Source organism: Aquarana catesbeiana, linkage group LG01, assembly GCF_042186555.1.
Source record: "Aquarana catesbeiana isolate 2022-GZ linkage group LG01, ASM4218655v1, whole genome shotgun sequence".
In the NCBI taxonomy this organism is placed as follows: Eukaryota; Metazoa; Chordata; class Amphibia; order Anura; family Ranidae; genus Aquarana; species Aquarana catesbeiana.
The window spans coordinates 75,686,302-75,974,659 of NC_133324.1; the positions used below are offsets into that span (position 1 = coordinate 75,686,302).

The 288,358-nt window shown below is 43.0% G+C and overlaps 2 protein-coding genes and 1 pseudogene across 2 annotated transcripts; all 3 read right to left on the bottom strand.

Annotated features, from left to right (window-relative positions):
• Window positions 1–16,423: 16,423 nt before the first annotated feature.
• Window positions 16,424–62,594, bottom strand: CPLX4 (complexin 4). The gene is made up of 3 exons (XM_073628967.1): window positions 62,305–62,594; window positions 35,723–35,810; window positions 16,424–17,628 (listed from the first exon to the last, which is right to left on the bottom strand). The coding sequence occupies exons 1-3, from the start codon at window positions 62,469–62,471 to the stop codon at window positions 17,401–17,403; spliced, it is 483 nt and encodes a 160-aa protein (XP_073485068.1). The 5' UTR covers window positions 62,472–62,594; the 3' UTR covers window positions 16,424–17,400.
• Window positions 62,595–74,955: 12,361 nt separating this feature from the next.
• Window positions 74,956–135,676, bottom strand: LMAN1 (lectin, mannose binding 1). Its single transcript, XM_073620634.1, has 13 exons — window positions 135,428–135,676; window positions 122,350–122,504; window positions 112,378–112,485; window positions 104,324–104,385; window positions 101,987–102,086; window positions 101,754–101,877; window positions 99,990–100,048; window positions 98,629–98,761; window positions 97,807–97,994; window positions 97,197–97,267; window positions 88,940–89,087; window positions 84,722–84,837; window positions 74,956–82,014 (listed from the first exon to the last, which is right to left on the bottom strand). Exons 1-13 carry the CDS (start codon window positions 135,624–135,626, stop codon window positions 81,978–81,980), a joined length of 1,500 nt encoding a protein of 499 aa, XP_073476735.1. The 5' UTR covers window positions 135,627–135,676; the 3' UTR covers window positions 74,956–81,977.
• Window positions 135,677–164,190: 28,514 nt separating this feature from the next.
• LOC141124389 (U2 spliceosomal RNA) lies at window positions 164,191–164,325 on the bottom strand (annotated as a pseudogene).
• Between the last annotated feature and the right edge of the window lie 124,033 nt (window positions 164,326–288,358).

Below are 288,358 nucleotides of genomic sequence, written 5' to 3' on the forward strand. Positions count from 1 at the left end.
TGCTTATTGTGATTTTTTTTACCAAAAATATTTAGAAGAATACATATCGGCCTAAACTGAGGAAAAAATTTGTTTTTTTTTTTTTTAAATTGGATATTTTTTTTATAGCAAAAAGTAAAAAATATTGTGTTTTTTCTAACTTGTCACTCTTCTTTTGTTTATAGCGCAAAAAATAAAAACCGCAGAGGTGATCAAATACCACCAAAAAAAAAAAAATGATAACATTTCATTGGGGTACAGTGTTGCATAACCGCGCAATTGTCATTCAAAGTGTGACAGCGCTGAAAGCTAAAAAATGGCTTGTGCAGGAAGGGGCTGAAAGTACCCTGTATTGAGGTGGTTAAAGAAGAAGTGAATTGTGCGCTGCATTTCGACATTTCATAATTTGCTGCGTCACGAATGTTAATTCTTCATTACGAACGCTAGTTTACAAGACCGACCGCTTCTGGCTCGTCCTCGCTTCTGAGCATGCGTGTTTGTACTTTGGACTTTTGTCCGACAGACTTGTGTACACACGCTCGGAAAATCCAACAACAGACATTCGTTCGCGGGAAATTTTAAAGCCTGCTTTTCAAAATTTGTCCGTGGAAAATCCGACAACAATTGCCTGATGGAGCGTACAAACGGTCGTATTTTCCACCAAAAGCCTGTCATCACACAATTCTCTACGGAAAATCTGATCGTGTGTACTAGGATTAAGGGGTTAGTCCTGCGCATTGTGTAAAAAGGTGGTTTGATCCTGTATTCTCCCCCTCTTCTACTATCCCCAATCTATCTGCTGATAGAACAGAACCTTGGAGTCACTCTGCACGTGCTCAGTTTGGAGTGTATTGCTAGAGTTTTAATTTATTTATTTGTATTTATTTTTTTTGAGGAGGGTGCATGTGATCAGCACAGGGCCAATCAGCACTGTTCAGACAGAGGGTCAGGGGTCATGCAGCCTCATAGGACAGTCAGAGGAGAATAAAAAATTCCTGCTACAAGCTTTAACCAGACACTGATATAAGTCACAAGACTGCTATATACTGCTGATGAGAAAAGGCATTTGGAAGTTTATATTTACTAAAATAATTACATTTCCATGTTCTGTGTACTGTGGGAGACCAGATATAGTGAATGCAGGGTCCTGGGTTTAGTAACACTTTAACTATTTCTGAGCAGCACAAACTGAAAATGCTATTTAATTCATTTTTAATATTCATAGCAAACTCCTCCATCCATCCATGTCTCTATGCTTTATTTTGTTGGGAAATTTCTTTGAAAAACACTGTGGCGATCTTGAGTAAGGGCAGATGATTCATGTAGCATTTACTTCCTGGAATCCATCTGCCCTTAGCTCAGGCACGAGGGGGAGGGACCCTAAATACAGGTGTAGCAGGTAATATGTGACTAAAAGTGAACTTGGAAAAGATAGAAGAGGTGGGGCCTAGCGCATTATCCTTGGTAAAAAGTTTATTTGAATAACAGAAGTAAGTATCGTACTCACATTTAGTAACTGGAGTAAAATCACATCTTGTCATTCCTCTTTAAAAGTCTATATACCACTACCCGTATCTCATGGGGTTATCAGGTAGCATATTCGGCTGATGCGTTTTGAGGATTTTTCCTCTTCCTCAGACCCTTATGGAACCAAGTCTGGTCTGCATGTTTACATGTTGTGGACTGGATTGATGGTATAACCTTGGGGGAATAATCCTCCTTCGCTGATAGGTTAATCTTTACTCATCACAGCACACCAATATGTGGTGATAATGTGTCCCTTCTCCTACATCCTGTCCAGTGGATGGACATCCAGTTACAAGCTAAGCTGGACAGATAGTATAGTCCTTAAGGTCCCTTGGGCGGATGTTATGCAGAATGCAATTCCTATGGATGGAAGAGTCCGTATCTCACGAGCTCACAGTGGTGAAGCTCCCGGTGGTCCAAGTACCGGCAAGTTCCGTGTGTGGAGGGATTGTGAGGTATGAAATCCCACAGCCGCAGGGCGCCATGTGTATCAGGTAGAAGGTGCTCTCTTCCTCTTCTCTTCTTCTCTAGGGGAAGAGAGCTCCTATTTTCAATTTTTCCTGACACAGAGAGATAACATTATGTCAGGGGAGGGGCCTTGAACTGATTGACAGCATCAGCTATGTTCCTGCGTGCTGTGTGTAAGGGGGGGGGGGGGGCTTTTCCCTTCCCTCCAATCCTCACTGAGTAACTTCAGCTCTCTGCCCCCTTTTTTCTGAACTCCCTGAGAAGCTTATAAATTCAGCACTTTGAATGAATCTAGAGAGGAGAAGATTTCAGATAGACAGATACAACTTATGTAGGAGGATTTGTTTAATCTCTGTGTATCACCTGAGGATAATCCCTTCACTGGACATACACTATATTGTCAAAAGTATTGGAACACCTGCCTTTACATGCACATGAACTTTAATGGCATCCCAATCTTAGTCCATAGGGTTCAGAATTGAGATAGCCCACCCTGTGCAGCTATAACAGCTTCAACTCTTCTGGGAAGGCTATCCACAAGGTTTAGGAGTGTGTCTATGGGGAATGTTTGACCATTCTTCTAGAAGCGCATTTGTGATGTCAGGCACTGTTGTTGGACGAGAAGGCCTGGCTCGTAGTCTCCACTCCAATTCATCCCAAAGGTGTTCTGTCGGGTTGAGTTAAGGACTCTTGGCAGGCCAGTTAAGTTCCTCCACCCTAAACACGCTCATCCATGTCTTTATGGACCTTGCTATTGAACCCTACGGACTAAGACTGGGATTCCATTAAAGTTCATGTGTGTGTAGAGGCAGGTGTCCCAATACTTTTGGTAATACAGTGTATGTAAGGGTTTACAACCACTTTAATTGTTAATTCAGGTTATGATTTTAATTCTTTTTCTGGCTAGTAAGGTAGATATTTGGGACATTTTTGAATTCTTGGCTTGTCCTGTGGGCCCCTGTGGAATAATGAGATTGTGAAGCTTCCATTTTCTCTTTGTGTTGTGTTTGCTGCACTTCCTGTATATAATAGGTCTTCATCTGCCTTGTGCAAGTCTGGCCCCTGGCTGTGCCATAAGGTGCCATGCAATCCAATTAGGCTCACTATGGACTGTATATCCTAATGTTGATATTGTCATAGATTAGTAAGGGAGCATACTACCACCAAGAAAAGGAGGCAAAGTCATCACCAATGTAAGGGGTGGGATCAAAGTAGTTACTGATACAGGGGTCCTAGTAACCACCAATAAAGGAGGCACACTGATCACCAAAGCATGTAGACAGTTATTCCTGACTAGGGATGGGCGAACGGTTCAGCCCGAGCAGGAGTTTGAGCCAAACATTGGTTGTTCGCCCGTTCGACTAACACCCAAATTATCGGGGTGTTCGACCGTTTGTTCGGCCTGCCGAACGACCACAATGCACTGCGCCACCGCACAGTGCATTGAAACCCCTGATTGGCTGAAGCAATGAAAGCTTTGCCCAATCAGGGCACAGAGCACTGTCAGAGCCATGATTGGACACTGTCATGATGACTCTATGCAATCATGGCTCATTACTATTAGTCCCGCCTCACACTATAAAAGTATTCTTTCAATAGCGGCCATTTTCAGTGTGATATCTGCATGGATAGAGATAGAACAGGGCTCTGTTCAGTGCTAGACAGTTAGTGTGCTATTCTGATTCTATTGTCAGTGTAGAATATCAGTTTAGTGTGAATCTAGGGATAGTACAGTGTGAGTGTAGTGCGACCACCATTTATTTTTACATTAGTGTGAATGTAGTGATAGTTCAGGCAGTGTGAGTGTAGTGACCGTTTTACACAGTATATTTCATTGTGTTACTGCAAGTAACAGTACATTTCTGTGCGTTAGTGCACGCTTAACGCAGTATATTTCAGTGCATTATCTTCTGTTTAACTCTGTCTAGTTCAGTGCATTACTGCAAGTTTAACGCTGTATATTTCATAGTACAGTGTGAGTGTAGTGTGACCACCATTTATTTTCACATTAGTGTGAATGTAGTGATAGTTCAGTCAGTGTGAGTGTAGTGACCGTTTTACACAGTATATTTCATTGTGTTACTGCAAGTAACAGTACATTTCTGTGCGTTAGTGCACGCTTAACGCAGTATATTTCAGTGCATTATCTTCCATTTAACGCTGTATAGTTTAGTGCATTACTGCAAGTTTAACGCCGTATATTTAAGTGGGTTACGTGCCATTTAACGCAGTACATTTCTGTGCGTTACTGCGCGCTTAATGCAGTATATCTCAGTGCGTTACTGCATGTTTCAGTGCTTTATCTTCCGTGTAACGTAGTACAGTTCAGTGCATTACTGCAAGTTTAACGCCATATATTTCAGTGCGTTTATCTTCCTTTTAATGGAGGACAGTTCAATGCGTTACTGCAAGTTTAACACCGTATATTTCAGTGTGTTACGTGCTGTTAAATGTAGAACAGTTCAGTGCGTTAACGCCGTATATTGCAGTGTTACATGATGTTTAATTCAGCACATTTCTGTGCATTAGTGTCTTCCATTTAATGCAAGAACTGTTTAGTGCATTACTGCAAGTTCAACGTAGCACATTTCTGTGCAGTAGTGCATGCTTAACACAGTATATTTCTGTGCATTACTGCAAGTTTAACGCCGTACAGTTCAGTGTGTTGCTGCAAGTTCAATGCCTTATATTTCAGTGCGTTATCTTCCGTTTAATGCAGTACTTTTCAGTGCAAGTTTAACGCCGTATATTTCAGTGTGTTACGTGCCATTTAACGCAGTATATTTCAGGGCGTTATCTTCTGTTTAATGATGTATAGTTTAGTGCGTTATTGCAAGTTTAACGCCATATATTGCTGTGTGTTACGTTCCGTTTAAAGCAGTACATTTCTGTGCATAAGTGCATGTTTAACGCAGTATATTTCAGTGCGTTACTGCAAGTTTAATGCTGTATATTTCAGTGCGTTATGCCGTTTAACGCAGTACATTTCTGTGCATTAGTGCATGCTTAACGCAGTATATTTCAGTGCGTTACTGCAAGTTTAATGCCGTACAGTTCAGTGCGTTACTGTAAGTTTAATGCCGTATATTACAGTGCGTTATCTTCCGTTTAACGCAGTACAGTTCAGTGCGTTATTGCAAGTTTTTCTGTGCGTTAGTGCACGCTTAATGCAGTATATTTCAGTGCGTTACCTTTCATTTAACGCAGTACATTTCTGTGCGTTACTTTCCATTTAACGCAGTGCAGTTCAGTGCATTGCTGCAAGTTTAACGCTGTATATTTCAGTGCATTATGTGCCGTTTAACACGGTACATTAATGTGCGTTAGTGCACACTTAAGGCCGTATATTTCAGTGCGTTACCTTCTACTTAACACAGTACATTCCTGTGCGTTAGTGCAGTTATACTGCAGTATAATATAGTGTATCAGTGTCTGTGTAGTGAGTACTCAAGTTGAAGTGCACCAAACACCACTTTCCATTGATTAAAGTGCATCCATGTACACATTTCAACATCTATATTACATTGTGTTAATAAGCACCCCCCCATCGTGTTTGGGAGGACAACAAGGAGAGGCGGATGTTCCCATGGCACTCTGAGGGGGCCAGCAGTTTATGTGTCCACAAGCAAAGGAGGACGTAGTCAGTCCTCAGGCAGAGCATCATTTCCTCTGTTTAATGATGCTGCCCGTGCTATCCAGCCACAGCATGCAGAGGAGGTGGTGGACTGGCTTACTAAACCATCCTCATCCTCCTCATCTTCCGTCACCCAAGCAGAGACTGATACACAGTCCACTGCAGCTGCCAGAGTGGCTAAACCTGCCTCCTTGTCCACAGCTATTCCTGCCATAACCCAGCATCAGGCATGGAGAAGTCAGCTGAGTTATTTGAACACAGTGTCAGCCACTTGCTCCTTGACGATGCACAGCCATTACATGATTCAAATGTTGGTTCTGAGGTTGAGGTTGAGGTTGAGGAAGGCAGGAACATGAGCCTACAGAGAGGGGAGAACACTGGTACACAAATTGGCAGTTATATTCCTCCATCCGTAGCGTATTGCCAAGTTGTCTCCAGTGGTAATGAGGATGGAGATTATGATGATGAGGTCACTGACGCAACTTGGGTGCCAGATAGAGCAGAGGAAAGTGAGGGTGAGGCACAACCCCAACGAGGCAGCCATCATGGAAGGGTAGAGAGTAGCCACCCTATTCCATCACATTGTGGAGCTGTTATCTCCCGGCCCACTTCCCTCAGCTCAGCTGCCTGGGCCTTTTTTAGCATATGTGCAGCTGATCGCACTGTTGCAATTTGCAAACTTTGTCTCAAGCACATCAAGTGTGGCAAAAACACCAGCCATTTGGGTACTACATGCTTGACAAGGCATTTAACTTCCCACCACTCAGCCCGTTGCCAAGAGCACCTGAAAGTCACACAAAAGGGCTGCAAATCTGTTCTTTCCTCTTTACTCACCTCAGTCTGCCCCCCGTTATACCTCAGGACCTCTCAGCAGCCTCCACTGACAGAGATGATGGTAAAGCGCAGGGTGGCCCAGGTCCTTGCAGCACATCTGCCAGCAACACACCCCAGCTGTAGACTATAGCCAGCAAATTTCTCTTCCCCATCTGCTGCAGCAAAAAAAATACAGTCACTGCCACCCACATGCCCAGCATCTAAATGCAAGTTTGTCAAAGCTGCTGGCTCTACAACTTCTGCCTTTTCGTCTGGTAGATTCTGCCCCCTTTCGTGAATTTGCAGAATGTGCCGTACCACAATGTCAGGTTCCCAGTCGCTATTTCTTTTCACGTAAGGCCATTCCAGCTCTGTACCATCACATGGAAGGCAATGTTGTGGCATCATTGGGCAAGGCAGTCAGCCACAAAGTCCATGTTACTGCTGACACGTGGACCAGCAAGCATGGTCAGGGATGATATATTTTGTTTACGGCACACTGGGTAACTCTGCTTGCAACTCGGAAGGATGCAGGACAGGGTTCAGTGCTGTAGCTTGTTGTGCCGCCACGTCTCCATACAGCTAGTGCTGATGATGCGAGATTTGTCAGCTCTACCCTCTCCTCCTCCTCTGCCTCCATGCTCTCCTCTGCTGAATTGTCCTATGAAGCACAAGTACCCTCTAAGCATTCAAGGGCCTATTCAATGAGTCAGGCTAAAAGGTGCCATGCAGTGCTGCAGCTGGTGTGTCTAGGGGAAAGGAACCACACCGGAGCAAGTTTCTTGCAGCTCTGCAGGGACAAACCCAGAGGTGGTTCACTCCACGCCAGCTGGAGCCAGGAATGGTGGTGTGTGATAATGGCACAAACCTCCTGTCCGCCCTTAGACAGGGTAAGTTGACACATGTGTCGACACCCAAAGACTAATTTTTTCACACCTGTTTGACAAGTGCATATCGTTGCAATTTTTGACAGCAATTTTGGCACCTTCACACCGCCATTGACGGTGTGAAGGTGCCACCGACACCCAAAGACCAATTTTTCAACCCCTGTTACTTCCATCCAAAGTCTGTGGAAGAGACACCAGAATTTATCCACAAAAAATCTCTATTCTTGTTCAGAGTGCACTACATTGTGGCTTAATCATACAGACTGTATCCGCAAGCTGTTGCTTACAAAATAACAAAAGCTTGCAGGGAAAATTTCATTTTTTGGGCTTAATAAATGCAATTATTTCTGCAGCAGCTTCTATACACAGTACAGATGTGCCACTTTACAGGTAGACTAAGGGGACCCCCCAGGCACTATATTGAAAATAATTTTTCATTTTTGTTGTTTCACTTTAAACATCAATAAATCACTGCTCATTTAAAAATGATGTTTTTTACAAACTTATTTTTCATTGATACTGCCCCGCAGTGGCTGTGAGAACACAGCTGTGGGTCCTAATTTTACAGGTGGGCAGGTGCAGATGAGTGGCTCGGAATACACATCGTGTTTGGGGCTGTATACCTGCGTTCGTACAGCCACTGCGTACCCATAGTGTGACATAAGCTGCCTGCACACAGCTCCAGCTACATAACAAAAAATGCTGATTCACACTCTACAGGCCACAGCGTCCTTGTGAATAAGCCCCAAGACCTCATACACATACAAAACTTTATTTATTCACTCAATATAGTTATATCTTTTAAATTTAGCAGGAATTTTGTAAGTTATGTTTGTGTTTGTTTGGTTTTAGTGTATTTTCAGTGAAAATATTGTTTTGATATGTAGCGTACAGACAGGATTGGTCTGGCTGTTTGATCCCAGATGCTATTCCCTGTTCGGCACAAAGCAGCCAGGCACAACATTTTCATCTTCTGAGACAGTAAACAGGCTGTGCAGATTTTTTTTTGGGGGGGGGATTATTTTAGGGATAGAAGGCACCCCCCTTGAAGTCGTTAGACTAAGCAGCAGGCAAACAGGAATCCCAATGAAGATGCAGTCCTGAATGCAGAAAGTTTCAGTTAAGGATCTTCCAGAGCAGTTTAAGAGATCAGTTCTAGATCACAGAGCCTAGTACTCACTGTTTTTGATTTCCAGGTAACCATGTGCATTGTCCTCAAAGTTCAGTATTCTAGCAGCCTGTATCCTGGATCTGTAGTGGACTTTCAGGGAATACTCCAAGAAGGAAAGGCCAGAGGTCCCCCAGCCAAGCCACAGCTGGAACCCCACAAAAGAATGCAGTCCAAGGTAAAACTCCCAGGGATGCCAGAGCCCTCAAGCTGGGTCTTACACTCCCAGGAACAAGAGACCTCTGCTCTAGGCCCAAGACCATTTATACCACCCTCTGCCCCCTGCTGGTCGCCTCCATATCGACCAGGGATTGGCTGAGGGGATACTAACAGGTAGGCTGGGATCTGGATTCTTCCACTCATTATGTCCCAGGATCCCCTAGGATACAGGGGGAAACAGTTAAGTCCAAGCCAATAGAACCCAGAGCAGACCTGTTAATCAACAGATTCCGATAAGCCCCCCCCCCCCCCGCAGACCCCGACATCCATGGCACAGGGTTGTCAGGAAGAGGCCCTTGTCACATCAACATGGGGACAAGGTGCTTTGGGGTGGGGGGGGCGAAGAGCACCCCTTGCCTCAAAGCAGCCACACCCTCCACGTTGAGGGCTTATGGCCTGGTATAGTCGAGGAGGGGGGGGCACTCGCTCTTCCCCCTCCCCTTTCCTGACCTGCTGGACTGAATGCTTGGAGAAGGGTCTGGTATGGATTTTGGGGGGGGGGAGCCCACGCTGGGTTTTTTTGGGGTTTTTTTTTATGGCGCAGGGTTCTCCCTCAAAATCCAAAGCCTGTCCAAAGCCATGTTTTGAAGCAAGTGTGAACTAGCCCTAAAGGTTTACACAAATTTACAAGCAGTTACAAGCATTTGGCATTTGAAATGCCGGTAAACTTCAGTCCTAAATGTGATTTATCTGCTTTCAAAAAAATGTCAGTAAACTTAAAGTGGAGTTCCACCCACTTTTACAACTCTTCAGCATCTCTCACTAAACTGTGCACTGTAAACAAATTGGATATTTTTTTATTTTTTTGTCAGCACCTACTGTATATCTGCTGTATTCATTTTTCACTTCCTCCTCCCTGGCCGCAGCCCATCGCATCATTTCCTGTTTGCAATGCCTTCTGGGAAGGGGCGGCAACTTCCCCTGAAACTGGCGTTGCTATGGAAACCTGACCTGAAACCTATTACACCGCTTGTGCTGCACTGAGCATGTGCGAGATCTGCAAGGATGAGATCCAGGAAGAAATACAGTCTGGCTTCAGATGCCCACACTTAAAGAGGGAGTCCACCTACTTCAACCGAAAAAAAAAAAAAAATATTAAAAGCCAGCAGCTACAAATACTGCAGCTGCTGACTTTTAATACATGGCCACTTACCTGTACCAGGGTCCAGCGATGTCGGCAGCCGACGCCGATAACCCGCTCGATTCTCGGCAACTGCCGCTGCCATCCTAGGTGAGGGAACCAGGAAGTGAAGCGTTGCGGCTTCACTTCCCGGTTCCCTACTGCGCATGCGCGAGTCGCGCTGCGCATTGTAACTGGTCCCCGCTATCTCCTGGGAGCTGTGTGTTTCCCAGGAGACAGCGCGGAGGGACAGAAAGAGGCATAGACTCCCGTGGGAGTCTATGCCGGAAGTGGATGCAAATACCTGTCTTAGACAGGTATCTGCACCCCCCCTCCCCCCTGAAAGGTGCCAAATGTGACACCGGAGGGGGGGAGGGTTCCTGAAAAGCGGAAGTTCCATTTTTGTGTGGAACTCCGCTTTAAGATGACCACGGCCTGCTGGAAGTTCATAAAATAACAAACTACTGCTATAAACTAACAAGACCTTCGTTTACTGACTAACTTTACTAGACTACATTAAGCTTGTGTATTATAGGGGTATTTTTATTTAAAAAGTATAATTTCGGCCGGAACACCACTTTAACTGCCTCTAACCACTTCCCGACCGGCTCCTGTACATATACGGGCGGCAGGTTGGCTCTCCTGCGCGAATCGCCGTATATGTACGGTGGCTCCTTTAAAAGCCATAGCAGGGGCATGCCCTCTGCATAGCGGGTGATCCGATTCATGTGGGCGGCCGGTGGGATCGCCGCCGGCCATCCGTGATCGCGGGCACGAGAGCAGGAACAGGGATTTGTGTGTGTATACACACAAATCCCTGTTCTGACGGGAGGAGAACCAGACCGTCAGTTCCTACGAAGTAGAAACAACGATCTGGCTCCTCCTATAGTCAGTCACATCCCCTCACAGTAAGAAACACAACTAGGGGACACACTTAACCCCTTGATCGCCTCTTAGTGTTAACCCCTTCCCTGCCAGTGACATTTATACAGTAATCAGTGGCTATTTTTAGCACTGATCGCTGTATAATTGTCAATGGTCCCAAAAAAGTGTCAAAAGTGTCCGATCTGTCTGCCGCATTGTCGCAGTCCCGATACAAATCTCAGATCGCCGCCATTACTAGTAAAAAAAAAAATATAACAATAATAAAAATGCCATAAATCTATCCCCTATTTTGTAGATGCTAAAACTTTAGCGTAAAAAAAAGAAATATACGTTTTACCAAAAATAGGTAGAAGAATACATATTGGCCCAAACTGATGAAGAATTTTTTTTTTTTTGGGATATTTATTATAGCAAAAAGTAAAAAATTGTGTGTTTTTTTACAAAATTGTCACTCTTCTTTTGTTTATAGCGCAAAAAATAAAAAACGCAGAGGTGATTAAATACCACCAAAAGAAAGCTCTATTTGTAGGAAAAAAAGTACATAAATTTTGTTTGGGTACAATGTCGCACGACCGCCCAATTGTCAGTTAAAGCGACGCAGTGCCATATCGCAAAAAATGGCCTAGTCAGGAAGGTGGTAAATCCTTCCGGGGCTGAGGAGGTTAAGTAGGAGTGATTGTTTCTGTGGTAGATATATTCACAAAACAAATGTGGCTTCACCTATTCTGAGTTAACGTGAACTTGTTCCCGGACTATGGACCCCAATATTTGCCTGTTCTTAACAAGCAGTAAAAACACTTTTAACCTCTTCTCACCTGTTAAACGCATATATACGGCCTCTCGGCGAGTGGGTGGCCCTATGTAAACACATTTCTTGCTAAGTGTGCGCTCCCGGCACAGTAACTAGCCGGTACCGAAATCTCCCAATGCATACTTGTGATCAGGAGCATTCCGATCATGTGACTGCTGTGACTGCCAATCACATGATTGGAATGCCTGCCTCCATCTCCCGGCATTTAGAACCTCTTAGAGGGTCGGTAGGCGTGGGCGGGAAGGGGTTAAACAAGCCCTCATTCATCTCCCTAGCTATGGGCATTGTAAAATTGTCTTCAAAGTTCAGAGGCAAAAAAAAAAAAAAAAACATGTTTTCTATACTTTCTATTGCACAAGAATCTTGGCAGCCTGCTAGCTCTCTAATGTAAATGCACAGAAGGTATTTCTAAGTCGATGTAAATAAATGAATGTCTGTACAGGGGCGCACTTAAAGGGTTCGTTCACACTAGTGGTTGAAGGGCGGTAAAACCTTGTAGTTGAGCCATGCGTTTACTGCCCCTCAACCTTTTCCCCTCCCCTTTAGCTGTAGAGGCACTGGTCATTGGTGTACACATGCTGCGTTCCTGATGCTTTGCTTCACAGCCGGAATTATAGTGCATCCGGACAGTATTCACAGTGCTTATTTTTCTCAAAATTCTCCAAACAATACCCCATAATGACAATAGGTAAGAAGTTTGTTTAAAAACTTTGCAAATGTATTACAAATAAAAAATGAAAAAAATCACATGTACAGTGACTTGAAAATGTTTCATATCCCTTGAAATTTTCCACATTTTGTCATGTTACAACCGAAAACTTAAATGTATTTTATTGGGATTTTATGTGATAGACCAACACAAAGTGGCTCATAATTGAAGGGGAGGGAAAATGATAAATGGTTTTCCAATTTTTTTTACAAATAAATATCTGAAAAGTGTGGTGTGCATTTGTATTCAGCCCCCTTTACTCCGATAACCCATAACTAAAATCTAGTGGAACCAATTGACTTCAGAAGTCACATAATTAGTAAACAGGGTCCACTTGTGTGTAATTTAATCTCAGTATAAATACAGCTATTCTCTAAAGTCCTCAGAGGTTTGTTAGAGAACCTTAGTGAACAAACAGCATCCTGAAGGCCAAGGAACACACCAGACAGTTCAGGGATAACGTTGTGGAGAAGCTTAAAGCAGGGTTGGGTTATAAAAAAAAAATTCCAAGCTTTGAACATCTCAAGGAGCACTATTCAATCCATCATCTGAAAATGAAAAGCGCATGTCACAACTGCAAACCTACCAAGACATGGCCGTTCACCTAAACTGGTGAACGGGCAAGGAGAGCATTAATCAGAGAAGGAGCCAAGAGGCCCATGGTAACTCTGGAGGTGCTGCAGAGATCCACAGCTCAGGTGGGAGAATCTGTCCACAGGACAACTATTAGACAACTATTAGTCCTGCGCTCCACAAATCTGGCCTCCTGGACACAGCAAACATGTGGAAGAAGGTGCTCTGGTCAGATGAGACCAAAATTGAACTTTTTGGCCTAAAAGCAAAACGTTATGTGTTGCAGAAAACGAACACTGCACATCAACCTGAACACACCATCCCCACCATGAAACATGGTGGTGGCAGCATCATGTTGCTGGGATGCTTTTCTTAAACAGGGACAGGGAAGCTGGTCAGAGTTGATTTGAAGATGGATGGAGCCAAATACAGGGAAATCTTTGAAGAAAACCTGTTAGAGTCTGCAAAAGACTTGAGACTGCGGTGGAGGTTCATCTTTCAGCAGGACAACTACCCTAAACATACAGCCAGAGCTACAATGGAATGGTTTAGATCAGGGATCCTCAAATTATGGCCCTCCAGCTGTTGCGGAACTACACATCCCATGAGGCATTGTAAAACTCTGACATTCACAGACATGACTAGGCATGATGGGAATTGTAGTTCCTGAACAACTGGAGGGCCATAGTTTGAAGACCCTTGGTTTAGATCAAAGCATATTCATGTGTTAGAATGGCCCAGTCAAAGTCCAGACCTAAATCCAATTGAGAATCTGTGGCAAGACTTGAAAATTGCTGTTCACAGACACTCTCCATCCAATCTGACAGAGCTTGAGATATTTTGCAAAAAAAATGGGCAAAATTGTCACTCTCTAGATGTGCAAAGATGGTAGAGACATACACAAAAAGACCTGCAGCTGTAATTGCAACGAAAGGTGGTTCTACAAAGTATTGACTCAGGGGGCTGAATACAAATACACGCCACACTTTTCACATATTTATTTGTTCAAAAATTTGAAAACCATTTATCATTTTCCTTCTACTTCACAATTATGTGCCACTTTGTGTTGATCTATCACATAAAATCCCAATAAAATCCATTTACGTTTTTGGTTGTAACATGACAAAATGTAGAAAATTTCAAGGGGGATGAATACGTTTTCAAGGCACTGTACATAAGTATTCACAGCCTTTGCCATGGCACTCAGAATTGAGCTCAGGCACATCCTGTTTCCACTGATCATCCTTAAGATGTTTCTACAACTTGATTGGAGTCCACCTGTGGTAAATTCAGTTGATTGGACATGATTTGGAAAGGCACACATTCAGTTAACAGTTAACAGTTCGTGTCAGAGCACAAACCAAGCCATGAAGTCCAAGGAATTGTCTGTAGACCTCCGAGATAGGATTGTATCAACACACAGATCTGGGAAACGCTACAGGAACATTTCTGCAGCATTAAAGGTCTCAATGAGCACAGAAGTTTGGAACCACCAGGACTCTTCCTAGAGTGGGCCGCCCGGCTAAACTGAGCGATCGGGAGAGAAGGGCCTTAGTCGGAGAGGTGACCAAGAACCCGATGGTCTCTTTGACAAGGCTACAGCGTTTCACTGTAGAGAGAGGAAAACCTTCCAGAAGAACAACCATCTCTGCAGCACTCCACCAATCAGGCCTGCATGGTAGAGTGGCCAGATAGAAGCCACTCCTCAGTAAAAGTCACATGACAGCCCTCCTGGAGTTTGCCAAAAGACATCTGAAGGACTCTCAGATCATGAGAAACAAAATGATCTGGTCTGATGAAACAAAGATTGAACTCTTTGGCCTGAATGGCAAGCGTCATGTCTGGAGGAAACCAGGCATCACTCATCACCTGCCCAATACCATTCCTACAGTGAAGCATGGTGGTGGCAGCATCATACAGTGGAGATGTTTTTCAGTGGCAGGAACTGGGAGACTAGTCAGGATCAAGGGAAAGATGAATGCAGCAATGTACAAAGACATCCTTGATGAATACCTGCTCCAGAGCGCTCTGGACTTTAGACTGGGGCGAAGGTTCATCTTCCAACAGGACAACGACCCTAAGCACACAGCCAAGATAACAAAGGAGTGGCTATGGGACAACTCTGTGAATGTCCTTGAGTGGCCCAGCCAGAGCCCAGACTTGAACCCGATTGAACACCTCTGGAGAGATCTGAAAATGGCTGTGCACCGATGCTCCCCATCCAACGTAATGGAGCTTGAAAGGTCCTGCCAAGAAGAATGGGAGAAATTGCCCAAAAATAGGTGTGCCAAGCTTGTAGCATCATACTCAAAAAAGACTTAAGACTGTAATTGGTGCCAAAGGTGCTTCAACAAAGTATTAAGCAAAGGTGGTGAATACTTATGTACATGCAATTTTTTTCCTTTATTATTTTTAATACATTTGCATTGATTTCAAACAAACTTCTTTCACTTTGTCATTAGTATTGTTTGTAGAATTTTGAGGAAAATAATGAATTTAATCCATTTTGGAATAAGGCTGTAACATAACAAATGTGGAAAAAGTGAAGCGCTGTGAATACTTTCCGGATGTACTGTATACCCCCTGTAGCTTCACATGAAGCTACAGGGGGTATAATTCAAATTCAACGTCTCCTTACCCGCCTGTCAAATGCTGTCTGAAGAGCAATCCACATGAGAATGGCTCTTGAGAGAATAAAAACAAACAAAACCACAGTCTTTGTGCTAAAGTTCAAAGAAGTCCACAGCAGAAACACACTGACTGAAAAAAAAAAATTCTCAAGGGAAAGAGTTGATGAAAAGTCTATCTGCACACACCACACTCCTTGCAGCTCAGTAATCTAGGGGGAACTGATAGCTGTGAAGATATAAGGGAAAAACAAGCGCAAAGGCTCATGGTGCAATAACGTTTGTTTAATAAAATAAAGGTAGTAAAATAATGAAATGCACTTACAAATGTAAGGTGGACACAGCTTTGTCCTGGCTGGCCGGTCTTTGGAGACAGTGAGCTGCTCGCATGCAGCCTGTCGGCAGCTGCTTGGGGAGCCAGCGAAACCATCCATCCATCCTTTGGACATTCCAGTTACCACGGCACTTGGATGGGACCCCTATTAGGGTTTCCCACTGTAGGAGCTTGATGCAAGTGTTCAACTTACGTTTGTAAGTGCATTGATTTTATTACCTTTATTTTATTAAACAAACGTTGTTGCACCATGAGCCTTTGCACTTGTTTTTCCCTTATGTCTTGAGAGAGTACTGCATGAACAAGCCCTAAAAAGATCTCAGGCAATTTGAATGGCCTCAAAACAACCAAACTATTTTGAACCTACATTATCCCTTCTCATTTCAGATGACCATGAGAAGAGGGTCACTATTGCTGCTGGACTGTGAATTTAAAATGACAGCAAATTCAGCATTGGTGTGGGGGGGGGGGGGGGGGGGGGGGCGGGGGCTGAGAATTTGTAGTTATCAGAGCAGTTGGATAGAACTGGAAATTCTGGTGTGAATGTCTTACCATCGAAATCCCTGAGAAATACGCAAAATCAGTTTTCAGTGGAGTTCACCTTTATCAATGTAGAGCTAGAGATGAATTAACTTGAATGTTGTGGTCCTTTTATTTAGAAGAGAGCTTAAAATTTTATTAGCAATTTCCCCACAAAGCAAAAGATGCACCACTGTGCAACAGTTTAGAAGACATGCAGAAGAAACAAGGTAGAATTTTCTTGACTTCCATCAGTAGCTGCTGTAGGCTTTATTTAAATGGAATCCATTACATGCCATACAGGGACAAAGGAAAATTTCAGCTTCATTGCCCTAGAAAATTTTATATGCAGCACGGAAGTTAGAGAAATGCATTTGAGGTTTCTTACATAGTATTTTGCAGGACAGATTTCATTTAATGACATAGGCACTCAGCATCTAATGATTTGGTACTGATAGACACACTGAAGTGTTAAGTCTATTATTTTCCATATTTACCTGAGCAGTGAGCAGTTGGCAGATATTACCACTTCAGGTATGTCCATATTCTCTGACCAATAAGATCCTCTTTTGTACCCCCCATGTAAAGTGAGAACAAACTGACCAGGGTCCCACCTCTGACACAATGCACCTATAATGGTGCTGGGGCAAGGAGAAGACACCTCATACTTGATGGAAATATTTGTTTTCTTGGGCCAAATATCATCCTGGCCATTGTTCTTGGAGAGACTTTTGCCAGTCTTTGGCTAACCCTACATACCTGAAAATAGCTCAGATTAGCCTTTTGAATATTGACTCTGGTATCTAGCCCAGGTCTGATTCATAAAATATTATATTATAAAATTAAATAGTACTATAATAGTGAAGAGAACGCATTACTTCCTTCTTCCAAATAACGTAAAATAACCAGACTTTATATCACCTTCATTTGAAATTTCAGAACTCTTAAGAGTTTCTTTCCCCTAAGTTCCAATAGCATTGATTTTTTTAACATCATCCTTAAAATGCAACGTAAATTTGAAGTCACCTTCAAAGTATGATCATACGGTGATGACAAGCTTCTCCATTCAGTGGCTCTTATAAAATAAAAAATGATCAAAACATATTTGATTCCTGATTGATTCCAGTCTACATCAGCAGACACTTTTCCTCCGCCGCTTGTTTGATCTCAGTGAATGTGGCTGTGGCTTTTTCTTTTAAGGTGTCCATGTCCATATTCTGGATGTTTTGGATGTTGCCTAAGAAGGAATTCTTCTCTTCTTCTTCAACTTGATCATCAGCCATCATCTTCTGCAGATCCTCAGGTAGGTCCACATCATCTCCAGCCATCTGTATTTGGTTCTCATCTTTTTCACTCTGTGGAAATAAAGAAGATATGATTTACATAGGATTATTTGGGGTAGCAAGGAAGGATGGTGACATCAATGATGGGGGTATTGTAAGTTCATGAAGGTCACCCTCAACCAGTTCAAATGTATTACCTCCTTTAGGCTCCATTCACACTTGGACATCAAAGTCGCATGATAACCATTCATATATGTGTGAATGCAAAGTATTTCATGCACTACTTTAGTCCGACTTTCATGAAACTTGAGGGCCATAGACTTCAATGTTAACCCTCAAAATTTACATGAAAGTTGTAACTGAATGATATACAATGCAACAGTTGTGCAACAGTTATCCATTATTACTGGTTAAAGCCAAAGTCGTATCCAAGTTGCACCCATCCAAAGTCGCATCAAAGTTGCGGCAACTTTGGAGTCGAACAAGAGTAAATGGAGCCTTATGCCGCGTACACACGAGCGGACTTTCTATCCTACTTGGTCCGGCACACTTTCCGACGGACTTTGTCCGCCAGGTGCGCCGGACTTTAAAACGAACGGACTTGCCCACACACGCCGGGATTTTCCGGCGGGCTAAGTCCGCCCGTCTTTCCGACGGACTTTCGCCGGAGTTCCGGCGGACTTTCAGAATGAACGGACTTGCCCACACACGGACAAGTCCGTTCATTTTGAACGTGACTCAGGTGCGACGGGACTAGAAAAGGATGTCAATCTTGCCGCTTTTATCGGCTAGATTGACACCTTGCGAGCCCCGTCGCGGGGCATACCAGGCCCTTAGGTCTGGTATGGATTATAAAGGGGAACCCCGCTACGCCGAAAAAACGGCGTGGGGTCCCCCCTAAAATCCATACCAGACCCCGATCCGAGCACGCAGCCTGGCCGGTCAGGAAAGGGGGTGGGGACGAGCGAGCGCCCCCCCCCCCTCCTGAACCGTACCAGGCCGCATGCCCTCAACATGGGGGGTGGGTGCTTTGGGGGAGGGGGGCGCCCTGCGCCCCCCCCCCCCCCAAAGCACCTTGTCCCCATGTTGATGAGGACAAGGGCCTCTTCCCGACAACCCTGGCCGTTGGTTGTCGGGGTCTGCGGGCGGGGGCTTATCGGAATCTGGGAGCCCCCTTTAATAAGGGGGCCCCCAGATCCCGGCCCCCCCACCCTATGTAAATGAGTATGGGGTACATGGTACCCCTACCCATTTACCTAGGAAAAAAGTGTAAGTAATAAAACACACCACACAGGTTTTTAAAATATTTTATTAAACAGCTCCGGGGGGGGGTCTTCTTCCGGCTTCGGGGGTCCCTCCGCTTCATCTTCTCCCGGCGTCCGGTTGGTTCTTCTCCGCTCTCCGGCCTCTTCTCCCGGTGTCGCAGGTCTTCGGCCGGCCCCTCCGCTCTCTTCATGTAGCTCTATTGCGAGCGGAGGTCCGGACTTCTGGGCTTCTTGGCTTCTTGGCTTCTTGGCTTGGCTTGGCTTCTCTTCTCTTCCCCCAGATGTTGACACGACGCTCTCTCCGGCTGGACTGGTTTCTGAGGGCTGCGTTGTGACTTATATAGGCGGAGACCCCGCCCCCATATGATGTCACAGTCCCTGGGCATGCTGGGACTGTGACGTTTTAGGGGGCGTGGTCGGGGGCGTGGTCGACCACGCCCCCTAAAACGTCACAGTCCCAGCATGCCCAGGGACTGTGACATCATATGGGGGCGGGGTCTCCGCCTATATAAGTCACAACGCAGCCCTCAGAAACCAGTCCAGCCGGAGAGAGCGTCGTGTCAACATCTGGGGGAAGAGAAGAGAAGCCAAGCCAAGCCAAGAAGCCAAGAAGCCCAGAAGTCCAGAAGTCCGGACCTCCGCTCGCAATAGAGCTACATGAAGAGAGCGGAGGGGCCGGCCGAAGACCTGCGACACCGGGAGAAGAGGCCGGAGAGCGGAGAAGAACCAACCGGACGCCGGGAGAAGATGAAGCGGAGGGACCCCCGAAGCCGGAAGAAGACCCCCGAAGCCGGAGGAAGATCCCCCCCCGGAGCTGTTTAATAAAATATTTTAAAAACCTGTGTAGTGTGTTTTATTACTTACACTTTTTTTCCTAGGTAAATGGGTAGGGGGTACCATGTACCCCATACTCATTTACATAGGGTGGGGGGGGCCGGGATCTGGGGGCCCCCTTATTAAAGGGGGCTCCCAGATTCCGATAAGCCCCCGCCCGCAGACCCCGACAACCAACGGCCAGGGTTGTCGGGAAGAGGCCCTTGTCCTCATCAACATGGGGACCAAGGTGCTTGGGGGGGGGGGGCGCAGGGCGCCCCCCTCCCCCAAAGCACCCACCCCCCATGTTGAGGGCATGCGGCCTGGTACGGTTCAGGAGGGGGGGGGGGGCGCTCGCTCGTCCCCACCCCCCTTTCCTGACCGGCCAGGCTGCGTGCTTGGATCGGGGTCTGGTATGGATTTTAGGGGGACCCCCACGCCGTTTTTTCGGCGTAGCGGGGTTCCCCTTTATAATCCATACCAGACCTAAGGGCCTGGTATGCCCCGCGCTCGCCGCAATAGGAAGATTTGTTTTTCCTATTGCAGCGAGCGCGAGATGCAATACCATCCCCTCGTGTCGTATTTGGTCTGTCGGACCAGCCTACACACGAGCGGGCTTTCCGTCGGACCAGCACACACACGAGCGGACTTTCCGCCCGAAACTGAGTCCGACGGAAAGATTTCAAACATGTTTGAAATCTAGGTCCGGCGGGCTTTTGGGAAGAAGTCCGCCGGAAAAGTCCGCCGCCGCCCACACACGGGCGGATTGTCCGGCACACTCTGGTCCGCCGGACCAAGTATGCCGGAAAGTCCGACCGTGTGTACGCGGCATTACTCCTCAAATGTACCAAGGCTCATGAAGCTTTTTTATATTTATTTTGTTATATTGTGAGATACGTCAAGAAATTGAAGTTAAAAGGGCCACAGTAGAAGTGATACCCTGTTTTACGACCAAAGAACAGCTACAAAATGCAGCAAAGGTGGTAAGCCTGAACCCTGTTGGTGAATTACTCAATCTAAAAGTCAGTTTGTATTTCAAATGATTTTGCTTTGTGGACATAGTTAAGACTTTGATGGAGGGAGGTATTTGTGTATTCACGTTGCTCCTCTACTTGTGCAGATTTACATTGATCCTTGCTACAAAAGTGACACTTACCCCCACTACCCCTGATGTACTTATCCCTGCAGTCTTGATGTGATATCCATGATGTACTGCACTCTTTGCTGGCTAGATGAATCTTAATTACTATTAATGAGCAGAGGTTGGCACTCACACAGAGTATAAGTTCCTGATCCAGTGAGTGGCAGGAGTATGGACCCCCTTCTCAGCTGTATCTGAAGCAAGTTCTGTTCCAATCATACTGCATCAGTGCAACTAGTGCTCATCATAAGCAGGGCTGGTGCAATGATTTTTGACACCCTAGGCGAAACCTCATTTTGCTGCCCCCCTTGGCTCCACCCCTGACTCCGCCCCTTTGCCCTGCCCATGTATACCCCACCTTTTTAATGAAGCGCCTATCAAATGCAGCCCACCAGCGTTCATCAAATGCTGCCTCACCAGCGCCCATCAAATGCTGCCTCTCCAGCGCCCATCAAATGCTGCCTCTCCAGCGCCCATCAAATGCAGCCTCTCCAGCGCCCATCAATGCAGCCTACCAGTGCCCATCAATGAATGTTTGCTTGCTTCCATTCATTCGGGAGTCGGGCCACAGACACAGTCCTCCGCCTGCTGATGCTAAGACTTAGTTACTTGCTGCAGAGAGAAGAGAGTAGGAACACAAGTGTCCGGGCGCCCTAGGCAGCAGTGCGCCCTAGGCGGCTGCCTAGTTTGCCTAGTGGTAGCACCGGCCCTGATCATAAGCTTACTGATTAAATGGATAAACATTCACAAACTTGAGCTGTTCATTCACAACAGTGTTGTAATGTCATGGTTTAAATGATGTGAATACTGAACTGGGGTTTCTTCAAGGACAAATAACACTGATAGCTGAAAACAAAATAAAAAGTGTAGCACCACCCATATAACCAAGCATTATTGAATCCAAAAACTCAGTGCAATATCATAAAAACTAAATGTCAGATATAGATGATTGAATAAACAATCTGATCCCCTGTTTGGCTCTCTCTGCATCAACTTAAAGCTGGCTTTTTCTCCTTTCCCTCCCGCCGGCTTTCAGCTGCTACAGAAAGAGCCATACAGATTGGTTCCAGTAATTGGCCCCGTCCCCCACCGCACTGATCACAATCCCTGTGCACTATACAATTCCCCCTGCTGCCCAGGCACCCATGTGCCCCCCCACCCCACCCCTGCAGTGCTGGTGGCTTCCCTCCTTTCCTCCTTGCCGGCAGCTGCAAGCACACAATACGTTACTTCAGGATGGAGAGTGCGGTAAGGGTCCAGGAAATATGCCATATTTACCAGCCCCTTCCTTTCCTGAATGAGCACACATTGAGTGATCGGTATTGATCACTCACTGTGTTCATTCATAACAAAAACTTGGTAAACTGTGTTTATTTCTGGGGGGGGGGGCTGTCAGGTGTCAGGTTGGCTGTATGGGGCCCCGTGGTTTCCAAGAGCAACTCTCTATCCAGAGATTTTAAATACAATACTGCACTACTGGCTATATTTATCTGTCTTCTGGTGAGTATTTATTGCCAGAGTTGGGACCGGAGTTGGGTGCCCTTCAATAGAGGAGACATGAGTCTGGTACACACATCCTGGAAGGATCACTATTGTCACAAATGCTATTGATAGTGCAGTTGTAGTACTTGCAGCATACATATGCGGTGAGTTTGCATTTCACAACAAGGTGGTGGTTGGTGTTTGGACCCTTATTGTCACACATGGTATTGATGCTGTAGTTATCTGCAGCATATGTATTTGGTGAGTTTGCATTTCAAAAGAAGGTGGTGGCTGGTGTCTTCTTTTGGCACATGGAAGATAAGAGCAGTTGGTGGATGATAAACTTTTTTACTATTGCACTGGAAGAGCTTATGGGACTTTTTAAATTTTATCTATTGATCAATTTATGCATTTGTTGATATATTTATTTATTCATTCACCTACAGTGCTGTGAAAAAGTATTTTCCCCTTCCTGATTTTTTTTATTTTTTTGCATATTTCTCACACTTAAATGATTCAGATCATCAAACAAATATTAATATTACACAAAGATAAATCCATGATGCAGTTTTTAAATTAATATGTCATGGTTATGCAATAGAGTTTTGTTTCTCAGCTAACCTGTCTCCATGTGTTTATCTCTAAAGACCAGCTGTCTCTCACCTGACTGCTTTTATTAACTCTCCTCTAGCATGGCTCCACCCCAGCTCCTATCGGAGAACTCTATATTAACCTCTGCACTGCAGGCCAGCCCTGCTGATCAACCTTTGTGTGTTTTGGCTTCATGTCCCTGCCTGCCGTGTGCTTTACGTTTGTTTCTGTTACCGACCTTGGTGTGTTCTCTACTATTCCTGTCTGCTCGTGACCCTGACCTTTGGCGTGTCCCCGACTATCCCTGTTTGCCTGTGACCCTGAACCTTGGTGCGTACTCTGTTGTCCTTGTCTGCTTGTGGCCCTGACCTTGGCTTATTCCTTTACTATCCCTATCCTCCCGTTGCCTACTGTGGGTGTGAGCTGGGGGACCCTGGGGGTCACGACCTGGAGCCAGTTGCAGCCCAGTCCATCCTCACCACTAGAGGCTCTGGTGAACACCTGCTGGCTCTTAGACTCCGCGCCCCAGGGAATCCTATGCTCTAACCCCGGTGGGATCCGTGTTGGTGTTCCAGCGCCCCTGCCTTCCTTACACCCGGACTCCCATCCGCAGCAGTCAGCCGTAGGGTCCACTGCCTTGCGGTGCACTCCTGATCCCAACGGTGTGCATCTGTCACCTAGCCTCAAGGTGACCTGACATATTATTTCATTTATTAAGGGAAAAAAGCTGTTCAAACCTGCCTGGCCCTATGTGAAAAAGTAATTGCCCCCTCCCATGCTGACTCTTGAATGAACTGTGATTAACCACAATTTTTTTGGAAAGCTAAGTTAAATTTCACTTGCCACAGCCAGGCCTGATTACTGCCAGAACTGTTGAATGAAGAAATCACATAAATAGAAGCTGTCTGAAAAAGTGAAGCATGCTAACAAATCACAAAAAGCCACACATCACGCCACAATCTAAAAAAATTCAAGAACAGATTAGAAACAAACATGTAGCGGTCTAGGAAGGGTTTCAAAGCCATTTCTAAGGCTTTGGAACTCCAGTGAACCACAGGGAGAGCCATTATCCACAAATGTAGGAAACTTGGAACAGTGGTGAACCTTCCCGGGAGTGGCCGGCCTACAAAAATTACTCCAAGAGCATGACGGCGACTCATCCAGAAGGTCATAAAGGAACCCAGAACAACATCTAAAGAACTGCAGGCCTCACTTGCCTCAGGTAAGATCAGTGTTCATGATTCAACAATAAGAAAGAGACTGGGCAAAAATGGCATCCATGGGAGAGTTCCAAGGCCAAAACCACTGCTAACCAAAAAGAACACAAAGGCTCATCTCACATTTACCAAAAAACATCTTGATTATTCCCAAGACTTTTAGGCAAATATTCTGTTGACTGATGAAGCAAAAATTTTACATTTTGGAAGGTGTGCATCCCGTTACATCTGGCATAAAACTAATAGAGCATTTCATAACAAGAACATCATACCAACAGTCAGATGTGGTGGGGGTAGCATGATAGTCTGGGGCTGCTTTGCAGCTTTAGGACCTGGACGACTTACCATAATTGATGGAACCATGAATTCTGAGCTCTACCAGAAAATCCTAAAGGAGAATGTCTGGCCATCAGTTTGTGACCTCAAGTGCACTTGGGTTATGCAGCAGGACAATGATCCCAAAAATAACAGCAAATCCACCTCCAAATGGTTCAAACAAAGCAAAATTTAGGTTTTGGAGTGGCCTAGTCAAAGCCCAGACTTAAATCCAATTAAGATGCTGTATCATGACATTACACAGGCTGCTCATGCTGGAAAACCCTCCAATGTGGCTGAATTAAAACAATTCTACAAAGAAGAGTGGGCATAAATTGCTTCACAGCAACTCATTGCCAGTTATCGCAAATGCTTGATTGCAGTTGTTGCTGCCAAGGGTGGCACAACCAGTTATCAGGTTTCAATATACCAATATCAATTACCTTTTCACATAAAGCCAGGCAGATTTGGACAGCTTTTTTGCCTTAATAAATTAAACCATCATTTAAAAACTGCATTTTGTATTTACTCAGGTTATCTTTGTGTAATAATAAAATTTTTTGATGATCTGAGTCATTTAAGTGTGACCACAATGCAAAACTAAACAAATACAAAACAAATACTTTTTCACAGCATTGTATAATGGACATTTGGTTTTTGATATTGCACTGAATTTTTCGATTCGTGTGTTTGATTATATGGGTGACGCCACAATTTTTATTTTGTTTTCAGTTTCTTTTGGGTTTTTGTATATCAAACCTTAGTGTTAGCAGCCATATATTTACAAATTTACACAGCACAGATTTATATTTTTAACATTGATAGCTGGCAGAGATGACTACTAAAGCAGCCCTCAAATCAGGATGAAAATGCATTTCAATGAAGCTTTGTCTGGCAGGTGAATATGACCTCTGTGGTCCTTGTTACCTTACATGAGACGTGGACCTGAGAAGATTCCTTGAGAGATGAACATACCCAAGACAGTTCTGAAATGTGTGGCTATTGTACACAACAACAAGTGAGTATATAGCCATTCTGCTACGGTTGCTGGCCAGCTATGTAATAGTTGTATAGCTTTTTCACCACCAATGGCTGACTTGCTGTAAACTAAAAACAACCTTGGAGTTCTGACAAATTGAATTCTTGTTGCGTTTTTCAGCTGTTTACTGATACAGTCCTCATTCATTCAACTCTACAGTCATTTAAAGCATGGCTTCATCTTTTGGCAAATAGCACAAAACACAATATAATACAAGTATGCTTTTCTGAAGTGTCTTTATGCTGCTCTAAAGGTATCTATAGACATTAGATCAGGAGTAGGCAACCTTTTGAGCACAGTATGCCGAAAAATGTTTTCAAAGAAATTGAGCGTGCCGATTTTATTACAAAGATATGTCAACTTCACACTCTCAATCACGAAAAGGATTTTTTATAAAGTAAATGCTTTAAACTACTAGAATAGTAGTGAGAAATTAACATCCTGCACTCTCACGACTCACGAGATCAGCCCCAATTCCTGCACCCTCACACCTCTGATTAGCCCCGAATTCCTGCACCTTCACACCTCTGATTAGCCCCAATTCATGCACCTTCACACCTCTCATTGGCCCCAATTCATGCACCTTCACACCTCAGATCAGCCCCAATTCACCTGTTTATCTGTCCCACCACTGTACCCCCCTGCACATCTGCCCCACCACTGTACTACCCTGCACATCTGCTCCACCTCTGTACCCCCCTGCTCATCTGTCTCACCACTTTAACCACCTGTACATCTGCCCCACCACTCTAACCCCCTGCTCATCTGCCCCACCAATGTACCCCCCTTTCTCATCTGCTCCACCACTGTAACCCCCTGCTCATCTGCCCCACCCATGTACCCCCATTCTCATCTGCCCCACCACTGTAACCCCCTGCATATCTGCCCCACCACTGTACCTCCCTGCACATCTGCTCCACCGCCGTACCCCCATGTTCTTCTGTCTCACCGCTGATCCATCTTCTCAACTGTCCTAACACTGAACTTATCTACTCATCTACCCCACCACTGTAACCCCCTTTCTCATCTGCCCCACCACTGTACCTCCTCCACATCTGTCCCACCTCTGTTCTCCCTGCTTTTCTGCCCCACCGCTGTAACTCCCTACTCATCTGTCCCACCAATGTACCTCCTTGCTCCTCTGCCCTGCCACTGTTCCCCCCCTGTACATCTGCCCCACCTCTGTACCCCCTGCTCTTCTGCCCAACCACTGTAACCCCCTGCTCATCTGTCCCACTAATGCACTTCCTTTCACATCTGCCCCACTGCTGTACCCCCTTGCTCTTCTGTCCCACCGTTGAACCCCTTTCTCATCTGCCCCAACAGTGAACCCCCCTGCAAATTTTTCCCACCACTGTAACCCCCTGCTCATCTGCACTATCACTGTACCCCCCTGCTTTTCTGTCCCACAGCTGAACCCCCTTCCATCCCACCCACCACTGTACCTCCTGCACATCTGCCCCACCACTAAACCCCCCTGCTCATCTGCCCCATCAATGTACCCCTTTTCTCATCTGCCCCACCACTGTACCTGCCTGCACATCTGCTCCACCGCCATATCCCCATGCTATTCTGTCTCACTACTGAATCACCTTCTCATCTGTCCTAACACTAAACCCATCTGCTCATCTGCCCCACCACTGTAACCTGCTTTCTCATCTGCCCCATCAGTATACCTCCTGCACATCTGTCTCACCTCTGTTCCCCCTGCTATCCTGCCCCACTACTGTAACCACCTGCTCATCTGTCCCACCAATACACCTCCTTTCACATCTGCCCCACTGCTCTATCCCCCTGCTTTTCTGTCCCACCACTAAACCCCCTTCTCATCTGGCCCAACACTGAACCCCCCTGCTCATCTGCCCCATTACTGTACCCCCCTGCTCTTCTGTTCCACTGCTGAACCCCCTTCTCATCTCTTCCCCCACTGTACCTCCCTGCACATCTGCCCCACCGCTGTACCCTCCTCCTCTTTTGTCCCACCTCTGAAACCCTCCTGCTCATCTGCTCCACCGCTGTACCCTCTTCTCATCTATGATATGCGTGATATGCAGAGTGGTGAAAGGAAGCAGAGATGAGACACATCTAGATGTCCTGGAACACTCATCCTGCTGATCCACCTCTCGCATCCAGCATGTGATGTCACATACAAGCATCTGGAATGAATGTTCAATGATAAGCTCAGGTCAGGGGCATTTTCTGAAAGTAGTGGGCCTGCGTGCAGGATCATAAGTTGGACCCCCGAAGCCGAGAAGCGAAGCACCACAGCAAAAGTTGGGTGTGATTTTCATTGTGCTGAATACTGGCTGTGGCTTAAAGAGACACAGAGTGCCGGGGTTCAGTAGTAAGTGACACAAAGGTTCAGGAATCATTTCAACAAGATTCCCAGAAGCGCAACAGTAATTCCACAAACTGTCACCTGATTGTGGTTCTCTCAATCACAGTAAAATTCCTTCTTTCTGTGATTGGTAGTGGCAACCAAGCAAGTCATCTTTCTCCAGGTAGTAGATGGGGCTAGCAGTACTGTGATTGGTTTAGCATTGGCCAATGACAGTCCTCCCCCCCCCCAGAAAACAGGGACCCCCCCCCCCCCCCCTAGTAGAACTGCACCCAATCTCTTTCCAATCACAAAAACTGACAATCGCAGCTACAGCAAAGTTAGAGAACCATACAATGTTTCCCATCTTTTACAATGTGTGGGGGCACAGTGCCTCCCCCTCAGTGCAGGTGCGACATGGGGAATTCTGAAATTGGAATGCATTAGTGTCTCACTGACACTTCCCTGTGCTGCTCTGCTGATGGGGAGGGAGTCGAGTGAAGGCAAAAGAGGCTTCGAGTTCCGCTGGCAGCACCAGTGCCGGGGGTCGCCTACCCCTGCATTAGATGATCGCAATTTTATTTTGGTGTGGGCACCAGCAGAATGTTCCAGATTTTCCTTCCTACTTCACTAGTTTATATATATACCAGCTTAGCAAGTGTTCCTCTAACCTCCTCAGGCCTAAATATACATACATGGATGATGCAAGTATGCAGGTTGGAAAAGGAGATTGTGCATTCAGCACCAGTAGCTGTAGCGTCCAACGAGGTAAGTGTGGGTTAGTTTGGTGACTGGGTTAAGGATAAGGTTAAGGTGTGGGTCAATGGTTGGCATTAAGGTTAAGGTAGGGTTTAGGGGGTTTAGGGGGTTAAGGACCTTTAGCATGGGTAGTGAGCTTACATATTTAGGCTGAAATATTAACTAATGCCTCATTGTTTTGTGTGCATTATGTATTTTTGTGTTGGGGAGAAGCAAGTGTAGTGCCCTCCTCTAGATAGGCTGCTAGTATTAAATTTCGTTTTTGGCTCCACTGTAGTGAGCAGAGCAGTAATTGATTGTGTTGGTCAGAGCAGGGTTTTCTGACCTGAGAGTTTGATTGCTCCCACCTGCCTCTGCAAGATATTTCCAGAGCACAGGGCACAGAGATTCAAATGAGCAGTTGAATATTTACCATGCCTCAGCCAATCCCTGGTGATCAATGTGCAGTGAGCCTGAGCAGAGTGTTCTTTTCTCTCCATGGAAGATTCTAGTTCTCTTGGGGCTGCTGCCCCTGGAGGCAGCGTCAGGAAGACAAGAATCTGCAGTCTGGGCCTCCGAAGCTGTTGGGCTGAGGGCCCGGAGAAGGTTGCCAAAAGGCTACATGTTCGGGAGGGCACTGCACTGAAGTCCTGGTCTCGAGAAGATCTGGTTATCCCTCTCACTGTGGATGCTGGGTGGCAGACAGTTCCTGTGCCACTTTTAGTAAGTAGCTTGCTGGGGTTTAATAGTTGTGCAAGTTCCGGAGAGGAACTACAGCATGCTCCAGAAGTGGTTTTATGGATTGCTGCTGTAGGGTCCTAAATATACTGGTAGAAAGTAGCTATTGGATCCCCTTCGGGGGCTTTACTTAGGTGATCATTTCCAAAACATAGCAGCCTGGCTGCACATCATATCTCTTATTGGTTTGGTCTAGTTATGCTTTTTCTTTCTAGGCCCGAGCACTCCATGAAGGGAGGAGGTCATATGCTCCCCCATACCCAGATAAGGCACGCATAAGGTGGTTGGGGCTGTGCTTTACACAGATATTGTTGCTTTGCCCCAAAAAAGGCAAGGTGACAGGGCTCTCAAAGTTTTAATTGTTAGGATAAGAGTTAAAGCCCAAACTTCTTTTTTATTTCTGAATAGAGTGTTGGATGGCTACAGCTTGTTCCTAATATGGAGGTTTCCTCCAACTGAGGATGTCCTCTAACTCATGACAAGAAGTGATGGGAAATCTATCAGGGGCACATTCAGAATAAACAATTTAGTAGGGTGTGGAAGGGTTAGAGGTTCTGTTTCTTTATTACTGCCTGTACCTTCCTGACTCTATAATTCCCTCAACCGCAATTTCTTGTATTAGGCTCACAGAGGCAGCTTTGGCTAGAGTTAGGCTTTAAGGTTAAGTTAGGTTAAAGGTTAAGTGTTAATTTGTAGGATTAGGTAAATGATTAAGCTTGCAGGTGGAGGTTATATATTAAGGTTTATTTTATCAGTTAGATTAAGTGTATGTTTTCGGTGAGGGTAAGCTTAAGAATTAAGGTCAGTGTAAGGCTGAAGATTAAGGTTAGGACCATATTTCAAAATGAACCAGTTTAACCTGCACCTGTATAGACCAAAGTCATTTTAACATTTCCACTATGGAGTGTGTGTATATATATATATATATATTCTCTCTCTCTGTACCGGGTTGGACCCCCTTTTGCCTTCAGAACTGCCTTAATTCTTCGGGGGAAAATGTTGGAAAAATTCCTCAGAGATTTTGGACCACATTGACATGATAGCATCATGCAGTTGCTGCAGATTTTTTGGCTGCAAATCCATGGGAATCTCTTGTTCCACCACATCCCAGAAGGTGCTCTATTGGATGAGATGTGGTGACTGTGGAGGCCATTGGAGTACAGTGACCTCATTGTCCATTGGTGAGATGAAGCTTTGTGACATGGTGCATTATCCTGCTGGAAGGAGCCATCAGAAGATGGGTACACTGTAGTCATAAAGGGATGGACATGGTTAGCAACAATACTCAGGTAGGCCGTGGCTTTTAACTGATGCTCAATTTAGTACTAAGGGGCCCAAAGTGTGCCAAGAAAATATCCCCCACACCCAGTGGCGTCGGTGGGGGGGCTGACAGTGGCTGAAGCCCCAAATGGGTCCCCAAAAAGCCCTGGGTCTCGGGTGGGCACTGTTCTATTATTAACACCGAGCGGGCACCGATCTGATCCCAAGCACGGTCAAGTGTAATAGCAGGTCCCGCCTGCTGGAGCCTGCAGCGCTGCTGGACGTACCACTGGTCAAATGCGGTGACCGCGGGATGTGTGACGTCCATGATAGGTGCTGCAGGCTCCAGAAGGTGGGAATTACAATGCGGCCGCTGCGCCACTGTCAGAAGATCCTGACCCCACTCGGCACTCGGGCGGGCGGCTCTCCTCTCCTCATCATGGCTCTGGCTGCCTGGATTCTACTCTACTGTGTGATGGGCGTGCCGCTGCAGGAGGACACCGGAAGTCTGGTCAGGTAGGTCAGTGTCAGTGGCGGAACTACCGCCATAGCAACCCACGCGGACGCTATGGGGCCTGCAGCCGAGTGGGGGCCCGGTCAAAGTTGCTAATAGAATTCCTTTTTACCTGTTTTTTCGACACCCGCCGCCGCTAGAGGTCCGTGGCCGGCGGAGATAATGTCTCCGCTGGCCGCCATTTTCCTGAAGACCAGACGAGTTAGAAGTGACAAGCGGAGCCTGCCGAATGGCTACAATAGAAATAGAGCTGCGGTGCCGCCCACCCCCTGCCCCCGGTCTGTCTGTCATCTGTGACCTGTTGTGGAAAGGGGTGGGGGGTGGGCGGTGCCGCAGCTCAATTTCTATTGTAGCCGGCCGGCTCCGCCTCTATTTTGTTCCTCCTGGGGCTTCATTAATGGCGGTGTTCTGTCGGGGGGGGGGACAACCTGAGATGTAAGGAAGCACTCCCTTGGGGACACCTGAGATGTAAGGAAGCACTTCGCTGGCTGGGGACACCTGAGATGTAAGGAGGCACTCCGCTGGCTGGGGACACCTGAGATGTAAGGAGGCACTCTGCTGGCTGGGGACACCTGAGATGTAAGGAGGCACTCCGCTGACTGGGGACACCTGAGATGTAAGGAGGCACTCCGTTGGGGACACCTGAGATGTAAGGAGGCACTCCGCTGGCTGGGGACACCTGAGATGTAAGGAGGCACTCCGCTGGCTGGGGACACCTGAGATGTAAGGAGGCACTCTGCTGGCTGGGGACACCTGAGATGTAAGGAGGCACTCCGCTGGCTGGGGACACCTGAGATGTAAGGAGGCACTCTGCTGGCTGGGGACACCTGAGATGTAAGGAGGCACTCCGCTAGCTGGGGACACCTGAGATGTAAGGAAGCACTCCGCTGGGGACACCTGAGATGTAAGGAGGCACTCCGTTGGGGACACCTGAGATGTAAGGAGGCACTCCGCTGGCTGGGGACACCTGAGATGTAAGGAGGCACTCCGCTTGCTGGGGACACCTGAGATGTAAGGAAGCACTCCGCTGGGGACACCTGAGATGTAAGGAGGCACTCCGCTGGGGACACCTGAGATGTAAGGAGGCACTCCGCTGGGGACACCTGAGATGTAAGGAGGCACTCCGCTGGCTGGGGACACCTGAGATGTAAGGAGGCACTCTGCTTGCTGGGGACACCTGAGATGTAAGGAGGCACTCTGCTTGCTGGGGACACCTGAGATGTAAGGAAGCACTCCACTGGCTGGGGACACCAGAGATGTAAGGAAACACTCCGCTGGGGACACCTGAGATGTAAGGAGGCACTCCGCTGGCTGGGGACACCTGAGATGTAAGGAGGCACTCCGCTTGCTAGGGACACCTGAGATGTAAGGAAGCACTCCGCTGGGGACACCTGAGATGTAAGGAGGCACTCCGCTAGCTGGGGACACCTGAGATGTAAGGAGGCACTCCGCTGGCTGGGGATACCTGAGATGTAAGGAAACACTCCGCTGGGGACACCTGAGATGTAAGGAAGCATTCCCCTGGGGACACCTGAGATGTGAGGAGGCACTCCGCTGGCTGGGGACAGTGACACCTGAGATATAAGGAAACACTCCGCTGGGGACACCTGAATGTAAGAAGGCACTCCGCTGGGGACACCTGAGATGTAAGGAAGCACTCCGCTGGGGACAGTGACACCTGAGATGTAAGGAAGCACTCCGCTGGCTGGGGACAGTGACACCTGAGATGTAAGGAAGCTCTCCGCTGGCTGGGGACAGTGACACCTGAGATGTAAGGAAGCACTCCGCTGGCTGGGGACAGTGACTCCTGAGATGTAAGGAAGCACTCCGCTGGCTGGGGACAGTGACACCTGAGATGTAAGGAAACACTCCGTTGGGGACACCTGAGATGTAAGAAGGCACTCCGCTAGCTGGGGCAGTGACACCTGAGATGTAAGGAAACACTCCGCTGGGGACACCTGAAATGTAAGGAGGCACTCCGCTGGGGACACCTGATGGCATCTGGTGACAGGCGACGTGGCTAGTGACACACTCAGAGCTCCCACTGATTCTGCATTATGGTGAGTTGAACTATTTCATTTTATATTACAATGTAATGATAGAAATAATGCGCTTCAATCACCGATTTTATTGGCAAATTTTTGTTTTGTTGTTCGAAACTAATATAAGCTGTTGCCTGGGTACTGTGCCACATGAGTGTGGTAATCTGTTGTTCAATGGCATTAGTTAATTTTTTTTGTTGGGGGGCGGGGGACTGTTTGCAGGGGGGGGCCCATACAACATTTTGCCTTGGGGGCCCTGTGATTTCTAGTTACGCCCCTGGTCAGTGTATGTCGTGTAGGTCAAGTAGGTCAGTGTGTGTTAGGTAGGTCAGTGTGTGTCAGGTAGGTCTGTGTGTGTGCCAGGTAGGTTAGTGTAGGTTGTGTAGGTAGGTCGTATAGGTCAGCGTGTGTGTCAAGTAGGTCAGTGTGTGTCAGGTAGGTCAGTGTAGGTCGTGTAGGTCAGTGTATGTCAGTGTGTGTCGGGTAGATCAGTGTGTGTCAGGTAGGTCAGTGTAGGTCGGGTCAAGTAGGTCAGCATGCGTCAGGTAGGTATAACCCCCCCCCAGGTGCTGGGCTCGGACTTTGGGCTGAAGCCCCTGTTTTTTTTTGCCACCTAGCTACGCCCCTGCCCACACCATTACACCACCACCACCAGCCTGAACCGCTGATACAAGGCAGGATGGATCCATGCTTTCATGTTGTTTACACCAAATTCTGACCCGACCATCTGAATGTCACAGCTGAAATTGAGACTCATAAGACCAGGCAACGTTTTTCCAATCTTCTATTGTCCAATTTTGGTGAGCCTGTGTGAATTGTAGACTCAGTTTCCTGTTCTTAGCTGACAGGTGTGGCACCCGGTGTGGTCTTCTGCTGCTGTAGCCCATCTGCTTCAAGTTTCAATGTGTTGTTCATTCACAGATGGTATTCTGCATACCCTGGTTGTAACGAGTGGTTATTTGAGTTACTGTTGCCTTCCTATCATCTGGAACCAGTCTGCCCATTCTCCTCTGACCTCTGACATCAACAAGGCATTTTCGTCCATACAACTGCCACTTAACTGCATTAATTTGATGTATTTGTACCTTACTGCTACTGGATCCTTTGTATACTTCCTATTTTATATATATTTGTCTATTTGGAAGCTGCCTTTTTTAAATTCGAACATTCGTTCATTCGTTCATTCGTACATTCCTACATTCCTACATTTTTACATTTGTACATTTGTAAATTCGTAAAATCGTACATTTGTAAATTAGAAAATTCGGAAATTTGTAAATTCGAAGTTTGAAAATCCAAAAACCCAAAAATTCAAAAATCTGAAATAGTAACTAAGTGTTAAATTATAGGTTTTGTAATTTCCTTTCAAATTTGACTGTCAGTGAACGTAACAAATACGAATTTATCCGAAGTTACGAATTATCCAAAACGAATGCTGCATCTAAACAAATGGAACGGAACAAATTAATAATAAGTAATAATAATAAAACGTTGTTATTATTATTATTGTTATTTATTATTATTAATTAATTAGGTTCCATTCCGTTTTTTCGGATCATTCGTAACTTTGGATAAATTTGTATGTGTTACGTTCACTAACAGCCAAATTTGAAAGGAAATTACAATACCTATAATTTAAAAGTTACTAGTAATTACTAATAGTTAAGTTATTATTAGTTAACTATTATTTCAGATTTCCGAATTTTCGAATTTACAAATTTACAAATTCACTAATTTACTAATGTATGAATGTACGAATGTACGAATGCCCGAATTTACGAATGTCCAATTTTATTGAATTTCCGAATATTCAGAAAAAATTCATTAAACGGGTTTTCGTTAATTCGGATATTCCCGAATTAACGAATTTGTCAAAATTCGTTAAAAAACGAATTCGGAACGAAACGAATTGCACATGCCTAGCCGGTAACTGGCTCTCTCCTCTCCTCATGCACAGCCTGAGGAAAGGAATGCTGATAACGGCTAGTGTGTTCACAGCGTGATCAGCTGTGATTGGACACAGCCAATCGCATAGTAAAGAGCAACTGTCATTGGTTCTTTACCCCGATAGGTGATGCGCTGTGTTCTAGGGATTCAGCTCACCACTAATCGCCTCCCAGAACTAGAGCGGTCCCACCCAGCCATCATTTGACTATACGGCAGGTGGGAACCAGTTAAAATAAAACTAAAGACAAAACTCCTTTTTTTTATTTTGAATAGAGTAAGGGAGGGTTATAACCCCTATCAGGTTTTGTTTGCCATCTGTGTCCCATTGGGAAGATTTATCCTTATATCCTGTCCCATAGCCACAACAGGAAGTGAAAGGAAATCCCTCCAAAGTGAGGAAATCCCTGGTTGTCACCAAAACTGGACGATTTCCCCTCTATTAGTGTTCTGGGCACAACCTAAAATGTGGGATTTTCCTTCACTCTTGGTGATAACAGTAAACAGATAGAGAGGATAAATCTCCCTAACGGGGACACAGACAGCAGTAAAAATCTGACAGGTGTTCTAATCCCTCTCCACTCTATCCAAAACAAAAAAAACAAGTTTTGCCTTTAGTTAAATTTAAATGTGTCCGCTATACAGCTAAAGCACAGAACAGCCTTGTAGGCCAGAACAGCAGAAAGAAGAACATAGAGTATAAAGAAGCACATTTCCCAATGCTGTACAGCTCAGCTTTATATTTCTTACTTGCGGCAGTCTGTACTTCTCTCTCAGGTGTACACGCAATGTGGCCCTTTCTGCCTTCTTCTGGATAAACGTGGCATCTCTTTCCATCCTGTCAATCAAAAGAATGTATGAATCATCAGTCAACATAACGAAAATCAAGTATGGATGCTTACAGTGCATCCGGAAAGTATTCACAACTCTTCACTTTTTCCACAATACCCCATAATGGCAACGTGAAAGAAGTTTGTTTGAAATCTTTGCAAATGTATTCAAAATAAAAGTGTTTCTACAACTTGATTGGAGTCAACCTGTGGTAAATTCAGTTGATTGGACATGATTTGGAAAGGCACACACCTGTCTATATAAGGGCCCCACAGTTAACAGTGCATGTCAGAGCACAAACCAAGCCATGAAGTCCAAGGAATTGTCTGTAGACCTCTGAGACAGGATTGTATGGAGGCACAGATCTGGAGAAGGGTACAGAAAAATTTCTGAAGCATTAAAGGTCCCAATGAGCACAGTGGCCTCCATCATCCATGAATGGAAGAAGTTCGGAAGCACTAGAGCAGGCTGCCTGGCCAAACTGAGCGATCAGGGAAGGGCCTTAGTCAAGGAGATGACCAAGAACCTGATGGTCGCTCTGACAGAGCTCCAGTGTTTCTCTGTGGAGAGATAGGAGAACCTTCCAGAAGAACAACCATCTCTGCAGCACTCCACCAATCAGGCCTGTATGGTAGAGTGGGCAAATGGAAGCCACTCCTCAGTAAAAGTCACATGACCTCCTGCCTGGAGTTTGCCAAAAGGCACCTGAAGGACTCTCAGACCATGAGAAACAAAATTCTCTGGTCTGATGAAATAAAGATTGAACTCTTTGGCCTGAATGGCAAACGTTATGTCTGGAGGAAACCAGGCATCACTCATCATCTGGCCAATACCATCCCTACAGTGAAGCATGATGGTGGGATCATCATGCTGTGGAGATGTTTTTCAGCAGCAGGAATGTGGGAGACTAGTCAGGATCGAGGAAAAGATGAATGCAGCAATGTACAGACATCCTAGCTGAAAACTTGCTCCAGAGCGCTCTGGACCTCAGACAGGGGCGAAGGTTCATCTTCAAACAGGACAATAACCCTAAGCGCACATCCAAGATAACAAAGGAGTGGCTACGGGACACCTCTGTGAATGTCCTTGAGTGGCCCAGCCAAAGCCCAGACTTGATCCCGATTGAACATCTCTGGAGAGATCTGAAAATGGCTGTGCACCAAAGCTCCACATCCAAGCTGATGAATTTTGAGAGGTCCTGCAAAGAAGAATGGGAGAAATTGCCCAAAAATAGATGTGCCAAGCTTGTAGCATCATATTTAAAAAGACTGGAGGCTGTAATTGGTGCCAAAGGTGCTTCAACAAAGTATTGAGCAAATCTCTGTGAATACTTTCCAGATGTACTGTATGTGGTGCTTTAGGATGGCTATACATTATACAATATTCTTGTAAAATTTTCCTTTAGATTTACCAAAACCATATAATATGAGGTCAAACCTAAACACTTTCAATTTGCATGCAATCAGGCAGGCCCTTGCACTACATAGTTGAAAGTAAATCTAAAGGAAATTTAATAAGAAAATTGTATAATGTATGGCCAGCCTTAGTCTTGGTTAACACTAGTACAGCTTGATACAATTTTCATTACGTCTTTCATGCTTCATGCTTTTTTTTTTTTTTTTTGTAGGAGACTGGATTTTTAACACAAAAACACACTAAAAACACATGTACATGCATTTTTTATGCACTTTTATTGAAGTCTATTGAGCAAAAATTGTGCTGCAACCATACAAAGTAGCACATCCAAATCTATACTATATTAACAACTGGGTATAGCACTGCTCTACAGTACTGTGCTTGTATTATATTTCAAACAATAACCCAAATGTGAATACATTCAAAATCTGTTGCACCTAAATAAATCCAAAATGTGTTGCACATATTATAAATGAACAAAAAAATACCATGATAATGATAATAATAATAATAATAATAATAATAATAATAATAATAATAATAACAGCCTGGTGCTAATAATACTCCCAGAAAACTGAATGGCAGTGCAAGCAGTCAAATCAGGTGAAATACAGCAAGATGTAACACCTTTAGTGCTACCAGTCCAATTCAATTAAATATAACATATGAGCATTACCAGATATCCATATATAAGTACTTAGAAGTTCTCTTTACTTGTGCAAGCCTCTCCACCCTTATGTTATCAGTGCCTGAATGGCTCTGATACACCATGACCTTTCCTAAAGAATTAAGGTGATCTATGATGCAACGCGTTGGACGGAGCCGGGTAACGTCACTTCTGGTACAGATTGAAATCGGAAGTGGGTGAGAGATACTGTGTACTGTGAGTTGAGTTTTCTATACTGAGTGTTAATACAAATGCTGGCCATTAACTTTTAATTGTGAGTGCATATAATTAAAGGAGCATATAAAGGATGAAATATTTTAACAATATTGCACCATTGACAAAATTTCTCTGGGAGTATTACTCTTCACTATGAAGACAATAGTCAGATCTGTTAAAGGGACCTGGAGGTGGACCACTGGTGTATCACGGCCATTTGGGCACTGGCAACATAAGGGCAGAGAAGCTTGCACAAGTGAAGTGGACTTTTGAGCACTTGAATATATGGACGTTTGTTAGTGCACATATTTACTCCCACACTCGCCCCGTACACACAATCAGAATATTGTACAAAAAATACCGCTTTTGATGCAACCGTCCGATAATCTGATCATTAGTACAAAGCTGTTGTCCAAAATTTTCCAAAGGGAGAAACACAAATTTTTCTCGTACAATACCAGATCATACAATTTTTGTTTAATTAGTACAGTTTTCGTCCGACAATACAATACAAATACATTACATCACTTCCGAATTTTTATTCTGTCGTATGAGAATGTTGGTACTTTAGTAATCTATTTGTTTTCTATATGGAGACTAGCATGCAAAAAAAAAAAAAAAACGATGATCATTCCTCCGATAATCTCATCGTGTGTACTAGGCTTAAGAGCAGGGCCCTCTGATTCCTCCCGTATTGAATTGTATTGTGACTGGACGGTTCTGTGCAAACTGCTGACACTATATAAATCCCATATGATAATAATAATAATCAGTGGCGGCTGGTGCTCAATATTTTGGGGGGGGGGGGGGGGCAAACCAATGCAACGATTTCCCCCCGTGATGGACGGGAATGCAATGATTCACCCCCACACGGGAGACGGACGGGAATGAGGCGGCAATTATAGGCCTCCTTACCTTATGAAGGAGGCAGACATGGATCTGGGCTGCAGCTCCTCGCTCCGGGGCCATTGCTTCTCCTCCAGACCGAACAGGAAGTGGGTTCTGACTGAGACCCGATTGGCCGGGAGTCCTAAGACTCCCTGGCCAATCAGGTCTCTCTGGGGAACTGCATCCCTATTGGCCGGGAGGAGAATCAGGAAGACAATAGCGAATATTAATTTGGTATTGTCATACAACTGGGTGGGCTCAAGGCGCAGTGCTCTTTTTTTAAGCCAATTAAAGCCTCTGGCTCTAATTATGTGCTTAAAAAAAAAATAACCCATTGAAATCCATGCGTCCGGCTCCCTGCATGTATATTAGGGGCCGGACGCTTGGATTAGAGGGGTGCGGCGCCCGTGGGCCCCCTATGGACGGGCTGCCACTGATAATAATGTAATATTTAATTGAATTGGACTGGTAGCACTGACAGTGTTACATTTTACAGGGAGTTTTATTAGCACCAGGATGGTATTTTTATTATTATTATTATTATTATTATCTTTATAGTCATTTTTGTTGATCAATTTTTGTTGATTTGTTAATTTTGGTTGATTTATAGTATGTGAAACAGATTTTGAATTTATCCACATTTGGAGAGCAGCACGACACCCAGTTATCTTTATAGTATTGATGTGAACAGGCACCACTGAAAATGCGATTTTCATTGTCGTGCGATTCTGTCGCATCTGAAATCGCACTGTGTGGGAACTATATGATACAATCTGTCAGCAGCACAGCAGTTTTTGTTTTTAAGAGTCTCCCCTGTAAAAGTTTTGTTACTCGTTGATCTTGCCAGTAGATACATTTTTCCACTTCCACTTTTACAGAAATATTTGAGATTTGCATACAGTACTATCTCTTTAGATACATTTTTGACATAGAAACTGCTGCCACCAATAAATGTGCAAATACTAAACACCTGAAAAAGGGTATTTCCCAATCCTAAAAGTTAAAAATAAACCTACGGTATCAGTATATATTCAAGATGATTTAACTAAAGTAACCGTAAATGTATCAATATAATTAAACTGAACCCTTATCCTAAACCCTAAATTCAATATATGACATTAAAGTGTCCCAAAAACTACAATGAAATTCTGTGTATTTCAGTTTACCGGTCTTTAGATATGGTGACTACATTAGTGTTCTTGTTTCAGGCTTTTTTTCTCATTTATTTTCCCTTGGTAATCCTGCAAATAATTGACCACCCAGGGATACTTCCTGTCCCTGGGTGGTCACTGTGTCCATAGAGGAAGCCATGGTTGTCACCTAGGCTGGACTTCACATATGTTCTTAGCCTAAAAACTTAAAACGAATGCAGCCACCACGTTTAAAATGACTGGTAACCTGCAATCAGGGGTATAACTACAGACTATGGGGTCCCATAGTGACTCTATTATTTTCTCTGTTTGTGGCACCTGTGACAAATCATGCCAGTGGTCTTCATATAACATTTACATACATCAAGGACAGCTGGAGAGCTGTCAGCATAGTCAGTACACTACCAGAGACTAGTACTGCAGATACAGTATCTCACAAAAGTAAGTACACCCCTCACATTTTTGTAAATATTGTATTATACCTTTTCATGTGACAACAGTGAAGAAATGACACTTTGCTATACTGTAAAGTAGTGAGTGTACAGCTTGTATAACCGTGTAAATTTGCTGCCCCTCAAAATAACTCAACACACAGCCATTAATGTCTAAACCGATGGCAACAAAAGTGAGTACACCCCTAAGTGAAAATGTCCAAATTGGGCCCAATTAGCCATTTTTCCTCCCCAGTGTCATGTGACTCGTTAGTGTAAATGGGAAGCAGGTGTGTTAAATTTGGTGTTATCACTCTCTTTCTCTCATACAGGTCACTGGAAGTTCAATATGTCACCTCATGGCAAAGAACTCACTGAGGATCTGAAAAAAAGAATTGTTGCTCCATATAAAGATGGCCTAGGCTATAAGAAGACTGCCAAGATCCTGAAACTGAACTGAAGCAAGGTGGCCAAGACCATACAGCGGTTTAACAGGACAGGTTCCACTCAGAACAGGCCTCGCCATGGTCGACCAAAAAAGTTGAGTACACGTGCTCAGCGTCATATCCAGAGGTTGTCTTTGGGAAATAGATGTATGAGTGCTGCCAGCATTGCTGCAGAGGTTGAAGGGGTGGGGGGTGAGCCTGTCAGTGCTCAGACCATACACCGCACACTGCATCAAATTGGTCTGCATGGCTGTCATCCCAGAAGGAAGCTTCTTCTAAAGATGATGCACAAGAAAGCCCGCAGTTTGCTGAGGACAAGCAGACTAAGGACATGGATTACTGGAACCATGTCCTGTGGTCTGCTGGGACCAAGATAAACTTATTTGGTTCAGATGGTGTCAAGCGTGTGTGGTGGCAACCAGGTGAGGAGTACAAAGACAAGTGTGTCTTTTCTACAGTCAAGCATGGTGGTGGGAGTGTCATCCTCTGGGGCTGCATGAATGCTGCCGGCACTGGGGAGCTACAGTTAATTAAGGGAACCATGAATGCCAACATGTACTGTGACAAACTGAAGCAGACCATGATCCCCTCCCTTTGGAGACTGGGCTGCAGGGCAGTATTACAACATGATAACAACCCCAAACACACCTCCAAGATGACAACTGCCTTGCTAAAGAAGCTGGCGGTAAAGGTGATGGACTGGCCAAGCATGTCTCCAGACCTAAACCCTATTGAGCATCTGCAGGGCATCCTCAAACGGAAGGTGGAGGAGAGCAAGGTCTCTAACATCCACCAGCTCCGTGATATTGTCATGGAAAAGTGGAAGAGGACACCAGTGGCAACCTGTGAAGCTCTGGTGAACTCCGTGCCCAATAGGGTTAAGGCAGTGCTGAAAAATAATGGTGGCCACAGAAAATATTGAAATTTTGGACCCAATTTGGACATTTTCACTTAGGGGTGTACTCACTTTTGTTGCCAGCGGTTTAGACGTTAATGGCTGTGTGTTGAGTTATATTGAGGGGACAGCAAATTTACACTGTTATACAATCTGTACACTCACTAATTTACATTGTAGCAAAGTGTCATTTCTTCAGTATTGTCACATGAAAAGATATAATAAAATATTTACAAAAATGTGAGGGGTGTACTCACTTTTGTGAGATACTGTAGGTCTCTATGAATGAGCTCAATCTGGGTAAAATGCATCAGAGGGCATGGCCTAGGGCGGGGACTGTGTCAAAGGCCTACTGCTTTGATTAAACTTCATGGTGGGACATTATGAAAGTGTAGCTTTTTTTCATTTTTGCTATGTGTGCTGAGTGGGATGAGCTCCAAAAGCCAACACCCAGTGTGAAGGGGGCCTGAAGGATTATGTTCAGGCTTTGGAGTGGTGCATTCTGGGCCCATAAAGTATTAGCACATCGAAGAACAAGAGAGACTTTAACTCTGGCTCCTGGGGCCCCGACCAGATTATCTCCTACCCTAGGCATTGGTGGTTCCACCAATTGCTGCAATATATTACATTATTGTTTTTGGATTTAGTAATTCTTTAACCCCTAACCTAACCCTTAAATTCAAAATGGCTCTCTCATGAAAACTATTGTTATGTGTAAAGCAGTAAATCCTCTCCTTTTTCCAGTTCTCACAGCAACAAACACCGCTCGGAGTTTTCATCCCCTGCAAATCTGCTAGGAAACTGTTACTTCTGGGAGTGCCGATTTCCTCGGTCTCATGTAGAACACACTGGTTCCTACCTCTGACCTCAGATCGCTGTAGGAGACATAGAAGATTTGAGGTTAGATGTGAGGTCAGAGAGAGGAACCAGTGAGAGCTGCAGAGGACAAAAGATTGAAGTGTTGGTTTTCCGAGCGGACTTCTGAGGACAAGAACTTGCGAAAGTGATGCCATTCGGGGGTGCTGGGGCCAAGAAAGGTGAGTATTTGCAGCCTGCTTTTACAGGTAGTAACCATAGTTTTTGTGACAGGGTCCATGTTCAACCTCCTCTTAACTTGCAGTCTTTGGAGAGCACTGCGTTTACAGTTCAGAAAAGTTTTCTACTTTCCACAATTGGTTGTCAGGTACCATATGTAATGGTAAAATTTCTATGTCTTAGTTTAAACTTTTTGCAGGAACTCCCTGCTTCTAGTAGTTTGTGGTCTCCAGTGGTTACATGAGTGCACTGTAGCATAAAAATCATCTTTTAAAAGTACAGTTATCCTTTATCCTTAACCCTTAAGTTTAATTCTTCAACATAAGTAAAACCTAATCCTCTTACATTTAAGTGTGAAGAGGATGTTATAGACAGGACAACTATTGTTGCACTGCATGTAAAGTACACACAGATAGCTGCATACATTAGTATGGGAGGGGTCCATTAATGTGCACCACATCCAGGAGATTAAACTAATGGACCAATTTATCTATTATATAACAATCCCCCATTTCTTCTAAGGAGAATCTCACCATTTGAGTCGCAGGTTATTATTACAGCCCAACGATGACCACCAATGAATGGAGATGATTGTGGCCACTTGGCCATGACTCCAGGTGTTTGGCCAATAAAGTATTTTTCTTCTGGATCCTTTCAAGGTGATCCTCTCTCCTATTTTAAAGCCCTGTACACACGAGCAGAATGTCGGGAGACATTTGCCGGTACAAAAAATACCGGCTGACATTCTGCACGTGTGTATGATGGTCTGTCCAACAGAACCCCGGCTGAACGGACGTCTGTCGGACATGCATGCTGGAAAACCAGCAGCTGACCGACTCCAGATCAGAGCTCTTAGACAATGGCAGAGAGCATTGATCGGAGTGTTCTGGCGGGGGCGCCGTCCCCCTGTCAGAACACAACAGCTCAGTGGGGGAGATCGCTGTACTAACTTTGCATCCCAACAGGAGCTGTTAGTTGTAGTGTGTACCCAGCTTAAATGTTGCCAACTATGCAGGAGATAGCGTTTCTGAGCTCCTGCATGTAAGGTAGATTTATATGCTAAGAGCAGTCTCTCTGCATAAAGCTGCAGATGTTATTACATGTAGTTTAACTTTGGTGTTAAAAAAAAAAAAAACTATCTGTCCTGTTTTAAAGGAATTTAGCCACGCTCTTCTGTATGTTCCTGAGATGGATTTAGGGACTATGGACTATGGTATTTGTAGTGTGCATAGATCAGTGCAAGTGACCGCAATGAACATGCACTGCTCATTTAAAGGAAATGAAAGTGAGAGTAAAAGGAAAGGTCCAGGAGATCACAAAGGATGTTACAATGAGGCAGAAAAACACAGTAAAATATATTTAATGAATAATGAATTAGGGCCATTAGGTAGTGGATGTGTATGGATTATTTTTGGAGAATAAGGACATTGTTTAGGGTCACGTTAACTTTCTCCTCCCCCAAAGACTTATTCAAACAGAATTCAGAGTTTTTGCCAACCCCATAAAAACTCAACTTGCTGCTTTACCTTCAGTGTTGTTAGAAATGGTGCGTTTATGAGGGCAGTGCCAGCACATTTTACTCAAATTAGCCTTCCGTTTAGAAATGGCTACAACATATTTTAACAGGAATGGAAGTAAAGTCTGAGGGAAATTTCGCTTAGCTGACATATTATTTCCAACTCTCCAGCAGCCTCATTGGTAATGGTCAATTTATATAAGGAAAGTAGGTATGGAGTGATTTCAGAGTAGGCCCATGCAGGCATGGTGCCAGAAAGAAGACTTGCAGCTATAAACACACCCATACAGTATGACTCTTTTTTTTTTTCTTTACTAATTCGCTGTGGGTGGGGGTAGCAACATACTGGGACAGGTACAATGCATGTATACCCATCTACTCTACACACAGCGCATATATGGAACCAGTTCTTCAGTGGAACCCAAGGCCCAACATCATTGGCATTGGTGCCTGAGAAGAGGGGTACCCCGTGGCTGATGCTCAGTGATGCTGAATGATAGATGGGCTCAAGCTAACATCAGTATAGCTGCCACAGCTTTGTAACTCTCTTGTTATGGGTGTAGCACTCCCTAGCGTGGCTAAAGTACCAAGGTTAGGATTTTTGTTAGTGTAGGTAAATTCAGGCTTGGCTGGCAAGCCTGTGTGTTTTTCTGGGTCAGGGTTGAGTCTGAGGCTGGATGACTCAGCAGCAGCATCTCTGGTGACTCCTCCCTGCTTGCTGGAAACTTGGAGAAGGTTCCAGAAGCAGTTTGGAGGGGTTTAGGAGGAGCTGTCTAGAGTGTTCTTGAGGGCCCTGACAAATCCCCAACAGATGGGTTGGCAGGCCCTCTCAAATACTCAGGGTCAGCCCAGAGTTTGGGTGGAAGATGGAGATAGAGTTTTAGGCTGTCGGAGGCCTTTGAAAGTAGCCCCCCAGTCGGGGGGGGGTGATCTCAGGCCTGGGCTCGCAAGGGATCTTTTCTCATGTCACACGGAGGGATCCTGACCAGAAGGCAAGAGAGCAAGGAGAGGAAAGAGGGAAGACATTGCCAAGCAACATTCATGGGAGGAAGACAGCCAAGAGGACTGGTGAGTGTAACAGTCAGAGGGCCCAGAAGCATGTCTGAAGGGACTCGGTGCATGCATCTGGGAGGACTGTGGAGAAGTAGCCAGGACGGCTAATGAAAGGCACAGCTGCATCCAGGTGGGCTGCCAGTGCCTGAAGAGATGGCGTCGGGAGCAGTAGCCACAGACAGGACATCTAGCATCAAAGACCTCTCTTTTTGCTACACTACTAAAGGGGCCCAAGGTCCCTGCCTGCAAAAGGCATTAGCTATGGCCCGATTCCGCTCTTGTCAGACCATCTAACAGTCAGTGCTAGCTAGTCCTGGGAGATGTAGTTCTACAAGCAAGTTTGTGCTGGAGATAGAAGAGGAGAAGTGTGTATATACCGGATGTACAGTATCTCACAAAAGTGGGTACACCCCTTACATTTTTGTAAATATTTTATTCTATCTTTTCATGTGACAACACTGAAGAAATAACACTTTGCTACAAGGTAAAGTAGTGAGTGTACAGCTTGTATAACAGTGTAAATTTGCTGTCCCCTCAAAATAACTCAACACACAGCCATTAATGTCTAAACCGCTGGCAACAAAATTGAGTGCACCCCTATATGAAAATGTCCAAATTGGGCCCAATTTTCCCTCCCCGGTGTCATGTGACTCATTAGTGTTACAAGGTCTAAGGTGTAAATAGGGAGCAGGTGTGTTAAATTTGGGTTTAATCACTCTCACTTTGGTCACTGGAAGTTCAACGTGGCACCTCATGGTAAAGAACTATCTGAGGATCTGAAAAAAGTATTGTTACTCTACATAAAGATGGCCTAGGCTATAGGAAGATTGCCAAGACCCTGAAACTGAGCTGCAGCATGGTGGCCAAGACCATACAGTGGTTTAACAGGTCAGGTTCCACTCAGAACAGGCCTCGTCATGGTCGACCAAAGTAGTTGAGTGCACATGCTCAGCATCATATCCAGATGTTGTCTTTGGGAAATAGACGTATGAGTGCTGCCAGCATTGTGCAGAGGTTGAAGGGGTGGGGGGTCAGCCTGTCAGTGCTCAGACCATACGCCGCACACTGCATCAAATTGGTCTGCATGGCTGTCGTCCCAAAAGGAAGCCTCTTCTAAAGATGATGCACAAGAAAGCCCACAATTTGCTGAAGACAAGCAGACTAAGGACATGGATTACTGGAATCATGTTCTGTGGTCTGATGAGACCAAGATAAACTTATTTGGTACAGATGGTGTCAAGCGTGTGTGGCGGCAATCAGGTGAGGAGTACAAAGACAAGTGTGTCTTGCCTACAGTCAAGCATGGTGGTGGGAGTGTCATGGTCTGGCGCTGCATAAATGCTACCAGCACTGGGGAGCTACAGTTCATTGAGGGAACCATGAATGCCAACATGTACTGTGACATACTGAAGCAAAGCATGATCCCCTTCCTTCAGAGACTGGGCAGCAGGGCAGTATTTCAACATGATAACGACCCCAAACACACCTCCAAGACGACCACTGCCTTGCTAAAGAAGCTGAGGGTAAAGGTCATGGACTCGCCAAGCATGTCTCCAGATCAAAACCCTATTGAGCATCTGTGGGACATCCTCAAAGGGAAGGTGGAGGAGTGCAAGGTCTCTAACATCCACCAGCTCCGTGATGTCATCATGGAGGAGTGGAAGAGGAATCCAGTGGCAACCTGTAAAGCTCTGATGAACTCCATGCCCAAGAGGGTTAAGGCAGTGCTGGAAAATAATGGTAGCCACACAAAATATTGACATTTTGGACCCAGTGTGGACATTTTCACTTAGGGGTGTACTCACTTTTGTTGCCAGCGGTTTAGACGTTAATGGCTGTGTGTTGAGTTATATTGAGGGGACAGCAAATTTACACTGTTATACAAGCTGTACACTCACTACTTTACATTGTAGCAAAGTGTCATTTCTTCAGTGTTGTCATATGAAAAGATATAATAAAATATTTACAAAAATGTAAGGGGTGTACTCACTTTTGTGAGATACCGTATATAGTTTGTGTCCCTGAAGATTTCTTTGCTGATCAAGTGGGCATCTCATAAGAACCCCTTCCCCATCCAAGTTAAATTCCCCTAGATAAAAAAAAACATACCAAAGCTGCAAGGACTGATTCTTGTCTCCCGAGTGAGTGTAACATTCATGTGCCTGGCTGTGCAGGGTGGGAGATAACCATATTCACCAGCGGCTCCCGCTCTACATGGGCATGACAGACAGTATGACTTCTAAATCAGCCTGCTATCCATTGGGTGGGGTAGGGGTTTATAAAATGTTTTATTTATGTTGAATGTCTGCCTTGCTTGAATGTATTCAGCTACTGTTATCCCTAAACCTAATGCCTGGCACACACTAACAGTTTACCCACTGGGTTGAACGAAAAAACTAACATCTCCAGTCGGAGCAGCTGTACCAATGATCAGCTGTTAGTACAGTGATCTCCCCCGCGGAGCTGTTGTGTTCTGACAGGGGGGTGGCCCCCCCACCAGAAAACTCCAATCAGACTGATCGGAAGGCGGTCGGCTCATCGGACCAACTGACATACACAAGGGTTGAATGTTGGCCAGTTTTTATTGAACTGGCTGATGTCATCCGGCCTGTGTGTACACGGCTTAAGGCTTCTTCTTTACTGTACTTTTCACTTAAAAAAAAAAAATAAAAAATTTTTAAAAAGAGACAAGTTAATTACACTGACAGCTTTACTGGCTTCTGACAAATTGTGTGTTATGTGTGTGGCTTTGATGTAGAGGTACGCTATATTGTCAAAAGTATTGGGACACCTGCCTTTACATGCACATGAACTTTAATGACATCCCAGTCTTAGTCCGTAGGGTTCAATATTGAGCTGGCCCACCCTTTGCAGCTATAACAGCTTCAACTCTTCTGGGAAGGCTGTCCACAAGGTTTAGGAGAGTGTCTATGGGAATGTTTGACCATTCTTCCAAAAGCGCATTTGTGAGGTCAGGCGATGTTGGACGAGAAGGCCTGGCTCGCAGTCTCCGCTCCAATTCATCCCAAAGGTGTTCTATCGGGTTGTGGTCAGAACTCTGTGCAGGCCAGTCAATTTCCTCCACCCCAAACTTGCTCATCCATGTCTTTAGAGATGGCCATTGTCACTTCATGTACATTATTCCAATATGGCTGGATCAGTGGGCACATCCACCAAATGTGGAGAAAAGTGCCTATTTCCTTTTCACATCTCCAACATTGGTCTGGTACCGTTGGAAAAATCCTGTGAAGCAGCTCCAGAGTCTTATACCATCTTGTTTTAATCCTATACCCATTTTCCTGCATATTCACATTCAGAGAACCTTTGTGAATAAACAAGTGAATGCGGTCCTAGTTAGCGCCCTCTGTGTCCAACACGGATTCCCAGAATGCATGATCCGAACACATAAAAAAAGAGTACGGTTCCCCAAACATGGAGGCGTATACCGCTGAGATCACATGACTCTGGGGAGACTAGCTCGAACACAGGGATTCGAATACCGTAGGAGCTTCGTGTATTTTTCTCTTCTCGTCTGATCATCTAGAAGTGTTTTAATTGAATATAGGACCAGAAAGGGAAAGATTTTGTGTTAGACGACACTGCAAGGTCTTGCTGTTATATGAACCTACCCCCGTGGAAGAAGTGTTTCGCTTGCATCTTTGCATATGGCCATTCCTTTGACAGGTAGGTTTTAGCTAACCCTGGGGGAAAGTCTGGATTATCTCTAATGGGGGTAATTGAGCATTCCGTGGCCAAAAGCGCATGTACTTTACAGACCCTGTCGAATGCATAAAGAGTTGCCCCAATAAGGGGATGTGTGTGAAGGGTAGGAAGTACAAGCTTTTTAGAGAACTAGGGAATTAAGCAAAGCTCAGTTCCCGAAATCAGTCATTCAAGATTCACCAGCCCTTGAAACGGGTATGAATCCTCCAATCTACAACCCTAGTCATATGGACTGCCCAATAATAGCGCTGTAGATCGGGGAGGCCAATTCCACCTTTAGATTTTGGTGGTACTAGCTTCACCCACCCGACGTGTGTCGATTTAGTCCCCCAAAGGAAAGACCTACATATCCTCCTGTATGCCGCAAAAAAGGTGGGCGGTAAGCGGATCAGGATAGTCTGCATTTTGTACAATAGGCGGGGAAGAACCATCATCTTTAGGATAGAGGTCCGTCCAAACCAAGAGAGGGTGGGCACATCCCACCTTTGTAGATCCAGTTGTATACCTTTCAGTTCTGATAAAAAGATTTTAGCATACAATACTTCTAGTTTGCCAGGGAGTTGAAAACCCAGATAGGTGTTGGCATCTGCTTTCCATTTGAAAGGAAAATTTGTCTGGCATTGCTGTACTAGGTTGGCCGGTAAAGAGACATTCAGTGCAAATGATTTTGAATAGTTGATTTTTAGATTAGAAATACATTTAAATTGTTCTAGAACTGGCATAAGATTGGGTAGGGACGTCAGCGGTGATGACGCAAAGGCTGCAATCATCTTGTATTCCCTTTGATGGACCTCAATACCCTTTATATTCGAGTTGGCCTGGATGCAATGTAAAAGAGGTTCTAATGTAAGGATATAAAGTAGGGGTGAAAAAGGACACCCCTGTCTGGTGCCATTATGGATGGGGAAGGCGTCCAATAAGTGGCCATTGACTAACTCTAGCTCTTGGATTCACATAAAGGGATCTAATAAAGGTACGCATAAAGCTCCCCAGTCCAAGAGCTTCTAATACCGCATCCATATAATCCCAGGCCACCCGATCGAACGCCTCCCTCCGCATCCATTGCCAGGAAAAATCCTTCCCGTTGGGTAGAGGTGAGCCAGTGATGCAAATTCAGGGCTTTAATGCTATTGTCCCTGGCTTCCCTGCCAGGGACAAAACCTACCTGGTCCAGGCCTACCCAGGCGGGCACATGGCATGCTAAGCGGGTCGGCAAAATTTTAGAGAAAAGCTTTACGTCCACACTCAGAAGTAAGATCAGCCAATAATTGGCCACATTAGTGAGATCTTTAGCCACCTTAGGGATCACCGAAATGTAAGCTTCTAGTAAGGTTCCGGAGGGGCAAGTAGGTAGTAGATGTGCCTTTTAAGAAGAGAAATCTACCCTCGGGGTCTAGCATTTGATCAGTAAGGTAAAACATAAATGACTTAGCAAGCAAGATGGAAACCCCCTTGGTTTTGGAGTCAGCACAGGTCGCAGGGTAGACCTCAGGAAAGCGCCTATTAGCTAAGTGGGGAACGGAGCCTGCCTTAAAGTGGGTCTCTTGCAGGAAGATAATTTGGGCTCTATGTCGGTGAGCTTCAGCCAAAACACTGCTGCACTTTTCCGGGACATTGAGGCCTTTAGCATTTAAGGAATACACTTTGAGGGACCGAGAAGCTGAAGAATGCATCGCAGAAGACATGGTTGAACACTGTTAGTGCGCATGGATAGTACCCGTAAGTCGTAGATGGAGAGGGTTCACAGGGGGAGGAGAAGGAGGGGTAGAGAAAGTAATTAGAGAGATTAAAGAGAAAGGGTTAGAAGATATCTCTAGCCTATGTATGCACAGCAGGTGCTTCGGTAATGAACGTAAAACCCTACCCGTATGTGGTGAACACCCCTAATACGGGAAGAGAGTGATACCAGAGATGGGTGCAGTCCTGCTGGCCCACATAATTGGGAACACTAAGGGGTATGGGGATATGGAAAAAACTATTCCGGATAATTTCAAAGGGGAACCTGCCTCCTTGAGGTGGGGAGGAAGTCTAACACCAAGGTAGATATGTATGCAGCCACCACCCAGAGACTTCTGAGCTTAAGCACACACATCATGGGACAAACCTCAGCCATAAGTACTGGAGAATTCCAGATAGAGCCCACCCAGAATAGGTGACCAACGGTGCCATCTGGAAGCCCCCCCCCCCCGCACAACCAGGATCTCAGAGAAGGCAAAAGTGGCATGTGTCAGTTTATCCACGGGGCCGGTGTAACCATTATTGCTGGTACTGTGCTGCACATCCGGGCCACTGCCCCCAGGACCCCACCCAATAGGGACATTACGTAGTGTAGACATATTAAAAAAAGCAAGTGTTAGTTGCTTAGTTTGGTTGAGGACACAAGCAAATGTGAGTTAGCAATCCCGGAATTCCAGGAATGTAACTTTTTTAAAACCGTTAAATTGATGGGTTTAGTTATGCTTTATGATTTACTCCTGCTCTGGGGCTTTGGGCTTCAGCAAAATGGCAGCCCCTAGCAAGAAGAAACAGGAGCAATGCTGGAGGCAATATACAGCACACACTCATTTTGGTAGCATAACTATTAATGTGGAATGTATGTTCCTTACTAAAGAACATAATTTTTTACCAAGTTGTTATGGGTAAGGTTCCACTTGAAAGAGAAACTAAAGTCATCGTTATTTTTTCCACTTTTAATTTAGAGAGTGTGGGTTTTTGGGATGTATTTGGGGTACTTTTGGTCATTTAGGCACAGGTGATATTAGCATGGCTCCCTGTAGAACTTGTCACGCAAAGCCCCACTTGAATGCACTTCAGCCCAGAAGTGTCAAAGGTGAGGCAGATTTTTTTTTTCTTTGGTGGAAAACGGTCTCTTGTTCCTTGTTTTTTTAAAGCCACTTGTGTTTGGAAAGCAGGCAGATGTCAAACAAAGCAGCTGTTTTGTTTTCCATACAAGGTCCACTTTAAAGGTTCTAACCTAAAGCTAATATTTCAGCTTTTAATAGATGTGAGAGAGTTAAACCATCTGCAGGTTTCTTCTGTAGCTCGGCTGTAAATTTTGGGAAATGGAAACTCAAAATTTTGCCTCTCTCTAATTATCCATCCAGGGTACAAAACAGTATTTTCATAAGGCATAGAATGGAGGAGGAAGAAGGCATTAGATTAGGAAAATGGGCAAGTGAACAGCAAAAGCAAATGTAAAAATGGAATACTTAGATCAGTGGCAAGATCCAATTGAGCCAATGATACAGTATGAACAGATTATCCAAGATGTCGTAATTTAAATGTGATTTTTAAAAGCAACTGGGTGTTTTCAACAACAAATTGACAGAAAAACTCTGTCAACAAAAGAAAAGAAAGTAAAGAAAAAAAAAAAACAACCCTCTCTAAGTCAATTGTATACAAGTAATCTGATTTCATTGCAGATCCTTATCTCTACCTATTCTGGACCTAATGAGACGTAGCCTCCCTGGCGGTTTTCCCGAGTGTGGCTTGGGGTTAAAATTCAGGACCATTAGCGGTAACCCTGAGCCACACTCGGGATTACATCGCAGGATCCTGGTGTGGCTTTACTTACCTTGTCCCCGGGATCCTGCGATGTCCCCCGCAGTGTCCGTGGGCTCCGTCCTCTGCCCGAAGCCTCTCCGTGCCAGGCTCCGTTCCCTGCGAGAGTTGCGACGCATGGGGCAGAGCCTGGCGGCAAATTTAAAAAAAAAAGTAAAAATCATAACACATACAGTACTGTAATCTTACAGATTACAGTACTGTATGAAATTATTTCACATCCCTTTTGTCCCCAGTGCTTTGGCCCATGCCCTGCATGCAGTTTTATGTAATATATACTGTTCTTTCTGCCTGGAAACTGGAGATTGTCCATAGCAACCAAAAAGTGTCCCTTTACGTCAAAAGTGGCTTTAGACCAGCTAGAAAACAGCGATAGTAAATTAGAACACTTGCAGAATTGAGCGATAGTGAATCGTGGGGAAATTTATTTTATTACCATTTATTTTTATTTTTTTTAATTATTTATTTTTATTTATTATATTATAATTTATGTTTTTGTGTTTCAAACTTTATCATACCCGGGATATCTACTAGACTCTTGTTTGGACAGATTTAAGTGTGTTATTGTTAAGAATTACAGGCCTACAATATAAAACGCCAAATTTCCATGCAAAATAATTGTACCGCTTTCAGCACCTAAAATCCAAAATAATCATACCGCCAGGGAGGTTAAGCAGGAAGTGACATTTGTTGGGAGCACTTTACACAAATAACACACTGAAAGATCTCAGTGTTGTCACAGTTGCAAGGAATGATACATACTAGCACATTATGACATTATCCTGCAGGGGTCTACTTTTTTTTTTTTTTGTGCTGTTTACTACAGCTTTAATTACTGATGTTTAGGTATGGCAATTTTTACATCGTTACTTTGGACTAGCTTGGATCAATGTTAGTTTGCAGGTGTCATACCTGTCGGAACCCCCTTGAAGCTGGAAATCACTGTAGTGGGCACCACTGCTACCGAGATGTACACTAGCTTCTGGGCCTGTAGTGGGTGCCCTGCTGGGCACTGGCACCATTGAGGAAACACTTTGAATTTTCTAAATAAGTGCAAAGCATTCTCTGATTGGACAGGGCGGAGAGGCGGGGCAGTGAAGTCCAATCAGTAAACATTTTGCATTCATTGAGTAAATGCAAAGTGTTCTCTAAATGGCACCCGTGCCGAGTGGGTGACCTCGTGTTCATAAAGCAGCCAGGAAGACACACGGCATGGGTCCCGGAAGCTAGCAGTGACCACTGTAGTATAGGTGCCTATTATCTGATTTCCAGGTTCCGCAGGGATGGCAAATACATTTTTACATTGGTCAAAGCTGGACCAATATACGATGTAAAAATTGACGTACCTAAGCGCCATTTTTAATACAGAGCTTTTTTATGTGTGTCCTTAAGGGAATGAAAAGTCACTGGGTCTAGTACAAAGATATATTTACCTCCAACCCTCCATACTTTATTATTATTATTATACAGGATTTATATAGCGCCAACAGTTTACGCAGCACTTTGCAATATAAAAGGGAGACAGTACATATACAATACAATAAAATACAAGAGGGTTAAAGAGGGACCTGTTCATGAGAGCTTACAATCTAAGAGGGTGGGGTAAGTGGTACAAAAGGTTATAACTGTGAGGAATGAGCTGATGGAAGTGATAAAGAATTAGTTGGAGGCGTGATAGGCTTCTCTGAAGAGATGAGTTTTCATGGATTGCCTAAAGGCAGCCAGATAATGAGATAGCCGGACAGACTCAGGTAGAGAGTTCGAGGATGAGAGAGGTTCTGGGGAAGTCCTGGAGAGCATGGGAGAAGGAGACAAGGGAGCTTTAGAGCCGGAGGTCTTTAGAAGAGCAGAGAGGATGATTTGGGTGATATTTGGAGACAAGATTGGTGATGTGGCTCGGGGCAGAGTTGTGACTTGCTTTGTATGTTGTTGTTAGTATTTTGAATTGAATTGACTTGGCAATCAGAAGCCAGTGTAGTGATTGGCGGAGAGGGGTGGCATACATCCATAAAAGTCAACAAATTGTTTATGGATCCTTGTTGGAGGTTATCAAACACAGGAATTTAAGTTAAAAAAGTTATCAACTCTTTTAAAACATATAATAATGGAATTAATTAAAAACAGAAAAATGCACCAGAAACTAATTTTAGGTCATTTGCAGCAGGTTTACCAACCATCTGGTTTGCTTTGTTGCGCAGACTATTTTGCACCTATGGACTAGTAAATTCACTGTTCTTGTGTCAATGCCATGCCTGTCCATCCTGAGGTGCTCCATCCTGTCAGTAACATCAAACTCCTGAGGAAATCAACTATGTTCTAGAAAATGCGTTGAGATTTATGATGTACTCCATCTACTCTTCTAGTTGGCACATTAATTGATGGATTGTTAGTATGGAGCATTTTTCAATCATGTATTGAGGTGTTTCTGGTGCATTTTTCCGTTTTTAATTCATTCCATTTTTATATGTTCTAATAAAGTTGATAAATTTTGTTATCCTATGTTTTTGTGTTTGATTACCTCCAAAAAAAACCCATGGAGAAATTTGTTTAGACAACTCTTCTCTGTCTGGGATTCACTTCTATTGTTTGTGTAGTAACCATGTTTTTTATGTAGCACCCTCTAGTGTGTGCTAGGTGTTAGTATAGGTTTGTTAGTGCAGGTCTGTTAGAGTAGGACATTTTTTTTCGGCTTAGGGCCAAGCCTGAGCTGTGAACCTGGGTCAGGATTCAGTGAGTCAGGATTAGATCACTCATCCTGACAGCTCCTCTGGTGCCTCCCCCTGTTTCTAGAAGGTTGTAGAAACTTCTAGAGCTAGTGGGCAGGAAGTGAGGAAGAGTTGCCTGGAATATTTCTGAGGGCCTCAGTCAATCCCCAGTAAGAGGGCTGGCAGGGGGCAGGCCATCTCATAAATAGGCATGAGTCATGCCAGCAGGGGCAGTCGGGTGCAAGATGGAGATGGAGTGCTGAGGAGGCCGACAGTGGTCCTTGAGGGGTGCCCCCTAGTCTGGGGGGGTGACCTTGGGCCGGGGCTCGGGTACTGGAAGGATCCTACCAAAATACATGGAGGATGCCTTTACTGGAGGCACGGGAGCAAGGAGAGAGGACAGCGGGTGCAGGTCAGCCTGTCTGGGAGATCTCCTGAGAGTCAGCTGGGTGGGCTGGCAAGTGTCAGTCTGGTGGACTGTGGGGAGAAGTAAGCTAGTGAAAGCCAGGGCAGCTGCAGCCAGGTCGGTTGGAAGTAGGGATGGGCCGAACAGACCCCTGTTCGGTTCGCATCAGAACTTCCGAACACCACGAAAGTTCGGACCCTAGTAACGAACCCCACTAAAGTCAATAGGACCCGAACGTCCTGTAAAAATTTCCATCTGTGGATACAGATTCTCATATGAGAAACGAGGACGCAACGGAATTATCTCACTTACAGGTTACACAGGGAATATCGGTCAGCATACCTATACAGCGAGAGGTAATGTAGAAAATCATTATCATACAAGCATATGTCTCCTGATAGACTTTATTGCTTTATATGAACCGTATGACTTATACGCTGGTCCAATTCAGAGACAGCCATATGTGAGTGATATGAGGCCAATGATGACATCGTGCACATGATAGCTACCTTAAATGCTACTTTGTATCTGTATTATCAACAATACCTCAACTGAGAATATATAATAAAATAGCTATCAGGAAACCTTTTACCAGTGACCACTCGACACCTGAATTCGGCCTTGCTTGGATGCTCAGATCTTGTTCCAGCAGCAATGTTTTTTCCAGGAACCTTGACTTTACAATAGAAGTTATGATTCCTATATATGTTCTTGATCTAATACTTTCTTTTTATTTAGAACAACTAAGGATGAATGAATTGCTTTTCAGCTTGGAAATCATCTGGGACACTGGAAAATTTGTCAGCTATGCACATCAGTATCCGCTACCCTTCCACATCCCTGGGGGCCACAAATGCACTGAGTCCCTTCATATTTAGTTATTTTTTGAGTTAACTCTCATATGGGCAGTTTGCCTGCAGGGTCTCGCTGCATGTGTAGATGGTCTTTAATCAATGTAAAGATGTGTTTGGTACACTTTAATTTGAGTACACACACTACATAGACACACTCCACAGATACACTATAATATACTGCAGTATAATGCGCCAAATGTACAGTGACGCACAGAACTATATGGCGTTAAACTGGCAGTGACGCACAGAACTATATGGCGTTAAACTGGCAGTAACGCACACAAAACTATATGGCGTTAAACTGGAAGTAACGCACACAGAAGTAAATGGTCGTTAAACTGGCAGTAACACAATCAAATAGACGGTGTTCAACCGTCACTACACTGACGCTATCTTAACTGTCCCTACTCTAGCTATACACTAATGTAAAGATTACTGACACGGTCTCACTACACTACACTGAAACTATCTGAGCTGTCGCTACTCTACACTAATGTATGTATGAATGACATGGTCTCACTACACTACAGTGAAACTATCTGAGCTGTCCCTACTCTAGGTGCACACTATGCAAAGCTGAATGATGGGCCTCCTCACTACACTCACACTATCCCTAGACTGACACTAAACTAATATTCTACACTGACAATTGAAGCAAAATAGCACAGTATAGCACACTAATAGCACTGAACAGAGCCCTGTTCTATCTCTCTCCACACCGATATCACACTGAAAATGGCTGCTATTGAAAGAATACTTTTGTACTGTGGGGCGGAAATGAGCCATGATTGGATAAAGTCATGATGACAGTGTCAAATCATGACTCTGACAGTGCTCTGTGCCCTGATTGGCTGAAGCTTTCACTGCTTCAGCCAATGAAGGCTTGCAATGCACTGTTCAGCGCCACAATGCATTGTGGTCGGTTCGGGGGGGGGGGGCGAACAAGCGGTCGAGCGACCGAACAGCGAAAGTTCGGCCTGAATTTATGCTCGGGCTGAACCGTTTGGCCATCCTGAGTTGGAAGTGCCTGAAGAGGTGGTGCTGGGATCAGTAGCCACAGGAGTGATGCAAGCTGGACACTGAAATTTCTGCTACATAATTAAGGGGCCTCGGGTTCCTGCCTGTAATGGGTAATTTCTTTAATCTGACTATCAGATATTCACAGTGTTCCAGCTGGGTTCTGCAAGCGAGTGCTGGAGGAAGAAGGGGAGCTGAAGTCACGGACTGTTCATTGTCTCAAGGGTGCCTGTAAAAATGTGGTGTGCCTGGCTATGCAGGGTGGTGGATCCCAGTTTAACTGCGGCTCCTTAGGGGGTGTGCTACATTTATATCAATCATTTAAATTCCAACTGCAAGCTTTATTGACACCATTGTAGAGATTAGAAAAGTCTTTTAACACCTTGACAGAAAATGAAAAAGAAACCTCCACAGAGGGGACCAAGTAGAACCTGACAAATGTTCTAACCTTGTCCCGCTTTATCTGAAACAAAATAAAAAGGTGCGGGCTGTAGATGGGCTTTAAAAACGGCAGAGCTTTCCTTTAAAAAGTAGCTTCTTTGTCTGTTCATAGATCTCTTCTCTTCTATATATATGTGCTCAAATAGACTGGTTTGACATTGTCAACTAACAATGAAGAAGTGCACTTCTTTACTTAAAGCAGCTGAAAGTACACAATAGAAATGGATTGTGTTAGTGTGTGTCACACCAAGTCAACAGTATGCCATCACAATGAATGGTCAACTGTAAAAGTCCATTGATGGGCAGCCTTGAAAATGGCTCAGGGAGGATTTTTTATGTTCAACAAGGTCATGAAATATTCATTATGCTGGTAGTGTTGTAAAAGGGAATTCTTGGAGAAGCTTCTTGAACATCTAGAACATCTAGATTGACAACACCACCTGCATGTCTTTTTTAAAATGATTTTCATCTCACAATATATCAGCCTTTATCTGGTGGAAGAAAAGTCATTTAAAAAGGAATGCATAGAGGCAATGTGATTCCTTCTGTACTAATGTTAACAATGGGAGTTAATGTCTTTAGAGGTACTAGTAAGGATGAAAAAAAAAAAACAGGAAAAAAGTAAAAAAAATAAAAAATGAATCAAATACACAAAAAGAAAAAAAAAGACACAAATACCAGGAACACTAAATTAAATAACCTAAACTAGCTTAGATACACCAAAAAAACCACACCTTCCAAAACAGATAGAAACACATAACACATAAAAACAAGCACTGGACTGTTCCTCGACTCTGGGATACTGTGAAGATTTGGTGTGCCTGGCTGTGCAGGGTGGGGGATTCCTATTCACCAGGGGCTCCTACGTGGGGTGCACTACACTTTAGTTATACTCTATAACTTCTATTGACAACAGACACTGAGAGGTCTGTGCACGTACCAAGTACATTATTAGTATTTAAAGACCCACTGGCAAGCACGGATACCTGAGGGCAGTCATTTGATTTTCCTACCCCTCCAACCTCCTGGCATCTATGGGCACCTGAAGTGCTAGAGGGACTTGCTTTATCAGGTATGTACAGTACGTGGGCATTTTTAAACACAACACATTTAAAGTCTTTTACTGTAATTAATGCAAACTGCTAGTCAAAAATGTATTCTAACAACAGAAAAATGATATGGTATCAGCTGCCTATATATTTTTGGATGCACTGGTTATTTTGATATAACGTTTTCACAGATGTGTCTGCTGCATATGCATTTTTTCATTACATTATGATTACAGGTGCTTATATAGCGCGATCAATTTACACAGCACTTTACATATATACTGTATACATTCACATCAGTCTCTGCCCTCAAGGAGCTTACAATCTAAGGTCCTCAACTCACATTCATATATAAGAATACTAGGGCCAATTTAGACAGGAGCCAGTTAACCTACCAGCAGGTCTTTGGTAGGCATGTCTTAACCACTTAAGGACTGGAAGGATTTACCCCCTTAATGATCGGGCCTTTTTTTGCGATACGGCACTGCGTCGCTTTAACTGACAATTGCACGGTCATGCGACGTTGTACCCAAACAAAATTGACGTCCTTTTTTTTCCCCACAAATAGAGCTTTCTTTTGGTGGTATTTGATCACCTCTGCGGTTTTTATTTTTTGCGCTATAAACAAAAAAAGTGTCAATTTTGAAAAAAAAAACACAACATTGAGTCAATGGTGCAGCTGCTGTGTCTCGGCCAATCAGGAGGAGAGTCCCAGATGACTAAGACATTCGTGGACATCGCTGGAGAGAGCTGGGGCTCAGGTAAGTAATTAGGGGGTGCTGGGGAGGCTGCTACACACAGGTTTTTTTTTTTATCTTAATGCATTAAGATAAAAAAAAACTGCCTTTACAACTCCTTTAAGCCTAGTGCATATGTATAATTTTTTTTTTCATTCAACCCAGAAGGGTATGAACGAAAAAAAAAAGCCATTGGCTGAGTGCATTAACCGAGAGCCGGTCGGCAGACTTTTTTCGGTCATGTCCCCTTCTGTCTAACTGGCTGCAGTAGACACGACACCAAATTAGGTCTGTGTACGGGCTTTATATGCCTGGTTTAGATTGCTCAAATTTTTGATAGGTTTTCTTTAATATTCAATTAAATTCTCACACTTTTTTTTTATCTCTTTAGAGCCCTGTACCCTCATTAGTGACTGCTTCCTGCCCCCTCCCTCCAGTGCCCTGTGTCCTCACACAGACTTGTATTGCAGAGAAAGGGAGGGGCTGTGTCTGACCAGCTCTGTTTGAGTGCTGATTACCGAGTACATTGGGCTAACTCTTGTGCCATTTAGACCCCCTGCACCACCACAGTAACAGTGCAGTGGAGATATTACAAAAGTTGAAAGTACAATGTCTGTTTGACTGCATATCTGAGAAAAACTGATCTGATAGTTATTAATGCTATCCATGGAATACCTAAGACTGCTAAAGGCAGTTTTGGAATACCACTGGACAAAGCAAAATTGGTTGATTATACAGTATATTCTTCAGCCACTTTACTTCTGTTGCTAAAAGTAAGGTATGTTCCAGCAACAGCGTTGGCATAAAATGCATCCTCTTGAGGTTTTACCCACTGGGATCTACGGTATTTAGAATGCTAGATTTGCATATTTTTAAATTAAAGCGGAGTTCCAGGCTTTTTTTGTTTATTAAAAGTCAGCAGCTGCAAAAAGTTTAGCTGCTGACTTTTAATAAACAGACACTCACATGTTCCAGTGGGCAGGCAATCTTCTGGGACCTGTCACGTGTCCCAGAAGATTACCGAGAGGGAGGGGCCGCCTAGGGGGAGAGGAGGAGTCGACTAGGCGGCCCGTAGGCGGAAGCGGGAAGTGGGACAGGAAGTCCCACTCAAAACTAAGCACCCCCCCAAAAAAAATTACATGCCAAATGTGGCATGTAAGGGAGCGAGGAGTGCTTAGTGGAAGTTCCACTTTTGGGTGGGACTCCGCTTTAAGCCCGGATTTAAATTGACCCTAGTAATCTGGCTCCTAACTAGAACAGGCATTTCCACAGTTCAATTAATAAGTCGGTACTTTGGCTTGCCTTCTTCTACTTGTCACAATGTCAATTGCACACAATTGGAACCAATAAGGAAGCTTGAGAAGCTTCAGGAGGCAAGACAACACCCTAGGTTCCTAGTTAAAGTCTGTATTTGCATTGCAAGCTTTCAAGATTCAGCTTTGTTCTGGGGTCCAGTACTCTTGAGGCACTAAAAAAGCCAATTCAAAAATGTAATTTTTGCTACAGGTATACTTTACAGTATAATACGAGGTATGTTCAAACAGAACAGGTCAACTTGAATGGTTTAGCAGGCTATTATTTTTGCCTATTTTGTAAAAGGTTAATAAATCCATTAACTTGGTTTGTGTTCAGGGCTTTATGTTACCATTATTCGCATTGAGTTGTTAAAGAACAGTTTTCTTAGCTATCCCTAGAAAAGAACTGTGGGCTAAAATGCTTTCCTTTACTGGCTGAGTGGATTAAAATTGCAAGTTTTCAAAGATTCATCTCTCCTGTCCAGGCGAGGTATTAGACAAGAGCAGATTGGAAGCTTGCAATATGAATCTATTCAGCCAGTACATGGAGTCTATTGATGACCAACATGGTACTACACTCTGTTCAAACTGATATAACACTTTATAAAAGGCCATATCATAGCTGCTAATAGTTTAAAAAATGATTTCCAAGGACATTTTGCTCGTTAGCTGGTATGTGGCGGAACATCATGCACAATGCTCTAACAGATGATCATGAGTCTATTTTGGGGTCTTGCATAAATCCAATTAATGTTAACAAGTAGATAAAGCTTTTGAACATTAAAAAAAAACAAAGAAATTTGATGACATTGGGTTAGTTTTGCAAATCAGGGACATTTCCAGAGATTAATATTGAAAAACATGAGCTGTCTCAACGTTCGGGACAATCCACCAGTTTTGCTATGGTTGTATTATGAATGTGCTCTTTTCACAAGGCCCACTTTGGGAAAAGAGGACATTCTTGGCTCTGACAAGTTAAAAGAATGGTTTTATACTCACTTCTCCTCTACTAGCTGCCTCTGATACTCCTCATACTCCTCACGGGTCATTCCTGCCGCTGCTGCCGGGTCAGAAGCATCAGCCCCTTCTTTCTTTTCTTCACCAGCGTCCCCCAGTCCAAAACTTTTCAGTTGATTGCTAACCATTCCCTTCAGCAGGAAGGCCATGTTGCCGTCTATTCAAACATACAAATAGCAGAGCGAAGCGAAGTGGGGAGCAGGACCCAGGCTGGGAAGTCAAGCAGGAGAAAAAGTCTGCAGCAGTTTGAGCCTGTCAAGGACACACTGTTACTAGGAACTATATGCCAAAAATGGTTTGTCAGCCATAATCTGGATTAGCGGGTGAACTGTTTCGTCCATGGAGGCAGATGGTTCAGATTACTTCAAAAATCATTAGATGCAGCTGCCTACTTTCCATAATAATACCTTAAGCTAATTTCCTATCAGTCTGCATATGATGTAACGAGAGTTTATTTATATGATACAAATTTCAGGTCCAGAATAGGGATTGTAGGTAACAAATGAGTAAAAGCTGTGAGAGATGTATTAAGTTTAAGGCTTCCATTGCTGACCTTTGTTTCTAATAAGGGGAAATGGCTAGCTGTAATGTGAATCAAATTGCTTCAATCCTACTCATCACTGACCCATAACCTGTGTAGCCAGGTGCTTAGTTGGTCAGAGGGAGCAACTATAAAAACACTGTGCTGCAGCTGCTTTGTGTGCCTATACAAGACTCTTATGCTGGCTTTCTATGCTGTTCAGCATCCATCCAGCAAAGGGAGCCGGTGTGCATCAGGGACTTGAGACATTGATGCAGGTGGTTGATCAACTATGGGAAATATAGTCTGGGAAGAGGATCTTTCATAGGAGTAAATGGAGTTATGGAATACAACTCCCAGATAGACTCTTAACAGGAGTGGAAATGAGCAGTTTTTCCAAGGCTGTAGAGGACAGAACTTCCTCTTGCTGGAGGGGACCTGCAGAGTGTACATCTCTGTTGCTGTGTGTACTTGTCTGTAGCCTGAGGACCAGAACACTGAGAACTGGAGTCACCCTGAATGCAGAGCCAGAAGGTTTGCTGACAGCCAAGTGTCCAGAGTTCCATGTGCCTGGGACTGATGAGCGGCCACCTGCGGTGTTTGATTTTACTGCTGCTCGCAGACTGAAGGGATTGACCATTATGTGAACCACCTTAAAGACTGGGCCCCGCTGATTAGACAGCTGAACAAGATGTTTTACCATATAGTGCTTAAGAAAAGAATAGAGCATGCAGGTGTTGATCAAGTCAGAATGAAGCAGATCCAAGAGGTACTCTGTGCTCCGACTTGTACCGAGAAAGGAGGCATCACTGAGGTATCCCAAACTTTTTAAGGTAGTGAGAAAAGAGGAAATTCTTTTTGAGGCCAAGAGAGTCATGGACAGCTCAAGCATGGGGTTGTCAGTTGTAGTTGGGTCGGTGAATGTAGTAGAAGTCAATTAGGAAATAGCATCCCTGAAGTCACAGATGTCACACGTGATGAAAATGAGGATTCTGGCAGCCAAAAACACCTCTGTATCTAGCAAGGGTGCCCAGCACCAAATTCAATTTCTGGAAGACAAGCCATTCCACGAGAGGGCTCAATGGGTTCCATTGACTGATTTGGAAGATCTTCATGAACAGCTGGCAGAGTCTAAGAGAACAAGCATCTTTCAAGAATCACACAGCCCTCTGCCTATAATGATGGTGTGAAACAAGAATGGTTCCCCGAGAATGTGCATTGACTACTGCATACTGAACTGGAGAACTATCCCTGACCAGTACATCACCCCAGTGATAGAAGATGTCCTACCATGCCTGTCAGGGCAGAGTGGTTCAGTGTGCTGGACCTAAAGAGTGGGTACTACCAGATCCCCCTACATCCAGAAGACAAATAGAAGAAAGGACTTTATCTGACCTCAAGAAGCTAGAAGTGGTCATTTCATGGCCAAGACCAAGACCAAAACAATGTGACTGAACTGAGGTAATTTATGAGATTTTGCTCATATTACCAAAGATTTATAGAAGGATTCTATGATTCTAGGATTCTAAGGTACTAAGATCGTTCGGCTTCTTAATGAGTTGCTGAAGAGTGAAGATGAGAAAGATGATACAGAATCATTGGAGCCAGCCAGGCAAACTAGAGGGCCCAAGTAAACCTTGAGAATCAATCCAAGACCAGTGGACCTGTCAGTGTGAGCAGTCCTTACATCAGTTGAAGTGGGTATTAACCAATGCCCCTGTCTTGGCTTGTGCTGATCCAACCAAACGTAATGAACTGCATGTCACTGTCAGCCATGATGGGCTGGGTAGGGTGTTGTATCAAGAGCATTACAGACACCTATGACCTGTTGCCTATGTTAGCCGAAGCCTCTCCCCTGTTGAGAACTATCCCACCCACAAGCTGGAGTTCCTTGCCTTGAAGTGGGCTGTAGTGGATAAGTTGAAAGACTACCTGTATAGTGCAGACTTTGTGGTTACGACCAATAATAATGTGTTCATGTATATCCTCACTACAGCAAAGTTGGATGCCATGGGGAATAGGTGGTTGGCTGCTCTATCTGGGTTCCGTTTCAGCTTGAAGTATTGCCCAGGGATCAGAAATGAAGATATCGGTGCCCTGTCAAGAAGACCTTATGATCCTAAAACTCCCTCAGAAGAGTGGACCCAACTAACATCAGAAGAGATCCAAGCTTTGTGCTGAGAAGTGGAACATCCAGTCAAGAGAGCAAAAGGGGCTGAAGCTATTGAGGTTTCTGCTGCAGGTGTTCTCAAGCTGTACTGTGACCTCACTCACGTGAGAGATGAAGGCCTACATAAGCTTTCTAAGAAAGTCTTGATAAGAGACCAGATGGAAGATCCTCTCTGCAGTCTGATTCTAAAAGCACTGAAAAGTGGACGCCCAGATCTGCTGCTGGTGAACATTCCAAGGGAAGCACACCTGGTCCATAAAGAATGGGACCAATCACAGCTACATGACGGGGTTGGTCTACCAGAGGGGCCCCTCTGATGATTTCACAGACAAGTGGCAAGTGTTTCTGCCAGACAAGCACTGAGAAACAGTGTTGCATGAAGACCATGGTCATTTTGGGCCCGAAAGAACTTTGAAATGAGCAAGACTGATTCTACTGGCTTTGATTGCGGGCTGAAGTTGAAAGCTATTGCCACTCCTGCATACGTTGCATACAAAGAAAGACTTTGCCCATCAGAGCTGCCCAAATAGGCCACCTCTAAAACCAAGGGCCTATGGAGTTGATGTGCATTGACTTCTTATGCTTAGAACCTGTTATACAAAATGGCTCCTCTTAGGGTAAGGGCTACATTTGTATGCAGATTAAGAGTTCTAACTTGGATGATTGGACTGTTGGGAGAAACTAGGAAAACTCATCTGTGAATAAAGTTGTCCGTGGCACAGGACAAATTCTGTTTTGATCGGCAAGGCCACAGGTTTAAAGATTAGAACAACATTGTATTCAAGCATCAAATAAACTAACAAGTGCATTTAATAATAACACTGTTCAAGTTTCAAGTAGAATATAAGCACCCAATTATTGTAACATAATTTCAGTGTTGGCAAGATATTCACCACCAATAAAGCCTTGGCAAACTCAAAACAGGAAGGGCAGGTGGAGATTCTCCTGGTGGCTGGACAGCTTCAGGGTCAGCGATTCCACCCCTCACACAATCCTACATAACGCTTTCCACACCACCAAGACCACACAGCCAATGATAATCTTGTATGTAGCATAATTAATCAAACTCAAAGGGGGTAGGGGAGAGGAGATCTTGCATCTACTCCTACCAGTGAGCCATGCATCCAGCAGTCAAGGCTCACTTTCCTTTATATCAGGGGTCTCAAACTGGCGGCCCGATTAAAGAGCTGCATTCTAATCTGCATTTTTGGTAGTTAATTAGCAAAGGAAGCCTCAATGTTTTCTCTTTCTAGGGTGACACCAGAGCTGATAAGTTCTTGGGTAAATCTCTTGAAAGCCAGTCCATAAAATAAACTCCTGAATAAATATGTATAGGACAAACTATGTTGAGCATTTCCAAGTTTTTATGTAACATTTTACTAAATGGTTTTACACAATCCTATTTTAATAAATTTTGATATATACAGCGTTGGATAAAAGAAGGTAACAGACAAGGACCCATTGACAGGTGAAGGATGGGCTAATGCTGTACAACTGCAAAAGGTAGTGCAAGACTGGGTTTCTGTAGAGAGCGACAGCAAGAGCAGAGTGATGGTATGCAATGGCAAGAAGGGAGTTGCGTCTTAAAGTGGAATTCCACCCATTTTATAAACTTGCTTTCTATAGTGGAAATAATAATAATGATGGAATTTTTTTTATTTTTATATTTAAATACCGTATCTTTAATAGTCTTTTTTCAGCCACACTTCCGGCAGCTCCCCGCCTAGGCGATTATGTCACTAGGCGGTTCGCAAGACCTCCTGGGTTAGCAGCGTCATGTATCCCATGAGTCCTTGCGAATCGCCAATTGATGAAATCTCGTGTTACGTCATGGAACCCTAGTATTATCTGCAGTCCTAACCCTATAAGTAAGAGCACATACGTATATAATAATGGATATATTGAGGGTAGGTATGCCTGAAGGGAGCCCACTCCTTCTTAAAGGCACAGGGGCACACTGGACACCCAGCAACTAGCACAATGGCAGCAAATAGTGTCCAGTTTACCCCTTCACCAAATAACCAATGGTACAAAAAAATATTGTTGTTTGACATGCGTTGCACTTCCATTCGCTCCTTGCTTTTAAGGCCAGCTATAGGTTGGGGCAGTTGGCATTGCTTGTACCATTGGTTATTTGGCGAGGGGGTGCACTGGACACCTTCACTGCCATTGTGCTATTTGCTGGGTGTCCAGTACTCCCCTGTGCCTTTAAGGAGGAGTGAACTCCCTCCAGGTGTTCCCGCCCTCAATCTATCCATTCCTATATATGTGCTCCTACTATGGAAGCTCTCAAAATTTACAGAGTTAGGACTGCAGATAACACCGGGGTGCCGTAACCTGGCCTCTGCAGCTTTCGCATGTTTTTGCAAATGTGTGCAAACTAAACCCGTTTTTAACGTGAACTGTTAGACAGGACAATTTGGTTTGTTGCAGGCTTGATGGGAAGTTGAGCTGGGAAACATGCATCGCCCTTCCATCTGCTCCTTGCTGTTAAGGCCAGTTATAGGTTGGGGCAGTAGCCGTTTGTACTGTATGGTCATAAGGGCTCAATGAATACCCCAACGAGTGCATGTTTGGTGGCAGACATTGAACATGATGCGACGATTTGGAAATTAAAAAAAAACAAAAACAAAAAACTATTTATGGCTTAAAAACGACGCTACTCGACCTTTTTTTGTATCACTGAAGTAATGTGAATTTTTAAATCAGTTTTTAGTTTTTAAACTTCTTTTTAGGTTTTGGATAGAGTGGTAAAAGTTTAGAACCTCTGTCAGATTTTTATTGCGATTTGTGTTTCTATTAGAGTGATTCATTCTCTCTTTTTGTCCTGAGCTTGACATGTGCTGCAGCACCAATGCAATCAGCTTAATAACAGATTTCGAGAAACTCCGCTCTATTTTTAGAGCCGTCAGAAGAGGAGGAGTTTCGAGGGGTTAATTCCTTCATTTGCATTAGTTGCTTTCTAATTAAATTAGTATCCGTTCCCAGAAAGTTGCGGATATTCTATAATCCAGGCTTACCATCGATCATTTCAAGGAAATTAACTTTGCTCATACAAAAAATAAAAGCCAACAAGCTGAGGCAAAATAAACAATGGAAGTTCTAATGTGTCAGTTGATATATGTTGTTATTTCATCTCTTTAACTTGTAACAGGAATACAATTTTTCAAATTGTGTTCCTGATCCTGTAATGATCACTATAATTGTACAATCATGGCAGTCACAGGGAAAATATGTTACTTTGATACAGTAAAAAAAAAAACGTTCTTGTCTGCTACAGCACTGAATATTTTACAAAGATGATCAACATGGCAGCTAAACAGTGTACAATATTCACAAAATATTTTTTTTTGAGTCCTCATTCTTCATCCCCGTTAGGTTGTAGATATCTTATTGAGGATGGGCATTGAAACATCTGCCGACCCTGAAGCCAGCTACTATTGCTCTTCCAAGTTGGCTGACATACACCATTCAGTCATAACTTTATGACCACCTACCTAACATTCAGCAAGTCCCCCCCCCCTTCTGCCACCAAAACAGCTCTGACCCATCGAGACATTAGTGCCACTAGAGCTCTAAAAGGTATGTTGTGGTATATGACAGCCTTCGGTAGCAAATCCTTTAAAGCGAAAAGTCAGCTGAAAAAAAAATATTAAAAGCCAGCAGCTACAAATACTGCAGCTGCTGACTTTTAATATAAGGACACTTACCTGTCCAGGGAGCCCACGATGTCAGAAGCCGAAGCCGATCCGTCGTTCGGCTCTCGGCTGCTACCGCCGCCATCCTCAGTAAGGTTATAAGGAAGTGAAGCCGTGTTCCCTACTGCGCATGCGCAAGTCGCGCTGCGCGTCCTCTCTGGTCCCTGCTGTATTCTGTGTCTCATGGAATACAGCGGTGGAGGAGAGTGTAGGCGCCGGAGTTGGCGTAGGTCACTGCAAGCGTCGCGGTGATCTATGCCAGGAAGTGGGAGCAAATATCTGTATTAGACAGGTATCTGCTCCCTCCTCCCCCCTGAAAGGTGCCAAATGTGACACCGGGGGGGGGGGGGGATCCAAAAAGTGGAAGTTCCACTTTAAGTCCTGTAAGTTGTGAGGTAGGGTTTCCATGGCTCGGACTTGGTTTTCCAGCACATCCCACAGATGCTCGATGGATTGAGATCTGGAGAATTTGAAGGCCAAGTCAACACCTTGAACTCATTGTTGTGTTTCTCAAACTATTTTTGCTGTTCTGCAGGGTGCATTATCCTGTTGAGAGTGGCCACTGCCATCAGGGAATACCATTTCCATGAAGCGATGTACTTGGTCACCAACAATGTTTAGGCAGGTGGTACGTGTCACGCAACATCCACCTGAAAGGAAGGACCCAAGACTTCTCAGAACATTGCCCAAAGCATCACACTGCCTCCACCACCTTACCTTCTTCCCATACTGCATCCTGGTGCCATCTCTTTCCCAGGTAAGCAGTGCACACGCACCCATGATTCATTAGATCAGTCCACCTTATTCCAGTACACCGGTGTTCAGTTCTGATGCTCACACGCTCAATGTGGTTGCATTTGGCTGTGGACATGGGTCAGCATGAGCACCCTGACCAGCACCACACACAAGCTGCAATGCCCATTTTTCTGCTTTCAACACATCAACTTTATGGACAACATGTTTACTTGCTGCCTAATATATTCCACTGACTTTCTGATGTCATTGTAACAAGAAAATCAATGTTATTTACTTAACCAGTCAGTGGTCATTAAGTTATGGCTGATCAGTGGATGTATGGCATTTAGCATGCTTTTAGGGGCAGTTCACACCATGAATTGCAGAGGAAAGCACTGTGCGTTCCAATTGCACTGGACCACACCAAAAGTAGTGTATGTACTACATTATAAAAACACACAGGCATGGTGTCTCACACTGTCAGGATGTTTAACTGCAACTGTGTATATGCAACTCCCTTGAAGGAGGTTACCATCAACCCCAGCACATTCATGCAGAAGTGAATGGGGGGGGGGGCATTCCAGGGATCAACGCCTACACCTTGGGACTCAGAGGTTCAAAGTTTTTCCTGGGGCAGAAAAACTCATGCCTGAACTTTGCCCAGAACAAGGACCAGATATTCTAGTTGGTGCAATGGCTCCAGGGTTGACTTCTTGAGACTGAAAACACAGCCAAAGTCCTACATAACTTGTACCATCTGCTGCACATTAGCCCCGAGACCTTCTCTCAATCGCTTCAGGAGTATACCATAGCATATACCTAGAATGGGGATCCCCCTGGCTCACAGGGGCCAGGACCTTCATGAACACGTGCAGTGACATAAGGTAGGCCAAAGGGCAGAGCCACAAGCTGAAAAGGTGAAAAAAATACCCCCAAATAAGGTTGTGGGACTTTAACGGCAACAGCGTAATGTAAAAACAATTTTATTCCATAGAAAAATGTATATATGTATACAAAACATTAGCATAGTTAATAAACATAACAGTGAACACAATAAAAAGCTGAAACACAGCTGTACTGATGTCCATAGGATAAAGATGCTTGTAATGTCTTCCACGAAGGCCTACGCGTTTCGGGACTGAAACTGACCGTCCCTTCATCAAGGGCGACTCGTGGGACAAGCTCTTACCAAACATGACAGTGTTGGAGCACCCATTGCCCAAATCACGGTAGCGGATATGTCAAAACCACCCACGGATCCAAAAACCGGAGCCTGGGTGTGTGTGTGGCTGGCCCCACTCCGCCCACACTGATCCACCCCCCCAAAAAAAAAAAAAAGAGACACCGAATCACGGAGCCCGTCCAAGAGGGTACTGTGTCAGGAAGGCACAGACCCAAATGGATGTCTGAGTGCTAGAGAATATACAGTGGTGAATCTAGGGCGAGTAGAAAAAAGGGCTATATGAAGGGGAGTATGGGGTACCAATTGAATGGTCATTGATAAGCTCGCATGAACATATTGATCTTCACACCAGCAGAGTCGGTATAAGGCTCTTTAGTTAGTGGGCGTCAGATCTATGTCCAAATGGGTCGCCTCCATTCAAGGCAATAGCTGCAAGATCTGACACCCACTAACTACACTCCTAAACCTTGGGGATAGACTTGAAGCTGTTATAGACGCAAAGGGTGGGCCAACTCAATAATGAGCCCTACGAACTAAGACTGGGATGCTGGTATTGGGAAGTTCACATGCTTGTAAATTCCCAATACTTTTGGTAACATAGTGCATCGTATCCTTACAGATGCCCAAAGAAAGCACATTTTGTGTACATAAAATGCTCTTTGGCTGTAGTTTTTAAGCTTTTGGAATCTGGATGGAACTGAAAGAAAATTGTTAGTGCCTCATTTTGCTTATCTATTATAGGCACTAGGACTACGGCGGCCAAAAGTGTGGTAGAGCAAGATTCATTGTAGCATGGCCATCTGCATGCCTTCCTCGACTGTTTGAGCAGCACACGTTCACCTAGTAGAATTGATGCCAACTAAAGCGCATGTCTTACCATCAAGCGCAGCAGCCTTAGAAGGCACCAAATTATGGACATTTAAATGTTTTCCCTTTATTTCTCTCTTCTATTATACTCTGGACATTTATGTCGGTGGAAAGGGGATGAAGGGAGTAATCTGGTTATTTGACTACTTCCAGCCCATGCCAATTCTGCCATTTTTCTCCTACATGTAAAAACCTGTATTTTTTTTGCTAGAAAATTACTCAGAACCCCCCTTATCTATCTACATATACACACACAGTTGTGCTCATAAGTTTAGATACCTAGGCAGAATTTGATTTCTTAACCATTTTTCTGAGAATATGAACGATAACGCAAACATTTTTGACTTGTGGTCAGTGTTTGGCTGAAGCCATTTTATTATCAATCGAATGTTTACGCTTTTAAAATCATAATAACAACAGAAACTACCCAAATGACCCTGATCAAAAGTTTGCATACCCTTGTGATTTTGGCCTAACATACACACAGGTTGACACAAATGGGTTTGAATGGCTATTAAAATGGTAACCATCCTCACCTGTGATGTGTGTGTGTGTATAAAAAAGGTCACTGAGTTTATGGACTCTTGACAGACCCTTGCATCTTTCATCCAGTGCTGCACTGATATTTCTGGATACTGAGTCATGGGGAAAGCAAAAGATTTGTCTAAGGATCTACGGGAAAAGGTAGTTGAACTGTATAAAACAGGAAAGGGATATAAAAAGATATCCAAGGAATTGAGAATGCCAATCAGTGTTCAAACTCTAATCAAGAAGTGGAAAATGAGGGCTTCTGTTGAAACAAAACCATGGTCAGGTAGACCAACTAAAATTTCAGCCACAACTGCCAAGTAAATTGTTCGGGAGGCAAAAAAAACCCCACAAATAACTTCAGGTGAAATACAAGACTCTCTGAAAACATGTGGTGTGGCTGTTTCAAGATGCACAATAAGGAGACACTTGAAGAAAGATGGGCTGTATGGTCGAGTTGTCAGAAGAAAGCCATTACTACGCAAATTCCACAAAGTATCCCGCTTATAATACGCCAAAAAACACAGAGACAAGCCTCAAACCTTCTAGCACAAAGTCATTAGGAGTGATAAGACCAAAATTGAGCTTTCTGGCCACAACCATAAATGTTACATTTGAAGAGGAATCAACAAGGCCCACGATGAAAGGTACAGAGGTGGATCACTGATGTTTTGGAGATGTGTGAACTACAAAGGCACAGGAAATTTGGTCAAAACTGTTGGCAAAATGAATGCAGAATGTTATCAAAAAAATAAGGGAGGAACATTTGCATTCATCAGCCAGGAAGCTGTGCATGGGATGTACTTGGACATTCCAACATGACAAGGATGCAAAACACAAGGTCAAGTCGATCTGTCATTGGCTACAGCAGAATAAAGTGAAGGTTCTGGAGTGGCCATCTCAGTCTCCTGACCTCAATATCATTGAGTCACTCTGGGGAGATCTCAAACGTGCAGTTTATGCAAGACAGCCCAAGCATTTACAGGAACTGGACAGCGTTTTGCCAAGAGCAATGGACAGCTTTACCATCTGAGAAGATAAAGAACCTCATCCACAAAAGACTTTAAGCTTTCATTGATGTTAAAGGGGGAAATCCATGGTATTAAGAACCGAGGTATGTAAACTTTTGATGAGGGTCATTTGGGTAGTTTCTGTTGCCATTATGGATTTAAAAAGAGTAAACACAGTTAATTGATAATAAATGGCTTCAGCCAAACACTAACCACGAGTGAAAGAAATGTTTTTTGTTTAAACATTCATATTCTCTGAAAAATGGCCAAGAAATCATAAATTCTGCCAGGGTATGTAAACTTATGAGCACAAATATATATATATTAAAAACGTGTCATGCTTTAAAATTGTGCACGCTCGTGGAATGGCACCAAACTTCGGTACTTAACAAATCTCTATAGACTACACTTTAAATTTTTTTTTTATTTTACAGATTACCAGTTTAGAGTTACTGAGATCTAGTGCTAGAATCATTGCTCTCACGCTAACGTTTGCAGTGATACTTCACATGTGTGGTGCAAATGCCGTTCACATGAGGGCACAACCTACGTATACCCACAGCCACAGGGGGGTGGGGGCTGTAAAAGCAATCCAGGTGGCTGAACAGTTGCTAGGATAGCTTTCAAAAGTGAGGGAATTGCCAGCAAAGATATTTGGATGATGCCTGTAGCTGCAGGCATCCTCCAGATATCGCCCCTTCGACCTAAGGACGTCATATTAAGGTAGGAAGCGTTTAAGTTCCAAAACATGAAACTGTCATTACATGACCAAAAGTATCTCAGCCTTTAAAGCTTTTTAAGTTCGTCCTCCCTTTCCTGCTTCGACAGCCTCTTCTCTTCTGTGAAGACTTTCCCTAAGTGTATGAGGGAGGTTAGCATGCATGTCAGAAAGTCAGGCCTGGATCATGGTGGTTGTTCTTATGAATTCCATGGGAGGTTCAGCTGCATTAAAGGGGAACTACACTGCATCGGAGCATTTCACTGACTTATTTTGCTGAGAGATCACTTTGAAAAGCAACCCCCAGCATTTCTGGCTGTGGCCATCTTGAGCAATGGTAGATGATTCATGTAGCAATTACTATCTAGATTCCATCTGCCCTTTGCCAAGGCATGCAGGCAGAAGGATGTGCTTAACTGAAAAAAAAACAAAAAAACACCCTCATGAAGACTCCTGGAATGTGTGACATTTGCCTAGGCCTGCAAACCAGGAAGTAACTGAAAAAAAAAAGGCAAAACAAGTGAATGCCATATACTTTTCCCATCTATTTATGAATGTTACCAGCACAAGGATTAAAAATAGTGAATGTTGATTGGGGGAGTGAAGTTCCACTTTACAGTTAGGGCTCTACACACACATAAATCAAGGACAGCCACATACGTAGTCTTCACTCTGTCAAAAAATACTGTCCATGCATATTGCATGGCTTGGCACCCTCATGGAACCGAGCACAAATCGCTAAATACATACTGAACATATGTACTTTGTTTATTGCTTTTTTTTTTAACCAAAGATTTTGTAATTTAGACACCTCAGCCACATTCGACTCAGCCAAGTACAACAATACTAAGCATTAAGGGAAAGGAAACCAATGTTACAGTTTCTTTGTCCCATGAGCAGGATGGAATCAGAGGGGTGGCAGACGAAGCGGTGTTGCTGTTTTTTCTTGGAGACATTTCTCCTCACTTCCTGTGCTGACCAATAGGATGAAAGATTGCAATAAGAAAACAGACAGGTTTTGGCTGGAGTTGGTCTTAGTTATGTACGTGCGTCAGCAACAGATGCGAATTAAACAGCCAATTCCTCCATTTAGAACGGGTGTCCAGAAAAGATTCGCCATTGACTACGCATGCCACATCCTGGCACGCACCTGGCTGTTTTACTGTCCAAAAGGTACAGAGATAAAACTGCAAAACACAACAAACTATTTTAACTTCTTTATTTCTTCCAAAGTTAAAATAAAAATGCCCAATTTACAGAAACAAAATTTGAAATGTATACAGCCAATTAGCTGCATGACTGCTTTAATACTGTTTTTGTGGACAACAAAAAAACTCAAATAAATTTGCAAGGAAAAAAAAAATACATTTCCAAATGAATCATTTTGGCTAAACAAATACATTGTATTTATGAATGGAAATACTGATGGCAGATTTTCAGTAGATTCTTTATCTGCTAGTTTCAAATGGCATTTCTGTACATTTTCCTGACACACAACAGATTTATTATTGGGCATACAATTTTGTATGATCTTACTATACAGTGTTCTCTGACACAATACCCTTTGGCTGTTTGTTATTATTGTCGGAACATATCCCACCAGCTATATAAACTTCATGTGATCATACTCGGGTCAAACCAATACTTTTCTGTAATGATGTACCCTGTCAGGCCTCTCTAAAGGGCCATAACTGGAGCCAGTCACCATCAGAATAACCAATATCATATAAAAGATTTCCCAAGTTTGTTAGATTTTTTTTTTCTGATGCATTTTATTTCTAGGGAACCAATTCTTTGAATATGCTGTACAAAACTGACAGAGAAGTAAAGCAAAAAGCTAAGCATGCCCTAAACCTTATACTTGAAGCAAAAATCAACCACACTGAGATAGACTGGTCACTGGGGAGCCTTAATTACTGGCATGGCTATCTTTGGCAGTCCCACCAACTAGTTCATCCAAGAATGATTGCAGATAAGGTCTCAAACATTGCAAAGCCTTTCGCGCACACAAAAGATATTGAGCTAAAATAATTTTCTCTTCAGTATTTTGAAAGAGCTGAACTCCTAAGGCTTCCATACGTGACTTAATTTTCCCTCATTTAAAAAAAAAAAAAGTTATTTCCCTGCCGGCGCTACCAAAAATCACACGATTACAGCCGTTTTCGCACAGGCTTCAGCTTGTATAAGAGCAGCGTGAACAGCAAGCTTTGACAAAGTATTTGCAGAGCTTTCAGCAAGCTTTGTTGAAGCTTTTAAAATACAATTTCAGCACCAGTTTGTAAATGTTGAAAACAGATCCTAATGGGAGTATTGATTGCCACGTTAAACAAGCTGCTAGCAGGCTTCAGCACCTTTTGAGGCTTGTTGAGAAGTCTGCTAGCAGCTTGTTTATAGTTGCAATCAATACTCCCATTAGGTTGTGTGTTCAGCTTAGAAACTGAACCTGAAGGGTACTTTTGAAGCTTCAAGGAAGTTTGCTGCAAATGCTTTGTCATAGCTTGCTGTTTACACTGCTCTTATACAAGCTGAAGCCCATGTGAAACTGACCTCATCGTGCTAGCTCTTGTATTCAGGCAGTCACGGCATCCACAGCTGCTTAAATACAATGGTGCTGCTGAAAAAGTGACTGCATCCTATATGATTATTCATCCAGTGCAGCAAATTATTAAACTGACTTTTGTTGAGTCAGATGATGCTTGCAGGGCTACCAACAGCTCAAATTTCAGCTGATTTTGCAGGAATTGGGTGGAACAGAATCAAGGCTATGAGGGGCCTTTCCTTGAAAACCTCCTTGTAACATTTTGCAGACAACGAATGCAAGTTTTGCCCTTTCGCTCTAATAATCTTCGTATGCTTGTCTAAGGGATGCTTAAAAAAAAAACAAAAAAAAACACTCAAACCGTGAAATTTGTTGAATTAAAAAAAAATAAAAATAAAACACCTCTTAGAGGTCTCTTAAGGCTTTGTAAATGGGCGGAATGATGATTTGTCTATGGCAATGATATACGACTTTTTTTGATGGGTAGGGTAAAGTAAAATGTTTGCAATATTCCAGTAACCGGCTAATACACTTTAATGCTTACAGTATACAGACTTTGCTTTGGAGATGAACACAGATTAAGGCAGCATATTTGATTTATGAAGGCAGAACAGTTGTGCCCACACATAGTATGCCTACCGGCAACCAACTGAACTGACTTCTACATTAAGAGAAAATACAACACGCATCACACCCACAATCAGTAGCAGCAAAAGGCAAATCTAATGCTGAGTATTTTACATTAACTATTGTAGGCTTTAAGTTAGCCAACTTATAAAAGTAGAGATGAGCAAAGCCAAAACTAAAAAAAATGACAGTCAAATGGAAAAGTGGGACATATGGTTTCAATACGAAGAGCTATGGAAACCACTAAATACACATATGACAATAATGCATTTCCTTACAATGGGGAACAACTCAGTATAGGACCAAACAACCCCATTTCCAGCCCCTCAAATATAGGATGCTGACAATAGAACTTGCTCATGGTCAAATGAGGGCAAGCACTAATGGCACTATGGGAGCCATGCAGTTTTTGGTTCACACTTGGTCAACAGGTCAAATAAAAATAAGGATTCAAATTTCTACATGTATAGGACAGCAGTTCTTTTCACACAAAGGATCACCGTTTTTCTTAAATTGCATTAAGGTTACAGAATGGCCAGTTTAGATGTCAATAGTACTTACGTCCTTCACAATTTGCTATCTTATAGTCAATATATCAATTGCATGAACAGCTGAAAGATTTACCATTTGTGTCTTGATTGCCTCCTGAAAAACAGCAGCATAGGTCTTATATCTGGAGCCTTATAGATCCTATCTATAGAGAGATCTGCTATCTACAGAGAGATCACCTAGGGCACTGATAAGAGTCAGCAATGCCTTAGATGCAATTGGTCACTGAAGTGAGATTTAGTGTTTTCACTACTGTGCTGCTCACTGTTCTCCTTGCTGGAGAGGAAGCTGTACCTGAGGACCTGCAGTGCAATGATCTCCCTGCTCCTGCTTCATCCACTTTTCCTGCTTCCTGAATATTTTCCCACCAATTGTTAGATCAACAATCAGACGCAAATATGGAAGCAAAGCCCTGTGATGGCCATCTCCATATAGAGACAAGGCATGTACAATCAGTAATGGGAAAAATCATCAGCTGTAGGGAAAACTACAGGCAATACTGGTAACTAGAATGTGACCACCACACCCACCTAATGTGACTGCCTTTTTGCACTATTTACCCACTCAGCCTCTCCACTCCTCCCCTGCCTCATACTTCAGTATTGAGCTGCACTAACTAAAGGGGGTAGTATCTTTTAGAAAAATAAAACTGACACGGTAGGACACATGCTTAAGTGTTTACAGTGAAAGACTATTTAGCAAGTCATTTAAAAACTCTTAACTACAATGAATAGTAGTTAAAATATGTCAGGATGGGAAAAAGAAAAAAAAAAAACGGTTTTCACTTTCTAAACTAAACAGAAAAATGAAATCTGAGTAGTTAATACAGGTACCAGTAGTTTTGATGGTTAGATGTGCACAATCCCCAGCAGAACATTTCTAGAATTCAACATATATTCACAGATGCCAACTGATCACACATCAATGTATAGTATACAGGGCCAAGAAACAGTATGTGATTATGTGTTCACGTATTGCAGCTTAGGATGACAGCTGAAGAAGCATCTTGCAAGGGAAGGGATTAGCAGCTGTGTTGTATTTGCATTATAGATACAATCATGTCCTATCTGAATTAAGCAGAGAATCCTTGAAGGCAATGCATTACTTTCAATTTTTTTTTCAGTCATTGGTATGCACGATTAACACAAACTGTAAACTACTATTAGTTGTTGCTGGTAAGCAACATAACTTCTTCAAACTACCAGTTATCAATATGAACGGTCACTTGCAGCGCTTTCAATTGGACAATTACATGATTTCTAACTCAAAATGACCAGTGGGGTTGGGTCTGGTGACTTGAAAGGCTTGTTGAATCCTACAAACTCCAAGGATGAGAATGGTCTACTAGAACTACCAGCTTTTACATGTTCACTATGGAGACTGCAAAGCATGTTTTCATACCCAAGTATCCAGCATGCACACCAAGCACCTCAAATTGACCTTTGACTGTATATGGGTCTTACTTCTGCCCCATAAGAATAAATTAAATCAAACCGGGAGATGAAGTTATCCCTATGAAAACTCCAACTGGACAGAAAAACAGCCAGAAATTAAGGTGTTGGAGAAAGTCCGTCTCGCTCTTTGCAAACACCTAAAGCAGCCCCAGTAATGTGGTAGCCTACAGGACTGAACCTGAACCCAAGCCCCCACATTCTCCTAAAAATGATCACCCCTCTATAAGTTACTAAATGCTTACTCAACCACTGGAGGAGGCATGCCAGAGCACTGAATTTGGAGCTGCAAGCTATGCTTCCCTGTGCTTTAGAAGGGGTACAGTCAACCATTTCATAAATTCTGTCAGTTTAGCAAACTAATCTTGGTATACGTTCAATAGGTGCCCCGCCAGCTGCTGAGATTTACCTTCACGTTGCTCCTCTTGGCTCCGTTTAACCATAAGGAGAGAATATCTGTAGATCCAGGTATAGGGAGCAGGTGACTCACCATTCCTTTCTCCCATATTCCAGTGCTGGTACTTAGTGACTGACCACTCATCCAACTAGTGCTGTCGCATGAGGGCAGGTAGAGAGTCATTAGCCCTGCAAAAGCTCCAGATCATGACTTGCCTACAAATAGAGCTGGGCGATTTTCTCAAAAACAAAATCTGAGATTTAAAAAAAAAAAAAAAAAAACTAGATTCAAATCGTATTTTTTTTGGACACCACGCCGGTCCTGAGGAGCTGCGGGCAGGAGATTTAGGCGAGGCCACGGCTTCGGCCTAGTTCGCGGCGTCCGGCTTCGCGGACTAACCTGAAGCCGCGGCCTCACCTAAAAACCCGACTGCAGCTCCTCAGGACCAGTGCTGTGTCAGCGCCGGTATTGGTCTTACTTCTGCCCCTTGTCAGCGCCGGTCCTGGTGAGGGGGAAAAAAAAAAAAAAAAAAAATCGATTTGCTGAAATTTTGAATCGATTTGACCTCTCAACTCGATTCAAATCGATTTTTCCCCAGCCCTACTTACAAAAGGCTTCCTCTGTTTGTAACCAGTGCCGAAGAACGACAAATAAAACCAGCTAAGCAATGATTATTCAAGCACTCTTATTTTGCCCTGCATGAACAAAGTACACATTCAATTTAGAAGAAAGGATAAGCTAAAGTAGACACAAAAATGGTTCAGCATTGACAAGCAGACTTCAGTCTCCCACAGCAGAATGTTCTATGGATACAGGAGGGCTCTAAAGCTAAATAATCCAAGGGGAAACCAAGTGGAGGGGGCCCTCCTCGGCTCTTCCAACCTCTTAGGATGTGTGTGGTTTACAACTTGTATACTGAATTGTCCCTGCTCAATAAAAACACCAAATGCTATTTCTGGTTCTGATAGTACCTTTCGGCATGTTCAATGTTGCAGAAGAGTCCAAGCGTACACACACTTAGAATGCGTTGCAGTTTTTGATGCCCATGACTAGTGCTTCTTAAAACTCCATTAGAATTTTTGATGTAAGAATACACACAAAATCCAATCTTTTCCTAAATTATTTCTGGGCATCCAGCACATTTACAATCACACAAACAAAACCCCCTTTACAACAAGCATTATTGGAAATTTAAAATTCGTACTTAGAGCCAAAATTCCTTCACTCTTTCTATAGTCAACCATGTGACTAAACTGCATACAAATTGCAAGTCACATAGGGTAATTGAATGCATTTACAGTCTTTCAAAACACATAACTGTGTGTGTACCCCTAAAATTAAAGTGGAAAACCCTTTTAATAAAAAAGGTGCAAGTGGGTGAATGTAGGGAGGTTAAAGTGATGCTAAAGTCTTGTTTTAAAAAAAGAAAAAAAAAAAAAAATGTTATACCTACCGGCCCTGTACAGGGATTTTGCACAGAGCAGCCCAGATCCTCCTCTTCTCAGGTCCCTCCCTCCCATCGAGAGTCCCCACATCAAGCAGCTTTCTATGGGGGCACCCGTGTCCAGCCGCTGCTCTGTGTCCCCCGTTCAGACAGGGAGTCGCGGCTCGGCCCTGCCCCCTCTCCTCCTTGGCTCACTGACTTTGAGTGACAGCAGCGGGAGCCAATGGCGCAGCCAATCAGGAGGGAGAGTCCCGGACAGCCGAGTCTCTCGTGCAACATCGCTGGTTTGAGATTGGGCTCGGGTAAGTATTGGGGGGCTGCTGCACACAGAAGGTTTATCATCTTAATGCATAGAATGCATTAGGATAAAACCAAAAAACCTTTAGAACCACTTTAAAGAGTAACAAATACTTAAGGATTAACATTATACAGTACAGTATACACCTTGGGAGTGGTTTGCTACAAAAAGGTTTACAGTATTGCCGAATTAATTGTAATTCTAACCGCATTAAAGTGAACCTGCCATTTTTCCCACTTCCTCATACCTAAACTTTGCTGCATCACCACACCATCCTGTTCTCTTGCTGCAGCCTCCAATTGAAAATTTGATGCACTTACACAGGGCCAAATATCTTCCCCTCATCCCGATGTGACAGTGTCCAGACCTGGCAATAGTGCACTGCATAGGGAAAGGAAGGGAAGAAGGCCACATGGACTCTCATACCCAGAGTACTATGTAATTCTTTTCAGCTAGCCAAAAATATAAGTATTCACAGCAGAAGGAGTGGGCTATAAAGAGAACCTGTCACTTTGCCCTAAAGGGGCAAAACAGGTTTACTTCAAGGTTAACAAAAGTATGACTATTGCTAAAGTTAGGAAAAATAAAGAATAAAAGATTTAAAAAAAAGAAAAAAAAAAAAAATCAGCCCTGAGCGTAGATGGGTCTTACGGTTATCGATCACACACACTAGAGGTTATTGCAATAAAATGAAAATCACACAGTTCTCGTGGACACAGTTTAAAAAATAGATAAAAATCTTTTTTTCCTCAAGATCCCTTTCTTGTATTCACATATCCAACTTTTAATAAATTCAGAAATTCTTTGCCGCATTTTCTTTTTTTCAAAAATTCAATAATTTAAACTAGTCGAGCAGTCCCTCGCATACAGGCCTACACCAGGTGTACTGTGGTGCAGGTAGACATGATGTACAATGGCTCATCAAAAGAACTTTTTAGCTGCTGCTTCTTGCTGATTTCTGAAAAAGAAAAACAAAAAAACACTTGATTTGTTATACACTTTCAAGCTTATTAGGGAAGGCAAACAGTAACATACATAATGTTCATATTCTTTGGTTTGCAGAGCTCTTTAGATCTCCAACTATAACAGTCTGTTCTCGGTTTCTGAAATTGGCAGGGTTGCTAATATCCACAACAGGCACTATAAACTCAGATGACACAGTGGGCAGAACTGAGGATCAAGTCTTCAAGGAGGTCACATTATGTCTACCTGGGCGGAACATACTTAATTCCAATACAAGATTTTGGCACTTCAAGAACTATGGCTCCATTAAAAAAAATAATAAAAAAGCCGTAGCAATTCATTATAAAAGTGCATCTGCAACATCAGTTTTCTCCCAAGTCCCCAAAATACATGTTGATCCTGCCAGTGAAGTCCACCTAATGCAGCTTCATGTGATGGTGCACAAAAAATATGTTGCAGTTGCCACTTTCATAAAGGTTGTGCCTGCTTGTGTGATGAAGAAAAAAAATGTTGCAGGGCTATGGGCATTGTCATTGCCGATTTACAATCTTATAACTAATGAATCAGCCCTTGTTCACACCTTGTCCTGTCCACCGCTTTCTGGATTGGCTGCACTGCCTCAATTACTGAAACCCTCCTACTGTGAGCTGCAGTGTTTGGGAGGGGGAGTGTGTGACACACACAAATGATGGAGGGTTTGGCTCAATCAGAAAAAGGTAAAAAAAATATTTTGTTTACTTTATGAGGCTTATACATCACATAGTAACTGGGTTTGTTTAGACTGTCACACACAAGCCTTCAGATGTACGTTAACATTATTAAAAAAATGCCACTTACCATAAAAATCAGAGAAAGGAGCCGCATTTTCTGCAGTACTCCACTACAAAATAACCGTATTTATCGGCATATAACACGCACTTTTTTCCCCTGAAAATCAGGGGAAAATCGTGGGTGCGTGTTATAGGCCGATCCCCGGCGATTTTGTGTTATCGGAGCGATCGCGGCAATTGCCGCCGACATACACAGCCGTGGGTAGATTCAAATATGGCGCAGAGACTGCAGGGATTCGTCGGAGCCGAGATACACATACCCGAGTGTTCTCGCTTTTTTCGGCACCGCCGTCACGCCCAGTCCCGCCCCTGGACCTGTGTTATGTCCATCATAGGGCGGGACTGGGCGTGACGGCGGCGCCGAAAAAAGCCGAGAACACTCGGGTATGTGTATCTCGGCTCCGACGAATCCCTGCAGTCTCGGCGCCATATTTGAATCGAATCTATCACAAAGCTGGACTGGGGCAAGGCTGCACTGGGGCAAGGCTGCACTGACACTGGAAAGGCTGCAGATGGACAGATAAGGCTGCATTGATGGGCATTTTAATGTAAGTTTTTTTCCCTTAAACTTCCCTCCTAAAAGTTTTTTTTCCTTAAAATTCCCTCCTAAACTTGGGGTGCGTGTTATACGCCGATAAATACGGTATACGAGAATGTATACTTTATCAACTCAACAGCTGGGGGGTGCATTCTTTTTTTCTTTTCTTAGATTCTTGGACTACTGGGGGCCGCACGCTGTCCATATTGATATGTCTGTTCTATTTCAATGAATCTCCTAAACCTGACAACATGAGTTCTCTCTGTGCCTTCTTCTCCATGATCATTCCCAATCACATTGCATTGTTATAGCCAGAAAATATGAGCCGGGTAGGAAGTGTTGATGCTTATGCCTGCGCACAATGAGATTATCGGATGAATGATCATCCATTTTTTTTTTTGCATGCTAATCTCATATCAAAGATGAAGTGTTTACTAGTTACAAAAAATTCTCGTACGGGCAGAATAAAAATTCGGAAGTGATGTAATGTGTTGTACTTTCGAAAGACAACTGTACTGATTAAAACAAAAATCTTACAATCTGGTATCGTACCAGAAAAATTTATGTGCTTGTCTGATCGGATAATATCGGATGAACCGTCGTGATCGGCTCTCGAAAGCTCTGTACGAGCGATCAGATTATCGTACGAACGATTTGAAAGCGGTATTTTTCCTACGATTTTCTGATTGAGTGTACAAGCCTTAAGATTTTAGGAGCGCTGAAGAGAACAATCAAATGGCAGGAGTACAAGACCTAGAAAAAAATGCTATACCAAGGAAACCTAATGAAAAGGGATTTTAAACCCCCCTTTCAGCCAAGGAATGAGTCAACTGATCTTAAAGTGGTTGTATAGTCTTTTTTTAACTTTTACCTACAGGTAAGCATATAAGGCTTACCTGTAGGTAAAAAAAAATACCTGTACGGTTTAGGAGATATTCCCCTTGCTATGAGCCGCTGACTGCAGCGGCGCATGCGCACAGGGGATTCTCGGCTGAAGGCCCGGCAACTGCCGGACCTTGCCAGGTAAGAAATCTCCCGCGTGCATGCGCGGGAGTGATGACATAGTGGATCCAGCCACTCACAGCGCTGGAACCGCGATACCCGGAAGACACGCCGAGGCAACATGACAGCTCCCTCGGCGTGGACCAGGTAAGATACCGACACCTCGTTCTAAGGTAAGTATTTCATAATGAGCTAGTATGCGGTGCATACTAGCTCATTATGCCTTTTGCTTTACAGGGGTAAAAAAAAAAAAAATTTTAGTGGGTATACAACCGATTTAAGTATACAGCTAAATAAGTCCACTGATTGGTGACAGCAGAGCTTTAACTCACCTGTACATAAAGTAACCAATTAATAATACACTTTGAACTGCTACAAACATAAAGAAGTGTGTAGTGGAAAGACAAGAAGGGACGGGAATTTCTGGACACTTCTGTTTTTCATGTGGCTGAAAAAAACAAAAACAAATAAGAATTAGTATGAAATCACACAGTATATTAACCACTTCAGCCCCAGGAAGGTTTTACCCCCTTAATGACCAGGCCATTTTTTGCAATACGGCACTGAGTTACTTTAACTGACAGTTGCGCGGTCTATGAGGAGGAGAGCTGCCATCTAGATAAAAGAAGGCCCGTAGACGTGGTGTATCTGGATTTTGCAAAAGCATTTGACACAGTTCCCCATAAACGTTTACTGTACAAAATAAGATCCGTTGGCATGGACCATAGGGTGAGTACATGGATTGAAAACTGGCTACAAGGGCGAGTTCAGAGGGTGGTGATAAATGGGGAGTACTCAGAATGGTCAGGGGTGGAAAGTGGGGTCCCCCAGGGTTCTGTGCTGGGACCGATCCCAATTCATTTATTCATAAACGACCTGGAGGATGGGATAAACAGCTCAATCTCTGTATTAGCGGACAATACTAAGCCAAGCAGGGCAATAACTAAGGATATCAGTTATGAGGAAAGGTTGCGAGCACTGAACTTATTCTCTCTGGAGAAGAGACGCTTGAGAGGGGATATGATTTCAATTTATAAATACTGTACTGGTGACCCCACAATAGGGATAAAACTTTTTCGCAGAAGAGAGTTTAACAAGACTCGTGGCCACTCATTACAATTAGAAGAAAAGAGGTTTAATCATAAACTACGTAGAGCAGGGATATGCAATTCGCGGACCTCCAGTTGTTGCAGAACTACAAGTCCCATGAGGCATAGCAAGACTCTGATAGCCACAAGCATGACACCCAGAGTCAGAGGCATGATGGGACTTGTAGTTTTGCAACAGCTGGAGGTCCGCTAATTGCATATCCCGGACGTAGAGGGATCTTTACTGTAAGAGCGGCAAGGATGTGGAATTCCCTTCCACAGTTGGTGGTCTCAGCGGGGGACATTGATAATTTCAAGAAACTATTAGATAAGCACCTAAACGACCGCAACATACAGGGATATACAATGTAATACTGACATATAATCACTAGAGGTCGACCGATATGGGTTTTTCTCTGGCCGATGCCAAAGCTGATATTTAGAAATTGCGGTGGCCGATGGCCGATATATGATGCCGATTTTTTTGGGCCGATATATTAGGCCGATTTCTTTTTTTTTTTTTTTTCCCTTCATCGCATAAAATCTAACAGTTAGACCCCTTTCACACTGGGGCGTTTTTCAGGCGCTTTTGGGCTAAAAATAGCGCCTGTAAAACGGCTCCCCTGCAGTCTATGTGAAAGCCCGAGTGCTTTCACACTGAGGCGATGCGCTGGCAGGATGTTAAAACAAAGTCCTGCAAGCGGCATCTTTGGAGCGGTGTATACCGCTCCTCCACCACTCCTGCCCATTGAAATGAATGCGCACCGCTGCCGAAGCGCCTGCAAAGCGTTTCGCCAGCAGCGCTTCAGGGGCACATTTAATCCCTTCTTCGGCCGCTAGCTGGGTTATAAACACTCCGCTAGCAGTCGAATAGCGCCGCTAAAATGATGGTAAAGCGCCGCTAAAACTAACAGCGTTTTACCGTCAACGCATGCCCGCTCCAGTGTGAAAGCAGCCTTAAGTAATAAGTGATACAGAAAATTTTTTATATTTAAACATTTATTAAACAAAACAAACCTCCAATCAGTTCACTTGTATGTATAATTTAGATTAAAAAAAAAATAACTATCTTAAATATTAAATACACAAAAACAGGTAATCAAAACTTTTGGACGAAAAAAAATGGGCTAACTTTACTGCTTTTTTTTTTTTTTTTTTTTTAATTTCATTAGTGTATTTTTTCAAAAAAAATAGCGTTTGAAAGACCACTGCGCAAATACCGTGTGACATAAAATATTGCAACAACCGCTATTTTATTCCCTAGGGTCTCTGCTAGAAAAAATATATATAATGTTTGGGGGTTCTAAGTGATTTTCTAGCAGAAAATACAGGATTTTTACTTGTAAGCAACAAGTGTCAGAAAAGATTTAGTCTTTAAATGGTTAAACTGAGAACTTCTCCACGGAGTTCAGTCTATTGATAAAAGAACCTGAAAGAGATACAATGTATCTTCTCATCAGACTTGGCAGGCTGCCCAGAGGAGGAGAGAAGAAAACTTCAGAAAACTTACACTGACTTCTATTACAGAAGTCATTTGCAAGTCCCGCTGATGGTATAATCGGCTTTTTTTATCAGCACAATCGGCCGATGCCCATTAAGTAAAAAAAGCCAAATATCGGCCGATATATCGGTCGACCTCTAATAATCACACACATAGGTCGGACTTGGACTTCTCAACCTCACCTACTATGTAACTACTTGATAAAAAAAAAAAAAAGAAAAACCAACAACGTTCTTTAGCAAGGAACATACATTCCACATTAATAATTATACTACCAAAATTTGTGTGTACTGTAAATTGCCTCCAGCGTTGCTCCTGTTTCTTCTTGTTGAAGGCTGCGATTTTGCTGAAGCCCAGAGCCCCAGTAGTTAATCAGAAAGTGGAACTAAACCCATTGATTTAACTGTTTCAAATAAAAGTTACATTTCTGGAATTGCTAATTGTCACACTGTCAAACCATCAAATGACTGATCACATGTGCAGCACCATAGCAGTTGAGGATCAAACAGAAGCAGCTTCCTTGGCTGAAAAGGATAGGAGGATTTAATTCAACTTTAAAGTCTGTCAGCAGATCGGCCTCCGCAAACTTTTCAGTGCCTTTTACATTGCTACACTTGCAAAAGGGGCAAGCCTGATCTAGAAGGACTTCATGTTCTGACTAAAGTTCCATTTTAAGCATTACCTTGTTACCTGGAAACATTCCTCGTGTGACACTGTGCATTGGTTTCAAAAACATTTTATGAACACTTTCTCATTTTAAATAACCTTCATCAGTTATTAAATAGATTGACATTTTATTACAAGAAGCAAACTTCATGCCAGTGTTTTTACCATTTTTACTTATCAAAAAAAAAAGTCTGCTACACTAGTGGGAATTTTTTTTAGTAGAGTTTTCCTCCACTGAGTTTTTCAGTGGACTTGCAGAGTAGATTTGTGCAGCAAATCTTGAAGTGATATCTGACTTTTCACCACACTTCATCCACTGCAAGATGAAGGCCCAAATCCCGGTGCATGTAGACTGTGTAATGGTCTCTGGCTTTTCAAAACTCCAATTTTGTTTCACTGGTTCTTTTTGTGTTAAAGTGGGGTACACACTATAAGAAAATCAGGCGAACATTTGTCCGTTTTTTTTTTTTTTATGTTTCACAGCAAATCAGAAACGATGAACGAAAATTTGTACAACAAAGGCTTTTATGTTTCTGATCAGGCGCAGTCTTTTTATGATTTTTCTTGTACGAAAATGGTACACATTAAAACAAAAATCGTTCGATCTGTTCCCGTACGAGAAAATTTTGAGGTCGTTCCTTCAGGAATTTTCGTACGAAAATTCCGATTCGGCTGTTGAAAGTTGTGTACACACTATAGGAAATACTCTATCTCTCAGAATATTCTTTTTGCTGTATGTAGTACATCATTTTTTTTCTCAATGTTTAAAATGTGGAATAGACTCTCTTTAAGAGGTGGTTCTGGCCAGCTCAGTAGATTTCTTCAAAGAAAAAAAAAAAAAGGCCTGGATGCTTTCCTAAAATGTACATAATATAACTGGATACTAACATTTACAGGTGAAGTTGATTCAGGGAACATCCGATTGCATCTTTGGGGGGGGGCAGCTCCCCTGCTGGAGCAAATTGGATCATGCTTAGCTGGGGTTTTTTGCCTTCTTCTGGATCAACTGTGGGTATGGGATTGTGTATATAGGATTATAGAAATATTTTTTTGTTTGTTACCCCCTTTTTATTAGTTGAACTAGATGGACTTGTGTCTTTTTTCAACCAGACTAACTATGTAACAATAGCACAGTGGGGAAGATCGCTTTACTATCGCATAGTTAGTACAGCAAACTCTTCTGTTTTTGTTTTTTTTTTTGTTCAGCCTGCTGGGGCTGTGTGTACCAGGCTTTACAGGAAGAAAAATCTGCAGATGGATCAAGGCAGTGATCTCAACACTTATCAGGTCCTTACCAAGTTTTTCTGCACTAGATGTTCGATGTCCCTCTTCACCACATGGAGGTGCTCCTTGAGGTCATTGAAGTGTTGGGTGGTCTCATAGCCTCCAGCACCTAAATTCTGGTTTCCAGACACCAGTTTTAATGTTTCACCCACAGAAATTCTAAGCAAGAGAAACAGCAAGTATATAGTGATATAGAAATGATCAATAACCCTGTTTGTCTTGCAAATTTAACAAGTATATCCTAATGTCAAATCAGAAAATATCCTTGAAGTGAACCTATTACTGCTACAAACCAAACACGACATACAGTATTGTGCAAAAGTTTTAGACAGGTGTGAAAGATGCTGTAAAATTAGGAATACTTTCAGAAATTGTGTTTATTCTTAATAGTTTATTTTTATAAATGAATAAAATTGAAAGTAAATAAACAGAAGAAAAATCTAAATTATTATTTGGTGTGACCACCCTTTGCCTTCAAAACATCAATTCTTCTAGGTACACTTTACACAGTTTTTGAAGGAACTCAGCAGGTAGGTTGTTCCAAATATCTTGGAGGACTAAGCACAGAATTTCTGTGGATGTCGGCTGCCTCAAACCCTTTATGTAATCCCAGACAGACTCCATGATGTTGAGATCAGGGCTCTGTGGGGGCCAAACCATCACTTTTAGGACTCCTTGTTGCTCTTTACACCGAAGATAGTTCTTTATGACATTGGTTATGTGTTTGGGGTCGTTATTCTGCTGTAGAATGAATTTGGGGCCCAATCACACGGCTCCCTGATGGCACGACGGACAAGTATCTGCCTGTATTTCTCAGCATTGATCCTGACCAAATCAACTCCTTATGCAGAAATGCAGCCCCAAACTTGCAAGGAAGCTTCACCATGCTTCACTGTTGCCTGCAGACCAGTGTTAATTTAGTCAACTAAAACCAACTAAACCATTTTAGTCGACTAAAATACGACAAACAAAAAAGACATTTTAGTCAAAAGACTAAAATGGGATTAAAACTAAAATGCCATTTTAGTCAAAAGACTAAGAATAAAACTAAATTGAAATTTAATGTCAAAAATTGTTCATACCTCAATATCATAAATAACATACTGGATTTTTCACTCCAGCAGTAGTATAGGAGTTTGGAAATTGTAGAAAAATGCTTAAATAATGCATTACAATTTCACTACACCCATTAGATTTTAGATGAATAAAATGAGTTTTAGTAGACTAAAATGATTCTAGATGACTAAAATGTACTGGAGATTTAGTCTACTAAATACGACTAAAACAATTGCAGAAGACTAAAATGGGACTAAAACTAAAATGCCATTTTCGTCCTAAGACTAAGACTAAAACTAAATCGAAATTTGCTGCCAAAATGAACACTGCTGCAGACACTCATTTATTATACATTATATATATCATTATAGTACCACTCTCCAGTTCTTTGTGAACAAACTGCCTCCTCCGACAGCCAAATATTTCACATTTTGACTCATCAGTACAGAGTAGGGAATGACCGATTATCAGTGAGGCCGATATTCACATTTTTTTGAAGCATTGGGCACAAACGTACGCGATATTGCGTCAAGGAGTTTTACCGCGGGGATGATGCATGCAGCTGCATGCATCACTGCTGTACCGGTTCTTTAGAGCAGTCGGCTTTATTGTAATACCAATCAATGCGGCTCAGCAGCTCTGCTGTTATTACAAGCAACGCCTTCGGCCGCTCGCCCAGGCTCTCCCGTCACACCGGGAGGCCCGTGCAACCAGCCGGCACGTCCGCTGGCTGGCCGAAGACCCAAACAAAGCCGATACTTTGTTCGGATCTAGTAACCCAGTAGCAATGTCATAACATCACTTCCCGGATTACTGGCATCTCAAAAGGCGCCAGTTTTAAAAAAATATAAAGTATTCAAAAATGCCGGACTTGACGTTTTGAATACTTTCAAGTGCAGTGGAGGGGTTTGGGGTGTTATAGACCCCCGCTCTCTCCATATAGAGTACCTGTCACTGCCTATTACTGTTACAAGGGATGTTTACATTCATAACAGTGATTAAAAAAAAATAAAAAAAGTGTAAATTTTGAATTTTTTTTTAAATGTACAGAATATCGGCAGACAATAGTGGCTATTGGCCTGAGAGGTGGCCAAAATATAGTTTTTTCGGTGCCACCAAGATACCAATTTTGGTCGATCCCTAGTACAAAGCACCTGCTGCCATTTTTCTGCACCCCAGTTCCTATATTTTCATGCATAGGACATGGAAACAAGGCAATAAACTCAACTATGCACAAAAACATAAGAACTGGACAAAAAAACAATAGCAGCATTTGTTGTTTTCTTTCAGTTCAAGGACTCCAAGAGAAGCAACCAAAGACAACCAAGCAACTAACATTTTAGGTAGAACGTCAGCAGTGCCGGCTAACCTATTTTCTCAGTACAGGTTCACTTTAAATATTCAATTCAAGTAAAAAAAACAAAAAATAGAAGTAAATACCACAAATTTCACCTCCTCTGGTGCTCCACATGATAACTAGTTTTTCTTCGTACAGTAAGAATTGTGTACGATCGAGAAATGCAAAGCTTTCCAAAAGAAATTAATGCAGTTGTGCAAGAAATGAAGAGGCTTAAGGATAAGAAAAGATTTAGAGCTAACGTCCAAGATTACATTCAACATAAGAGAAACTCATTTCCCATATGTGCTCGGCTGGTGCTGGAATATTTCAAGCTCAAGGGTTTTCCTCCCTTCTTCCAACGCCACAAAAATCAAATTAAAGGCCAGACAGTGTTTAGGTAGCAGGCCGTTTACACAGATCTGTAACGTGATCGGATAAGCACACATAGACATGCTGCTTAATCAATATGCTCGTATCGCTCAGCTGTGCTGTTATGTTACTTTTTTTCCGTTGCAAAGGAGATTAAGGTCTGTAACTGCAATATTTATCATCATGGGGATTTTAATCCCTTTTCTACTTCTGGCAAAAAAGACACAAAGGAAAAAAAAAACTAACCCCAGTAACGGAATTTAGTTCTTAGAAGCTTATTCTGCGTGATAAAATGTTGAAGAAATCACAATTGCAGATGCTTCATGTTTTTCATGTGCAGAGATGAAAACAAAAACACAGCTACAGCATGTATGTGACCTTCTTGTTGTCAGGGGAAGAGGAGGAAAGTCTCAGCCCAGCTAGATGAAAATTGCATATACAATGCATAAAGCACTACATTCAAAAGATTATTAAAAAAAAAAAAAAAAAAAAAATTGGATGGATTCTGTTTTACTAGTTTATATTTATCTACATTTTTTATTCTCGCATTTGTCTAGTGTGGTTCTCCATATTGGGCCCCAAGGGACCACCTTGAAATCATTAGTGTGTTTTTTTTTTTTGTTTTTTGCATACGATAGACTAGAGGATAAACGTTTGTCAACTTTTATATGTTTGTGTCCCCATTGGAGAGATTCACCCCTTTTTATTTGTACTGATGAACCCACATATACATAACCCGATAGTGATTTTAACCTATCCCAACTCTAGTCCAAAAGTAGAAAAATGTATAATTTTTTGCTATTAATTCCCCTCTAAGGTTGTCTTTCTGCCAACTAAGGGGCAAAAAACAAAACGCTGGCCTAGAACAAGCATGAAAAGCAGGAAAGGGCTTGTTTTAGGTTGGGGACGTAGGGCTCAAGTTACAAGCCTATTCTAATAGTCATTTAAAAAAAAAAAAAAATACATTTATACAATAGAATTAAAAAAAAAAAAAAAAAAAAAAAAAAAAAGGAGGTTGTCAATCCGAGAACAAATTTGTTAAACAATGGTCTAATACAATTATAACAGAATCATACAATTATAAAAGAATAAAATCAAGAAACTTGTCCTGGGACCTTATCCAACCCCAATGAATGCTGCTTGCAGAGTCTTATTTATCCACTACCCAACACCATCCTGTAATCTATTTAATCATTCTCTACATAGCCTGACAATCTGGGTCTGTCCTGAAGTTAACCTTCTAAAACAGATATCAGATCACTTTAATGACCACCATAGATGACTCTCCCACTGCCCCAACTCAAATAAAAATTGCAACCTTCGTTTAATAGTCCTTTATATGCTTTGTTGCTATATGTTGCAGGAAAATTATCTTTTTCCTTCTCGTTCCAGAAATCAGGTCCGATACTTATCCAAACAATGCTCACGCAATTCCACATACAGATGCATAATGCATGTGATCAAAACTGACCAAAATAAAACAATCCAATGAATTTGCAACATGAACGATACAGCAACCAATTCCACATATAAATGCACAATTTGATACAAACTGACTAAAATTAACCACTTCAATACTGGGCACTTACACCCCCTTCCTGCCCAAGCCAATATTCAGCTTTGAGCGCTGTCGCGCTTTGAATGACAATTGTGAGGTCATGCAACACTGTGCCCAAACAAATTTTTTATAATTTTGTTCCCACAAATAGAGCTTTCTTTTGGTGGTATTTGATCACTGCTGGGATTTTAATTTTTTTGCACAACAAATAAAGACTGAAAATTTAGAAAAAAAAAAAAAAAAAAAAGAAGGTTTTCTTTGTTTCTGTTATAAAATTCGGTAAATAAGTTTTCTCCGGTACCGACAGGCACACATAGGCGGCACCGATGGACACTGATAGATGGCACTGATAGGGAAACATCTGGCAGGCATTGGTAATGGGCACTGACTGGCACTATTTGTGGGTACTGATTGCCATATTTTGGGCACGGTCATCCCTGGTGGCCATGGGTGGCATACCTGGTCAACCATCCATTGTGTGCCATCCCTGGTGGTCCAGTGTGGGCATCCACAGGGGGGCTGCGCTGATAATCAATGCAGACCCCCTCAGTCAGGAGAGCAGCGATCGGCTCTCCTCTGTCTGACGCGAGTGAGGAAAAGCCAATACACGGCTTTTCCTGTTTACACTGATCAGCCGTGATTGGACATGGCTGATCACGTGGTAAAGATCCTTTGTCAGAGGCTCTTTACCGAGATCGGTGTAGAGGTGTGTCAGAGTGACACACCTCGCCATGCTGCGCGCCCCCATGGGCACACGCCGCCAGTTATCCTGAAAGACGTCCAGTCAGGATAACTGAACCACTGGCCGGCCATCATTTTTCTATAGGCCGGGCAGGAAGTGGTTATATCAATGTAATAAATCCCCAATATAAAACAAGGCTCTGTGCATCTTGCCTATGATCTGAGTTGTCCAATGACAGCACAATCACGGCATTATGCGCATGTATGGCATGTGCACAAGTAGTAAGCAGAGCACCAATTTAAATTGTATGGTAGTAAGAAAGTAGTTAAAGTTGAACTCTAGGCAAGCAGCAATACACATTTTAGGTAACATGAACATCCCTAAATCAGTCTACACACCATTGGACAGCTAGGTGATCTGTCATTTAAAATAAAAAGTTCAGTACACCTCTGCATTACATGTTCATTTCCCCAAGTCTTCTCAATTTAAAAGGACACGGAAAGATCTGTTGATCTGCCTAAATCCAGTATGTACCCAACTTCCTGATGGAGACGACAACACATTACCTCTTGCTGCACTGAAATCCCAAGCAAGTGTTGCCAACCCTGTCTTTGTTCTCCTCTGCTGGACTACGGAACACCTTCCTTATCTTTATGAAAGTTGAAAACTCAGACAGGGCAGATAACATTGCATGAGGATTTCAGTGGAAATTAGGAGCTCCCTGATTTTTTTCTTGGCAAGATCAACAGGTATTTTTCTGTACTTTCAGAATTTTTACATGGGGAAATCTGCATGAGATGTGATTTTTTTTTCCTAGACTTACACTTTATACACTTTCCAGGTGCTTGGTTATCCCTTTACTGCAAAACTAGATATTAACATTTTAAGTTGCTTCAAGTTCAGTGTTTTCCTGTGTGACTGATGACCCTAGGATATGGTTGGTTCGGGGTACCTGAGGGTGCATGCATTGCATTTAGGCTGCTACCTTGCATTATTTTTGGGGGAAAAAAAAAAAAAGTTCAGAGCAAAGTCACTTCCTTAACAAAAAAAAAAAAAAAAAAAAAAAAAAAGAAATCAAGCCCAGTTCTTTAAACACAATGCATATTGTCCTTCATTAGAAAGTAAATGAAATCAATAAATACAAAAGGCTTAGAGGTGATTTGCTTGCTGAAATTGGCAATAGGCTTCATGCCAGGATTAAAATCATAAAACACAAATCCCTCAGAGAAACATATTAGATATTAACCGCTTTTATTAAATCTTAAGCAAGGCATCAACACAGACAGAGCTCCCAATGAGACGATTTGGAAATAAAAATCCACAAATCTGCACAAGGAAAATGCTTAATTCTCTAGAGGAAGATTGAATATGAGCAGCAACAAGGAAGAAAGAGGCTGTTCATTTTTCTAAGAATAACCATAAACAGGACTTTAATCTGGGCCAGGGATATTAAGAAGAGTTTAAGTAAATATTAAATAAGGCCAAGGGCTTGAGACTTTTACTGGTAAATCTAATTTGCTCACTTGGGAAAAAAAAAAAAAAGAATCAAAGAATATTAAAGCAAAAGCTAGAGCAGAAAGCAAAACTATGATAATCTTTACAGCACAGATGACCTACATAGATACAGCACTGCCCAATGGGAATGGACAGGTCTGTATACAGTACACCAGCATATAGTAATTATATATAAAATGTACACAAAAAAAAGATGTAGCACAGAAAGTACAGCATTTCACCTATAGCTACATTCACACTGGCGATTAAGGCGGCTGTGAATTGTAACAGCAGCTCCTGATGCGATTCTCAGTGGCTAAGTGCGTCCAGCAGCAATCACTGCGCTAGCTGTGCAGAGTCGCAAATAGCAGCAGCCGCCATCCACCGAGCAGGCAGCTACACCTAGCTGCATCAGGAATCGCTGATTAATTTACACCAGCTCTAATCGCCGGTGTGAATGTAGCCTAATGCCGCGTACACACGGTCGGACTTTTCGTCTACAAAAGTCCAACGGACGCTGACGGACTAAAGCTGGCTGGTAATCCGATCGTGTGTGGGCTTCTCCGGACTTTCAACGGACTTTTTTAGCCTCAAATCCGACGGACTTTAGATTTGAAACATGCTTCAAATCTTTACGTCGTAAGTACGACGGACCCCGAAATCCGCTCGTCTGTGTGCTAGTCCGACGGACAAAAACCCATGCTAGGGCAGCTATTGGCTACTGGCTATCAACTTCCTTATTTTAGTCCGGTATACGTCATCACGTACGAATCCGTCGGACTTTTGTGTGGTCGTGTGTAGGCAAGTCCGTTCGTAAGAAAGTCTGCCGCAAGTCCGCCGAAGGTACGTCGGAAGTCTGTCGGACAGGCTGTCGGACTTTTGTAGACGAAAAGTCCGACCGTGTGTACGCGGCATTAGAGACAATGGGTAGGCTTGATATCTTTGTCCCTAAGTTTTACTACTTATTTAAAGTGGTTATAAAGCCCAAGAGTTGTTTTTACCTTGATGCATTTGCTGAATTACAGTATAACTAAAGGCAAAACTTGTTTTTTTTAGTTTTGGATAGAGTGGAGATAGATTAGCATACCTGTCAGTTTGGATTACGGTCTGTGCCCCCGTTAGCGTGAATCACCCCATTTGTCCTGTTTGCCATTAATAAAATTGAAAGTAAAATAAAATTTTGGGTTGTCCCCAGAAAAGTAATAGAGGAGAAATCTTCCAATGGGGACACTAACTCTGGTGACTTGGGGGTCCCCAAGATATTACCTTAATTTGCAGGGATCTCCTCTGACTTCCTGTTTTGTTCTACTATAAAGGTAAAAAAAAAGCTGACCAACACTGACCCCCCCCCCCCCCCCCCCCAACACTTAGCTGGGCCTGTCAGCAATCCAGTGCTGTTCCCGATTGCAGGTCTCTTTTCACTCCCTACACTATCCTTTACAGGATACAGAGCAGTGCGGGATGTAGCGTGTGTGTGCGCGCTCGCACAGGTATAGCAGCTTTAAAAAAAGGAAAAAAAAGGATTTACAACCACTTGACGATAGTTGCACAGCTTTGGGGATTTAAAAGCTATACCCTTAGACTGAATAGACTGTTATTAGTCGTTCTGTTGCTTGTGCACATTTGGATACACTTGTGGCTCCTGGATAACCTCATAATGACAAGTGGCATAACCATCTTAATATATGTGCTTTAATGAAAAGAGTAAAATTAAAGGTGCGCGCTAGATATATACATTTTAGGTTACCATTTTATTGTAATGTCTCTTACCTCATGTCACTGACATGCTTTAATACCTCCCTCTGTCCATTGAGCAGAATATCCAGTTCCTGCTGGGAGGCCTGAGAACAGAAAAGGAAATAATAAAAATATTAATATGGCACTCTTTAAATATTGAGTAACAAATGACAGGCCACAATTTTTTCAGTTAAAGTGAACCTGACCTGGCCAAAAAAAAAAAAAAATGAACAGTATGGGAATCAGTCCCTGTGTTTGCTTGTGCAACAGAAGATTAAGAGGCACCCTTCCTGACACTAAGGCCCATTCCCTGTTAAATGTCAAAGCCTCTACTGTCCACTAAGACTCTGGTATTTGACAGGGGGAGACATAAAAAAAAGGAAGCGGCAAAATAAAAATAAAAAAAATCAAGGGCTAGAGAACACCCTAGAACCAAGAACCATGAGGCTCCACGGGGATTGAGTCAGAGACTGTCAGGTATTTGCAGGCGCCACACAATGCTGCTCTTTGAATGGTTGCTGCCACTTTTTAGGCCAAGTCAGGTTAACTTTAATAAGTGAAAAGTCAGACGACTTAATGGCAATATCTGTATATGAATAGTCCAAGATTTCAGTATCTAAAAAGGACAGAATTCTAAGTGTACCTGTTGTGCCTCATTTCCTCCTCCTGTCTTAGTCACGGTTTCGCTCACTGCATTCACATATCTCCGCTGCTCATCCAGGATCATGTCCAGCTGTCGGTTCAGCTGCTTAATCTCAAGGTGAATACGATTCTGGCCTTCAAAGATCTGCCTGAGCTCTCGTTCATTGACCGACTCAAAAATATCATCCACTAAAGACACAGTTAACAACAGGGTTAAGAATGATCTCAGTAAAACCCAAGGTACTGTACTTTTAGGGGTTCTCTTTGAAGCTGATCTCTAAGAACTGAACAAAAAAATAAATAAAAAATACCCTTACATTGGGTCTCCTCCCACACTGCAAAGGTTAAATTATTAATCTTTTGACTTTTTATGCCTTGCTCCATTGGCAACCTGTGCTTTCTTTTTTCACTGACGCTCTGAGTTGTGGGAAGGTGCTCAACATCCTCACTTACAGTACAGGACTGTTGACCCTTCATTGTAAATAATGTCACAGCTGTAACCTCAAGCCAGAGCACCAAATAGAAGAAGCCTTCAGGACTAGTGTCATGGAAGGATAAGCCTGCGGTGGCAAGGGATAAGGTCAGTAAAACATGCTTTAAACTGGTATCCTAATAAAAAAAAAAAAAAAAAGGAATATATAACCATTTGCAGTGCAGGAGAGAGTATAATGGGGACAATAGCAAGGTCAACCAATGCATGGCTCTAGCCCAAAATACACAACAGACTACTACAGCATGTCATTTTACATTGAATACGTGCAGAAAATGGTTCTCAGGAATAGTATAGTGCTGGTAAATCTACAGTGTGTGGGAGAATACATGCCTGGATGCTCCTGGAGCTCTGGGTGGTCCTTTTGGTACTCATCTTTCCTCTTATCAAGTTCTTGTTGGAAGTGGTCAAACTCCTCTTGATACTTGTCCTTTTCTGCCTTTGTGATATCCCCGTCAGCTGGAGGCTAAACAACAACATCCATGTCAAGGTTCCCATATAAAATGCACGGTCCACATGTCAAGCAGAATTCTGTTCATCCAGATACACAGAAACAGTGACTGGCTGCACTGAAAGTCACTAAATTATTACTCTGTACATTATTATTAAAAGGAGAGCCCCAGGAATGATCTCCAGAAAGAATGGAGGACGGTCTGGGTAAGGTGTTAATTACACTTTACTCCATGCTGTTAGTTTGAAACCACTCTCACAACACTGTTGGTGTTTTAGTGGAACTGGTGGTTCTCTAGTATTCAACAATGACTGCTAACTCTATTAAATATAAGAATAGGGACTAAAAACAGAATGTGCATGGACCAGAAACCGTAAGAAAAATCTATTGCTGTGCTCTATAGCTGCTTGCAGTAATCTTATGCCAAAATTTCGGCACGCTTATTTGTTCTGAAGGCAATCAATGAATTGACTGAAGTACAACCAGCCCGCCCATAGATGGATCAAATCTCGGTCGGTCCTTACTGAACTGGCCAAAATTCAACCCATTTATGGCTAGCTTACACATTACCCATACCTCCTTTCTGAAGGTAATTACGAGAGGTATGTTCCTAAGGCACATACCCCCAATAAGGGTACATCTAGTCAAAAGGTGGGGTTTTTTTTGGTTGAGTTGGGAAGGTTTTTTTTACTGTTATTCTGGACTTAAATCTCCAACAGCAACACAGATGGAAACTTTTTAAGAAAACAACAGTGTCCTACTCACTACTGAACATGCAGATGGAAGGCCATTTAGGATCAGCTGGAGTGATATGGCGGCAAGTGTTCCCACTTCATAAGGGCCAGTTCTCTGCCTGGTCCCAACATTAAAGTACAGGCAGTTTTTACTTCTGCTATGACTAGGGGCTGAATGGGCACCTTTATTATTACTAAAGCATATGTAAAAACCCAAACACAAAAATTTCATATAGACATAAACATGTTACTGTAATTTCAAAACATTTTCAAGCTTTTTAATCACCATCAGATGATAAAGATCCACCTGCAGACAAGACCTGTTATGGGGTGACAACACTTTGTACTCATCTCCCAACTGCTCTTTTAGTCACCCTGCACATGCTCTACCAGGGGACATGCCAACAAACAGTACACACTTCCAGATAAATATGATTCACATATATTTAGTTTTCTTGAAAAAGAAATATGCCATACCAATATTTTTGTTAGTCAAAAAAAATACTCACTGCATCTTTGCTAGGTTCCGTTAACTGGAAAGTTAGAAAAGACAGGGCATCATGATCATCTAAAAGAAAAAGGGAATTTTTTTTTTTTTTTTTTTACGCAGGGTGAATAATATAAACATCAAAACAATGAATTTGTCAACACTATATATGTAGATTCACTTAGAAATGCTTTTCCCTCCTGTAGGGCATCCAAGAGGACAGAGGGTGTATAAAGATATATCCCCTTCATTGGTATCTAAGTGCCCTTAGTCCTTGCATGGAATAAGGGCTATGGACACTCCCCGACGTAACAACCACAGCTCCTGCCAGGGATCTCTTCTGTGCCTATTGTGGAGATGTCCTAAATTGGTGAGCCCTCTACTGAATAGATCATGGGTATTGAATTAAAGAGTACTTTTGTTGCCAACATACATTGCAAGAACAAGCTTAGTTTCAGATTCCTACAGGTTTCTGCTCTGAAGGTATAGCTCTTTGTTAGACAATGTCCTGTGCACAGTGATTCTGAATGGGCGTGACTAATTCGCTTTAATCAGCTGGTGTCCTAATAATTTGCAGCGTCTGCATCCCTTTAGAGGTGATTAAACATTAGGCAGTATCTCACCTAAAAACTAAATTTTTGTTGCAGAGGATGCCTAGAGGACGTGTTCTCGTCACCTCCCATTGCCGCTGTTGTTTCCAGTAGGACGGGCTGTCTGTGAGCTTCCGGCCGGCGCTCGAGACTACACGCCTAATATTGTCTACTAACATGTGATTTTAACCTTTTACTTATCCAACAAAGTCAATGATTTTACACTATATGGAGCCTTTTTTCCTTCTATGACCATATCTGCAATACTGTGGGCTGATGTCTGAGTAACTGTCAGTGTGAACATCTTTAGCCTGACCCTGCAGTCTTTGATGTCCCATCTCGGTATAAGGTCTCTGATCCATTGGTCGTGGTCCGAAGCAGTATTAACAAACAGCTTTCTCTGATCCTCTAATGGGGGATCATGAGTTTCTGGTAAGCGGCCAGTCTGATTTCACGGTGGTGGAGCAAGCACGCTTTTTTTCTCACAGCAAGAATTTATGTTTTTTGGAACTTTTTAAAGATACTTTTATACCACTTGGGTGATTTATTTTTTATACATGGACTTTTTATTATCACTTTGAACATTTATTTTTGGATTGATTATTCATTTGACATGTGTTTTGTATATTATATATACACTAAAGGGGAACTCTTCACTTAGTTCTAAATATTTGGTTTGGTGATGATGTGTATGATCACCAATCTGTTTTAGCGCGATTCAACCCCCCTTTTTTCTCATTGAATTAAAGAGTACTTTTGTTGCCAACGTACATTGCAAGAACAAACTTAGTTTCAGATTCCTACAGGTTTCTGCTCTGAAGGTATAGCTCTTTGTTAGACAATGTCGTGCACAGTGATTCTGAATGGGCGTGACTAATTCGCTTTAATCAGCTGGTGTCCTAATAATTTGCAGCGTCTGCATCCCTTTAGAGGTGATCAAACATTAGGCAGTATCTCACCTAAAAACTAAATTTTTGTTGCAGAGGATGCCTAAAACCTGACTTGTATCTTAGTGCAGTTCTTCACCCAAGCGGGACATGACATTTTTGGAGTCGTTCTGTACATCAACTGTATAAAAAACACCTCCAGGTTGCCACATTGCACTGAGCTTTTACAGAAAATGAAAGTGTTGCAGTTTAAAAAGGAAAGGTGATTATTAATAACAATAAACTACAATATGGCTTGTGTAGCCATACCTGCCAGGCCTCCAGTAGCTGCAGATATCCCAAAGAAACCTTGCGGGGGCAGGATCATATTCTCCACTTTGGCACAGAACTCATAGTCGTCCTTGTCGGGTGTAAAGCCATTGTTAATCATTACCTACATGAACAGCGTGGAAAGAAAAAAAAAGTGTTCAAGGAAAAGATAAAGGTTTTTTTTTTTTTTTTTTATACCATAAGCCACGTATACCATGAGTGGGGATACTCACTGTTAAAGTCTTCTTATAGTAGATGATCTTTGCTCGAACTGGATAAGGTTTGTTTCGGAAATCTCTCTGACAAGAGGCCAGTGCTTGAGAAGCTCCGTCACTGCAAATACACACAAGAACTGTTACTGACATTTCTGTTAGTAAGAAATGTAAGTAAAGTAAAAACGTAAGTTTCCACATGCAGCATACCTTGCTGCCCCTCTGAAAAGGGGTCCATGGTGGATTGCTTTTCAGAGGTGTTTGACAGGCGGTGAGGACACGATATATTGCCTCCTCAGTGCTTGTTTTAACCCAATAAAGCCTGCACAGTCTTGAATAGGTCACGCTCAGTGGCAGTACTGCCATCTGAATACGACCGGGGGTATAAATTTTGCCTTGCCCGCGAAGCAAAACATCACGTTAATGGGATGCTCCACCCGCAATAATTGCGTAGAAAGAAGTGCCCTGCCCTTTGTTAAAAGGAGAACCACACCGGACAGCATGGTGCTGCAGCACCATGTGGTTTTGCGTGAACAAAAACACGGTTGTTCTGCTGATGCGTGGAGGTGCCAATAAAAATGAAAGTCCCCTGCACACAAGCTAAAGAGCAGTGCGTTTCGACTGTGGGTCGGGAACGCGTGCATAATCGTGCACGTTCCCAACCCGCAGTCAAAACGCACTGCTCTTTAGCATACGTTCAGGGGGCCATTCATTTTTATTGGCACCTCCACGCATCTGCGACCATGTTTTTGTTCACACAAAACCACATGGGGCTGAAGCACATATGTGAACCTAGGCATAGTGAACATCATCATACTGGTGGTGGCCAGCCAAGCAATCTGCATCCTTAAGAAACACTGAAAGCAGAATTGCAGTCAAAAACAAGACAGGAAAAAAAAATAAAAAGCCCATTAAAATTATTAAAACAAAACAAAAAAAAAAAAACAAAACAAAACAAAAAAAAAACAAAACAAAAAAAAAAAAACAAAACAAAAAAAAACGGCCTTCTATGCTATATTCACTTTTATTCCAGAGACTTCCCCCACAGTACTTTTTTTTTTCTGCCACTAGATGTCCTTGATCTGAAGAGTCCAGAATCATTCAACCCACTACCTTCTGAGCCCAGGCCCTCCTAGACTCACCCCTGTCTGATTGGACAGTGAAACGAGAAGCAGCATAGTGATGAGTTCTGAAACTCCGCTCATCCCGCCTATCAGCATGCTTTTAGTCGGTAATGAACTGATTGGCTCCTTGTGCTGTTCCATTCTCTCACACTCCAGTCCAGCTACACATTGATAGCTGTTGATCCTGCCAGAAAACCAGTGCCCTTGAAAACCCCTGTGCACTGAACTGAAATCTCAATGTCATCAACCTTCCCAGGTCTTTTTTGTAAACTAAAGAACACCTTCCCCAATGTCATGTAGGTAGAGAGAGTGAGGTATTTGTAGTCCAAATCAGGAGAGAGCCTAGGACAGGTAGACCAGTAAGCTGCAATATATTACATTTCTGTTCATGGGTTTAGATATCGCCTTAATGGACCACAAAATTATCAAAAAACATTAGAAAAAAAAAAAAAAAAAAGTAAATCTTTCTTGCTGATCTTTGGCAGGTAAAATGTATTTGTGTGTTCAAGTTTCCCATTTAGCTGCTGTTCCCCGTCTGCTCTTTGGGCACTATTCACATGGGGAGATTAACTCTGTTCCACGTTGCAAGACTGACTTTTACCGGCACACAGATTTACAGGTGCTGTGTGCATCCCTGTTCCTTCGTCCCATTTTCCTCCATTGGGACACTAGGCTGCATGTACATGGCATGCTGTTTCTCTATAGTTGAAGGTAACTAGGTGTCCTGGGACATCTAGTTTCACTCTGCCCCTGCTGTTTACTCAAAGTTCCCCATCAGTAAGCTCCGGAGCGGAGCAAAATGCATTGCGAACATTGCCTGGTGGGGGGTCCAGGCTGAGACTGCCATTTACCACCATACAGCGGGTTTTGACTTGATGTTTGGCTCCCGGGACACCTAGTTACCTTCTTGAACTTATGCCTGGAGCATAGACGAGCTCCCTTCCCGGCCAGCACTCACACAACTTCATGCCCATGCAGCCTGAGCAGCTCACACACACATCCTCGGTTCGCTGTTTCTCTATATGGCACATGGGTGCGGTTCCCTGAGTGCACACCGGGCGAGTTGCACCCTAGTGCCGGTGAAAGACGGCCATTCAGGAGGCACAGAATGAACTGCCCCATATGAAGGGGTCCCAAAAATTTGCTAGACAAGAATCACTTTTTCAAGCAAAAAAAATTAATAAAAACAGCAACAAGTGGAAAGGAAAAAAAAAAAACACCCAGACAAACTTACTTCTGATGGTCATACAGGAGCTTTCCATTATTTCCCACAACCAAAATCACCGGATTGTTTTTCTAAAATAAAAAATAAAGTACAGAAAATACTTGATATTTTCTTGGATGTTGTATGTAGTTAACACACAAAAGGGTCCTTAAAGCAAATTGCATGTAATCTTTTCATTACAATGAGAAAAAAAAAAAAAAAAAAAAAAAACACTTAAAAGACTTTACCGCAAAAATCAGTTGAATTTACCAGGATACATGTCATATTACAGTGGACCCCCTTTTTTTTAAGGTCATGTGACAGTGGCACCAACATGCAGCACTGATGATGTGGAACTGTGTGAATTTATTTTTTTTTAAATTAAAATTTTTCTTTTTTTTTTTTTAACTTTATTTTTTTTATCTTTATTTATTTATTTTTTTTATCAACCCTGTTGGGAGGTGGGCTTTGGTGAGTTATCCCACCACATCTCTCCTCTTTGAGACAGGGAAAAGGGACTGAGGATAGATTCCCCAATCCCTCTCTCAGCAGCCTCAGCTGCGCTGAAGATGAATGGACACAGTTTACGATCCTCAGTTATGAATGGACAGAGTTAGTGATCGCTGGCTATTCATTCAGAAAAGGAAGGAGCAGGTAAATGACAGATTTATCGGCTCCTTCCTCCACTCTCCATCATTCTGACAGATGCAGGATTGGGGGGGGGGGGTCGCGGAGAAGGACACAGGGAACAAGCGGGGATGATCGGTGCAGCAGTGGGGGCAGTTACAAGTACCTATCTCCCCGACAGCCACGGGAGGGAGGGGAGGAGAAGCGGCTGTCAGAAAAGCTATACAGGGAGATCGATCCTTGTAACTGCCCCTACCGCCACACTGATCATCTGTGATGCTGCCCGGCCCCCCCGTTACACTGAGGACGCTGAGTGTACTGGCCTCCGACCAAGTATCGGGCCAAGCATCGGTGCATTTGCACGAGTACTCGTGTAAATCTTGGTATTGGCACCGATACTAGTATCGGTGCAACCCTAGACTCCATCCAGAGCATCCACACAGGAGTCAGTCATTCGGGCACACCCAAAGTGTGCTAGAAATGCATGCTGAGCTGTGCATGCACAAGCTCAGTGTATATTTGGTGGAAAACTGAGTGGGCAGGTGATGGAGAAATTGTATATTTCCTTATTGTTGGCTCACTAATGAATTCTAAGCCTCCAAATCTTGGTTAAGGGGCCATAGAAATACAAAGTCTGCTTACTCATACCAAAGGAATGTGTCATTGTAAACTGACCAAGTCCTTGAGGGGGTCATATTGTTGCTTACAAAGGGAGTTGGCTCGGGGGTGGTCTATTCCTTACACACAAGTCTAAATACTACAGTTATCACTTGGAACATTTAGTGTCACTCAGAACTGCCATGAGGCATGTGTCTGAACCTGGTCAACGGCCACGCTGCCCATGCGGATGGGACTCCGTGGCGAAACTTCATCTTTAGTTAAGCATTCTAGTTATATTTTCTTTATCTGTATATGTCATTACATTTAATAAAGGTTATACTTACATGATCTTTACGCATATCGAATACAACCCCAAAAAACGTAAACTATCATGTGACCGTGATACAACAGCAGGCAAGTTTGTATTATTGCAGAAGAGACATAACATGCCTCGTCTGCTATAAAAAGCTGCCTATTAGCAGTTTTACAGAAATTAGAGGTGGTTCCACTTTTTAAGAACTACGGCGTCCCACTTAAAAATATGTGCTGCAGCATCTAACCGTAATCACATCTGCATTAGTAGTTTCCATATTGTTGCCCTGCAATTTTCCCACAAATATCCATAGATCCTGCCAAAGTTCATCTCATGTAGATTCTTATGATGGGGTAAACTATGGTACAGCACTGCTGCTGAATTCAAAGCAGCGTCATCACTCTGCTGTTGCAAACTGTAACTTGTCAATCAGCACCAGGCCACACTAGTACTGCCCGCTGCTTTCTGGACTGGAAGCACGGCCTCTGTTGCTGAATCCCTCCCACTGTGATCTGCAGTGTCTGGGAGGGGAAGTGTGTGACACACAAATGAAGGAGCATAGTTATAGAAGGCAAACCATTTTATAAAGGTGTCTATTGGGGAGAGCAGAAAAGGGAGCTGTTCCAGGGGGTGATAAAAAAAAAAAAAAAAATGTATGGGATAAAATAGAAACTCATGAAAAATTAAATTTAAAAACACTGAGAAAAATATCCAGTGGTAAAATAATGAACACAGTTAAAAGAAGTATGCGGTTAGAATATTATATATATATATTTAAAAACACATCACCTAGGTGGATGCAGCATTGATCCTATGCTGCGTCTGTCCCCTGCCATCTCTACACTGAGAACTGAGCAATCAAAGACCGCTGATCACTTGTTTGTCGATCTTCAGAGAGCTGGTAACTGACTGCTCTGCCCCTCCAACTCTTACCAGAGCGCCAGGCTTTGGAGGGGGCAGGAGGCTGAGCCAGCTGCTGGTCCAGGCATCCGGGTGGATCTCAACATTAAAGTCGGGACCTCTCCAAAGCCTGGACTGGCTGAGTGACGTGAATATGGGTCAAAAGAGAGTAAAATGAAGTTCACTCCTGTGATCTCCAGAAGTAGGTACAAAAAAAAAAAAAAAAAAAAAAAAAAAAAAGCATTGACCCTACTTCCCCTTTAAATTAACCCAAGAAGAAAAAGGAAGATTTTACTGCTGAAGAAAAGGGCCCCAAGTGGAACTATACTCCATTTTGAATCCAGCAAAAAGAGCATCCCTGGAAATTCCCGCTTGCATCTTCAGGCAATTGGCTTCAGGGTCTCGATCGTTGGCCCGAGATAACGCCACATCCATGCATGCATGGGAGTTCTGTCAGATTTGGCATTGCCGAATCTGTGCAGTGAGCTGTGCTTGCGCAGCTTACTGTACAAAGGCTGACAGGTAGGTTAAGTAGCTTTAATGCAGAAGAGATAAAGCATGTTTCTTCTGCATTAAAAAAACCTGCCTGCCCGCCCATTTTCATTTCTTGCCTAAAGTTTAACTTTAAGTAAATACTGACTACTTGACACAAGTGACAACCTGGGTATATGAATACCAACTGGTTTCATTAAAGTGGAGGTAAAGTCTGCAATACTTCCTTCATCTTCATTGCTGTTCGTCATCTTCTTCCCAGCTTGTTCTGGGTGCTGGTCTGAGGTCGCCTTGCTTGGCTGGTGCGGGATGACATGACTCACACAGGAGCGCATGTGCAGCAGTTCAGTCACACTGACACGTGCATACAAGGGTACATTTAAAAACAAAAAAAAAAAAGACTGCAAGTAGGCTGGCAAGTTTATTTTTTCCAACAAAAATACACCACCTGTGCAAAAATATAGTGCCCCAGTAAGGGGATCGAGAACATCTCCACGTCACGGGGATGTAGCCACAAGCCTTGCTGCCCTCCCAGACTGGGGATTTTTTCGCAGAAGAGACACTGCAAGTTTATTCTGCAACAAGCCTGCCTGCAATTTTTTTTTAATTTAAATTTTAGTTTCACTTTACAGCGTGTTCCCCATGTATATATATTCCATCGGCCACTTTATTAGAAACACCAGTTCAATTGCTTGATAACACAAATTGCTAATCAGCCAATCACGTGTTAGAAACTCAATGCATTTAGACATTAGACGTGGTGAAGATGACTTGCTGAAGTTCAAACTGAGCGTCAGAATGGGGAAGAAAAGGGAATTAGGCGACTTTGAATGTGGCATGGTTGTTGGTGCCAGACGGGCTGGTCTGAGTATTTCAAAAACTGCTAATCTCCTGGGATTTTCACACACAACCATCTCTTGGGCATACAGAGAATGGTCCGACAAAGAAAATATCCAATGACCGGCAGTTGTGTTTAGCATAATGCCTTGATGTCAGAGGAGAATGGGGAGACTGGTTTGAGATGATAGAAAGGCAGCAGTAACTCAAATAACCACTTGTTACAACCAAGGTATGCAGAATACCATCTCTGAAAGCACAACACAACACATCGAACCTTGAAGCAGGTGGGCTACAGCAGCAGACCACACCGGGTGCCACTCCTGTCAGCTAAGATTAGGAAACTGAGGCTAAAATTCACACAGGATCACCAAAATTGGACAATAGAAGATTGGAAAAATGTTGCCTGGTCTGATGAGTGTTCATTTCAGCTGCGACATTCAGATGGTAGGGTCAGAATTTGGTGTACACAAGATGAAAGCATGTATCCGTCCTCCCTTGTATCAATGGCTCAAGCTGGTGGTGGTGTAATGGTGGGGGGGGATATTTTCTTGGCACACTTTGGGCCCCTTAATACAAATTGAGCATTGTTGAAATACTACGGCCTACCCGAGTATTGTTGCTGACCATGTCCATCCCTTTATGACTACAGTGTACCCATCTTCTGATGGCTCCTTTCAGCAGGATAATGCACCATGTCACAAAGCTCCAATCATCTCATCATTGGTTTCCTGAACATGACAATGAGGTCACTGTACTCCAAAGGCCTCCACAGTCACCAGATTTCATCCAATAGAGCACATTTTGGGATGTGGTGGAAAGGGAGATTGGCATCATGGATGTGCAGCCGACAAATCTGCAGCAACTGTATGACGCTATCGTGTCACTAAGGACCAAAATCTCTGAGGAATGTTTGAAACACCTTGTTGAAGCTATGCCATGAAGAATGAAGGCAGTTCTTAAAGGTAAAAGGGGGTCCAACACGGTACTAGCAAGGTGTACCTAATAACGTGGCTGATGAGTATTTGTATTAGCTTAAATTATTAACAGCATAACAGAGCTATAAAAGATCACCTGTCGGGCTGAGAGTTTAGTGGCGTTCCCCTTTAGGGGTTGATTAAGATTATTCAAAGGACTTTATTAGGCAGTGCATGAAGGGAGGATCCCAGACTAGTTTAAACCTCTTTATGATTGTGGTGGTTTCATGCCGGTGAACCAGTTTTAATTAAAGGTTTTAAAACTTTAAAGCTGTTTCAACCTGCCCCTCCGATGGTTTACTGACCTCCATTTAACAAATATGTTTTACAAACACAACAGCAGTGTGAGCAGCACTCAGAGAGGGATTACCAGAACGCTTCCACCTTATAAGGATCTAAATGCCAGTTTGTGTATTTTGCATCATTTAGTTTCTCACTGGCAGGCTGATTAAAAGGAACCTGTTGGAATTAGAGCATGGCTCAGTTCCTGACTTTTTAAACAGGCAGGTTACAGGAGTGTCCTCCTGTGGTTGGCTTAAAGCAGGTAGACAGTGAAGTCTGACACTGTCAGGGTAACAATAAGAGCCCCTCCATCTTTCAAGGCCAGATCTGCAATGTTAGGTCCAAATTCCTTTCCTTATAGGTTCCTTGTCTAGCAAAATTTAATTAGAAAGATTTAGAGAGAAATTTTGATACTACACCGCCACTGATCACCATCTACAGATGATGTCCCCCGCTCATGGCGACTGATGCAGTTCTGTATCCTTCCGACCACATCTCTACTTATACGGTTTCTTAGGCTCCATTCACACTAGCGCGTTTTTTGATGCATTTTGCAGAAATGCATGGGAATTTTTTAACATGGGTTCCTATGGAACATGTTCACATCAATGCCTTTTTGTATCTCTGCATTTTTGGAAAGGGTCAGGGACTTTTTTTCATGCAAAATGCAGCGTTTTGCATGTAATACAATTCAATGGACAAGCATCAAAAACGCATGTGCACCGTTTTTGCAGCGTTTTTGATGCGTTTTTGCCGTTTTTTTTTTTTTTTTTTTTAAGACTGTAAAAAAAAAAAAAAAAAAAAAAAAAAACGCAAATCGCGGCAAAAACGCCGCAAAAACGCTGCTCAAAAACGTGGCAAGCATGAAAAAAAAACCTCCAAAAACGCTCAAAAGCAACATGCATAGGTGTGAATCGAGCCTTAGAGAAGCACACCCAGGTAGCGACCCGCCCCCCTTCACCCACCTTTTATGTCCCCATCTACGCTCCCTCCCTCCCCTCTTTTTCTCTCCTTACCCTAATCCATTCCCTCTAGGGCCAGTTAGCTACTATATTTCCTTCTTAATATGCAAGTTAAAATGTGTCTTTTTTTTGGATCGAGCTGGATTTAATTTCTGTACAGTTGTTTGCTGCGGTCCCATGGATCCTCCCTCTTGATCTGTTTTGAAGGTTTAGACCATACTGACACTCATGCTGCACTCTTTACAAATCGGAATATCTTCTCACTAATATCTGCTAGGTGAATGAGTGAATGGAAATAACTACTTTGGCATTTCAGCAATTGTACCTTTTCAAGCTTGTCATGGCTTTTGACGCAAGTGCTCAATAACTGCATTGTGTGAGAAATTCTCCAAAAGATTTTACATTTTTTTTAAATCCCTTCAATTTTGCTATATACACTGCAGTAATTATGAAAATACTATTGCAGATGCTTAACAGCCTTTGCTCTGGATAAACCAACTGCTCATCAGGATGGTCTGCATTGGCCAGTCTCAGCATTGGGTATGAATGGGCAGAAAAGAACCAATTCTTTTGGGCAAGAATGGAGCAATCAAAATCAGATTCGCTAAGCATAATTTCCAATCCTTGGCACAAGTCTGAATGGGGGAGGAAGGCGTTTACCATAGATTGATGTTCCAGGGATTGGTGAGGGCATCGCGACCCATTGCATGATTTCTAGGTTGACATCTCGACATTGTTCTGTGAGGCAAACAGGCCCATTTACAGAAAGTGAAGACTTTTGGATATAGGGACCAGTTTGCTCCCTGTAGCTGAAATCTCAAAAAAATCTGCCAGACAACTGTGGGGACCCTTCAAATGGATTGCAAGAGAAGGAACTGAGATTCTGTTCTGCCCAAAAAAAAAACATTACTTCTGCTACTGACTGTAGAGAAGGACTTCTCATGTCCCGTGTCTTCTGATATAAGCCACCATTGTCTGGTAGGGCCAATAGGTGATGATCTGTAATTTCTTCCTAAGAGATCATTCAAAGCTCTCCACACTGCAGTGAACTCTTCCAATTGAACAGCTGCCTGGTCTTTTCCAGGTTCCAATGACCTTCTAGCATTAAGTTTTTTACATGGGTGCTCCATTCGCGAGTATTCGCACCCATGGTTACACTTCGAGATATGGGGAAGACCCAAAGGAGGCCTAGTGGTAGGTGTGAATGGATTCTACACCAGAGACTGCACTGGACACCACAGAGTTTAAAGAATGAGAGCAGTTCCATGTGAGAAAGGCTTGAAGGGGTCCCTGATAAAACTAAGCCCACCACTCCACCAGGACACAAGATGTCATGGGTCCCAGTGCGAACATCATTCTGATGTGCACTGGTTGATTTTTTATCAAGTCTCCTGGCAGTAAAATCTGCTGAACTGGGGCTCAGAATTCTCTTCAAAGGGAACCTGTGCTTAAGGGTATTTGAGAAGAAAAGCTTCCTTTCGGGGTCTGCCCGTTCTGTTGAAATATAATCCATTAAGCCTCCCCGCCATCTGAACACAATAGCACAGCAGGAGTGATTCCCCCACTTCAAATGGGTGTAAGGGGAAATTGGATAATTTTTTTTCATTCAACCCGACTGTAAGTACATGTTTGCTGTCCCAGTGGGTGGAAACTTCTGTCTCTCATATGCTGTTCTGGAAGAAGACTGGGGGGGGGGAACAAAAAACAAAAAACGTTGTACATAACCAGCAGTGCTTCTGTGAAATAGCTTCATTTTACACATTCTGAAAAATGTAATTCCAATATTATATAGCCCATGTGCTTTGAATGTAGAAACCGTGTAAGTGGAGGTGTGCAGTGCTATTCAAAGCTCTTGATGTCTATAGACTTCAAACTGAGTCTCTATAAAAGATTTTCCTGAGCCATAACACAGTGTGTGTGATAGTTAAGTGAAAGCAAAGAACTGTATCTGATTTCATACAACCCTTCTTGTAGGGATAAAGAAGATAATTTGGTTTAATGCAATTTTCAGCAGTTAAGCAAACAAGCTTTGTCCTTTGTGTAATCTGTAACACAGTACGACTATAACAAAGTGCAACAGCAAAGCAAACAAACCTTTCCATCATTGTCAAAGGAATCAAAGAAAATCCCCACACCGTTCCACGCGTTAGCGGCTCCGTACACCTCGCCATCCAGACCCTGCTCCGCCGTGTACCAGATAGCCTGCGCACACACAAAAAAAAAAAAAAACACACACACAATAAAAGACAACAGATTACAGGAAGAACACACACTGCATATAGCAAAGATTCATAAACATTTCATCAGCTGGAGGGCCAAACTTATTGCAAATTATTCACTAGGCAGGATCACTGCTGTAAGATATATGGTATGGAACATTGTTTGATAGAAGGTTCTCTTGTCTGGCAGCATGGCAGGGGTGACAACTCAAATTACCTATAGTTAAAGACATTTAAACCGTGTAAAAACAAAATTAAAAAAGAAAAAATTCTGTCATGTACTGTGTTTTTAAGCATTTTTTTTGGCACTTTAGTGAGTACTTCTAATATATTTCAGGTGCACTTAGTAAGAAGTTTTTGTTGTTCCATGTGTGTACCGGTCTGCGGCCTGTTGATGGCCAGGCCACACGGGAGGAGGTGAGCGGCAACCGCTATTGAAGCTCACTTCCTGCTGTGCCACTTAGCCTGCGTGTCCTCTCCCGGGTCTCCTGCCACCAGACGATGTTATCAAAAGAGCAGGTGGTGTAACGTAAAGGGGCACAGTGACATAATGGGGACTGCACTGGAAAGGGGCACTGTAATCATTACAGTGCAGTCCCCTATACATTAAAGTAAAGGGAAATGCATGGTAAAGGGACACTCCAATGTAAAGGAGGACTATGATGTGAAGGGGAACCGAGGACACTGTGGGACATGGCTGTAAAGGGGGTTGTGATGTGAAGGGGGGGGGCTAAAGACAGACTCCCTATGAATATTCCCCCCTGGTCCCTGGAACAATTGGCTGCCACAAAATCTGTCCCTGGTGTCAAAAAGGTTGGGGACCGTCGTCCTAACACATGGTTAAAAATGCATACATGTGTGAAAGGGCCCTAAAAAAAACTAAAAAGCCCTCCACTAAAATACAAGAACCCTTCTTAAGGCTGGGTTCACACTACTGGATGAGGGTTTTCCCTGCATCCAATTAGAATGTCAGGAGATTGTGACCAGCTGTCTATGGAGTCGGTTCACACATCTCCGGAGCGGCTCCAGTGCGAATTTGCACAGGAGTCCTGTGCGTCTTCTGGTCCATTTCAGGTCCAAATTCAGCCAAATTCGTGCTGCCATGTGAACACGGCCTAAAGGAGAATTTCACTTTTAGAGAAAGTACAGTCATGCTTTTTGCATATTATCCCCTAATGCATACTTACCTAAACTGGTTGGCCACAGCCTGAAGCAACCTTCAGAGCCTACAGACAATTTTTTCTTTTCCCCTGGTCATGCACGCACAATCACTCTCCATAGACGTCTATGGCACAGTCTCTAGTGAAACTGTCGGCGGATTGCCTCCATAGAAGTCATTGGGGGAAGACAGGGCCAGGTAAAGAAGCTTTTGTCTGAAGGCTCTGAAGATTTATATGGGCTGCCATCTGATTCAGGTAAGTATACATTTGGGGAGTTACTTTGGGGTAGGCAAAAATATACGGTAGTTTCTCTAAAAGTACAGTAATTTGACCACTGGAAGGTTTTACCACCTTCATGACCAGGCCATTTTTTGCTATTCAGCACTGTGCAGATGGACCTGACCACAGGGACCCCACCGGCGCTGCGGCCCGCACCACGCATTATACACCCAGATGACCCCCACCCCGGCTCACTCATCCTGTGCTGCCCCCGGACTGACATGTGGAGGCGGCAGGCTTCCCCTGCATCTCCTCAGCATCACGGCGGCCGTTTGTCTCCTCCCTCCTCCTAGGCCAATAGGATGGCTTCTCCTTTTGGTCAATAACGGGTCTCAGGACCCGCTTCCTGATTGGCCGGGAGGAGAATCAGTGTGACAATAGTGAATATTAATTTGCTATTGTCACAACTGGGTGGACTCAGAGCCCACCCTTTTTCGAAGCCTATTATAGCCTCTGGCTCTAATCACATGTTTCAAGAAAAAAAAAAAAAAAAACACCCTCAATGCATCCGGCGCATGAAGATTAGGGGGCCGGATGCATGGATCGTGGGGCGGCGCCCCTGCAACCCTAATGGACGGGCCGCCACTGCTGGGTTTTTTTATTCTATAACTGAAAAAAAAAAAAAGACTAAAATGTTTGAGAAAAAAAAATAATCAATTCAATATTTTCTACTTTGTAATAAAACATGTCCAATTAAAGAAAGAAAATCAAATTTCTTCAAAAAATTTAGGCCAAAATAAAAAAAAAAAAAAAAAAAAAAAATTTAATTACAATAAGTGTATATTCATTGGTTTGTGTGAAAGTTATAGTGTTTACAAACTATGGTATATATACTGGAATTTTTGCAGCTATAGACACAATATTGGTAATGATCAGCACCATGGTAGGACTGTGATAATGTAGCGGGCAATCTGTAACAAACAGACACTGGCTGGGAAGGTCACTAACTGACACTGGCATCGCTAGTGACACTAATACACAGTGGTCAGTGGAAATACTGCACTAATGACACTGGCTGGGAAGGGGTTAACATCTTGGGGTAATCAAAAGGTTAACTGTTTGCTTAACAAGCGTAATGTGTGCTGCCTTTATGTACTGATCAGACTTTTTTATCCCTGCTTTTGTAAACACAGAACTCCGTGCAGTGATTGGATACAGCCAATCAGCAGGTTTCAGACGAAATCATCGGCTAAAATCTGTGTCCAATCAAAGCAAGGGTTCACAGGGGCACCCCAGGAAGTACAGGTACACTGCTGTGCCACCCACTCGCAGTAGATCTATTGCTAGCGGGTTGGAAAAAAGTTAAAACAGCTAGTATTGACATGGCATTTCTTTCAGCACAAATTCAAAAAACCCCCGTTAGACTTACCGGTAATGGTATTTCCATGAATCTTCCAGGAGAGCTACTTGAGAGATGATTGGTTACGCCCTCTACAGGAAACTCAAATCAGACACAATTTAAAAGGCCCCTCCCTTTCCTCTGACCCTCAGTTGTTTGAAGATCAAGTAAACCTCCACCACCAGGCAGAGGAATGACAGAATATCACTAAAAACACCACTAGGTTAAACAAGGAGACCAGTAAATAAAGAATAGGGTGGGACTATAGACGCTGTCCTGGAATATTCATGGAAATACCGTTACCGGTAAGTCTAATGGGGTTTTTCCCCCCTTCATCTTCCAGGACAGCTACTTGAGAGGATAAGCAAGATTCCACACCTTAGAGAGGGACAACAGCCTGAAGTACTTTCCTTCAAAAGGAGAGGTCCTGGCTGGAGAGCATCTGGACTCTATAATGCTTGATGAATGCATGAGGGGAGGACCAGACAGCGGCTTTGGATCTCTCTACCCATGATGCTCCCGCTCTTCCTGCCCATAACGCGGCCAGAGATCTAGTAGACTGAGCTTTAACTCTGGTAGGAGGGGTCTGACCTGATGACCTGTAAGCTACACAAATAGCTTCCCTAATCCATCTGGAAATGGAACCCTTGGAAGCTTTGGACCCCTTTTAAGAGCCACTAAATGAAATTAAGAGTTGGAGGATTTCCTAAACTTACTAAGCACTTTTAAAAAATGTAGAAGACATCTCTTCACAACCAAAAAATGAAATCTTTCCTCCTCTGAATTCCTGGGGGAGGAACAACAACTAGGAAGAACTACCTCCTAGGATCTTAGAAAACTGGATGAGAATAAAAGGATCAGGACTAATCACTACCCTAAATTCACAAGAAAGGGTATTTACAAGAGGGGGACTCCAAATCCGAAATATTTTCCCAGAAATTATGGACAGAAGAAAGGTAATCTTTAAAGTAATCAACTTCAAAGAGGCCTCATCTAACGGTTCAGAAGGAGCTCTGCTAAAAACATTAAAAACCAATGACAGATCCTAGGGAGGAAACCATTACACAACTCTGGGTGTACGTCTAGTTCTTGCTGAGAGAAATCTTTTAATCAAAGGTTCCTCAGCTAGTCTTCTTTCCATGAACAGACAGGGCAGCAACTTGAACTCTAATGCCCCGTACACACGGTCGGACTTTGTTCGGACATTCCGACAACAAAATCCTAGGATTTTTTCCGACGGATGTCGGCTCAAACTTGTCTTGCATACACATGGTCACACAAAGTTGTCGGAAAATCTGATCGTCCTAAACGCGGTGACGTAAAACACGTACGTCGGGACTATAAACGGGGCAGTGGCCAATAGCTTTCATCTCTTTATTTATTCTGAGCATGCGTGGCACTTTGTCCGTCGGATTTGTGTACACACGATCGGAATTTCCGACAACGGATTTTGTTGTCGGAAAATTTTATCTCCTGCTCTCCAATTTTGTGTGTCGGAAAATCTGATGGAAAATGTCCGATGGAGCCCACACACAGTCGGAATTTCCGACAACACGCTCCGATCGGACATTTTCCATCGGAAAATCCGACCGTGTGTACGGGGCATAAGGGTGCTGACAGAACGCCCTCTTTCTACCCCTTGCTGTAAGAACGCCAGTATACAGGTGATAGAAAAGTAATCAACTCCTGCTTTCTTCTGCCAGGAAACAAAAGTCTTCCAAACTTTCCCATAAATCTTTCTAGTGACTAACTTACGGCTATCTAAAATAGATTCACTAACTTTAACTGAACACCCCTTTAAATGTAGGATGCGCCACTCAGCCTCCAGGCCATCATATGGTAAATCTGAGGGATTGGATGGAGTATTGGCCCTTGACGGAGAAGGTCCCTTCGCTCCAGCAGGGGCCGGGGGGGGGTCTTTCGAAAGCGCTCTCAGTGCAGAGAACTAATTCCTCCTGGGCCACCAAATCCTGGGGCAAATCAGGACAACTTCTGCTTGTTCTTGAATAATCTTACGAATTACTTGGCGCAACAGAGGGCATGGAGGGAAGGCGTAGGCCAGAGTGAAATCCCACGGGAAAGAGTGTATCTGTCCCTAAGGACCCCGCCTCTCTCTCCAGTGAGAAGAAAGCTGGAAGCTTCCTGTTGAGACTGGATGTCCAAAGATCCACTTTGGAAACACCCCACTCCAATATGATCTCCTGGAAAGTTTCTTGGTACAGTTCTCACTTGCTGCAGCAGATACTTATTCTGCTCAGAAAGACTGTCAGAACATTTGCAGTCCCAATGATGTGAACTGCCCTGACCGAAGAAACATTGTTCTCTGTTCAGGTAAGAATCTGCTGGCTCAACAATAGTGGCCTGCCCAAGTAAGTGCCCCCCCTGCTCGTTGAGGTACGCCACGTTGAGAACCAAACAGGTTTCTTGCAGCGGCTCTCGCCTACCGAGCTACTAAAGCCTTCCTCATGGCTAAAAGATATCTGAAGTTTGACGATTTAGCTGCCTCCTCTGGCAGCCAGGAGCCCCGAGCCTGCCAGTCTTCTGAATGAGCTCCCCAACCCCACAGGCTGGCATCTGTGGTAATTTATACTGGGGAATGCTGTGCCAAGTTTTCCCTCCCTGCAGATGTTCCGGCTGCTCCCATCAGGACAGATTGAGAAAATCTTCTCCTGGAACTTGAACAAGCTGACTCAAGGAGTCTTTCTTGCAATTCCAATGATGCAGAAGACATGCCTGAAAGGGCCTGGAATGCAATTGGACCCGTGGCACCCCTGGAATTTGCTGCAGACATCAAGCCCAATAAATGCATTGGTTGATGAAGGGATGCCTGCGGGAGTAACCCGAAACCCTGCACGGAGTGAAGAATGTTTGCTATCTTTTCCCCCAGAAGATAAAAACCTTTTGGAGACTGAGTTGATCAGGTAACCCAAAAAAAGAGAACATTCTGGGAAGGAAGCAAGCAAGACTTCTTCAGATTTAACTTCCAGCCCAACTTTTGAAAGGTCTGCTAAATCAACTGTAGATCCTGTAAAAGGCAAAGATCAAAAAAACGTCCAGATACAAAACAATTGAGATCTTTTGTATCCAAAAACAGACCATGATCTTGGCCATGATTTTCGTGGCTGCTGAGAGACCAAAAGGGAGGGCTCTAAACTGGCAATGTTGTGGATCGTTCTTTGCGAGGATCGTAAATCTCAGAAATTACTGCCGATTCTGGTAGATTGGGATATGAAGATAAGCGTCCTGAAGTTCCAGAGATACCATGAACACTCCTGGAAGCAACAGAAATGTGACTGAGTAAATACTTTCCATCTGGAATCGTCTGTAAACCAAAAACTTGTTTGGGACGCTTAAATTGATGACCATTCAAAAGCCGCCGGACATCGGTGTTAAAATTAGCTTTGTTCTGGAAGCTATGAAAAGTCCTCTTCTCTCTGAGGAACAAGCTAAGACTTCCTCCAAGGTGGAATCGAATAAAAGCTTGCCCTCAAAGGAAATCCCGCACAGTTTATCCTTGGAGGTTAGATACCCCTCCCAGGTTTACAACCAGATGGCTTGTCATGTGCAATTAATGCGTGCTGACATTCTCGCCACTGATCTAACTGTATCTGCTTCCGCGTCAGCCAGAAATTTGTCCGACTTGGCAATACAGGGGAAAGACTCCCTGACCTCCTCCACAGGAGTGTCGGAGAGAAAGTGCATCCAGCCTTTGAACCCACACCTCCAGATTCCTAGCAACACAAGTGGATGCTAGGGCTGAACGAAGAGAAAAGGCCGAGGCATCCCAGGCTTTACGTTCTTTGAGAGAAATTAGGTACTGGAAAAGACTTAGGCCCCTTTCACACTGAGGTGCTTGTAAACTGCCAGCAAAACACTGAGCACTTTTGAAGAACTTTTCAGGCGCTTTTGAAGTGCTTTCCATTCATTGCAATGGAGAGGGGCTCTTTTTCACCACCCTGCCAGCGCACTGCCCCAGTGTGAAAGCATTCATTGATTTTAATGAAAATAGGTTTTCATGAGCTTTTCAGGCGCTTTTTTTTAGCGTGAAAGTGCCTGAAAAGCGCCTCAGTTTTAAAAGGGGTCTTAGGTTTTACGTCCCTGCTGACCCTGTACATTTTATCCTGAACAGAGTCTGTTAGGAAATCTCAATCTGATCAGAAGTATAAACTGCTTCTAACAGATCATCAACTTCTTCAATAGAAAAACGATATCTAGCTGAGCTAACAGTCTCTTCTACCTCCGACGCAAACTCCTCGCCAGATGCTGAATTCTCTTCCAGGTCAGAAACAGGCTGTGAACTAAAGGTTCCTGATACTAAAGGAGGTAGAGACCCAGCCGAGACTGAAGGCTTCTGAATTACAGTAAAGGACTTTGAAGTGGAAGGACCTAAGTCTGCTAAACAGATTGTTAAAGGACTGAAAAGAAGGCAACAATTCCTTTAAAGAGGCAACAGCCTGCATATTATGCCCCGTACACACGGTCGGACATTGATCGGATATTCCGACAACAAAATCCTAGGATTTTTTCCGACGGATGTTGGCTCAAACTTGTCTTGCATACACACGGTTACACAAAGTTGTCGGAAAATCCGATCGTTCTGAACTCGGTGACGTAAAACACGTACGTCGGGACTATAAATGGGGCAGTGGCCAATAGCTTTCATCTCTTTATTTATTCTGAGCATGCGTGGCACTTTGTCTGTCGGATTTGTGTACACACGATCGGAATTTCCGACAACGGATTTTGTTGTCAGAAAATTTTATCTCCTGCTCTCCAACTTTGTGTGTCGGAAAATCCGATGGAAAATGTCCGATGGAGCCCACACACGGTCGGAATTTCCGACAACACGCTCCGATCGGACATTTTCCATCGGAAAATCCGACCGTGTGTACGGGGCATAAAAGCTTCTTACAGCTATCAGGAAGCCTAGACCTAACAGTTCCCACACTTTCTTAGGAGGATTGCCAGCCTAGGAAAAAACTGTGAGGGAAAAGCATATAAGGAAAATATTTTTTCACTGATTGTGACAAAACCACCAAATATCCCCCGCTCTGTTAGCTCTCATATATGGTATTCAGGAGAGACACATACCTTAGGAGCAGCATTAGAATTGGATGCAGCCGCTGGATCAGTCTGAGCGGGTGCTCCATCTGCAGGGATGTCCTCAGCAGCCATGAGAGAAAACCCTTAGCAGACAGGTAAGGAAGCTGTAAACAAGGAGTGCCGATCCCTCGTCGCACGGCGCTAGGCCAAGAGCTTGACTGTGTGTACCAGCAAAGCTCCCTGTGCCTCTAGCAGCGGTCCCCCAGACAGCTCGTCCTCGCATGGCTGCTCGGCACCCGGAAATGCTTCCCGCCACTTCCGGCACCGTTTGCCATGTCACTGGAAGTGCGTCACTCAACGCCATTTTGGTACACCCGGAGAGGAGAACGAACACCAGGAAATCAACTCTCGCCCATCTTCCTCACCTAAGTCCACCCTGGCAGGACGTAATCCAGATCCAAGGACGCTGGGGTGTGGGATTCGCCCGTTTAAAGTAAAAACGGCAAGTAACCCACAAGAAACAGAAAAAAGGGAACCCTTTTGGAAAAAAAAAAACTTCAGCAGACATAGCCACCACTTAGTCTAGCCATATACTACAAGAGTGGGTCCGCCAATCAGTTACCAGACCAATGGAAAAAACTAACGTTTGGGTGTGCACTCCTGGAGGGTCAGGAAACACAAAACAACTGAGGGTCAGAGGAAAGGGAGGGGTTTTTTAAATTGTGTCCAATTTGTGTTTCCTGTAGAGGGCGGAGCCAATCATCTCTCAAGTAGCTGTCCTGGAAGATGAAGGGGGAAACAAGAGTTTACATCTTATTTAAGGCACATTGGTGCCATGCAAAGTTTTTGCAACTCATCGGACCTTGACAGCCTGAGTGGGGACCATTTAAGTAGACGTAAATCTGATTCATGAAATTTGACATAGGCACATATATCTGCAGTGTTTTCTTATCTCTCTTCAAAGCCCTGATTCCCGTGTGCTTCTGCTTCTCCGTTCTTCTGTTATCAGCATAATAACTTCTGACAAGTTCTCAGAGATAAAACCAGCCTGAAATTTATGTCGGGGTGGGTGCTGTAAATAAATAAGATTAGCAGAGAGCTGGTCTATTCACAGCACAGCTCTGCACATTCCTTCCTTCGCCTATGTGAAGTGGGGGTTTGTGCCTTTCCTCCAATCAGCTGTCACACAGCGTATGCCAAGATTACACAGGAAGAGAAAATTTCTAACACGATGTGCACTTTCTAAAGAATATAGCAAGATGAAGACCACAGATATACAAGGGAAAACGTATGTAGGAAGATTTGTTTCATCTCTGTGTATCATCTGAGGCTGTTCACTTCACTGGGTATATGTGAGGGTTTACACTTTAAAGCATATCATAGGTCACATGTAAAGTTTTTGGCCACATAAAAAAAACTGAATTAAAGGAGACGACCACCCTAACGCTAAAATCTCTACAACTACAGACATCCACGGTCTAACACTAACCTATCTAACCCTGTAAAGAAGAAAATATATACCTTTTTTTTAAGCCAATCAGACCCGCTCCCACGCTGAGCGGTCAGCTGCAACTTCGCTGTGGAGGAGGGTGCAGAGGACACATCCGACAACGGAAGCCCCATAGTAAGTCTATGGGTGACGTCATTTCCCATTCATTTCACAGCCATTGTTGGCTGTGTCGTCTGCAGAGCTTCCGTCGCTGGAGAATCGGCTTCAAAAAAGGTATGTATAGTGATTTCTTCTTTATAGGGCTAGATAGGTTAGGCTTATATTGTGGATGTCTCAAGATGTAGCGATTTTAGTGTTAGGGTGGACTTCCCCTTTAAAGATATTTTGCAAGGTAACTGACATTCACTTTAAGCTCGTATTTAGCTGTGTGGCTGGAATGTTACTTCAAGGTATTTATGCTTTAACGCCCTAAAAAAAAAAAATCATAAAACTTTACTTGCATTTTCAAACATTGTTGATAGAAAAAAAAAATGGTTTTAATTTAAAAAGAGACCCAGGAAAAAGGCAGGAACCTACCAGCCCATCAGCGCCTATTCGTCCACGTCCTGTTACCCGGAAAGTCACTTCCACCTCCCAGTTCTCAAAGCTTGATGCGGTTTTCGTCCAAACAGATCCTTTTTGGCTCTTTAGGGATGGGGTAATTCTGATCTGATCAGCGCTGGGAATGGCATCTAGAATGACAACAGCAGGCTTGGTTACCATTGTAGAGAAATAGGAGTTATGACCAGTCCAATACAATGCACTAAAAACACAGGAAAGTTTTTTGGTGCCGATTTGTTAAAAGGCAGACAACAGTAAATGAGGGGAAGAAAAAAAAAAAAAAAAAAAAAAAAAAAAAAAGGAAGGAGGAGAGGTGCTGGCAAAAGTGACATCAGTATTTTTTACATTTCCAACAACATTAAAGGCAATAATACCTAATGGGTTGCTTTCAGCAACAATTTTCTTGTTTTTAGCTTTTTTTTTTTCACTAGTTTATATGAATCCATCCCAGCTTCAGGATCGGACAAATCAGAGTTCCAGATTCCTGGTCCCCCGCGGCGCTCTGTGGTTGTCCCTGCTGACCGCTATGTCACTAAATCACTGAGCACAATGGTGGAGCAGGAAATCTACACTTCAGGAAGGGTTAGATTCTGCGGGATCTTCAGTTGGTGGGTTCTCTTTGTTACAGCCGGGCAGGCACTGGTGGAGGTGAGTATTTATATTTACAAATATTACCAGACGACCCTTATTTTAGCGGTTATATTTTAGCCGCAGGGTTGCTTTAAGGGCCAGTTCACACCATAGAAAAGCAGTCCAGATGCGTTCCAGGTCCTTTTCTGCATGCACATTTTTGATGCGTTCCAGTGCGTTTTTGATGCAGTCAAGTGCTTTTTTTCCCCACCTCTTTTTTCTTAACCTTAAATAAGGACAAGTGTGTTGCAGTGCGTTTTTGGTGCATTTAGGTGCGTTCCAGTGCGTTTTTGATGCGTTTTACAGCGTTCCAGTACAGCCCAGTGCAGAAAAAATGCAGCATGTTCTACTTTTTTTTTCTGGAACTGGAACACACTGGAACTGACTGCACTGGTGTGAACTATGCCATTGCAAACCATATAACCTACTTTCCATGCGTTTTTGATGCATCAAAAAAACATGCAAAGAAGGTTATATGATTTCCAGTGGCATAGTTCACACCAGTGCTTGCAGTTCCAGTGCGTTCTAGAAAAAAAAAAAAAAAAAAAAAAGCAGAACATGCTGCATTTTCCTGCACTGGACTGTATTGGAATGCTGTAAAAAGCATCAAAAACGCACTGGAACACACATGTCCTTACTTAAAGTTAAGAAGGAAAAAAAAAAAAAAAAAAAGAAGGGGGGGGGGGGGGGTCACTGGACTGCACCAAACGCGCATGCAGAAAAAAGATCTGGAAAGCATCCGGACTTCGTTTCTATGGTGTGAACTGGCCCCAAAGTAAAGCTGTCAAATGTTAACCACTTCCACTTGCCACGCAGGCTTTTTCTGGCACTTTTTGTTTACAAGTTAAAATCAGTATTTTTTGCTAGAAAAATACTAAGAAACCCCAAACATCATACATTTTTTTTTTAGCAGAGACCCTAGGGAATAAAATGTCGCTGCAATTTTTAATGCTACACGTTATTTGCGCAGTCCATTTTTCAAATGCAATTTTTTTCAAAAAAAGATACACTTTAATCCTTTCGCTGCAGGCCCGGTGCTCCATTTTGTACACTCAGCTGGCCAGGCCATTTTTGCAATTTTTCCCTTATAGCTTTCAAAGTTTGTAAAAGGCCCCCCAAGCCATATATTTTCTGAAAGCACATGACCAACAGGAAAAAAAAAAAAAAAAAAAAGCTTTGGAGATTTTATATATATATATATATATATATATATATATATATATATATATATATATATATATATATATATATATATATATATATATATATATTTTATCTCTCCAAAGGGTGAGGTGCACATCAGTAGTAGCATGTGCAAAAGCAGTCAAGCCTTCCCAAGGGCTTATATCATAGAAAAAAATCAAGAGGGATTGCTGCACAACAAAGTGTTTTAATGAAAAAATCAGAACATCCGAAATGTACAGGCAGTCATAGTAGTAACAGTTTTGGGCTAATACAGATTACACCCTTCTTCAGAATTTTATGCCTATGAATGACCACATACAAGGTACGCGATGCATGCACAGCGTTTTCCATGTATTCAAATGGCTCTAGTTCACACCATGCAGTCAGTTTCCGGTGCAGAAACTGACTGGAAATGGACTGCATGGTGTGAACTAGAGCCATTGGAATACATGGAAAACGCTGTGCATGCATTTTGTGCAGAAAAAAAAAACGCACCGAACTGCATTTGGTGTGAACTGGCCCTTACAGTGTAAATTTGCTGTCCCCTCAAAATAACTCAACACCCAGCCATTAAAGTCTAAATGGTGAAAATGGAAAAATGTCCAAATTGGGCCCAAAGTGTCAATATTTTGTGTGGCCACTATTATTTTCCAGCACTGCCTTAACCCTCTTGGCATGGAGTTCACCAGAGCTTCACAGGTTGCCACTGGAGTCCTCTTCCACTCCTCCATGATGACATTACAGAGCTGGTGGATATTAGAGACCTTGCGCTCCTCCACCTTCCGTTTGAGGATGCCCCACAGATGCTCAATATGGTTTAGGTCTGGAGACATGCTTGGCCAGTCCATCACCTTTACCCTCAGCTTCTTTAGCAAGGCAGTGGTCGTCTGGGAGGTGTGTTTGGGGTCGTTATGTTGGAATACTGCCCTGCGGCCCAGTCTCTGAAGGAAGGGGATCATGCTCTGCTTCAGTATGTCACAGTACATGTTGGCATTCATGGTTCCCTCAATGAACTGTAGCTCCCCAGTGCTGGCAGCACTCATGCAGTCCCAGACCATGACATTCCCACCACCATGCTTGACTGTAGGCAAGACAAACTTGTCTTTGTACTCCTCACCTGGTTGCCGCCACACACGCTTGACACCATCTGAACCAAATACGTTTATCTTGGTCTCACCAGACCACAGGACATGGTTCCAGTAATCCATTTCCTTAGTCTGCTTGCCTTAAGCAAACTGTTTGTGGGCTTCATTGTGCATCAGCTTTAGAAGAGGCTTCCTTCTAGGACGACAGCCATGCAAACCAATTTGATGCAGTGTGCAGCGTATGGTCTGAGGACTGACAGGCTGACCCCCCACCCCTTCAACCTCTGCAGCAATGCTGGCAGCACTCATACGTCTATTTCCCAAAGACAACCTCTGGATATGATGCTGAGCACGTTCACTCAACTACTTTGGTCCACCATGGCGAGGCCTGTTCTGAGTGGAACTTGTCCTGTTATTGGCCACCGTGCTGCAGCTCAATTTCAGGCGACATTTTAAATGTGTTTACAGGTTACCTGTTTAGAGTTACAGAGGAGGTCTAGTGCTAGAATTATTGCTCTTGCTCCAACGTTTGCGGCAATACCTCACATGTGTGGTGCGAACACGGTTTACATAGGCGTGCGCGACTTGCATATGCGCTTGATTCTGCGCACAAGCATGGAGGGATAGGGGCACTTTCAATTTTATTTTTTAATTACTTTTTATACTGTGCGTTTTGTTTTGTTTTTAACTCACTTTTATTTCTATTACAAGGAATGTAAACATCCCTTGTAGTAGAAATAAGGATGACAAGTCCTCTGTATGAAGATATCTGGGGTCAAAAAGACCCCAAATGTCTTCATTTTTAAAAGCAATAGATCCAAAAAAAAAAAAAATTATGTTTTGATCTTTTGCTTTAAAAAAATAAATAAAAATTACTTCCAGCCTGGACTGGAAGTGGCGTCATGATGTCGCTCCCGTCCTTCAAGGCCATAAAGGCAATCAAAGAGATCTTGAAGAAAAAAAAAGTGCTTCTCTTCTGGTGCCTGTTAACCTTCCATGTCAGTTTTACGAACAGTCAGGTCTGCTTTAATACGGTCTAACTTTTACTGCCAAGCAAATAATGCAATTATGTCTTCAGCATGAATAAACAATGATTTCAAGAATCCTTATTAACCTGTTATATTTAAATTTGTATACATAATGAAAGCTAACCAGTCTGGTAATACAGGCAATGTCTTGGTTTAATCTGAAAAGCACACAGCCCTTCCTAACAATGTTGTGCAAAGACAGACAAATGTCTACAAAGTGAGGTAACCCAATATCACTGCTGTCCAGCCACTGAGAGAAATTGCTTGGTATAAAATTATTGCACTTCTCTTGTTGCAATATTAGGATCAGTGCAATAACTATTATAGTCATTACTGAATTTAAAGTGTGGTTGCCCATTTATAACCACTTGACCTCTGGAAGATTTACCCCCCCCCCTTCACGAACAGGCCATGGTTTTGCTATGCTCCACTGCGTTACTAACTGACAATTCCGCAATCATGTAACGTTGTAAATTAAATTTATGTAATTTTTTCCCAACAAATAGAGCTTTTTTGGTTGTATTTGATCACCTCTGCGGTTTTTTTTGTTTATAGCGCAAAAAAGAAAAAAAAAGACAAAATTTTGGAAAAAAAAAAAAACACACACAACAGTATTTTTTTTACTTTCTGCTATAAAACATATCCAATAAAAAAAAAAGTTAAACAATTTAATGTCTTAACCTCCCTGGCGGTATGATTATTTTGGATTTTAGGTGCTGAAAGCGGTACCATTATTTTGCATGGAAATTTGGCGTTTTATATTGTAGGTCTGTAAATCCTAACAATAACACACTTAAATCTGTCCAAACAAGAGTCTAGTAGATATCCCGGGTATGATAAAGTTTGAAACACAAAAACATAAATTATAATATAATAAATAAAAATAAATAATTAAAAAAAAAAAATAGTAATAAAATAAATTTCCCCACAATTCACTATCGCTCAATTCTGCAAGTGTTCTAATTTACTATCGCTGTTTTCTAGCTGGTCTAAAGCCACTTTTGACGTAAAGGGACACTTTTTGGTTGCTATGGACAATCTCCAGTTTCCAGGCAGAAAGAACAGTATATATCATATAAAACTGCATGCAGGGCATGGGCCAAAGCACTGGGGACAAAAGGGATGTGAAATCATTTCATACAGTACTGTAATCTGTAAGATTCCGACTTCCGGCCTCTTTCTACAAAAAGTTCCGACTTCCGGCCTCTTTCTACAAAATTGGTTCCGACTTCCGGCCTCTTTCTACACGCGCTAAGCTTGGCCGACAGCTGATCTCAACATGGTTTATCCCTAGCCAGGGGTACATCTCCATAAAACAGTGATAATTGGTGGTGAGCGTGCTTAATCCAAGCGAAGGTGATGTGTGTTTTCCTTTGATGGTTCCATCCTGAAAGGCCCCGACCGGGTTAAGGTCGCAAGCTTTTTCAAGCTTGCCGTTTGGTAAGCGCGCATTTTTATCAATACCACAGTGGTGCGGTGAAGGACATATTGATATATTTGGATTTCTACCTATCTACGCTTCCTATTTTGTCTACTACCTATGTTTGATCTTGGATAGGACTTTTTCTATCTATTTATATGAACTTTGGTACCTATTGCAAACTTGGGTCTAGTATTTACTCATTTATTTATTTATTTGATTTGGGTATATCACATATACTTTTTCACTTTCTTTGTCACAGCGCTGCTCCTCTTTTGTATTTATTATGTAATGTGTGTATCCCATTTTTAGCAGCTGCTTTTACGTTTTGTTTTTGATCAGTGAATTGTCACCTTGGTTTTTCAATTTTATTTTCTTCAGTATGCTTTTTATGTATCAATTTTATTATAGCGCGGTGATTTATCTTTAGTCTATTACCTTTCTTCTTTTCCATGCCGAATCGGTGCAACGCCGCGTTTGCGGCACCGCACCGATTTCCAAAAGTCCTTTCTGTACTACTTTTGGTGACTTTGGGGTGCGATTTCAAAAGACATCTATGCAGAAACTCACACAGATGTCCCTGAAATTACCCCCAAAGTCGGGACAGACATGCAGGAATGAAATCGTGCGTGTTCAGCTGAACTCGCACAATTTCATTCCTGCTGCGAGTGTGAACCTGGGCTTAAAGTGCTTGTAAACCCTTTACAACCACTTTTTACTACAGGTAAGCCTACAATAAGGCTCACCTGTAGCTACCATGGATATCTCCTAAACCTGCATGGTTTAGGAGATATCCCCTGTATCAGCATGTGCCGACGTTATTGGCACATGCACACTGTTTTTGACAGGTCCCCTTCCCCACTTCCGGAGCTGGGGCCTGATCCGCCAGAAGTTTAGCCCCCCTCCTCCTTCCCCCACCGCCAGGCTATTTAGAAAGTGCAGCGCACTTCACGCATATACAGTAGACAACCAGCTGTGAGGCCGAAAGGCTTTACTGCCGAGTTCCCTTACCAGGAATGGCGGCGGCTGCATTCGGGAGTCGATCCGAAGATAAGCTGGGGTACCGACATTGCGGGCTCCCTGGACAGGTAAGTGCCCCTAATATTAAAAGTCAGCAGCTACAGTATTTGTATCTGTTGACTTCAACATTTTTTTCACCCAGCCTGGACCTCCTCTAAGTTTGAAAACTGGCCATCATTCTTTTCACAACAAAAAATAAAAAGATATTTAAACTAAAAAAGATATAACTACAAGCTGTTCACAGTACACCATTGTTAATACAATCACTCAGCAAGTTCCAAATTGTTTTCTAAGTCAGAGTCCACAAGCTCACTCAGTACAAATATTAGTACACCGACACCGCCGCATGGCAAATAGGGACACCTCAGCGTTAGCATAGATCAGTTGAGATGAGGGGAAATGAAACTACCACGTGTCAATCAGTGGTGCATAGCCAACACCAGAGATATTCTAAGAGGAATGATGATAAAAAAAAAAATAAAAAAGATAGTTTAGAGAGAATATGTTCTTTAGAATTTCTCTCACAGAAAGCAATAGTTACCGGACAGACAAATTTACAACATATTCTCAATACTTCTGTATCAGTTGTTGGCTGTGACTTCTATAAATCCGGGGGGGGGGGGGGTCACAAAAACTGGTGTACACAGAATCTGGTGCAGCTGTGCATAGTACCCAATCAGCTTCCAGATTTCACTGTCAAAGCTTAAAGCGGTTATATACCCATTTTTATGACTATAGAATTATCAATTGTAGTGTTTAAAATAATTTGCCATCAATAATTGTGTCTTTACCTGCTTGCCTTGCGAGTTTTCGCTATGTTGGTTTGCGATGACGTCGCCCGCGCATGCGCCGTATCTTCTATCTTTCCGGCAACCCGAGACCCTGCCGGGAAAATGCTATGTCTGGGGCTGTGCCATTTCCTGTTGTCGATGTCGTCCCCGACATCCCGCGATGCTTCCTCCTAACTCGTTATGGTTTGTTTCCGTAGTAACCGTAAACGAAAAAGAGGATTGGATAATGCGATTTACTGCGCATGCGCGGGATTACGAGTCGAAAATGTACTGCGGGCGGAAATAAATAACCAGACGCGGACCACCACAGTTGAGATGGCGCCGGCTATTATGAAGAAGCAGCGTTTGGGATATAAAGAATATTTACATTAATGCCGCGTACACATGATTGGAAAAAAAATACGATGGCTTTTCCGACGGGATTCCGTTCAAGCTTGACTTGCATACACACGGTCACATAAAAGTTCTCTGAACTTTTGACTGTCAAGAACGCGGTGACCTACAACACTACGACGAGCCAAGAAGATGAAGTTCAATGCTTCCGAGCATGCGTCAAATTGTTTGAGGAATGCGTGATTTTTTGCGCGTCCAAACTGCATACAGACGAACGCATTTTCGGATAGGAACTTTTTCTGACCGAAAAATAGAGAACCTGCTCTCAATCTTTTGCTGGCTGGAATTCCGCCAGAAAAAGTCAGATGGAGCATACACACAGACGCATTTTCCGACCAAAACCTCTCGTCGGAGTTTTGCTGGCGGCATTTCCGATCGTGTGTACGGGGCATAAGAACTATTTTTATGCTTACTCATAGTGCCCATTTGATTCTAAATTAATAGTTATTTCATATTATTGTTTAAATCGTTTTTCTTTAGGAGGGTTTACTACCGCTTTAACCACTTCAATACCGGGCACTTTCCCCCCTTCCTGCCAATCTTCAGTTTTTATGCTGTCGCTGTTTAAATTTCAACTTTTATCATTTTTTTCCCACAAATAGAGCTTTCTTTTGGTGGTATTTGATCACCTCTGCGGTTTTTATTTTTTGCTAAATAAAAAAAGACCGAAAAATGTGAGAAAAAAAAAAGTTTCTTCGTTTCCATTATAAAATGTTGTAAAGAAGTACGTTTTCTCCTTCACTGATGAGGCTGCACTGCCAGGCACTGATGAGGTGGTACAGATGGGCACTCAGGCGGCACAGATGGGCATCACTGATTAGGAGGCACTGGCAGGTATTGCTGGTGGGCGCACATTGCCACCCATGGCCACCAGGTCATCAGTGGTGGCCATCCGAGGGGGGCTGCGTTGATAATCAATGCAGACCCCCCATCAGGAAAGCAGTCGATCGGCTCTCCTCTACTTGCGTAAGTGAGATGTGAGCGAGGAAAAGCCGATAAACAGCTCTTCCTGTTTACATTGTGATCAGCCGTGATTGGACACAGCTGATCACGTGGTAAAGAGCCTCCATCAGACTCTTTACCTAGATCGGAGTTGCGGGGTGTCAGACTGATGACGCAACAACGATTGCTGCGATGCGCACCCCCGGGGGTGCACGGTGGCTTGTTATCCTGGCCACGTCATATGACATCCGGTCAGGATATCGCTACCACTTTGCCGACGTCATTTTGCTATATGGCGGGTGGCAAGTGGTTAAGGTAGAAGTCCACTCTAAAACTAAAATCAATCCCTGCATCTACAGACATCCACGATACAACACTAACCTATCTAGCCCTGTAAAGAAGAAATCAGTATACATAACTTTTTTGAAGCCGACCCGACCTGATCTCCAGCGGCGGAAGCTCCGCAGAGGATACCGGCGACAACGGTACAGAAGTGAAATGAATGGGGTGTGACGTCACCCATAGACTTACTATGGGGCTTCCATTGTCGGCTGTGTCCTCTGCACCCACCTCCACAGCGAAGCCACAGCTGACAGCCCAGGGTGGGAGCTTTAAAAAAGGTATCTATACCGATCTCTTCTTTACAGGGTTAGTGTTAGATTGTGGATGTCTGTAGATGCAGGAATTTTAGTGTTAGGGTGGACTTCTACTTTAAATTGAAGAAGCCGATTGGTTGCTATGCACAGCTGCACCAGATTCTGTGTACATCAGTTTTAGTAAGTCTACACCAGTATTTTTTTTTCAGTAAGTGCAGCAAGTACTCTTCACAAATATACACACAAATGCACACACGTGAAAACATTTATAATGAAGGGACATGCTGGCTGCTACAAAAGGTTTGTTCTTTTTCCCAGGAAAAGGGGAACTGACAATAATTTACTGATGTATTGCAGAGCACTATGAACCTGTGCAATCAAGAAATGAACGCACAACTCCAGGCTGCTATAAAATGTAAGGTGAACCCCCTCCCCCTGCATTGGATAGGTTAAAAGGAGAAGGTCACGTTTAGGAACACGTTACACCCGTTTTTGGAACATGTTCCCACTGCTGCTGCACCTGCCCGATACCCCCTCTTCCCATGAAAGCAATACGGGGAGAAGTTCTGCCCACACACACCCATCATTCATTCACACAGCTGTGTCCGAATAAACTACAAGCCCCAACATTCTTTGCAGCTATCGGCTTGTAGTTCTCAAAAAACTACTCAGAGGGGTATATATGGGGGGTGCCTGTCCCCTTGGGGGTCATATAGGAGGATGCCTGTCCCCTTGGGAGGGGTATATAGAGGGGGGTGCCAGTCCTCGGGAGGGGTATCTGGGGGGGTGCCAGTCCTCGGGAGGGGTATCTAGGGGGGGGTGCCAGTCCTCGGGAGGGGTATCTAGGGGGGGGTGCCAGTCCTCGGGAGGGGTATCTAGGGGGGGTGCCAGTCCTCGGGAGGGGTATCTAGGGGGGGGGTGCCAGTCCTCGGGAGGGGTATCTAGGGGGGGGTGCCAGTCCTCGGGAGGGGTATCTAGGGGGGGGTGCCAGTCCTCGGGAGGGGTATCTAGGGGGGGGTGCCAGTCCTCGGGAGGGGTATCTAGGGGGGGGTGCCAGTCCTCGGGAGGGGTATCTGGGGGGGGTGCCAGTCCTCGGGAGGGGTAAATGGGGCGGGGGGGTCTTCCGCAGATGTCGGTGGTCAGCAGTGTTCCTCTATCAGAGCTCAGCATATCTTCATCTCACCTTAGTTGCTGCTATCTCAGAGAGGGTGTTGAGAGACAAAGAAGAAGATCAGGTATACGTCCCTGGGGTATAAAAGTAAGGTCTGCATTCATCAGCCATTCAGGAGACGTCTGCTATCAACACTGATATGCAGAGGAATGTCTGCTCACAGACAGAGCACAGGTAGTATGTGCTTCCAGCAGAGCGATATCAGGAATGTCTGCCCTCAGGAAATAGATATTATAAAGGTCTACTCACATCATGGATAAATAGGAAGTGTCTGTATTAAGGAGGGCTATGTAGGGGGGTGTCTGTCCTCACAAGGAGTATATATGAGGGTGTCTCTCCCCACCCCCCAGTCGTCTTCTCTAGAGGTCGACCGATATGGGTTTTTCTCTGGCTCAATGCCGATATTTAGAAATCGCGGTGGCCGATGGCCGATATACGATGCCGATTTTTTTGGGCCGATATGTTAACCCGATTTTTTTTTTCCTTTCATCTCATAAAATCTAACAGTTAGACCCCTTTCACACTGGGGCGTTTTTCAGGCAATTTTGGGCTAAAAATAGCACCTGTAAAGTGCCTCCAAAACGGCTCCCCTGCAGTCTCAGTGTGAAAGCCCGAGTGCTCTAACACTGGAGCGGTGCGCTGGCAGGATGGTAAAAAAAAAAAAGTCCTGCAAGCAGCATCTTTGGAGCGGTGTATACCGCTGCTCCACCACTCCTGCCTATTGAAATGAATGCAGGCGCTTCGGCAGCAGCACATTTAACCCCTTCCACGGCCCCTAGCTGGGTTATAAGCGCCCCACTAGCAGCCGAAAGGCGCCGCTAAAAGGACGATAAAGCACCGCTAAAACTAGCAGTGTTTTACCGTCAACGCATGCCCGCTCCAGTGTGTCATCAACTTTAAGTAATACAGAAAATGTTTTACATTTAAACATTAATTAAACAAAACAAACCTCCAATCAGTTCACTTGTATGTAGAATTTAGATTAAAAAAAATATATTATATATATATATATATATATATATATATATATATCCTAAATATTAAATACACAAAAACAGATTTTTTAAAAATTGCGTTTGAAAGACCACTGCGCAAATACCGTGTGACATAAAATATTGCAACAACTGCTAAAAAAAAATTTATATATATATATAATGTTTGGGGGTTCTAAGTGAATTTCTAGCAGAAAATACAAGATTTTTACTTGTAAGCAACACGTATCAGAAAAGATTGAGTCTTTAAATGGTTAAACTGAGAACTTCTCCACACTGGAGTTCAGTCCATTGAAGTAGAAACATTGTATCTCTTCAGGTTCTCTGATCAGATTTGGCAGGCTGCCCAGAGAGGAGAGAAGTCGCTTCATAGAAGACTTCAGGCAACTTGCATTGACATCTATTACAGAAGTCATTTGCAAGTCGCGCTGAAGTTATAATCGGCCTTTTTTATCAGCACAATCGGCCAATTAATTAAAAAACGCCAAATATCGGCCGATATATTGGTCGACCTCTAGTCTTCTCCCTGGTGGACTATACATGGGGGCGTCTTCTCCCCGGTGGACTATATATGGGGGCATCTCCCCCCTGGTGGAGCATATATGGTGTGCCCCACCGTGAACTATACATGGGGGCGCCTCCCCCCCGGGTGGGGTATATATGGGGGTGTCTCCCCCCCGGGTGGGGTATATATGGGGGTGTCTCCCCCCCGGGTGGGGTATATATGGGGGTGTCTCCCCCCCGGGTGGGGTATATATGGGGGTGTCTCCCCCCCGGGTGGGGTATATATGGGGGTGTCTCCCCCCCGGGTGGGGTATATATGGGGGTGTCTCCCCCCCGGGTGGGGTATATATGGGGGTGTCTCCCCCCCGGGTGGGGTATATATGGGGGTGTCTCCCCCCCGGGTGGGGTATATATGGGGGTGTCTCCCCCCCGGGTGGGGTATATATGGGGGTGTCTCCCCCCGGGTGGGGTATATATGGGGGTGTCTCCCCCCCGGGTGGGGTATATATGGGGGTGTCTCCCCCCCGGGAGGGGTATATATGGGGGTGTCTCCCCCCGGGTGGGGTATATATGGGGGTGTCTCCCCCCCGGGTGGGGTATATATGGGGGTGTCTCCCCCCCGGGTGGGGTATATATGGGGGTGTCTCCCCCCGGGTGGAGTATATATGGGGGTGTCTCCCCCTGGTGAAGTATATATGGGGGTGTCTCCCCCCCTGGAGGAATATATACGGTGTCTCTCCCCCCTGGAGGGATATTTACGGGGTGTCTCCCCCCCCGGGTGGGGTATATATGGGGGTGTCTCCCCCCCGGGTGGGGTATATATGGGGGTGTCTCCCCCCTGGTGGAGTATATATGGGGGGTGTCTCCCCCCTGGTGGAGTATATATATGGGGGTGTCTCCCCCCTGGTGGAGTATATATATGGGGGTGTCTCCCCCCTGGTGTTGTATATATGGGGGTGTCTCCCCCCTGGTGGAGTATATATGGGGGTGTCTCCCCCCTGGTGGAGTATATATGGGGGTGTCTCCCCCTGGTGGAGTATATATGGGGGTGTCTCCCCCCTGGTGGAGTATATATGGGGGTGTCTCCCCCCTGGTGGAGTATATATGGGGGTGTCTCCCCCTGGTGTTGTATATATGGGGGTGTCTCCCCCCTGGTGGAGTATATATGGGGGTGTCTCGCCCCCTGGAGTGGTATATATGGGGGTGTCTCGCCCCCTGGAGTGGTATATATGGGGGTGTCTCCCCCCTGGAGGGGTATATATGAGGTGTACACAGTCTCCCCTCCCTCAGCACTTACTTCCACTGTGAGTCCAGAAGGGGACGGAGCCGTCAGACTGCACCAGGTAGGGCCCCTTGAAGCTGTACTTGTACTCGAACCTGCGGTGAGGCGGCTTGTCTTCCTCCGCCCCGGCACAGCTCAGGCTCCAGAACAGAACCAGCACCGAGCACAGCCCGGCCACTGAACGCTGCTGCCACCGCTCTATGGACATCGCCATCTTGGACAGTGCTGACGTAGTGTGACCGGGGAAACCATGCTCAGCCAACAGGGCGTTCGCTGATTGGTCTGCCGGCGGCCGGTGGGCGGGACGACACGCGTTGCCTTGCCGATGGTTAATTCGTGACAGGCTGTGCGCTCCTCCGGCCGCAGGGGTCGCTGTAGGCGCTGATGTGTCCAGCTCTATAACTTCACCTTACAGGGGGGGGGGGTGGAGGGGTCCTCAGTACACCATGGAGTTTGTAAAGTTGTAGTTTACAGAGAAAGTGTCCTTTAATTTGTACCATACTGGTTAGAAATAAACTGTGGACTAGAAATATAGTGGAAACAATTATGTACACTGTGCTACCTGCTAAAATAGTTGTCATTATGTTCAACCAATCATTTATTTTATTTTTTATTTAAAGTATACTGGAAAGTAAAGGCTTTTTAGGGTTAAATCCCCCCGGGGTGCTGAGTGCTCTTTTTGTGTACGTGTTTCTTTAAGGGGAGATTTTCCTTCACTTCCTGTCTCCAGATACAACAGGAAGTGAGAGTAGGTTTCTCAAAAAAAGAGCAAATCACACTGAAAACTCCTTCTCATGTGCATTATTCCTAACTAACCCTCTGAAAAGTGATCTGCGGTGATCTGCTTTTCTAAGGGTATTTTGACAGGTGGCACAGAAGCAACCTATTGCCTCCTCACTGCCTGTTTACATTTGGCATTACAGCTGTGGCATGTTTACAGCTCTAAGCGTCTGCATGCCCTTGATTAGGTCGGGGCAGTTGGGGATGTGGGAGCAATAAAACCACAGCTCAACTGTCTGCGTTTACAACCTCCTGGTCACACATTGCATTAGGCATTTAGACCAGGGGCAGGCAACTGCGGCCCTCCAGCTGTTGTGGAACTACATATCCTATGAGGCATTGCAAGACTGACAGTTGCAAGCATGACTCCCAGAGTCCTTATGGGAAGACTGACAGTTGCTCCCAGAGGCAGAGGCATGATGGGAAGAATGACAGTTACTCCCAGGGGCATGATGGGAAGACTGACAGTTACTCCCAAAAGTAGAGGCATGATGGGAAGAATGACAATTACTCCCAGGGGCATGATGGGAAGACTGACAGTTACTCGCAGAGGCATGATGGGAAGACTGACAGTTACTCCCAAAAGTAGAGGCATGATGGGAAGACTGACAGTTACTCCCAGGGGCAGAGGCATGATGGGAAGACTGACAGTTACTCCCAGAGGCATGATAGTGTGAAGGAATGTGATGTAAATAATAATAATAGTAATCTGAAAATGTCTATTTTCTTATGTGTATACATATTTTTCTCCTTACTCATTATATAAGTATACAGATTTGCTCTGTTCCTATATTTTCTCAAGATGGCGTGTACCCCCTACCTCCCACACATCAAAAGAACGCGGAACTGAAGATAAGACCAAAGAGAACCAAACCTCGTTATGAAAATTATCCATCTTCTTTTCTATCTTAACCAATGAGATGTACCTATTAGACTAACATAGCAATGACGTATTTGTGTGTATAAAACATTAACACCGCCTTGAATAAATCAGAAGTGTAATGAGTTGGCAATTCTGAGCGTGTCTCAGAGTGTTTACTTTTATATGCATGCATATCCACACTTTTCAAATTAGAGACAGCAGCAGATAACCTTGAGCTCGATTGAAGCTCTTAAATCATTTCCATAACAGATGGTGCCGAAACCCGGGACCTCAGGCTACAGTCGAAGTTATACCGCGACAAGCATTCGGGCGTTAATTGAAAGATAACAGAGGGGGTCTTTGCGCAGCCCTAACAGTACGGTAAGTCTGATTGATATTCTTACCACTGTACGACTCTCTTATCTTTCGGTTGACGGCTGGATTCTGTCGGTATGCTGAGACTGTTTTAGAGGCAGGTATTTCCTCGCCTGAGGTTGTTTTAACGAACCTGTCAATGGGTTTCTGCTGACTGTATTTTTTGTTCACTGTCTGCCATTCTTTGGGCTACGAAACTCAGCAGTCTAAGGGTGCTACATGTGTGAATGGGTAGTCTCATCTCCAGATGAGCTTTCGGCCTCTGGCATGAGATTGTTTCCCTTGTAGCAAACGTTATAGACTTGTTTCTCTGGGTTCGACGAACCTTTGAGGGGTATTTCAGCTGCTGGCTTTGCAGCCTGAAGTGCTACATGTGTGAATGGGTAGTCTCATCTCCAGATGAGCTTTCGGCCTCTGGCATGAGATTGTTTCCCTTGTAGCAAACGTTATAGACTTGTTTCTCTGGGTTCGACGAACCTTTGAGGGGTATTTCAGCTGCTGGCTTTGCAGCCTGAAGTGCTACATGTGTGAATGGGTAGTCTCATCTCCAGATGAGCTTTCGGCCTCTGGCATGAGATTGTTTCCCTTGTGGCAAACGTCTATAAACGTGTTTATTTTGCAGGGTGGTCTGCCCTTGTGGTTATTTTAGCCTGCTGAAATTTTGCAGTTCGAAGAGTGGCAGGTGTAATGTCCTGTCGTGATTGTATTTGTGGTTTATTGTTTGCTATACATGAGAGGGGGTGGGGACTGGTTAAGGTCGGAGGGGGGGCTGCCCGGGAGATCTGTTGGGTCGCGGGGCCGTTGCTCCTCACTACCCCTGATGTGTTTGTTCTTGTTCTGAGATTAACCGTACATTAGTCTTATGAGCCCCCACCGAAGGAATTTGCTGATAAGAACGCTGAGAAAAATATTAACCCCTTGGTTGTACGAGAGAAAAAAGAAAGTGATTTTTCTCTTTTAAAAAAGAAAAAGAAAGTGATATTGCAAAGAAGATGTTGAAATAGTTAACAAAGTGAAAGAAATGGCGAAAGTTATGTTGCTGAAGAGACAGGGAGAAAAATCCTGTGTGATAAAGAAAATTGGATAAAGGAAGTTAAGAAAGATGGAGATTGTATTATGTATGTATATCACAGAGCTGATGATATGTTGGAACTTGAAACAAAGGAGGGGAGGGACAGCACTGCCCTCCGTCTAACAACCACTCCTTTCTCACCACCCAAGCACAACCCACTGTGACAACTCAGCCCGGCGGCCATCTTAGTGCACCCATGCCTTCACTTTCTACCCAGTCCAGTGCACTTCCTGCCGGCGGCCATCTTGGTACACCCAGTAAGCTTAAACAGCCTGTACCCAGCCCTCCCTGTTTTAAACCAAGATGGTTCATACCACACACCTGTCTTCCCCAATACGGGAGCATTACATTCCCAGGCCGGATATGTTAATGATGAAGAAGCATCTGAGTGGGAAGCCCGACAGCAGGCAGCAAGGCCACCCACTGATTTAACCCCCAATCCGGCTCCAGACTCTCAGTTCCGAGAGGATCTCAAACACATGCTGGCAACCGTAAAGAACAGTGCCTCTTGTCAGCCCCTGCCCCAACAACAGTCTCGGTTACCAGAAGGGGCACCAGTGATGTATGTCGCTTTTACTCTATCACAAACAGCGGCCTTAGTGACAAGTCTGCCTGACCCAGAGAAGCAGCCAATTCCCTTCTACCACAGGATAGTGCAGATACAAGAAACTTACTCAGCTGCCTGGAGAGACTTGATCAGCCTATGCCAAATCAAAGCAGGATATGTCTTTTGGCCAGTCATGCAGATGGCCTTCAATGATGCCTGCCTGACAAGTGCCACTTCCTACACCTCAGGCGTGGAGTTCTGTGCACAACTCCACGACTGGGCAAAGGAGAAGTTGACGGATCAGAAGACCACAATCCAAGATATTACCCAAGATAAAGGGGAGTCTGTGAAGAAGTATCATGCTAGACTCAAAGGCACACACACACATGTTATCAACTGCTTTTGTTTCAGGGCTCAGAGAGGATATCAGAAAAGGCCTGATGGTGGCCCGCCCTGAATACCATTCAATGAAAATGTCTGATTTATTGTTGGTGACCAGAGGTATAGAAAATCAAAAAGGTAAAAAACCAACGCCCCTCATGGTAACCCATGACGAAGATCCCGCCTACACTAGTCCACCACCACTGCTCAATACCAGGGAAAGGATCATCTGTTACAACTGTGGGAAACGGGGTCACTTCAGAAAAGAATGCAGAGCCCCAAGATGTCCCAGATTGACAGGGGTGCAGCCAAAAGTGTGTTGAGGGCGGTGAACCTGCCTAATAGTTCTTTCCTTTCCACTATTGATGTTTCCTGCGTAGGAATGGATGGGGTGCCCCGCTCCAGTCCACTTCCTGATTTGCTTGCCAGATTTGTGGTGTCCTCTACATGTCCCTTGAATCTACTAGGAGCTGACGTGTTGTCCGGACTACAGGCCTCAATCAGGACACGCCTGAAGGGGGGATGAAGTTACATACTCCCCTATCTTTAGAAGACTCATCTGCCTTGTGTTCTCTGCCTCTCCTGATGACACTTAATGAAGAAAAAACTTCAAGTTCAATGCTGCAGGAAGTACTTGACAGAATCCCTGCGTGCCTATGGTCCACAGGACCGGAAGACAACGGTCACTTAAAGGTGCCACCAGTTTCAGTCAAGCTAAAAGAGGGCGCATCATTGCCCCGGAAACCACAATAACCCCAAGAAGAGAATCCTAAAAAGAGAACCAGGTACCTACTGTGGATGCCTTTGACTGCAAAATACCTCACAGAGGTGGACCTTACAAACGTTTTCTTCAGTGTCCACCCTCACCCCTCCTGCTGGTACCTTTTTGCATTCATCCACGGAAAGAAACGGCAACATACCTAAACAGTTGTGCCGCAAGGAGCACAGAACTTTCCAAGCCAGTTTGCAAAAGCTATGGCTATCATCCTTGACACATAGCAAGAGGAACACCCGGAAGTGATTCTCTTCCAACATGTTGATGACCTTCTCCTTTGTGCAGCGGACTTACCCCCTGTTGAAGTCACCTCAGAAAGCCTGTTGTGCTATCTTGCCAACCAGGGCTGCAGAGCCTCAAAGCCCAAATTGCAGTGGTGCTCAACACCTGTCATTTTCCTTGGACTAATTTCCTAGTGCAGAGCATGGATTCCAGAAGCCTTCCTACTGATGCTCTGCAATCAGACCCTTCCAGATGTCTCCTGAAGAAATATCTAAAGTTTGAAACCCTTGAGTGCGCCACCCCCGGCGCTAGGGCTCCCTGCCTACGACAAAACGCTCAGGCTCTTTGTATCCGAACGTCTGGGACATGCTGCAGGTGTACTCACCCAATCACACGGCATCAGCCTACGCCCCATAGGATATTATTCCTGTCGGCTGGATGCGGTAGCAAGAGGAGGCCTATTGTGTCTGCGAGCTGGATTTGCTACACAAGCCTTGCTTGACAAAACTTTGAACTTGGTCTTCGGACACTGCCTCGTTGTGCTTGCCCCCCATGATGTTGTTGCCATATTCAACCAAGATCCAGCCGAAACACTTGTCCACTACCAGACACTTGAGACTCCTGTGTTCCCTCCTACTGGACAGCATTACTCTATTAAGTTGTCAAACACTGAATCCTACCACCCTTCTTCCACTTCTCGAGGGGGGGAAAGGAGGAGGAGGAGTAGAGTCTTGACTTGTCACCCCATGACCACACAGGACACGCGGTCACCACTGAAAACACTGTTCTACAAGCTGAAGCCTTAACACCGGTGATGTCTACACAGGAGGCAGAGCTATAAGCACTTACTACAGCACGTAAATGGGCAGAGGGAAAAAGAGCCAACATTCATATGGACTCAAGATATGCTTTCAGCATTGCCCATGATTATGGTGTTATCTAGGACAGAGGATTCCTGATGGCTGCAGGAACACCTGTGAAAACTTGATTGATGCCTTGCTTCTCCCAACCCAACTGACTATTCTGAGTAAAGCACACGACAAAATGAACTCAAAGGAAGCTTAAGGCAATCATCGAGCCAATACAGCTGCCAAACAGACAGCTGGTGGTCCACGGGAAGTGGACAGCAGGGTGGTAGAAGAAGACCACCCCGTGCTTACCTTACAGACTTTCCCAGTGGACAGAGTTTATCTAAAAGAACTACAGGAAACAGCAAGTCCGGATAAGAAGGAAAGCTGGAAACGGAGAGGAACAACTCTCAGAAATGGACTATTCGAGTGCAACAAGAAGCCTTGTCTACCCAGGAGTATGTACCCAACCGTGGTGCAATGGGCACATGGAGCTGCCCACTTGACAAAGACTTTTATGAACTCTCTTATCAACAAGTGTTGCACCAAGAGTTACTCCACTGACCGACAGCTTCTGCAGATCATACATTATCTGCACCAAATGTAACCCAGGCTGCACAGAAGAAGCACAGAAGAAGCACCTGGCAAAACCCCTATACCCCATTCCAGAGGATGCAAATTGATCATTCTCAAGTGCCAAGAAGTGGCAGATTCGAATACGCCCTAGTGGAAGTGGTCATGACTGCCAGGACCACAGCTAAGAAATTACTGAGTGAGATAGTATGTAGATTTGGGGTCCCAGAGGTAATATTGAGAGATCAGGGACCAGCCCTAACAACAACCCTTACAAAAGAGATTTGGGCAGCACTGGGGGTTCAGTTGGCACTACACATCCCATACCACCCTCAAAGTAGCGGGAAGGTAGAAAGGATGAATGGGACACTAAAAACAGGATGTTAAAGATGGCCCAAGAGACTAACTAACTTGAGTTGGCCAGACAGTTAGCCCATTGCCCTGTTCAGTGTCAGACACACCCCCAGGGGAAACATGCCCTATCCCCTTATGAAATTTTGTTTGGTTCAGCTCCCAGACTTGGTTGTTACTTTCCACAACAGTTACAGTCTGATGTGTTGACTAATTATGTAACCACATTATCACGAGAATTAACCTGAATGCATGTCCAGGTGTTTTCTTCCATTCCAGATCCTGAATTAGATACAGGAACACACCAACTACTGTCTGGAGATCCTTGAGCCAAGTTATGATGGTCCATTCCAAGTTTTGCTGACCACAGCCACCTCAGTCAAGTTGGCCAGGAAGAACACCTGAATGCACGCTTATCACTGCAGGAGAGCGTGTTTTCGGGTGCTGCATATCCTTTTTCTGTTTGATCTAGGGGGGAGGGGCCCAGGAGGTGGCCATCACAAAAATGATAACATAATTACGTTTTGGTGTAACTCTTCAGGTACACATGTGACCACCTTTACCTTAGATTACTGTGACATAGTACCTTGTCCGTTTGACCCTTCATGGTGATGCCATTGGTACAGTGATATTCCTGACGGTAAGGACATATATGTATGCCACACAGACAGTTACTGGGGACAGAGTTGTGGTTTCTGTGGGGGCCAGTGGGTTGGAACACAGGGCCAGACTGGGCGACCACAGAGTGCATTAGACAAAAAAGATGAAAATAGAAAGCCCCCATATCCTAACCAAAGATACCCCTGATACATGCACTGACCCAGCACACAGTCAGAGGAGGAAGCGAGCAGCTCTCTCCGGAAGCTTTGATTCTCATGTATACATACATGTCATAGGGGTTACAAGGGGGGTCCCTGATGAGTTTAAAGCCAGGGATCAGGTAAAAGCTGGTTTTGAGTCTTTGATCCCCATAACAACTGTCAGCAAGAATGTAGATTGAATTAACTACATGTCATGGTTATGCAATAGAGTTTGTCGATCAGCATACCTGTCTCCATGTGTTCATCTCTAGAGACCAGCTGACCCTCACCTGACTGCTTTTGTAACCTCCCCTCTAAGCATGGCCCCACCCCAGGCCATATCAGGGAACCCTATATTAACCTGTGCACTGCAAGCCAGCAGTGCTGATCAACCACTGTGTTTTAGCCTCTATGTGTACTTGCTGTGTTTCCTACATCTGATTCCTGTTACCGACTTTGGCCTGTTCCCGACCATCCCTGTTTGCCTGTGACCCTGATGTTCCAGCCAGCTCCCTCCTTCCTCTTCTCCTGTAGTCTACCGTGAGCGTGAGCTGTGAGACCCTGGGGGCCGCGACCTGGAGCCAGACTGCAGCGCAGTCCATCCTCACCACTAGAGGCTCTGGTGAACACCTGCTGGCTCTTAGACTCCGCGCCCTGGGGAATCTATGCTCTAGCACCCAGTGGGATCTGTGTCAGTGGTCCAGTAGACCTGCTTCCTGAACCTCCCAAGGTACAATCCGCAGCAGTCACCCGTAGGGTCCACTACCTTGCAGTGCACTCCTGATCCCAACGGTGTGCATCTGTCACCCAGCCTCTAGGTGACCTGACACTACACATATTATAACCAACAGAGATTTGTAAATTACTCTAAAGATGCCCTCCAGGGAATTTCTGATCAGTTAGCCCCCACTTCCTACATGACATTCCAGGACCGGATGGCCTTAGACATGGTGTTATCTGGGAAAGGAGGTGTTTTGTAAAATCATAGGAAAAAACGGGAACCTGTTGTACATACATTCCTGATAATATTGGCCCAAATGGTAAGGTTACTTTAGCTATAAAGAAATTAGAAGATCTGTCACTAGAGTTGAAGAAGAACTCAGGTATCACAGACCCATGGGATCAATATTTTAGCTGGATGAGTGGGTGGCAGAAGGTGTTCGCCCAGATACGGGTAACGGTATTAATAATCCTGGATCTTTTAGCCCTGATTATATGCTGTATTCTACCTTTTGTAAAAAAGTTAATGAGCAAGGCTGTAGACAATAGCACACCTACATTTCTCCACCAAGAAGAAGAGGACCTCCTTATGATGGAAGATGACAAACCCTTCACTCCCCTACAGTCACTCCCTGTCCATAATCTCACAATCCTATAGGATTATAGGGATAGATAGCGCCTGACTGCACCTCTCCAGCTGTATCGATGAGGGAAGTGAACAGTTGCTGCCCAATTCTATATACAGCCTAAAAGAGTTGCTGAGGAGAAGGGCCAGGCCAAAAAGTAGGACCTTTAGTATTAGGGACAGAAAAGAGAAAATAGTCATTTTAGGGGGGATTGTGAAGGAATGTGATGTAAATAATAATAATAGTAATCTGAAAATGTCTATTTTCTTATGTGTATACATATTTTTCTCCTTACTCATTATATAAGTATACAGATTTGCTCTGTTCCTATATTTTCTCAAGATGGCGTGTACCCCCTACCTCCCACACATCAAAAGAACGCGGAACTGAAGATAAGACCAAAGAGAACCAAACCTCGTTATGAAAATTATCCATCTTCTTTTCTATCTTAACCAATGAGATGTACCTATTAGACTAACATAGCAATGACGTATTTGTGTGTATAAAACATTAACACCGCCTTGAATAAATCAGAAGTGTAATGAGTTGGCAATTCTGAGCGTGTCTCAGAGTGTTTACTTTTATATGCATGCATATCCACACTTTTCAAATTAGAGACAGCAGCAGATAACCTTGAGCTCGATTGAAGCTCTTAAATCATTTCCATAACAATAGGAAGACTGACAGTTACTCCCAAAAGTAGAGGCATGATGGGAAGACTGAAAGTTACTCCTAGGGGCATGATGGGAAGACTGACAGTTACTCCCAGAGGCAGAGGGATGATGGGAAGACTGACAGTTACTCCCAGGGGCAGAGGCAAGATGGGAAGACTGACAGTTACTCCCAGGGGCAGAGGCAAGATGGGAAGACTGACAGTTACTCCCAGGGGCAGAGGCATGATGGGAAGAACGACAAATGCTCCCAGAAGCATGATGGGAAGACTGACAGTTACTCCCAGGGGCAGAGGCATGATGGGAGAATGACAGTTACTCCCAGAGGCATGATGGGAAGACTGACAGTTACTCCCAGGGGCAGAGGCATGATGGGAAGGCTGACAGTTACTCCTAGGGTCATGATGGGAAGAATGACAAATGCTCCCAAAGGCATGATGGGAAGACTGACAGTTACTCCCAGAGGCATGATGGGAAGACTGACAGTTACTCCCAGAGGCAGAGGCATAATGGGAAGACTGACAGTTACTCCCAGGGGCAGAGGCATGATGGGAAGGCTGACAGTTACTCCTAGGGTCATGATGGGAAGAATGACAAATGCTCCCAAAGGCTGATGGGAAGAGTGACAGTTACTCCCAGGGGCATGATGGGAAGACTGACAGTTACTCCCGGATGCATGATGGGAAGACTGACAGTTACTCCCAGAGGTAGAAGCATGATGGGAAGACTGACAGTTACTCCCAGAGGCAGAGGGATGATGGGAAGACTGACAGTTACTCCCAGGGGCAGAGGGATGATGGGAAGACTGACAGTTACTCCCAGAGGCATGATGGGAAGACTGACAGTTACTCCCAGAGGCATGATGGGAAGACTGACAGTTACTCCCAGGGTCATGATGGGAAGAATGACAAATGCTCCCAGAGGCATGATGGGAAGACTGAAAGTTACTCCCAGAAGTAGAGGCATGATGGGAAGACTGACAGTTACTCCCAGGGGCAGAGGCATGATGGGAAGAACGACAAATGCTCCCAGAGGCATGATGGGAAGACTGACAGTTACTCCCAGGGGCAGAGGCATGATGGGGAGACTGACAGTTACTCCCAGAGGCATGATGGGGAGACTGACAGTTACTCCCAGAGGCATGATGGGAAGACTGACAGTTACTCCCAGAGGCAGAAGCATGATGGGAAGACTGACAGTTACTCCCAGAGACAGAGGCATGATGGGAAGACTGACAGTTACTCCCAGAGACAGAGGCATGAATGGGAAGGCTGACTTGCTCCCAGAGACAGGCATGATGAGACTAGTTCCACAATAGCTGGAGAGCCACGGTTGCCCAACCCTGATTTACACAGTTGTCACTGGAAGTGGGGGCATTGATGGGACTGTGACAGACCTGGAGCACCCAGAGTAGAGCTCTGATAGATGTGTGGTGAATAGTGGGTGTGGCTTAATTGCACAACAGTGGGAGGGAATCAAAGGAATCCAACACCTGACTTTACCTACTGTATATATGTCATACATGTGCTACAGTCCTTGTACGCACTTAATATGCTTTAAAGGGTTAGTTTCTTTACCAAAAAAGCTGCCTAGGCAGGTGAGGGACGCCTGTAGATACTTTGACTAAAGTTGAATAATGCCCTTGCTATAGATGTAAGCCATTTATGTATCTCCTGAAGCCTGGCTGCGGCCCTCCAGCTGTTGTGGAACTACATATCCCATGAGGCATTGCAAGACTGACAGTTGCAAGCATGACTCCCAGAGTCCTTATGGGAAGACTGACAGTTGCTCCCAGAGGCAGAGGCATGATGGGAAGAATGACAGTTACTCCCAGGGGCATGATGGGAAGACTGACAGTTACTCCCAAAAGTAGAGGCATGATGGGAAGAATGACAATTACTCCCAGGGGCATGATGGGAAGACTGACAGTTACTCGCAGAGGCATGATGGGAAGACTGACAGTTACTCCCAAAAGTAGAGGCATGATGGGAAGACTGACAGTTACTCCCAGGGGCAGAGGCATGATGGGAAGACTGACAGTTACTCCCAGAGGCATGATAGGAAGACTGACAGTTACTCCCAAAAGTAGAGGCATGATGGGAAGACTGAAAGTTACTCCTAGGGGCATGATGGGAAGACTGACAGTTACTCCCAGAGGCAGAGGGATGATGGGAAGACTGACAGTTACTCCCAGGGGCAGAGGCAAGATGGGAAGACTGACAGTTACTCCCAGGGGCAGAGGCAAGATGGGAAGACTGACAGTTACTCCCAGGGGCAGAGGCATGATGGGAAGAACGACAAATGCTCCCAGAAGCATGATGGGAAGACTGACAGTTACTCCCAGGGGCAGAGGCATGATGGGAGAATGACAGTTACTCCCAGAGGCATGATGGGAAGACTGACAGTTACTCCCAGAGGCATGATGGGAAGACTGACAGTTACTCCCAGAGGCATGATGGGAAGACTGACAGTTACTCCCAGGGTCATGATGGGAAGAATGACAAATGCTCCCAGAGGCATGATGGGAAGACTGAAAGTCTGGGAAAAACTCCCAGAGGTGGCATCATCCCATCCTGCCTTGTTTCTAGGATGTTGCTAATTTTAAAAGTGTGACATGGTATCAAGGTATCTATTTACTTTGCGCAGCATTGTTTTATATATTATACCAAAAAAAAGTGTATTTTTTTCAGAACATTTGCATTTGATAAACTCCTGCGCAAATATCATCTTACATAAAAAAAAATTGCATCAGCCACCATTTTATTCTCCAGGGCTTTTGCTTTCAGAAAAAATATATTGTTTGGGGCTTCTAAGTAACATTCTAGCAAAAAAAATGATAATTTTTAGATGTATGTGAGAATTTAGAAGAACTTTGTTGAAATAGTTGGGCAGTACTCAGCAACTGGTACCAGTTGAGAACAGTTTGGTCTGGAGTATATACTATACAATATAGCATAAAGACTGCAAGGAGTATGTCAATGCACGGAATGCAGGGGTCAAGAGTATGTAACACATTGAGTGCAGGGGTCAGCAATACGCAACTTACAAAATGCAGGGGTCAGCAGTACATAATTCATAAAATGCAGGGGTCAGGAGGACATAAAATACAGTAGTCTGCAGTACTTAAGGCTCCAGTCACACATAGCCAATTTGAATCACGAGCAGAATTTCCACGTTTCTGCTCGCGATTCCAAATCACTGCAAAATGTGGGACTTGTTTGCAATGCCATTACTTCTTAATGGCACCCTAAATGCGTTGCGATTTTGATGCGATTATCTTGTGATAAATCGCACCGCAAACGTGGCAACGCATGAAGCTTGTCGCTCACAAAGGAGCAGAAGCTTTTTTTGGACGAAAGTGCCGGGCGTTGTGATTTGCCGCAATTGCAGCAAGATTTATCGCGTGGCAAAATCGCACTACGTTTAGGATGCCATTAAGAAGTAATGGCATTGCAAACACATCCTGAGTTTTGCCGTGGTTTGGAATTCAAATCGCCTAGGTGTGAATGGAGCCTTACTCACCAAGCACAGGGGCCAGGGATACATAAAACACAGAGCACAGGGGTCTGGAGTACATAATGAACAGAATACAGGGTCAGGAGTACGTAATGCATGGACTTCAGAGGTCAGGAGTAGGGATGAGCTGAACACCCCCCGGTTCGGTTCACACCAGAACCTGCGAACTGACCGAAAATTCGCACGAACGTTAGAACCCCATTGACGTCTATGGGACTCGAACGTTCAAAATCAAAAGTGCTCATTTTAAAGGCTAATTTGCATGGTATTGTCCTAAAAAGGGTTTGGGGACCCGGGTGCTGCCCCAGGGGACATGTATCAATGCAAAAAAAACTTTTAAAAACGGCCGTTTTTCCGGGAGCAGTGATTTTAATGATGCTTAAAGTTAAAAAAAAAAAAAGTGAAATATTCCTTTAAATATCGTACCTAGGGGGTTGTATATAGTATGCCTGTAAAGTGGCGATTGTTTCCCGTGCTTAGAACAGTCTCTGTACAAAATGACATTTTTAAAGGAAAAAAAGTCATTTAAAACTGCTTGCGGCTTTAATGTCGGGTCCTGGCAATATGGATGAAAATCAGTGAGACAAACAGCATGGGTACCCCCCAGTCCATTACCAGGCCCTTTGGGTCTTGTATGGATATTAAGGGGAACCCCGCACCTAAATTAAAAAAAGGAAAGGCGTGGGGCCACCAGGCCCTATATACTCTGCACAGCAGTATACAGGCGATGCAAACAAGACAGGGACTGTAGGTTTGTTGTTAAGTAGAATCTGTTTGTAATTTTGAACTGGTACATTTTTAACGTGTTTAGCTCCAGCCAAAAAATCTATTTTAAGCTTTTTGGAAAACCTAGGGAAGGGTTATCAACCCTGTGACATTTGTTTTGCTGTCTGTGCTCCTCTTCAGAGGATTTCACCTCATTTTTTGTCCCAATGACAAATGTTTTTTGAAAATTTGGGGTTTTTTGTGAAACAAGGATTGGTGATAAAGCATCAGTGGAAAGGAGAAACGTTTTTCCCATATTAACTCTTACAGGAGTGAATTTCCCTTCCTAGGGGTAGATTTCATCTCACTTCCTGTTGTCTCCTTCCGTTTGCAAGTAGGAGTCGTTTGTAAGTTGGATGTTTGAAAGTAGGGGCCTGCCCTATATACTCAGCAGAAATTTGGGCCTTAGGTGTTGTTGTGGCCACAACACTGTAAGACCTCACAGGGCCCTGCTGTGAAATATTAGATCAAGAATTGTAATTACATGCCCCTGTTGAACGGGGCAGAAAAATTGGGCCATTGGTGGTGGTGGTGCTAGTGCCACAACACTGTAAGTCCTCACTCTCTCTTGGTGGGCGCAGAAACGGGCCCTACTGTGAAATATTAGATCAAGAATTGTAATTACATGCCCCTGTTGAACAGGGGCTGAAAAATTGGGCCTTAGGCACTGGTGCCACAACACTGCAACCCCTCACAGATACTCTAGTTGGAACGCAGAAACGAGCCCTGCTGCAAAGTATTGCATCAAAAATTGTAATTAAACAGGGGCTGAAAAATTGGGCCTTAGGCACTGGTGGTGGCGCCCAGAACCAAAAATGTTCTTACAAGCTATCAGCGTGATCATTGAGGAGGAAGAGGATAATTACTCAGGATAGTCACTCAGCATCAGAAGGGATCTGAGATTTCAAAAAAAATTATTCCGTTACATCAGCATTAGGTGCTTGGTAGCTGGTGGTGATCCAAGACTGATTCATTTTTATGAAGGTCAGTCGATCGACCGAGTCGGTGGACAGATGCACCCTGTGATCGGTTACAAAGCCTCCAGCAGCACTGAATGTACGTTCCGAAAGAACACTGGATGCAGGACAGGCCTGTAGCTCAATTGCATACTGTGCAAGCTCTGGCGAGTGATCCATCCTCAAGACCCAGTAACCCAGAGGATTTTCGGTGGGAAAGGTGTCCAAGTCAGATCTTGCCCCTAGGTATTCCTGCACCACGTAAAACAGACGCTGGCGATGGTTGCTGGAACCGATCATACCTTGGGGCTGCGGACCAAAAAATTGTCTGAACGCATCGGTCAGACTGCCACCTTCTCCACCGCTCCATCTTTGTCTGACCGAAGCCTCAGCAACACGTTGTCCATAAACAGGAGTTTGTAACCTCCCAGTCTCTGGGAACGCGTTGCACAGACCTTTCTGCAAGGCCTCCCGAAGATGTTTCATCCTCTGCTTCCTCTGCGATGGCAAGATAAGGTCCGCAATCTTACCCTTGTAGCGTGGATCAAGGAGGGTTGCCAGCCAGTATTGGTCCTTCTCGTTGATACCACGAATACAAGGATCCTTACGCAGGCTTTGCAGGATCAGGGAGGCCATGCAGCGTAGGTTTGGTGAGGCATTCGGTCCCGAGTCCTCTGGGTCACTAAGGACGACATGGTCCGCAGCCTCCTCCTCCCAGCCATGTACAAGTCCATGTGTTTCTTGGGACTGATCCCTTAAAGACTGCTGCTGATGCTGAGTGCCAGGCTCCAACTCCATACTGACACAATCCTCCTCCTCCTCCTCTTCCTGTGTGATCGGCGGGCATGCAGGAACACTGTCTGGATAAAGGGGGCCTTGAGAGCTAAGGAAGTCCTCCTCTTCCTGCCTCTGTTCTGCCTCAAGTGCCCTGTCCATTATTCCACGCAGCGTGTGCTCCAACAGGTGGACAAGGGGGACAGTGTCACTGATGCATGCACTGTCACTGCTCACCATCCTCGTGGCCTCCTCAAATGGTGACAGGACAGTGCATGCATCCCTGATCATGGCCCACTGACGTGGGGGAAAAAAAACAAGCTCCCCTGACCCTATCCTGGTGCCATAGTTGCACAGGTACTCATTGATGGCCCTCTGCTGCGTGTGCAGCCGCTGCAGCATGGCCAACTTTGAGTTCCACCTGGTGGGCATGTCACAGATTAGGTGGTACTTGGGCAGGTTAAACTCCTTTTGGAGGTCTGCCAGCCAAGCACTGGCATTATGACTGGCGGAAATGCACACAGACTTTCCTGGCCTGCCTCAGGACATCCTGTAAGCCCTGGTACCTGCCCAAGAACCGCTGCACCACCAATTTAAGGACGTGAGACAAACAGGGCACGTGGGTCATTTGTCCCTGTCGGAGGGCAGAGAGGAGGTTGGTGCCATTGTCGCAAACCACCATTCCTGCCTTAAGTTGGCGTGGCGTCAACCACCTCTGAACCTGCCCCTGCAGAGCTGACAGAACCTCTGCCCCAGTGTGGCTCCTGTCCCCCAAGCACACCAGCTCAAGCACTGCATGGCATCTTTTGGCCTGCATACTTGCGTAGCCCCTTGAACGGCTACGGAGCACCACTGGTTCCGAGGACAAAGCACAGGAAGAGGCCATGGAGGAAGAAGAAGAGGAGGGGGTGGAGGAGAGAGGTGTTACACAATCATTAGTAGTGGCATTTTCGAGGCGTGGTGGTGGAACAACCTCCAACACTACTGCACCTTGACCTGCATTCTTCCCAGCTGCCAGCAGAGTCACCCAATGCGCGGTGAAACTTAGGTAATGTCCCTATCCATGCCTGCTGGACCATGAGTCAGCGGTAATATGCACCTTACCACTGACCGCCCTGTCCAGCTAGGCCAAGACATTGCCTTCCACATGCCGGTAGAGAGCCGGAATAGCCTTCCGTGAGAAAAAGTGGCGTTTGGGTACCTGCCACTGAGGAACCGCACATTCCACAAACTCACGGAAGGGGACAGAGTCTACGAACTGAAAAGGCAGCAGTTGAAGTGCTAGCAATTTTGCCAAGTTAGCATTCAACCGCTGGGCATGTGGATGGCTGGGAGCAAACTTCTTTCGGCGGTGCAGCAGCTGGGGCAGGGAAATTTGCCTGGTACAATCTGACGTCGGTGTACCGAAAGCAGATTGCCCACAAGTACTTGGCTGTGACACACCTAATTCTACACCTTCATTCCTCTCAGTGCAGGTCTCAGAGAAGACTGAAGGTATAGTGGGGTTGGAGATCTCAGCTGATGAGGAGCAAGGAGAGATCCTCTTTGTTCTTTGGTGTGGGTCTTTTAAATATGCTTGCCAACGAACTGCATGGCAGGTCAACATATGTCTGGTCAAGCATGTGGTACCCAAGCGGGAGATGTTTTGGCCACCTGAGATACGCTTGAGACATATGTTGCAAATAGCAGCAGTGCGATCTGATGCACTCGTCTCAAAAAAGGCCCACACCAAAGAACTTTTTGAATAACGCGCAGAGACTGCAGCGCCCTGCACATGCGGAGCTTTGGGGTGTGATGCAGTCAGTGTGCTGCCCTTAGGCTGGCCCCTGGAGGGCATCCTGCCTCGTTGGTGATGTGCCGCCTCCTCCTCCTCTCTCCTATCAGGCACCCACGTTGAGTCAGTGACCTCATCATCCCCTCCCTCCTCATCACTGGAGCAAACCTGGCAGTATGCTGCAGCAGGGGGAGCATAACTGCCAGATTGCTGTCCTTCTTGGGCACCCCCTCTGTCCGTACTCACGTTACTGCCTTCATCTAGCTCAGTATCATCATCAGAGCCTTCCAAACGCTGGGCATCCTCCTGGAGCATGTACGCAACACTGTGGTCAAACAGTTCAAGGGACTCCTCAGGAAGACATGGTGGGGCTAGGGAAGGAGTCACTGATGACATTGAGCCGAGGGAAGAGGCCGCTGCTTTGCCAGACAAAGTACCCTGAGCATGGGTGAGAGAGGAGGATGAGGACGGCTTGGTCATCCACTCGACCAAGTCTTCCACATGTTGCGGCTCAACACGGCCAGCTGCCAAATAAAAGGCCAAGCGTGTCCCACGGCCACGTGCTAATGAGGATGCACCGTCTCCACGACCAGCATTGTTGCCTCTAGACACAGAGCCTGCTTGCCCTCTTTTATTGGCTTGTGACTGTCTGCCTCTCCTTGTTGGCCTTCCAAACATACTAATGGCCTGTAGCTGCAGTGAGCTGGGAGATATATATATATATATATATATATATATATATATATATACTGTATGTACTGATACTGCAGCTAGCAAAATCAACTGCCTGCCTGTAGTATGAGAACACCACCAACCTTCTACAGGTAGGTTTAGGTGAACACTGTGCAGAGCTCGCCAAAAAATAACTTGTAGCTTATTTAGCTGCCTGCGGTAGTGATAGGATCAGGAAAACACCACCAACCTTCTACAGGTAGCTTTAGCTGAACACTGTGCAGAGCTCGCAAAAAAATAACTTGTAGCTTTAGCTGAACACTGTGCAGAGGTCGCACTACACTAACTTGTAATTTTAGCTGAACACTGTGAGGAGGACGCACTACACTAACTTGTAGCTTTAGCTGAACACTGTGCAGAGGTCTCACTACACTAACTTGTAGCTTTAGCTGAACACTGTGCAGAGGTCGCACTACACTAACTTGTAGTTTTAGCTGAACACTGTGAGCAGGACGCACTACACTAACTTGTAGTTTTAGCTGAACACTGTGCAGAGGTCTCACTACACTAACTTGTAGCTTTAGCTGAACACTGTGCAGAGGTCACACTACACTAACTTGTAGTTTTAGCTGAACACTGTGAGGAGGACGCACTACACTAACTTGTAGCTTTAGCTGAACACTGTGCAGAGGTCTCACTACACTAACTTGTAGTTTTAGCTGAATACTGTGAGCAGGACGCACTACACTAACTTGTAGCTTTAGCTGAACACTGTGCAGAGGTCTCACTACACTAACTTGTAGTTTTAGCTGAACACTGTGAGGAGGATGCACTACACTAACTTGTAGCTTTAGCTGAACACTGTGCAGAGGTCTCACTACACTAACTTGTAGCTTTAGCTGAACACTGTGCAGAGGTCGCACTACACTAACTTGTAGTTTTAGCTGAACACTGTGAGTAGGACGCACTACACTAACTTGTAGCTTTAGCTGAACACTGTGCAGAGGTCTCACTACACTAACTTGTAGTTTTAGCTGAACACTGTGAGGAGGACGCACTACACTAACTTGTAGCTTTAGCTGAACACTGTGCAGAGGTTGCACTACACTAACTTGTAGTTTTAGCTGAACACTGTGAGGAGGACGCACTACCCTAACTTGTAGCTTTAGCTGAACACTGTGCAGAGGTCACACTAAACTAACTTGTAGCTTTAGCTGAACACTGTGAGGAGGACGCACTACCCTAACTTATAGCTTTAGCTGAACACTGTGCACTACACTAACTTGTAGTTTTAGCTGAACACTGTGCAGAGGTCATACTAAACTAACTTGTAGCTTTAACTGAACACTGTGAGGAGGACGCACTACACTAACTGTAAATAGTCTAGCTGCCTGACTGTGGTACTAATAGGATCAAAAGAACACCAGCAATTTTCTTCAGGTAGCTGTAAATACTATAACAAGACAAGCCTGCCTGTCAGTAGGAAGATAACAGGAACGGATCTAGCTAAACTGAATACAGTGTATATATATATATATATATATATATATATATATATATATATATGCAACACCTGGGATGCATATATATACACAATACACTATAAGTGCAGCTAACTCACTGACTAATCTGACCTGTCTAATCTAGCTAACTCAAATGAAATGACACTGTCTCTCTCTCTATCTCTCAGCACACCGGAACACACTACACAGGGCTGCCGTGCAGACGGCCTTTTATAGTGTGGGGCGTGTTCTAAACCCCCTGAGCCATAATTGGCCAAAGCCACCCTGGCTTTGGCCAATTACAGCTCTCTCTACCGACGGCGCTGTGATTGGCCAAGCATGCGGGTCATAGTGCATGCTTGGCCAATCATCAGCCAGCAATGCACTGTGATGCCGCAGCAAATTATGGGCCGTGACGCACCACACGAATTTGGCGTGAATGGCCCATAACGTTCGCAATTCGGCGAACTATAGAACAGCCGATGTTCGAGTCGAACATGGGTTCGACTCGAACGCAAAGCTCATCCCTAGTCAGGAGCACATAAGTCAAAATGCAGGAATCAGGAGGACATAAATAAAGAGTACTATCAAAAGAGTATATTTTGCACTAACCGTATGTAAAAAAAACAACAAAACGGTGCAGCTACTCGTGTAAGTCAAAAATACAAAAAGGACCCAAACAAAGTAACAAAAAAATTTATAAGCGCGCCACCAATAACTATGTATCTGAATACAATGTATACAACTACATTTCCGTGATTCACCACTATTCTCGTGAAGAAATGTTTTTAAAAAATAGATACATTTTTCAAACTAGCTGAAATATCTTGTTTATGCAAAGTGTTTATATGTCATAAATAAGGAGCAACTAATTTACTCCATTTACTTTTACTTATACCAATAGGTTAAACGAATAACTATTCAAATGGTGAAATATAAGTAAAAAGTGCCTATTAAAACTGGTGCTTATGTGAAAAAAAAAAAAAAATCAATTGTATAGATCTATGCGTTCATAATCTTTCAACACACCAATTAAATTATTACTTGTTCCTGGAGTATGTAACTCACGAAGCACAGGGGTCATGAGTACATAATGCAAAGAGGTTATAAATACATAGGGCTTAGAGCATAGGTTCAGGAGTTCATAATGCAGAGAGTACAGAGTTAGGAGTACGTAATGCACAAAGCACAGAGTCAGTGCTTAAGCACAAGATGTATGTGTGAAATGCGTCTACGTGACCACAGTTTGGTGTCTTTGGTGTTATATTTGTTAAACAAAATAAAAGACAATCGGAAGTTCTGGATGTGCAGCCATTTCTTTCTTCTTTACAAGTTTCCCATGAAGGCGGGCCGGGGCTAGCACTCTGCAAGATACTCCAATCAGCCTTATCTTTATAAACCTGGAGCAGCAGTTCTTTTTCTTGTATATCAGGAGTATGTAATGCACAAAACACAGGGGTCAGGAGTACATAATGCAGAGAGTCAGGAGTACGTAATGCACAGAGCCCAGAGTCAGGAGTGTATAATGCACAGAGCCCAGAGTCAGGAGTACGTAATGCACAGAGCCCAGAGTCAGGAGTATGTAATGCACAGAGCCCAGAGTCAGGAGTACGTAATGCACAGAGCCCAGAGTCAGGAGTGCATAATGCACAGAGCACAGGGGTGGTCAAGAGTATGTAATGCACAGAGCACAGGGTCAGGAGTACGTAATGCACAGAGCACAGGGTCAGGAGTACGTAATGCACAGAGCACAGGGTCAGGAGTACGTAATGCACAGAGCACAGGGTCAGGAGTACGTAATGCACAGAGCACAGGGTCAGGAGTACGTAATGCACAGAGCACAGAGTCAGGAGTACTTAATGCACAGAGCACAGGAGTACGTACCGTAATGCACAGGGGCAGGAGTACATAATGCACAGAATCCAGGGTCAGGAGGACATAAAATACAGAGTAGAGGAGTACTGACAGCTTTCTCTGTAGACTACAGAACACCTCACTCCTATATTATGAAGTAGAGGAGAGGAAGAGGTGTCCTATAGTCCTAACACATTTCCTGTCCCATTCCTTTAATATTATTTCTGCAACTTACTGGTTACGCTAATGAAGCATGGCTTATGCATACTGTATAATCATAGTAAAAAGTGTGGGACTTTTGAGGCACAGCATTTTAGTAAAATATATAACATTGTATTTCATTTCCTTAAAATTGAACATATAATAACAAATTTATAATAAAATGCAAATAAAACAGTAATTTCCAACCACTGCAGTGATTTATACAACATAGTCTTTCTGCTCAATGCGTTTCTTGGACATGGTCCTCTTCATCAGGAACTAACAGAGTTTTGTTGCTGCCATCTAAATAGAGTGACACAATTTGTTTTGAATTAATAGTCATATCAATATAGCATAATTTCACACATCATGCCATGACCCTTCCCCAAGGACTGCGACATGTACCCAGATATTCCTCATGGTCCATCTATATATGGCATAGAGGTCCCACAGGGAGGGCTCCATGGGACCCCTATGCCATATAGGGCTTCTGATGAAGAGGACCATGTCCAAGAAATGTGTTGAGCGGAAAGACTATGTTGTATAAATCACTGCAGTGTTGGAAATGACAGTTTTATAATTGCATTTTATTATAAATTTTTTATTATGTTCAATTTTAAGGAAATTAAATAAAATCTTATATATTTTACTAAAATGCTGTACCTCAAAAGTCCCACACTTTTTACTCTGATTATAGTTTTCATAAAATACACACACCTATGATAAAAAACTATAGACCCTTCATTTTATTGTAAGTGTAAAAACTTGAAGGGGATCAAATAATTATTTTTCCCACTGTAGCACCCTTCTAGTTAGGTGCTAGGCTGTCAAGCAAACTTAGTACTTTTTTATGCTCCTCTGTAATCAGTGGAGCAGTGCTGATTGCTTTGGACTGATCTGTGTCCTACAGGCTGCACACTAGATTGCTTCTCCCTGCTTTCTGTAAAGCTCCATACCATAGGAGTGGAGCAGGCTGGGTGAGCAGTCTGAATATTTATGAGGTCCAATCCCTGGGGAGCTGTGTCTAGAGGGTGGCTGGAGAGAACATAAATAGTCTAACAAGGCTTGAGCAGTCGAGGTTCCTGTTCCAGGAGGAGCCAGTAAACTTAGCTGACACCTGCCAAGAAGCTCAACCATGTCCCCGCAGACTCAAAAATGGAGGGGTATCCACATAAGGAAATCTGTAAGGCTGAAGAAAAAGTGGGAGCTTCACCCAGGGATCAGTCTGGAGAGTCCACTTTGCAAATTTCTGTATACAGCGCTCCTAAACCGCCCCCTGCCCATAGGAATGCATGGGCAGCGCCTCCGAAGTGCCTGAAGAGCTTTGATAGTGCCGCAACACGGGCGCTTTTAACCCTTTCTTCAGCCACTAGCAGGGGTTAAAATCGCCCCACTAGCGGCTAAAAAGCGCCACTAAAACGATGGTAAAGCAAACACGGCGTGGCCCCAGTGTGAAAGTGCCCTTAAGGACTTGTGACTACATACATAGAAACATAGAAAAGTGACGGCAGAATGTTTTGTATTTTTATTTTTTTTCCATTAACTTTTTTGTGTGAATATAGATCGGTGTTTGTCCCAAGCATGTTTGAAGCCATTTACTGTTGACTGGCTCACTACTTCTGCTGGGAGTTTATTCCAAGCATCAACTACTCTTTAAGGAAAATGATTAGTTTTGAACTTTCTTTCAGTTAGTTTGAGGTCGTGTCCTCGTGTTCTTTATTTTTGGTTTCATACTGAAAATACTGCCCTCCTAAACCTTATTCATCCCCTTGATGTATTTAAAGTGAGAGTAAACTCCCATGCATAATTTGTACCTATAGGTAAGCCTATAATAATAATAATTTACCTTCCCCACTGCCTGGTCACACACCTGACAGCAGAACCTGACTGTGCTGCTGTTGACCCCTCGGTGCATTTTTGATTAGGCTTAAGCCTGGCCTGGGACATTGTCTATGGTTCCTCCATGCTTTCCATTTCCCTGGGAACTGATTGAGGGAACTGTTCTAATGCCGCGTATACATGGTCGAAATTTCCCACAGAAAAAGTCAGATGGGAGCTTTTGGTTGGATAATCCGACCGTGTGTATGCCCCATCAGACTTTTTCTGTCGGTATTTCTGACGGACTTAGATAGAGAACATGCTCTAAATTTTTCCGTCGGAAATGCCGACGGAGCTTGTCCCGTTGGCAGGTCCGACCATGTGTACGCGGTATAGGAAGTAACTGCAGAGAGGAAGGTGTCCTGTACTGCTCAGCATTCTGGAGTATCCCACGGCTTCCCTTCCTATCCAAATTACTCAACAATAAATACAAAAAAAAAAGCAACCCCTAGACTATTCATTGTATATGTATGAGACTTTAACCACTTCAGCCCCAGAAGGTTTTACCCCCTTCCTGACCAGAGCACTTTTTACAATTTGGCACTGCGTCGCTTTAACTGACAATTGCGCGGTTATGCAATGCTGTACCCAAACTAAATTTGCGTCCTTTTTTTCCCACAAATAGAGCTTTCTTTTGATCATCTCTGCAGTTTTTATTTTTTGAGCTGTAAACAAAAAAAGAGCGACATTTTTGAAAAACAAACAATATTTTTTACTTTTTGCTATAATAAATATCCCCAAAATGTTTTAAAAAACAAATTTCTTCATCAGTTTAGGCCGATATATATTCTTCTAAATCCCAATAAGTGTACAGTGGGGACGGAAAGTATTCAGACGCCCTTAAATTTTTCACTCTTTGTTATATTGCAGCTAAGTTCATTTTTTTTCCTCATTAATGATGATCAGAAGTCACAGCAAAGGGTCTGAATACTTAGGACCATGTGACAGTTTTTCTTTTTTAATAAATCTGCAAAAATGTCAACAATTCTGTGATTTTCTGTCAATATGGGGTGCTGTGTGTACATTAATGAGGAAAAAAATTAACTTAAATGATTTTAGCAAATGGCTGCAATATAACAAAGAGTGAAAAATTTAAGGGGGTTTGAATACTTTCCGTCCCCACTGTATATTAATTGGTTTGCGCAAAAGTTATAGTGTCTACAAACTGTGGGAAAGATTTATGGCATTTTTATTATTTTTTTATTTTACTAGTAATGGCAGTGATCTGCGGTATTGCGACATTGCGCCGGACAGATCGGACACTTTTGACACATTTTTGCGACCACTGACATTTATACAGTGATCAGTGCTATAAAAATGCACTAATTACTGTGTAAATGACACTGGTAGGGAAGGGGTTAGCACTAGGGGACGATCAAGGGGTAAAATGTGTGTTCCCTAGATGTGTTCTAACTGTATGGGGATAGGACTGAGTAGGAGAGGAGACATTTCGCTGTTCCTACATAGTAGGAACAAACAAACGGCATGTCTCCTCTCCTCTGACAGCATAGGGATTTGTGTGTTTACACACACAAATCCCTGTGTTGGCGCTCATGAACGCTATCGCTCATGGCCGGTGGCGATTGCGACCATTGGCAATGCGCATCAGGTCCCCCGTCGTGCAGTGGGTGCGCGCGTGCACTTTGGCGGCTCTTAAAGGAACCCCGTATACAGGGATTTTTTTCTCAGACAATAGGTGCAGGAATTTCCCTTTTACATACAGTTAGTCCAGGAGGTTCCGGAACTGCGTTCCCCCGTGTTCCCGCTGAAAAAAGGCCCTACCTGTATATATACTGGGTTTCACGCATCGGTGCCATTGTGTCGCAGTAAATGTACACAAGCCGGTCAGGAACTGGTTAAGGGCAACCACAGAAAAAATATTATAAAAAAGTGAACAATGATACATAAGATCTTATAAAATCTTTATTAATACAAAAGGAATAAAAACATTCTTAAAAACAAATATATGTTGTGATTGCTGTTTTGTATATACATAAGTTAAGCCATATACAGTGCTGTAGAAAAAAAGTGAAAAAAAGTAATTGCCCCCTAAAGCTAATAACTCGTTGTGCCACCCTTGGCGGCAATAACTGCAATCAAGAGTTTGCAATAACTGTCAATGAGTCTTTCACATTACTGTGGAGAAATTTTGGCCCACTCTTCTTTGCAGAATTGTTTTAATTCAGCCACATTGAAGGGTTTTCGAGCATGAACGGCCTGTTTAAGGTCATGCCTGGTGTGTTTCAGGTCATTGTCCTGCTGCATAACCCAAGTGCGCTTGAGCTTGAGGTCACAAACTGATGGTCGGACATTCTCGTTCAGGATTTTCTGGTAGAGCGCAGAATTCATGGTTCCATCAATTATGATCAGTCATCCAAGTGCTGAAGCTGCAAAGCAGCCCCAGACCATCACACTACCACAACCATCACACTACCACAGGGGTCTCAAACTGGCGGCCCTCCAGCTGTTGTGGAACTACAAGTCCCCTCATGCCTCTGCCTGAGGGAGTCATTCTTGTAACTGTCTTGCAATGCCTCATGGAACTTGTAGTTTTGCAACAGCTGGAGGGCCACCCGTTTGAGACCCCTGCACTGCCACAACCACTGTTGGTATGATTTTCTTTTTATGAAATGTTGTGTTTTACGCTGATGTAATGGGACGCACACCTTCCAAAAAGTTCAACTTTGGTCTCATAAGTCCAAAGAATATTTTCCCAAAAGTCTTGGTGATAATCAAGATATTTTTTGGCAAATGTGAGACGAGCCTTTGTGTTCTTTTTGGTCAGCAGTGGCCTTCGCCTTGGAGCTCTCCCATGGATGCCATTTTTGCCCAGTCTCTTTCTTATTGTTGAATCATGAACACTGACCTTAACCACTTCAGACCCGGACCATTTGGCTGGCCAAAGACCAGAGCACTTTTTGCGATTCGGCACTGTGTCGCTTTAACTGACAATTGCGCAATCGTACGACATGGGTCCCAAACAAAATTAACATCCTTTTTTCCCCACAAATAGAGCTTTCTTTTGGTGGTATTTGATCACCGCTGCGGTTTTTATTTTTTGCACTATAAACTAAAAAAGAGCGACAATTTTGAAAAAAACGCATCATTTTTTTACTTTTTGCTATAATAAGTATTCTTCTACATATTTTTGGTAAAAAAATCGCAATAAGCATATATTGATTGGTTTGTGCAAAAGTTATAGCATCTACAAAATATTTTTATGGCATTATTATTAATAATTTTTTTTTTACTAGTAATGACGGCGATCAGCGATTTTTTTATCGTGACTGCGACATTATGGCGGACACAACAGACAATTCTGACACATTTTTGGGACCATTGGCATTAATACAGCGATCAGTGTGATTAAAAATGCATTGATTACTGTAAAAATGTCACTGGCAGTGAAGGGGTTAACACTAGGGGGCAGTGAAGGGGTTAATGTGTGTCCTAGGAAGTGTTCTAACTTAAGGGGGATGTGGACAGTGCAGGGAAACTAACAGATCCTCTGTTCATACTTTGTATGAACAGAGGATCTGTCAGTTCTCCCCTCAGTGAACCAGAAATTGTGTGTTTACACACACAGTTCCGGGTTCTCCATGTGTCCCGAGCGATCACGGGAGCCCCGCGGTGATCGAGACCACCGGGCACTCACATCGGCTCGGGGGGCGAGCGGTGGCCATCAATGGTACCGACGTACCATGAAGGTGATTTGCGCAGCCGAGCCATGTTGCCGCAGTATAACTGCGGCGGCTGGTCGGCATGCAGTTAACTTGCGGGGCCAAGCAGGTTTGGACAGATTTTTTTTCCCTTAATAAATTAAATCATCATATAAAATCTGCATTTTGTATTTACCTGGGTTATTATGTGTAATTTTAAAATTAGTTTGATCTGAATCATTTAAGTGTGACAAATATGCAAAAAAAATGAAATATCAGGAAGGGAGCAAATACTTTTTCCAAAATCTTTTTATTGGTTTTTAAAAAGAGAAACAAAAACAGATAAAGAGAACAAACAGTTAAACATACATTGGTCTAATATGATGTCTATGTGATCCTTGCAGGAATCACGCTGTCACCTTATTCATGAAAAATATATTATGAAATCAGTCATAGCGGTACAGTTTACTGGGTCATGAGGTGGTGCTATGTGCAGTTGTACATGGTAAAATAGCATATTGTAGATTATTGTGTACACCTGGCACCCGCTTGGGAGCTACTTTGAGATTGGGGTCTACTGAGAGGCCTCTGAAGCGGTGGAGGGATCTGCCAGCCACTTAGACCAGACTTTGCTATATTTGTTGGGGCAGCCTCTGTTGTCATATGTGTCTTTATACAGAGGTAAGCTATTGTTAATTAATTGTTTCCACAGGGAGAGAGGAGGGGGGGTTGGTTTGCACCAACTAAGGGCTATAGCTTTACGGGCATAGAACAGGAGCAATCCCACCAGTGTGCGTCCCGCCACCGTAGGAATTAGTTGTTCTACCAGGCCTAGTATGCAGATTGACATTGATGGTTGTAGTGGCACAGAGGTGATTTGTGTGATAAAGTCCAATATCTCCCTCCAGTATCCGACAATTGCCGGACAGGTCCAGAAGAGCAAATACTTTTTCACAGCACTGTACATCAAAATGTAATACTCCTACATCTGTTAGTCAACAATTCAACACACACAGGGACGCACATAGGGGTAAATAAAAATAAAGTGGGGAGAAGGAAGATGGGAGACGTGAGAAGTGAAAGTGGCCATTGTGCAATACAATGGCCGGCCCTTCGGCCAGGAATAAAAATTTCCCCTGGTCCTAGCCAAAAGGCTTGGCCCTAGAGGCAGGTGCGGAAAAACGTGTGTTGTGGTGAAGTGACCTTGGTGCCATAAAAGTGCCTGAACACTGTGACTGTACGGCACCCCTGAACTGCCACTTTAGGGGCACATTCACCACTGGCTTTTCGTGCAACCCTGACCAACAACCCAGACCATCATAGCCCCCACTCCACACAGAAAGGACTAAAGTTCTGGGAGCTCAGGGAGAGCCCTTTACCATCAGGCTCAATCTTCACTCCCATCCCTGCCTCCTAATTACACTCAGAGATACTAACCACTCCCCCCCCCCCCCCCCGAAGGAGGAGCTGGTGTTCTCTCCTGAGAAACTGTACGGAGCTAGGACTGATCCAATCCAGGCCAGAAGGCCAGAGACCTGACCCTCTGGGTCAGACCCAGTGGTTCTCCATCCCCATCAGAAGGCTTCCCTTTCGGCTACAAACCGCTCCAGGTTACCTTTACACCAGCAGGTTTTGCATAGCCCCTGCCGCCCCTGATACCACCTCGCCGTAGATCAGGGACGGAAGCAAGCGCCACCTCCTGGCAACTGATAAGAACAGATACTACACTTGATCTTAGCCAAAAGGCCGAGACAGGGAGAGCTGCTGACACAATTGCCCAAATATGACCACATGGCCATATTTGGTCAATTTCATCAATGGATATATGATGCTCCTTTGTTTACATTCCAGTTGACAGCTTGGGGAGGGACAAGATACCCCACTCCCCATGTTGAGGGCATGTGGCCTGGTATAGTTTGGGTGTGGGGTGCACACTTGTCCCCAACCTTTCCTTGCTTACCAGCTACCACTCTGCACCCTCGGATAAGGGTCTGGTATGGATTTTGAACAATATGCAATATTGCCACCGCAAACGTTCCTGGAATAGTCAAGAAGTATTCAACTACCAGCTGGAGACTGGTAACATCATGAATCTAAGCATACAGTATATCGCCTCCACACTATGGAATTTCAAGATAACATGCAAACATTTAATAAGGTGATCACATCACAGCGGTAAGGTGCAACTTTTTAGGGCTACGCGGGACCTCTTCACATGCCTGACAAAAGGGGACCTAATAAACATTTAGACGTTACCTTGAAGATCCATGGTGTACTGGCGATTTATGCTTTGATTTAGGATTTTACTGGTCCCCAGCTGGTAGTTATTACAGCACCCACCTACCTCTTGCCTACTCCAGGAACTTACTTGTACTATTAGAATATTGTGTATTGTTTAAAATCCATATCAGAAATGCTTTGGTATGGATCTTGAGTGGGATCTCAAGCTTTTCTTTTCTCATTTTTTTCCTTTGGATTCCCCCTTAAAATTTATACCAGAATATAGAATTTAAGAGCCCCTAATTTTTTGCTTGTTTGTTTTTTTTAATCTATTTTTTTCCTTTAGGTTCCCCCTTAAAATTCATACCAGAATAAAGCGCGTGGGTAGGACTCCATGCCCTTTTTTATTTGTTTGTTTTTGTTTTTTTTGTATAGGGCCTTACTTGACATCCATACAAGATCCTCACCAAGCAAAGGGGTCTGGTATGTATTTTTCTCATTTTTTTTCCTTTGGGTTCCCCATTAAAATTCATACCAGAATACGGAATTGAGGGGGGCCCTATGCATTTGTTTGTTTTTTTGTTTGATTTTTTTTTCATAGGGCCCCCCTTAACATCCATACCAGGTTCTGATCAAGAAAAAGGAACTGCTCAGTATTTTTCAAAATCCAGACCAGAAATGCTTTGGTATATATTTTGATTGGGATCCCACACACTTTTTTCTCAGTTTTTGTCATGGGGCCCCCCTTGACATCCATACCAGGTTCTGATCAAGAAAGGGTCTGGTCAATATTTTTCAAAAATCCATACCAGATATGTTGTGTATGGATTTTGAGTGGGACCCCACACTTTGTTCTTCCCTTTTTGCATGTATTTTTAAAAATCCAAACCAGATAAGTTTTAGTATAAATTTTGGTTGGGACTCCACACTTTTTTTCTCATTTTTTCCTTTGGGTTTCTTCTCAAAACTCATAGCAGAATATGGAATATGGAGAACCCCCCCCCCTTTTTTTTCTTGCCCACTTGACATCCATAAGTGGTCCTCATCAAGGTTCTGGTATGTATTTTTAGGGGAACCTAATGCCATTTTTTTTTCTTTTTGCAGTATTCATAATACACTTTTGCTTACCCCATCACTTCTGACTAGCTCTTCATTATCAGGTAAGTCCACTTACAAGAGCAAACAGAGTAGATGAGATTAGGTAATAGTTGGATAATGACCCCAGGAAGGTAGTGACAGACTCTTTACAAGGGGCACACTGGCTCCTACTGGCATAGTCTGCCCTTGTCCTGAAAAGAGACGCCTTCAGGGATCATGAAGTTTGAATTCCCTGCAAACTCAGTGTCATCTTAGCTTGACCAGATTTGGAAGAACACATTAACCTCCTCTTGTGATTTTCAGAAAACCATTCTAATTTAGCAAGTAATTAAGGGTCACATGCGGGATAAAGACCGGGATAATCTTGGATTACGCACAGGAAGCTTTGTTTCCAAGACAACCCTGGCTGAGGGAGTGTTAATGCCGAGGTCAATCAGTTAATGAACTGGGAATGGTCAGTGACTCCAAAACCTGCTGGAACTAAAGAAATGGAAAGTGGAGGAAATGTTTATTATGGCAGCAACTAATGACTCAAGCACAAGGGGGGCAAAAAAAAGTTGGTTAAATAGGACAATCGTTACAACAAAACAAAGTTAAAAGCCGCTGGCTTTATAAATTAACAATTAGGAGTTCATTAGTAATTGTAAATGGGAAGGGGAATAAAGTTTTTAAATACAAAACAGTTTACAATAATAAAACCCAGTCTGTTTTCCCCCCTTATTAATACAATCATGGCTAGTTTGGTCAGACATTTGGTAAAGTAGCCCTTTTAGTAACTTTACAAGACTGGAATGATACATTCCTGATAAGTCGCAATATACAGTAACAATGTTATTTTTAAAGACCAATACAGAGACTTTGAGAAAAACAGTATGATAATAGGTGATGAAATAGTTCTTAATGGTGGGTGAAGATTCAGGTTGATAGTCTATGAGTGTGCACCAAACACCAGAATTCACACTGTGTGAGTCACATTCCCCTAGGGGTTTAAACTCACCAGAAAGCAGTTAATCAAACGCCTTGAATAAATAATCTAGATGTCATCCAATTGGCAAGGTTTAAAAAGGGATCAAAGTCTTTGCCAAGTAACTATAGACCTGTTATGCTGCATACACACGATTGGATTTTCTGACAACAAATGTTCGATGGGAGCTTGTTGTCGGAAATTCCGACCATGTGTAGGATCCTCCCAGGGGGGAATTACTTGGGGCTTTACACACCCACAGAGAACTACTGAACGGGTGAGCTCATCTTTTTTGTACTCATATTGTATATTTTTTTGTTCAATGTACTTTCTAGTGATTTTGCTGCAACAATAATGTTTTCATGTATCCCTTGAATTGTGTATTCATTACAATTATTATATGTTGTACCACAGATATTGCTCTCCTGAGGAAGCGGTGAAAACCGCGAAACCGGTCGAGAATCCAAGCTTTATTTGTGCCCACCACCATTATGGGGTGTAATCCTCTTGGTTGTATTTACTGCTTTTGCTTTTAACTACAACTGTATGTGACACTGTTATAACTTTTTAACCATGTTTTCAATTAAAATGGAATTTTATCATATTATTACCTTCCTCTTTACTTTCTCTTACTAAATATTTGGCTACACCTAGTACCGCAATAGTCCCCCCCCCCTTTGTGTTTCCTTCCCTGCATGGGGTATCGAGATACTGGCCGACAGAAGCAGCGAACTGCGGCCGTTCCTTTCCTTGTACATGTGTAGGATCCATCGGACATTTTTTGTCGGAATTTCCAACAACAAAAATTTGAGAGCTGGATCTCAAATTTTCCGACAACAAAAGCCGTTGTCAGAAATTCGGACCGTGTGTACACAATTCCGATGCACAAAATTCCACGCATGCTCTGAATCAAGTATGAGACGGAAGCGCTCGGTCTGGTAAAACTAGCATTCATAATGGAGATAGCACATTCGTCACGCTGCAAATTTTGTCATCTTTCAATGCAGCGCATTCTCTTCTTCTTTATAATGCTAGAATTATGAAGTTGTTTTGCAGCTGATATTCACACGGAGTTCTGACAAACTAATTTCTTTATTATTTCTTGTGATCTCATGAATTAATTTTTTTTTCGCCAGATCTCCAGAATAATGTTTTCAATTTATTTTTATAGTGATAATTATTTATTAATTTTTTTTATGAAGATCTCCATTTATTTTTTTATTATTTTTTTATGAAGATCTCCATTTATTTATTTATTTATTTTTTATGAAGATCTTTTTTTTTTTTTAGTTTTTTATGAAGATCTCCATATTTTATATATATATATATATATATATATATATATATATATATATATATATATATATATATATATATATATATATATATATATATATATATATATATATATATATATATACATATATATATATATAGTGATCTACTTATTTTTTGGGTTTTTTTTTATAAAGATTTCCTGGGAGGTTTTTTTAGATTTTTTTTCTACTGATCTCCATAATATTTTTGGTCGTTTTGTGTGTAAAGTTACCACAACACCATTATTAACTTTTTTTAAACTATTTTTTAACCTCAAGGAGGTTGTTTGTTGTTGATGTCCCTTGTTAATTTGAAATTGTATCTTTGAAATGTACCTGCCTACTCACAAACAAACTGTCCTTTTTGAAGTAAAACACAGGCAAGTATTTGTGAAAAAAAAATAGCCATTTATTATAGGTCATAACAAAATAAAGAGGAAGGCAACGCTGGATAAACTGGTGAAATTAGCGAAGCCTTTGTACCCCAGGGCACACATCAACTATTTTACAGCCAAAATTGGTAGCATAAGGAGTCCATATAATAGGGAGCACAATCCGGTCCAGGACTCCGAGATATTATGAACAGCAGCAGGTGACATACTGTATATATCCCCAGGCTGTGGTCTTACCACAGCCTGTGTCTTTTGTCAGACCAGACTGAACTCAGGCCATCACTCTCTTCACCCCTCAACCCCTTATTTAGGGTTTGTAAGATCACTTCCTCGCAGAAGAGGCATTGGCCCTCCTCCATTTCCTGCATTTTGCAGGCTGCAATGCAGGCATAGTCCTCTTGAATATTGGGGGGGAGGTTCTGAGGGCCGCAGTAGCCTTCCGAAATAACCCAAGTGCAGCCTTCTCCAGGTTACTTCTCTTCCTGGGCCTTTTTTTTTTAAGGTGGAGGGGAGGGACCTGGGATTTGGGCAGACTACTGGGCTCGGCCACCTCCTGGCTGCCACTTACCCCCACCACCTCCTGGCTGCCACTTACCCCCGCCACCTCCTGGCTGCCACTTACCCCCGCCACCTCCTGGCTGCCAATTTCCATGGCCTTCTCCTGGCTGAGGCTTTCCTGTGTATGAAAAAGGGACATAGTTTTAGTTTTTGGTTCATCAATCACACACAATTTTCAGCTCATGACTGTTGCAAATTGAATGTTAACAAATAGAAAAGACTATCATTCTGACCCCAGCATTTTTCATTCTTGTCCCAAACATTTGTGGCCACTACTGTCTATTGATATGTAAAACCTTTGTTAAATCAGAAATTAGGGATCAATAATAATATCTAGTTAACATCATTATTTTTTGGACAAGAAATATGTTGAACAATGCTATACCTGGCTCAAGCTGGGCTCCTCCACATCTTTCTGGCTGGAAGGCCCAGGTTGGACGTTGGAAGCCTCAGCTGGGGTGGAAGGAAGCGTTGAAGGAAGACTGGAGAGTGCTGGCCTGGGTTCCCTCTGGTCTGCCAGAAAATGCAGTCTGTCATAGTACCAAAGCCTGGGGACATAAATGTCATCTGCTGAAACTCCTGATCTCTGGGAATCCTGGACCTTCTTGCGCTCCCAATTATAAGTGCTCTTAATGCCACCAATTGTGGCCTTCAAATAGTTGATGTTTGCCGTGGCGATCTGCGGCTTCACGAATTCCAACAATTGATCCAGCGCTGCCTGCCTCTTTCTTTTATTGTTATAAAAGGGGTGGTTTACCTGCCACAGACAGGGCAGCTCCCTGTACATATCAATGAATATGGGCATAAAGTGCTGATCATTCAATAGATCCAATTTCTCTGCAAGACACAACACTATATGTAATGTCTAATGTCATGCTAAACTCTCATAATCCCAATGTCCCAATATAGGCCTCAATCTATAAGCAGTATAGGCCCAAGTTAAAATTGTACCTTCTGTCAGGAAATGCCCTCTTGTAGTCATTCCAGCAAATGGAAGATTAAAAGAATGCCTGTAAGCGCCATCCGGCACTCACGCGCGCGCAATAGCGCCAATAGCGCTAATGGGCGAACGCGCATGCGCAATAGCGCCAATAGCGCTAATGGGCGAATGCCCTGTAACAACACTTGGCGCCAAGATGGGCTATTTAAAGGAGACTGTTCCAACGCTGCCTTGCTGTCCGGTCTACAGCGTTTCCTGAGACCCCTGCTCCCTTGTTACCAGTTTCTCTGTATCCAGTACTTACTTGGCTTGTTCCTGACTTACCTGTTTGCTGCCTGCCCTGATCTCGGCTTGGACTCTGACTATTCTCTTGGTTTACCCTCCTGTACCTGATCTGCCTGCCAGTACCTTGACCCGGCTTGTCTGCACCTCCCTGCTGTCTGCAACCTGCTACGGGACTACAGTGCACCTCCCTGCTGTCAGTAACCTGCTACAGGACTACAGTACTCCTCCCTGCTGTCTGCAACCTGCTGCGGGACTACAGTGCACCTCCCTGCTGTCTGCAACCTGCTACGGGACTACAGTGCACCTCCCTGCTGTCTGCAACCTGCTACAGGACTACAGTGCACCTCCCTGCTGTCTGCAACCTGCTACAGGACTACAGTACTCCTCCCTGCTGTCTGCAACCTGCTACGGGACTACAGTGCACCTCCCTGCTGACCACAGGATCCAGCTCTCTACTCCAGTGTTCCAGCCAGGCACTTGTGCCCCTCTGTACTCCCGAGCCCCTGTTCACACCTTCAGGGGTTCCTGAGTCAGAGGTATACGAGAGGCCGTTCTCTGCACTCCGGGCTCCACCTACCAGGTACGTGACACCTTCGTTATCACGATCGGTGCTTTCGCTACTCCTTCCTCCACTCACAGATCGTACATACGACACACACGCGTGTTACGCTTTATATACATGCATGAATATATATGCATGCGTGAAACTCTGCCCGCCCCTGACCGTCTATCTAGTATATTCCCCGCCCCTTGTTTTTCGGTGCAGTGGGAGAGCACATGGCTCTCGTACGTATGACACACACGCGTGTTACGCTTTATATACATGCATGAATATATATGCATGCATGAAACTCTGCCCGCCTCTGACCTTCTATCTAGTATATTCCCTGCCCCTTGTTTTTCGGCGCAGAGGGAGAGCACATGGCGGAGAGACAACAGGTGCATGAAGACAGCAGCAGCAACAACGAAAGCCCGGAGCAACGAACATCCCGATCCCGGAGGAGATTTAAGGCCTCTAATATGTACTTTGTAGAGATGGTGGACAACTTGAAGAGGGCCGACTATGACGGGAAGCATGGACCTTACCCAAACTCAAATGTGAGAAAGGCCAAGATCAGGACTAAAGTTATGAAAAGTCAGCAGAAGAATTTTGGGGTACGGTGATCGAAGGATCAACTGAGGAAACGATGGTCAAACCTCAAATTGAGGAGCAGGATCAGTACAGAAGAATCAAGAGAGTGCTGCAAAAAAGTATTTTGTTGTGTGTTCCTATTATTATGATTACGTTTGTGCTGCTCCATGTGCTTTTCTTTACTGTTGTACAGTTTAAAACGGCAAGTTTCAGGTTCGTGGGCACAGTAATCATTCGTAGTAAACATCGTTCGTTCGCTCACTAATACAATATTTTTGGCAGATGCAGGTTATCTACATTTGGTCATGCCTATTTGTATTAAAAGAAGTTTAGTACATTGTTGTCTAGATGGGTTTGTAACTAGAATGAAATGCAAACTTTGTATAAAGAGAGGACACTCAGGAGCTGTTTACACATCTGGATGCAGGAGCACTAGTGTGGGACACCAGAACAAACTTTTTAGGGTGTCCCACACAGGTGCTCCAGTGGATACTAGGGGTCTCTACATGTGTGATACTTTACCAAAAAAGGTAATTATTCGAGCTTTGGAAAGGGAAAAAAATCAAGTCTTCAGCTTTGAACTCTGCCATAACAGACAATTGTACAACACTTCCAAGCAATGTTTCATATTCCTATTTCTTGCCTCAAGTATCTGTGTTCTAAGTATACCTTTATTTTATTCACATAGGGGAGAAAAGACTCGGGACGTCTGAGGTCACCAGGGACCCCCAACCTCTTAAAGAAGGGGAAATCCCAAAACAACAACCTCAGGATGTGAAGGAAGGAGAGGTTTATGAAGTGGGCAAAATAGTGACCACAACAGGTGAGTGTCTGAGACCACAGCTTCAGGTAATAGATGGATGCCTGCATATTTATAATACATGGTGTGTTTTTTAATTTAGGTGATGTGGATGTTGTGAAAGAAGAAACACATTTCACAAGTGCAAGTGCTCACATCCTCATCGGGGAGATCATGGAGTGCAGTCGGGATTTACAGAAGATCAAGGAAAACATCAATGATGTTGAAAAAAGACTCAAAAACATCATTGATGTTTTAGGCAGAATTGAAAACACACCAACATTTATCAAATTGTTTCTATTTTTCTAACTTTTCTCCAAAATGTTTAAAGCCAAATTTTGATGATGCACACAGTGTTTTAACATGTGCTATCTGCCATCACAGGATTTTACTTTAGTAAATAACACCCACAGTACAAGATAATTTGCATCAATCAGGCCATTTTCGTAAATCCAAAAAATAAATTCATGGTGTGGAAAATTATGAATGTTTTAAGCATTAATGAATTACATACATTAACAACAAAAACAAGGTGTGCTTTGGGGGGGCAAGCCAGGACAGCCAGCGTCAAGCGCCGTCAGGGTTTGGTCTTGAAATCCTGCCTCAGGCCCAACTGAGGCCACATAGTTCATAGAATTTCTCCTCAAAAATTTGTGGAGAATGCAGCATGCAAGGATTATATGGTTAAGTTTATATTCCGCCATGTTGATTGGCATAAGGAATAGGCGGAACCGGCTGGCCATTATCCCAAAAGCATTCTCCACCACTTTCTGGCTCTGGCCAGCCGGTAGTTAAAAACCCTCTGGTCCGGGGTGAGGGTCCTCATGGGGAACGACCACTTCAGGTGATCACCCAGCCCAAAAGCTTCATCAGCAACAAAGAGGAACGCAAGATCAGCCCCGTTGTCTTCCGGAGGTGGCAATCCCAAGCCACCACTCTGGAGCTGTCCATAGAACTCGATCTGGGCGATGACTCCGACATCCGGCCATTCTTCCCCACATCCACATAGAGAAAATCATATGTCGCCGACACCACCGCCAACATCACAATACTATTAAACCCTTTGTAATTGTAATAGTATGACCCCGAGTTGGGGGGTGGGACTATGTGGATGTGTTTCCCATCTATTGCCCCTCTGCAGTTGGGAAAGTCCAACCGCTGGGCAAATTGGGATGCCACAGGCTGCCATTCCTGTGGCGTTGAAGGAAACTGTGGAGTGAAACAAAAAAATGAATTAGGACTTTTGCACATAACATTGCAAGCAGATTAGACACAAACATTCTTGGCCAACATCAGTATAACATTTATTTTGAAGGCGTATTTAAATTAAAAAAATCTTAAGGTCCACTTATCAGATTCCTCACCTCCTCTGATGGCCCATTGTAAAAATGTTAGGGGGTGGGGGAGATGTTTTGGACAGGTAACCCTCTCTACTTCATTGAGAGCTGAATGCATATATAATGTGTGTTACTTTGGCCAGCCCCTCCTTATTTACACTATTGGCAGCCCACTGGACAGGTAAGAAGTGTCATAATACAAAAATATGAATACACACTGTCCAGATTGAAGCACATTTTTACATTCTGCAATTACCTATCAAGATAATAGGAGAACAAAACTTGAAACAGTACCATTTGAAAGTATTCAGTCAGGCCCTTTCACTACATGCTTGGGTGAATTCATCCATAAATATGAACACAAAAGAGGTAGGTATATTGTGTATGGGTTTGGCAAAGTCAGCAGATAGAGTATTGGTATCGGTTGACTTAGCGGTTGGGGGGAGGGGGGGTTCCAAATAATTTTGTAACCCAAAAAAAAAGCCTCTAGCACTCTGCCTGAATTTAAGGACACAAATAACATTTGTACATATTTTAGGAGGTGTTTAGGGTAAAGCACTACTATGGAGCTGACAAAATACATTGATACATTGTTAAGTGACTAGGCTAGGTGCGTATGGGCCCAGAATAGCATGCTGGGGAGGTTAGTGAAAGCAAATATGCATGTAGAACAAAAATGGAGCATTTTAAAAATCTCAGAATGCATGAGGACAAAGAAGACATTCACAGCATATTACAATCATAGTAATTAGGGAATGATGAAAGAAATACAATACATTAGCAAACATTAAATGCATATAATGTGATGTTAAAGGAGAAAACTTATCTTAATATAATCCTTCTGCAGGACCTGAATGATGGCAGAACAGGTCTCTGGAATAATGATTGCCAGAGCCTGGGGGGAGACGCCTGTCGAGAATTTGATGTCCTGCAGACTTCTCCCCGTCGCCAAGTACCGCAAGGTGGCGACTAGCCTCTGTTCAGGAGTGATGGCTTGCCACATGCAGGTGTCCTGCTTGGTAATATAAGGGGACAGCAAAGCCAACAGACAGTGAAAAGTGGGGTCCGTCATCCTGAGATAATTCCTGAAATCATCAGTATTATTCTCACGGATCTCCCGCAACAAAGGCATGTGAGAGAATTGGTCACGCTGGAGCAACCAATTCTTCGTCCATGAACTCCTCCTCGCCCTTTTCATGGACTGGACTTGGGTCAAAGTAAGAACCCCAACACCAAGCCCCCGCATAGCACAAACTCTACGATGCGTACGTACCCTCAACATGGCTTCAAAGCGGTCGGCTGGTCAGGACGAACTAACAGAACGCATTAGAAATCAGAAAGGCCTGAGAAGAGCAAGGTGAAATTCAGAAACGAGCAGACAAGAATGCACTGAAAATAAAATACGTACTATAAATAGCACGCATTGAAAAACAGATGGGGACTGACTACACGCACTGAAAACCAGATACGAACCCACAAGCACAAACTGAAGAGCAGTAACGATCTGAAAAGCACGAGGCTGAAAAGCGCGAATCATCTCTCACCAAACTTCTATTAACACGAGATTAGCAGAAGGAGCCCAAAGGGTGGTGCACTGGTTTTTGAACTTCCTCTTTATAGTGCCGTTGTACGTCACTGTGTTCTTGACGATCGTAATTTCCGACAACATTTGTGCGCCTGTGTGTATGCAAGACAAGCTTGAGCCAACATTCGTCGGAAATAAATCCCAGGATTTCATTGTTGGAATGTCCTATCGTGTGTACGCAGCACTAGTTTAACTTCTATAGTCGGGAAGATACTGGAGAGTTTAATAAAAGACCACATAGACGAGTTCTTGCTGGAAAAAAATATTTTACGCAACAGACAGCATGGATTCATGAAAGACAAAAGTTGTCAAACAAATCTGATTTCTTTTTATGAGGAGATAAGTACTGGATTTATATAGCGCCAACAGTTTACGCAGCGCTTTACAATATAAAAGGGAGACAATACAGTTATATTACAATAAGATACAGGAGGATTAAGAGGGCCCTGCTCAGAAGAGCTTACAATCTAATAGGGTGGGGCAGGTGGTACAAAAGGTTGTAACTGTGGGGAATGAGCTGATGGAAGTGGTAAAAGATTAGAGACGTTATAGGCTTTACTGAAGAGATGAGTTTTCAGGGATCGCCTAAAGGTAGCAAGAGTAGGGGATAAAAAAAACGGTGCGTAAAAAGGTTTTTACGCACAATGTGCCTACCTTTTTTTATATTCCATTTGATAATGTTGTTTTAGAGAAATTGCCGAGTGCTTCCGATGGATCACTGCTCCCCCAAACGTGCCGAAACTTGACCGGGACAGCAGTTCTGGGCAACTTTTGACCCATCAGTGGGCCTTTTGTCCCACTAACTAATGCTACTATGTTACAAGGATCTTCACAACTCCGAGTATTACTCGGTCTTCTTATGCTGATTTCTGTAAGCTTCTCTTCTAGTCTACTCTCTGACCTTTTCTGCTTCTACCCCCTCTTTTCTCTCCTTGAGTCCACAGGATCTGCATTTAGGGGTATTAAATTGGGCTCCTTTTTATTTTTTCTATGACGCTTAATTGGTTGTCCCTGAATGTTCAGGGTATGAACTCCCCCAAAAGTGTGTGAAAATTTTTAAATACCTTCAAAGATAACGGGTAGATATAGCGTGCTTGCAGGAGATTCATTTTTCAACCGCCTCTTGCCCAAAGTATTTTGATGCACAATATCCTCAAGTTTTTTTTTGCCAATGGCCCAACTAAACAAAAAGGGGTGCTCATTGCTTTCCGGTCCCTTTTAGTTTCACTAGACAGATAGCAGATCCGGATGGTAGATACTTGTTACTACAGGGCACTATCCAGGACATGGAGGTTACAATCATGACTTATTATGCTCCTAATTCTACCCAGGGATGCTTTCTGACCCATCTCTGATATCTCACCACAGAGGCACCCTCCCTCTTGCGGGCGACTCGAATCTGGCTCTAAACCACCTCTTAGATAAATATCCCTCGGAACGTGCAGCTCCCTCCCCTGATGCTAGAAGATTTACCCGCGCTCTACAAGACCATGACTTAGTTGACCTTTGGAGGGAACTTCATCCCCAAGGCAAGGATTATACGCACTATTCCCACCCTCATCACTCCCACTCTAGAATAGACCATATGTTTATGTTAGGGAAGCATCTCCCCCTGGTAGTATCTGCTTCTTTTGTAGCTGCCCCATGGTCAGACCGTGACCCCGTCCTGGTAGTATGTCATTCTATTTTTAGTAGACCACCTTGTTCCCCCTGGGTGATGAACGACTCGCTTCTATCTTTTAAGGAGATCAGGGAGGATATCCAAAAAGCTTCTGAGGATTATTTCCGTACCAACATAGGCACGGTTTTTTCCCCTGTAACCCTATGGGAGGCGTACAAAGCGGTTCTTGGGGGCCATATCATTCAGATAGCATAACAACCTAAGCGTTAACGCGGCTCGCGGCAGCGCGATTTAGAGGCCCGCCTGGAATCACTCTCTACTGCATTCAAACAATCTCCTACTCCCGCAAATCGCAAACTCCTGGATCAGGTCCGCTCTGAGTTAGACCTATGCCTTACGGACGGAGTAGAATGTGTCCCGTCAGAAGTGGTACATTTCCCAGCAGCTTCTACACGTTTCGCAATACAGTTTGCGTCATCAGGAAGCTTGGTGCCAGCTTAGAGGCACTACAACATGTGAGTTTAACTATGTTTTTTAACTTTTTTTTAAATGAGAGTTACATACTACACTATGATGGCTATCCATATGTCTTTATGAGAACAAAACAGGGCAAGAGGCACTAGTATACTGTTTGGAAAGTCTGCTACTGGATCCATCACAAACGGACTGGTTATCCTAAATAAATTAACCATATTCTAATATATCTGGTGAGTGGCCATTGCACTAGGTGGTGGTGAAGTCACGTTAAGCGGTGGAAGTAGAAGCACTAAATATTGAGAAGGAAGTCACTATTGCACAGCGACATTCACTCACTCACTGAGGACATTCAGTGTACTGTGGTGTATACATATATGTTGAGGACATTTATTGCACTGTGTTGTACACATATATGTTGATATTTGAGACCTAATGGTTAGAGAGTAATATTGGCACTTATTTATTTTCATTTTCTCTTTTTTTATTTTTATTTTCACTTTTTTTAGCACTTGCACTTTAAATAGCTGTTGGCAGTATCGTAAGGTATTTTTATCAGTGGTATTACTTTCACTAGAATTATGATGTGGTGTAAAAAAATTTGGACACATAAATAGTTGGCACAGAAAAGCACACTATCAAGGATATTCATATATGTTTTTTATTTGCATATTTTGTTTTGTATTTTAGGAGGCGAACAGCCAATGTTCGGTCCGAACTGATGCTCGGGCCGAACCATTCACCCAATTCTACTGGCTAGTAATAAACTTCCTGTCTTATACCCTGTACACACGGTCGGATCTTCCGATGGAAAATGTCCGATTGGAGCGTGTTGTCGGACATTCCGACCGTGTGTGGGCTCCATCGGACATTTTCCATCTGATTTTCCGACACACAAAGTTTGAGAGCAGGCTATAAAATTTTCCGACAACAAAATCTGATTGCGTCAATTCCGACCGTGTGTGGCCAGTTCCGACGCACAAAGTGCCACGCATGCTCAGAAGAAATTCCGAGACGGAACAGCTCGGTCTGGTAAAATTAGCGTTCGGAATGGATACAGCACTTTCGTCACGCTGCAATGTTAAAAATTGTTTAATACAGCGCACTCTCTTCTTCTTTATAATGTGAGAAGAATGAAGTAGTTTTGCTGCTCATATTCACACAGACTTCTCACAAACTTCTTTCTTTATTATTTATTGTGATTCCCTCAATATATTTAGATTTGTCACATCTGACCAAATATTTTTTTTGTTGTTTTTAAATATTTTTTTTTTTTTATTCCAGGCTGTTTTTGTCTTTTTTTGTGTTTTTTTTTTAAAGGCTGTTTTTTGGTGTTTTACTACATAATATTTTTGTGTGTGTTTTGTGTGTCAAGTTACCACAACACCATTGTTATCTTGTATTATTGAATCTCAAGGAGATTGTTTGGTGTTGGTGTCCCGTGTTAATTTCACATTGTATATTAGAAATGTACCTGCCTCCTCACAAACAAACTGTCCTTTTTTAAGGAAAACACACATAGGCAAGTATAATTGAAAACAAAAATCCTTTATTAAGAGCTCAGAACCAAACAAAGAGGGAGGCAACGCTGGAGAAACAGCTGAAATTAGCGAAGCCTTGGACCCCCAGGGCACACATCAATTCTTTACCAGCAAAATTGGTGGCCTGAGGAGTCCATATCTAAGGGAGTGCAGTCTGGTCCAGAAGTCCCAGAGATCCGGAAAGCAGCAGATGATATCTATGTCCCCAGGCTGTGGTACTACAAGAGGCTGCATATTTTGCCAGACCAGACTGAACCCAGGGCCATCACTCTCTGGTCTTCCTTAGACGGTTCCTTCCACGCTGTGGCTCAGGTGTTGGAGATGTGGCAGGAGGAGGAGTAGGACCTGGAGGAGGAATAGGACCAGGAGGAGGAGGAGGAGGAGTAGGAGTAGGACCTGGAGGAGGAGGACTATGTGTGAGGTCACAAATCACAAATGTGGGTAGCACATGTTATTTCGCCCCTCAACCCCTTATTGAGAGCTTCCAAAATTAGGAACTCACACAGGAGTTGTTGGCCCTCCTCCATCCGCATCATTTTGCAGGCAGTTCTGCCAGCAAAGTCCTCCTCCACAGTGTGGGGTGTTCTCAGGGCCTCTGCAGCCTTACAAAAGAGGCCTATGGCAGCCTCCTCCAGGTTACTCCTCTTGCTGGCACTTTATCTTTGCAGGTGTAGGGGAGGGACCTGGACATCAGGCAGCCTGCTTGGCCCGGCCACCTCCTGGCTGAGACTTCCCTGTGTATGAAAAAGGGACATGGTTTTAGTTTTTGCTTCATCAATCACAATCATAAATTAGCAATCCAAACTAACATCTATTTAACATCATTGATTGGACAACCATAAATATTTAGAAGAATGCTATACCTGGTTCAATCTGGGCTCCTCCACATGTTGCTGCCTGGAAGGCCCAGGTTGGGCGTCAGAAGCCTCAGCCGGGGGGGGAAGGAAGCATGGAAGGAAGAGTGGAGAGTGATGACTCGGGTTCAGTCTGACCTGCCAGAAAATGCAGCCTGTCATAGTACCACAGCCTGGGGAGATAGATGTCATCTGCTGCTCCTGATCTCTGGGAATCCTGGACCTTCTTGCGTTCCCTTAGATAAGTGCTCCTCAGGTCACCAATTAGAACCTTCAAATAGGTGATGTCTGCCATGGGGATCAGCTGCTTCACAAATTCCAACAAACTATTCAGCGCTGCCTTCCTCTTTGTTTGGTTCTTATATTCCGGGTGGTATATCTGCCATAGACAGGGCAGCTCCCTGAACATATCAATGAATATGGGCATAAATTCCTCATCTTTAAAGATATCCATTTTTACTGCAAGACACAACACAAGACAAACCCTAATGTCAGCCTAAAGTCTACTAAACTTGTGCAAATACAGGCCTCAATCTAGAAGCAGTATAGGCCCAATGTAAAATCTTACCTTCGCTATCACGATCGGCGCCTCCGTTACTCCTTCCTCCGCTCACAGATCGTACGTACTACGCACGTGTGTTATGCTTTATAGACACTGCGCATGCGTGAAACTCCGCCCGCCCCTGACATTCTTTCTAGTCTATTCCCCGCCCCTTCTCATTCGTCGCAGTGGGGAAGAGCACATGGCGGAGACACAACAGGTGTCTGATAATTACACCAACGAGGAGGAGGAAAGCCCGGAGGCAGAAACGTCCCCATCCAGAAGGAGATGATTTAAGGCCTCAAATATGACCTTTGGGGAGATGTTGGAGATGGTGGACATAATGAAGAGGGCCGACTATGACGGGAAGTATGGACCTTACCCCAACCCCAATGTCCAAAAGGCCAAGATCATGGCGAAAGTGGTCAAGAGTCTGCACCGGAATTTCGTGGTAGGATGATCCAAGGATCAGCTCAGGAAGCGGTGGTCGGACCTGAAATTAGGGGAGAGCACGAGCAGTACCGAAAGATCCGGAGAGTGCAAAAAAGTAAGTAGTTGTGCTGTGTTCCTATTCTTTTGATGTTTATTACGTTTGTGCTGCTCCATGTGCTTTTCTTAACTGTTATCCAGTTTAGATTGTAAACTTTCATGTTCATGGGCACATTATTCGTTCGTATCAAACATTGTTCGTTCGGCCTAGAAAAACACCATTATTTTGGCCATATGCATTTCCCCACATTTTTTAGGGCCTACTTGTCTGAAACTAATTTGGTTATGTAGAGGGGTTTGTTACTAGAATGAAATGCAAACTAGATTCTGTGTAAGGAGAGGACACTCAGCAGCAGTTTTCACATCTGGACACTGGAGCACTAGTGTGGAACACAAGAACACCCTTTTTATTAGGGGGTCCCACACAGGTGCTCCAGTGTATACTATAGGGGTGTCTCCATCTGTGAAGCTTGTACAAGACAGGTAAAGTATTCAAGCTTGACAAAGGACAAGAAAAATGCAACATCTTTGAACTCAAAAAAAAGACAATTGTACCCCACTTCCAAGCAATGTTTCATATTCCTATTTCTGCCATCAAATATCTGTGTGCTAAGTATACCTTTTTTTTTGGACATAGGGGATAAAAGACTCAGAGGACATCCCTCATCCGAGGAGACCAGAGACCCCCCACCTCTGGAAGAAGGGGAAATCCACCCAAGCCAAGCAGAGCAGGAGGAGGAAGACGTGGTGGAAATTGGCACCACAACAGGTGAGCGTCTGCGACCACAGGCTCAGGTAAGAGATGGATGCCGGCAGATTTGTAATACATGGTGTGTTTTTGTTTCTATCTTTTTAGGGGATCGTGATGTTGTGGATCCAGATTGTTTCACCAGTGAAAGTGCCCAGATCCTGATCGGGAAGATCATGGGGTGTAATAGGGACTTGGAAAACACAGTGAAAAACATCAATGATGTTCAGCAAAAAATGAAGAACATCATTGATGTTTTAGGGAGATTTTAAATCCCCTCAAAATGCCTTGGGTTTTTGTTGTGCCAAAATTTGATTTCTTTTTTAGGTAAATTTTTAGCAAAGCCAAATTTTGAAGATGCACACAGTGTGTCAACATGTGCTATCTGTCATCACGGGAGATCAATGTAGGCAGTTTGGGGGTGTAACCCCTTTCTCAATAATAAAGTAGCTGTGAGGAAGGGGTTGCACCCCCAAAACACGTCCCTTGATCCCCCGTGATGGCAGGTAGCACATGTTGACATTCGGAAATTTGTGTGCATCTTCCAAATTTGGCTTTTCTAGGGGTGACTTCACCCCATCTGAACGCAATATCAAACACAGTTTGTAAGATCGGGAAGATCATGTCTGATATTGCCTTCAAGTTCTACCAAATGTGAACTTTGTAAGTTAAAAATTTGTGTCTTTCTTGTGGGTTTTAACACATGCGTGTTTTATCTTAAATGGACATTTCTACTTTTTCTAATGTGACCCCAAAAATTGTTAAACACCAAACATGTTGGTTTGTTTTAAAAAAACCTTTTCTAAATGCACATGTGATTGTGCTGGTATTAAAAAGATTGATAATCAAGAATGTGTGGATTATTGTCTCAACGCTTCCAAACTTTTGTGGTGCTCTAATTGGTGTTTTCTGTGACAATGGGGGTTATTTCCTAAGGGCAAATCCACTTTGCACTACAAGTGCAGTTTCAAGTGCACTTGTAGTGCAAAGTGTCTTTGCCTTTAGTAAATAACACCCAACAGTGCTTTGTAAGGTTACACAATGACGCCATTTTCAGGACTCACCACATTTCTGTCAGGGTCAGCTAAAACAAACACAAGCAGTAAATGTCACCAAAGATTTGACTTTTTTTTTATTTTAAAAAGTTTTTACACATTGTCTGGCATATGGATAGCCCCCCTACCCGCAAAGAATTCAAGGTATCTTAGCAAGACATCACGGGCACTCAAGGGGGGCAAGCCAGGACGGCCACTTTCAAGTGCCGTCAGAGTTGGTTCATTTGGAATTGCAGCCTCAGGCCCAACTGAGCCAGCATAGTTGGCAGAACGTTTCCGTAAAAAGTTGTGTAGAACACAGCACGCCAGGATAATGTGATTCAGTTTATACTCCGCCATATGTATGGGTGTAAGAAATAGGCGGAACCGGCTGGCCATGATTCCAAACATGTTCTCCACCACTCTTCTGGCTCTGGCCGGTAATTAAAAACCCTCTGGTCCGGGGTGAGGGTCCTCATCAGGAATGGCCGCATAAGATGGTCCCCCAGCGCAAACGCTTCATCCGCAACGAAGACGAATGGGAGTCCTTCCACATTGTCTTCTGGAGGTGGCAAGTTCAAGCTGCCATTCTGGAGACGCCTGTAGAACTAAGTCTGGGCGATGACTCCACCATCGGACATCCGGCCATTCCTCCCCACGTCCACATACAGGAACTCATAAGTAGCTGACACCACTGCCAACGTCACAATACTATTGAACCCCTTATAATTATAATAGTACGACCCCGAGTTGGGTGGTGGGACGATGTGGACATGTTTCCCATCAATTGCCCCTCCGCAGTTAGGAAAGTCCCACCGCTGGGCAAAGTGGGAGGCCACAGTCTGCCATTCCTGTGGCGTGGAAGGAAACTGTGGAGTCAAAACCAAAAAAAAAATTAGTCTTTGTGCACATAAACAGAGAAAGCAGATTAGACACAAACATTGTTGGCCAACATCAAGATAACATTTATTAGAGGAAATTTTTTAAGACCAAAGAATAAGGTACAACTATCAGATTCCCCCTCCCCCCCTCTTCTGGGCCATTTCTAACATTATAGGGGGGGGGGGGGGGACTCTTGGACAGGTAACCCTCTCCACTTCATTGAGAGATGAATGCCTAAATAATGAGTATTACTTTGGCCAGCCCCTCCTTAGTTACACTATTGGCAGCCCACTGGACAGGTAAGAAGTGTCATAATACAAAGATAGAAATACACACTGTACACATTTTAGCACATTTGGACATTCTGCTATTACCTATCAAGATAATAATAGAATACAAAAACTTGAAACAGTACCATTTGAAAGTATACAGGCAGGCCCTTGCACTACATGCTTTGGGGAATTCATCTATACATCTGAGCACAAAAGAGAGGGGTATAGTGTGTATGGGTTTGGCAAAGTCAGCAGACTTAGCAGTTGGGGGGAGGGAGGGTTCCAAATGATTTGGGGACCCCCCAAAAAAAGACTCTGGAACTCTGCATGAATTTTAAGCACCAATCACATTTCCTAAAATTTTAGGGGGTGTTTGGGATAAAGCACTACTATGGAGCTGATAAAATACATTGTTAAGTGACTACACGAGGTGAATATAGGGCCAGGAGACCATGCTGGGGAGGTAAGTGAAGGCAAATATGTATGAAGGACAAAAAAAATAATCACATTAAAATCCAGCATGCATGAGGACAAAGGGGACATTCACCGCATATTACAATCATGGTAATTAGGGAATGAGGAAAGAAATAAAATATATTATCAAACATTAAATACAATAAAATGTGATATTAAAGGATACAAATCTTACCTTTAATATACTCTTTCTGCCGGACCTGGATGATGGCAGAACAGGTCTCTGGGATAATGATCCCCAGAGCCTGGGGGGAGATGCCTGTCGAGAACTTGAGGTCCTGCAGGCTTCTCCCCGTCGCCAAGTACCGCAGGGTGGCAACTAGCCTCTGCTCCGGAGTGATGGCTTGCCTCATGCAGGTATCCTGCCTGCTGATATAGGGGGTCAGCAAAGCCAACAAACGGTGAAATACGGGGTCCGTCATCCGGAGAAAGTTCCTGAAATCATCAGGATTATTCTCACGGATCTCACGGAGCAAAGGCATATGACAGAACTGGTCACGCTGAAGCAACCAATTCTTGGTCTGGGCTTGTGTCAAGGTAAGGAGCCCAACACCAAGCCCCCGCACAGCACGAACTCTACGAGGAGTACGTATACGCAACATGGCTAGAAAACGGTCGGCTGCTCAGAATGAAGTAACAGAACGCACTGAAGAACAGCAAGGCCTGTGAAGAGCGACCTGAAAAACAGTAACGAACGAACAAGAACACAATGACAAGTCAATGGTTCTCGCTGCACGCACTGAAGAGCAGATACAAACCCACAATCACAAACTGAACAGCAAAAAACGATCTGAAAACCACAAGTCTGAAAAAGCGCGAATCGTCTCTCACCAAACTTTTACTAACACGAGATTAGCAAAAGGAGCCCAAAGGGTGCCGCGCTTGGTTCTGAAATGGCCTTTTCTAGTCTCGTCCTATGTGGTGTATGTCACCGCGTTCTTGGCGAGCAGAAATTCCGACAACTTTGTGCGACCATGTGTACGCAAAACAAGTTTGAGCCAAAATCCGTCGGAAAAAATCCATGGATTTTGTTGTCGGAATGTCCGATCAATGTCCGATCGTGTGTACGGGGCATTAGAGTGTCTGCACTCTGGATGGAGGAACAACAGAGATACCTCTGTACAGCAGCACTGTTACTCTGGAAAGAGGGTAGTTTTGGACCAGCAGATTTAGATACACTAACAAATTGAAGCTAAACTCCAGCTCACACTTTATAAGCAGTTACAATAACAGATTTTTTTTTTTCCTTTTTTGGATGAAGGTTTTACAATGTACATAAATAAATTAAAACTGATCATGTCAGTTGTAAATGCTTTGTCTCAACCCTCTGCTACATCTGAAGGACAACTTGTTCTGTTGAAAAAAAAAAGACTTACTGGCCAGATCCCCAGATGGGAAAAAAAAGGTGTAACATGTTACTAAAGGTGAAGTTATCTTTTAAAAGGATTTGCCCAACATATGTTACTCAATGGGAAATAGGAATGCTTTAAAGTGGTAGTAAACTCTTGTTGTTTATTTTTACCTACAAGTAAGCTTATAATAAAGCTTACCTGTAGGTAAAATGAATACAGTATCTCCTAAACGTGCACTATTTAGGAGATATTCTAGCAAGCAACAGCCAGTGATCGGCGCATGCGCTCTGAAGGAGCGACATACTCGTCTTGTTTTCTTTTTTTCACTGTAAAAAAGAAATTTAAAAAGTACAAAAAAAAGCGTTTTCCCCCTCCCTGAACCAGCCCAGTAGGGTATGCAATTTATTATCTCTATACCAAGGGAGCGGCGAGCATGCACCCCCTTTACAATGCTAATACCAGCCAGCCCACATGCCCTTCAGCATTTTCGGGAGCACATGTCCCCCTTTGTTCCTCTCCAACAGTGTTTGAGTACTGATGAAGTTCCCGCCACTGGCACAGTTTTAAAAGATAGACCGATTTCAGCGGTGTCCAAAGATGTTCCATTCCATTCCCTCCAATGGTTGGTCAGAGTTATGCCGTGTACACATGGGCGGACTTTTCGACCGGATTGGTCCGACGGGACGAATCCGTCGGACAATCCGACCGTGTGTGGGCTTCATCGGACCTGCAGCGGACTTTTTCGGTCGAAAATCAAACGGGCTTTAGATTTGGAACATGTTTCAAATCTTTCCGAAGGACTCGAGTCCAGTCGAAAAATCCGCTCGTCTGTATGCTAGTCCGACGGACGAAAACCGACGCTAGGGCAGCTATTGGCTACTGGCTACCATCTTCCTTATTTTAGTCCGGTCGGACTTTGGTGTGATCGTGTGTAGGCAAGTCTGTTCGTTCGAAAGTCCGTTTGAAGTCCATCAATAGTCCGTTGAAAGTCCGTCGGAAAGACACCACACCGCACGCCATACGAGCTTTTGTTTTGTATACTACACTCTGGAAAGGCTGGTGCACTCACGCACCTGTATATTGTGAGTACCCTCCTGGTGGGAATTTTTAATTTACTTTTAATAAATCCTTGGCTATATCACACTATGGAGCTTTTTCTCTCTTTTATGTGAAACCATTGATGTCATCTGAGAGGGTTGGAGTTTACATCAGCATACCCTGTATGAGCCCAGGAGTGGTTCCAATGCGTGTTTAGACACCGTTTAATTACCGTGTCACACGCTTAGAGGTGAGCGCAAGCACGATTGGGGGGTCACAGGAGAGCACTGAAGCATGCTTTATTGTGAACACCATTAAGGAGGAGCATGATGGACACTAATTTTATGTACACTATATATTTGCACTTTACGTTTTGTTATCAATGAGCTGATTTTTATTTGGATGTGGACACTTGATTGCTACACAATTAGCACCTGGATTTTATATTTATAGTCATATGCATATATTGTTTTCCTTTTGCATGTTGCACTTTATAATATACTTTCACAAAAGGACTGCATTTATTATACGGATTTGTGTTGTATTGGCACTTTTTTGGGTTTTACTATATTGAATTTTCTCAGCACAGCTCTGTATTGTAAAAAAAAAAAAAATTTTTTAGCTATTGTTATATTTTTTTAGCAATTGTTTTATATTTTTATTTTTTAGCGCAGACACAATTACTCATATAATTCCGTCGGAAAGACCGCCGGACCTTTGATGCCGAAAAGTCCGCCCGTGTGTATGCGGCATTAGGGAAAACATGGATAAGTTTGAGCAAGTTTCCACCACTGTCACAGTTTTAAATGCCTAGGGGGCATGTCATGAGGAGTTCACTGTGATCTCACTGGCCATATTTGGACTTAGGACAGGTTTAGTCATTAGTAATGTCACCATTGGGAAAGCCATCCCCAGTGTCCCCTGGGCACATAAAACCATGGCCAGTGTGGGAACTCTGAAAGTACTGAGGGAGGGCTGTGTTCCTCCTTCAGCTGATCTATGCATGCTGGATAGGCCCTCTTAAGACATCTTTGGACATTTCAGGACCGTGGAAAGGTAAATATAAGGAAGAACAAAAAAAAAAATAGACATATTTATTTGTGTGGTATCTTTTTTTAAACTTTCTCTTACCCCAATACCTGAGTCAGGGTGACCCCCAAAACCAGTTCACCAGGGATTGGACAGCTACTTGCCTCCAAAAGGGAGGCAGGTTGGTGGAACATTAACCACCCCCCTTGCTGACAACCCGTTTTTGGCACTAGAAAGGCTGAAGAGCCCAGAGTTGGTTAGCATTGGGCTAGGGTGGGGGGAGGCATATTTAGGAGGAGCCCTCTCCAAGTACCCCTAATTCTGAAGGGCATGTGGGCTGGTATCAGCATAGCATGGGGCTGTCACTCCATTGTCATAAGTGTACAATCCCATGTGTTTGCTGTGCAGGGCTGGTTCTTTAAGGTGTCATTAAAACCACAGCCAAATGTTCACATGCCTGAAAAAGCCACATGGCAATAGAAACAACTGTAGATATAACACATAAATATTCTATTTCCAAATACCTATTTTTCTTAGTTTACATCATGGTCATGTGATGTCCTTTCACTTGCTCTACACCGCACTTGATGAGCCAAGCAGGGAGCCTCTGATGTTTCCTGCAATCATCACTGTAGGAACTTTTCTCACCAATCCATCGCCGCACAGAACGGATTGGTGCTGTTGTGGTCACGTGCAGTTGGATAGCAAGATGGGGGGCTTTCACTCAAAGAGATGGAGCTGCCCCACAAGTTGGTTGAAAAAATATTCACGTGGGGGGCTGGAGGAGGAAAGAGCGTGGCCTCTAAACAGTAAATCTCAGCACAGGCGCACTGGCAACATAGCAGTCATAGGATCGGCTGCTAATATGTTGCCACTGACAATAAGTAGAGCTATAGGAACAGCAGGATCAACCAGGTTTTTACAAGGAATGCAGAGATGAAAACTTCAGCACACAGGTAGAAGATTGCCAGAAGAATGAACTATGCAAATGAAATCTAATATTTTGGGTTTAATGACACTTTAAGTGGGTAAGAAAGCATGATTTTCTTTTTTTTTGTATATCAGCGAAAACGACTTTATTTTTATTTAATAGGATGCCTAAAACACACAGAGGTGAAAAATAGCTGCTACTGTACTATCAAGAGTCATCCTGACAAGGTTCAAACTAAGCTGGAGATTGGCCTGAAAGGAAAGTGTGTAGGTAGCGGTTAGTACTCCTTTTACTGAGGTCCCATCTCTGGGTGATGCTAGTGGTGGAGGCCTGTGCTCTTTATAATCTGGTGTTGGAGGAGTCCTAGGCAAAATGAGAATGGGAACAGGCTACCCCTGATATACACAATGTAAGTCTGTAGCCTGAACAGGAGAGGGCCCTTAGGGGCTAAGCCATAGAGGGACTCTAGATGAGGATCCACTATAGTGGGGACTGGAGAGTGTGTGAGAGATGGCTGAAATTGTTGATTTCAGGTTTCTTGCACTATTGTGAACTGAAATGCTGATCTGGAATGTGGAAATAAAGAAGATGGAGTTGTTGACATGTCTCGCAGTAAAAACGCAAAAAGGCAACCTGTGTGGGCATTCCTCTATTTGTGAAAGTGGGCCCCAGGCCATGGGAATGTGAGTACAATATGGTGGAGTCTCTCTTTACAGGTGTGTGCATACCCTTGTGGGTGAGCACAGTGTGAGGCTGCGAACAGAGAGCACACGGAGTCCAAGTGCAGTAACAAGAATATATTGTAACAGAAGTCCGGCAGTACACAACAGGCCCAGCGGGAGGACAACCCGACCTGGAACACTCACAAGAAGTAACAGTGATGGGACAATAGACTGAAGACTTAGAGATGCTTACAGAGTCTGCAACGAGGAGCGGAATGTGACCTGGCAGTCTGTACCCAAAGGGGAAGCTTTTTGGAGGTTTGGAGTGGTTCCTGTGCTTTCCCTACTCCTCTGAAACTGTCCCTGTCAGAGACGGGTGACCTGTCCCTACTCTAGCCACTCACAAAATGCATGCCAAACTTGATAGCCAGGGTCCTAAATAGACTCTGCCTGATCCAAGATGGCCCCAAGAGTCATGTGGGGTGCCAACATCCAATCATAGACGAACTAGGTTCCCCTCGACTTCCTCCCGCACCTGCAGTGGATAAAATAGACTGCACCTGCCTACACCCTTATTTCAACCCCGGCAAATCGGGGTTGCTTACAGGTGTACCTGTGGACTTGCCAGTCCTGGGACACCAAATTGGGGCATGCTATGATGAAATAGATCACATAGACAGTGATTGTTCATTTTTTGGTGTGCTACCTCCTGGTTCTTTATTGTCAGAAAAGAGTAATGGGTGGTCTCGGTCAAAGAAAGGTGTATGTGGCAGGTCACAGAATGATCAAGAGACCTCTAGTTACTAATTATATAATGGATCCCTATGAGTTTTGGCATCTTAGGTCACTTTGGTACTTGGCTTGGTCTCCTTTATTATCCTGTTGCTGTGTTGCTATGTTTGTAAAACCCACAGGTCAAATAAAAAGGCATTAGGCCTATAAAGGTTCTCATTTATCCAGTTTACGAATTGAGATGGGAAGGCATGGATAAAAACGGGGAAAAAACTGTTTTTTTTTCAATTTTTTTTTCAAAGCCGGTTTTTGTTTTTTCCCAGAACAATTGGGAAAAAAAAAAGAACTGTGGAGTATGTTATTTTACAATGATAAGTAATATATCTGTGACATGGTATTCAAACTATATAACATGAAGTCCTTAATGAAATATTTCTGAGACTTTATCTAAAAATCTTAAATTACTGCAAGTTCTTTCAGCTGAAAACAACCAAATCCTGGAATACAGTTCAAGGAACACTGCATTTCTGTGGAGAAGTACAGTTCTCAAACAATAGAAATAGGCATTTCTGACACTATGTGACACTGCAGGGGAAAGGCTCCAGTGTAGTTTGCTTGTGGGCTTCATCTTGTACCTTCTACAGTTGGGTGATTGTTGGGATACAGTAGATGATAGTTTCTGTCCTCTCAGGCCTTAATTGACAGGTAAGAGGGTAAATACCCATGACCTATAGTGGTATCCTAAAATCAATAAAAAACACTTTATGGAATATAATGACGAGGACCATACTAAAAAGTGCAAGTAGCTTTTTCCTCCCAGAGTTCTCATTTCAGAAACACACTTTCTGCTGCTTCTGGATCATCACAGAGTGTTTCTTCACCAGCAGCATCTTCAAGTAAAGAAGTGTTAACCACAGCCTCCCAAAAATACACAATCCCTTCATTTATAAACACCTGAAAATCAGGAGAAAATTGATCAAGCTCTCGCAAAGGCAATATCTGCTTTGGGATCAGCATTGTCAATAACTGAAAATGTATACTGGCTGGAAGCTTTTTTATTATTATGAGGGAAAGAGGGGTGGTTACCTGTTCTCATGTATAGGTGAAATGTTCTTATCATATACAGTCCTTGTTATTCAATTTTTAATAAAAATATCATTTTAAAATTTACTGAATAACCTGTACTTCAAGCATAATACTTTTATACACACTGGATTTCACCTTTCCAGTGTAACAAAATGACTTTCAAAATTACTGTTTGTAAAACTACTCCACACTGAATTTTTTTGAATTTTTCCGAAAACGTCAATTTTTTCCTGAGAAAATCAGGGGAATTTTTTTTTTACCCCATGGCTTCAAGGTTTCTGGAAATTTTACATAGTCATGATATATCTAGTAGCAGTTAGTCACTAGGGATGGGCCGAACTGACCCCTGTTCGGTTTGCACCAGAACTTTTGAACACCGCAAAAGTTTGGACCCGAATAACGAACCTCCATTAAAGTCAATGGGACCCGAACGTCAAAAATCAAAAGTGCCCATTTTGAAGGCTTACAGTCGGGTCCATAAATATTTGGACATAGACACAATTCTAATCTTTTTGGCTCTATACACCACCACAAAAGATTTGAAATGAAACAAACAAGGTGTGCTTTAACTGCAGACTTTCATCTTTAATTTGAGGGTATTTACATCCAAATCAGGTGAACAATGTAGGAATTACAATAGAGAAGAGTATGGAGAAGGAAAGGAACTGCTCATGATCCAAAGCATACCACCTCATCAGTGAAGCATGGTGGTGGTAGTGTCATGGCGTGGGCATGTATGGCTGCCAATGGAACTGGTTCTCTTTGATTTATTGATGATGTGACTGCTGACAAAAGCAGCAGGATGAAGTGTTTTGGGAAATATTATCTGCTCATATTCATTAAAATGCTTCAGAACTCATTGGACAGCGCTTCACAGTGCAGATGGACAAAGACCCGAAGCATACTGTGAAAGCAACCAAAGAGTTTTTTAGGGGATTTAAGTGGAATGTTATGCAATGACCAAGTCAATCACCTGACCTGAATCCGATTGAGCATGCATTTCACTTGCTGAAGACAAAACTGAAGGGAAAATTCCCCAAGAACAAGCAGGAAATGAAGACAGTTGCAGTAGAGGCCTGGCAGAGCATCACCAGGGATGAAACCCAGCGTCTGGTGATGTCTATGTGTTCCAGACTTCAGGCTGCAATTGACTGCAAAGGATTTGTAACCAAGTATTAAAAACTGAAAGTTTTGATGGATGATTGCTAATCTGTCCCATTACATTTGGTCCCTTAAAAAGAGGGAGGCACATATACAAACTGTTGTAATTCCTACACCGTTCACCTGATTTGGATGTAAATACCCTCAAGTTAAAGCTGAAAGTCTGCAGTTAAAGCATATATTGTTTGTTTCATTTCAAATACATTGTGCTGGTGTATAGAGCCAAAAAGATTAGAATTGTGTAGATGTCCCAATATTTATGGACCTGACTGTATATGCAAGTAATTGGGCATACAATGGTTATAGGGGTCTGAGTCCTGCCCTGGGGGACATGTATCAATAAAACATTTTTTTTTATTCTTAAATGAGCAGTGATTTTTTGATTTTTAAAGCGAAAGCTTCTACCTGTAAAGTGGCAGATCTGTACCATGTCTAGAATCTGCTGCAGCAATAATTGCATTTATAAAGCCAAAAAAATGACATTTTCCCTGCAAGCTGCCTTTTTTTTGCTCAGCAACAGTTGGGGAGCCAGTGTGTATGATGAGGCCACAATGTAGTGCACTGGGAACAAGATTAGAGATTTTTTGGATACATTCTGGTGTCACTTTGACTGTTGAGTAAAAATTGGTCTTTGGGTGTCGGTGGCGCCTGCCCGACGTAACCCTATAGAGGTAATCTTGATGAAAGCAAGAATTGGCCTTGCTGTAAAAGATTGCAACAATATGCACCTGTCAAACAGGTGCAGAAAAACTTGGTCTTTGGGTGTCGGTGGCGCCTTCCCACCATAACCCTATAGAGGTAATCTTGATGAAAGCAAGAATTGGCCTTGCTGTAAAAAATTGCAATGATATGCACCTGTCAAACAGGTGCAGAAAAAATGGTCTTTAGGTGTCGGTGGCGCCTTCCCATCGTAACGCTATAGAGGTACTCTTGACGAAAGCAAGAATTGGCCTTGCTGTAAAAAATTGCAATGATATTCACCTGTCAAACAGGTCAAGAAAAATTACTCTTTGGGTGTCGGTGATGCCTTCCCACTGTAACCCTATAGAGGTGCTCTTGATGAAGGCAAAAAAATTGCAATGATATGCACCTGTCAAACAGGTGCTGAAAAATTGGTCTTTGGGTGTTAATTGTTCCCATGAAACCTATACCCAAAACATTCTTCCAGATGAAATGACTGAACACCCTCAAAGCTAGGCAGCCTCGAAGTCCTGCAGAGATTCCACATCCCAAAAAGACTTAATCAGTGACATCGGCATCAGGGGCTTCATAGCTGGTAATCCAGGACTGATTAATTTTTATAAAAGTCAAACGGTCCAAGGAGTCTGTGGACAGACGCGTTCTATGATCAGTAACGAAACCTCCTGCAGCACTGAATGCCCGTTCTGAAAGCACGCTGGATGCATGGCGTCCCAACAACTCAATAGCATACTGGGCAAGTTCTGGCCCGTGGTCTATCGTCATGACCCAGTAAGTCAGTGGATCGTCAGCTGGAAAACTCTCCATCTCTGTTTTGGCCCCGAGGTAATCATTCACCATGTGATGCAGACGCTACCAATGGGATGTGGAAGCTGACAGCCCTGGTTCGGCGAGGACTAAAAAAATTCTGAAATGCCTCACCTAGGCAGACACCTTCTCCAATGCTCCTCTCTTTACCAACAGAAGACTCAAAAACTATGTTTTCCACGACACTGTATCCTACTGGAGTCAGGAAAAACGTTCAATAAAATCCTCTTAACATGTCCCCAAGAGATTTTATCTTCTGTGATCTGTGGGGACGGGATGAGTTCTGAGACCTTCCCCTTACAACGGTGGTCAAGGAGGTTTGCCAACCAGTAATCATCCATCTCCTTTATGCCACGTATTCTTGGGTCCTTTCGCAGGCTTTGAAGCGTGAGGTTGTCCATGCGCCTCAAATTTGCAGAGGCTTGAGAAGCAGACTCCTCAGGGTCACTCAGGATGACAGCATCTGGAACTTCCTCCTCCCAGCCACGTACTACTCCCAAGGGTCCTGGGGTTGGAAAGCCATCGCTTACAAATTGAAGCATGTCTTCCTCTTCTTCGAAGCCTATGAAAGTGCCAGAATCCTCCTCCTCATTCTCCTCCCCTCTCTCCTACTGTGTGTTCTGTGACATAGGAATGATGGTGTCTGGATAAAGTGGGCCTTGAGAGGAAAGGAAGTCCTTCTCTTTCTCCTGCTGCTCTGCCTCCAGTGCCCTGTCCATAATGCGACGCAGAGTCTGCTCCAGCAGGAACACAACAGGGATTGTGTCACTGTTGCATGCACTGTCACGGCTTACCCTCCTTGTGGCCTCCTCAAATGGTGACAATACAGTGCATACTTCCTTAATGATCAGCCATTGGCATGGGGAAAAAAAGCAGAGGCGGGCTGAACCAGTCGTTGTGCCGTATTCGCACAAGTACTCGTTGACGGCTCTCTGCTGCATGTATAGCCGCTGCAGCATTGACAAAGTCGAGTTCCACCTGGTGGGCATGCCACAAATCAGGTGGTTTACGGGCAGGTTGATTTCCCACTGAATTTCAGCCAATTGAGCACTGGCTGTGTATGACCGCCTGAAATGGCTACAGACTCTTCTGGCCAGCTTTAGCACATCTTGCAACACTGGGTACGTATTGCTGCAAAAATGCTGCACCACCAAACTGAGGACATGTGCCTGTCCCTGTAGAGCTGCAAGAATCTCTGCTCTGGTGTGGTTCCTGTCCCCTAAACACACCAGCTGAAGCACTGCATGGCATCTTTTAGCCTGACTCTGGGAATAGCCCTTTGAATGCTTAGGGGGTACCTGATGTTCATAGGACAATTCTGCAGAGGAGGACATGGAGGTGGCAGAGGAGGAGGAGGAGGAGGGGGTAGAGCTCACAGGTCTGGCATCATCACCACCAGCTGTATGGAGACGTGGAGGCATAACAAGCTGCAGAACCGAGCCCTGTCCTGCATCCTTTCGAGTTGCAAGCAGCATTACCCAGTGTGCTGTGAACAAAATATATCATCCCTGCCCATGCTTGCTGGACCACGTGTCAGCAGTAAGGTGGATTTTACGGCTGACTGCCTTGCCCAACAATGCCAGAACATTCTCTTCCACGTGATGGTAGAGGGATGGAACGGCCTTACATGAAAAGTAGTAGCGACTGGGAACCTGCCTTTGTGGTACAGCACATTGTGCAAATTCACGGAAGGGGCAGAATCCACCAGAATGAAAGGCAGAAGTTGGAGTGCCAACAGCTTTGACAAGCTTGCATTTAGACGATGTGCATGTGTGTGGCAGGGACTGTATTTTTTTTATCTGCTGCAGCAGATGGGGCAGAGAAATTTACCGGCTACAGTCTACAGCTGGTGGTGTGCTGCTGGCAGATGTGCTGCTAGGACCTGGGACACCCTGTGCTATACCATCATCCCTGTCAGTGGAGGCTGAGAGGTAATGACTCAATATAGCAGGGGCAGATTGAAGTGGGTAAGGAGGAGAAGGAGGAGGAGGGACAGATTTGTGTCCCTTTACTGTGGCTTTTAGGTGCTCTTGCCAACGGGCTGAGTGGTTGGACGTTAAATGCCTTGTTAAGCGTGTGGTACCCAAATGGTTGGTGTTTTTGCCACGTTTAATGTGCCTGAGACACAGTTTGCAGATAACAACAGTGCGATCTGCTGCAGATGTGCTGAAAAAGGCAGCTGAACTTTAGGGAGTGGGCCGGGAGATAACAGCTGCAGAATGTGATGGAATAGGGTGGCTGCTCTCTACCCTTTCTTGATGTTGGCCTCCTTGGGGTTGTGCTGCCTCACCTTAAGTTTCCTCCTCTGCTCTATCTGGCACTCAAGTCGCATCAGTGCCTCCACGATCCTTGGGAGGTTTCGCTCATCCTAAGTCGCATGCTGCTTGTCGGTGCACCTTTATGTTGCGCCTCCTTCACCAATTGCTTGTGAGTTGTTTCTTTTTACTATTTTTATTCAATAAATGTTTTAAAAGGTAATGCACATGGCTGGTGCGCCCTTGTTTCTCTTTTCTTTTGGTTCCTGTCGTCCTCAACCTCAGAACCAATATCTGAATCCAGTAATGGCTGGGCATCATCAAGGAGCAAGTGGCTGATGCTGTGGTCAAATAACTCAGCTGACTCCTCAATGGATGATGTTGGGGCTATGGCAGGAATAGATGTAGACAGGGGGGCAGGTTTATCTACTTTGGCAACTGCAGGGAAATGCACACTTGTCTCTGCTTGCGTGACAGAGGATGAGGAAGGTTTGGTAAGCCAGTCCACCACCTCCTCTGCATGCTGTGGCTGGATAGCACTGGCCAACACATTTGTTGCTGGCCCCCTTACAGTGCCAAGGGAACGTCTGCCTCTCCTTGTTGTCCTCCCAGACATTATTGGGAGGGAGGTGCGGTGCTTATAAGCAAATGTAAAGAAGAAGTTGAAATCTGTACGTAGATGCACTTTAATCAATGTAAAGAGGTGTTTGGTGCACTTTAATTTGGGTACTCACACTACACAGATACACTATAATATACTGAAATATAATGCGCCAAATGTACAGTGACGCACAAAACTATATGGCGTTAAACTGGCAGTAACGCACACAGAACTATATGGCGTTAAACTGGCAATAACACACACAGAAGTAAATGGCGCTAAACTGGCAGTAACGCACACAGTGAAAAAAAGTGTGAAAAAACTGCGCTAAGACAAATAACGGGAGAAGTTGTATCCAAAGAATGACCTCTCAAAAGCTGCAATTCTCATGTAAACATTAATACAAGAAGGAAAAATCAGGAAAAACTAGAATCGTGCTAACCAGAGAGATAAAGGTGCACATACGTTTTCTAACAACATAAGTATAGCCATATGAGTGGCAGTAGGTTCCGATCGAGGTCTGGCTCCCCTCTGCGTTCCACCTCTACCTTTAAGTCTAATATGGCGCCCATAACAACATAAGTATAGCCATATGAGCGGTAGTAGTTTCAGATCGAGGTCTGGCTCCCTTCTGCGTTCCACCTATTTCTTTAAGTCCAATATGGCGCCCAAGTCAGAACTAGGCTTGGTTGTGGCTGTACGTTATTTAAGTGATGGTTCAGCACATTGGCCGTGCCCCAGGAAGACGCAAGGTATTGCGATACATGTAGGGCGGTGCGTTGTGCTGACGCCATCACGCCACATGTGACCCTGGCACGCGGGTGTTTTGTTTTTCGTTTAGTCTAGCCTGGAGCCCGCGTGTGTTTAATTTCAGAGCTAGAGAGTTACTGTGTCTGGCTTAATTCCGCATCCCTGTGAACCGCCTCTACTCACCATCCGAAGCGAACAGGAGACCGGAGACACCAGATGTTTCATCAGTCCCCCACAGAGGGTTAATCTGTCTGACTGTATGACCCTGTGCTGGAAGGGGTCCACCTTTTCTGGTAAGGGTTCCTACATACAGAGTCCCACCTCGAGATTGTGATCCGTCTCTCCATCATCTATGATCCAGGGAGGTGGAGACAGGGACCCCCGAACCTCACCTGTACTGACCCCTACTGTCAATTACATCCATCTGTGCACACATCTATTTATGTTATATTTGTGCCACATTGAGGACATTGGTTTATGTTTGGTTTACCTTACCTTTGGTGTGGATGGATTTTTCATGTTTACTCGTTCATGATTTATTGTTCATCACATCGTATTTATGCACTTCAGGTTTTTTTTTTGTGTATACATAATTTTTTCTATTTATGATTTTTCATTGGAATATCATATTTGCAATTTAGCGCAACTTTATTTATTTATGTTTTTCACCATAGAGATATTAGATGTTTTTTTGTTGCTGCTTCAATATACAATTTAGCGCGGTATTTCTTCTATTTATAGTTAAACTGGCAGTAACTCACACAGAAGTAAATGATGTTAAACTGGCAGTAACACACACAGAACTATATGGCGTTAAACTGGCAGTAATGCACACAGAACTATATGGTGTTAAACTGGCAGTAACGCACACAGAACTATATGGCGTTAAACTGGCAGTAGCGTACAAAGAAGTGAATGGCGTTAAACTGGCAGTAATGCACACAGAAGTAAATGGCGTTAAACTGGCAGTAACACACAAAACTATATGGCATTCAACTGGCAGTAACGCACACAGAACTATATGGCATTAAACTGGCAGTAATGCACACAAAACGATATGGCATTAAACTGGCAGTAACTCACACAAACCTATATGGCGTTAAACTGGCAGTATTGCACACAGAAGTAAATGGCGTTAAACTGGCAGTAACGCAATCAAATAGACAGTGTTCAACCGTCACTACACTGACGCTATCTGAACTGTTCCTACTCTAGCTATACACTAATGTAAAGATAACTGACACTGTCTTACTACACTACACAAACTACCTGAGCTGTCCCTACTCTACACTAATGTATGTATGAATGACACTGTCTCACTACACTACAGTGAAACTATCTGAGCTGTCCCTACTCTAGCCGCACACTATGCAAAGCTGAATGATGGTCCTCTCACTACGCTCACACTATCCCTAGACTGACACTAAACTAATATTCTACACTGACAATTGAAGCAAAATAGCACAGTATAGTACACTAACTAACTAATAGCACTGAACAGAGCCCTGTTCTATCTCTCTCCACGCCGTAATCACACTGAAAATGGCTGCCATTAAAAGAATACTTTTAAACTGTGGGGCGGGAATGAGCCATGATTGGATAACGTCATGATGACAGTGTCCAATCATGACTCTGACAGTGCTCTGTGCCCTGATTGGCTGAAGCTTTCACTGCTTCAGCCAATCAGGGCTTGCAATGCACTATTCAGTGCCGCAATGCATTGGGGCTGGTTCGGGCCCAGTCGAACAGTCAAACGACCCGTTTGTTCGGATGTTCGCCGGACGACCGAACAACAAGTTTGGCCCAAACTTATGCTCGGGCCGCATCGTTCGCCCATCCCTATTAGTCACATTTAACTGGACTTGTTCAATAATGTTGAAGATGTTTAATAGCTAATCCAAGCCACTTATTTTGTTCTAAAGGAATTAGGCTTGGAGAAGCTACAAAACATCTTCGATGTTACAGAGCAAGTCCAGATGAATGTGACTGACTACTACTAGATATAAAAAAGCAGATTCTGTGAATTCAGCATTTTTCTCAAGACACACCAATGTGAAGATGCCAATCGGCAAACACCAAAAAAATTAACTGACTTCTGCTACATTGTATGACTGCTGGTGTTATATGAGACCCGCTTTACTGCCCTTTGTAGATTTTGTTTTAAGGGTGTACAGTATATCAATCTGTAGTATTTGTTCAGATACTGTAAATATTCTTCAGAGAGACTGTTTTCTTCTTAAGCTTTCAGAAATACAGTACTTCCTGTGTATTAAAAAAAAGTTTCATATGTGTTATTTAATCTATTCTCGGCAGCTTTGAAGAGTTCTATTGCAGAATGCAAAGAGTGTATTTGTAGTAATTATTTGAAAATCAATCCTGGAGTCTCTACTGTACCTGCCAATTTTCAGTGCACCACAAGGTGTATGTGTCTGATGGAGACTTTGTAGATAAAACTAGATATTACTAGCCCCACATAGTACAAGCGCGGCTTAACACGGCATCATACGTATGATGTCCTAATAGGTGACTCCGTACAGACTTTCCAATTTCAGATTTCCTTTAGTGCTTAGTGTACCGAAAATAATAAGAAAATTAGCTTTGCATGCAAAAAAATACTCAAAATACCACACCAACTGAATATACTGATTTTGTATGTTTAGGAATACAATCTCACAAACATTTTCCTAATGTTTTTTAATAAAAGGTTTAAGCTGAAAAAATTGAAGGAAGAACTTGCCACAAATATCATTATTAAAGAGTATTAGGCTATTTAACGGTGGGGGGGGGGGGGGGGGGGGGGTGACAAGTCCTCCCGAGTGTGAACATACAGTGGTCAAGTCTGAAGATGCCAGTGCAGGAAGCATTTTTTTACCTGCTATCTAGGAAAGGGATTGGGGTACAGAATTGAAGCTTGGACACGTGTGTAGTGCTACTCCCACTGGAGCCACTGAAATTGTGTCCCAGGTTCTTTTTCCTCTGTGTAGGAGCAGCCAGACAAACAGCAACACTCACTCCTTTGGCTCTATAAACAGTCTAGGGATTGTCTTTTAAAGGTTATTGCAGAGTAAGCTGGATGGGCTTGAGGAAGCTGTGGGATACTCCAGAACACTAACAGGAGTGTGAGGACATTTTTCACTTTCTAGCTGCTTCTCAGAACAGTCCCTTGAGTAGTAGAACATAAACTGGACAGCACTGGGACATCATAAGAAATATCCCAGGCCAGGCAAGTCTTAAAGAGGATCTTCACTGCATCTGAGCACCACAAACCAAAGCACTATTTCATTTTTAATATTCAACGCAAACTCTCCCATCCGTCCATGTCTCCATGCTTTATTTTGTTGAGAAATAATTTGGGCAAATACTTCATGTAGCATTTACTTCCTGGAATCCATCTGCAGCCTATCTAGGAGAATGCTACATCTGCAAAGGAGTTACTGTTTGCTGGGAATTGTATCTACACTTGAACCCCACAGCTCAAAAGAACTCATGGCAAAGTGGAAGAATGCATTAATAGTTTTTATGTATAAAGTTTAGCATTAGAATTATATTAAAAGAGAAGTATGAGATTCTTAAAAAAGACAAAAGTCTACTCACCTCGGTGGATGCAACAGTGGTCCAATGCTGCATCTGTCCCCCACCAGCTCCAGACCAAGAACTGAGCGATCAAACACTGCTGATTGCTCAGCTCTCAGTCTTCGGGCAGCAGAGATCTGGGGAGAGCCGGTCCAGGCTCTACTACTGAAGAGGGTTTTAACTGTAGTATATCGTTTGACAATGGCTGCCTGTAGTTTGCACTGGATGGTGTTGACAATGTTACCACAGCATTAAGTGTTGTCATCTATTAAAATCCACAAGGCATTTCAAAACTGGCAGAATCAAATGGCAATTATTATTATAAATCTACCACAGGTGTGCAGGACCATTATCTGCCAGGCTTGAGGATAGCTCAGGGCAGTTGCAGTTGCTGCTGTTCAGACACACAGCCAGTGTGTGAAGATAGAGGTGTGCACCAGCCAAGAGAATTGACCTAATGGCGAGACAAGACTCCATGTTGGAGAGATTCCTTTACCCACATGACTGGGAGAGTTGGGACAGCTAAGTGGGTCAGCAGAGGAATGAGACAGCTGAGGCAACCAGAGAGTCCAGGAAGGGGATCTATGAATCTCAAGAGTGGGAAAGCTCAGGGTGCTGGGAGAACTCTATCTGGTGAGGCCAGAAGTAGGGTCTGAGCGGTAAGGTGCTGTGAGCACAGGCTGAGTAAGTCTGGTGAGCCCATGGTCGGGGAGACCAAAGAGATCAGCGGTCCTGCTGACTGAAGAGCCAGGTGGCTGTGTTTTCGGTTAGTTGTTCTACAGTGAGAAACTAAAATCACTGCCTGGGCAACATCTTTTGTTGAACTGAAACTTTGTTTTTCTGTTTAACAAAAGTGGGCTACCAAGTCCTTAAAAATAGTTCAGAATGACATCAATTCACTTCAAACACGCATCTATCAAAGGAGCTAAACATCCCTCATTTAACAACATACACAATCCAATGAGAGTGCCAAAAAGGTCCAAGACTCCAAGGTAATTTTATAATAAAATTGATTCATTGATGCAGAATACAAAATTCAACCTGTTTCAGGGGCCAAGCACACTCCTCCTTCATCAGGGCTTAAGAATTCTGACTGTGCTTAAATGGGCTGAGGTGAGCAGATGCCAAATAAAACTGAGATTTACTGTTTGGAAAGTTCCAGGAGGGCAGGTTTCCCCATTATTAGTGAATTTGGTTAAAAAAAAAAATGTAAAAAAATGGCTGCAGCGGCCTTCCACGGATCATAGCAGAACAGTACTGTTTTTGCAAGGTGGGTGAGTATGCTATTTCAGCTTAACCAAATGGACAGGATAAGAAAATAATCCCAACTAGGTGGGGGTGAAGTTCCTCCTTAAGCACCCCCAGTCTGTGTTATACATGAAAGTAGATATTTCATCAGTAGCAAAATACATCTTTTTTACAGTGCTTCCTGCACCACTAACCAAAAGATCTCCAAAAATCCTAATAGCAATGATTCACAGTTTGTGACCTTAAAGTGGAACTTCATTCTCTGTATCAACATTGACTATTTTGAATCCCTGGGCTGCTAGCATTAGTAAACAGATAGGAAAGTATATACCGTATATACTCGAGTATAAGTCGACCCGAATATAAGCCGAGGCAACTAATTTACCACAAAAAACTGGGAAAACGTATTGACTCGAGTATAAGCCTAGGGTGAGAAATGTGCAGCTACTGTAAGTGGAAAAGAGGGTCAACAATGCCCATTTGCAGCCTCACTGTGCCCATTTGCAGCCATAGGTCCCCCGAACTTCAAACTTGGTAGTTAAGGGTTCCTAGATGCCCCCTAGCTGCAGCCAAAATGTTGGTCTCTGGACCCAAAGGGTCTCGAAATGACATTGCTGCAGATGGACAATTTGACTGACTTTGGGGCCCCGTATCTCGGGGCCACTTGGAGCTAGGAACCCCAACTTTGGTGTGCAAACCCAGTGGAATTAGCACTACAACATATCCAAAGCTGGGGTTCCTAGTACCAAGTGGCCCTGAGATACAGGGCCCCAAATTCGGTCAACTGTGTCCAGTTGTCGGTTCGGAAAATGTCAAGCACTTTTCTGCAACAGAGAATGACATTTTCCGAACTGACTGTGGGGCCCATTTATGTTGTAGTGCTAGTTCCACTGGGTTTGCACACCAAATTTGGGGTTCCTAGCACCAAGTGGTCCCGAGATACGGAGCCCCAAAATCGGTTCGGAAAATGTCATTCTTTGCACCAGAAAAGTGCTTGACTCGAGTATAAGCCGAGGGGGGCACTTTCAGCACAAAAAAATGTGCTGAAAAACTCGGCTTATACTTGAATATATACAGTGTGTCAGGGCCTGGACTTGAACGTGGAACCTCCTCTGTGTCTGGCAATGACTCTTCTGGCTGAGCTACCTGAGATGCTGGCAGGCACCCTGCCTGATCCATTGGACAACCCTGCCTTGTGTCTTGATTTCTGTTGAACCTTGAAGTCTTTGCTCCTCCCATGAACTTCCTGATATAGGCCAGGTCTCTGCACTTCCTGTTGCCAGATTATTGTGGTTCTTATCCTGCCTGCTGCCTTGAACTACCTCTATTGCTACTTGGAATTGACCTTGGCTTGTGATCCCGACTACAAAACTCTTCTCCTGCATTGACCTTGGCTTGTGACCCCGACTACAAAATTCTCCTCCTGCATTGACATCGGCTTGTAACCCCAACTATGAAACTCTTCTCCTGCACCAACCTTGACTTGTGACCCTGACACTGATCATCAGTCTAACAGCTCAGACAATTAAATTTCTTATAGAACTGAGAACTGTGCTTGAGAGCCTGACATTATCGGCCATTGGTCTCCACTCACTACAGGTATTCTCCTAATAATATCCTATTTACTTGTTTTAAACTGTTTCTACATTTCCTTAGTTACTTCCTTGTTTCCATGCCTAGGCAAATGATGTCATATCTCCCAGAAGTCTTCAAGAGGGTAGGAGAGGTTGTCTCAGCTAAGGACACCCTCTTTCTTGCATGCATGAGCTAAAGGCAGACAGATTCGGGGGAAGTAAATGCTACATGAATCATCTGCTCTTACTCAAGATGGCTACAGCCAGAAATGCTAGGGGGTGATTTTCTAAGTGATTTCTCAGCAAAATAAAGCATGGAGACATGAATGGATGGGTGAGTTTGCTTTGAATATTAAAAGTAAATTAATAGCGCTTTTGGTTTGTGGTGCTCAGATACAGTGCAGTTCTGCTTTAAAGTATAACTAAAGGCAACACTAAGTTATGGATAGAGTGGAGAGGGATTAGCAAACCTGTCAGATTTTTAGTTCTGCCTGTGTCCCCGTTAGAAAAAAAGTGATCCATGCCCCCTCTATTGTTCCCATGCTCGCCGAAAGGGATGGAAACCCAATAGGTTTCACCCCTCCAATTGGGCGTCTTCAGGAATATTCCTGAAGACGCCCAATTGGAAGGGCGAAATGTGTTGCACGGAACTTCCGGTTTCCGGTGATGTCACTTCTGGCCTGTGGAGTGCGCACTGGGTGTAGCAGTTACGGGTTTTGGTTTCTGAGATGTGTGTTAATCGATGCCTGTTTTCACATGGTTTATCGGTGTTATTCCTGTGAGTGGAGAGAGGAGTCTGGAGAATTTTGGAGGAATAAGGAGAGCTGAGCAAAGAGCAACACCATCTCATATGATAAAGCATGTTTGACTCTCATACTACTTGCAGGGGGTCCATCCCTTTTGTTAAGTACAGGAACAACAGAGGGGGCATGGGTGACTTTTTTGGGCACAAAGTCACTTTATTAATGCAGTTCATGGAGCACTTGACAATGGATAAGCAATAGAGGCTTTTTGGAATGTACAATTTGGGAACTTAATTTATAATTCATCACAGACTTTGTTTTTTTTATTTTTATTTTATACTGTATGCACTGTATAGCGCTGTGATGATGTATCTCTGTGACAGGGTTCATAACTCCCCCTTAAGCCGGCCATAGATGGATTGAATTCTGACTGGTTTATCGGGGACTGGACAAGATTCAATCCATCTATGGGCAGGCTAGTTGTACTGAAATTGATCCAGCGATCAACCTCAGTACAACCAGCCTGTCAGATTTTTTGTCGGCTCTAGCAATTTTCTATCCTTTCACCCAAGGTGGAAGGAAAGAAAATTGTATAATATATGGCTTGCTCTACCTTTTACAAAAATATATGTCTTAGTTTCACTTTAAAGTGGTTGTAAACATGAAAAATGTACAAAGCACATCCTTCTATATTGTGTACTAACCTGAATCCAAAGCACTAAGCATGATTTCTCTCTGATCTCTCTTCTCTCTGCTATCTGCATGACTCACTTCTAATAGATTAAAATGATTGTAAAAGCAGAAGTTTTTTTTTTTTATCTTAATGCATTCTATGCATTAAGATAAAAAGCCTTCTGTATGCAGCAGCCCACCTCAGCCCCCATAATACTTACCTAAGGTCCCTCTAGATCCAGCGATGTTGCAGCAGTGTCTCTGCTGTCCGGGACTCCCCTCCTCATTGGCTGAGACAGCAGCGTGGCGCCATTGGCTCCTGCTGCTGTCAATAAAAGTCAGTCAGCCAATAAGGAGAGAAAAGGGGCGGGGCACAGGGAGCTGTGACTTGGCTCGGGTGCCCCCATAGCAAGCTGCTTGTTGTAGGGGCACTGGGCAGGAGGGAGGGGCCAGGAGCACCAAAGAGGGACCTGAGAAGAGGAGGTTCGGGGCTGCTCTGTGCAAATTCACTGCAACAGAGCCCGTAAGTATTACATGTTTGTTATTTTTAATGTCAGGATCAGAGGGGTTATTAGGGGTGAACCCTAATAATAATAATAAAAACCTTTTATTATTATTATTGTTATTTATTACTATTAATTTGTTACGTTCCATTTGTTTAGATACGGCATTCATTATTTCGGATATTTCGGAACTTCGGATAAATTCGTATTCGTTACGTCCACTAAAGGCCAAATTGGAAAGGAAATTCCAATACCTACAATTTAATAGTTAGTAATAGTTAAAGCGTAGTTCCACCTATTTAAAAGTCAGCAGCTACAAAAAATGTAGCTGCTGACTTTTAATAATCGGACACTCACCTGTCCCACAGTCCAGCGATGCGGGCGAGCAAAACCCTGCTCCTCTACCCCTCCTCTCTGCGGCGCCGTCATCGTAACTGTGGGCACCTGGCTGTGGCTTCACAGCCAGGCATGCACTACGCATGCACGAGCCGTGCTGTGAATGGCCGGGCAATCTTCTGGGACTTGTGACAGAAGATTGCAGGGAGGGAGAGGGGAGAGGTGAACTTCCTTCCGAAGCCGTGGAGCCCCGGGAGGAAGTGGGAGCTGGATACCTCTAAAAAGAGGGTATCTGCTTCCCCCCCCAAAAAGAATGACATGCCAAATGTGGCATCTCAGGGGGTCACCATCACTTAAAGCAGAAGTTAAATTTTTGGTTGGAACTCCACTTTAAGTTATTATTAGTTAGTTATTATTTTCAGATTTTCACATTTTCGGGTTTTCAGATTTTCTCATTTCTAATTTCCGAATATTCTAAAAAATAGGTTAAACGGGTTTTCGTTCGGTTATTTCCAAATTAACGAATTTGCCGAAAAAGCGAAAGCGAATTCGGAACTAAATGAAATGTACATGTCTAGTAGTCATGCTTGTAACGGTCACCCTTGCAATGCCTCATGGGACTTGAAGTTTCACAACAGCTGGAGGGCCACCAGTTTGAGACCCCTGCTCTACATTAACTAAAAAAAACGAGACTTTAGAATCACTTTAAGCCGACACTTCAGTCTCCCAGGTGATGGCCCGCTTCCTTCTCCAGTACACAGCAGCTGACTCATACTCTCAGCTCTAAATTTCTTAAAGCCTGTGAGGGACAGGAGGGGGGGGGGGATGATTTCCTCCAATCAGTTCTCAGATTGTACTCTGCACTTCAGCTCTGCAGTGTGTGAATGTCAGATTTCTGCCCCCTGCTTTCTGCTGCTGAAAAATAACCCTTTCTTCTGTGTGTTGTAGAAGGCTACACAAGACAGATAGCTGCAGATAAATAGGTACAACTCATATAGGAGCATTTGTTTCATCCCTATATATCATCTAAGGCTAGTCACTTCACTTTAACTATAGTAAGGGTTTACAACCACTTCAAACTGTAAAAAGACTTCTAATGCCGCGTACACACGATCGGAAATTCCCCCAGCAAAACTCAGATGAGCACTTTTTTGTCGGAAAATGCGACCGTGTGTATGCTCCATCGGTCTTTTGCTGGCGGAATTCCAGCCAGCACAAGATTGATAGCATGTTCTCTATTTTTCGGTCGGGAAAAGTTCCTATCCGAAAATGCGATCATCTGTACAAATTCAGATGCGCAAAATTCCTACGCATGCTCGGAAACAATTCGACACATTCTCGGAAGCATTGAACGTCATTTTCTCGGCTCGTAGTAGTGTTGTACGTCACCGCGTTCTTGGCGGTCAAAAGTTCAGAGAACTTTTGTGTGACTGTGTGTGTGCAAGGCAAGCTTGAGCGGAATTCTGGCGGAAAAAAAACAACCAAGTTTTTTCCGACGGAAAATCCACTTGTGTGTACGGGGCATTAGAGCAACAACAAGCCAGAAACAGGACCCTTTGGATGAAGCCTTTGGAAGAAATAACATTGCCATATTTACAAGGAAGAAAGATTACATTTTTATGATTAGAAATCATAGTGGCTGCAGATTAAAATGGAAAATAAAATAAATATAATACAAATAATATATACGGAATGTTATAAAAAAACGTTACATCATTTTTTTCCAAACAAAACTGAATTTGCCAGTAAAAGGAACGCACTTGTCTCATCATGCCAAAAAATATCAATTAAAAGGTTAATGGTGGTTCAAAGAAGTGTTACTGTGAAATTTCATTTCACACATGATCACTTCCTCTCATTTACCATGTAATTGTCAGATCCAATTACATCGGGAGTGTAACTGTGACGCCTATATTAGGGGAAACTCTGCGCCCGGTTAATGGACTAAGTACTGTGCTTTGAATGATAGGGGTGATAATGTGCTTTACATTTGCAGCGAGTGTTCACTTACACCTGTTGTGGGCAATCTGCTGACTTCTTTGGCTTTCTTGCAAATTTTCTCCTAGCAAATTACACCTAGATAAAATAAACATGTGTCTGGAACAATCCTGACATTACCGACCAGCAGCTTCGTTTCTGGCAACAGTATTAATAATTTCCTTAGGTGCTGCTTGGACTTTACGGGTTAAAAAGTACCCCAGGGTGGTGAATAATGTTCTGTGTTGTTCATTGAAGGACACATAACTGTAGACTGAAGTAGATGTGGGTATAATGGTCCCTACGGGAGGATTGATGTCATAGTTACTTACCTTCTGTGATCCAGTACCCCCCCCCCCATATTTGGTGGCTGCGGGCATTTTTGAGGTTCAATCTGGAATGTGACCAAACTGGTGATGTGCTGTCACCACCTAAGTCTATATTACTCCCCTGAGCTACTGAAGAATTTTGCTTCTGCCTGACATCAGTAGCAGCCGAGCTCTTCAGAACCTAGTCTCTATGGACACAGCTGCATCTCTGCTGCACCCACGACTTCCACTGTACCTCTGCAACATCCTTCTACTGCTGCATCTCTGTTGAACCCACAGCTTCTGCTGCACCTCAGCTTCACCTGCAGCCTCTGCTGCATCTTCACAGAACTCACAGCTTCTGCTGCACCTCAGCTACACCTGCAGCCTTTGCTGTATCACAACTCCACCTGCAGCTTCTGATCAACCTGTGCACTGCCCACTGACTCTGCTGCATCTTCACAGAACTTACAGCTTCTGCTTCACCTCAGCTACGCCTGCATCACCTTTGCACCTGCTGCTTTTGCAGCACCTGTGCAACATCCACAAACTCTGCTGCATCCCCACTGCACTCATAGCTGCACTGAACTTTTGCAACATCCACAGATTCTGCAGCGTCTCTGCTACACCCCAGCTGCATCAAGTCCTTGCTGCACCTGCAGCCTCTTTGGCATCTCAGCTGCTCCTGTAGCCTCAGCAGCCACAGTCAGAGCCTCCACTGCGTCATCCCTGCATGTGATGTCTCTGCGGCATATACAGTCAGGACCTCTGCTGTGCTTTCTCTGAACCTGCAGATTCCAGGCTCTTCCTGCTTCCAGCTGCTCAGTGCCTTGGGCCCCCCTTACCTTCCATTCACCCATCCTCTACCCACCTCTGCATCTGTGGGTATCTGTTGAGTGACCTGGGGGTTGCCTGCAGGTTAGCCCAAACTCCTATGAGGAGGTCCCTGGCAGAACACCAACTACCTCTTAGATTAAACTCATAGGTTAATTAGCCACAACAGCAGGGTCTACTGTACATCTCAGATTGTGACAGTGACTCAAAGTAAAATGAAAAGAGGCCAGCTCTGTTTAGTAGCAATACTCCCAGGACCAGTGTTAGGGAAGGCAAACTGGGCAATATAATAGGGACCTCCAATGGGCCACCAAAGCCCATGTCTATTGACGAGCAATTCATTGGGCCCAGGAACATCGCACTACCATCTTCTGTTCCTCAAGTCTCCCAGTGGTAGCCAACATTCACAACTGTGCTCCCCCAGCCTGTAATTGTCTCCTCTGCTTGCAGACTGTGCAATAAACAGCTCTGTGCACCTCACCTAATTCTTTACAAGATTGGCAGTGCAGCCTGTGAGGCAGGGCTGTGCAGTCAGGGGAGGTAGGTGAGGCAAAGCCTCACCTGCCATGAACATAAAAAAAAAAAAATGATCGAGCTTCGAGGGTCATAGCTCGACGACCTTGGGTCACAGAGACCCCAAATTTGGTAGTGGGTAGCTGAAGTCCTACTCCACCACTGGTCAAATTTGGGGCTCCTACGACCTATGGTTCCAGAGATACGGGACTCCTTGCACAGTCTATCAGAAGCTACATACAGAGCGGCCAGTTTAAATATAAGCTGGCACATTCTGTTTGCAGCAGATTGAGAGGATGAGCTCACAGTGCCTATCACTTCTTGTCAGAGGCACTGAGCTCAATGGATATCTTGGAGTCTTGGACCAATGGTAAAGTACCATTGGCCCATGCTGTCCAATAAAAATGCTGCAGTGGAGGCTCGCCTCTCACTGCAGTGTCATGGAGGGGGCATGTGTCTAAAAGACAAATACTCCCTTCCATCCCAGCCCTCTTAACTACAGGGAAAAAACATGTGTTTATGGATATAAGATTTACCCATAATCCTATGTTTTTCTCATACAGTTAATAGGGAGAATGAGAATCTGCTGCCTGCTGAAAAGGTACAAGCTAAATCAAATATTATTATGCTATATGTTATAAGATAATAATTTATTATTTATCTATTTACTGTGAAATTACTGGTTGGAAGTTATAACTTCAAACTTCAGTAATTTGTCCCTTAAGCCACCTGCTTGAGTATAGGTTTTGAAAATATAGTAAATTACCTTAAAAACAATATACAATAATTATTTGTTATATTAGTTATGAAGAAAGGTTGCAAGCACTGAACGTATTCTCTCTGGAGAAGAGATGCTTGAGAGGGGATATGATTTCAATATACAAATCATATCCCCTCTCAAGCATCTCTTCTCCAGAGAGAATACGTTCAGTGCTTGCAACCTTTCTTCAACCGTACTGGTGACCCCACAATAGGGATAAAACTTTTACGCAGAAGGGAGTTTAATAAGACCCGTGGCCACTCATTAAATTTAGAAGAAAAGAGGTTTAACCTTAAACTACGTAGAGGGTTCTTCACTGTAAGAGCGGAAAGGATGTGGAATTCCCTTCCACAGGCGGTGGTCTCAGCGGGGGGCATCGATAGTTTCAAGAAACTATTAGATAAGCACCTGAACGATCACAACATACAGGGATATACAATGTAATACTGACATATAATCACACACATAGGTTGGACTTGATGGACTTGTGTCTTTTTTCGACCTCACCTACTATGTAACTATGTAACTTATGGTAATTAACCCCTTGCCACCCAGGCCAGTTCTGACACTTCTCTCCTCCATGTATAAATCATAATTTTTTTGCTAGAAAATTACTCAGAACCCCCAAACTATATATATATATATATTGTTTTAGCAGACACCCTAGGGAATAAAATAAAATAAAATAAAATTCAACTTTTTATGTTACATGGTATATGCGCAGCAATTTTTCAAACGCGTTTTTTTTTTGGAAAGAAACTGTTTCATGAATAAAAAAGAAAAAAAAAACAATAGTTTGACCAATTTTTTTGTATAATGTGAAAGATGATGTTACGCAGAGTAAATAGATACCTAACACGTCACGCTTTAAATGTTATTTATTTTATTTATTTTATTGCTCACAATCTAACGTTCGCGGCGTGAGTAACCTGTGTGTATCTGGCTCTGATACTAGCCAGTGCCTCACCAGCCACTGATCTCACTGCACTTCCCTGATGTGAGGAGAGAAGGCAATTGCAGGGTGAGGGATGGGAAGTGTGACAGATGGTTGCCACTATGAGATCAGAAGCATGGAAGAAGAGATACTCTGAGCCTTCCTGCTTCAGTCAGTGCCATTGGCTCTCATTGCTTACCTGCCCTGGCTGCCACTATAGGGTGCTTTGCAGATGGCGGGAGGGGTGGACTTTTGGCGTTATCAGTAAGTCTGAAGACCCTGCTCTGCACAGCAGGCACCCAAGTAGCAATGCAGCCAGCCTACAGTGCACCACAATTCACAAACAGGTACACTGCATTGTTTCATGTCCAATTTTTAATCTATTGCCAGGCATTGGCAGCCATTTCAAAATGAATACAATGCCTTAACGCAACACACCACAACAGTCTGTAAAAATGCGAATGGACCTTTAAATTAAAAAAAATTAAAATTTCCCATGCAAAAAAGTATTCTCATTTCTCCCACTATCTGCGCCACCGTACCCTGCTGAATCTTATGCCTCGTACACACAATCGGACTTTTCAACAACAAAACCGTGGAATTTTGTTCGAAGGTTGTTGGCTCAAACTTGTCTTGCATAAACACGGTCACACAAATGTTGGCCAACAATTACGAAAGTAGTGACGTACTAGACTTACTATGTGTTTTTTCAGCTCTTTAGCGCCACCCTTCTGCTAATTTTGTGTTAGTAGAAGTTTAGTGAGTGTTGATTCGTGCTTTTCAGTTCATTTTTGAACAACCATTCGTCAACCAGACATGTTGCAAAATCGGAGGAGATAACGCGTTATTTATTATTGGCCTTGGAGGTATTGCTTTGACATTATTTTTTTGGTTGAATAATGATTTGATTTGTTATATTTTCTATATTTTTGGATGCATAGAATGCACTTTTTGGTTAAGTTCTATTGGCAGATAGCATGTCTAATTGTATTTGTTTTCTTTTTTTAATGCACAATAAAAAAATTGTTGAGAATAATACTTGGCTATGTGTTTTACATCAAATGACAGTTTGGGAGTAGGCAGTTACATTTCAAAAATACAATGCAAAATTGACAAGGGACACCAACATAGTTGTATCTTTGATCTTAAAAACTACGGGATAATGGTGTTGTGGTAACTTGCCCAAATAAAATAAAAAGAAACATAATAATATTATTCTTGACATCACTAGAAAAAAAGCCTTTGAAAATTAGTTTGCAATAACTCCATCAGTATCACCAGCAAAGCAGCTTCATTATTATCCCATTAAAGAAGAGAATTGTGCGCTGCATTTGAAGATTTCATAATTTGCCACATCACAAATGTTAATTCTCCATTATAAAACGCTAGTTTACAAGACCGACCGCTTCTTCTTCTGAGCATGCGTGTTCGTACTTTCGAGTTTCGTCTGACGGACTTGTGTACACACCATCGGAAAGTCCGACAACACACATTTGTTGGCGGAAAATTTGAGAGCGTGCTAGCCAACATTTGTTGGCAGAAAGTCCGACAGCAATTGTCAGATGGAGCATACACACGGTCGGATTTATCGCCAACAAGCTCACATCCAACATTTCCTGTCGGAAAATCGGATCGTGTGTACGCGGCATTAGACGTCTGGGAGTGCTGGTTTCTTGATCTTCGGCTGTGCTCTGTGGCTACTACCGCCAGCCCTGCATTATTAAAGGACATAGTAGTGATGTGGTGGTGTGAACCGTTCCTAATTGTGTTAACTGTTTTCTTTGAAGGGAAGCCTTTGGGAATCAATCAGTACCATGCTGTGTTTGTGCCCTCTTCTAGCACTGTAACATGAATAGTGAAGAGGGAAATTATTCATATGTCAGACTATTGCTGTTTTTTTATTCCCCTTAATTTAGTCTGCAGAGAATATTATGATTCTTGAAACGGCACTGATTTGTGACGCTTGTCAAGTAGTAATGAACAAGCCACACATTGATGTCGTCACCAATGTAAATCCAGCTATAATATAAAAAATAATATTTAACCACTTCAGCCCCGGCAGATTTTACCCCCTTCCTGACCAGAGCACTTTTTGCGATTCGGCACTGGGTCGCTTTAACTGACAATTGCGCGGTCATGTGACGTTGCACCCATACAAAATTTACATCCTTTTTTTCCCACAAATAGAGCGTTCTTTTGGTGGTATTTGATCACCTCTGCAGTTTTTATTTTTTGCACTATAAACAAAAAAAGAGCGACAATTTTGAAAAAAACATAATATTTTTTACTATAATAAATATCCCCCAAAAATATATAAAAAAACTATTTTTTTCCTCAGTTTAGGCCGATATGTATTCTTCTACATATTTTTGGTAAAAAAAATTGCAATAAGCGTATATTAATTGGTTTGCGCAAAAATTATAGCGTCTACAAAATAGGGGATAGTTTTATGGCATTTTTATTATTCATTTTTTTTTTCACTAGTAATGGCGGCGATTTGCGATTTTTATCGGGACTGCGACGTTATCGCAGACACGTCGGACAATTTTATCACATTTTTGGTACCATTAGCATTTTTATAGAGATCAGCGCTATAAAAATGCATTCATTACTGTAAAAATGTCACTGGCAGTGAAGGAGTTAACCACTAGGGGGCGATCAAGGGGTTAATTGTGTTCCCTCTCTGTGTTCTAACTGAAGGGGGGAGGGGACTGTCTAGGGGAGATGACAGATCGTGATCGCAACCGTCGGGCACTCGTATCGGCTCTAGGGGCGAGCAAGGGGCGCACGCGCCCCCTAGTGGCCAAATATGTTACCGACGTAACATGACGGCGATTCGCGCAGGCGAGCCATGTTTCCGCAGTACAACTGCAGCAGCTGGTCGTCGAGCGGTTAAAAAAAAAAAAAATCAAAGCTTTCTAGGAGGATTCTAGGATTCTAGGAGGATATGCTTTGTTCATATTTCATGTCTGAGGTCATGAAGACAAGTTTGAAGCAGCATATCTTCTATTGATTCCACAGACTGCCTTGATTTGTGAGTTGCATGATTCTCTATAAATCAAAATAAAGACTTGCCACTCTCTAAGGCCTCATGCACACAGGACATTTTTCCTGACGCTTTTAGGAACATCAGGCGTTTTATTTATTTTTTTACACCCTAAATACGCCTCTCTATGTTAGTCTATGTGTCCATGCACACATAGGCTTTTAGTGGCATAGGCGTTTTCAAGCTGCAAAGAAAATCCAGGGCCAGCACGTTAAAAAGACCAGCATTTCAGCTGTAAAAACACCTGACGCGGCTAAACGCATGTTAACGCTGTAAACTGCGGTAAACCGCATCAGCGTAGTTATGTGATTTGGGAGTGGGAAATAGAAAAGGGCAGTGTTCTTTAAAAAAAAACTTTGTTAAACGAGCATTAACGCCAACACAAAACACTTCTAAAAGCAAAGTTTTTTTAACGCCCTGTGTGCATGAGGCCTAAATCTTCTGAAATCTTTTACAGGATGCTTTACATTTTTTTGCTTATAATGCAGAGTTTTTTATTTTTTTTTGTTCCTTATTCAGTCCAGGTCAGCTTTAACATGAAGAGCAGGAGGAGGCCACACACAGGCTTTAAATTGTGCTAATGCCTAAACGTTTTTTAGATTAGAATGACGTAGGGGAAGGTTAGAACCCATTTTTATTATTGTTTGTGTCCCTGCTGGGGAGATTCACCTTCTCTATTTGTCCTGGTGATCTTTGTCTCCGGGACTGGAAATGATGGGAATTCTACAATTTTAAGTTGGCACCAGTACAGGAATAGAGGTCCAATTTTTGCACTTTGGAATGATTTCCTTTGAGGAAATGAAACCTCCAAAATGGGATGAAAATGGTAAAAGAACTAGGGTTTTAACCCTTCCTTAATTAATCCAAAAAAGAAACGCTTTGGCTTTAGATAAACATATATTGTCTTAGCATCTGTATCTCTGTTAGAGATATAGGAACCCTACAAGCAGGAAGGGTTCCTTCACAACACACACATGAGAAGGTTGGTGTCGTAAATTTTAAATAGCACCCTAATGCATCTCCACAATGCACCTGCATTGCAGTGCACCTCAACATACTTTTCCACAATGGGAAATTTTCCTCTTGTGGGACTTTAAACGGCAAAAGTCTTCAAACAATAATGTATCAAAAAACATTCTGCAGAGAGCAATGCGCTCTCACATGCAAATCTACTCTTTTACTGTACTGTAGTGGATGTTGCCCATTAGGACACTCCATTCTGCAGCTTTAGTTATATATGGCTGGTATTTGTGATTTAAATTGATCACACAGCACTATTTACTTTTCTCCATTCTCCTAGCTGTTTTTGGTAGATGCTTCCACCGCTCTCCCTTTCTGTGATCTTTTTCACTGGGGGACCTAATACCACCCCTGACCAGACAGCGCCCTATGTGACATCCCTTCACCCATAATAAGGAGTGACTTATTTTCCATGTAGTACGTAAAGGACATACACATTACAGTTATGCTAAATCTATAGCAGGTGGAAGCCTATTTAGGCTCAACCTTTTCCTTATTCTATGGGGTGGGCTCTATCACATTGTCCCTTCTCTCTCTCAGTTGACAGGACAATCTATGGTGTTTGATATCAGTGGTGCCATATTATAAGTGGTAGGACGCCCTTTGTGTTCTGTCCGGGGTCTTGGATTTGCGCATCTCTCGGTGTTAAGCGTTGGCTCATTGATCTGATCCCTGCCGGCAAACCATTCATTCCCATTTTTTCTTGAAGTTGGATGCTACCTGATGTTGGCTTAGGAGTAACATGGTCAGAACATTTCTTAACGCATTAATTAATTTTTATGTTGTACGAATGTATTTGAACATCACATCATGCTAAGATCTCACTGTGTTGCTTATTCTGCTTTTCTTTGCAAAATGTTTTCAGATAATTACATACCTCACCATCAGCCCCTGAAGAAGAGGTTTCAACATTTACAACCTTGAAAAGCGTCGGGCCTCTGTTTCAGCCCTTTGCCGAAACAGTCTGCATGGGGTTAATTGCATTGTTGTAAACAGATATGTATACTCCTTTTTTTGCCACCATCTGAATTTGCTGGCATCCACCTCTTTTATCTTTGTGATGTTTTAACTTTTGATAATAAAATTATATTTTTTTTGATACATTATTGTTTGAAGACTCTTGCCGTTTAAAGTCCCACAAGAGGAAAATTTCCCATTGTGTAGTCTTATAGGGATGTGGGCAAGGTGTCTTCTTCAACTAAGTTCTCGTCACTACCATTGTGTACAATTATACTTTTCCATCCACTCTGGTGCATTGGCAACCCATTCAAATTGTTAACACAATGCACCAAAGCAGACAGGTGCAAAGCCAGTTTAATTGCACAGAAGTAGTTTCTGCCTTCTAAAATGGAGTTATGTGACCAAATAAGATGCAATTAGCACTTAGTGAAGTTCCTTAATTCTTTTTTAATTCCCAGTGTGTTGTCAGTGGATCTGGCATAGTTTCAGAATTCATAGCTTTACCTGTATTATTATCTGCCATCCCAAAGTTTGCACTCAGTTGCTATACTAGTTTCTCCCCTTTTGTTTGTTTTTCATTCGGTTAAGCTAGCGATAAAATTCAGGCTCTACGAGTCGTTAAATCTATTGTTTACTTTTGTAAATCCTCTTCTGATGACTGTCATACACTGAGAAGATTACTTATAGCACACTTATGCTCTATCCTGTATGAGCTCTGCCTTCCAGCTCTTGGGGAAACTGTCACTGCATTTTAATTACTTAATTACAATGTCTAGCCTTACAGGAAATCTTTTTTTGTCATAGTTTTACCACCTTTGTGTAGTACACTGGTGCCAGAAATTTGACGAGTCAAACTTTTTACAAACTCCAAAAAAGTTTGTGAACACCTGACCACCACATTTATATGCACTTGGACATCCTATTCCAAAACCATGGCTATGAATTTGGTGTTGCCTTGCCCCCTTTGCAGCTATAACAGCCTCCGCTCTTTTCAAAGGGCTTTCCACAAGAGTTTGCAGTGTGCCTGTGGGAATTCGTGTTCATTCAACCAAAGGAATACTTGTGAAGTCAGGTACTGATGTTGGAATAGAAGACCCTATCATATAAAAAAGTGATGTAGCGCAAATTCAAACATAAAAACTCTACACGTCAAAGTCCTCAACAAATAGTCCTTCAACAATATATCAAAATTAAGTGCATTGTTCTGAAACTTCGTCAGAACTTTTTAAACCTCCCTGTGCAATATATGTGCTCACCTTCTCCTCTGGACCTCAATGTAAATCAAGGTCATACAAGCATGCAGTCTCATAACAAAAGGGATGTCTTAGGGGGGTTTAAGAAGTTCTGAGGAGGCTTCAGAAGAATGTACTTAATTTTGATATATTGTTCAAGGACTATTCATTGAGGACTTTGAGACATAATCATTTTTAGGAAGGTTGTAAAAGCACTATTAATGTTTAGCAGCAATTTATAGGTTTATGTTTGGTCACTGTGCTGATTGTATACCTGGGACTAGAAGACCTGGCTCACAATCGGCATCTCAGGTCATCCCATAGGTGTTCAGTATAGGTCAAGCTATTTTGAAGACCAGTTGAGTAACCCCTCCCATCTAACTCAGCAAACCATATCTTTTTGGAGCTGGCTTCGTGAACTGGGAAACAGTCAGGCTGGAACAGAAAATGTTCTTCCTCAAACTGTTGCCTTAAGTTTGGAAGCACACAGTGATCTAAAATGTATTTTCACATTGTAGTACCAGTAGTACTGTAACAGTACCCTTCACTGGAACACAGTATTTTGAAGTGATGTCCAATACTTGTAGCCATATAGCTATGTGTAATGGCCAGGTGACTGCAAACTTTTGCCCATATGATGTAATTCTTTATACTTTCCCCACAAAACTTAGTAGTCCAGTAGTAGACACAGCACTCATGCGCCTCACCAGACACGATACCCTGCCACTGGATGACGCAGTATCCTTTAAGGACGTACTGGATAGGAGAGTGTAGATCTTAAAAAGATCTACACACTAGCTGGTGGGGCATGTAGGCCGTCAATGGCATTGGCCGCTATTTCTAAGGCCATGGAGGCCTGAATTCAGAATCCCGAAGGGGCGGTGGAGAATGACCTGGGCAAGGCCGAGGTCCTGGCCTTGTTAGCAAATTTGAAGCTAACAGCTTCTTTTATGGCTGAGGCATCCATCGACTTGATCAAGATTCTGGCGAAAGTTATGCTAAACGCAGTAACTGTCAGAAGAGGCCTGTGGCTGAGGCCCTGGGTGGCGGGCCCAGCGTCCAAGCAGGGATGGTGTAAGATTCCAGTTGAGGGTCACTCCTTGTTTGGAAATAAATTAGACACGGCTATCGCAAAGCAACTGGTGGAAAATCAGGATTAATCCCTCAGGATCAGAGGTTGGTTCATAAGAAAAACACAGCCTTAAGAAACACGTCAAGACCTAAAGTCAGAGACGTCAGGTTCTACAGGCCAGGAAGGGAGTTTCGCCGGCAATGGCTGAACTCTGCGGCAAACAGCAAGTCCAGAAGACCAACCTCTTCCCTGGGGCAAGAACCAGAGAAGTCGTTTTGACTATCCACCGGCTCACACTTGCCAGGTAGGAGCCAGGTTATTCAGGTTCCCTCTGGTGTGGGCACAAAGGATAAAGGAACCGTGGGTGATCTCGACCATCAGGTATGGTCACAGCTGGAAATTCCTCAAACAGCTCCGTAAAACCTTTGTCTCAACAAAGATGACTTCAGAATGGGAAAAACAGGATGTCTTTTGGAAATACATAAAGACCCTCGAGGTAGCAAGAAGCAATAATCGCAGTTCCCCAGCTGGAGCTTTTTTCTGAAATCTACTCGCCTCTGTTCTTGGTTCAGAAAAAGTTGGGGACTTGGAGGCAAGTATTAGACCTCAGGGACATCAACAGGTTCATCAAGAAGGATCGATTCAGGATGGAGTCGCTCCAAACAATCCTGAAGGTCATTCAACCGGGAGCTTGGCTACTGTCGGTGGACATCAGGGATACATACTTCCACGTGCCTGTGGCCCCGTTCTACCAGAGGTTTCTTCGGTTCGCAGTGGGACAACTTCACTATTAGTTTGTATGCCTGCCCTTCGGGCTGACCACATCTCTCAGATCATGCTGATCATGCTGGCCCTGGTGGCACACCTACAGTTGCAGGGAATCCAAATACATCACTATTTGGACAACATTTTGCTTCTAAGCCAAGACAAGGACACGCTCCTGGCACACCGGAAGACAACCTTGTTGATGTTGGAGAGCTTTGGTTGTTTGATCAATCAAGAGAAGAGTCACCTTGTGCCTACTCAATCTCTGGTGTACCTAGGTGTGAAAATAGATACTCGGGTAGAATCAGTGGCATTACCCAAAGACAAGATGTCCTGTATCCTAAAGATGATGTCGGAAGCTCGAAAGAAGTTGTACCTGCCAACAATAGACTGTATGCGACTTCTCGGTATAATAATCTCAACCATTCCAATGGTAAAATGGGCTCAATGAAACTCGCGCCTCTTCCAAGTGGGTCTCCTAGATCAATGGAGATCGGGGGATCTTGGTTGGAGAATCCAGATCATAGCCCAGATGAGGGTCAACTTGGACTGGTGGTCGAGGTAGCAGAATCTTCTTCGGTGCCACTCCTTATTCACAATGAAGAGCCAAATAGTCCAGTCGGATGCCAGCGGAACGGGCTGGGGAGCTCTATACAAAGACCACTGGGCCCAAGGCCATTGGACATTTCAGGCTGCCAATGTGGTTTCCAATATACTGGAATTGAGGGCAGCGTTCCAGGCTCTCCGAGCTTTCAAGAGTTAGATTCAAGGAGCGGCCTTCCTTTTGAAGCTAGACAATGTGACGGCAGTGGCTTACATCCGCAGGCAGGGAGGCACTGCAGCATTGCTCTCCAGAACAAGGTGACCACGATTATGGATTGGGCTCAAGCCAACTTACAGCTGCTAACAGCGGACTTGGACAACAATGAGTGGGCTCTGTTACCACAAGTCTTTCGGAGCCTGGTGGCATGGGCCTTCCTTCCAGAGTTGGACCTGTTTGCCTCTTCAGCGAATACCAAACTGCCACTTTTTTTGCCAAGCCCAGTCACCCACAAGTGACGGGGGTGAATGCATTAACAGCAGGATTGAATTTCAGGACAGCATATGCCTTCCCTCCGATTCCGGTGATCCTCCTTTTTCTGTGCAGATTGCGCCAGGAGAGGGTGTCCATTCTGGTGGTAGTACCGGACTGCCCGAAGAGACCTTGATATCCACTGCTCCTCTCGTTGAGTATCAGAGAACCATGCCCTCTACCAGTAACGCTGGACCTGCTGATGCAGGGGCCAATTTGCCTATACCGGAATTTGGAACAAGTTTGTGGAATTTGCATGCAGACATGACTCTTCGCCGGATTCACCAAGGGTCTGCCACATACTGGAATTTCTCCAGGCAGGAGTGGAACTAGGCCTATCTACAAGTACTATAGGCCCACGTGTCTGCTATCTCAAATTTCACTGGTACCCAATGGGCCGTGGATAAGTTGGTGATTTGATTCTTCAGAGCAGCTATCTGCCTAAGACAGCGAAGGTCTCTGAGATTTCCAAAATGGGACTTGCCTCTAATCTTGAATTTCCTCTAATCGGACACCTTTGTCCCCCCTGTCTCACTATGGCATCTCTCATCGAAGAAAGCGTTTCTTGTGGCAATAACTTCAGCCAAAAGGGTGTCCGAGATATCAGCCTTAGGGTTTAAAGAGCCCTTCCTCTCTTTCTTCCCAGATACAGTGGTGCTCAGGCCAATGCTGGGATTCATTCCAAAGGTAGGCTCTAGATTTCATATGACACAAGAAATTGCGTTCCCAATGTTTCTCACAGAGAACTTTTAGAATCCAAATCCAGGGTCTTCACTAAAAACCTATGTGGATGCGACGACCTAGCTCAGAAAGTCGGACCATCTCTTCATCATCCCTAATGGTGCTCGGAAGGGCCTGAGGACTTCTGGTAGAGTGATCGCCTCGTAGCTAGTCAAGGCTATTTCGTTGGCCTACAAAGCGAAGGGTTTGCATGTGCCTGAGGGGGTCACAGTGCATTCCACTTGAGGAGTCTCAACCTCCGGGGCAGCGGCGGGACAAGTGTCCTTGGAAACTATTTGCAAGGCAGTCATATGGATGTCCATACATACCTTCATGGCGCACTATTGCAAAGAGCCGGCGGCTCTGACTATTGTAGATTTTGGCAGGAATGTTCTGGCTTCTGCCTCCAGTGTAGATTACAATTTTTTCAAGCATTACCTTCCCATATGTGGCTAGTTAATTCCCAGCTGTGCTGACGTGGAGCCATCAGGAAAACGCAAAATTTCATTCAAAAAATACTTACCGTAATTTTCCTTTCCTGACAAGCTCCATGGCAGCACAATGCCCGCCCAGTTAAGTAGTACGAGTTACGAAACTGAGGCTGAGGTGAGCTAAAAATGTATAGTTTTATCCTGAATACGTAGGGGTGGGCAGGGCCTCACCCAGTTGTGCTGCCATGGGGCTCGCCAGGAAAGGAAAATTACGGTACGTATTTAATTCAATTTTCCGTTTTTTTAGGTCTCATTCAAATGGTCGAATTATAGCGGATAGGCTTCTGCATTCAGATGCAGGTAAACATGGCCTCTTTGCTAGAAATGCCAACCCTGGACAAAAACTGTCTGCATCCAACGCTGGTCCCTTTGACTTGTACAGGGTACAGATCTGGCCTTGCTGCTTCTGGCTACAGAAATTCACGCACGCTGAGTGCACACATTTAGATTCTTCATCTAATATTGCTAATTCTTGTTGGCAGATGCCCATCCTGGTGACAAAATCTTCCCCCATTTCTTGTCCTGCTGTCACAGTGGCAGTAAAGGAGATTTAATCTTCTCAACAAGACAGCAAAAAATACTTGACAGAGCCATTTACACCTCTGAAGTGTATCTGAAAGAATAAAAAAAGTATTTGGCGAACCTTGGACTTTTCTGGAAATACAGCATTCCTGAATTGTCATTCTCCTACCTGTTTCTGATGTATGAACAACCCCAAAGTCAAAAACTATTTTTTTGCCATTTTGGATTAAGTAGGGAATGATTAAATCCCCTATCAGGTATTTCTTGCCATCCATTTCCAATTAGGAAGAATTCCCCTCATGTTCATTAGGGATGGGCCAACGGTTCGGCCTTAGCATAAGTTCTGGCCGAACCTTCGCTGTTCGGACGTTCGACGAACAGCCGAACAAACGGGTCGTTCAACCGTTTGTTCAGCCCCCCGAACCAACCCCAATGCATTGGGGCACTGAACAGTGATTGGCTGAAGCAGTGAAAGCTTCAGCCAATCAGGGCACAGAGCACTGTCAGAGTCATGATTGGACACTGTCATCATGACTTTATCCAATCATGGCTCATTCCCACCCCACAGTATAAAAGTATTCTTTCAATGGCAGCCATTTTCAGTGTAATTTCGGCATGGAGAGAGATGGAACAAGGGCTCTGTTCAGTGCTATTAGTTAGTTAGTGTGCTATACTGTGCTGTTTTGCTTCAATTGTCAGTGTAGAATATTAGTTTAGTGTCAGTCTAGGGATAGTGTAAGTGTAGTGAGGAGGACCATCATTCAGCTTTGCATAGTGTGCAGCTAGAATAGGGACAGCTCAGATAGTTTCAGTGTAGTGTAGTGAGACTGTGTCAGTAATCTTTACATTGGTGTATAGCTAGAGTAGGGACAGTTCAGATAGCGTCAGTGTAGTGATGGTTGAACACCGTCTATTTGATTGCGTTACTGCCAGTTTAACGCCATTTACTTCTGTGTGTATTACTGCCAGTTTAATGCCATATAGTTCTGTGTGCGTTACTGCCAGTTTAACGCCATATAGTTTTGTGCGTTACAGTCAGTTTAATGCCATATAGTTCTGTGTGCGTTACTGCCAGTTTAACGCCATATAGTTTTGTGCGTTACTGCCAGTTTAATGCCATATAGTTCTGTGCGTTACTGCCAGTTTAACGCCATTTACTTTTGTGTGCATTACTGCCAGTTTAACGCCATATAGTTCTGTGCGTCACTGTACATTTGGTGCATTATATTGCAGTATATTATAGTGTATCCGTGGAGTGTGTCTGTGTAGTGTGAGTACTCAAATTAAAGTGCACCAAACACCACTTTACATTGATTAAAGTGCATCTACGTACAGATTTCAACTTCTTCCTTACATTTGCTTATAAGCACTGCCTCCTCTCTCCCAATAATGTCTAGAAGGACAACAAGGAGAGGCTGACATTCCCATGGCACTGTAAGGGGGCCAGCAACAAATGTGTCCACAGGCAAAGGTGGGCGCGGTGGTCAGTCCTCAGGCAGGGCATCATTTCCTCTGTTTAGTGAGTTTGCCCATGCTATCCAGCCACAGCATGCAGAGGAGGTGGTGGACTGGCTTACTAAACCTTCCTCATCCTCCTCATCCTCTGTCACACAAGCAGAGACAAGTGTGCAGTCCCCTGCAGTTGCCAAAGTGAATAAACCTGCCTCCTTGTCCACACCTATTCCTGCCATAGCCCCAACATCGGCCATTGAGGAGTCAGCTGAGTTTTTTGACCACAGCGTCAGCCACTTGCACCTTGATGATGCCCAGTCATTACTGGATTCAGATGTTGTTTCTGAGGTTGAGGATGACAGGAACATGAGCCTAGAGAGAGGGAGGATCACTGATGACAAATTGGCATTCATGTTCAGCAAGCCGCAGTGTATTGCCAAGTTGTCTCCAGTGGTACTGATGAAGATGGAGGAGATGGAGATGATGATGATGAGGTCACTGATGCAACTTGGGTGCCAGATAGAGCAGAGGAGGAAACTGAAGGTGAGACGGCACAACCCCAAGGAGGCCAACATCAAGAAAGAGTAGATAGCAGCCACCCTTTTTCATCACATTCTGCAGCTGTTATCTCCCTACCCACTCCCTAAAGCTCAGCTGTCTGGGCCTTTTTCAGCACTTCTGCAGCAGATCTCACTGTTGCTATCTGCAAACTGTGTCTCAGGCAAATCAAACGTGGCAAAAACACCAACCATATGCATATAATTGCAATTTTTTTTGCCTTCATCAAGAGCACCTCTATAGGGTTACGGTGGGAAGGCTCCACCAACACCCAAAGAGTAATTTTTCTGCACCTGTTTGACAGGTGCATATCATTGCAATTTTTTACAGCAAGGCCAATTCTTGCTTTCATCAAGAGTACCTCTATAGGGTTACGGTGAGAAGGCACCACCGACACCCAAAGACCAATTTTTATGCACCTGTTACTTCTATCCAAAGGCAAAGTGACACCAGAATCTATCCAAAAAATCTCTAATCTTGTTCCCAGTGCACTACATTGTGGCCTCATCATACACACTGGCTCCCCACCTGTTGCTGAGAAAAATAAAGGCAGCTTGCAGGGAAAATGTCATTTTTCTGGGCTTTATAAATGCAATTATTGCTGCAGCAGATTCTAGACATGGTACAGATCTGCCACTTTACAGGTAGACTAAGGGGACCCCCCAGGCACTATATTGGAAGGAATTTTTCATTTTTATGCTTTCACTTTAAAAATCAAAAAATCACTGCTCATGTAAAACATTTTTTTTTATTGATGCATGTCCCCGAGGGCAGGACCCGGACCTCTATAACCATTGTATGCCCAATTACTTGAATATAAGCCTTCAAAATGGGGTTCGTTATTCGGGTCCGAACTTTCACGGTGTTCGGATGTTCTGGTGTGAACCGAACAGGGGTCCGTTCGACCCATCCCTAATGTTCATTAGACTCAACAAGGAGTAAGAGGAAATCTCTCCAAAGGCAATGCCCTTAAGTTATCACCAGAAGATTTCCTTTCTCTTCCTCTTGTCAAAATTTTAGATTTTCTATTACTTTTTGGCTCAGTGACAATGGTCACCTGTACAAACAGTGAAGGTGAACCTCCCTAGCGGGGACACAGCAAAAAAGACGTTGTCGTTGGCTTTAACCCTCCTCCCTCGATTAGAAGCTGAACAAATCTTTCAGCTTTAGATACCCTTTATTCAGAATCTATGGATGTCTTAATTTACACATTCTTTAATATCAATTTATATGTAATAAAATACAAAATACATAAAAATTTAAGTTATTACTGGTATTCAATGATTCTCTTCTTACAAGCAATATGTACACCAGCATGGATGTCCTTTCAGATGAAATGGTTGCTTGGTAGGTTAGAAGTTCTCTGCAGACTGTTTGCAGAGCACAAATATTATCACAATTTTGTATTGGTGTGTTGATATTGATGCTTTTAATATGTGTGGACAAACATTTTCCTAACACTCCATTTCAGACATTATTGTGCTAATTTTGACATGTAAATAAAGGATACACCTAATGAGCTAAACAAAAAACAGTTTGTTTAATTCCCCAAAGTATTTTTGGCTTAGTCTTGGGTTTAATTGTTTTAATTATTTTCCTTGTTAACGCCAAAAAAACATTAGTGTTATAGTTGTTGGGGACAATAGGTACACGTAGTAGATTTGTAGTTGCTTTGTTTACTCTGCACCATAACTAGCTCATTAGAAAGTTACAATAAGCCCTGTAGGAAATGCTTAGTTCTCTCACAACAGGAGCTCAGTGTCAGCGGGCTTCTGAATACAGCTGAAAGGAAGGATTAGTAATGTTTTAAATATCAATAGAAAGTACAAATTGCTTGGTGTAAACATTTAGATTAGTCTGATGTTAGGGAGGGAAGCCCTCGAAATTGTCTGTATAAAAGGAAAGTTTGTAAACAGGTTTGAAGCCAAATACTGCAGTTATCACTAAAAGGAAATGTATAGTGGTTTTTATAGTTTATTTTTTATTAGGATCGCAGAAAAATTAATACAATTTTAATAAAATGATATTATATACAATTTGAAATAAAATATATTTAGTCAGGTAATTATGAATTATTGCATAATACTATTATACAGTCTTCTATCCATCCAGCAGATGGAGCTATAGTCTCCTTTTCACATATTCAGCTATTTCGCTATTCAGCAGTGCCAAAAGAATCATGTTGTCATAGACGCTTGAACGTCGAATTCCAGCACTCATCTCATTCTTGTGTTTTTGGGGGACAACAAACATGTTCCTTTCGAAAACTTTTAAGAAAGAAATATTTTTTTATTGTTTACACATGTTGACATTTGTCAATATGAATATATTTCATTTACACATCTATGTCTTCATTTAGTAATCCCACCATAAAACACACATCCAATCACATCAATGTCAAAAAACCCCACACAAACTAATGATCAGCTGTTCAGAGTTAGATAATCAATATGTAGTCATGTGGTAGACATATGATGTATATATAAGTGGTGATCACTTTCGTACAATCTAGCTATGAGTAAGCTCTCTATGGGAGCGTGAAACGCGTTAGCGGTTACGCTGCACTATCCCAACAAAGCCATGTACGGATTTTAACCATGTTATCATTATTTTTTCAATAAAGAGGATTTTATTTTCACTTTTCCAATCCGGAGTGCGGCTGTCCAGATTCTTCCATTACACACATACCATTGGAATAGCAATTGCCGGCACCTGGGGCTCTCACAATCATCCACACAGCGGAGGATGGGAAGCTTGAACCCAGCTACCTAGAGCAGTGGTAACTATCCTGTTCATGTTGTCATAGAGTTTGCATAACTCTCAGTGCCCACCAATGCTACCTATCAGTGCCCACCAATGCCACCTCATCAGTGCCCACCAGTGCTGCCTATTAGTGCTGCCTTATCAGTGCCCATCAATGCAGCCTATCGGTGCCCATCAGTCCAGCCTCATCAGCGTACATCAATGAAGAAGAAAAAATTACCAGTTTGCAAAATTTATTAACAAAATATTTTTTGTATTTTTTTTTTTTTTTTATTTGGTCTTTTTAAATTTTTTTAACAAAAAATAAAAAACCCAGAGGTGCTCAAATACCACCAAAAGAAAGCTCTATTTGTGGGAAAAAATTATAAAAATGTAATTTGGGTACAGTGTTGTACGACCACGCAATTGTCGTTCAAAGAGTGACAGCGCTAAAAGCTGAAAATTGGTCTGGGCAGGAGCGGGGTTTAGGTGCCCAGTAAGCAAGTGGTTAAAGACAAATAATTATCACTTAAAGGAAATGTATAGTGGCTTTGATGGTTTATTTTCTTTTTATTAGGATCATGAAAAAAATGCAATTTTAATAAATGATATGATATAAAATTTGAAATAAAATACAATTATTAAGTAATTATGCAATATTGCATAATACTGTTACACACAGTCTTCTATCCATCCAGCAGATGGAGCTATAGTCTCCTTTTCACATATTCAGCTATTTTTCTTTTCAGCAGTGCCTAAAATAATTAGTTTGTCTCATAGTTTACATAACTCTAATGAGTCATAACAGAAGTGGCTCATCCTTCAGTCTGCAGTTCCAATCAGACAAAGGGAGCAGAAAAACAACTGCTTTTCAGGGCTCTCTGTTGGATAACCCACCATGCAAATTTGTTATTGATAACCCATACCATACATACAGTACATATAATCTGTAAGAAAAAAAAATGTATGAAATTATGTATGTATTTATATATATACTTTATATATGGCCAAACCTAAAATAAAGTAAAATTTACCCAAAACTGACATAGATGCCCATGCAAGGTCTAGAGATTTGGCTATTGTGGAATAAAATGAACATGTAAGCAGACATTTGTCGAATTCTAAATCCAGGTTACATGTGGGCAGCAATTAGTGGTTAGTAGCTCCACCTGGCAGCACTAGGATCGTCAGTTCAAATGCCAACCATAATACTACCTGCCTGGAGTTTCCATGTTCTCCCTGTGCCTGCGTGGGTTTCCTTTTGGTATTCTGGTTCCCTTCCAGACTCCAAAGACTTGCTGGTAGATCAATTGGCCCTGGTGTATGTAAGAATGTGAGTTAGGGTCCTTAAATTTAAGCTCCTTGAGGGCAGGGACTAATGTGAATGTACAAAATCGATGTAAAGTACTGCATAAATTGTCAGTTTTAATTTTGAAATGCTTAAAAATGAGTCAACGACTGACTAAAATATCTCTCAGGGACACCAATAGCAAGATTTCCTTGGAAAAACGTTGCTATTGGAGCATGTGACTCTTAACGAACACCACATGCACTCGATGAAAAGAAAAAAGCCAAAACATGCTTACCTTGTGAGTTTGATGTGTAACAACGAATGTGTTTATTGCTGTCCATCAATAGAGTACTCTCAGGCTTTTGGACTGGTATTGTCACAAAGAGGTGACTGTCAGTGTTAACGTTGATGTCAAATTTCGATTTAGTTTTGGCCATAGTCTTTTGACCAAAATGCCATTTTAGTTTTAGTCGTATTTTAGTTGACTAAAACCTCCAGTACATTTTCATTGACTAAAATAATTTTAGTTGACTAAAATCGAATGGGTTTAGTTAAATTGTAATGCTTTAGTTAAGCATTGCTCTAGAATTTTCAAACTCAATATATACTCCTGGAGTATAAATCTATCAACATGTTATTATTTATGGTATTAAGGTTTGAACAAACTTCAGACACAGAACGGCCGGCCTCTGTCAGACCGGCTGCAGTACACAAGGACTGAATGTCGCCCGATATTTAGCCCATGTGTACTAGTCTTTAGAGGAGCTCACATCAAACACATGCCCTTAGCTGTCAGGTTGTCAGTGTAAAAGCAACATTCTTTTTTCTAGACATGTGCACTGCCAGAAAATTCTTTAGTTTTCGTTGAATTTGTTTTTTTGGGTCATTCGTTATGATCGCAATTTGTAAATTCATAAATTTGAACATTTGAAAATCGTAAAATAAGAAAGAAAATCGAAAAATAAGAAAGAAAATCCAGAAATTTGAAAGAATAACTAACTATTAAATTATAGGTATTGGAGTTTAATTTCAAATTTGACTGTTAGTGAATGTAACGAATACAAATTTATCCGAGGTTAAGACTTATCCGAAATAACGAATGCCACATCTAAACAAATGGAACAAAATGAATCAATAATAAATAATAATAATAAAAAGTTTTTATTTGTTATTATTAATTCATTATGTTCCATTCATTTAGAATTCATTTGTTATTTTGGATATTTTGTAACTTCGGGTAAATTCGTATTCGTTACGTTCACTAACAGCCAAATTTGAAAGGAAATTCCAATACCTAAAATGTAATGGTTAGTAATAGTTAAGGTATTATTAGTTAGCTATTATTTCAGATTTTTTGGGAATTTTCGGTTTTCGATTTTCGAATTTCCGAATTTTTGGATTTCTAAATTTAAGACTTTTCGAATTTACAAATTTTCGAATATTCCGAAAAATTTGTTAAACGGGTTTTCGTTATTTTCGAATTAACCAATTTGAGGAAATCTGTTAAAAAAAATAATTCGGAACGAAACGATTTGCACATGTCCATTTTTTTCTATGGAGAGAAGGAAATCATTTTTAATAGTGATAAATTATAAATGGAATGATTTATAACATCTGAAGGCCAGAATGATATCACATTAAACACAAACCAATGCTGCTATCTGTCAATAAAAAAAGTAAAAACTGCAACTAGCACGAGTACCTGATTCTGTCATTATATGAGCTTCCTGTAATCTCTGCACAGTAATGCTGCGTACACACGATCGGACATTCCGACAACAAAATCCATGGATTTTTTCCGACGGATGTTGGCTCAAACTTGTCTTGCATACACACGGTCACACAAATCTTGTCGGAAATTCCGAACGTCAAGAACGCGGTGACGGACAACGAGCCGAGAAAAAGGAAGTTCAATAGCCAGTGCGGCTCTTCTGCTTGATTCAGAGCATGCGTTGAACTTTGTGCGTCGGAGTTGTGTACACACGATCTGAATTTACGACAACGGATTTTGTTGTCTGAAAATTTGAGTTCCAGATCTCAAATTTTGTGTGACGGAAATTCCGATGGAAAATATCTGATGGAGCCTACACATGGTCGGAATTTCCGACAACAAGCTCCCATCGAACATTGGAAAATCTGACCTTGTGTATGGGGCATAACACTGTGAGGGAGAGAGGAGGGACAGCAACAGGAGTCTTTGGGGTTGATTTACTAAAGGCAAAGTGCACTTTGCAAAGTGAAGCTGCACTCTGCAAGAGCAGTTGCTTCAGAGCTTAGTAAATGTGCAGAAGCTCTGCTGACTTCCATCAACCAATCACGTGCGAGCAAAAATGCCATTTTTAAAAAAAATTCCTTAGACATGATTGGGTATTTATCTCAAAGTGAAGCTTTCCTCATTTACCAAGTCCTAGACTCCTAGAGCAACTGCACTTGCAGAATGCAACTGCACTTTGCACAGTACACAGTCTATTTGCCTTTAGTAAATCAACCCCATTGTGTGTCTTTACTTAAAGTACATATGCTTACAGGGGACACACTGACAGGAGAAGAGAGATGACCTCATTAGTTTGTTGCTGCTCTTGCACTGGATGGAGGTTTGGAGGTGCTTGGAGGTCACCTAGCAATATTCCTTAACCACTTGCCGACCGCTGCAGGCCGGTATACGTCGGCACAATGGCAGCAGTGGAAAAATGGGCGTACCTGTATGTCTCCTTTAATTGGCGGGGCTAGTGGGTGGGCGTGACCGTGGCGGTGGGTCCCGCGGACTCGATGTCCGCCGGTGTCCCACAATCGTGTCACTGAGAGGCAGAACGGGGAGATGCCTATGTAAACAAGGCATTTCCCTGTTCTGCCTTGTGACATGACAGATCACTGCTCCCCGTCATGTCCTAGGTAGCCCATCCCCTAGGAATCACTCCCTAGGACACATTTAACCCCTTGATCGCCCCCTAGTGTTTAACCCCTTCCCTGCCAGTGTCATTTACACAGTAATCAGTGCATTTTTATAGCACTGATCGCTGTATAAATGACAATGGTCCCAAAATAGTGTCCGATGTGTCCGCCATAATGTCACAGTCATGATAAAAATCACAGATCGCCGCCATTACTAATAAAAAAAAAAAATAATAACAATGCCATAAATCTATCCCCTATTTTGTAGACGCTATAACTTTTGCTCAAACCAATCAATATACGCTTATTGCGATTTTTTTTTTTTTTTACCAAAAATATGTAGAAGAATACATATCGGCCTAAACTGAGGAAAAAATGTGTTCAGGTAAGCATAAGGAGAGCTGGGGGAGAGCAGACCACAGAAGGTTTTTGCCTTAATCCATAGAATGTATTAAGGAAAAAAAAAACATTTTTACAACCACTTTGAAGCAAATCTCCATCTTCCAGCCCCCCTCACTGCCCCCCCCCCCCCCCCCCCTCAAGGCTATTTGTTTAAAATCCCTAAATATTTTGATTACAACTGTTTTCTGAATAGTCTGATGGCATCATGGATCCTCTTCTTGCCCGCTTTTGGTGGTGGATTGTCCTTACATAGCCGCCTGTACGTTTCGTGAGCCTAGGCTGGTGTAACAATGCACCCCTAGGCAGGGCTGGTGCAAGGATTTTTGACACCCTAGGCGAAACCTCATTTTGCCACCCCCTATGCCCTGCCCTGTATACCCCACCTTTTTAATGAAGTGCCCATCAAATGCAGCTTTACCAGTGCCTATCAATGAATGTTTGCTTGCTGCAGAGAACAGAGAGTAGGAACACCAGTGGCTGGGCGCCCTAGGTAGCAGTGCACCCTAGGCAGCTGCCTAGTTTGCCTAGTGGTAGCACCGGCCCTGCCCCTAGGGGGTTTGTTTGTTGCAACCATGGCTCACTAGTGGTTATCTGAAGCATGGAAAGGGTCAGTAGTGTAAAGAAAATTGATTTTTTACTGAAGTTACCTTTTAACTGCAGTAGAGAAAAGTCAGGTCAGTAAACTTGCTGTGCTGTCTAGCAGAGTAGCATAGCGGTGTAAAACCTCAGGACTGGATGGACAGAATTACACGTCCTATTGCAGATTCTAAAAGTTCAAATGTTAGTTGTTTGTTTGGAGTTCACGTTTTATTATTATTACCATCAATACAATGCTAAAGGCATTTAACAAGGAATTTCAAGCAATCCTAACAGGCACATCGAACGTCTCAAGTAAAGTATATCTTTTATTGTGTTACTCCATTTCAGAATGTCTGAATACAGGCAACGCTATTCAGGAGGCTCTAATTAAACAATGGAGGTCTTTGCAATGGCTTCTATAACAGTTTACCATTGAAACTGAAACAGAGAAAGGATATAAATAATGACTTGTCTTTCATTAAAAACAGGCAGATGGTACAACATAAGGATGTGTGAGGCTGTAGAAAACGCAACCTTGTTTCTTTTCAGATAACAGATGTGTATTACTTTAAATGAAGTGTACCTGTGCAGGCAATTAACAAATCAAGCCATAATAAAGTCGTTCTGAAATTATGATTCTTTTATTTGGCTGAACACTGGTAGAGCCTAGGTCATAATTTTACATTTAACGTTTCATGCAAATATGTTCACAAAGGATATATATTCATTTTATGTGCATCAAATGCCTTTGCAAACCAGTATACACTATATTACCAAAAAGTATTGGAATGCCTGCCTTTACACGCACATAAACTTTAATGGCACCCCAGTCTTCGTCCGTAGGGTTTAATATTGAGTTGGCCCACCCTTTACAGCTATAACGGCTTCATCTCTTCTGGGAAGGTTGTCCACAAGGGTTAGGGGTGTGTTTATGGGAATTTTTGACCATTCTTCCAGAAGCACATTTGTGAGGTTAGGCACTGGTGTGGATGAGAAGGCCTGGCTCACATTCACCACTCTAATTTATCCCAAAGGTGTTCTATCGGGTTGAGGTCAGGACTCTATGCAGGCCAGCCAAATTCCTCCACCCCAAACTCGCTCATCCATGTCTTTATGGACCTTGCTTTGTGCACTGGTGTGCAGTCATGTTAGAACAGGAAGGAGCCATCCCCAAACTGTTCTGACAAAGTTGGAAACATGAAATTGTCCAAAATGTCTTGGTATGCTGACGCCTCAAGAGTTTCCTTCACTGAAACTAATGGGCCAAGCCCAACCCCTGAAAGACAACCCCACACCATAATCCCCCCTCCACCAAATGATTTGGACCAGTGCACAAAGCAAGGTCCATAAAGACATAGATGGGTGAGTTTGGGGTGGAGGAACTTGATTGGCCTGCACAGAGTCCTGACCTCAACCCAATAGAACACCTTTGGGATAATTTAGAGTGGAGACTGCAAACCAGGCCTTCTCATCCAAAATCAGTGCCTGACCTCACAAATGTGCTACTGGAAGAATGGTCAAACATTCCCATAGACACACTCCTAAAACTTGTGGACAGCCTTCCCAGAAGAGTTAAAGCTGTTATAGCTGCAAAGGGTGGGCCAACTCAATATTGAACCCTACAGGCTAAGACTGGGGTGCCATTAAAGTTTATGTGCGTGTAAAGGTAGGTGTCCCAATACTTTTGGATAGTGTATGTATAGTGTATATATTATATATATATAATATATTAACACTTGTCTTGTCTAAACTCTACTGTTGGCTATACATTTGCTTCTGCCAATTTTGTTTGCAATTTTGTAGCTTCTTATCAGCTTTGAAAACTGAAATTATATCAGAGTAGTGCTACAACCTTTCCTATTAAAGGGAAATCACAGTGGTTTGTACATATTTTCTTCATTTACTATGGGACTAAAAAAACAATATTTTTATAAACATAATAAAGTAAATATAAATGCATTCCATATAAATATTTTGTGTTCTCATTGTAAGCCAGTAGGTGTTTGCTTCTTTTCACATTTTTTCCCCTCTGAAAAAGCCTGTTGTTTACAAAGTTCAATAGCTAAAGGTGAAATGTGCAACCAAAAGTGAATGAGAAGTTACACCCCCTACTCTGAATTCCACCTTCTTCTTGCTCTCATTAGATGTACAACGTTTCAATCATAGAGACTAGAATCTACAAGGAAACAACCTCTGTTGTGTCCTCTCTCATAATACTAAAAATATCATGTAAACCTTGCACTAGATAAAGAACAGGAAAAGTTCAGACCCACTGCACCTCTATAAATCCCGAATACTGGATCTCATAAATAGTATAAAACAAAATCTCTAATCCCAGGGGACGTCTATTATGGGGAATCGCGTTGGGTGGAGTCAGAGCTGTGACGTCATTTTGCCCAGGTTGGCTGGAGTATCCCACGGCTGTGTCAAGGCTTTGTTTTACCACTGTATATATCCTGATGTTTGTAAGTTCGATGATTTTAGAATAAACATTTTATTTTACTTTATTGCGCTATGAGCCTTCTTCTCTTTTTTACCCAATATCATACAATTGCCCGAGAGAATCTGTTGATTAGCAAACAGCATTGTGGTGGAGTAATTTTTTTTGGGTGCGGGGACATGGTTACTGAATCTTACAGATGTGGTCACTGAATGACCATGGTGGTGAGAGCATCGGCTGAGGAATTTGCCAAGCATAAAGCGTTACTGATCTCTTATCATTTTAAGATCATCTGAGTTTGGTAAGAGGCTGTCATTGAGAAGTACCTTGGAGTACTGGAGCACTTTGTGTGATTTGAGCACTCTGCACTTTTAGAAAATCACCATTGATTGTTTTTTTGTTTTTTTTTATGAACATTTTTTTTCAGGAACCTTATTTGATGAACTTTATGCACATTTTGATTGAACTTTAAGATTTTTTTATATTATATATTTGATGGATTCTTCGCAATTTACTTAAATTGCACAGTTATATAAGGTGAAAGCTATATGAAATGTTCTCACACTGTTTATAGTTGTCAGTGTGCACTGTTAGTATGGCATATTCAAGAAGTTTTTTTTGCTTCATAATCACTTGGGTTTTTTTTATGAGACAGCCCTGACTTTACGACACAGCTCGACAAGGACTTCCCCCAACGCGTTTCCCCATAATAGTGTCAGGGCTGGGCTCAGCCCTTCCTTCTCTGAGCTGGCCGCTCAGCTGTCGGTTAATTGCCAGCTCCTATCTCTCCACAGTTACTCAGCTGTTGATGATATCCTGCTCGTCAGTCCTGCCTACTTAAGCTGTTCAGCCCAGTGGATCTCTGCCTTCGCCTTGGTCAACATCACAGAAACTATCTCCTGCGATCCTGTTCAAGACTTGCTTTGCTGACATCCCTTCTGGCTCCAGATCCTGCTTGCTGTTCCACTACATTGATCCCTGACTCCTGGCTTGGCTGACTATCCGTTCCGGTTACTGAACTTACTGGCTATGTTTTGACTACGTTTGTTCTTTTTTACTTTTATTATTAAACAAGTGTGATTTAACTGTACTTCTGTCTCAGCCTGATTTCATGGTTTCTGACAAATAGGCATCCTTTGGGATTAGAGACTTTGTTTTATAATATTTATGAGATCCAGTATTCAGGATTTATAGAGGTGCAGCAGTCTGTTTTTTTATCTAGGGCAAGGTTTACATGATAGTTTTATTTTGTAAATTTTTTTAAATAGTTAAAGTATTCAATTTTTTCTTTTACAAATAAAGCTGTAAAAAATGTATATTATTGACATAAGATTCACATAACATGCCTCTCTCATAATGTTATGTGAATCTTATGTCAATAATCCACCCTTTTTTTACATCTTTATTTGTAAAAGAAAAAATGGAATACTTTAACTTTTTTTAAAAAATGTACAAAATAAAAATACTGTGTACATTGTACTCTAAGCTTAAAAAAAAACATGTTGACGCGTTTGAAAAAACAACAGAACCTAGTTGCCCAAAAAAATACATTTTGACTATTTCTGACTTAGGGTCAGGGTTGATGGGCTTTTAATAACCTTAGAACTTCTTCTCTCAATGGGAATGCAAAACCAGCAGAAGCAGCTCAAATGCTGCAATTATATCTGAGTGATCTTAGAAGCAGCTCAAACTGATGTCAAAAACACACTGCATTTGTTCACCGAAGCCTGTTGATACTGGTTCCTATATTGTACATTGGTCTCCAAAATCCCTACATCATCTCCTGGTGTTCATCATTATTAATATGGTGTTTTTATGCATTATGTAACATTTTTGGGTTTTCATGTGCATTAGATGTAGTGCTAATAAACTGTGTTGTTTTCTGTGTTGAAATAATTACTGTAGTCGCCTGTTTTTTTTTTGTTGTTGTTTTTTATGTATTTGGCTAAGTAGCAAGAAATTCTCTTCCATGTCATACGTAAAATAATACACGCTATGCAATAACAATGAATTTGTGAACACAATTCAGTGTAAAAATGGCACAATATAATATCAAATGGTTGATTAAAACAATCAAATTCTAGAAGTGTAACATAAAGAAGGAAAAATTACTAAATAGTAAATGACTAATTAGTATAAACTACTAATAAAAATACTAAACATAATGATTTCATGAACTACATATATAATAATTATTTATATATATATATATATATATATATATATATATATATATATATATATATATATTTATTTATTTATTTATTCACACTGTTGTCTATTACTTATGCTACATCCCATCCATTTATATATATATATATATATTCAATTAAATTAGTGTCATTATTAAACTGATTTAATTTTTATTTTGAGCTATAGAATTCTATATATAGAATATATATATATATATATATATATATATATATATATATATATATATATATATAATTCTATATAGAATTGATACAATTGAGAAATCGATAGATAGATAGATAGATAGATAGATAGATAGATAGATAGATAGATAGATAGATAGATAGATAGATAGATAGATAGATAGATAGATAGAGAGATAGATAGATAAATAGGCATATACATAGAATGTAGCACGTTCAGCATGCTTATCTATGTTTATATTATTTTCGGCTGCTTATAGGTTAACTCTATGGCTGTTCGTGAGTTTAAAAACAATGGTTGCTGTAACTTTTTAAAGATTTTTGAACATTAAAGATGTCAATTTTAATGAGTTATGACGAGCTTTATTTGGTTTGGTTGCCTTCAAATTCCCATAGAGGTTTAAAAAATAGATTGTAGATAGATAGAAAGATTAAATACAATTTAAATACAATTAAATACAAATATATTTTGACCACAGTATGAACATTGTAATGTTTAAATTTCTTTCTCCGCTTTTAAATTTGTTTTTTGAAAATATAAAACCTGTTTTCTTGAATGGTGCCTTTAACATTATCTGTTTTCCATCAGTATAATTAATTTATTTTCCCCAAAAATATTTTGCTCACCATGTAAGATAAAGTTCTATCATGCACTTTAATATTATTTTTAAAACTGATTTACAAAATGCAATCCACATGCACGCCTAATTAATTATCTGATGGGTTTTCTGCAATACTTTTAGGTTGATCGGGGAATTCTTTTCTACTATCCACCCTACCAAGGTACAGGGAAAAGTAATGAATGTGTAAAAGTTGCCCTACCATTGTCAATTTTAATTTCTATAACTAAGAAGAGCCTTTTAGAACTGGAGTGGTGTTAAGAGAGTCTGTATTCTTAAAGCATGTGACTCACACAGAAGTAATCAAGTGATGTTTGCATGCACTCCAAGAAAATCTACAGTGGCAAACTGCAAGGCCAACTATAGAAAATCTATCTTCATCATCCAAACAGTCCAGGACAATCAATTCACATGAAAAAAAAAAAGAGTGGCAGTGGGGGTGACCTCCCTTCTCTTTGGCTAAACCCTCATTAACTCCACTCATGCTGTCTCACTCTACTTGCCAGGTCTTAAGTAGCGTTTTTTTCTTAAAAAGGAACCAATTAGCACCTCATCAGCTCCAATTAGAGGAGACAAAAACAGGGTAAAGATAACTCAATGAGAGGGGGCAGCACAACATCATGTAATCACTTAAGACAGTATTCAGCGTTCATTGTGTTTGCTAGGCTGAGTCTATTCACTTTTTTTTCAAGATTGTTTTTCTGGGAAGACGGGCCTCCCAGGAGTCTCATAGAGCTCATTCATAGTCTACCTGTTTACAGCACATAGAGCAGAAGAGGCTAAACAATCCTACATTGCAGGCCTTTAACGGAGCTCTCAATAATGGTATGTTTTCAGTGACTGGGCAGAAGAAGTGGAAGGCTGGCTGTACGCTCATTAAGTGCTTTGCTTGTACTGTCCTCTAATTGAATGGGAGGGCTACAATGTATTTTTTTTTCTCAATGAAAGTTCTTTGGAGCAGTTAATTTGGTGCCTGTACAAAATGCCCCAAAACATTAATTAGAGTGGAAGGAACCCTAATTTCCTCCGCTTCTTTCCTCTCCATTTACTCCCCTTGTTTCGACACAGGCTTGGATGGGTCTTCATAATGAAATTACCTCATTAAGGCCTTTTATAGTTGCACAGTTACTCATTCACAACCCAACATTTAGCTTTAATTTAATGCTGTCAAAAGCAAAATGTGCATTCATGTCTCCGAATTAGGAATTTTTTAGGGGAGCGGACAGATTTAAATTATTAAGATGGCAAGTAGTGAGTTATAATTGAGTACAAGAAGCACTTCTGCAAATATTAAATGTGCTCAAAGCTGAGACGGTCTGGCCTACGGACTATTAACCGCTTCCACGGGGTTAGATTGAAGATTTTAAAATGATAGTACGGCTTGTACATAAGTATTCAGATTTTGCTGGCAAAATTCTGACTTTTTTTTAGAATATTTTTGAATTTCCAAAGTTCTCATACTTCTGTAAAAAAGTTACTAAATGCACATTCCTAAATTTAAGGATTGCTTATAACAGTATAAATAACAACAACACCAACACATAAGATTTCTTTATGGTACAGCAATATTATTATTATTATTATTACAGGTACTTTTCTAGCGCTGTCAATTTATGCAGTGCTTTACATATTTTATACATATCTCTTTTACCTTAACTTCCATGATCTTTGTTACATACATAATACTATAATTTTATTTCATTTGTTTCTGGCTCTTACTTCAAGCAATACATCTGGGATTGTTTATAAGATATCGATTATTACAGAAGTCAATAGCATGCCATCACCCTTTATAATATGCTTTTAATATACATTTACATAGTAGACTCAATCTTAAAAGTGTATATATTAACTTTCACTGATGTGCATTTTCACATAGAAATTTTGAGTAAAGGAAAAGAAACTAAATTGGAAATCATTTTTGGAGATATGCTTGTGCCATTAGGAAAAACAGGAAAAGCACTTAAACTAACCGTTAATTGAAATACTAAAAAATCATTTAATTCAAATGCAATGGTAACTATAAAAAATAAGATTATTTTTGTTTATTCATTATTTTTATTTGTGTTTGTTTTTTTATTGGTTAAACTGGATGGACTTGTTTCAGTCTGACTATGTAAGTGCGTACAGCAACCCCTGTACCTGTACATTATTATTCATGATATATATAATATATATGTGTATATATATATATATATATATATATATATATATATATATATATATATATATATACATATAGATATATCTATACTTATATATTCAATAATCCTTTGGGATTAATAAAGTATACTGATATACAGTGTATATATAATATATATATATATATATATATATATATATATATATATATATATATCATTCCAATGTTGGTATCCAGCCAGAGTGTGGACATAACTTATCATTTTCTAAGCAAGAAAAAATTATATATATTTATATAAATATATATTCAATAATCCTTTGGGATTAATAAAGTGTACTGATATACAGTATGTATATATATATATATATATATATATATATATATATTCAATAATCCTTTGGGATTAATAAAGTATACTGATATACAGTATGTGTGTATATATATATATATATATATATATATATATATATATATATATATACACACATACATTTTTTTTTTGCTTAGAAAATGATTGTTACGTCCACACTTTGGCTGGACACCAAAATTGGAATGATGCAGAAAAGAGCCGTGTGCAGGAATGACATGCAAATTCATAAAGCGCTCCATATTAAAAAAAAAAGAAAAATAATTTCGTAAAAATAAGTAAAATTATGACTTGTCGCAGCTGTAATAATTGGGTTACATCCTGATTTTTTTTTCTTCTTATTTCTGTGTACAGTTCTGTTACTTTTGGTGAAAAAAAAAAACATGTCCTAGCTTTACCAACTGGTGAAAAATCCCTTACCATGAAAAACAACATACATAACCCCATTACAATTCAACAATATGTTTGACATACAACTGGGTAGAATGTCTTATGTAAAGGCTAGAAGACCTGGAAGCAACTAACTTGAGCAGATGACCCCTGTTTGTTTTATTCTTTTCTCGTGAGATAAAACCCGTATTTAAGTTGGAGAGGATGGTGAATATGCTTTTGTCAGGGTGATGGAAAGGAGGTCAGGACACATGCTATCCAGGACAAGTAACCAGTGATCTGCAACCTAAAGGGGCCAATAGTGTGTTCTTCTACCGCTTGCTGAAACTTTGACAGGGAATTTCCTGGAAGTTGACTGCTCAAAAAATAAAGTTGATACATTTGTGGCTGTCAAATATTCTTTGAATGAAAAATGTTTTTGCATGCTATTACATTTTCAACTCTACATCAAGATAGGTTTGAAAACCTTTTACTCGAATCTGTTACATTTTTGTAGTGTTATAGAGGAATGTGAATTAATTCAAAAATTGTTTTACTTTTTTAAAGCCCAACTCCGTCCCCTTTACCTAGTCTTACCTTTACATAGAATATCCCCCCCTTCAGTCCATAATGAATGCCGCTGCAAGACTCATCCACCTTACCAGCCATTTAGTGTCCTCCACCCCTCTCTGCCAATCCCTCCACTGGCTTCCACTCACCCAACAAATACAATTCAAAGTACTAACAATAATTTACAAAGCCGTCCATAACTCTGCCCCCAGCTACATCACTAACCTAGTCCCAAAATACCAACCAAGCCGCTCTCTTTGGTCCTCCCAAGACCTCCTGCTCTCTAGCTCCCTTGTCACCTCTTCCCATGCTCGCCTCCAGGATTTCTCCAGAGCCTCTCCCATCCTTTGGAACTCTCTACCCCAATCTGTCCGACTGTCCCCTAATCTATCTATCTTTAGATGATCCCTGAAAGCCCTTCTCTTTAAAGAAGCCTATCCTGCTTCTAACTAAAGCACTGTTTTACTTCCTCCATCAGCTCATCCCCCACAGCTATTACCTTTTGTATCAATTGACCCTCCCTTTTAGATTGTAAGCTCTAATGAGCAGGGCCCTCTGATTCCTCTTGTGCCAAATTGTAATGTAACTGTAATGTCTGCCTTCATTTTGTTAGGCGCTGCTCAAACTGTTGGCGCTATATAAATCCTGTATAATAATATAATAAAAAAACATTTTAGTTTGTTTTGGATAAAGCAGGAAGGAGGTAGAACCTCTGTTAGGCTTTTATTGCTGCCTTTGCTCCTGTTTAGGAGTTTTACCCTCATTTCCTCTCATTAAAAGCAGTGCTGGGAAATTTCTACAATTGGATACAGACCAGAACATAAACACATTTTTAGTATAATGGGGAAAGGGTTAGAATATCTGATAATGTTTTCATTGCTGTGCGTGTCTTCCTGACCCATTGACTTCTCTGCCCCTCTATTTTTTTATGGGTGTCACAGGTATGTGATGACACAGGGAAGATAAGCATGGCCCTTGCGCAAGGATAACATGCAATTTCCAAATGAGTCTGGTCCCATTAGGGAGAAAATCTCTCCAATTGGACCAGACACATACATAAAAATCTGACTGAATTTGAAATTGCACCCACGCTATTCAAAGGTAAAAAGAAAACACATTGGTTGGAGTTATGCTTAACCCCTAGGTTACAGAAATATGCTGCCTCTCGGCGGGTGGGCTTTGGCGCTGAGAGGCTGCATATTTAAATACCAATTTGCAGACACAGCTGTGCAGAGAGCTTGTGCCCTGAAAGCTCCCGGCACAGTTACCGGCGGCTAACGGAAAGCTTTGACAGCCAATCACGGCGGTCACAAGATCATAAACCCTGCCCCACCTCTGGCATCTGAAACCCCTTAAAGGGCCAGGAGGCGCTGGCTCTCAGGGGTTCAAAATGATTCTCCAATGTGCAAGGTCTTCCAAAGAGTTACAGCAGAAAACACTCCTTTGCCTCAACCTGAAGACATAAAAAGAAATGAGAAGAAATCACTCTAAAGTAAATAAAATGCCCATTTTAGAGAGTTGTCACAGAAACAGGTGTCCCCATTGGACATCTCACCTTTTACTTTGATGATAACTCAAAATTTTTGGATTTACCCTCACTTTTTGTCTCGTTGACAACCATCACCAGGACATATAAAAGGGAAAATCACCCTAGCTGGGACACAGCCAGCAATAAAAATGCCAATGCAGTATATACGAGGGCTGTAACAAAAGTTATGCAAAAGTGGGAATAACTTTTTTATTATCTTACATAGGTCATGCAAGTTTCACACGTTGGTAGAGTAACTTATTTTCAACAGTAACTCTTCTTCTTTTTCACTGCAAGTAAATAATGGATTTCCAAGCAGAAGCAACATGCCATCATTAAAGTGGTTCTGAAGGCTCAAGGTTTTTTACCTTTTGCATTCTATACTAAGAGGCAAGCTATTGGAGAACTCAGAAGAGCCAGGACCGCCGGTGGGGGACCCAAAAAGAAAAGGAACAGGGCTGTTCTGTGCAAAACCATTGCACAGAGCAGGTAAATATTACATGTTTGTTATTTTTTTTAATACTTTCCTTTTAGAATCACTTTTATGTTCTTAATGAAGGAGGGGTGCAGGCTGTCCAACATCCACAAAAGACTACAGAAGGTTTATGGAGATTACGCCATTGACAAGAGAAATGTGCACAGATGGATTAAAGAAGTTTAAAGAAGGGGAAACCAGTGTTGAAGACAAACTACGCAATGAGAGACCACCAACTACGACCACTGCCTGCACCCCTATTGTCAAGAACTCAATGACGGCACGTTGCTTCTGTTTGAAATCCATTATTTACCTGCAATGAAGAAGAAGAAGAGATACTATAGAGGAAGAGTTACTTTACCAACATGCAAAATTTGAATAACCTACAGTATGCAAGTTAATATAAAAATGTGCCCAATTTTGCATTTGTTTCAGAACAGCCCTCATATTTACTTTTAGCTGTTTTCAAAAAATAATAAATGGTACATTTCTGATGGAACTTCAGAAAGTGATGTCAACATTCATTTTGTTGTGTCCATTGAGTCTTAAAGAAATATTCAAAATAACAATTGCTTTTTTGTACCATCACCACAATATGTTTACTTTTTTTGTAAAGATTGTACAGATGAGTTCCAAAAAGTAGTGCTCTCCGGTACCTGGTATATGAGAACTGTGCTGGGCATAATGGCTCATGTACACTCTCAGAGAAATGCACTCTGAATGCAGGTTTTACAGCTGGACTGTGTAGTCATTGTGGCCTGCATATACATCAATGGTTTCACCTTGTGGACCCCTCTTTTCCGCAGGAAATAACACCTAACAACTTGGAATCATTTTATTTAAATGAGATATTTACTCTAGTTAGAGTTTTTGGAGTTTGCATATCAAAAGAGATCAGTGTAATATAAATGATGTCCTCATTGTGTATTAGTATATTATAAACCCTATTTATAAGTGTGGTGTGCAGACCTAAACCCTATTGAGCATCTGTGGGGCATCCTCAAATGGAAGGTGGAGGAGCGCAAGGTCTCTAACATCTGTGATGCTGTCATGGAGGAGTGGAAGCCTGTGAAGCTCTGGTCAACTGCATGCCCATGAGGGTTAAGGCAGTGCTGGAAAATAATGGTGGCCACACAAAATATTGACACTTTGGGCACAACTTGGACATTTTCACTTAAGGGTGTACCCACTTTTGTTGCTAGCGTTTTAAACATTAATGGCTGTGTGTTGAGTTATTTTGAGGGGACAGCAAATTTACACTGTTATACAAGCTGTACACTCACTACTTTACATTGTAGCAAAGTGTCATTTCTTCAGTGTTGTCACATGAAAAGATATAATAAAATATTTACAAAATGTGAGGGGTTTACTCACTTTTGTGAGACACTGCATATATATCTATATACACACATTATATTGCCAAAAGTATTGGGATGCCTGCCTATACACTCACATGAACTTTAATGGCATCCCATTCTTAATCCATAGGGTTCAATATTGAGTTGGCCCACCCTTTGCAGCTATAACGGCTGTCCACAAGGTTTAGGAGTGTGTCTGTGGGAATGTTTGACCATTCTTCCAGAAGCGCATTTGTGAGGTCAGACAGTGATGTTGAACCTGAAGGCCTGGCTCGCAGTCTCCGCTCTAATGCATTCCAAAGGTGTTCTATCGGGTTGAGGTCAGGACTCTGTGCAGGCCAGTCAAATGCCTCCACCCCAAACTCGCTCATTCTTGTCTTTATGGACTTTACTTTGTACTAAAATAATTTGGTAGAGGGGGGATTATGGGGTGGGGTTGTTTTTCAGGGGTTGGGCTTGGCCCCTTAGTTCCAGTGAAGAAAACTCTTAACCTCCCTGGCGGTTTTCCCGAGTGTGGCTCGGGGTTAAAATTCAGGACCATTAGCGGTAAGACCGAGCCACACTCGGGATTACATCGCAGGATCCTGGTGCCTCCTTACTTACCTTGTCCCCGGGATCCTGCGATGTCACCTGCAGTGTCCGAGGGCTCCGTCCTTCTCCGAAGCCTCTCCTTGCCAGGCTCCGTTCCCTGCGAGCGTTGCGACGCACGGGGGCGGAGCCTGGCGGCAAATTAAAAAAAAAGTAAAAATCATAACACATACAGTATGAAATGATTTCACATCCCTTTTGTCCCCAGTGCTTTGGCCCCCCATGCCCTGCATGCAGTTTTACATGATATACACTGTTCTTTCTGCCTGGAAACTGGAGATTGTCCATAGCAACCAAAAAGTGTCCCTTTACGTCAAAAGTGGCTTTAGACCAGCTAGAAAACAGCGATAGTAAATTAGAACACTTGCAGAATTGAGCGATAGTGAATTGTGGGGAAATTTATTTTATTACTATTTTTTTTTATTTTTTTTTATTATTTATTTTTATTTATTATATTATAATTTATGTTTTTGTGTTTCAAACTTTATCATACCCGGGATATCTACTAGACTCTTGTTTGGACAGATTTAAGTGTGTTATTGTTAAGATTTACAGACCTACAATATAAAACGCCAAATTTCCATGCAAAATAATTGTACCGCTTTCAGCACCTAAAATCCGAAATAATCATACCGCCAGGGAGGTTAAGGGTCCTTTCACATGGGACGGATCCGTGATGATCCGCCCCGTGAACATCCGCTTGCTCAGCCGGGATCGCTCCGCTGATCCCCGCTGAGCAGGAAGATGACAGGTCCATCGCTGCACTCTATGCAGCGACGGACCTGTCAGAGCGCCGCTCTCCCCTATGGGGGATCGGATGATGACGGACCGTAGAGTCCGTTGTCACCCAATCCAATCCGAAAACGGATGGAAAAGTAGGTTTTTCCTCCGTTACACTTTTTCGGATCGGAGCGGGTCAGATGTCAGCGGACATGTCACCGCTGACATCCGACGCTCCATAGAGGTCTATGGAGGGTCCATTCAGGTCCGCCTAAAAAACTGACAGGCGGACCTGAACGGATCATTCATGTGAAAGAGGCCTAAGGCATCAGCATACCAAGACATTTTGGACAATTTCATGCTCCCAACTTTGTGGGAACAGTTTGGGGGTGGCCCCTTCATGTGCCAACATAACTGCGCACCAGTGCACAAAGCAAGGTCCATAAAGACATGGATGAGTGAGTTTGGGGTGGAGGAACTTGACTGGCCTGCACAGAGTCCTGACCTCAACCCGACAGAACACCTTTGGGATGAATTAGTGCGGAGACTGCGAGCCAGGCCTTCTCGTTCACATCAGTGCCTGAACTCACCAATGCACTTCTGGAAGAATGGTCAAACATTCCCATAGACACACTCCTAAACTTTGTGGACAGCCTTCTCAGAAGAGTTGAAGCTGTTATAGCTGCAAAGGGTGGGCCAACTCAATACTGAACCCTACATACTAAGACTTTGATGCCATTAAAGTTCATGTGTGTGTAAAGGCAGGCGTCCCAATATTTTTGACAATATAGTGTATGTATTGATTTTATAATTTTATGTATAGCTTTATTTTTATGTATGCATGGGTGCAGCAGCCATGGGATCATTAGCTATGAAAAGCAATTTGCTTGCTTAACACTGCTGCTCAACGGTTGTTTGGTCACAATGCAAAAAGTAAATTAGGCAGGCCTTGTTGGTGGGATAAACAGGTATGATTTCATTTAAAACAGGAAATATTTAACTTGTATAACAAAATATTTGGTTTAAATGTTAGGCTTTAGCCACATTCTAGTATCAGTTTTTATTGTGCCTCTTGCCATTGTGTCACATGACATCTCGGAGCCACAAAAGAAGGTGGTGCTGGAGGCAGGTAGCTATATAGTGCTCAAGCACTTTTGCCTAGCAGTAAGAAGGGTCCTTGGTTTGAATCCCAACCACGGCACTACCTGCATGGAGTCTGCATGTTCTCTCTGTGCCTGCGTGGGTTTCCTCTGGGTACGCCAGTTTCCTCCCACACTCCAAAGTTATGCTGGTAGGCTAATTGTCTCCTTTCTAAATTGGCCCAAGTATGTGTATGTATGAATGTGAGTTAGGGACCTTAGATTGTAAGCTCCTTGAGGGCAGGGACTGATGTGAATGTACATTTTATACAGTATGTAAAATGCTGCGTAAATTGACGGCGCTAAATTACATACCTGTAATGAAAAAAATAAACATGTGTCACTTACTGCGGGTCCCACCTTAATGAATGTCTGAACACTGAAGTATTTTCACTCAGGTCCAAAAGCCCATCATATTTTATTAGTACTGGACTAGGAGGTCAATTGCACTCTGCCCCCCCCCCCAGCCCAGTCCTTCCTTTGTTATACATATGTCCTATCCTTGGCACTGTTTACACTTAGCAGGTTTGACCCCTTCTAATGCACTAACTACTTTCGAGAGCCCATCTTTAAAACAAGAAAAACATAAAAAGATATTGAAAAATATTCAGACATCAATAATAGATAGAGTATAAAGGACAATGTATAAAAAAAAAGGTTAGGGTATTGCCAAAAATAGTAAAAGAAATATTAGTGAAAAAAACCTTTATTTTACAAACATAGCAAAAATATGCTTTAACATCGCTTGTTGTGTTCAATAGCACAGGCATACGTCTATTGTCCCATCACACTGCCATTATTGTATAATTAGCACCAATAGTGTTAAGCTTCACAAGTTTTGAATGCAACAGATTACTGTGGTTAGGCAGTACATGTTACAGGAAGTCCTACTGCTAAGAGGGAAAACAAAACAAAAAAACAGCCACTCAACTTGGATAAATCCAAAGCTGGACAACTCCAGCAAGACTCAATAGGTCCTGGAGAGCATAGAGGTCAGACAATAGGTAATGGTGCAAGAACAGAGAATTTATTTTTAAAAAGAATAGCAAGAGCATTAAAGTCATACTATAAGAATGTCATAAAAAATGGCTTACAGAGGAACTATGCCCATCAATTTAACAGTTTCCCAAAACAGGTATATTCAATGCACGCCATGATTTATGACTGTCACAGCGTTCACTGCTCTCAGCCAAATTGCCAAGCCATCAAATGGCAGAAGTCAATAACTGATCCCTTGTGCAGCGCCATGGCATTTGCAGATCAAACTGAGGCTAAGTTAGCAGCTTCCTTGACTGTAAAGGAAGGTTTAGTTCCACTTTAGGCGCTTGTTTAAGCTTGTTTGGCCATACTTCTCCTATGATCACAAGAGTACACTTACTTTTCACTCCTGTGACCTAGAATCAGCCCAGAATCTTGCTTCTTGTTGGAACTTATGCACTAATTTTGCCTATATATATACATATTTTTGCGCATATGCTGGAATCATACAGCTTTTGACAGATTTTTCATTATTTATTTTTATATATATTTTTACAACACTTTTTGCATTATTCTGGCACATTTGATGAACTGATATAAGACTTATGTCCCCCATCCACTTTTTGTGTATGTGGATGGAAAAGTGGATTAACACGGAATTTGGATATCTGCACTTATTGATTGATTAATGACACTTTTCTGGTTATCACATCAGTTGTAGGGGGGATTTCTAGTGAATAGATTCCTCTCTTAACAAGAGGTGGTGGTGATTTGAGTTTTATATACATTGTTTATTTTATATACATTGTTTATCTAATTAATTGATAATATTAGTGGTATTGGCACGGATGGCAATTGCACTATAGATATATGTAAGAGTATGGTATGGGTTTGTAATACTAGCACTAAGGTGTAAAAGGAGTATACCCACACCCACATACACATGGTTTTTGGCGGCGTGATTGCTGCTCTGCACCTATGAGCATGGATTATTATTATTTTTATTAGGCACCCTGATAAGGCAGCGCCACATACCCCGATTTTCCAATCTTTCATACCATTAGCCTCACCTCTTAGGGGGTGTGTGCAAGGGGAGGCTGCAAACCTTAGTCAGTGAGCGCGGAAATCCCTCCTCATTTTAATGATCCACCTAGATGCTTGACCGGCAGCCGCTCCTGTCTCCTCCCCAGCCTAGCACTCCAGTGAATGCTGGAGGGGCAGAGCATTTAGCCGGTGACTGACAGTCACCATTCTGTGCTCAGAGCAGACCCGAGAACTGAGCGATTAGCCGACACATGATCACTCAGATCTTGGGCTTAAAGTCAGCGGGGGACATCTGCAGCAAGATAAAGTTACTTACACAGCCTTACTCAACTGGGGTTCCTTGGAACACTAAGGTTCCCCCTGAGGTTGTAATGGTTTCCTTGAGCTTGAGCAATGGTGAATTGATCATCAATGATCATCAATGCAAGGGGGGGCAAATTGGCCTATGTAAGGGGTCACTTCTAAAAGGACAGATAGTGTTGTAATAATCTTACAATCTTTTCATTGCAAGATTATTACTGAAAATAATTTTGTTGTATAGAGTGGGGGAGTGGTAAAACGTTTTAAAAGTCTGCCCTGGGTGTCAAATACACTAGGTAGACCATATTCTTTATTATTCTATTTATAAAAATTGTTGATAACTTACTTATCATGCTAATGTTCCATGAACTGTAATATTAATACATTTTATAACCAAACGAATGAAAGAGCCGGCAACTCCGAAATTCCTTCTGAATCCTTTCTTAAAACATGACCATGGGTAAAAGCAAATGGCTAACACGTTTCGGCAGTAAGCCCTGATCACAGCACATTAATACATTTTAGCAGGGGTTCCCAGAGATCTGAAAATTATTTCAAGGGTTTCACCAAGGGAAAGATAAAGGCAGAATTAACCTGTCACTTGTACTTCTACATTGGTTTATCCTTCATCTAGAGCACCCCAGGAGCTTCAAAATGTCATGTACAGTTATTCAGACTTTGACTTTATCTATGAAGTCAGTCCCTCCCATCTCCTGTGCCTCATGCCCGCTCGGTGAGCCTGCCTGTCACTATAATGGTTCAATGGCAAGACACAGGTGCCAGATGATGTCTCTTTAGACGAAACGCGTCGGAATGAGCCCTGCTGATGTCATTGCGTTACCCACAAACTTCAATTTTAAGCGCTTGATCTACTTTCTAAATGTGAATGTTTCCAATTTTCTTTTTTCTTTTAATACATTTTACGTTTATATTGATTCACACTATGTGGAGTATTTTCTTTTTTGGTCATGCTATTTTGAACACTTGAGAGGATTTGGTCTGACAATTTGTCTGCTTCTGAAGACCACTTCTTGGTGACACCTCTTGACCAATTGGATTGCCTTACAACTTGATCTGGAACCCAGACGTGGAGGTCCCATATTTTGGTGATTGCACCATAAGCCTTGTTGACTCACTGAACATATGTCCATTTGAGTCCTCTCACTCCGGTAAGCCTCCTCACTAATCGGTGGTGGTTCTATTGCCTGTGTCCTCACCTCAACATTGATCTCAAGTGGAATCCCACTTCTAGTTACACAATTTGTTTTAGCCGTTTAAAGACTGCTATATTTATGTTTTAAAACAACTTTTGTATGGGTGTGAATTTCACATCTCATTTTCATTATTATTAGTTTTGTGGTCATTGCACAGTCTACATTAGTTTGTATACATATGTATTTCAATGTTTTGAGCGCTGCACATAATTTCACTTTTTACTTATTCCAAGACGCAGGTGGGGGCAAGGCAGGGGCCAAGTGGTGACTGCATAGAAGCACCTGAGATTTGCATAACAGCGCTCCCTGTACTTTGCATTTTCCGAGGCTTTATAAAACAATGCTAATCCAAGGTGGGGCCCCTGCTGTTACATTCAGCTGAGAGAATATTATTGAAATGAATAACAACTGCAGAAAGGGAAGGTAAAGAAAAAAAAATGTGGTGTCCTAAGCTTCAATAGAACCCTGGCTGAGAAAGCCTGGCCTAGACTCTTGCCCCTGTATACAAAAAAATGTCCCAACTGATTTCTCAGGACTGAACAGATTGTGACATCCTCTAAACGTAGCCCTGATTTTCCACCTGTAAACCCTAAATGCCTATTCACATCCCTTCATAAGCCATGCCGTGTTTTTTGCATGAATACAAATGCTTCCTTTAACAAGATTTTTTTTTGTAATTTTTTTTTATTATTATTAATATTTTTATTGGTTCTTTCTTTAAACATGTATGGCCCCAGCACAAATCCACATTCCATGGTTATGTACCTAGAGGTTGTACCTAGAGCATTTGACACCTTGTACATTTAATTTGGTTACCAACACCCTACAAAATGATTTTAGAAATATTCTTTCAATTAATACCAACTTCAGAAAAGGAAGGTAGAGAGTTAAGCCCCGTACACACGATCGGATTTTCTGACGGAAAATGTTTGACGACAGGCTGTTGGCGGAAAATCCGACCGTGTGTATGCTCCATCGGACATTTGTTGTCGGACTTTCCGTCAACAAATGTTGGCTAGATGTCTTCAAACTTTCCGCCAACAAATGCGTGTTGTCGGATTTTCCGAGCGTGTGTACACAAGTCCGTTTGACAAAAGTCCAAAGTACAAACACGCATGCTCGAAAGCAGAAGTGGTCGGTCTTGTAAACTAGCGTTTGTAATGGAGAATTAACATTTGTGACGTGGCAAATTATGAAATCTTCAGATACAGCGCACAATTATCTTCTTCTTTAATGGGATAATAATGAAGCTGCTTTGCTGGTGATACTGATGGAGTTATTGCAAACAATTTTTCAAAGGCTCTTTTTTTCTAGTGATATCAAGAATAATATTATTATGTTATTTTTTTTTTTATTTGTGCAAGTTACCACAACACCATTATCCCGTAGTTTTTAAGATCAAAGATACAACTATGTTGGTGTCCCTTGTCAATTTTACAATTGTATTTTTTAAAATGTAACTGTCTACTCCCAAAAATGTGATTTGAAGTAAAACACAGCCATATTTTTTTTATTGTGCATTAAAAAAAAAAATTAGACATGCTATCTGCCAATAGAACTTAACCAAAAAGTGCATTCTATGCATCCAAAAATATAGAAAATATACCGAATCAATTCATTATTATTCAACCAAAAAAAAATGTCAAAGCAATAACTCCAAGACCAATAATAAATAACAAGTTATCTCCTCCGATTCAGCAACATGTCTGGTTGACGACCGGCTGTTCAGAAACGAACTGAAAAGCACGAAATGATAAGTGCGAACTGAAAAACTAGAAAATATACCAAATCAAATCATTATTCAAACAAAAAAAATGTCAAAGCAATAACTCCAAGGCCAATAATAAATAACAAGTTATCTCCTCCGATTCAGCAACATGTCTGGTTGACGAACAGCCGTTCAGAAACGAACTGAAAAGCACGAAATGATAAGTGCGAACTGAAAAGCGCTAAATGAAAAACATGAAAAGAAAAGCGCGAATCAACACTCACCAAACTTCTACTAACACTAAATTAGCAGAAGGAGCTCAAAGGGTGGCGCAAAAGAGCTTAAATACCACGTAGTACGTCTAGTAAATCACTACGTTCGTAATTGTTGGCCAACATTTGAGTGACCATGTGTATGAAAGACAAGTTTGAGCCAACACCCTTCGGACAAAATTCCACGGTTTTGTTGTCGGAAAGTCCGATCGTGTGTACGGGGCTTTACATTCTGGTGTGGGAGATCCTTCAACCAATGCTCACTGCTCAAGGAACCCTTTGGGCAAACTCTGAAGGGACCTTAGGCTTCCATAGAACCCTGGTTGAGAAAGCCTGGCCTAGACTCTTGGCCCTGTATACAAAAAAAAAAAAAAGGTCCCAACTGATTTCACAAGACTGAACAGATTGTGACATCCTCTAAATTTAGCCCTGGTTTTCCACCTCTAGACCCTACCTACCTATTCACATCCCTTCATAAGCCACGCCATATTTTTTTGCATGAATAAAAATGATTCTTTTAAGAAAGATTTTTTTTTTTTTTTCATTTTCATTGGATCTTTCTTTAAAACGTGGTCTGACCCCGGCACAATTCCACATGGCTCTTTATTTACAGACATTGTCCATAAGATAATTAACATAATTACTGGCTTCAATGAGAGATACACATTGAATAGCGCAAATATTTGGATTCAAGTATGTGTGTTAGCAGTGATCAATTAAAGCCCTCATAATGAAGCCCTGTGGGAACCAAATGTGCATAAAGGCAGCGAAGGGGTATTGCTAAATAGAAAAAGGACTATAGAATTTACTGGAGTGGGCACTGATGGAGGAGAAGGTATTTTATAGTGTCTGACTGAAAACAGTTGGGGGGGGGGCTGAATGAGAGAGAGAAAAAAAAGCAGTGATCTGAGCTAAGACTGAATGGTTGGGTTCTACACACCCGGGATTTGATTGACAGGAGACGGGAAAAATTACCTTGGAGTGCCGCGTTGAAGACTTCTTTTAGCCGCGCTTCTGCACGGCCGCTTGTAATGAGAAGCAACAAGTGGGCACAGGTTGACATTATCTAAATCTATTGGTTACTTGTGACCAGAACGCTTCATTAACCCTTTCATGACCAAAGGTCATTGACACGTGGATGCCCAAATCGAACTCAGTATATCAGTATATGTCAATTTTAACTATAAATCTTTTAGGCACACCTAAATCATTTTTTTTCCAAATAAGATTTATTGAAAAAAGAATAATTTTTTGAATCAAGGTTTTTTGTTTTTTTTTGGTACAATGTTTAAATCAATACCCTGTTCAACTGTACTGCCCTATATAAATATAGAGAATGCACAGAGGAAGGAATACTTTGTAGCTCAAATTGGGCAGATTTGCGCATTTTTTTGTGCATTTTTTTCCTCATAGAAATGAATGGCGCATTTGCATTTGTGCATTTTTGCACGATTTTCTGCTCAAATGAAAAAAAAAATAATAGTAATAATATATGAATAAATAAATACACAAATGACTAAAAATCATCATGAATAAATAAATAAAATAAAGTGATAATAAGTAATAATACATAGATGAATAATTAACCCCTAACCTTAAGCATCTATTAAATACATTATTATTAATAATAATAAAATAATAATAAGCACCCAAATCTGAACCAAAAAAAATATATTTTTGTTATTAATAATAATAATAATCATAATAATAGTAACAACAATAATAATAATATGTTATTATTATTATTATTATTATTGTTGTTATCATTATTATTAATATTTTTTAAGGGTTGAGGGTTAAGGTTAGGGGTTAATTATTTATTATTACATAGTATTCATTTATTTATTATTTATTTATGATTATTTTTATTTATTTGTGTATTTATTTTACATGTATTTATTTATTTATTATTATTATTATTATTATTAGTAGTACTAATATTATTAACACCCTAACAAAAAAATACATAAATAATAAATACCATTAAGCCCTAATCCTAACCCCGACCCCTAATCCTAACCCTAACGTAACCTTACCTTACCCTACCAAAAAAATTAAAATAATAATAAATGAATAAAAATAATAAAAAAAGAAATACAGGCTGATGGAAAAGCTAAAAAAAAAGCTTGAAAATCTAGCAACAAATGATACAACAGATGATAGTTTTCTCTAATGACTAATAAAAAAACACCAAAGCTCAAAAACGCTGTATAAAAATACACCAATAGAGCATAAAAAAGAGCTCAACAACAAACAGAAAAACGCTCAAAGATGCTACGCTCAGGTGTGAATGCAGCCTTACTCTAGCTGTTGATGCTGTGGCTGTGAGTTTTATTGCAATGTGCTTTACGAGATATTTTGATGCATCGTGGTTATTATTATTATACAGAATTTATATGGCGCCAACAGTTTGCGCAGCTCTGTACAACATGAGGGCAGACAGTACACTTACAATACATTTCAGTACAGGATTGTTATTGTTTCTATAATAAATGTGATGTATATATTTACATTTCAAAACTGACCACTGTGTTATGTCCCCTGATGAAGATTTTATCTTTAAGAATCGAAACGCGTCAGTGCTTATTCGCTGTATTGTGGCATTTACTGTATAATTGTCCTCATGTGATTGTTCATGGTGGTTTAGCTATGCTTACATATCATCATCTGACTGATAGAATGTCTGTTAAATGTGATCTTTTAAGGATGAGTTAAGAAATTTTGTTTAATTTTAGTATGATATAACTGTCTGGAATTACACCATGAGGTGCTCAGGAAAGCAGGCCAGACATTTCTAAGATGGCGCTGGAACGCACACGTGACATGCGGAATTGGTGGGATGATGTCACCGGAGTAGGAGCTGCAACGCATTTCAGAGCATGCACAGTAGAGCCATCGGGCATGTACACTCTTTCATCAGGCAGGGAAAGCAGGAGCATTGAGTCTCTATTTATATCAGCTGGCCCTGAGCAAAGATAATTCATATCACAATATACAAAACAACTTGAAATGGATGAAATAGTTGACATAGTTACATATAAAAATAGCTTAGTCTTGCAGGGTGCTGCAGAAAGAGGAATGGAACCCCTCTATGATGATGGGAAAATAAAATCCTAGCGCTTGGACACAAGTTTGCAACTTTGACATGCAGGTCCATTAGGGGGGCCCACCCCTGTCCATCGCCGCCCACCCCTGTCCATCGCCGCCTCCTCTATCCATGCGCCTGGCCCCTTTCAGGACACTGGCGCCTGGATTCCAATGCGGCGGGGCTGTTTTTTTGAAGCACCAATTAGAGCCAAAGGCTCTGACAGACTTCAATATAGGGTGGGCTCAGATCGAAGAGAGTGCGCTTCCCAGGTGTGTTAAAACCGCAAATGAAAATTTGCGGTTGTAACAATGATCCTCCTCCTGGCCAATCCAGAAGTTGGTTTTGACACTGGTCACCCGATTGGCTGAAAGGACAGGCAATCCTATTGGACACCTAGGAGGAGGAGGGAGGAGACGCACAGCAGAAGCCTCTGTGATGCAGAGAGGCCCACCGCCAATAGGAGCCTGCAACCCGCCGCCAATAGGAGCCCGCCACCCCGGCGCCCACAACCCGGCCGCTGCCTGCCACCCGCAGGAGGCCACCCGCCTGCAACCGATGGGGTAAGTGCCGGGGTGGAGGGGGGGTGCTGCCTACCGACCATCCAACCAGGAAGGTGGTTGTTTGCCGCCCCCCCAAAGAAAAAACACCAGCCGCCACTGTTGCCATGTGTTAGTAAAACTGTACATATCATCGCAACTACTTCCTGTATCCAGGGGAATTATACCTTGCTTTATTTCAGGACAAATTGGGCTTTCATTTGATGATGATAAATGGTAATGAATATCTCCTGATATTTAGCAAAGGAAAACTTACCTTTTGAGTCTAACCTTTGAACCTGACCCTAACTCTAACCCTGATATTGACCTACATCAAACTTTGATCTAGCTATTTTTTCTTTATATTCCTTTATATATATATTTGTGTGTGTATATATATATATATATATATATATATATATATATATATATTGTACTGTATATATATATATATATATATATATATATATATATATATATATATATATATAAATATATGTATATATTTTTTTTCACACACTTGTTTGCTTACATTTTTCTCCTCTAGCAAGGAGAAAAAGATACAATGTATCTTTCTCACTATTCGGAGGAGAAAACACACACAGGGACGGGCTGTACAGTGGTTGATCACTGTAATGCCCCGTACACACGGTCGGACTTTGTTCGGACATTCCGACAACAAAATCTTAGGATTTTTTCAGACGGATGTTGGCTCAAACTTGTCTTGCATACACACGGTCACACAAAGTTGTCGGAAAATCCGATCGTTCTGAACGCGGTGACGTAAAACACGCACGTCGGGACTATAAACGGAGCAGTGGCCAATAGCTTTCATCTCTTTATTTATTCTGAGCATGCGTGGCACTTTGTGCGTCGGATTTGTGTACACACGATAGAAATTTCCGACAACGGATTTTGTTGTCGGAAAATTCTATATCCTGCTCTCAAACTTTGTGTGTCGGAAAATCCGATGGAAAATGTGTGATGGAGCCTACACACGGTCGGAATTTCCGACAACAAGGTCCTATCACACATTTTCCGTCGGAAAATCCGACCGTGTGTACGGGGAATAATAGGCATTCAGAGGCTATCACAGAGATCAGTTTATTGGGACCCAGAACTCCCGCTTCCCGATCGTTAGTAGGAGACTTGGGGCTCTCAGTGAGAGCTTGGTCTCTGTACTGGGCGCACGGGAAGCTTGAGGATCTGGCTGTGCTATCCTGCAGGGATGGATGAATGAGAAGAACCTTTTGGCAGGTAAAACTCCATCAAATATACTGCATGTATCTGGGGCACACATTGGCTCAAAGGTTGGGGGACATCTGCCTTTCAGCACTGGGGTCCCGGTTTGAATCCTGGTCAGGACATTATCTACATGGAGTTTGCATGTTCTCCCTGTGCATGCGTAAAGTTTCTTTGGGTACTCTGGTTTTCTTCCACACTTCAAAGACATGCTGGTTGGTTGATTGGCTCCTGTCTAAACTGGCATTTAGAGTCTAGTATCTTCTGGGTCCTTCATTGGGCAGTGCCAGATTACCAAATAGGCAGAGTAGGCACCGGCCTTTGGGCCTCTCGCTGTTTAAGGGCCCCATGACAACAGATCAAAATAATGTGATCTTAAAAGAAAATTACAATGAAGCTTTCTTAAATTATTTGCAAAAAAATATATATAAAAAATTAAGCAACTCAAAGAAACAAAAACTTTACATTACGGACTGTATAGAGAAAATACTGTATTAATGTAAAGTACCCAATAACAACATAAAGTCCATAAACAATAGACATCAGGTTCACATAACAGTCTGAAAAGGTCATTTCTTTTAGCTGTCAGTTTGTAAAAAAATTTTGGTGCAACCTATGAACGTGTAATGTACAGTAGTGATGGTCATCTCCATCTAGCAGCTGATGTGCACACTACTTAAAGCAATGTTATCCCACTAGATCGCACACACAAGAAACCTCCAGAAACCTGCGATGGGGGCATGAGGTTTTAACTGCCTAGGGGCCTCCACAGAGTTTTACCCTTTCACTGAACACTAATGATATAACTCCTGTGCCTGTGCACTGGTCTGGAGTTGCATATCCTGGAATCCATCTCCATTCTCAGCATCCTACAGCACAGTACACAGCACTGGATATGTGCCATAGGCAGTGCACAAAAAAATATAAAAAAAGGAAAAAGTTTTTTCTGGCAGAAGAGACTTTGCATGCACAAAAAAAATCTATCTCCTAGCAATTTTTGGGAGTTTGCAACTTTAGTCTAATTTTCAGCCCCTGTTCACATTGGAGTGATTTGTCATGAGATTTGACTGGTCACAGCCTATTGAGGGCAATGGCACTGTTCAAATCGGTGGGACCCCAACTTTGCGGTGCTGCACCGATTTGCAAAAGTAGTTCCTGCACTACTTTTGGCGATTTCGGGTGCGACTTGAATAGCATGAAGCCGCACGGATGTCTTCCAAGTCGCCCCCGAAGTCACACTAACATGCGGCTTTGAAATTGTGCGGTTTCAATGTGAACGATGGCTAAGGGTAGATATCTTCTTTAGTACTACTTTATCAGGTTTGATAAATGTGTGTAGGCTGATATCACATGTGCTAGACGTTTCAGTGCCAATTACATAATAGAAATGTACCCAGGCAATGCAAAAAAAAAACAAAACTTTAAGCTACAGAAAATTCTAGTATTCCTACATAAAAACGACCATGCTACTTTTCAGGTGGCAGAATGCCAGGTTCTTCAACAAGTTGAGGGAGACCCTTGAATACATTTAAATGCAAAATTTTAAAGTTTCACAAGTGTCTGCATTGAGAGACCATAAAAGCACGAAGACATGTGACAGCTAGCAATTACTATGTAAAAAAAATGTATTTACTACTCTGACTTATCATTGTCTCCAGAAAGCTGGAACTGGGATCTTAAATATGTTTTAACTCTATTCTGTTGCAGAATGTTGTCTCTCCTTTTGTATAGAGAATTTTTTTTTTTTACATAATTGCGTTGCGCCAACAGAATCATTGCTCTTGTATTTGATATATGTGATTTTGAGTGCAAACTACTTGATTTTAAAAAAACGTTTATGATTATGAACTGTTAATTTCATTGTCCAAAAGCTCCATCTGCTGGGAGGTCTTGATATTACAGCATATTGCTCCTAGTGCAGGAATTTTGTGCATGAAAATCTCTAAGCTAACTGGATTCAGAAATTCAGACCTTATCTCACCTACAGTAACTGTAAACCCTCACAGAAAACAACTGTCTATCATAAACAGTTGTCACATTCTTCATTTAAAATCAATCTTTTTCTTTCTTTCTTTCTTTCTTTCTTTCTTTCTTTCTTTCTTTCTTTCTTTCTTTCTTTCTTTCTTTCTTTCTTTCTTTCTTTCTTTCTTTCTTTCTTTCTTTCTTTCTTTCTTTCTTTCTTTCTTTCTCCTTCCTTCCTTCCTTCCTTCCTTCCTTCCTTCCTTCCTTCCTTCCTTCCTTCCTTCCTTCATTTGCATGCTCCTGCAAAACAATGATGGACTTCAATACCCTAAATGTTCTCTAAGCAATGTTTTAAAATCCAATACATGTCCTCAGTTTAGAGTTAACTGTGAGTAATGGGCCTAGAATTATTGATCTCCCTCCGGCATGTGTTGGGATAGGTAACGTGTATTGCAAACCAAAATAGGGAAAAAGGCACTGTTCCACAGAATTAATAATTATGATGCCATTCCTTGCTAAAAGCATAAAAGTTTATTGGATAAACAATGGCTTGCAGAGGCAAGAGGTGGAGGGTGTGTGTGGCCAGGGGAAGGAAAGAGGATCCGTATCCCAGCCTGATGGCCCACTAGAGGGGCTGGTGGTGAGGTCGGCTTCTAGGTGTATGGATCAACCGCCTGGGGACACTGAGGCAGATGGAGCTAGCTGATGTTTCGTCAGATTAGGCTACCCGTCAGACTTTGTAACAGAAGTGACGTTCCAAGACTGTCATCTTGCTACACCCCGCACCCATCCACAGTAAGGATACACTGAGAAGGCGGCTAGCCGACATCTTGTTACACCCACCGGAGTCTTGCATTTTACACTTATTTTTAACAGTAAAATCAGCTTATATAGTGAAATTTAGTATTTTTAAATCCATGAGACTGTTTTGATGTTGATTTTTCAAAGCATCGGAGTTATGTCATATTAGCAAACCTGTGAGATTTAAAATTTAACAGCAGCAGGGAGCCTGCTGATCTCACAGGTTTGCTATTATGACAGAACTCCGATGCTTTGAAAAATCAACATCAAAACAGTCTCATGGATTTAAAAATACTGAATTTCACTATATAAGCTGAGTTTACTGTTAAAAATAAGTGTAAAATGCAAGACTCCGGTGGGTGTAACAAGATGTTGGCTTGCAATAGTGCAATAAACAGTCAGATGGATTTTTAAATACTGTATTTGACTATATAACCTCAGTTTACTGTTAAAAATAAGTGTGAAATGCATGACTCCGGTGGGTGTAACAAGATGTCCGCTTGCCACCTTCTCACTGTATCCTTACTGTGGACGGGTGCAGAGTGTAGTAAGATGGCCGTGACAGAATGTCACTTCCATTATAAAATCTGACGGGTTGCATAATCTGACGAAACTCCGGGGCACCCTGAAGCCTCTGACCGTGTGATGAGTTCCGTCGACCAGGGATGATGTCATGATCAGGCGGAAGAGGATACGAAAGGCCACAAACTGCGCGCAAAGCTAAGAGGAGAGCCAAGTCAAGCCAAATGCGGCCACAAGTATAAAAGCCAGCTGCACAGACTACATGTTTTGAGGTAAAACCTCTTCTTCAGGTCATAGGGTGCTGGCTGGCAAGTCACAAGTAAAGGTTTAAATAGGGAAAGGAAGATTAATGAGAGAACAAAAAGACAAGGGAAGGGGCAGAGGACCGTGTCACTCATGCTCAACAATCCTTCCCAAAGAAAATAAAACATTTAAAGCATACTGACAAGCAATTGAATATATAACACATCACTTTTTAAGGTCACACACAACACAACAAACAAAATACAAAAAAAATGTTTTAATAAAAAATATATAAACATAAAAAATAAAAAGAACACATATATATGCACACTTGTGGGCATGGATGCAACGTGGAGTCCGTACAACCATGGCCAAGCCCGCAAGCATGGGGTTTGAAACATTGTCAAAAATGTCTTAAAAATTTTAATAAATTCTAGAGCAAACCCAAAAAAGACTAAAATAAACAGAATTAGGGAGTGGATATGTAAACCAGAAAAGGAAGTCACATAACAGTGTGGGCATCCATTTAACCCATGGGGGACAAAGTATTGAGCTTATATATCCAAAGGGTCTCTCTCTTACATAGCAACGAAAATCTTTCGTTGTCCGTGAGAGACCCCTTGGGTACACACTCAGCAGCTTAAACAGAAAGATCTTTAATATTCTTGCCATGGTAAACTGTAAAATGACGGGAAACACTGTGCACATCCTCACCTTTCTTAATGAACCTGTGGTGCTCACCAACTCTGGCTCCTAGGTTCCATAAGGTACAGCCTACATACAGTGAGTTGCAAGGGCACTGCAGGATATAAATCAAAAACTGAGTAGAGCAGGTAATGGACTGATTGATGGAATAGTTTTTTCCGGAGCTGTCACTAAAAGAAGACTGGTCGTGAGAGATGAACTGACACGTGAGACAGCCCCTTTTCCTGCACTGGAAAATTCCCACACTATTATCAAGTTCTAATGTCCATACTTCTTACTTGCTTAGCTTCTGTGGACTTACTCGGAGCAATAATATTTTTCAGAGTACGGGCTCTCTGGAAGACGACCTGTGATGCTGATGGTAAATAAGGGCCCAACTTAGGGTCAGAACGTAATATGGACCAATGTTTCTTAATTACGTGGGTGATGGCCCTAAAGTTGCTATTAAAACCTGTGATGAACCTAACGTTGAGTTTTGTCACTACCTGTTGCCTAGGAGCATCACCATTGGAACATTTAGTAAGACAAGAGTCAAACGCTTCCTGGGGAAGGCCATCAGGGTAGCCCTTCTCCCTAAATTTATCAAACAGGGTCCTGCTCTGTGTGATGTAATCATTATCTCTGGAACAGTTCCTCCTGAACCGGAGGAACTGTCCTTTTGGTATGTTATTCTTCCAAGTCGGATGGTGGCAGCTCCCAAAGTGTAAGTACGAATTGCCACTAACCGGTTTGGAGTGATTAATGGTAACAATGGAGCCCTTGTCATGTGTAAGCTCTAGATCCAAAAATACCAGATGGTCAGGGTCAATGACGTGTGTAAAAGTAAGGCCCAAGACATTAGTGTTGCAATAAGCAAAAAAAGACAGGAAACTACTGGCGTCTCCATACCAAATAATAAAGTCATCAATTTACTTGCCATTGAAAACAATATGTCTCATGAATGGATTATTCCTCCAAATGAGCATTGACCGACAGTGAGTTGTGATGTGATGATGATTTCTGTCCAATCATGTAACCTCCTGGTACTTTTTGTGTGCCCCTCTTCTAGTATGGCCACAGTCTCTGACAGTTTTCTGTGGTGTAGCTCCCTTCCAGTTGGGCTGTTAGGCAAATTTAGTTATTGGCTTCACTCTAATGAGTGTAGTAGTTGCTTCCAGTTAGGCTGTTAGGTAAATTTAGTTTGGCTCCACTATGTTGAGTGAAGTGGTTGTTGATTGTTTGGGTGGGCTCAGGGTTCCTGAGCTGAGAGTTTGATTGCTTCCCCTGCCTCTGGAAGAAGCTTCCAGAGCACAGGGAAGGAGATTCAAATGATCAGCTGAATATTTTTCTGACCCTGGCCAAACTCTGGAAGGGGGCTAAATAGACAGGAGGCCTGAACAGATTGTTCTTTCCTCATCAGGGAGGATTCCAGTACTCCTGGGACTGCTGGTGTTCTGTCAAGATAGGCAATTCATCAAGATCTCCAATGACATCACTTTTGGTTGCTGTAAAGAGTCAGTAATTGGAGATTTCAATGATGTGCCGTTTTGACACAACACCGGCAAGAGTGTGCACTCTGGTACACGAAGACTTTGCTGTTTTGACACAACAGTGGATAATGAAGGAAAAGTTGTCGCCGACGTGGAGGAATTTGTTGATTATTATCGGAGCGTAGTAACCATATCCACTCATAATACTGTGTACCGGAGTGTATACGGTTGCCGGTGTTGTGTCAAAACAGCAATACATCGATATCTCCAATTACTGATGGTTTATAATAACCGGAAGTGACGTAATTGGAGATCTTGATGAATTGGCTATTTTGATAGAACACTAGGTGAGGAATCACTGAAACAAGAGACTAGAGTTTGGGCCTCAGCGGTGGCTGGGCTGAGGGCCTTAGGAGAATTGCTGAGGAGGCATACCTGCTGAAGGACACTGGTCTGGAGAAGGAGTTTGTTATCTGTCTCATAAGAGACCTACCTGTGAAGGATGGGTGGCAGACAGCTCCTAGGACACTGTAAGTAAAGATCTTGCTCCAGAAAAGCTGTTATTGAGAGACTAGAGGGAAGTTTGTCCTCTGGTGCTGTTGCTGAATGTTTTGGAGTATCTTGTGACCCCAAACCCCTTCCTCCTGTTAAAGTTCTGCTGCAGTAAATTCTAAAAAGACATCACTTAGACTGAGATTTAATTGTCAGTGTGCTGGTGTGATTGGTGTCATCTGTATTACTTATTGTAAACCGATCTGTTTCCAGCAGCCCCCTTCAGGGGTGAGCTCTGCATTAGTATTACATATACTAAATATTATTTGTGGCCCTTTGGTGATTTCTGAGGCCACACTTGAGACACACTACATGTAGTAAGATGACCACAGAGGAGAACTTGGCTGGTGGTTAAAGTGTTACTAAACCCACAACATTAAAATCAATCTGTATATGCAGTAAAGCATGCTTGTTATACTCACTGTTGAACTTAAGGGGTCAGTCCTCCGCATTGTGTAAAAAGGCTGCTTCATCTGGTCTTCTCTGATCCTCCTCTACTTACACAGTCCCAAATAAATAAATAAATGTCCATAGAACAGAGCCTTGGAGGCACTCTGCATATGCTCGATTTGGTGTGTATTTCAAGAGAGGTTTTTTTTTGGGGGGGGAGGGTGCATGTGATCAGCACAGGGTCAATCAGCACTGACCAGACAGAGAGTCAGGGGTCATGCAGCCTCATAGGACAGTCAGAGGAGAATGGAAACTCCTCCTACAAGCTTTAACCAGACACTGATAGAAGTCACAAGACTGCTTTATACTGCTGATGAGAAAAGCTATTTAGCAGTTTATTTTTACTAAAATAATTGCATTTCCATGTTCTGTTTACTGTGGGAGACCATGAATGCCAGGTCATGGGTTTAGTAACACTTTAATTCCCTCCTGGACCTGTGATAATAAGGTATGCTGGGCTGAGGGTCTTAAATGGAGCTACTTCGTTAATCGGACATCGGAACCTGCAGTCAGTGATACACACCGAGCATTACATTTATACCTTATAGCATTGCCACCAATTAATGTGGAATCATGTCAAACTTTGGGTAGTACATTTTATTTAGCACACACAAATTTCTCCCTACCATCCAGGGGCCGGTTGGCTGTGTTTGTCCCAAAGATCAACATTTTTTAGTCCTTCCTCCATTGACTATTACTGGTCCAAGTGTGTCCTATTGTTAAAGTATCTGGAAGGATTACAACGCAGGACCCAAGCTGCTGGGAAATAATCACTATCTACTTGGCTGTTTTGTTGCCCGGCCCTATTTGGAACAGGTGTGTACATTGCCTTAATCGGTTCTGTCCCCGGAATGTTACTGCTACATAACATTCCTTGAGAAAAATTCAAATTATGAATGCTATAAGAATATTAAATAAGTCAGACTTGGCATTGACCAATGAGGGAGGGGGGGGCTAATTAATCTTATAAATGACAATATGAAAGGCTATATCCACCTTCTAGTAAAGCACATCTGGTAAGCCCCATCCATCTAATCTCCTTCACACGTGTTGAAAGGTCGAATCACAGAGACGTGAGGGTGTTTAGGTGTGAAATACTATTTTATTTCCAAAAAAATGAGTGATGTGTGACTTTTGCCTGAAATGCCAGATAAACAATCGCAACTGATGTATGAAGTTTCTTTCCTCCACTTTGATCTGTTTGGAGGAGAATGCCAAAGAAAAATCTATTTCATACACCAGGCACGGGTTGCTTTGTTCATTACTGTAGATATTTGGAAAATACATATTTTTAATATGAACTAAGCTGCACTGTATAAAGACTTTAATAATATATCATACTAAAAAAATCAAATATACAGAATTAGAAAGATGCTGATATTGGCTTAGGTTCTAGAACTATGGCTGCACCGCTCTTACCCTAACACAACCACCTTGATGGTGTACAGTAGGGTAATTCACCAAAGGAGTAGACACTGTTCACTTACAAGAATAAGGGTCAGGGTCAGATGCATGAACCCAATGATCTTTTTGGATGTTTGTAAGTATGGCATTCTCATCACCACTGTATAAGGGACATTCTTCCTATTAGCCACCATTGTAAGGGGCATTTTCTTACCACCTATAAATTAATTATGGGTTCCCCACAAGCTGAAAATGATTACAAGGGTTACTCTGAAGTTAAAAGGTTAATAAAGGCTGCTCTACAAGTACAGAAGAATACCTGTTGATCTGCTAGAAACACACTAACTGCCTGACAGCACAAAACAGTAAAAAGAATACAGTAAAATCTTCATAATGTAACACTGTTTATTCTTATCAAATCAAACATTAAAACCAATACACTCACATGTCTCTGTGCTGTCACCCAGCACCTAGATAGAATGCTCAGTCAAAACCTTTTTTTGTTTCCACCTCACTACCTGGGGCAAGCCAGCTCTGTATGCGGGATGACGTCATGTGTAGCTCTATCCCAACGCATTTGATCTCATCAGCCTCATTAGGGAGGCCCAATCATAGGGAGCTATGTGAGTGTATTTGTTTTAATGTTTGATTTTATAAGTGTAACAGACTCACCCGGGACAGAGGCTTTTGGAGGGGACTGAATGCTAGCCTCTTGCCTACGGACTATGGGCCCTGGCATTTGAGGGAGCTACAAGCATTTAGGAAGATATTCTGTTATGTAATGCAAAAGGACATTATTAAGGAGGCCATGATGATCTCTGCCGTTTGGGGTGTGGCTGTATTCCAATGTTCTATTGTGTCTCTCTGTCTTGCATATTATGGGATGTGTATGTAGATTAGCTGTGAGATTGGTGGGTGCGAATTCCTCCAACAGCTCTCCCTGCTGATTGGACAGTCTACCCTGCCTGGAATGCAAAGCAGGGGGGGGAATTGTCCCAAGTATTATCTGTGTACCTGTTTTTTCAATATACAGTCCATGTTCAGCAACCAAACGAGTATTGTCTTGTTTTCTGGTTGTTAGAGGTTGGAATATCTGATATCTATATTCAGGCTGGGGGGAAGCGCTATATGACGAAAACACTCAAGCGGAGTGTGGGACGTTTTGTTACAATAAGAATAAACATTATTACACTATGAAGATTTTACTGTATTCTTTCCTGATGACGGCATCCATTTGAGGGTAAGAGGAGATGATATATGGTGTTTTCTGATGGAGTGACACATGCTGAGGAGTATTAATAGTGGAACCTCTCAAGAGAGGAGGAGTGGTGAAGCCCCCATAAAAAGGAGTGGTGGAAAATCTGGAGGAGTGGTGGAACCTTCCCATAATTTTGAGCACAGATAGACCCTACATGATAGTGGGTATTTAAATCTGGTAATTGGTTTGAGAAGGTGGGGGTCAGCACGTGGTGATTGGATTAACATAAGGTAATACTAAACACACACTGTTTAATTGACATCGTCCCTTCTATTTTTGTATATGGATGATAGCACTGTTATTATTTTAATTAAAATATCGCTGTCCCATGACCCAGATCTTTCCCAGCCTGTCTGCAGGGAAACATAAGCAGGAGGAGCTTCTAGTCCTCTGCTGCTGGTCACATGTTCAAAATAAAAAAAACTGCCTTTGGAATACAGAGTAAAAACAAATAATTAATTTTAATAAACTGTTTTAAATTGTCATAAAAAAAATATATTTGAAATTAAATCTGTATTATTTTTTGGCAATAACAAAGTGTGGGCGGATTTCTGTCAGTCACGTGTCATGACCCTCCAGCCTGTGTCTTAGAATAAGATGGAGGTGAAGCCTCCATTAACCATTTGCTTTGCTAACTTTTGCGCACCCATGCTATTCTGCCGACATACATCGGCGTGCGGCGGTCGGGAAGCGGTTAAGGGCTAGTTTACACTTGCTTCCAAAACAGGGCTTCGGACACTTTGTTAAAGCTCTCTGAATGCCAGTCAAAGCTCCTGTTTATAAGTAATATGGTTAGCTTACAGTCCTGTTTACACCTGCTTTTGCTTGGTGCTTCGATGAGGCTTCGGTGGAGCTTCAAGCGAGCTTTGCCATAGACTTCTATGGAGGCTTTGAAGACGCTTCGAAGCACCAATGAAGCTACATGGGGTGTAATTTTTGAAACAAAGCCAAAGCAAAGCAAATGCAAGTTGTAAACAGGACTGTAAGCTAACCATTTTATTTAGTGATAAGGGGTTTGACTGGCGTTCAGAGAGCTTTAACAAAGCCTGTCCAAAGCCTTGTTGAAGCTGAAGCAAGTGTTAATGAGCCCTAATGACAATTGCGTGATCATGCAACACTGTACCCAAACTAATTTTTTTATTATTTTGTTCACACAAATAAAGCTTTCTTTTGGTGGTTTTTAATCACCACTGTTTTTATTTTTTTTATTTCTAAATAAATGAAAAACGACAGAAATTTTTGAAAAAAAAAACAAGTTTTTCTTTGTTTCTGTTATAAAATTTTGCAAATAAATAATCTTTCTTCATGATTTTAGGCCAAAATGTATTCTGCTACATTTCTTTGGTGAAAATGACCAAATCAGTGTATATTATTGAGTCTGTAGGAAAGTTATAGAGTCCACAAACTATGATATATATATATATATATATATATATATATATATATATATATATATATATATATATATATATATATATATATATATATACAGTATATATATATATATATATATATATATATATATATATATATATATGAAAATTGATCACTCCTGATGTCCTGACAGTCTCATTTCTTGAGACCCAAAAATGTCAGGACAGTACTATATCCCCCAAATCACTCCTTTTTGAAAAGCAGACAGTCCAATGTATTTAGTAAGAGGCATGGCAAGTTTTTTTTATATTGTCATTTTTTTGTCATAAGTTTTTGGAAAATTAAGAAATTAAAAATGTATTCTGCTACACGTCTTTGGTAAAAAAAAGAAAATCCCAATAAATGTATATTAATTGGTTTATGTGAAAGTTATAGCATCTACAAACTATGGTATATATATATATATATATATATATATATATATATATATTTGAAAATTGATAAATCCTGATGTCCTGATGGCCTATCAAATTTTTTGAGGCTCTTTGGAAAGCAGACAGACAGTCCAAGGTATTTACTAAGAGCCATGGTGAGTTTTTTTGAAGCTGTAATTTTTTGTCACCATTTTTTGGAAAATGAAGAAATTAAATAGAATTAGTTTTTTTTCACGATTTCTTTTTTTTATTTACTGTCACCAGTGCAGTGTCATCAAATCATCAAATAATGGGTGTGGCGATGATCAGGGACACTGACTGGTGACAGTATGAAAAAAATATATTTTTTTTTCTACATTTTTGTTTATTTTTATTTTTTTATTATATATATATATATATATATATATATTTTTTTTTTAAACTTTTTTTAACATGCTTTGACCAGAGCAATATAATGTTAACATAGTAACATTGTACTACTCTGGGGAAGTGATCATTATTTCCTTTTTTTTCTTTTACACATTATGTCCGTTGACATGGACCATAGGGTGAGTACATGGATTGAAAACTGGCTACAAGGGCGAGTTCAGAGGGTGGTGATAAATGGGGAGTACTCGGAATGGTCAGGGGTGGGTAGTGGGGTTCCCCAAGGTTCTGTGCTGGGACCAATCCTATTTAATTTGTTCATAAACGACCTGGAGGATGGGATAAACAGTTCAATCTCTGTATTTGCAGACGATACTAAGCTTAGCAGGGCAATAATTTCTCCGCAGGATGTGGAAACCTTACAAAAATATCTGAACAAATTAATGGGGTGGGCGACTACATGACAAATGAGGTTCAATGTAGAAAAATGTAAAATAATGCATTTGGGTGGCAAAAAATGAATACAATCTATACACTGGGGGGAGAACCTCTGGGGAAATCTAGGATGGAAAAGGACCTGGGGGTCCTAGTAGATGATAGGCTCAGCAATGGCATGCAATGCCAAGCTGCTGCTAATAAAGCAAACAGAATATTGGCATGCATTAAAAAGGGGATAAACTCCAGAGATAAAACGATAATTCTCCCGCTCTACAAGACTCTGGTCCGGCCGCACCTAGAGTATGCTGTCCAGTTCTGGGCACCATTCCTTTAGGAACGATGTACTGGAAATAGAGCGAGTACAAAGAAGGGCAACAAAGCTAATAAAGGGTTTGGAGGATCTTAGTTATGAGGAAAGGTTGCGAGCACTGAACTTATTCTCTCTGGAGAAGAGACGCTTGAGAGGGGATATGATTTCAATTTACAAATACCGTACTGGTGACCCCACAATAGGGATAAAATGTTTTTGCGGAAGGGAGTTTAACAAGACACGTGGCCAATCATTAAAATTAGAAGAAAAGAGGTTTAACCTTAAACTACGTAGAGGGTTATTTACTGTAAGAGCAGCAAGGATGTGGAATTTCCTTCCACAGGCGGTGGTCTCAGCGGGGAGCATTGATAGCTTCAAGAAACTATTAGATAATCACCTGAATGACCACAACATACAGGGATATACAATGTAATACTGACATATAATCACACACATAGGTTGGACTTGATGGACTTGTGTCTTTTTTCAACCTCACCTACTATGTAACTATGTTTCCATATGGCAGTGCATTACATAACTACTGTATATGCAAGCATTTTACTGAATGAAATCGGTTAATTCACTTTGTTTTGTTGTTATTATCTGTGATTGGTCAGAGCTAATCACATGGTACAGTTGGGCTGTGATTGGCCCAGTTTGTACCATGTGATCACACTGACCAATCACATCAAGCAACACAATTGTATACAATGCATGGCTTGAAAAGAAGCCATCCATTGTATACAACTGTCATGTGACCTGCTGTAATTGGTTACAGCGGTCACATGGTACCAGCAGCGGGCCGGTACACTGATCAGTCATCAGCTGTGTCCGGTGGATGGAGCCGGTGACAGATCACGCCGCTTGCTCGGCCTCGCGGCTGCGTGCAGGGTGTGATCTGGCAGGATGTCATATGACGTCCACCCAGATTGATGAGAGGTTCCTGCCGGCATCATTATGCCATACGCCGGGTGGGAACCGGTTAAATACTATCAAAAGAAAGCCCTTTCTCTCTCAATAGAGACTACAACATTGCACGGCAGAGTAGTTGTCAATCAAACCATCACAGCACTGAAAACTAAAAACAAATGTCCCGATACTGAAAGAGTATATGCAGCCTAGTACTCAAGTGGTTAAAATATTTGGGTGCGAAATTGAAACTACGACTGCTTGATTTCTTCATTTCATTCAGCCCTTGGGGCTACTAATCTTTAATAAAATATCAGATTACAAAGAAGAAAAGGGATGTGACCCTCATATCCATGAAGATAAATTCAGCTTTATTGATCAGATTAGCCAAAAAAAAAAAAAAGAATGTCTGTTTGCCACATGCTAGATCATTAGATCAAAATTGAACTGTGAAATAACAGATGAAGAATTTGAATATGATTTGTTGCCCTGAGACCATTAGGACAGCTCAGCAGGTGGCCAGTGTCACCAAATACACTCACCGGCCACTTTATTAGGAACACCTGTTCAATTTCTTGGTAACGCAAATTGCTAATCAGCCAATCACATGGCAGCAACTCAATGCATTTAGGCTTCTAGATGTGGTGAAGACGACTTGATGAATTTCAAACCGAGCATCAGAATGGGGCAGAAAGAAAATTTAAGTGACTGAATGTAGACATGTGCACAGCCAAAAAATTCATTCATTTTTTTTTGTTTCATTAGTTTATTATACATACATTCGTTCATTCGTAGATTCGTACATTTGTAAATTCGTACATTCGTAAATTCGTAAAATCGTACATTTGTAAATTAGAAAATTCAGAAATTTGTAAATTCGAAGTTTGAAAATCCAAAAACCCGAAAATTCAAAAATCTGAAATAGTAACTAACTATTAACCTCCCTGGCGGTATTCCCGAGTGTGGCTCGGGGTTAAAATTCAGTACCATTAGCGGTAACCCCGAGCCACACTCGGGATCGCATTGCAGGATCCTGGGGCGGCTTTACTTACCTTGTCCCCGGGATCCTGCGATGTCCCCCGCAGTGTCCGAGGGCTCCGTCCTCCTCCGAAGCCTCTCCGTGCCAGGCTCCGTTCCCTGCAAGCGGCGCGACGCACGGGGGCGGAGCCTGGCGGCAAATTCAAAAAAATGTCAAAATCATAACACATACAGTACTGTAATCTTACAGATTACAGTACTGTATGAAATGATTTCACATCCCTTTTGTCCCCAGTGCTCTGGCCCATGCCCTGCATGCAGTTTTCATGATATACACTGTTCTTTCTGCCTGGAAACTGGAGATTGTCCATAGCAACCAAAAAGTGTCCCTTTACGTCAAAAGTGGCTTTAGACCAGCTAGAAAACAGCGATAGTAAATTAGAACACTTGCAGAATTGAGCGATAGTGAATTGTGGGGAAATTTATTTTATTACTATTTTTTTTAATTTTTTTAAATTATTTATTTTTATTTATTATATTATAATTTATGTTTTTGTGTTTCAAACTTTATCATACCCGGGATATCTACTAGACTCTGGTTTGGACAGATTTAAGTGTGTTATTGTTAATAATTACAGACCTACAATATAAAACGCCAAATTTCCATGCAAAATAATTGTACCGCTTTCAGCACCTAAAATCCGAAAGAATCATACCGCCAGGGAGGTTAAATTATAGGTATTGTAATTTCCTTTCAAATTTGACTGTCAGTGAACGTAACAAATACGAATTTATCCAAAGTTACGAATTATCCAAAACGAATGCTGCATCTAAACAAATGGAATGGAACAAATTAATAATAAATAATAATAAAATGTTGTTATTATTATTATTGTTATTTATTATTATTAATTCATTACGTTCCATTCCGTTTTTTCGGATCATTCATAACTTCGGATAAATTTGTATGTATTACGTTCACTAACAGCCAAATTTGAAAGGAAATTACAATACCTATAATTTAAAAGTTACTAGTAATTACTAATAGTTAAGTTATTATTAGTTAACTATTATTTCAGATTTTCGAATTTTCGAATTTACAAATTTACGAATTCACTAATTTACTAATGTACGAATGTATGAATGTACGAATGTACGAATGCCAGAATTTACGAATGTCCAATTTTATCGAATTTACGAATATTCGGAAAAAATTTGTTAAACGGGTTTTCGTTAATTCGGATATTCCCGAATTAACTAATTTGTCAAAATCCGTTAAAAAACGAATTCAGAACGAAACGAATTGCACATGCCTAACTGAATGTGGCATGGTTGTTGGTGCCAGACGGGCTGGTCTGAGTATTTAAAAAACTGCTGATCTACTGGGATTTTCACACACAACCATCTCTCGGGTTTACAGAGAATGGTCCGAAAAAGAGAAAATATCCAGTGAGTGGCAGTTGCGTGGAGGAAAATGTCTTGTTGATGTCAGAGGAGAATGGGCAGACTGGTTTGAGATGATAGAAAGGCAACAGTAACTCAAATAACCACTCATTACAACCAAAGTATGCAGAATACGATCTCTGAACACACATCACATCCAACCAGGAGGGTTACAGCAGCAGAAGACCACACTGGGTGCCACTTCTGTCAGCTAAGAACAGGAAACTGAGGCTACAATTCACACAGGATCACCAAAATTGGACAATAGAAGATTGGAAAAATGTTGCCTGGTCTGTGGAGTCTCGATTTCAGCTGCAACATTCAGATTGTAGGGTCAGAATTTGGTGTAAACAATATGAAAGTATGGATCCATCCTGCCTTGTATCAATGGTTCAGGCTGGTGGTGGTATAATGGTGGGGGGATATTTTCTTGGCACACTTTGGGCCCCTTTGTACCAATTGAGCATTATTTAAACGCCACGACCTACCTGAGTATTGTTGTTGACCATGTCCATCCCTTTATGACTACAGTGTACTCATCTTCTGATGGCTCCTTCCAGCAGGATAATGCCCCATGTCACAAAGATCAAATCATCTCACCACTGGACAATGAGGTCACTGTACTCCAATGGCCTCCACAGTCATCAGATCTCATCCAATAGAGCACCTTTGGGATGTGGTGGAAAGGGAGATTCACATCATGGATGTGCAGCTGACAAATCTGCAGCAACTGTATGATGCTATAATGTCACTATGGACCAAAATCTCTGAGGAATGTTTCCAACACCTTGTTGAATCTATGCCATGAATGCCATGAAGAATGAAGGCAGATCTGAAGGCAAAAGGGGGTCCAACCTGGTACTAGCACAGTGTACCTAATAAAGTGGTTGGTGAGTGTATGTGCGTATGCAGTTACATTTTTACCTTCTTATTTACTTGTCTTTCTTATTTATTTATGCGTAGGAAATAAATATTTGAGTGGGCTACCGTACCTGCGGGAAACAAATGGAAAAGATCCCCTTACCTTTTCAAAACCAAAGACGCATGAAAACTGCATAGTGTCTTTGCACCATGAGATTTCATGCACCCAAAAATGTTCTACCCAGGCAAACGCAGGATGCAGGAAATGCTCATATGTGAGCCTAGCCATAAGAACTTCCCTTCAGAAGAGAAATGAGTCCAAAGAACATTCGTTTTTGCCCAATTCACACAGAATGTCGATTTGCTGGATGAATGGCTATGTACATTTTTTTAATAAATAGTAGCTAAAACTTTACTGGTTTGGATAGTGGGAAGCGTTAAAACCCATGTCAGGTTTTTACTGCTTGTCCTGGTAAATATTGTCACAAGGACAGAAAGTGATGAGAAATCTAAATCGAACGACATTATTTCACCATTGAATCAAGTGTATTTTTATTTGTGAAGATGATATGATTTGTGTAACGGTCTGCATTTTCAGATGCATTAGGGTGCCATTAAAAATGAATGGCACCTCTGCACATCTGCTAAAGAGCGGAGCATTTTTCCTGCAGGTACAGGAAGGCATATAAATTGCCCTCACCCATATAAGTGTAAACCAAGCCTTATTATGGACAGTAGTAAAATACCACATTATGGCCACTAGATGAAGCTGAGGAGTATAGGAAATACATACATCTTTTTAACAAGGGATGCAATGGGGATTATTTACAGAAGGCAAAACCACTTTGCACTACAAGTGCAAACTACACGTGCAAAGTACACTTGGAAGTGCAGTCGCTGTAAATCTGATGGGTAGATCTGAAATGAGGTGAAGCTCTGCTGATTTTGTTATCCAATCATGTGCAAGCTAAAATGCTGTTTTTTTATTTTCCTTGCATGTCCCCCTCGGATCTACAGGAACTGCACTTCCAAGTGCACTTTCAGTGCAATTTAAAATTCACTTTGCACTTGTAGTTTGCACTTGTAGTGCAAAGTGAGTTGCCTTTAGTAAATAACCCCCAATGCAAACATTTTAGAGAACGCTGGAGGGCATTAGCAAACACATGTAACTACTGCACCCAGATTTTCTGGACAAATTACTATGCAAGTTGCTACATTATGGAGTTGATTTACTAAAACTGGAGGATACAAAGTCTGGTGCAGATCTGCATGGTAGTCAACTAGCTCCCAACTTCAGCTTTTTCAGTTGCTGTAAAGTGTTACCAAACCCACAATAGTAAAATCAGTCTGTATATGAAGTAAAGCATGCTTGTTATACTCACTGTGGAACCTAAGGGGTTCATTCTCTTTGATCCTCCCCTTCTTCCACAGTCCCCAATCTATTTTCTGATAGAACAAAGCCTTGGGGGCAAGCTGCACATGCTCAGTTTGCTGTGTATTGCTAGAGAGTTTTTGTTTTTCTTGGGAGAGTGCATGTGAACAGCACAGGGCCAACCAGCACTGTCCAAACAGAGGGTCAGGGGTCCCGCAGCCTCATAGGACAGTCAGAGGAGAATGAAAACTCGTTCTACAAGCTTTAAGCAGACACTAATAGAAGTCACAAGACTGCTATATACTGTTGATGAGAAAGGGTATTTAGCAGTTTATATTTACTAAAAGAATTACATTTCCATGTTCTGTGTACTGTGGAAGACCAGATATACTTTATACACTTTAACCTTTCACAAAAAAAAAAAAAAAAAAAAAGGGAAGCTGACCACTATGCACAGCTGCACCAGGTTTTGCACTCTCCAGTTTTAGTAAATCAATCCCTGTATCTCTTGTTGCAAAGATGTATGTATTTCCCGTGCTCCTCAGCTCCATCTAGAGGGCATAATGGTATTTTACTGCCGCCCATAATAAAAGGACATTCGTTCAGAAGAGAAAATAGCCTAAAGAACATTTGTTTTTGCTCAGGTTCTTACAGAATATATGTACAATGCTAATTCAATGGTTAATTAACTATGCATTTTTTTTTTCATAAACAGACCCCATCTGATGTCATCACAGAATTCTCATTTGCACTCCTAATTACTAGCTTGCAAATCTTGTTCAGCTGCAACAACTTGGCTTTGGCTGTACTCATAATGGTCTAGAGGTGTTAATGAGTGGAGTATTAAGAACACAACATCTTTAAATACTTTACAGTGCTGGATGTAAAAAGGAGACGATTGATAATAATTTGTGGATCCATTGTGGTATTATTTTGTATGGAGACATTCTTCACTTGGCTTCTCTTGGTCTCAGAATCTCAGTACACATGCTTGGCCAAAATTCCAGAAATAATTACATCGGGCGCCAAATGGTGAAGCCAAAACTTTGCTCTGAAACTGCATGCACCTGCTGCATCTGTATGTAATTCTGCATTGTTCATGTTATCTCACTGACCTATACACCGCCAATAGAGCTTGCCAAAATCCTATCTCAGACATCATACCCTGAGAGGCTCAAAAAAAAGGAAAGTTTTTTTTGTGCCTTCTTCAGTTTATGAGTATATTTAAAGTGGACACTTCCAGGTATTTAGTACCTCTTACATGGATCACAATACTCCCCATAACAGTTCCTTCATCTGATTTTCTCTCTAGGACAGCACCATCTTTGTTCAGGCATCAGGTCAGCATCTGCTTCCTGGACTGAGATGTCAGCTCAGACATGACCAAATAAAATGTCTAAAACAGATCAGCCTCTCTTTTTGTGTTTTGCTACAAAGTTACAATATTACAGTTTGATCACTAGGTAGGGCTGCCGATGGGGGGGGGACACCACCGATCGTCCTGTAGGGGGCCCGGGCACACAGGGGCCCCAAACAGCAGGGGAATCAGTGCGGCGGGGCAGAGGGGCGATTACAGAAAGATGCCCTGTGCACAGGGGCGTAACTACCACCATAGCGACCCATGCGGGCACTATGGGGCCCGCAGCCGAGTGGGGCCCAGTGAGGATAAGAGCACCGCCGGCACAGTCTCCCAGCCAGGGGAAGAGAGAGGAAAGGAAGAGGCGAGCTGTCCGTATCAGCAGAGAGCTGAATTGCCCGATTTAAGAGCTTTCATTAGAACTTCCAGTGTTCCCGGGGCTCACGTCACATAGCTCCACCTTTTGGCCCAGTGCCTTTGATAGACAGAACGCCGATCCAATGCGGGACATGTGACGTCATCAAAGGCGTCGGCCCAAGAGGTGGGGCTATGTGACGATGAGCCCCGGGAAAACAGGAAATTCAAATGAAAGCTATTACAGCGGGCAATAATGCTCTCTGCTGATCCGGGTGGCTTGCCTCTTCCTCTGCATAGGTGGGGCTGTATGTGGCACAGGCAGACCAGGCTGTATTGGGCACAGGTCACGCTGTATTGGGCACTGGTCACGCTGTATTGGGCACAGGTCACGCTGCATTGGGCACAGGTCACGCTGCATGTGGCACAGGTCACGCTGCATTGACACTAGGGCAGCTGTGGGGGGGGGGGGGGGCTGTTTGCAGGGGGGCCCCATACAACATTTTGCTATGGGGCCCGGCTATTTCTAGTTACGCCCCTGCCTGTGCATCTCTCTGTAGCAGCTGAATGACGTTTTTTCTTTCTCCTGCCACCTTTATGTTTCACTGTATTTATTGGTATTCATCATTCAGTGTAAAAGATGCAGTGCAAGCATATAAAGTGCCCACACAGGGGATAAAGATTGATCAAAAAGTACAAAAGTTTTTTCATTAAAAAATTACAAACATAGCAACCATCGAAAAACAATTCTGTACTATAATGATTGTATCAAAGAAAACATTGTTTATGGCCTGTTCACGTCGTCCCTGGGGTGGGACAACTGCTGCCATCAATCACAGAGGTATAAACAGACAAGAGGAGGAGGTGCCAGAAAGAAGGTGGAAGAGAGAGAAGGAGGAGAAATAAGATCCAGAGAAAGTAAAAAGGGAAAGGAAGAAGACTCAGACTCTGGAGCTTCGTTGGTTACAGTCAGATAAGACCCGAACAAGCCGGTTGAAGAGAGGGAAATTCATATGAGATCCATGGTTCCCAGATCTTGAGAAATTTGGAATGGGAATCATTCACAATACTGAAAATCTGCTCATGAAGCAGGCAACGTGTGGTGTCTTCCAGGCATGTGCTATGGTCCGTAAGTTAAGTGGTAAGTGGCCAGCTTCTGTTGGGGTGCATACAAGCCAGGTATCGGGCAATGCAAAAGGGCCAACTTAGCTCTTATCTCTGCAGACCGTTAGATAGAACAGGGTCTGGAGCAAAACCGGGAACAAAACCCTACCAGTCTGGGCCAAGGACCCCCAGGTATGGAGCACATTCCCCCTTTGTCCGCAGTTGCAAAAGCATCTGTCACCACTTCCTGGGTAGGCATGAGCAAGTCGGGAAGGAACCCAGTACTATCTAAAAAGGACCTCATACGCAGCTTCAAGTGTATTTGTATTAAAGGAACATTTTGCAACTGTTTTCCAAGCCTTGCTCCAGTCCGCCAATCCTATTGGGGACTGGAGGTCCCGCTCCCATTGAGACATGTAGGAGAGGGATACTGATGACGGGCATCCATTCAAAGATGCATAAATGGCAGAAATTAGGCTAGGGGCCCACGGGGCATGCTGACCCGTGTGTTCAAAAAAAGTTTTCCGATAGGAGTAAGAAGACGTACGGCGTAGGGCAGCAATCCAATGTTTAAGTTGGAGAAAACGAAAGTGCTCCCTTAGTGGGGCCTCATGTGTCTCTCGGATGGCTTCCCAGGATGGGAAGGAGTCTCCTGCCGGCTTTCAACTGCTGCAAAGAGAGACATAGACACAGGGCATCGTTCCTGTAATTGATTCCCCCGACCCCTCCCTGTTCTGCCTGCTTCCTATTCCCCCCATGTGCCCCCCTGTCACTATGCCGGCCTCCCACCCCGTCCATTCCTGTGGCGCTACCGGCTTCCCAGTGTCACTGGCTGCCGTGAGTACAGAGTATGTGTCAGAATGGAGAGCAGAGAAAGGGGCCGGTAAATATATATTTTACTGGCCCCTTCCTTTTTTGAATGGACAAAGTGAGTGATCAGTACTAATCACTGCTGTGTCTATTGATAACTGATCATAGTAAACTGTGTTTATGAAGCTTCAGTTTATGACTAAACGGGAGCCTCTGTCTCCTGTCTATTCGTAGTAAGTGTAGCTAAGGCTACAAAGAAATTAAATTGAAGAATCTGTGTCCTCAATTCCTTTCTCTGTCTCAAAGGTGAGATGTCTCACCAAATAACCCCCCCCCCCAAGCAGCAATGTAAAAAAAAATGTAAAAAAAAAAAATTGAAATATATAGGTATAGCACACTATGTCACTAGTTTTTAAAAACGAGCAGTGTAAATACCTAATTTGAGCTGTTTTCAGGCCGGTCATGTGACTCGCGGCCGCTTTACAGCTAGGATACACAGCTTCTGTGGAGGAGACGAGCGGCCACGTGATCTCCCCGTCTGACGTGAGAGGGAGATCACAGCCCCTCCCGCAGAAGCAATCCATCAGAGCTGTAAAGCAGACATGAGTGATGTAACTGGCCTGAAGACAGCTCAAATTAGGTATTTACAACGCTCATTTTTTAAAACTACTGACATAGTGTGCTATGCCAGCCTCTAATAGAGGGGCTGGCATAGTTTTATATGGATGGGTTAACAAACCCTTTAATTATGTATTCATTAATGTCATGATGCTGACATCTGGTGCCAATTCAGTGTTACTACAACTTGTTATTTCTGTATTTGTTAAAGGTATAACCCAGTTCACCTGTCTGTTGCAGCTAGTTAGTCTAGTTCTTTAGATCAGTGGTCCACAACCTCTTTGGCACCAGGGACAGGTTTTGTGGGGGCCAAATTTTCCAGGGACTGGGGGGAATTTATGGAGTTGGTCCTCAGCCCCACTTCACATCACAAAGCCCCCTTTACAGCACGGCCGCCCTTTAACCAGTCCCACAGTGTTCTCAGTTCCCCTTGACATCACAGCCCCCCTTTACATTGTAGTGCCCCTTTATATCAGTGTGCCCCTTTACATTACAGTGCCCCTAGCAATCACAGCCCCCATCACAGAGCCCCCCTTTCCTCTCTGCCCCTTTAAATATCTGCCTGTCCTGCACAGTCCTGCCTTCGATATGGCAGAGGCAGTTAGCAGCCTGTGTGCCCTCTCTTGGGTCTCCTGCCCTGTCGACAATGTTATCCTATCAGCAAGGCAGAGGACAGGAGGAGCTGCAAATCTGGACGGAGGACGGAAGCTGCCCAACTTATCATGTCAACAAGTGGGTCATTACTCATTTGTTAATATGAAAAGACTCCTGCTCCCTGTTCCGATCTGCAACTCCTCCTGCCTGTACCCTGCTGATAGAATAACATTTTTTTACGGAGACCCGGCAGAGGACACACAGGCTAGGTGGCATGGTGGCATGGTGGTCGCACAGAGAGGTGAGTGGTGACAGTGGTCTGTGCTGGTCCTGTGCAGACCGCAGTCACCGCTCACCTCCTGCTGCACATCTGATTATCAACAGGCCACGGACCGGTTCCACTCTGTGGTCTGGGGTTGGGGATTCCTGCTTTAGTTGAACCCTCCCTTCATTTCCATGTTCCCTAAGTGAGCTGCTAGCCCAGGGCCGATCCTAGGGTCACAGACGTCTGGGTGCAGAAATATTTCTGGTGCCCCCATGTGGGCGTGGCCATCTTACCAACTCCTCCCCTTTACAAATGTTTCTATGGCAATGACTCAAACACAGAGATGCTCCCCTAAGAAGTCTTTGTTACCCTGGGATCCTCCCATGATCTCTTAACAATAAAGCAAATACAGGAAGAGCGTACACTAATGAGACCTGGAGGGGAGTCTCTCTGATGCACACAGAGAGGGCTTCTGTTAGAGAGTCTGTTAGAAAGAGCCCCCCAGACATAGTACAGGAGATGGTCAGAGACTGCAGACATACTACAGGAGATGGTCAGAGACTGCAGACATACTACAGGAGACAGTCAGAGACTGGACATATAATACAGGAATTGGTCAGAGACTGCAGACATTATACAAGAGATGGTCAGAGACTGTAGACATGACACAAGAGATGGTCAGAGACTGCAGACGTTACAAGAGATGGTCAGAGACTGCAGACATGTTACAAGAGATGGTCAGAGACTGCAGACATATTACAAGAGATAGTCAGAGACATGTTACAAGAGATTAGGGTTGTCCCGATACCACTTTTTTAGGACCGAGTACAAGTACCGATACTTTTTTTCAAGTACTCGCCGATACCGATTACCGATACTTTTTCAGGACAAACCACCCCCCTACATTAGTATAGACCCCCCTAGGACAAACCACCCCCTACATTAGTATAGACCCCCTATGACAAACCAACCCCCTACATTAGTATAGACCCCCCAGGACAAACCCCCCCCCACATTAGTATAGACCCCCCAGAACAAACCACCCCCCCACATTAGTATAGACCCCCCCAGAACAAACCACCCCCCTACATTAGTATAGACCCCCCCAGGACAAACCACCCCCCTACATTAGTATAGACCCCCCCAGGACAAACCACCCCCCTACATTAGTATAGACCCCCTAGAACAAACCACCTCCCCACATTAGTATAGACCCCCCAGGACAAACCACCCCCCTACATTAGTATAGACCCCCTCAGGACAAACCACCCCCCCCACATTAGTATAGACCCCCCCAGAACAAACCACCCCCCCACATTAGTATAGACCCCCCCAGGACGAAACCACCCCCCTACATTAGTATAGACCCCCCAAGGACAAACCCCTCCCCCTACATTAGTATAGACCCCCCAGAACAAACCACCCCTACATTAGTATAGACCCCCAGGACAAACCACCCCCCTACATTAGTATAGACCCCCCCAGGACAAACCACCCCCCTACATTAGTATAGACCCCCCCAGGACAAACCACCCCCCTACATTAGTATAGACCCCCCAATACAATCCACCCCCCTACATTAGTATAGACCCCCAGGACAAACCACTCCCCTACATTAGTATAGACCCCCCAGGACAAACCACCCTCCTACATTAGTATAGACCCCCCCAGGACGAAACCACCTCCCCACATTAGTATAGACCTCCCAGAACAAATCACCCCCTACATTAGTATAGACCCCCCTCAGGACAAACCACCCCCCCTACATTAGTATAGACCCCTCCCAGGACAAACCACCCCCCTACATTAGTATAGACCCCCCAAGGACAAGCCACCCCCCTACATTAGTATAGACCCCCCCAGGACAAACCACCCCCCACATTAGTATAGACCCCCAGAACAAACCACCCTCCTACATTAGTATAGACCCCCCCAGGACGAAACCACCCCCCTACATTAGTATAGACCCCCCAGGACAAACCACCCCCCTACATTAGTATAGACCCCCAGGACAAACCCCTCCCCCTACATTAGTATAGACCCCCCCAGGACAAACCACCCCCCCTACATTAGTATAGACCCCCAGGACAAACCACCCCCCTACATTAGTATAGACCCCCCAGGACAAACCCCTCCCCCTACATTAGTATAGACCCCCAGGACAAACCCCTCCCCCTTCATTAGTATAGACCCCCAGTACAAACCCCTCCCCCTACATTAGTATAGACCCCCCAGTACAAACCACCCCCCCCTACATTAGTATAGACCCCCAATACAATCCACCCCCCTACATTAGTATAGACCCCAAGGACAAACCACCCCCCTACATTAGTATAGACCCCCCAGGACAAACCACCCCCTATATTAGTATAGACCCCCCAGAACAAACCACCTCCCCACATTAGTATAGACCCCCCAGGACAAATCACCTCCCCACATTAGTATAGACCCCCCAGAACAAATCACCCCCTACATTAGTATAGACCCCCCTCAGGACAAACCACCCCCCCTACATTAGTATAGACCCCTCCCAGGACAAACCACCCCCCTACATTAGTATAGACCCCCCAAGGACAAACCACCCCCCTACATTAGTATAGACCCCCCCAGGACAAACCACCCCCCACATTAGTATAGACCCCCAGAACAAACCACCCCCCTACATTAGTATAGACCCCCCCAGGACGAAACCACCCCCCTACATTAGTATAGACCCCCCAGGACAAACCACCCCCCTACATTAGTATAGACCCCCCAGGACAAACCCCTCCCCCTACATTAGTATAGACCCCCCAGGACAAACCACCCCCCCTACATTAGTATAGACCCCCAGGACAAACCACCCCCCTACATTAGTATAGACCCCCCAGGACAAACCCCTCCCCCTACATTAGTATAGACCCCCAGGACAAACCCCTCCCCCTTCATTAGTATAGACCCCAGTACAAACCCCTCCCCCTACATTAGTATAGACCCCCCCAGTACAAACCACCCCCCCTACATTAGTATAGACCCCCCAATACAATCCACCCCCTACATTAGTATAGACCCCCAGGACAAACCACCCCCCTACATTAGTATAGACCCCCCCAGGACAAACCACCCCCTATATTAGTATAGACCCCCCAGAACAAACCACCTCCCCACATTAGTATAGACCCCCCAGGACAAATCACCCCCTACATTAGTATAGACCCCCCTCAGGACAAACCACCCCCCTACATTAGTATAGACCCCTCCCAGGACAAACCACCCCCCTACATTAGTATAGACCCCCCAAGGACAAACCACCCCCCTACATTAGTATAGACCCCCCCAGGACAAACCACCCCCCCACATTAGTATAGACTCCCAGAACAAACCACCCCCCCTACATTAGTATAGACCCCCCCAGGATGAAACCACCCCCCTACATTAGTATAGACCCCCCAGGACAAACCACCCCCCTACATTAGTATAGACCCCCCAGGACAAACCCCTCCCCCTACATTAGTATAGACCCCCAGGACAAACCCCTCCCCCTTCATTAGTATAGACCCCTCAGTACAAACCCCTCCCCCTACATTAGTATAGACCCTCCCAGTACAAACCACCCCCCTACATTAGTATAGACCCCCAGGACAAACCCCTCCCCCTACATTAGTATAGACCCCCAGGACAAACCCCTCCCCCTTCATTAGTATAGACCCCAGTACAAACCCCTCCCCCTACATTAGTATAGACCCCCCCAGTACAAACCACCCCCCCTACATTAGTATAGACCCCCCCAATACAATCCACCCCCCTACATTAGTATAGACCCCCAGGACAAACCACCCCCCTACATTAGTATAGACCCCCCCAGGACAAACCACCCCCTATATTAGTATAGACCCGCCAGAACAAACCACCTCCCCACATTAGTATAGACCCCCCAGGACAAACCACCCCCTACATTAGTATAGACCCCCCTCAGGACAAACCACCCCCCTACATTAGTATAGACCCCTCCCAGGACAAACCACCCCCCTACATTAGTATAGACCCCCCAAGGACAAACCACCCCCCTACATTAGTATAGACCCCCCAGGACAAACCACCCCCCCACATTAGTATAGACCCCCAGAACAAACCACCCCCCCTACATTAGTATAGACCCCCCCAGGATGAAACCACCCCCCTACATTAGTATAGACCCCCCAGGACAAACCACCCCCCTACATTAGTATAGACCCCCCAGGACAAACCCCTCCCCCTACATTAGTATAGACCCCCAGGACAAACCCCTCCCCCTTCATTAGTATAGACCCCTCAGTACAAACCCCTCCCCCTACATTAGTATAGACCCTCCCAGTACAAACCACCCCCCTACATTAGTATAGACCCCCCAGAACAAACCACCCCCCTACTTTAGGCTAATTTAAAACATCCGGGCGGCAGCTGGAGAGGAGAGGACAGTGTGTAGCCGCGCCGTCCGGGTGGAGCGTGTCAGGCTTGGGCAGCAGACGGCAGTGAGACACAGGAGGAGGAGAACTGGAACACATTGGGCACAGGCACGGGCCGCCCCCCCCAGTGATGTCACTGTGTGGCTGGTCTCTCACACACAGACAGCCGCTCCGATCTCATTTTGCTCTCCTCCTCTGACAGGAGGAGGGAGGAGGGAAGGGCTTTGGCACTCGGCAGGAAACACAGCGACGGCGACCAGCAGAGAGAGTCGCCTACGGACAAGGAAGAGGAGGAGGAGGAGGGAGGGGAGCACTCTGGCGCTTCAGCGCCCCCACCTCTTTGGCGCCGGGGTGCACTGCACCCCGTGCACCCCGTCCAGGATCGGCCCTGTGCTAGCCTTATAGCAGGCTTAAGACTCCAGGGTTGGGCGGGAAGAGGTTAATGAGGTTAAAAAAAAGCAACCATCAAAATGACCGCTATGTTACCTCCAGTCAAGACTGAAGATCAAACCTGAAGATGCATCTAGAGAGCAAAGCCTGTCTGCTCAGTACTTAAATTATACCTGTCATGACAAAAACATGGAGACTTCCACTGCTGACCTCTCCTCCTGTATTTGTTGGTTGTATGGCTGCCATACTAACCCTCTGGCTTCAATAGTTGAAACAAGCTTGGCTGTTGGTCATCTGCAGGCTTGCTCTGAGTCAAAATGTACTGAAGCTAATGAGCCAGCATAGCAACCAGATAAGTATAATTTCCAAAAGAGCTCAGCAAAAGCAGCTCCTACATTTCCTCCTGATAGGTTTACTTTGGTTTCATTCATATCTATGCATCGTAATAATGTGCGATAGAATGATGTAGTATGTTGAGGTGCCATTCATTTTGAATGGCATCCCAGCGTACTAAACCAGCACACACCTGGTATTATGGGCAAAAAATAAAAATGACATATACTGTAAATATATTATAGTCAGTTAATAGCATTAACAAAGTAGTTTTTGTTTTTCTGAGCTCCCCCAACATATTTCTATCCCCTGTTGATCCTGCTAGTGCCAGATCTGTTATTTTTCCACATCCGGTAACAGGGTGACAACACTGTTCATTCTGTAGTAAAATCACACAGCAACTATGCCACCCTGTGAACGGTGTAATTTTAGATGTAATGTAATTTTAGATGGACAAATGATGGACATATGGTTGTATATGAACTTTAAGTGGAAGACAACCAAATAAAAACACAGCAAACAATCCATTCAACAACACCCCCCCTCCTCCCCGGTCGGTTGGGTCACTGACGGCACCCACTCCTAGCCCTCCCAGTCGGTTTGTCTGACAGGTCACGGGGGTCACAGGCGGCACCCCTCGGGTCGGTTTGTCAGCAGTCAGGGCCCCGCACTTATCCCATCTCGCGGGCGGCGCTCCGGGGGGCGGCGGCGGCGGCTTCTCTCCGGGCTGTGGGTTACTGCTTCCTCACTTCCCTTGCGTCTCCTCCCGGCGGCCAATCCGATCAGATTTCCTTTCGGCCAATCGGGTGACGGGTCTCAGGACCCTCTTCCTGATTGGCCAAGAGGAGAATCAGTGTGACAATAGCGAATATTCATACGCTATTGTCACACAACTGGGTGGGCTTCATGCGCAGTGCTCTGCGCTCTGAGCCCACCCTATTTTGAAGCCTATTAGAGCCTCTGGCTCTAATCACATGCTTAAAAAAAAAAATAATTCCCCATTGGAATCCATGCGCCTGGCACCCTGCGTGTAGATTAGGGGGCCGGACGCATTGATGGGGGGGGTGTGTGCACATGCGCCCCCTATGGACGGGCTGTCACTGCTCCTATGTTATGAAGAAGAGGACAGGGAAGATGTTCTATAAGTTTAACACATTGTTCAAGGGTGATAATGCTGCTCCTCCATATATACAGTACAGTGAGTGAGCATTATCACCATAGGACAGAGTACTGGTAGGATCTCTAGGTAAAAATAAAGGTAAACAAAATAAAGCAGACCTTCCCCCTAATGTGTTGATGGGTTTCGTCAGGACCTGAAGGATGGAAATTGCCCATGGGCACGCCTGTGCATGCTCCATTAAGGTGGCGCCCGAGGGGAGGGGCAGAGCCACCTGGACTAAAGTTCAATTTTAAAGCTGAAGTTTAGCTATTTTTTTCCCTGTATAGAATTAGTCACATTATTCACCAGTAATGAAGTAAATCCCATATCCTGAAGCTAGCTTGATCCTGGAGAAATCTTCTGTGTAGGGATGCCCCATACTCTTCCTCTCAGAACCAGAAATTTTGAGACAGAAAGAGAACAGGGCATCCCTGCACAGGTTTGTCGCCCCCCCCCCCCCACCTTCTGTGTATTTTGGTTTCATCTGCAAGTTCCTACATCATTATAGGACACAGTAATGACATAAAGGCCAGTGGAAGGGTCCACAACACACACAGCTGGGGACCAGGTGTGCGCAGAAGTTTCTGCCAGCAGCCATAGCTCCTAAATAGGGAGAAAATTCCAGAACAGATAGTGGGAAACATTCTTCTTTTGCAAGGTGCTTCTTATTCATTTTTCTTTGGATAGCGGCAAATAACAACCATTTTTTTCTTTGTTGTTTTTAGAAAATTTCCCAATCACTATGAAAATTTGAGAAAATTTTGCCATTTTTCACCGCTGACAGCAGTTCAAATATATCCTATTAAAAAGTCAAAGTGTAATACTGCGCTGTCTCTTTGCATGATAAACAGCAGCTAGCACAGAAAATAGACAATTGCAAAGATAATAACGCAAAAATAGAAGTGCATCTCTACAAACACATCTCAAAAATGAACTAAGACATAGTTACATAGTTACATAGTAGGTGAGGTTGAAAAAAGACACAAGTCCATCAAGTCCAACCTATGTGTGATTATGTGTCAGTATTACATTGTATATCCCTGTATGTTGCGGTCATTCGGGTGTTTATCAAATAGTTTCTTGAAGCTATTGATTCCACATCCTTGCCGCTCTTACAGTAAAGAACCCTCTACGTAGTTTAAGGTTAAACCTCTTTTCTTCTAATTTTAATGAGTGGCCACGAGTCTTGTTAAACTCTCTTCTGCGAAAAAGTTTTATTTCTAATGTAGGGTCACCAGTACGGTATTTGTATATTGAAAGCATATCCCCTCTCAAGCGTCTCTTCTCCAGAGAGAATAAGTTCAGTGCTCGCAACTTTTCCTCATAACTAAGATCCTCCAGACCCTTTATTAGCTTTGTTGCCCTTCTTTGTACTCGTTCCATTTTCAGTACATCCTTCCTGAGGACTGGTGCCCAGAACTGGACAGCATACTCCAGGTGCGGCCGGACCAGAGTCTTGTAGAGCAGGAGAAATATCGTTTTATCTCTGGAGTTGATCCCCTTTTTAATTCATGCCAATATTCTGTTTGCTTTGTTAGCAGCAGCTTGCCATTGCTGAGCCTATTATCTACTAGGACCCCTAGGTCCTTTCCCATCCTAGATTCCCCCAGAGGTTCTCCCCCCAGTGTATAGATTTCATTCACATTTTTGCCACCCAAATGGCAAAAAGACGAATTTGACATCACGTGGATTCTTGTACCATATATGGTCCCTGAGCCCACACGGAAGTTGAGTCAGTGGGTCGCAAGTTTGGTTCAATTTTGACCCTAATAGGTGAATGATGCAATATACAAACTTCAGTGTATAAAGTTTTAACAGTTATGTAACTGACCTTCAATGTCTTGTTTGTGTACAATTATTTTTTCACCTACAATGACTAATGCTAATTTTGTATTTCTATCTGAAAACTTGAATAAAAAGATTGGAAACAAAAATGAACTAAGACCATGTTGTGAGTCTCACACTCAATAATAAAGAATGTGTGGAAC

Coding starts and splice junctions, on each gene's coding strand:
- CPLX4 (XM_073628967.1), bottom strand. CDS start 62,471: ATGGCCTTCCTGCTGAAGGGAATGGTTAGCAATCAACTGAAAAGTTTT. Junction 35,811..62,304: donor AGGCAGCTAGTAGAGGAGAA/GTGAGTATAAAA, acceptor TTTGATTGACAG/GATGGAAAGAGATGCCACGT. Junction 17,629..35,722: donor AGAAGTACAGACTGCCGCAA/GTAAGAAATATA, acceptor TTATTTCCACAG/AGTGAAAAAGATGAGAACCA.
- LMAN1 (XM_073620634.1), bottom strand. CDS start 135,626: ATGGCGATGTCCATAGAGCGGTGGCAGCAGCGTTCAGTGGCCGGGCTG. Junction 101,878..101,986: donor ACTATAAGAAGACTTTAACA/GTGAGTATCCCC, acceptor CTGTTCATGTAG/GTAATGATTAACAATGGCTT. Junction 100,049..101,753: donor AGCTACTGGAGGCCTGGCAG/GTATGGCTACAC, acceptor TTTTTCTTTTAG/ATGATCATGATGCCCTGTCT.